General features: G+C 38.0%; 7 protein-coding genes across 21 annotated transcripts; 1 reads left to right on the plus strand and 6 right to left on the minus strand.

Annotated features, from left to right (window-relative positions):
* Nucleotides 1-6,345: 6,345 nt before the first annotated feature.
* atrn (attractin) lies at nucleotides 6,346-93,307 on the minus strand. Of its 2 annotated transcripts, XM_073873093.1 has the most exons (29): nucleotides 92,839-93,307; nucleotides 85,771-85,854; nucleotides 84,742-84,855; nucleotides 81,155-81,283; nucleotides 71,546-71,748; nucleotides 70,856-71,024; nucleotides 70,668-70,758; nucleotides 69,438-69,687; nucleotides 68,327-68,510; nucleotides 68,044-68,198; nucleotides 65,487-65,571; nucleotides 61,932-62,152; nucleotides 59,426-59,547; nucleotides 59,151-59,293; nucleotides 57,008-57,185; nucleotides 53,454-53,673; nucleotides 53,179-53,364; nucleotides 52,662-52,910; nucleotides 51,314-51,451; nucleotides 51,129-51,222; nucleotides 50,930-50,982; nucleotides 50,655-50,749; nucleotides 50,305-50,383; nucleotides 50,063-50,220; nucleotides 42,375-42,436; nucleotides 39,172-39,250; nucleotides 15,669-15,776; nucleotides 8,302-8,416; nucleotides 6,346-8,192 (listed from the first exon to the last, which is right to left on the minus strand). In XM_073873093.1, the coding sequence occupies exons 1-29, from the start codon at nucleotides 93,099-93,101 to the stop codon at nucleotides 8,068-8,070; spliced, it is 4,152 nt and encodes a 1,383-aa protein (XP_073729194.1). In that variant the 5' UTR covers nucleotides 93,102-93,307; the 3' UTR covers nucleotides 6,346-8,067. The 2 variants fall into 2 exon arrangements, with proteins under 2 accessions (XP_073729194.1, XP_073729195.1); XM_073873094.1 differs by lacking the exons at nucleotides 6,346-8,192; nucleotides 8,302-8,416; nucleotides 15,669-15,776; nucleotides 39,172-39,250; nucleotides 42,375-42,436 and adding an exon at nucleotides 48,916-49,916.
* A 981-nt stretch (nucleotides 93,308-94,288) lies between these two features.
* eif2ak3 (eukaryotic translation initiation factor 2-alpha kinase 3) lies at nucleotides 94,289-133,058 on the minus strand. Its single transcript, XM_055170065.2, has 17 exons — nucleotides 132,534-133,058; nucleotides 119,830-119,959; nucleotides 108,227-108,421; nucleotides 106,817-106,947; nucleotides 106,268-106,562; nucleotides 106,024-106,189; nucleotides 105,448-105,588; nucleotides 105,237-105,359; nucleotides 103,680-103,906; nucleotides 103,405-103,517; nucleotides 100,825-100,947; nucleotides 100,551-100,700; nucleotides 99,772-100,459; nucleotides 99,508-99,681; nucleotides 99,295-99,396; nucleotides 99,125-99,187; nucleotides 94,289-96,360 (listed from the first exon to the last, which is right to left on the minus strand). The coding sequence occupies exons 1-17, from the start codon at nucleotides 132,827-132,829 to the stop codon at nucleotides 96,181-96,183; spliced, it is 3,297 nt and encodes a 1,098-aa protein (XP_055026040.2). The 5' UTR covers nucleotides 132,830-133,058; the 3' UTR covers nucleotides 94,289-96,180.
* A 1,345-nt stretch (nucleotides 133,059-134,403) lies between these two features.
* rpia (ribose 5-phosphate isomerase A (ribose 5-phosphate epimerase)) lies at nucleotides 134,404-144,620 on the minus strand. The gene is made up of 9 exons (XM_055170832.2): nucleotides 144,359-144,620; nucleotides 140,899-140,959; nucleotides 140,745-140,800; nucleotides 140,592-140,651; nucleotides 140,315-140,379; nucleotides 139,747-139,815; nucleotides 139,455-139,596; nucleotides 135,638-135,737; nucleotides 134,404-135,399 (listed from the first exon to the last, which is right to left on the minus strand). The coding sequence occupies exons 1-9, from the start codon at nucleotides 144,539-144,541 to the stop codon at nucleotides 135,302-135,304; spliced, it is 834 nt and encodes a 277-aa protein (XP_055026807.1). The 5' UTR covers nucleotides 144,542-144,620; the 3' UTR covers nucleotides 134,404-135,301.
* Nucleotides 144,621-148,411: 3,791 nt separating this feature from the next.
* slc4a11 (solute carrier family 4 member 11) lies at nucleotides 148,412-229,456 on the minus strand. Of its 14 annotated transcripts, none has more exons than XM_055169993.2 (22): nucleotides 229,233-229,455; nucleotides 207,290-207,340; nucleotides 202,658-202,780; nucleotides 196,708-196,751; nucleotides 195,999-196,227; nucleotides 190,295-190,327; nucleotides 187,318-187,399; nucleotides 178,895-179,018; nucleotides 177,923-178,132; nucleotides 172,769-172,828; nucleotides 172,366-172,450; nucleotides 171,935-172,060; nucleotides 171,728-171,841; nucleotides 168,863-168,995; nucleotides 168,679-168,752; nucleotides 165,412-165,637; nucleotides 165,194-165,300; nucleotides 161,836-162,001; nucleotides 159,522-159,695; nucleotides 159,192-159,387; nucleotides 158,771-158,940; nucleotides 148,412-150,451 (listed from the first exon to the last, which is right to left on the minus strand). In XM_055169993.2, the coding sequence occupies exons 1-22, from the start codon at nucleotides 229,291-229,293 to the stop codon at nucleotides 150,385-150,387; spliced, it is 2,655 nt and encodes an 884-aa protein (XP_055025968.1). In that variant the 5' UTR covers nucleotides 229,294-229,455; the 3' UTR covers nucleotides 148,412-150,384. The 14 variants fall into 14 exon arrangements, with proteins under 14 accessions (XP_055025968.1, XP_073729197.1, XP_055025975.1 ...); XM_073873096.1 differs by lacking the exon at nucleotides 172,769-172,828 and adding an exon at nucleotides 176,049-176,105; XM_055170000.2 differs by having other exon boundaries at nucleotides 202,658-202,775; nucleotides 229,233-229,448.
* Nucleotides 229,457-237,126: 7,670 nt separating this feature from the next.
* ky (kyphoscoliosis peptidase) lies at nucleotides 237,127-245,620 on the plus strand (the record flags this gene model as incomplete). The annotated part of the gene is made up of 6 exons (XM_055170936.2): nucleotides 237,127-237,492; nucleotides 237,573-237,687; nucleotides 237,918-238,035; nucleotides 238,112-238,303; nucleotides 240,964-241,154; nucleotides 241,714-245,620. Coding segments are annotated over 6 exons (2,307 nt in total), but the record flags the coding sequence as incomplete, so codon positions are not given.
* A 7,237-nt stretch (nucleotides 245,621-252,857) lies between these two features.
* On the minus strand, nucleotides 252,858-280,658 carry dnaaf9 (dynein axonemal assembly factor 9). The gene is made up of 37 exons (XM_055169887.2): nucleotides 280,498-280,658; nucleotides 279,411-279,490; nucleotides 279,157-279,282; nucleotides 278,934-279,058; nucleotides 277,477-277,573; nucleotides 277,278-277,384; nucleotides 276,948-277,025; nucleotides 276,753-276,854; nucleotides 276,485-276,540; nucleotides 276,237-276,372; nucleotides 275,681-275,762; nucleotides 275,557-275,593; nucleotides 275,394-275,478; nucleotides 274,847-274,923; nucleotides 274,013-274,057; nucleotides 273,833-273,878; nucleotides 273,636-273,744; nucleotides 273,483-273,553; nucleotides 273,255-273,305; nucleotides 273,069-273,159; nucleotides 272,890-272,993; nucleotides 272,206-272,352; nucleotides 272,000-272,085; nucleotides 271,759-271,860; nucleotides 268,950-269,070; nucleotides 268,760-268,848; nucleotides 268,173-268,310; nucleotides 267,971-268,096; nucleotides 267,734-267,771; nucleotides 265,333-265,468; nucleotides 265,164-265,250; nucleotides 264,978-265,084; nucleotides 264,010-264,084; nucleotides 262,053-262,228; nucleotides 258,001-258,066; nucleotides 257,811-257,904; nucleotides 252,858-256,012 (listed from the first exon to the last, which is right to left on the minus strand). Exons 1-37 carry the CDS (start codon nucleotides 280,548-280,550, stop codon nucleotides 255,906-255,908), a joined length of 3,453 nt encoding a protein of 1,150 aa, XP_055025862.2. The 5' UTR covers nucleotides 280,551-280,658; the 3' UTR covers nucleotides 252,858-255,905.
* Nucleotides 280,659-284,858: 4,200 nt separating this feature from the next.
* On the minus strand, nucleotides 284,859-286,357 carry cfd (complement factor D (adipsin)). Its single transcript, XM_055170258.2, has 5 exons — nucleotides 286,219-286,357; nucleotides 285,910-286,054; nucleotides 285,641-285,785; nucleotides 285,211-285,471; nucleotides 284,859-285,125 (listed from the first exon to the last, which is right to left on the minus strand). The coding sequence occupies exons 1-5, from the start codon at nucleotides 286,274-286,276 to the stop codon at nucleotides 284,976-284,978; spliced, it is 759 nt and encodes a 252-aa protein (XP_055026233.2). The 5' UTR covers nucleotides 286,277-286,357; the 3' UTR covers nucleotides 284,859-284,975.
* Nucleotides 286,358-288,358: the final 2,001 nt, after the last annotated feature.

The following is a 288,358-nucleotide window of genomic DNA, read 5'->3' on the forward strand; positions in this document are numbered from 1 at the left end:
CACAAACACGTTATTTGGTTTGATTATTTGTAAATATAATGTCATATATGTTTGTTAAAGACATTTATATAAAATTTTTGTTTAATATTAAACTGTACCAGTGTGTTATTAGTTTTGAGTGGTGGTTATCAGGAAAAAACAAACCTGCAAATGTCGCGACTGGCCAATCACAATCAAGCATTCCAACGAGCCGTGTAATAATCCCAGATATCTACAACTGCTTAAAACTAATAACACAGCCTTAGCGAGTTTTTGCAAGTCATCTTGATATTTATATGTAATATAAATCTGGATATGTGGATATGGCAGATGCTTTAATCCAAAGCAATTTAAAGTGCATTACAAGAAATAGATTTTATTGAACCCACAAACTTTGGCGATACTAAAGCCTGGAGTAGGCTACACTGCAGGATTTTTGCATTCCCATACGATCATTATCTTATCACTGTGCGACATGGATCTTTTAAACTTGGGTACCACTAATGTAGAGTGTACGATGATGATGACACGGAGGCTTCGACGGCTGCGTCACACATTAGCGCAACGTCACCAGCATGCGCTAGTGGTAAATAAATACCAGTACGCAGGTCAAGGCAGCAAACACAGTGTGGGGTGATCATGTTGAATTTCTGACACTGTCAGAAAACTATCGTAGGCTATCTTTGGACACAAGACTGGGAAACAGGCTGTCTTTGAACCTCTCTCGCTGTACGACATAGCACCACCGATGAAGGTCAACGGTCACAGAAATCACAGAGATTGTTTCACGATGGCACAACAAATTTTGGGACAGCCAAAAATTTTGCAGTGTATCCCGGGCTGTACCTGTCAGGACCCTGACTGAAATTCATTACATTGTTAATTGAATAATGAATAAATACTTTAACAAACTATTGATTGATTGATATTTCGGCGGCAGTTTACACAATTATGTTAATGTTAGTGTTGCAGACCAATCTCACAGAAAGGTGTGTTATAGTCACGCAAAAGTTTTGTAATTTATTTGTGTCAATGGCACGAAATTCAGCTTTTTCGTGCCTTAAGCACAAATGTTATTTTTGTTTCACACGATTTTTATAAATAGTTTCTCATGTCCGTGGCATGACTTTTTTGGTTTCATTTTACACATTGCAAAAAAAAAAAAATTCAAGAAAAAAGTTCTTACTGTTTTTGTCTTGTTTTCAGTAAAAATACCCAAAACATTTTCAATTAAGATGATTTTTCTTGAAGAGCAAAACGACCCAAGAAAATAAGTCTAGTTTTTAGACCAAAAATATCAAATTTAAGTGATTTTGTGCAAAAAAACAAGCCAAAAAATCTGCCAATTTTTTTATATTTTTACTGAAAACAAGAAAAAATGCTAAGAATTTTTCTTTCTTGAAAATCATTTTTTTGCACTGTTTGTATTGTTTTCTTATTGTTTTTCCTGTTTTCTTACCATCACTTGGGGTTGGGGTTAGAATCACTTTCTGTTACATATTTTAGACATCCTAACCCAAACCCCAAATCTCACCCCAACCCCAAGGAACAATGACTTAAAAATGGGAGGGGGGTGAGAAAAAATACATAAAATGACACAAAAAAGAAAGTTGTGCCAAGGACACAAAAAACTATTTATAAAAAAAAGTTGTGCTCGAGGCATGAAATAAGCTGAATTTCATGCAATGGACACAAATAAATTATAGATACTAGTCAAAATGACTTGCAGCACCTGGATAAGTGTCTCTTTCAAAAATTACACAATTGTACCTAAAAAGTGCATATTGGTACCTCAAAGTTACATTAATGGTACATATGACGACCTTATTAAAAGTTAACAATTAGCATATATAAGAAAACTGCAGATTGATGAATGAAAGGTTGGACACTAAAACAACCCACAAGTTTAGTGTGGCCCCACAACAGTCTCAAAATGGCACTTTTTAAAAAGCGGAAACCAGACAGCGAGGGGTTGTATATTGAATCCAATCCTGTAGATTCTGTGTGGGTTTTCAGTCGGCTCAAGCTGAGGGGGTAATGGGAAACTAGGGAGTAAAGTAACCCGATTTCATTTGCCTCAGTCTTTACAGTACATTGCCACCTATGTTCATTATCTGGGTCAGCACACCCTGCCCTTCAGCTCCAGTCATACGCAAACATCCCTGCATGTACATAATAAAACACTCATGTGTAAAAGTTAGCCTAGCACTAATGCCACATGACATACTTGAACCTTTTCCTGAACATCTTGACCCAAGGGAGGGACGCATGATGAGACATTTACTGCAGCTATGACCAAAAGCATCTGCCTTGCTGGCCCGTCAGTCAATAAATTGAGTTTTTGTATAAGGAAACCGTACCTAGACTGCCTATATAGGCAGCCTTTTTTTAGTTAGGCTTTACAGCTGAGGCCAGGAACTGTCATGTTGTTTGCTTTGTGGATTTCTCCCTTTCTGCTCGAGCCCCAACCTGACAACAACAAAACATCAAAGCACTCCCTGTTTCTGAATGCCTGCCAATGTACTTGCAAATGGTAAATGCAAATATACAGGGAATGGTGTGAGATTTTGATTAAATTATGGAGCAGCAGAGTCATCATAAGGCTGTATTGCTTTGCATCTAGATGAATGAATCTTCTCTGATGGATTCCTCATATAATATCACATTGACGCTCTCAGGCGGCTACATTTGAGCACTAGATAAACACTGAGGAACTTATAATAAGCATACTATAAATCAGATTTTTACTTTCTGAAGAAAATCTAAGTAGGGTTTCAATAAAGCAAGTAACTGCCTAGAAACTAAACATGCCCCGAGTCTCTACTTTAGATCTGTCCTTTAATGTAAATCTTGATTTTTTTTTTAAGTCAGATTACTTCCGAAAGTAATAGCATATCTTAATAAAATGCATTATTTGAGGTGCATGGGGAATCATGTTGACGATAACATCAGAATTGCAAGCTTTGCACTTCTAGGATTTCACAACATAATAATTTGAAACAAAATGTAAACAGCAAAACTATCTGTATCGCAGTGGCGGCCAGTGACTTATTTTTTAGAGGGCGCTCAATGCGAAGTTCGTCACAACATGTATGTAGCCCCTCATGTGTGTGGTTGTAATTTCAAAATATGTGTTCTGTACGTCAAGTGAGCATATGTGCATCACGTGTCCTGTCAAAACAAGCGCCCGCTGCAGATGCGCCCAAAGGGCTTACGATAAAAGAGACGCTCGCGTTTGCCAGATACTCGCATAATCTCATGCGTAATCAAAGTTTACTGTTAAGCTGTCTTGCTTGTACTTTTTGAACGTGAGCGTCTCTTTTATCATAAACAGTTTTGACGCATATGCAGCAGGCACCCACCTTGACAAAACACGTGATGCACATGGTTCACATGATGTAACAAACACATATTTTGAATTTGCGCCCCTCAGATGAGCAGTCACGAGCCGCCACTGCTGTATCGGTAGATGGCATTCAAAATTTTGGCACATCAATTTCGTATAGGGGCATCCCTTAGATTCAGGTTCAAATTGTATTCTTATATGAGCAATTAATTTGTTTGTTTATTTTTTAATGTTCATAAAGCATCAATTGCTATATATTCAGTGTAAGAACCAGTTAATCTATTTAAAAGCTGCACTGTAAAAAATTTGCTGTAGTTATGCAGTTAAATTAATGTTATTTATTGGCAACAGTTTGTCCAAACTTTGTCTTCATAGAATAAAACTATAAAATAACAGCCTAATGCAAATCATTCTGGGAACCAGAAATCCTCAACAACCTTTTTCATTTTTTCCTTTAGATTTATTTCCCAGAATGCTTTGCATGTAGCTGTTATTTTAGTTTTATTCTGTTAAGATAAAAACTTGTTAATATTTAATGTTCATTTAACTTTGGACAAACTGTTGCCAGTAAATAACTAAAATTTAAATCTACAGTAAGTTACTGGCAAACAGCTGCCAGTAATACTGAAATTTAACAGTGTGGTAACCCAGGTAAAAATAAAGAATACTTAAATGTACTAAAACACCAGCAAGTATATATGTAGTAATTTTTGGGCTAAATTATAGTGTTCAAGTTATACACTACAAATACATCAGTTTAAAAATATAGTTATACTTTAGTAGTAGTTCAGTGCATTTGAATAAAGGAGGAAATCGGAGTACCCGAAAAAACCCACACTGACACAGGGAGAACATGAAAACTCCACACAGAAAGACCTCCAGACCCAGCCAAGGCTCGAACCAGTCCAGGTAAAAATAAAGTATACTTGAATGTACTAAAAATATACTTAAATACCAGCAAGTACAATTTTAGTACATTGCTATGTTTGTGCTAAATAATAATGTAAAGCTTATACACCACAAATATACTAATTAAATATATATTTCTACTTCAGTAGTACCTTAGTGCACTTGAAAAAGTACACTAATATTAGTAATACTTAAACTGAGTATTGAGTGTATTGAAATAAATGTCTCAAAATAGCAATTGAGTACACTTAGATGTTCTTAAAAGGATAGTTCACCCAATAATAAAAATGTACTCACCCTCATGTTGTCCTAACCTGTATAGAAAATATTTTGATAAATAATGGCAAGCACACAGTTGCTGGTACCGAATTTTGAAAGTCAACAGTTTCTTGACATTAACACCCGCCAAATGTGGGTAGATTTCACCTGTGGCGAGTAAGACAACCACTCTCACTAGCCACTTTGGCAGATTTAATATAATTTTTAATAGTAGTTTTCTTTAAAGTCATGTGAAAAATAAACAATGCGCGGTGTGACGCTACGAAACTACAACGCCCACGAGCAATCCCTGCACCAATTTAAGTTTTTTTTACCATGGAGATCTGCAGCGCTGATGGATTTGCAAATGCACGGGACGCAGTCTGAGTGCACACACGTAAACAAGAGGAAAGATATGCGATTGCATTAAAGACAAGGTGTGTGCAAACTCTTTGAGCTAAAGCAAGAGAAATTTATGGAGATCTGTGCAGATAAGAGTGCGCGTCCAGTTTTGTACAATGGCAAATGAAAACCTTGAGAGGGATTTTTTGCAAAACAACACTGCAAAAAAAATTTTTAAGAAAACATTTTCTTAGTATTTTTGTCTTGTTTTCAGTAAAAATATCTAAAAATTCTTAAATTAAGATGCTTTTTCTTGATAAGCAAAACGACTCAAGAAAATAAGTCTAGTTTTTAGACCAAAAATATCAAATTGAAGTGATATTGTGCATAGAACAAGCAAAAAAATCTGCCACTGGGGTAAGCAAATTTTTCTTGATTTTTTCTTGAATTTAGTGTTTAAGAAAAATGTTAAAGATTTTTTGCTTACCCCATTGGCAGATTTTTGTATAATGCACAAATCACTTAAATTTGATATTTTTGGTCTAAAAACTAGACTTATTTTCTTGGGTCGTTTTGCTCACCAAGAAAATGCATCTCTAAGTAAGAAAGTAATTTTTTGCTGTGTAAACTGCATGTTTTTTATGCAGCTGAATATATGATATGATCTGTATTAATACCAGGTATATACCAGCTAATATGCAGTCTCAATTTGGGTATCAGTCTTTAAAAAGTAATTTTAGCATGCCAAAATCAATTTTAATAATCTAAAATTGTTTTTCAAACAACAAAATTTTGGCCAGCAATAATGCTGAGTGGCTGGTAACTTTGTAAAACCACTGGCCACTGTTGCTGGTGAGCAAAAAAATTAATGTTAAGCCCTGCCGTCAACTGTATGACTATCATAATTTTTTAAAAATATATTCCGTGTTCAACAAAATAAACTCATACAACAACAACATGAGGTTGTGTAAATGATGACAGAATTTACATTTTTGGGTGAACTATCCCTTTAAGTTGATATATTAGTGCATGAAAATAGTACATTTACTAAGTGTTCCTAAAGTGTATTTTGGTGGACATTTTACACCTGGGAGGGACCTTCTTGCTGTGAGGCAACTGTGCTAACCACTGAGCCACAATACTGTACACGGTAAAAAATGCAGCATGTTTATCAAATTAACATCATTTAAGTTTAAGTAGCATAAAAATATAAGTTAAACAATTTCAACTTGTTTTTATAAGGTCAAAGCGTAAAATAATACGTTGAATTAAGCTTGTAAAAGTTGTTTAAACTTGCTGCATTTTTCTTTACAGTGTAGTAATAGTGATTCTAGCTTTAGCATGTACTGTAACACTAATAATAATAGTATGGATAAAGAAGTAGATTTTAGAAACTTATAAATACTTAAATGGTAAAAACTTTAGGAAACTCATCACTAAACAAAACGGATATTATATAAAATGTTAATTCTTCATTTAAATGATCGACTGATTTAAAGACAACAATCGTATTCATTTTACCATTTAATTATAGACAAAATGTTTCTATGTCATTCATTATGTACACATAATTACAAGATCAGTTTCAATTCTAAGGTCTGTTGCTTTTGTCTTTAAAGTAGGCAGCTAGTTTAAAGTTTGTTCATGACATTCGCCATCGTACATACAAAAGAAGCTGCAATGCAGTCACATTTCAAAAGCCCGGGTGGGTTTTCCACCCACCAAGTGCAGTGTCGCTTAACAGAGATGCATTCACATTACTGTCCATCACTATGTACAAAAAACTTGAGTGCACTTGCTGCTACATTATACATATAAACAAACTACAGACTCCATATCTACAGTATCACTGTATAGAGATGATGCGGTCAGTGTGTGCATGTGTGTGTTCGCTGTACTGTTTGAGGCTTATAGAGAAAAGCATTGTGGGATTGAGCTTCCATATAAAGTAAGAGAGACCAGCTCCTTTCAATAGATCACTTGTTAGTATGCACGATTTCCCTTTTGGGCCCTTTTCACCGCAAGAAACGTTTTCAATCAAACTGCATTCACAACTTTACATTCAAAATTCATCAGGATCAAAGACAGATTAATGACATCCCATTTGTGTTGATAACATTACAGTAGATGCAAAGTTGTTCAAGCGGCCCGTGTCCCTTTATTCATGGCCCAATCAAACAGCACCAAAAACCAAGCAACAGGTCATCTGTGATGTCACACGGGTACAGTTACAGGCACATAGAAAGAGAAACATAATGCTAACGATTCTTAATGTCACATTTGCACGTTCCATCTTTAACCTTTTCTTTGCACAAGGCAATCCGCTTCATATCACTCCACGTCTTCACCGTATCCGGCACACACCTGCGTCTGTGCGTTTGTGTATGCAGATAATCCTTCCCTGGGCAAAAAATTACTTCTGACATTTTGAAAAACCTAAACAAGGTCCCTGTCTGTTCTGATTGCGCCCTGCTACCCGCCTGCCATCTCCTTTTTATATCTTCTTTGTTTCCTTCAACCTTGAAACGTGTTTGAGAAACGGCCTGAGATTTTTAGATAAGAGAAGAAAAAAAAGCGGATGATAAGAGCGGAAGCGGCACTATCATTATGGCAATGGTAAACACTCACATGCGCACGATCTTTCTAATGGCCTGCAAACATGTGAATGGAGGTAATTCGTTGGAAAACGGAAAAAGGTAAAAATGAAAATCCTTCCGGAAAAAACACGCAAACCTCTTTGGAGACAGCAGAGATGACCTGTTAAATTAAACCCATGTAAACATACACACAGCAGGCTTACTACACACGCAAATTAGATACAATGATTAAAAACTACTAAAAGAGCCATGATTAAAGAGGCAAAGGGCGCAAAACGTGTGCGAGTGTGTATATGTGTGTTTCAGATAGCCATGCAGCCAAAGACCGTCTCCAGAAGGAAAGTTAGTGTGTTGCCTTCGATACACAGATGCAGCAGTGCAAAGATTCATCCTCCTGATCGTAAAAATCGAATAAAATAACTGAAATAAGTTAAATATCATAAAGTGGCCCGCGGGTAAAGTCTTATCAGTCAGGGTCACATGGGAGTCAATTTCCGTTCATTCGGTTGGCCAGGAGCGATTCAGTTTCAATAAAGCACGTCCTCCTGCGTCTCCCGCCGATGTGACCCGGCTGTTAGTGTGTTGCTGTGACTCAGTCTTAGCAGAGGTCCGAGGTCAGAAGATGAAGGGTAAATGTCAGATGCAGGTGGAGGGCTGCGCTAACGGCTGCTGTTTGCGGCTACGCAAGCCTCCGGATTTCTCCTTATATCCCAGACACATCTGCTGAGAGACGTCCACTAATGCACTCGCTACTGCCAGCCCTGAAGGGAGAAAGAAAAAGAGGGTGTTTCTGATCATCATAGTAATGGCCTTGGCAGCAGAAAGCATAAAATTGTTCAACACTCAGTGTGACTTGGCTCATAGACCCACCTGACTGTCCCGGAGGTGGGATGCCTCCAGGGCCTCTGGGTAATCTAACGAAGATGGAAAGCACCGCTGCCTTATTCCCAAAACAGGGCTCCAAAGCTATGGGCTTCGGTACGGACTAAGTGAAAAGAAAGAAAGATTAATAATACGTATGTTTTGGCGTACCAATGCAAAATGCATTACAACCGGACACTGAAACTGAGATAAATGGCTTTACAAAATCCACAAAAAAAATCAAGTTACTTTATTTACTGCAATTTTCAGAATCTAAGCATGGTTGAGTCAAACCAGTTTAGCTGATATACACACACCTGGGAAGTGGTGTCTTATCTTATTGCTACCATTTTATTAAACTCTTTGTCCTCTAACCACAGAGAAAATCACTAAAGCAACGTCTCTTGTGGTATACTGCTTTAACAAATCACACAAATAAAACCTATAAAACATTTTAAAGTACAGTCAGTGGGTAAAACTTCTGCAAAACCAGACATGAAATTGAAGTCTGGTATGTTTTGTGACCCCATCTGTAAAATCTAGGCTAATGTCTCAAAATCTAATTTTGAGTTTGATTTCAATTTTTTACATGACCTTAGTCAATATTAAAGATATCAAGGACAATTTTATGTAGAACACAGTAAATCACTAAAAATTATACTTGGTCCACAGTGTCACTTCAGAGCAGGACAAAAGTGGCATATACCTATGAAGGCATGCACACCTATTTGTATGCACACAAACAAAGTACTCCTAGTAAAATTCAATTATAGCATTTAAGAGGAATAGCATCAGCGTATGTATGTGTATATATATGTGTGTCTATTATGTTTGGACCGGGTGATTATCTGAAGCAACCAGACTGAGCACGCTTAAGACAGGTTCTGTTTAATTAACTCTTAGAATTAAAAGAAAAAGAAAATGAGTAACACCCAGAAAGAGCGAGAGAAAGAGAGAGATTCAGGGAGCGGAACAAAATTTTAACATTGCCTAGTCGTTCAGATTAACCAAATAACTAGGTGACAAATCAGTCGTTCAATTCAGCTGTTAAATTCCATTTGTGTAGGCTCATCGCACTCCAATCACATTTCTTGCATTGAAAAACAGCTCGACTGAATGTACAAGCTTCAAAATGTATTTTTAAAAGCTGTTATATTTTGCTTAATTATTGTGCCACAAGTGCAACACCATGTCAAAAACTGTTGATACGTTGCTGTAGCACTGATGCTTTTCCGCTGGAGCTTTAACATTCTGAATGTGTTACAGCAAAACAACAGCGCTTGCTAATTAAAGGTGCAGTGTGTGATTTTTAGAAGGATCTCTTCAAAGAAATGCAAAAATAATATACAAAACTTTATTATATGTGGTGTAAAAAGACCTTTCATAATGAACCATTATGTGTTTCTTACCTTAGAACGAGATGTTTTTATCTACATACACCGAGGGTCCCCTAACACGGAGGTGGCCATTTTTGCCGCCATTTTTCTACAGACAAATTTGTTTGTCCGGTGGCAGCTATCATAGCTTCTCTATGCGTTTCAAAAGCGAGGGGTGAGCATTGGACTAAGCCGTGGTTACAATTTGCAACCTCACCACTAGATGTTGCTAAAATTTACACACTGCACCTTTAAAGTATCGTTTCAGACAAAAACAAAGCTCAAGATTACATTGGAAAAACTTTTTTTAGATAAACTAGCCAATATCACTATTTGACTAACTGGTTGTTGGACACTCCTGTGAAAAACAATAGAAACTATCACAGAAATTCTATTGGAGTCCATTAAAATACCAGTAGGATTGAGCTTTTACCTTTAAAAGCTTTTACCTTTATTCTCGCAAAATTAGACTTATGAGGTGCCATGAAATATTTTGATAAAGTAAATGCAAAGTAAGAGTATCAAAATAAGAAGCATACAGTTACAAACATCTCTTCATGTACTATCTTGCACATGATTTCAAATGACATCATACAAACCAATTTTGTTGTTTTTTCCACATTGAAGGGGAAAAATTTCATTACCGCAACGTGTCCATGACTGGATTTGGGTTCTTTGACATGGAAATATTTATAATTAAAAAATCTAAAAAAGAAAAAGCTTCAGTGCATGTTATACTATTAACATTTATAGTAAAGAAACATGTGGTATTTGGTGATCATTGGTAAATGTAGAGACAATAATAAGAATATAAATGTGTCCAATTTTCTCATCCTCCGCAACAATTGTCAATCATTGTTTAAGCCCTCAATGAAGTAACATTTTTATTTTTTCTCTCCAGATAAAAGTTGAAATTTGGTTTGTCATAGTAGACAACTTTTTAGTTCTCATTACCGAAACATGAGTTTGTAAATGCATATATTTAATGTAATATGTTGCGGTACTGATAATTTTTTATAATGATAATCAAAAAAATTTAAATAGATCTATAGGAAATATGTTTTAAATCCTCTAAAAATAATGGTTATAGTAAGCTCAGGCCTTAATCTTATATGTGCAAAAAAATGGCTTCAAGGGCTTTTAAAAAAATCTGATGCTGGACACCTTATAAGTCTGGATTTTGTGGGAATCACCCAAATTGGTAACACTTTAAAATAAGGTTGTATTTGAAGAGTTTCGTTGCAATACGGGTTAATTGCATTTTTTAACATTTTTGTCAAATCATGTTTATTATTATGTTATCATGTTGTTATTTTGTTTTATGGTGCTACTTAGATGTATTTTTTAAGTTATGAAGGTTTAAATCAAAAACAAACCAACAAACCAATTCATTGGAATGCACAACCAAAAAACGAGATTTCTGAACAATTAAAAAAACGATGGTTATCTCGTTTTGCAACGAAACTCTTCATTTGTTAACCATTAATTAATGCATTAGCTAACAATAAAAAAAACTTCTACAGCATTTATTAACCTTAGTTCATGTTCATTTCAGCATTTACTAAAACATTTATAAAATCAAACCTCGTCACTGTTAACATTAATTAATGCACAATGAACTAACATGAATAACTCTATTGACATTAACTTACATGAACAAAGGTTAATAAATGCTGATTAACTAAATTGTTGATTTTTTCTTCATGTTAGTTAATGAATTTACAAATGTTTACCAATTCAACCTTACTGTAAAATTATTTTTGTAGTGTGTTTCGGATTTAAAGGTGCAGACGAATGCATTGAAATAATATGTTAAACTGTTCTTTGATATTTACATAGAAGGTATGTAACTTCATTAAGTGCAAAAATTATCCAGAAATGTCCATTTACAACCCTATTATTTGGCCTTTGAATGTAATGGCCTATTTGAAATGGTCTTTTGCCCTATTTGGAAGGGTCATGAATAATAATATTGAGCTCTGATCTGATTCTTACGCCAGTAGCTCACATCAGTAAAGAAACCTTATATGTTTGAGCATGTATCTGATGAAAATACAGATTTTGATGAACAACGAATTGTTTGAATAGACGTTTCTGGTAACTGTAACGTCAATAGCAGAACTTTAGCCTTAACGTTAGCATATACACTGAAAAAAAATGGATTTATTGAATGTACTAAAATTTTTTAAGGTAAGTGGTTGCAATCAATTTATTTAAGCTTTACTAATCTTTTTTGTTTATTTAAATGTAGCTTACCTTAAAAGAAATTAGTAAATTCAATAAATAATTTTTTTCAGTGTAGCATTAATTAGCATGTAGTGCTAACTTGGCAGTCACAACTTTTTAGCATTTTACAACTTAAATTGTTGTAATTAATTTAAAGGGCGTACATCTCGACAGTGACGTCACAGTCTGTGTTATGTAGAGATTGGCCTGTTTTCCAGCAGTCTTTTAAATGCACATGGTTTACATAAAAATTTACCATGTACAGAGCTCTTACTACCCAAAAAATAGTTTGCCTAGGTAAATCCTTACAGTTTCCATTACAGTTTCCATTACAACAAATAAAATTCCCATTAAAATATACGTTTTGTGATGGTCTCTATTGTTTTTTAGCAGGGACATACATGTTCTGTATTTCTAAGTCTCCAAACATATAAATTTGGATGTGACATTTGTGACCATGCTGAAATATTTTAAATATGCTATTTGAAGCATTCACAAACTATGCTGAGATAACTTGGATGATCAGGTTTGTGGAGTCTTCAAACTAACATTTATTATAGCAAAAATAATACTACATTCTAAAATTCATTTCAATAAAAAACTTTTTATGCAAACTGATACGTTAATGATATCCTTTGCAATCTAAAATGAACAAAAAGGTAAATTCACTACTGGTCTTTATTGATATTTCACTACTGGTCTACAGTATATTGTCAGGGGCCATATACCACCGCTGTAAATAATTTCATGTATCAGCTCCTGTGTGCTTTAGTGTTACTTCAGTTTCATACCCTCAGGGACCCTCTATTACATTCCAGACAAATAACTACATTTACAGTTTTTAGCTTTCAAAAACGCTGGATTGTAATTACTTTTAAAGTGCAGGACATTGATAGAGCAGAAAAGAGAACAGAGGCGAGAAGCAAATCTAAATTGGATCTTCACTCCAATGCTGTCATTACAGTGTAACCAAAAAGCAGTAATTACAATCCAGCAACTCTTGGAATAAAAAAACCCATGTAATACAGTTATTAGTCACAAATCCCATAGAGGAACCGTGAGGCCATGAAACTAAAGTAAACAGAAATAAACAAAGCATGATCATAACTAGAAGCTGGAAAAGTCGTCGACAGCCGGCTCAGCTGTAACCATATCAAAGCGTGATGGTTTAAAGTTCCCTTTACGTTCATGCTGAGCACCACAGAGAGCCTACATAACAAAACCTCCATCTGACTGCTGTCTCAGACGCCACACTCCAGTAGTTCAAATTCAAAACATAGAAAGTCATCTTTCTGGATAGTATTTTAGGCACGCTTCCAGCCGAACTTCACATGCAGTATACACAATCCAAAAAGGCATTGTGATAAGCGTTACAATTTTTATCCAAGGTGGTTGAGACTAGAGGTCTTCTCGAATCCAAAGAAATGTACGTGACCTGAAATGACTTGAAACACTTTATACCCGAAGTGCATAAATAATTTTTTTTAAAGAAAGACCAAACCAGATTTAAACCTGACAAAACTAGACTCAAATAATGTCACATCGTGTGGACAATTAAAATACAGTTGGCGAATAAAGCAATGAAAACTATCATCTTCTCTTTATCTGTAGCGTCTGTTTACGCGTCATCATCTCCCTGGGAGCATGACTAACATGGCAGGGCATCTCCGGGTTCAAGGTCAGATATTATAATTGATAAAAGTCTAGTCTAAAAATGGCATATAATTTTTTGTGCTTTCAAAAAAAAATTGTTAAAATCGAGAATCGAATCATGACCTTACAATCGAAAATGTAATCGAATCGAGGATTTGAAGAATCGTGACACCCCTCTAAACAACGACAAAAAAGACTAAATATGAATAAAAGAAAACAAGTAATAGTTTCATGAGACCAAATACTGTTGGTTTGATCAGCCCCAAACAAATAAAATCTCATTTTTGACTATCAAACACGGATACATCAGAGCCAGCGGGAAATTAAAGTTTCCATGATCAGGCTGTGGTCAGCGGGGTAAGCGAACAATGACTCCGCTGGCACATATGGATCTCACGTCCGAATCTTTTTAAGCAAATAGGCGCTATATTTACTAATCAACTGCAGATTTAAATACTGTATATACCCGAATATAAGACGAGGTTTTTGTTCTAAAAATAGCCTGAAAAATAGGGGGTCGTCTTATATTCGCGATATAGACAAAATCACGAGGGAAAGGGAGAAAGCAGGTGCAAACAGTAGAGGGCGCCAACACAATAGGTTAGACGTGTTTGATTAAAAGCAGATGGTTATTTTCTATCTATCTTCACAGTACCACAGTTACATACATACATGGGCCTACATAATCATTGCATTTTTGTGGAAAGGTTATTCATTTTTTGTCACTCAATCATTCATTTCTGAACTCATTCATTGACAGAGTGCACTTTATTTTGTGACAAATTAATTCAAATATTTAATGAATGGTGTTAAAATGTTTTTCCAATGAATTATCACTAGAATTTTCAATTAAAACAATTTTTTTTGGGGAATTTTTTCCACAAAATCTCTTTTTTCCAAAAATAAGTCTGGAAAATGGGGGGTCATCTTATATTCAGGTATATACAGTATTATACATTCTCACCCGAACTGATCTTAAAGTGACAATAAGTAGGATTTACCCCCATCTAGGTGTGAAATTGTATTTTACATTCAAATGAATAGTGCTCTCTAGCGCCTCGCTTTTCCAAATGCATGTTGCAACTAGAGTAGCCTTTATATACTCACTGATTTCCTTGTCCGTACAAGCTAGTTCACGTGTTCTGAATGAAAACGCGTTGTAAAAAATGCGTTGTAAAAAATGCGTTGTAAAAAACGCGTTGTAGAAACTATTGATAAACTGCTATTATAGTTTATGAGTATGGCGGAACGACATGGAAGCCTCCTTGGACTTAACCGTTCAATGTTAATAAAGAGAAGAAATTCTAAGCTTGCAAAGAAAAGTCAGATCACTGGCAGAGGTCATTTGACACCAACAAGGACATATTTATGAATAAAGAAATTGATTTTAATTAATAAAACTCTTAAAACCCTACTTACTGTCCCTTTAAAGCTATCCTTTGTGACCATGAAACAGTAATATTGAGAAACGGCTATTCCGTCATTTGAGTTATTATGACATTAAAAACAAATGGCCAAAAGGTAACCTGTCATTCTGGCCTTTAAATCCATGGTGGAAGAAAGTATTTCCCCAACAAAGAGGCTTTTAAAAATCACTCCGTTGTATCGAACTGTTGTATAAATGCAATATCGCTCTCAGAGTCGTGTGAGTCCTGTCAGATTGAATCCTATTGACATTAAAGGCGAAGACCACAACTCTAATCGCTCCACGTCTTCAACAGCATCATCATCTTATAATTTTTACAGCTAGAGGCTGCAAAACAACAATAATGATGATGCTGTTAAAGATTATGGAACGATGAGAGTTGTAATCCTCGCCTTCAATGTCAACAGCAGTCAAATATTCACAATAAAATCCTGTTTATGATAGAACCGACAATTCCAGGCCTTAAAATCAAAACTTTTAAATGCTTAAACATAAGCAGGTTTTAAATTGCTGTAAAAACCAAGCAGGATGGCATTTAGAGGGTAACTGCTAATGTAGACAGCAGAGAGAAAGTCTGCTTACTAGGTTTTGGAAAAGAGCCAGTGACTCAGCTTATTCCTAACATCAACATATGCAGTAACTGCACTCCCTCTTAAAGCAAACACTGATGTCATCAAACCTAAGGTCATGCTAACCTTCACGTTTCCACCAATCAGGTCTGGCGGCTCGTCGTCCGTCTCCAAGGCGACGTTGATGGTGGCGAACGGTCGGCTGGCCATCTGCTGCATTTCTCGCAGGAGTTGCTGAGGAAGTGAGGAAAAAGATTATCCAACAGTGTTACACACACACACACAAACAAACATGCATACGGACTTATGCGCTTTTTTAACACAGATCAATATGAGAAGGTAAATGACCGTGCTTGAGTTCAGTTTGAAAGATCTGAATATAAAAAGGGAGAAGGCCAGATTAAAACAAACTTAAAAGAGCCATCTAATTGGAAAAAACGTATATCTTCAAAGGAGAGAGAGAGAGAGAGAGACAGCAGAGAAGAGATCAAATGCTCATTAAGCATAATTGATTCCCCCTTTTCGTTTAAATGTCTGAGGTAAGCAAAACAAAAATACTACCATATATGAAAAAGGTAGAAAACCATTCAATCAAGAAAACATGAAAAGCACTTGACAACTGCAGTTGTTATTATTTCATACATTGTCAAATGTGACAGCTGTAATCAAGAGTTCATTTTGTTTTGGTGTGAGCCGTGTCTTTAAATGGCTGTCAACAAATACAGGAAGACAGAAAGAATGAACAAATTGATGGAATATAGTGAACAAAAGGCAGTTTGAAAAATCATGGTTTTGTTCACTCGCCCGTGGGGGAAGCAAGATTTCTTTATGGAAAAATGTAACATTGTTTGAAGAGTGACAAGAAAGAACTGGAGAGAGAGAAAAGTGGCAAAAAAGGAACTGGGACGCAAGTAAAGCGAGAGTTGAACCTTCATCATTTATCGGAGTACCACAGCTCGCCAGACAAATTTGTACAATTATATTTCATATATTAATTTTTATGATTTAAATGAAGTCCCCATGAAATTATTATGATAATTCTGAGATATATATACAACACATGCTTTATTTCTCCACTGGTTATATTCACTTAACCCATTTGCGCCTGATGCTGCATGCCGAAACATTACCGCCGGTTACTTTTATTTCATGTTTCTAAAGTGCTACAGAGGCTTTGATAATACGTTTTTGGTAGACGTTGACAATTCTTAGTATTTTTTTTGAAAACCCTCAGGAGATAAGAGTATTTATCCTGGAATAACATAGGTTTTAGGCGTTTTAGAAGTAAATGGGTTAAAGGGATAGTTCAACCAAAAGTAAAAAAAAACGTCCGATTTACACCCCTAGTTTCTGACAACATGAAAGTAAGTAAATGTGGCCAAGTTCATCACGATTCCATAAAAAAAAAAAAAAACGTTTTTCTCTGCCAGCGATGTGATTTCTGCCGATAAATCTAACACTTCCTTTTTTATATTACGTGCCTACACTCTCAAAACGAATGTGCCAAATCAACACATCCCGTGTCCAGCCAAGGACAACACACCTAGTGTGTTGTCCTTAATTTAACACATCTCTGTGTTATTTTTAGAACAACACACTTTGTGTTGTTTTAACACATCTTGTGTTGTCCCTTTTATTTATATGAACTCTAAATCAGCACGAAATGACACATAATGTGTTAAAATTAACACATAATGTGTTAAATAGTTTAACACAAAGGAATGTGTTAAAATTAAAAAATGTGTTGTTTTTAACACATTAAGTGTCATTTAAGTTCATAAAAAAATAAAAGGGACAACACAAGATGTGTTAAAACGACACAAAGTGTGTTGTTCCAAAAATAACACAGAGATGTGTTAAATTAAGGACAACACACTAGATGTGTTGTCCTTAACTAGACACAAGATGTGTTAATTTAACACATTCATTTTAAGAGTGTAGTTAAAGCAGTTACATTTTTACTTACAAATGCAACCAAAATACATAACATGAACATTTAATTAAACTCTACGAAAATGAATAAATAAATAAAATGAATAATGAGGGGCAAAATATCACACAAAATCAAGCTTATGATGGCAAAGTATTTTGTGCCAAAATGTGCAATAGTAACAATCACTGAGGTAGTTAAAAATTTTTTTAATTAAATTGATATAAAAATAAAGAGTATCCCGCACACTATTAACTTGCAATATATACAAAATATTTATTGGGACGTTTCGATCACAAGATCTTCCTCAGGCATAATCTTTTAATTAAATTGAAACATAAATTCATATAAAAATAAAGCTTTTAAAATTAAAAATTTGATCTGTCACACATCATCAGATCTAACAGTCAAACAAGTGCTACAGTGGTCTCTTTTGGGAGATTTTTCTTAAAAAAAAAAAAATCTACTGATCATGTCAGGAAAGATGACACTGCGTTTTGCATGGACAACATCACCTGCAGTGCAAAACACACACTCATCTCCAGTCTTTTCGCTGTGTTTCCACTGCTACAACTGCTATGTTGCTGCATCGCACTCACTTGCTGATGCTAGCAGATGAAAATAAACAGAAATGCGCACTTTGGCGGAATTGCGTAGATGGACGTTACGTGAAGGAATGAGGATGCAGAGTGTGTCAAAACAGAGATACCTCAAATCGATTTTTTATGTGTGGCATCGGATTGTTAGAAATAATAAAATCAATGTATCGATCCATATCGATGTATTGTTACACCTCTATTAGAAACCTGTATACATTTCTTTATTCCGATGAACACAAAGGAAAATATTGTGAGAAAACCAAACCGTTTATGAGCCCCATTCACTTCCATAGTATTCTTTATCCTACTATGGAGGTCAAAGGGGCTCATGATCGGTTTGAAACATTCCTCACAATCCCTCTTTCTTTGTGGTAATCAGAACAAAGCAATTTATAGGTTTCTAACAACATGAAAGTGAGTGAATGATGACAGAATTTTCTAGTTGAACTATCCCTTCTTTTACTGTCTGCACTTATTTGCATGGTATATGAAGCCTTGAGATGCGGTGTATTGGGTACGTGTTTTAAGGCCGCCACAAATAAATAAAAAAACAATAATCGGTCCAAATTTCCCCCCTTTACAACAATCCTAGGTAAAGTCCTGATTGTTTATCGATTATCTTATTCGATTTTCCTGCGCACAGAGTCGCTTTGCTGTTGTGATGAGTGACACAAAAAACTATTTGGTCCAACTAATTACAAGCAATGATTCTGATTCTGATATGATATAACAGTGGCGGCTCATGACTGCTCTTCAGAGGGGCGCAGATTCAAAATATGTGTTCGGAGTGTCATGTGTGTTGCTTGTGTTTTCAAAATATGTATTTGTTGCGTCTTGTGAACTATTACGAACCACACACACACACACACACACACGACAGCCGCCACAGTGATATACCATAAATTATTTTGATATTTCAATTAAAAGTACATTTCATTAATAAAATGACAAGGAAAATAAAAACTACTCATTTACAAAAGAGGTCAAATGTGTATTTTTCTTATATTTCCATTTTTAAAAAAATGTATGTGGGTCCCGGGATAGATTGTATCTTTTTGAGTGGGTCACAAAATGAAAAGTTTGGCAACCACTAATTAAGAATGATTGAATCTGCTTGAAACATGGAGGCGCTCGGAATGTTAACATTCGACATGTACGATCAGAAGTCTGGTTGTGTGGGGGAACCCGAGGACAAATGCGTAAGCATGCTGTAGATTGTCACGTTCAATGAAATGATACCCAATCAGAAAGCGAACTGATGAAAGACAAAACTATAACAGCAGCAGTCACGGCACAGCAGGCACAGTCCAAATTGAGATGGACATAAGAGATGTAAAAAGCAGTCCACCGAATTAATGCCATTTCAATTTCATTACTTTTGTGATGATGCAGAACTGGCTCAACCGGGTGCATTAAAGGCATTCAAATGTAAGTTTTATTTCATTTAAAAGGTTAACACGTTATTATTCCCTTAATTAAAACAAAGACAGTCTTAGAAACAGCTATATAAAAAAACGATTGGATAAAGAAATAGCTAAAAGCTATATTTAGCTAAGTGGCTTTGCTTCAAAGCTTATGCTTCAAAGCTAGCTTGGTATTACTACTAGTCTCTCCAAAATTCCCTGCCTTTAACAAAGGCTATAAACTATATTGCTCATGCACGATAGCTAGTGCGTTTACGTATGTTTACAATTAGACTAGTAAAAGCATTTGTTAATGTAAAAAGTTACGAATGCAGGAAAATACAGCAGTTTATTACTTCTTAAAGTTAGTTTATTAGTTTCAAATGTGCTAAAGAGCAGGTGTCCAAGGGTAACAGTCCTGCAGAGCTCTTTAAATTGCCTGAATATTACAGATAAGTGTGCTGGAGCAGGGTTAAAACTAAACACAGCGGGACAGTGGCCCTCCAGTACTGGAGTTTTACACCCCTGCCCAAAGGTTTCACATTAATTTCCCCCCCAATGCTAATGATAAAAGAGAGGAAGATGAGCAGATAGAGAGATAAGAGCAAAACAAACTCTTCACAGTAAACCACTCAATTAGAAAACCCCACTGGCAGACTTCTACCCCTCAATGAGAGCACAGGCAAGTCTTTTAATCTGTGTGTGTGTTCACATACACCAGTCTGCCTATGTTCGAGAGAGAGAGAGAGACAGAGAGAGAGAGAGAGAGAGAGAGAGAGAAAGAGAGAAAGAGAGAGAGAGAGAGAGAGAGAGCTGAACAACTGTCACACACAAGTTCCCTCTGCAAGACATCAAAGTGCATATTTACTGATGTGAGCTTTAAACCACCGTCAGGAATATACAGCATATCCAAAGAGACAGAGCTGAGGGCTAAAGATGGATGAGGAGAGGGAGGGAAAGAGAGAGATCTTTCAATCATCCTTCAGGAGATGCACTGCTGAATCAGATTATGAGGTGTAACCATGCTGAATACTGATCTGAGACCTGCTTCCTGTAACACCATCAAAGATGCACCGATATCAATGCGCGGACTGTCTGAACAACTAGTCGGCCTTAAAGGGATAGTTAACACAAAAATTTAACTTCTGTCATCCTTTTCCCACTCTCATTTTGTTCTAAACCGGTATGAGTTTTTAAATTCTGAGAAGATATTTTGCTGAATGATGATATCCGCACAGTTGACGATACACATTGACTTCCATAGTAAGAAAAACAAATACTATGGAAGTCAATGGGTATCATCAATTGTGTGGTTACCATCATTTATCAAAATATCTTTCTTTGTATTTAACAGAAAGGAAGCGGGTACAGGTTAAGAAAAACATAAGGGTGAGAAAATGATGACAGAAGTTTCATTTTTGCGTGAACTATCGCTTAAACTGTTTCCCCGTCATTGACGAGTTATCTTGTCAATTAAGAGAAAACTCTTTCCTGCCAATTATGAGAATTTCCGGCTTTCCGCAACACTGGAAATTTCCCATTTCCGCAACTTATATAAACCGGAAGTAACGCCTCATGTGAAAGTGAAAGAACTCTGTGTATGTTTTAAGGATCGCTCCTCATCTGATCTCCATCAATAGTCCTTCGCAAAAATTACATTATCTCAGCTTTTTGCTCAAAATTTGGTGTTTTTGAAGAAACCTACCTATATTTGAGAGGTGATAAGAGAAGGTAGGATGAAACTTTTTTTTTGAAAGCAGAGGGTCAGTTTTTTCATGTGATATATTGTACGTTTATACATTTAAAAAAGAACATTTTCGGGAAGGCATTAAACTTTTGTGAAAATTATGAAAAATGCTGGCGCTGACTGGCAACTTTTTTTTAAAACGCTGACGGGGAAAGAGTTAAAGTTCGGTATTTTACACTTAAAGCCCTGTTTTCAGATTGTTTATGGTGAAATAGAACGGTTTTGACTGAATTTTCGACATATGCGGCTGACCTGAGTATTTTCGCTTGTTTGCGTTTCACCTCAGACCTCTACAATGGGTTTAATGGTGCACTGGAACAATCCTTCCTAAAATGCATTAAACTTTCGTTTACAAAGACGTGAAACTCAGCGAGTGGTCAGGGGTGTTCACTGATATGCTCACATAAAAATCGCTACAAAAGATGCTTTCCAACAGGTGTTTTAGCATTCGTTGTAAACTTGTGGATCTATTTTTCCAAACGCCTCACACCTGTACATTCTTCCGTTGAGAGCTTGAATAATAGACACTCCAGCCCAGTTGGTGGCGATAATCCACCTTTGCCAATTGCAAGTATACAAACAAAGTTCCCGGTGCGGAGTAATCCCGTACCTCACAGCACATCTTATACAAGTCAATGGAGTTGGACAAAAACTACGATAAAACCTGTTGGAATGCGTATTTTGCAGCGATTTTTGTGTGAGCATATCAGTGAACACCCCTGACCACTCGCTGAGTTTCATGTCTTTGTAAACGAAAGTTTAATGCACTTTAGGAAGGATTGTTCCAGTGCACCATTAAACCCATATTGTAAAGGTGTGAGGTGAAACACAAACACGGGAAAATTCTCAGGGCAGCCGCATATGTCCAAATTTCAGTCAAAACCGTTCTATTTCATAATAAACAATCTGAAAACAGGGCTTTAAGTGTAAAATACCGAACTTGTCCTTTAAAAAAGTCCTGTACGAGTAAGATTCATTGTGACATGTAAGAGATGCATTCGGTTGAACCGTACAAACAAAGTGATGCTGTGTTCAGAAACAGCTACAGTTGGCGAAGCACAATTGGAAATGTCTGGAGACTTCTGGGTAACACAAAAATGGGAACATTGCTCACAGCATGTGATCTGAAGTTTGACAGTATTTGTGACGAGATTTATTGTTGAAGGTAGACTAATTGATGCCCTTCATTCAGAATAAGCTGATTTTTACCCAACACTGGCATAATACTTTCCTAAAATTATTTTTTAGCAGTGTAGCAATGAAATAGGAAAGAAGGATGAGCATATTATATAAACATTTAACTAATATTAAGTTGTGCAGTCTTTATAAAATCCGAGTAAATGCTTGTTTATAGTTTATACATCTGCTGCTTCATTTACAGCGTACAGTCGAAAAATCACATATGTGAAAGTCGACAGCTGGCAGAAAACAAGACACGCTGACTGAAAACAGCAAAGTTTGTGGACTGCAAGATTTCAGCTTTATAAATGACAGCAATCCAGAAAGATGAAAGGGAAACATCTCAGTAGTACATCAAAGGAAACACAAATGGGAAACTATAGACGATCATTCGGCCAAAATGATCAGGTTTCCATTAGCAGCAATATTACAACCCTGTTATAAATGCATGATGTCACTGCTCAAGGTTCCCGTTTGATGGCTTTTAAATGTTTGATAATTTACTAATTTACATAGACTGAATCTTATCAGAAAACGTGTGGAAAAGTGGATTATTAAAAGTGGAGAGAGAGAGAGAGAGAGAGAGAGAGAGAGAGAGAGAGAGAGAGAGAGAGAGAGAGAGAGAGAGAGAGAGAGAGAGAGAGAGAGAGAGAGAGAGAGAGAGTACACGTAAGAGGAAGATGGCAGAAAAAAAACCACCCAATCAGTGATAAACCTGGGCCACCGTGAGAGATTAATGTAAAATATAATCCTCCAAATAAGCCGTAATCCAACTGCCTAATTATTCCCACAAACCCCAAGACTACAGATTAGTGGAATTAATACCAATGCCTTACAGCACAGACTAAAAAAGAAACCGTACATGTGTTTAGCCACATCTCACATCTATCCATTACACATGCAAAACCATTCAGGCACGCAAATTTAACATTTTTCAATATTTTGCAACAGATTTTAGAGAGGGAGCTGATCTGAAACACTGCGTTTGGCAAATAAGACGTTCAGTACGGTGAATATAAATAGCTAAGACTCCATATGATTCATGAATCACAGCTAGAAAACTCTTTTTGAACAGAAAAAAAAATCTGTGCAATCTGTGGCACTTATGTCCCTACTTCAAAGTTCCCACACCTTTTGACTAACACATTTCCATGTCGTCTAGCTATTTGTGTGCAGTTACTGGGAAAGAAAACATTTTTGAGTAAAAGGACTGTACACAAAAAAACCTTTTTCACATTTATTCTTGAAGTGCCATCATTTACAGACTTGAAACCATTAAAGTTCCATTTCAATGCAATCTATATATTTTACAATGTGACTAATTCGTATCATTTCATAGGACCACACTCGTACGTTTTTGTACGATTTGCTTTCGCTCCTGTGATGTTGGGGTTACTTTCATTATTGTTTATAGTAATTGTACGTTTTGGTACGGTTCACTTCGTATGAAATCATATGAATAAAGCCAACTATTAAAATAAGTTCCCGTGAGATCAGTCGGGATATTTACAGTACAGGTTTTCCATGAATGTGGGAATATAGATATTGATATTACATAATAGGGATGTGCGATAATTTGCATGTGATTGTCATTGTGCATCTAACCGGCTTCACTGACGAGAAGTAAATCTGCAACATCTGCTTTTTTGGAGCAGCATTTACTACACAAAGCCGTAGTTCACTGACAATTGGGCCGATTTTGCATTCATTATCGCGGACCTATTTGACGAGCTGCAAATGATATCGCATGCAAATTATCGCGCATCCCTATTACATAATGAAAAAAAAACACATTTAACTCTTTACCCGCCATTAACGAGTTATCTCATCAAGAGAAAATGTTTCCCTAGCAATGACGAGTTTATACCGCAATCCATATTTCCGCTATTATCCACTAGTGTGGCACTCTTACTCAACTAATAAAACACTAAAGCATCCACAGATCCAAAAACAGTAAAAACAATGTGTATGTTTTGATCATCGCCCTGAATCTGATCTCTAAGTCAGTGGTTCTCAAACTGGGGGCCGCGAGATGGTGCCAGGGGGGCCCCAGTTTTATGACATTTTATAAAATACATAAATTTATCAAGAATTCTGTGTAATTAAACCAAAAAAAATATAAGGCTACTAACCAACAGCTCTACTTTGAAGAATTTTATATGTTTTGTTTAATTAAAATGTTACATTTTAGAACAAATTTGTCATAATTTTTCTTTGGGGGGGCCGCAAAGAAATGCACTAAACACAAGGGGGGCAGCACACTGAAAAAGTTTGAGAACCACTGCTCTAAGTCCCTTACAAAAACGCAATCATCTCAGCTTTTTGTTCAAAAAGTTTTTTTTTGTTTTTTTTTTTGAGGAAACCTATCCATAATTGAGAGGTCATACTTTTTTTGTTTAAAAGCAGAGGGTTTCATTTAATATATTGTATGTTTTTATATATTTAAAGAAAAAAATTCTGGAAGGCCACAGTTGTATTATCTTATAACTAGACATTTCTGCATACTGACATAAAATTAACACAACTAAAGTCCAATTTATAGTTGTGCGTAAAGTCTAAGTCGTAGCTTTGCCGTAGGTTATCCATAGCTTTGGCGTAGCCCTGCATATTTTTAACAGAGCGATAGTTCTACGCGGACCGCAAGCGCTGTGATTGGTCCCTCCCGTCAGGTAAAAAACTGCGTCATATGTATTTCCTTTTGCGACGGTGAGAACTAGGGCTGTAACAGTTCTCGGTAAAGAATCAAACCGTCCCGTTATCTGCTCAAGGTTCTGCACGCACTTGCACCGCGGTGCACCGTGTTTGATTCAAGCACGCATTTCTAGTAGTTTGGTGAAAAAACAATGCGTGATTACACGCGAGGATTAGGGCTGTGCAAAAATATCGATAAAGCTTACTATGGGGGTACATTTTTTGCATGATAGTGTATCGATATTTCAATCTCTACTATCGATATTTTTAAAAACCCATCAAATCCCTCTGTGTGCGTCAAACGACCTCCTTCGCGCGCTGCTGTAGTCGTCGCTTTCCAGTTGTCTGTCATATATGGCCAGTTAGCGAGGTGAGAAAATGTCAGAGAATTTAAAAACAACTGCAGCTTTCAAAGCCGACGTGTGGAAGCATTTTGGCTTAAAAAACGTTAAAAATACGTAGGACGTATGCACAACTATAATGAGCCCTTAACCCATACAAAGTTTGCTATTAATTATAATGTCTTAACAAGCTATTATTTAAAATGATTACAATTGTGATAAGTGTTACAGTAAAAGAAAAACGAACTGAAATGGATAAAAAAAATAACAACTGACCAACGATCATTCAGGAACACATTCCTCACCCAAGTACACTACAGACCCTCAGACTTTAAATCAATTCAACAGCACCATAAGTCTTACAATCTAAAGCCATGCTCATTTGATGCATAAAAGCAAAATGAATTCATGCTCTGAGAAATATCAATGTGATAAGAGAATAGCAGCAGCAAGTCTATTATGACCAGAATGTTCTTGTTACCAGTATTTGTTCTGCGCGGGCACTACAGGGACAGCTCGTTCTGAAGGAGACAGGCATGCCATCCTAAATCTATCTAAGCTGCAGCTGGCTCCTAATGGCTACCATTGGATAAGAAAAACTTGTGTCAATGAATCCCATTCAGTATTTCCTGATCTTTTCCTAGTGGTGACATAAGGAGATCCATTACAGATGAATATTTTGACACCGGAGCAGGGCAATTTCTAGGAATCCAATTTTATATTGCAACACATAGTTTAAATTAGTTCACTCTGACCGCATGCTGATATCAGTGTTTTAGCATCCATTCATCCATTTCATAAAGTGGGTGGCAGTGTGTGCTTCTCTGTTGCGTCCAGCACACAATGTCTAGCCTTTGTTTAACTGCGTGACTGTTTGTGGGTGGGTGAAAAAGCAAGAGCATATTACTGCAGAGGAAATCTGACCTCCAATTGAGAGGCGTTCAGAGCATCACTGATGAACTTGGCTACTGCAGTTGAGATCATTCCTCCAAACACACAAACACAAACAGGCGAGTTCCTCAACGCCGCAACCCTTCATCAAGATGAAGGGGGGAGGCTGACGTAAGCTTTCACAGAAGGAGGTAAAGAAAGAGCTGCTGATCGTGTGAAAACACATCGGATGAGGTTAAGAACTACGACCTTGTTCTTATTCAGAAATTTTCCTTTCTTAAAATACTAAAAACAAACAATTTTCAAGATGGTTTGTTAAAGGGACACTCTACTATTATGAAAATATGCTCGTTTTCCAGCTCCCCTAGAGTGAAACATTTGATTTTTACCGTTTTGGAATCCATTCAGCTGATCTCCGGGTCTGGTGGTATCACTTTTAGCATAGCCTAGCATAATCCATTAAATCTGATTAGACCATTAGCATCACGCTAAAAATAACCAGAGTTTTGATATTTTTCTGTTTAAAACTTGACTCTTCTGTAGTTACATTGTGTACGGAGACCGACGGAAAATTAAAAGTTGCGATTTTCGAGGCAAATATGGCTAGGGACTATACTCTCATTCTGGCGTAATAATCAAGGAATTTGCTGCCGTAACATGGCTCAGCAGGTGCAATGATATTACGCAGCACCCGAAAATAGTCCTTTCAGATTACTTTCAAAAGCAGGGGACTATTTTTGGGCACTGCGTAATATGGGTAAACAATGATATTAGGCAGTGCCCAGTCATTTTTAAGCGCGATGCTAATGGTCTAATCAGATTCAATGGATTATGCTAAGCTATGCTAAAAGTGCTAGCGCCAGACCCAGAGATCGGCTAAATGGATTCCAAAACGGTAAAAATCAAATGTTTAACTCTAGGGGAGCTTGAAAATGAGCCTATTTTAAAAAAAAGTGGAGTGTCCCTTTTACATGTTTACATTTTATATATTATGTTACTTGCAGTCTGTATTGCATGTTATCTGTGTTGTTCCTGCTCATTGTAAACAAAGACTAAAATCTGTCTCAAACTCACCAGTTATTGTTTTGAATCAAATTAATGACTCACTAAAATGATTGTCAAGTGACTCACTGAATCAGTCAGAGTGGTTTGTGACTTCCCGCAAGATATTATTGCATCATGTTCAAAACTACGAATTCAGAGCTCTGCTGAAGAAATTGGTACTTCAATAAAAAAGTCATTAAGTATCTTGCTATGCTGATGTCTACTTCTGCCTCTCTTTCTCCTCCATCACTCCTCATCTCTTCCATGAAATGACTAACTGAATTAGCAGGTTATCACTCCTACTTCCAAGCCATAATCATGGGCTATATAATCATACAACCCTGAGTCACAAACTTCCTAATTATAAACCAATAGTCATATTCATTTCGTTCATGTTCTCAAGAAGAGACAAAATACATGATGACTGTTTCAGTACGATAGGAGATGTTTGCCTCCGAGCGGCTGTGATCATGTAATGCTCCTCTTAATCATCTCACACAGGCGAAACGGGAAATGTGTCAAGACAAATAACACATTAGTGTAGAGGTGAACAGCCTGAAAAAGTGTTTTGACTCCAGTGACTGAAATCTATTTGAGGACGAGAAAGCCAACATTACCAACATCATTACGCTGAACATCTCAAACTGAACCAGTTAAAAGATAAAACTCAAAGAAAGCCTGACAATGGTGTTGTATTGCTAAAGTGAGTGGTCAAAAATGTTCAGCTTTGTACCGGACCGTTCAAAGAAACTAAGCTACAGCACTGTTTGCAGGGTGATACATACAACGAACCAGAAAAAGACCCGAGACCCCTGCTGCCAAACAAGCAGCTGCCATGCTTAAACGTCAAGTTTTCAAATCTTTTTATTCTGCGAGTCATGATAGCTCCCTCAACATTGTAAAGCATAACTTTGGCAGTGATATTGTAGTAAAGAAACATCAGGGTAGACAGGGGAATTGAACCGCGTCTTTTCTGGCATAATGCAGCAGTGTTCTTGCCAACTATTCTTACTTTTTTGGACATTATTCTTTTAAAACTGTCAGCTTGATTTAATTTTACTCTTTCTGTGCCAAAAATGGAAAGAAACATTTTGGTCATTTGACTCAAAAAACTGTAGCATCACTGAGGAAAACACACAAATGCTCAAGAGTATCTATTGCCTCACCTTACATTCATCTAGAGCAGTGGTTTTCAAATTTCTCTTACTACCGTAAAATTCCTGCAAACTCGGTGGACATTTTTAAAAAGTTATAACTATATTATTATCTATATTGTTGCATCATTCAAAATTCCTTTTTTGTCTGTCCCTGAATGCCTGAAGCTGACGCGAGCAGTGAGATTGACAGGTTAACAAGCTTGTTGAGCACATGACGTGTGCACCATGCACTGGCCAATCAAAATCACATTATTACAAACAGTAGTTGCTTCTGTGCATTCTACTTAATGCAGATTGATCGGTGACCTCAGTGTACTGCGAGAGCTGACAGTTTAGTTGGATATGGGACACCGTCTACATGAAAGCGCACCGGGGTACCAAACCGGAGACAACCTGTAGGAGGTAATCTGAATTTGTTTACCTTGTGACTGTGGCTTGTTTCACATGAATGTAAAGGAAGCTTGGACTATTCACTCAGGAGGTTAAGTAATCTGCGCATGCCATTTAGCCGATGATAACACCATTCGTTTCCACAATGTATGATTACCATGAGCGGTACTACCAAAATAACTGCATGATACGAACAGGAGCGAGAGGAAATGCAAATGAATTTCTGGCATCAGCTGGCATTCACCAAAAAATATGGTTGCGAGATGCAGAAAGTCGCCTTTCCCTGATCAACTGATGAACTGCGCATTACGATGCACAAATGCCCAGCTGTCACTCGCATTGTGTATTCCATCCTTTTATGCATGTGCGTTGGTGATGGCGTAAGATGAACGCTGCGGGGGCCCTGGGAACCTCGCAATACATGGCCCCGGTCATCCTTTCCTTAATACAGTGCAGTCGCCCTGTCCCATGTGCAGAAAAACACCCCCAAAGCATGATGCTACCACCCCCATGCATGGTGTTCTTGGGATGGTCCTCATCATTCTTCTTCCTTCAAACACGTTTAGTGGAATTATGACCAAAAAGTTCTATTTTGGTTACATCTGACCACATGACTTGTTCCCATGACTCCTCTGGACCATCCAAATGGTCATTGGCAAACTTAAGACGGGTCTGGACATGTGCTGGTTTAAGCAGGGGAACCTTTCGTGCCATGCATGATTTCAAACCACGAGGCCTTCGTGTATTACCAACAGTAACCTTGGAAACGGTGGTCCCAGCTCTTTTCAGGTCATTGACCAGCTCATCCCGTGTAGATCTGGGCTGATTTCTCACCTTTCTTAGGAACATTAAGACCCCCACGAGGTGAGATCTTGCATGAAGCCCCAGTCCGAGGTAGATTGAGTCATGTTTAGCTTCTTCCATTTTCTAATGATTGCTCCAACAGTGGACCTTGTGGACATGTACGATTTTGCCTCTAGTGTCTTTGGACACCTCTTTGGTCTTGGCTATGTTAGTAGTTGGATTCTTACTGATTGTATGGGATGGACAGGTGTTTTTATGCAGCTAACGACCTCAAACAGGTGCATTTAATTTAGGATAATAAATGGAGTGGAGGTGGACATTTTAAATCAAATCAAATCAAATCAAATCAAATCAAATTTTATTTATATAGCACAAATTCGTACATCAAGGCAATTCAGTGTGCTTTACAAAAAAAAAACAATGCTAAGAAAAACATCACAATAAAAACAGGAAACACACAGACACAAAGCTGATTCAAGGATAATAAAAGACGATAAAATAAAAATAAAAATAAAAACTGTAATGCTAAACAGTGTAGCTATGTTTAAAGCTCAGTCATAGGCACAAGAGAAAAGAAATGCTTTTAATTTGGATTTGAAGATCAATACATTTGTAGCACATCTAATTTCTTCTGGTAATTTATTCCAATCATGTGCGGCAGAGATGCTAAAAGCAGCTTCTCCATATTTTGTTTTAACTCTGTGTTCCACTAACTGACCAGAGTTTGTTGATCTCAGGTTCCTGTTTGGTTTATATTGTTCAAACATTTCAGAAATATACTCAGGTCCTGAACAATTCAGTGCTTTGTAAACTAAGAGCATTGCTTTAAAAACTATTCTGTGACTGATAGGAAGCCAATGCAAAGATTTTAGAACAGGGGTAATGTGCTCTATTCTCTTAGTCCTGGTTAGTAGTCTAGCAGCTGAATTTTGAATAAGCTGCAGTTGCTTTATAGTTTTTTTCGGGAGTGCAGTTAAGAGGCCATTGCAATAATCGACCCTACTAGAAATAAAAGCATGAATTAGCCGCTCTAGGTCTTTTTGAGGTACCAAGCCTTTGATTCTAGATATGTTCTTCAAATGATAGAATGCTGTTTTGGTGACCGCTTTGATATGACTGTTAAATGTGAGATCTGAATCTATCAGAACACCAAGATTACGAACTTGATCCCTAGTTTTAACAGCACGAGAATCCAGTTCTTTAATAATATTTGCTCTTTTATTTTTGTTACCAAATACAATAACCTCAGTTTTATCTTGGTTTAATTGTAAGAAATTTTGGTTCATCCAGATTTTTATTTGCTCTATACTGTGGAACAAAGAGTCAAGTGAGCTATTATCATCTGATTCAAGCGCCATATAAATTTGAGTATCATCAGCGTAACTATGATAATTAATTTTATTATTCTGTAAAATCTGACCTAAAGGTAACATGTAAAGATTAAACAAAAGTGGTCCGAGAATTGATCCCTGTGGGACTCCGCAAGTCATATCCACCCTATCTGATTCAGAATCTCCAAAGGTAACAAAATAACTCCGACCATGCAGGTAAGATCTGAACCAATCAAGGACTGTCCCGGAGACTCCTACCAGGTATTCCAGCCTGTCTATGAGAATTCTGTGATCTACAGTGTCAAATGCTGCACTGAGATCTAATAGAACCAGAACTGTTATTTTGTCAGAGTCAGTATTCAGCCGAATGTCATTTAAAACTTTAATCAAAGCAGTTTCAGTACTATGATGTGGTCGAAAGCCAGACTGAAATTTATCTAAAATGCCATTTGAAGTTATAAATTCGTTTAGTTGAATAAATACAGCCTTCTCGATTATCTTAGCTATAAAAGGAAGATTGGAAATTGGTCTATAATTATTCATTATAGAAGCATCCATCGATCTCTTTTTTAAAATGGGCTTAATAGCAGCGGTTTTCAAGGACGTTGGAAAAATACCCGATTGCAAGGAACTATTCACTATTTGCAGCAGATCAATTGATATAGAAGAAAAGATTGTTTTGAAAAAATCTGAAGGCAATACATCAAGACAGCACGTGGTAGATTTAAGATGTTTTACTATTTCATCCAGGAGTTTTTGGTCGATTAGATTAAAATGTGACAACGTAACCAAGTTATGTCTTGGCAGGGATAATGATGACAAAGAATCAATGTTAAACTTTGTAGTATCAATAGACTGTCTAATATTTATAATTTTTTCATTAAAAAAACATGCAAATTCATTACATTTTGATGTAGATTTAAATTCTGATGCTATTTGCTGTTTTGGATTTGTAAGCTTATCAACCATATTAAATAAAGTGCGGGTATTATTAATGCTATTATTTATCATTGCCGATATATATTGCTGTCTGGCCCTACGTAACTCATTATTGAAATAGCCAAGGCTTTGTTTATAGACATCATAATGTATTTGTAGTTTAGTTTTCCGCCATTTGCGTTCTGCTTTCCTACAGTCTCTTTTAAGGGTGCTTACCGTTGTGGTGATTCGCCATGGTGATTTATGTTTCCTTATATTTCTCTTTACCTTCAGCGGAGCAACACGATCGATGACGTGTAGTGTTTTAGCATTAAAACGATCCAAGAGTATATCAACTGATTCAGCACTTATTGTTGGAAATCTGGCTATAGCTTCTGTAAACTGAGCATTAGTACTCTCAGTAATGTATCTTTTTTTAATAGGTGCAGAATTTACTGGCAAATTCAAGGTAGCAAATGATTCAAAAAAGACACAAAAATGATCAGACAGGGCTAAGTCTTTAACCTTAACCGAAAAAATATCAAGACCTTTAGAAATTACCAAGTCTAAAATGTGACCATGAGTATGTGTACACTCTTTCACATGTTGAGTAAGATCAAAAGTGTCTAAAAGTGCTAAAAGTTCTTTGGCATTATTGTCTATACTATTGTCTATGTGAATGTTAAAATCCCCTGTAATAATGAACATCTTAAAATCAACTGATATAATAGAGAGTAATTCAGCAAATTCATCAATAAAATTAACAAGGTGTCGTGGTGGTCTATAAATAGTTAAAAACAAAATTTTGGGAGTACCCTTCAATATAAACGAAAGATATTCAAATGAATTAAAATGACCTAATTTATTTTCTTTACATTGATATGTGTCCTTAAATAAGGCAGCCACTCCTCCTCCTTTCCTACCACTTCGACATGCAGTCATATACGCATATTTTTCAGGAGCTGTCTCATTAAGGATAGTAGCACTACTATCTTCTGTAAGCCACGTTTCTGTAAGAAACATAAAATCTAAATTATAGGATGATATGAGATCGTTTACCAAGAATGATTTATTGGCGAGGGATCTGGTGTTAAGTAAGGCCAGTTTAATGGATATAGTGGGAGATCCTAAACAACTAGGTTGACGTAATACAGTTAACAGATTAGACAAATTTATTTTGTTAGTTACACGTTCATCATAAATCCTTCTATTTCCAATCAACACAGGAATAGATAAACCGGGTCCTAGCTTGTACTCAACAGAGTCTGCATAGCTATTTTCACAGTGGCAAGGACCCGGAACAAATCACTTAGTGTTTTTTGTGCACTGTGGAATTAGAGGACGGGATGCTTGACGGTGCGGCAGTTGTCTAAGTACTCGCTTTGAACAGCGGGGTGGAGTTGGACATATGGAAAGTTGAGCTCTGCTCTCTTTAATTAGAACACGCTCCCTAATAGACGATTGTGGCAGCTGAGAGGAGGATGTAAAGTATTGTTTAGCCTCCTTTTCAACCGGGGACAGGTTCTGAAGGCATTGGTTATTCGTCATTGGAAGAACTGGGATGATTGAATGGATATTCTGCCCATGAGTATTGTCCTTCGTGCTTATCCTGTTTGGGTATGGAATCCCAATATCATGACGTATGTTAGCACCAAGCAAACGAGACCCAATGTTGTTTGGATGTATCCCATCTGGTTTAAACCGGTCTTTGCAATTCCAAAAAATATTAAAATTGTCAATAAACCGTATTCCATATTTAAGGCAAGCCGATGTTAACCACGTATTCAGACCCAAAAGTCTGCTAAAAGATTCAACTCCCTTCCCCACGGTTGGAATGGGGCCCGAGATAAAAACTTCTTGTTGAAGATTTTTTATTTCCTTCAATAGCATAGAAAAGTCCTTTTTTAGGATCTCCGATCCAGTTTTGCTTTGTAAAATGTCAAAAGACCCAGTGTGAATAATAACGTGCATATTGTCTGGATATGCGGAAAGAATAGTTGGCAGCATTTCTGTTAAGTCTCTAACCGATGTATCAGAGACTGTCAGGTTTTCAGTTTTTGCCATTCTGATGTGTTTAGTTATATCATCTCCAATCAAGATCGTGTCTAAATTTTCAGGTACATAATTTCTTCTTTCCCCCATGCTATTAATAGTTTTAAGTCCATTTATTGAGTTTTCTTTGACCTTGATGCAAGTATTGTAATTAGCATCCCTAGGTTCATTTACGGACGTTTCATTCAGAGTCAAGAGTTCATACCTATTTTGTAGTGCGAGTTCAGGCGGTGATCTGACGGCAGGCACTCTCGTTCCTAGTTTCCCGTTCACCTTGCCCCTGCGTCGCACAACGTCAGACCAGGTCCCAGCCGGAGTTGACGCCTTCGGTCTAGCCCCGTTGCTGTTCCAATAAGACAAGCCACTGGGGGAGGTCGACGTAAAAGCCTCACCGGCCGGACCCGTGGCGCCAATGCATGTCACAGGTAAAACTTCAACCAAGTCCGCAACAGAGCGATCCGGATCAAAAACGCCGGTAGGTTCTTTTGCATCAATCTGAGTGGGCCCGCTGTCATCTAGTGACTCCAGCCCTAGAATAGCTGCCACAGAGTCAATAAACTGTTCACTTTCACGAATTTCAAGCTGGGTTCTCGTCTCGATAATCCGTTCAGTCTGAGTCTGAGATAGTTCTGATATATTCACCTGTGATCTTAAACTTTCTGATGTTGTGGTAGCATATGTCGCTAAATTAGCATTAGCATTATCCGGTCGGAGGAGCACTCTGGTAATTAGTTCTTCTAGGCGGTTAATCCGTTCCTCAAACAGCCGTTTTAGCTCGTCCATCGAAGATTTCGTGTCGGCACCAGTCGAAAAAATGCTGTGAGGTGGATGATCACTTGATTTGAAGTTTAGGTAGTTTGAAACTATTTGCAAAACTCATGCGCTCAACTGGTTAACTGTGAGAAGAGCCGGTCAATGGTGCTAGCTGATAAGGCAGACTAACAGGTCTTTGAGGGTCAGAATTCTAGCTTATAGACAGGTGTTCACATACTTATTTGCAGCTGTATCTATCATACAAATAAATAGTTAAAAAATCATATATTGTGATTTCTGGATTTTTTTTTCATTATGTCTCTCACAGTGGACATATCACATGGATTTCTAAGTGGGAGAACTTGCAAAATGGCAGGGTGTTCAAATACTTATTTTCCTCACTGTATGTTCACTAAACTTTTCCCCTCAAAATATCAAGGAAAATTGATTATTTGACCACTTTAAAAACAACAAAACAAAAAACCTTGACTGAGTTGGTAACATGTATTTGAGTTGTTGTAACAGTAAAAAGGACACACACGCACAAGCTATCAGGCCACCTCATTATAGCGCACTCACATAGACAAAGAATATCGACAGCTAATCCCACTATAGCTAATTCACAAGCCACTTGCTGTCAGTTTAATTCATGAGCTCATCAATAAAGGTGTGTGAGAGAGATTGTGTGCATCACAGAGGACCAATGAAGGCCACTAAATAGAAGCTTTTGGTCATTGCGAATTTAAATGGTATTAATCTCTGCACAAGCCCGAGTTAAAACCATTCTCAGATATTAAAATCCAATAGCAATATGACCTAGTCATTTCTCTCATATTCAACATCACTAAATGCCGTCTTATAGTCTTAAAATACTATCTGGGGTGCACTTTACAGACATTTCAAAGGGATGCTTTTGTGAATGTGATTCTGCAAATGATGCACATTCACAAGATTAAAGAAAATAATCAGCAGTCTGTTAGCATCAGCTCATCTCCACTGAGTGGCCCTTATTTGCATATCTTACAATTTCAACGTAGTGGCCCCGATAGACGGATAGCTCGCATCTTCCCACGAGGTTTGTGATAGTTATCACAGAAAGATTTACCTGGAAAGTCTTTCAAAGCACCTCAGGAGGAATTCTGTGTAATTATTCGCACACAAACACACATTCGCTCGCACATCACGCAGAGCGCTTTGAGAAAAGGTCACTTCTGATTTGCAATTATAGTTTTGACATCAGAGCAGCTCTCGGATGGTTTTCTCAAATCTTCAAATGGGACGCTGGTCTGCTAATACTTATTATAAAAAAAAATCAAAAGTAGAGTACAAAAATGTACAAAACTAAAGCACAAAATATCAAACGTAAAAATGAAAGACTTGAAAAAGATGATTTATTTCCCTTCTTTTCTTTCTTATCATGTTATGTCGTATTTGTGTAAATGTGTGCGTGTTTCTGAGATTGTAAAAAAGCCAGTCTCTTTAGGAAAGTCAATGGGTCTCATTCACTAAGCATGCGAACGCACAAATGTGGGCGTGAGATGCGAGTACGGATGTTTTCACGAACAAATCGTGATTCAACAAAAACTTTCATGTCAAAATTCCTTTTAAATATACGCAAAAATTAAAAAAAAACTTAAAACCACTCGTATGCAATAATCACATACGCTATAATCAAATACTAGGCTGTAATTATAATGTGTATGATAATGTTAATATATAAAATGTCCATGATTATATTTAAGATTATAATATTGTCTGTATTATATATTATTATACATGATCTATATTATTATTATTATTATTATTATTATTATTATATGCATTATATTATACATTATTATAGTTTACTTTTTTTACACATATAAAGAAAATGCACGTAATGACAAATCTTTATGCTTTCCCTCTTCGCTTTTTAAATCTCTATTTGAAAGTGTCTGCTTAATGCCCAATGTAAACGTCATGTAAATGACGTATTTATTTATTTTAAATACATATTAATTAAATGTCATATATGTTAACGCATCCAATACTTCTTTAATGTTACTCCAGTCGGTGGACAGCATTGGCTTCCTCCAGCGACAGCGAAACCTCACAAATAAAAAATGTAAAGCAATAATAAATATGATCATGGATTTCTTTGAGCTCCTTTGCTTCCATTAAAAAAAATTCGGTAGACCAGTGCTGCGCAAAGCCTTTATATGAAGCTGGTTTTAGCGTGTTTTATGCAAATTACCAACCTTGTGTATGTGTAACACTCGAAATTCACTAACGTAAGAACAAGTATAAGAAAAACTAGGCATTAGTCCTAAAGTGCGTTTTAATCCATAAAAAAGGTACGCAATCATTAGTGAATAAGACCCAATGTTTGCAATGCCTTTGGGCAGTTATTTCAGTCATGCAATACTAAAGTCCTATCTTTTTGAATGAGGAAACATAGATATATCTAAAATAATGTGCTAAAAGCACAATTAGACAACATAGTTCTCACCAACAAAACAAATCTGTCATCAACTTTACCATAACTTTAAGCATAAAACACCTTTTTTAGGATTGTTTCACTACTATGATAATTGGTTCCTTTTACAGCAGTGCTCAATGTTCTTATATCAAATATCTTTGATCATCCATGTTCATCCTTTATTGAAAAAGAATTTCTATCACCTAGAATGTATGGAAAAACATCTTAAAATTTACAGTTTCTGTCATTTTTACCTTAGTTAACAGGTGCAGGTGAATGCATTGTGATTGCCAGCTGATGAGCAGGAAAGGACTAAAATATGTCCGGCAGGGATGACCTTTTTTAGGCAAAAACCATTAAAGCTCACGTAACACACGCTGTTTCTGCATTTCTGATATTAATCTGGAGTACCTATAGAGTAGTATGACATCCTTTATATCTCTGAAGAGTCTTTAGTTTAATCAGATTTATAAAAGAAAGATTAGCTTTACCGAATCTTTCCGATAACGTACGAAAAAATGAAGAAGGAGGAGTTATAACACAGGAGGAGCGAGTACGAGTCATGCAACACTATACAATACTGTTTTAACTTATGATTCACTACATGTTCGTGTCATTTATATAATATACACGCGCCTATTTCCAACATAAGACAGAAGTCTTACTTACCACGTGTAACTCGTCATGACCCGGTTCTGAAAATCCACCGCATCAAACACACACGCAAAACTCCGCTGCTAATCCGGATAATAAACTATATCCATTGTTTCCATAAGGCTGGATGTCTTCTCCTTACATCCAAAAACACACTTCTTGTTGTGCCATGGTTGACTTTTGAAATTAAACAAAGCTGAGTGGCGTGATAAGCTGTTAGCAAGCTCTAGCGTCTCCCGCTGACTGACGGCTGGGCGGGGTTTTCCGGGGGAAGTTTTCCGGCGAAAGCCCATATAAAGAAGTGATACGTATCGAAAACCCCTGAAACGTCAGTTAGAACTGTAATCGAAAAAAACTAGCCGAAACTTGTACGAACCCTGGCGAAGTGCATTCGGCACAGAAATACTCTGAAACACGCCCAACTGCATTTTTGACACTTTGCCTACGTTAAGCATGAGGAAACAACTCTATAACCGTGTTAATAAGTCAGAATGCTTGAAATACCATTAAACCCCCCCTTTAAACTAAAAAATGTTTTTGATTACTGTGTTTTAGACTTCAAAGAACAAAAATATTTCTATATCAACTGATATTTCCGAATGCCAAGTTAAATTTTAAGTTTATTTTTTGACAAGTTTAAGATTAAATAAGCCATAGGTGCTTTATTTTTAAGAGTGAATGTCCTGCAAACTTCCAGGTTGACCTACAAAAATGTCATTCCTGCGGCACTCTATAACAATACACAAAGTGTGTGAAACAACGAGAGGAAAATTATGGTATAGAAAAATAACATTTTGGAGACAAAAATTCCATGACATTTCATGACTTGGATGGAAAAATAATTTTCCCTATCTTTCAATGTCTGGAATAGCATTGAACCCCCGAGTCATGCATGTAGCTAAAGGCTTAAAAGTGTTAAAATGCTCAGACGTGCATGTGCACAAATGAATGTGCCGAGTAAGGGAAAAAACGTTACAGTTTATATTGGACGAGAACACTTTATTAGGACAGATGGTGAAGAAGGTTTTTTAAAGAACACTCACATTAGCCCAACACCTGCATGGCTTAAATTGGCCTCCTGAAACCTTTCAAAAATCAATCCACTACAGTCTCCGTGGCTGTAAAATTAGGGCTCATTATCAAATCACTCCTCCAGCATCACAACTTGATTCAATCCAGCTTGATTGATAACCTTGCTACCAAATTTGTATTTTAACACGAGGAGGCTTTAAATTGGTGTGAACCATCATGAATTGCTAACTAGAAGAGAGATGATACAGCACTGACCTCTCTTCTCCGTGACGCCCAGCAGCTCTGTTTAATCTTCCACACAACTGCTGCCACCAGAAGCAGGGATAGGAAACAGCTGCGCAGACAGAACAGGAATTGCAAATGAACAATCAATTATATTTTTTTATGGATGTTACCTTAAACTGGAAAAAATCCAACATGCCATGCCAAAGTCATATCTCCAGAATACAACCCTGCTTATGTTTAATGGATTAGAGGTGGCTCCACATATCCAAGTGGTGTGCTAAAGATCAGGGGCGTCATATTCAAATGGAAACGGGGCCAAGGCTCATAAACGCACCTCTTGAGAATATAAAAACTGCTGTATGTAAGTTTATGTAAGTGTTGGTGCATCTTTTTAACTACATAAATGTACAGTCTTTGAACAGATCACATAAATAGTATAAAGTGTAATTCATTATGGTTAAACTGATATTACTAATAATGGCCGACTACAGCCGTGAATGCATGCATGTGCGTGCTGCATACAAGTGTTTGTACTATACTGTATGTGTCTTAAACATGATGCATGAGCATGACCAGATCAGACTTCAATTTTATCATCCTCTTGCTTTATGTGAATCGATAAGAATTATAACAAGCCGCATGGTTTAATTTTTTTGTGTATGTGTGGGAATGTGTGCATGTGTCAAAGAGAAAAACACTGTATATATGGTTTTCACCACCTGCTTCCTAAATCAATAACATATTACAGTGGGTCTTCAAGAGGTGAATTAGAGCTTAGAGCCATATCACATCCATAACACTCTTATCAACTGCAATCTAACCCATTTCTCAAAAATGTACATTCGCACTAAAATATAGTAATATCTTCAGCTTAAATGTTTTAACAAGATCCTAAATTGTCAATTTATATGATAGTGACAAAACGTAATTACAATGTTATTATTGTGTAACTACATGCTTGTAAGACTTTTTTTTACAGTGTCCTTGCATGGTGTCAACATGTACTTAAAATAGGGTTATGGTTTGTTTCAGGGTTAGTTGTATGTAATAATGCATAATTTACTGTTAATACTATAGTAAAACAATGTATTGTGTAGGGATCTCCCGATACCACATTTCCGATCTGATACCAGAATTCCGAATATCAGCCGATACCTGCCCGATACTACTGTAATTAAATGTGCATAGTGCTTTCTGATACATCTAGCAGGGCTTTGAACCGGAATGTTTTCCCAATTGGTTCGTTCTGAACAGAAACAGTATTTTAACGTTTCCGGTTTTCAGTTCAACCATTAAAGGTGCAGTGTGTACGTTTTTGCGGCATCTAGTGGTGAGGTTGCAAATTGCAACCAACAGCTTAGTCCACGGCTCACCCCTGGCTTTTGAAACACATAGAGAAGCTACGCTAGCCACCACCTGACAAACATGTCATCGTCGGAGACAACTTAGACAAAACGGAGACAAAATGGCGACTTACATGTAAGGGGACCCTCGGTGTATGTAGATAAAAAAGGTCTCATTCTAAGGCAATAAACACATAACGGTTCATTATGAAAGGTCATTATACACCCCTGAAAATATAGTTTTGTATATTATTTTGCATTTCTGTCAAAAGATCCTTCTAAAAAATTACACACTGCACCTTTAAGTTGACGTTCCTGAACCGATAAGAACAAAAAAATAAAGTTCCCGAACCGGTTAATAACCTTCCACGTCAGCTGTGGGACATACATATAAGTAGGCTGATCATTAGGACATTAAACTTGATACGTCTACATAATTTTCCTTAGTCTCTATCTTGTCATCAAACATTAAAAAGGCTACATTACGTAAGAGGCATTACTGTAATTTTGACATGCCTACATTTGTTGAGTGCACAAACACGCGCACACACATAGACGGAGGACAAATTCCAAACGGCGCTTCGGGAAGAAGATGCAGCATAAACAGTCGCTCCACATAAAGTGAAAATAACGTTGTTTTTCAGTGCTTTATTCACCAAATGTATTTTATTACATCAAGAGTTCTGATCTTTGAAGGGCATAGGGATAATCATATTTGATTGGAGTTGGACCGGACACATTCAAACGCATATTGTTCACTTAAGCGCCTTTTTGTGGTTAAATTGTTTAAAATGAGTAAGTGTTAACATTTGCAAGCCTTTGAAACACGTGCAAATGATCAACTTTCACCCTATTTAAATTTGCGTATTAATCTGTACGGATCACGGATCAACTGCGATCCATTACACCACTAATTTGTATTAAAAAAACAAACATCTTGAGATACTTGGTAGCCTACAATATTTACCTCTTATAATTGAGCATTAAAGACTTGGGCTTGAATAGGCTACTTGCTGGAGGCAAGCTTCTCATTTCTCTGATGAGTCGACGACGACCGGAAGTGAACTTCACCGAGTCATATTGCACAAAAATCTTTTCAAAGAACGGAAAAAATAACTATATTAACCGGTTACCATTATTTTCAATAAAGGGTTCTGTTCCAGAACATATATGTTTGGAAAGTTTCTGGTTTCATTTCTGTTCCTTGCAAAACATCAAGTTTCTGGTTTTCTTTTTCGTTCCGTGAACCGGTTCAAAGCCTTGACATCTAGTATAATTTTAAATGTAAAAATCAATATACAAGTTACAGGAAACATTAGTAATTATTAATCATGGCAGTGTTTAGGAGAACATATAATAGGTACGTTTAATCAATTAAGTAGATGGTTATTTTGGGAATTATGCACTTGACCGGATCTTTTATGCACATTCCGGGTGCAGAATTGATGCGCCCAAGTCATATACACACTACGTTAATGGGCTTTCTGGGCACAGAATTGATGCACTTGAATCATCCTCTCATGGGAATCCTCGCTCCGCAATGGAAAGTTCATAACTATTAAAACACGAAGAGAATAGATGCACCAGGTGCCCAGCACATAGTGAATTGCATCCATCCAACGGCTTACTGAGACTTTACAAAATCAGATATTTAAAATAGCCTACGTGTGTGTGCGTGTGTGTATGGCGGGTTTCATCCATCCGCTTCACCGGTGGATTAACTCAGTTTGCTTTTAGCTTGTCAGTAACAACCATGGCTAACGCACAGTATCAGAATTGGATCGGTCATGGTGTTGGACCTTGATCCGATGCCCGGCCCTGATACTGATCCACAATATCGGATCGGGACATCCCTAGTATTGTGTGTTACAGCTTCATTACATCACTTACCTGAAGAATGTGACAAAGAACTGCACCAGATCCATGAAGTTACTATGCTGAGAGAAGGCAATCTGAAAAGGAAGGGAAAAGGGAGTGTTAAACGGTGAGAAGCACAATTATTTATGTGTTTGTGTGTGTACTTGTGTTTTGTTGGTGTCTACAGTAAATAGGACATAGAAACAAATGTTTCTTTTCTAAATGTACCAATAGTGCCCCCTGCTGATACACTGATCTCTTTCTCTACACGTTCAACAGAATAGAACAAATCTTACAATGAATATCTCCAGTTTAAAATAAATCAAATTATTACAAGTAAATCACATTTTTTGCACACTTGCATTATTATATATATGCATTACTTTGTATTATTGGATCTCCAATAACAAGGACGAAAGAACTAATGGATATTCTTTCCAAGTATTACAAAAATTGTTGGGGAACCAGGATTAATTAATTAAAACACTGTTTAAATTACCCCAGTTTACCCAATTCAAGTGTAAAAAACCAAGGAGCAACCTTCTGATCTCTATCAAGAAGCCAACATGGACTGCAATTCAGTGGCCGCTAGAAACGGGCTCCAAAAGGGAGTCAATCCCCATAGATCCCCCATGTTAAACTGCCCAACTTTACAGCTGAAATAAATATGTTTACAGCCTGGTACAAAAAGTGTTTTTGGTCTATATAGCTCATTTTCCCACCTTATGACAACTGTGAGGGGGGTACATTTTTTTGTAACTCATCTGTTTAAATTATATTAAGGTACTACTGCTATTGCTGTCACTACTGTGGGCATGGCTTCAGCAACCAGCCACTTCAGCTTTACCCACCTATGGGTGACGTCACGGACACTACGTCAATTTTTTTTACAGTCTAGGGTGAAAACACAGACACATTTCTGAAATTCAAACATATTTGAAACAAGCATCCAAAAATTGCATCATTTTCTTCATTGCTTCATGTATCAAAACTATCCCTCATAAAGAGTGCAGAGTACAGGAGAAAGAAAATAAGTTTACCGCATTACCACCCTATTCTCTCCATCTTTCTCCTGCTTTCTAACAGGCGCTTTGCCTCTCTTCTCCTCAAAGGCATTTCCAAAATAAGCACAGTGTTTTAAAGGAGTCAATGGCGTGAGGACAGGGTAAAAGAGAGCATGCCAGACATCCACAGCATGGAGGGCGAATTCACACAGAGCTTTCATTCAGCAGATGCTGTGCGCCGATACGGCCACGCTCACACGGCTGAAACTCATGCACGGCCTCATGCTCAGACTCGCAGATTCAAAGACAAACGGGGCCTGACTCACAGCTTCAGCACACACACATGCGTGCTACATATAACAATACCAATCAGACTTATAACTGCAACACACACAACAACCTTTGTCTTGCATGTGCATTCACACTGGGGCTGTGACGTACAAAACTAGAAATAGATTTTAGTTGGTCATGTTTTAATGATGCCACATGCAACCTAAACTAATGTGTTCCTGCCGCTCAACTGGTAGAGCATTTCAGTAGCAATGCAAAGGTCAGGAGTTCGATCTTCAGGAAACAGAGACGTTGATGACTTTATTTTTAGCTTGAGTGCACTGTAAGTCGCTTTGGATACGTGTCTGCTAAATGCATAGATACAAATGTAATGTAAGAATGCAGAACAGGATTGCCTATAGGTTAACTAACTAGTTTCAGTACAAAACAAACCTTTTCAAACTGTTACAGTTATTGCAAACGTGATCACAGGATATGCCAGGGCATTGGAAAGCAAACTAAGACGTCTAAAGTTGCTGTTTGATTGTTAGCATAGGCCGAGTTTAGTGTTTGTGCTTGTGGGGTACCTAACGTCAAAAAAGGGTACTGCAATACTTTGAAATTAGCAAGAGAGTGCGCCTTCATGGTTAAAGTATGGTTTAAATGAATTAAAACTATTTTAGCAATAAGTTACTCAGTCTTCCTATTAACTCTTTCCCTGCCATTGACGAGTTAACTCGTCAATTAAGAGAAAACGCTTCTGTGCAAATGACGAGTTTTTCCAGAAATCCATACTTCTGCTATTATGCACTAGGTGGCACTCCTACCCAATTTATAAAACCCGAAAGTATTCCCTTAGGACAAACAGTTCAAACTCTGTGTATGTTTTGATCAACGCTCTGAATCTGATCTCTATCAAAAGTCCTTCACAAAAATGCAATTATCTCAGCTATTGGCACAAAATTTGGTATTTTTAAAAATATTTAAGAGGTGATACAAAGAGAACAAATAAAGGTACAATGGCAGGTTTTTTTTAGAAAGCAGAGGGTCTTTCATTTGATATATTGTATGTTTAAATATTTAAAGAAAAACATTTTCTGGGAGGTATTAAACTTTTGTGAAAATCATAAAAAATGCTGTCAGGGAACGAGTTAAGATATTAAGATTAGACAAGAAAATATGAATTCTTATACTTTTATGTCATTAATAGCTCAGACAAAATCATAATTGGCTATGGTCTGGGGCAATGCCCCCCTGCCTTCACAAACTCTGCCTTTGTTTGCTATAGTGTTCTGAGGGATGCAAAATGGATACATAATGGCGCAAAATGGCTAATGTAATGCTTTCTTTAAAGACCGGGTATCTGATTTGATCCAGAAACATTTTTAGTTATGCGGGTTAAAAGTCTCCTCACATCCAGCAATCACTATGTTAAGTTGTTTAAATGTATTTGTAGAAATTTACGTCATCTGTGAAAGGCGTACGACTAAAAAATGTTCAACCAATCATAGATCTCGGTCCGAACGGACATTGCCTTTTTTGTCCCTCATTCGTAAGCGTAATTCGAATGCCACCGCGCAGCCTGTTCACACAGACACCATACGTCATCGGCACGTTCACGTGCCCTCACCTCCCGTCTGTAAACAGAGGGAGAATGGCAAACTTTCCTGAATTGACAACCTGCACAGGAGCCACAAAATTAAAGACATGTTTAAAAGCAACACCAAAGAGTTCTTTTTTACCTTAAAATAACGTTTCCAAAAAAGTTTCAGTGGTTCATCCACTCAAAACAGGGTGAATGGCACTTTCACATTCGCTTTGCAGCCCTCTATTGGCCAAAACCGCACTAAAGAAGTTTCCAACCGTCGGGTAGTGGTCCTGTAGTCCGAGTGAAAACTACAAAAACTTGCTTCACGGCAGACCTACAATCCAATCAGAGCCAGCTATGCTGCCGTATTTACGACAGTGGTAATGAACAATTACGTTTCTAACCTGAAGGGGGAGCAAAGAGCAATAAGTCTTTAGTGTTGCTTTAAAGCAACAACAGCAAAAATGCCTGGATCAGCAAAGAGCAAAAACCCAAATTAACATCGATAACTTTACTGCTTTACCATGAGATGCAAACAGCTGCAGGAGGCAAAGGGTCTGAAAGGGCACTGTTTATTTTGGTAAAGTAGGTACGCAATATGTTTGTATTGAGATGGATTCAAATATTCTACTTTGATGAAACATTGTGTTGCTTATGAATTTTGTGTTAGTTTACGGATTAGCGTAACGATATAGTTACTACGTCTACACAACCGAAAGGTACAAATAATGACCAAACCTATCGATTATGGAAAATAATGTGTTTTTAACCATAAACCACGCAAACAAATTGGATTATTCCCAAATATACAAAATATCATGGTTTTAACAATGAAATACGTGCCCTTTAATAATTACATTTTAAAGCAACAGTGTACTTTTTTATCACTCATTTCCAAAACTTTCTTCTTGCAAAAATCATGAAGCTGATCACACTCAAGCCAGAAGTTTTTCATTATCACTGCGCAGAATGAGTTGAAGCCAAAGCTTCGAATTTAGCTTTAAAAGTTCTAAAAAAGTTAAGCTTTAATAACACGCAACCAAATTAATCTTTGAAGAGAACCAACATGCTATAAAGTCACAGTGTTTAGAAAGTTAACCTACGGACGGCCTCGGAACATTAAACAGAGCCAGATTTATTTTCATTTTAAAGATATATCCGTTTTTACTAGCATTAACACTTTTTCAGCAGAATCATCTGAAATGCTCCTACTAGATTTCAAAGACACTTGCTTCCCCACTGGCCAAAACTACACGGGCAGCGCAAAGCCTCTTACCACAGACGAAAACAAAACGGCAAAAACAGAAGGCAATCCTTCCCTATTCAAATGGAGCACAAAACTCCTGGACTGTCTGATGCCTCTTATTCCGCTCAGACTCTTCCCTCTGTTTTTCTCTTAAAGTAGCATGTGTTTCAACTTAGCATTCCTTCTAATACTTCAGCCTCGGTGTGTCGTGTTTACTGAGCAAGTTTTGAAGGCTGCGTTTCTCCTCAGCCCAAACTCTCCTTTCGTTCTTCTCTAAACTTTTGACAACAGTCCCCCTGTCCTCCGGAGTGACCCCATTCCCCCACGCTCACACAAACAACTACTGTTAGTTGAAACGTGGCAACCAAAGGTCAATCAAAGAAGGCGAAGGATAGAGAAAAAACATTACCTGACTGATATTCACCGTTTCTCCATAAGCAGAGGCTGTAAACTTGTTCTAAAATAACGGATAAACAATCAAACACACACCCTGAGTTTCGGCGTCCAAGCTCAGGAGTTTAGATCACTCTCCAACAGCAAAGGAAGAGAGGAGGGGGTAAAGGAAAAACGAGGAGGAGGACGGAAAGGAAAGCTTTGCCAAATAATTTCCAGACCAGGCTGCAAAGGCCAAATATACGAAAAAAGGGACTTAATCTCGCCTGAGCTTACAAAGTTAAAGCAAAATAAAAACAATAAGACCATCAGTGATGTTTGCATGGTAATCATTGTCAAATCACCCATGACCACTGTAAACATTTAATACAAATCAGTCATTCCTTCAAAATAACACCTGTTATGGTGCAATGTGGGACTTTTTAAAAGGATCACTTGACAGAAATGCAATACACATAACTACATTATCAGTGGTATATAAAGACCCTAGAAAATTTACTGTACAGTTTTTATTAACTTAGAATGAGCCGTTTTTATCTACATACACTGTGGGTCCCCTTACATGAAAGTCGTAATTTCACATAGTCATGTTTCTACAGTAGCCCTAAACAGACAAACTGCTCTATAAAGTGTGTTTTGTTACTACGATGTCTCAGACGATGACGTGTTTGTCCTTTGGAGGCTACTGTAGCTTCTCTATGCCTTTTCGAAAAGGAGGGGTGAGCTGTGGACTGAGCCGATGGTTGCAATTCACAGCCTCCCCACTAGATGCCACTAAAAACCCCACATTGCACCTTTAAAAGGATAGTTCACCCAAAAATTAAAACAGCGTCACCAATGACTCACCCTCACGCCGCTCCAAACTCGCAAGACCCCCGTTCATCCCCAGAACACAGCCCAAGATGCTCTACATTCAGTCCGAGAGCCTGTCGACCCCCCACCGAAAACCCACGCACGGTACACTGTCCATGTCCAGAAAGGTAACAAAAACACCATCAAAGGAGTCCATGTGACATCAGTGGGTCAGTAAGAACATGTTGAAGCATCGAAAATACATTTTAATTCAAAAATAACAAAAATTACGGCTTTATTCAGCATTGTCTTCTGTTCCGCGTCTGTTGTGAAGCGCATGCGCGAGACTAAAGCGGCTGCAGTGACGAGGATGACGTATGACGCGGCTGACGTGCTATCTGGTGCGCCCCAGCTGTTTGTTTTTTTTGTGCGCCCAGGCATTGTTTACAGTCTAATTTGCAAACATGTCTGAGGATAACACGTCATACGCGTCACTGCAGTCACGTGACTCTAGTCTCGCGCATGTGCCCCACAACAGACACGGAAGAGAAGACAATGTTGAATGATGTCGGAATTCTTGTTTTTAGACCAAAATGTAATTTGGATGCTTTAACACATTGCTCTAACTGACCCACTGATGTCACATAGACTACTTTGATGATGTTTTATTACCTTTCTGGACATGGACAGTATACCTTTACTAGATTTTCAATGAAGGGTCAAAAAGCTCTGGGACTAAACATAAGCATCCGAAACTGTGCTCCGAAGATAAACGGAGGTCTTACGAGTTTGGAACGACATGAGGGTGAGTCATTAATGACATTATTTTCATTTTTGGGTGAACTATCCCTTTAAATCTGTTTCCAGTCAAACTGTGGTTAAGTAGAAGTGTTAACCAACAACAAAGACAGACAGTAGACAATTATCGCTTTTCACGACACCATGAGATTCCCTGCGTTTGAAATTGTTATAGTACGCACTGAATTAGATGAAGTATCTATTCTTTAACTGTAATACCAGTACGTTCTAACTTAAAAGTTAACTTGGATAATATTAAACAAGGGTAAGTCATCTTTATGCATTTCTAAAATCTGGAAAGCAGTGGGTCATCCGGCTACTTTGGCATACTTTTTCAAATACTATGTATTTGGTCTTGTGACTCGCCTCGTCTACTGATTATTACTTTATAGTAAGGAAGTAGATCATTGCAATTATTATAGATTATTATACAAAAAAAATAGTAATGAAAATACTGTGGAATAGAAATAAATACAATAAACATACATACATACATGTTTATTTGGCAGACATTTTCATCCGCTTACAAATGAGAGCGCATTTAACATTATGCCTAAGAAGCCAACAATACGAGCAGTCAACAAAGCTATGCTACAAGTAGGAGTAAAATGGGTAACATAGGTTAAGCGAATGTAGTTAGTTTTTTTTTTATAGTTAGTTTAGGTTAGTTAGTTAGGGTAATTTGAGTAACATAAATGTTAAATGAATCCATTACCATGGTAGAGGCTGGCAGCTCATTTCACCAAGAACAGGGTAATTCAACTTTGTTGGGGAAGATCACACAGAACGCATTTATGGCAGTGGGCGCCAACTTTTTTGAATGGTTTTCTATGGGCAGTGAGCATTATGTGTGCAGTTTATGCACACCGAAAGCCTCGCGTTTTTGCAGGAGCGCACCGAGCGACTGAAGTTGAAAAAAGTCAACTCTGAGACGAAAAGCGTACGTCGTCATTTTTCCATTGTCCAATCGAAGAATGGGAAAGGCGGGCCCTTCTGTTGTGGTGACACAGTTTTTTCTGAAGTCAATTAAATAAAGGCATTGCGGTCCGACTCCCATTTTTAATTGTTAAAAATGTGTTCTTTGTGATCAGCCGCTTAGCGTGATGTTGTGCCTTGGTGACTCATTTACAGAGCAAAAATGGCAGGTGGGACGTACGCTTATATGAGTGAGTTAAAGTAAGAGAGTGAATTTTGTTAGTTACTGTCCTAATGGCCAGCATCAACAACTTAAATTTGATGCAGGTGGCTACAGGTAGCTAATTGCGTAAGATCAGGAGCAGTGTGATGTGGGCAATTTTTGGTTCATTTGAAGACCAGATGTGCTGCTGCATTCTGGATTATTCACAAGGACTTGGTTGCATCGGCTTGAAGGCCAGCCAGTAGGGTATTGAAGTAATCCAGTATTAATATCACCAGAGCTTGGATCAGAAGTTGCTTGGCTTTCCCAGCAGAGAACGGTTCTTTTTTCCTGCAGTAAAACCTACCTGCATGACGAGTATACGGTATGAATAAACGAGTATAAGGATAAAGGTAAAATCTCAGATACTACATGCACACAGGTCAATGCTTTGTGCCTACAGCCCTCTCATTCTCTATCTATACCCAACAAGCGTGCTGACACCAATCGCACCTGAATTTTCACTGGCCAGGTGAAGTTGCTGACATAGACGTAGAAGGTGATGTTGGCGTTGCTGCGGAAATCAAACTTCTCGTTGGAGAAGCTATCCTTGAACTCCTTTATGTTGCTGCGGGAGATGATGGGGATCTCCTCACCGGCTTGAGTCCCAGCTGCCCAGAGAGAAAAAAACTGATTTAATGCTAGTCATGTAGACAGCTTGAACATTTCGTTTAGCGTGCGTCTGCGTTTCATACCCACAAAGCTGGTCGCCCACGTGATGTTCAGATTGAAGTTTTTAGAGGCGTTAATGAACATGTCCAGATCACGATTTTGCTGCAAAGACATTCAGAAAGTCAAATTAAGAAGCAGTGAATAAAGAACACGACTACAACAACAAAAAAGGACAATATATGCGATTGCATCAATACGTCCCCACAACATATACTTTTATGTAAGTCTACGCACAATACAACATAAAAGAATTTCCAAAATGTTACTCCAAATAACATCATGTCAACTAAAATGGGATGAGAGCTGGCAGCATTGGGACTGAAAGGACAAACATGAAGTGCTCTAGATGTGAAATCAGGTCAGCGTGACGCACCTCTTCAGGAGTTGCCACAAAGTTGATGGCGGTGTAGTATCGGTCATCCTCCTGAGACAGACTGAAGGTAAACTGGTAATCTATCAGCAGTGTGTCTGCGCATGAGAGAGAAAGGGAAACGCTGAGTAGTTTAAGAAACTAGTTTTACAGATTGAGTGACACGCTGACACGTGGCTTCTGTCAGGTAAGGACAAAAGGAACGGTTGGGAAAATGACTAAATGACTAAAATTTCCACAATATGAGCAGCCATTAGCCGCTGCACTGACATACTTACAATAACACGTTCCCTTTAGAGGGTTGCCTTGGTAACGGTTCTCCACCTCACACCTGAAAGATGAAATCCAACAAAAGAGCTCAGAGTGAAAATGAGTAGAATTGGAAAGAAATTAAAGTGATTAACTATATGCTTAACGTTTGACAAATGACTTATAATGGCGGAGTGGGGAAAAATGAGTGCGAGTGTGTGCACTTACAGATGACAGCGATCTCCTTTAATGCCCTTGGTGGTACAGAAACACTTGCCATTGTTAGGATTACACATACTGGCATGGCCGTTGCACTTACAAGCTGTGAAGAACCAACACAAATCCACAGTTCAGACCTTATCAAAGTGCTACCAAAACTTAAAAAGTTATTTGTATTGTGTGTTTAGACTCACGTTGACAGCTTCCGCCATTTGTGGGATCGCCATAGTAACCGGAGATGCAGCTCTCGCATTGTTTGCCGGTGGTGAGGTCCTCGCATCTTTCACACACGCTTTCATTTACGCATGAGCTGTGTCCGTTACACTGGCACGCTGTAAAAACACATCAAAGTCATCTCAATTAAAACAATCCATATTACAATAAAATAATGACATAAACAGATCTAAAATTAGAGTTTTGAGTTAAAGGTCCACTGTGTAGATTTTTAGCGCCATTAGTGGTAAGATTGTGAATTGCAACCAATAGATCAGTCAACAGCTCACCCCTCTTTTCGAAACGCATTGAGAAGCCACAGGACAAACATGTCAGAAAACGTAGTGACAAAACACGCTCTAGAGAGCAGTTTGTCCGTTTAGGGCTACGGTAAAAACATGCCGGCGCAAAATGGCGACTTCCATGTAAAGGGGACCGCCGATGTGTGTTGATAAAAATGGCTTATTCTGAGGTAATAAAAGCAATACAGTTCATTTTGTAAGATCTTTTTACACCACTGATAATTTAGATTTGTGTTTATATTGCATTTTTTTTCAAGAGATCTTTCTAAAAGTTACACAATGCACCTTTAAATTGAACCGATTCATAAAAATGAATTGAATCTAAAAATAAATATAGGTCAATGACGTGACGTTAATTATTTTGTGTCCGTATGGATAAATTACATGTAAAAGGGTTAAAATTTCAAAATAAATGTACAGATTACTTGCATACATTCTCTTTTTTGAGGACCAAGTCTAAAATTTCTGGTTTTATTTCATTTTGACAGAATATTTGGGGGATAATTGTAAAAATGTCAATGTGGTGTAACCGGTCTGTGTCAACTGGTGTAACTAGTATTTTTTAAAATTAAAACATAAATATATTCAAGAAAAAATTTGGAATAAAATATAATCATTTAGTTTAGTGTAATATGATGTTTTTTTACATAATTTTTCGCATCATTTGTCAAAGATTATTTAAAAAACAGAGCATATGTCAGGACAAATATTACAAAAATGCATTAAAATTTACACATAGAAATAACTAATAAAATGATATTTTAAAATGATTTTTTTTCTTTGATTATGCTTACATGCCATCAAGGTAGATAAAATATTTAATTTTTCTCATTCTTTGGCACAATGGGCAGTTACAAACTTTGACATTTTCAGGTCCATTCAGTCTTAACTTTCATAAAAATGGTGCAAATGTAATAAAATTTATATAAATACACTGTGCATAGAAATAAACCTGATGCATGCTTTAAAAAGTATTTCGCATCTTGCCAAACCGTTTTTGTCACTGACCCATATAATCTTGTTTTACCTGGGCATTGGATGAAAGACCAGTTGTAATTGTTCTCCATTGGGCACAAGCTCACATTCAGCATCGGCTGAGGGGCTGGAATGAGGGAGGGGCCCGACGAGGAAGGGGCGTGGAACAGCGTCTGGATTGGCCCACGGTAAGAGCCCTCTATACACTGTCCCCGCCCTGTATTACTGGAATCGGTGCACCATCCGCAGCCAGGCTGATCCAAACACTGAGCACACGTTTTGTATCCAGAACAATTCTCTGCTAAAATGAAAACAGACACACGTATACATCAGGATTGTGTAGTTCAGTTATCAAACTGAACTCCGGCCAGTTCTGTGGCTCTGTTTACTAGTAAATTTTATTTGAATTGATTTTTTGTCAGTGGGGAATGAGTGTGAATTGATAAGTTCACTGCATTACAAGACAATAAACAGAAGACATAGTCATGTTCAGCCATTGATTTACAAAATATAGAAAAATAGCAGAGGCATGAAAGCTTAGAGAAAGAGAGAGAGAGACATGGACGTACGTGGACAGCTATTCATGGTGTACCACTCCAAGCACTGGCCATATGGGAAGGACGCCACGTAGGCATTAGAGTCCACACACTGCCTCATGTTACTGCACCACATACACTCTGAGCTCCCACTGGTGCACTCGCTACAGGAAGAACGCAGTGCGCAGGGCGTCCGACACTGCTTTACACTGTGGTTGGCTGGTAAGAGAGAGAGAGATAGGGGGCAGAGTGTCAATCAGTCAATATACAGCCTGGCCAATCTAAATATCTGTGTCTCTCTTGCTCACTTGGTCGTTCGCACAGGCTCCCGTTTATGGAGTTCACGCAGGTAGCCGCCTTCAGTCCGTTGAATGTAGGCTCGGCCAGATACCCGCAAAAACCGGCGTCGCTGGGCTCCCCCGGTAACCACTGCAGTGTGGAGTTAGTGAAGGGGGACATGTCCTCCCAACACCAGTAGGAGACATTGATCTTTCTCAAACCCACCCATGGAGTCACCAATGCTTTCGACTGCAGCATACAAAAGCGTGCACACACAACCAAATTCAGGTTGAATTCACAATACATAATGCAGTGAGAAGGCCAAATGACCAGAAGAAATTGCAGAAGCATTAAAGTAATAGTTCACCGAAAATTAAAATGACCCCATGGTGTACTAACCTTAATACCATTTTAGGTTTACTTCTTAATGGTTGATGCCATCAAGATCAAATTGTTTGTAAGCAAGACGATTGATTGTTGGTTCTCATGCATCATTGGTTCTGCGCGGTTTGTCACAATGCATATGATTAATAGTTACAAGACTTGCTATTTGGTTAAAGAAAATAAGTCCTATACACCTAGGATGGCATTAAAGGGACACTCCACTTTTTTGAAAATATTCTCATTTTCCAGCTTCCCTAGAGTTAAACATTTGATTTTTATCATTTTGGAATCCATTCAGCCGATCTCTGGGTCTGGCGTTACCACTTTTAGCATATCTTAGCATAATCCATTGAATCTGATTAGATCATGAAAATGTTTGTTGAACAGGGTTTTTTATATTATTTATTTTATTTTAACTGGAGTAGAATTGCTTTGTTTGATGATGTGGAATTAGCCCTGACTTTTTTTTCAAAACAGTTTTCTTGATATTCTGAACAGACATCCACCTATTCGAAAATTTATAATTAAAGGTCGGGACATTCCCTGGTTTTCCCCTGAGATTTCTAAATTGCTCCATGAGAGAAATGTAGCCTGGGCAAAGGCAAGGAGATCGGATACTGATGCTGACTGGTTTGTTTTCAAATGTTTGCGAAACAAATTCACTTCACTTTTCAGAAAAGCTAAAGCTGAATTTTATTTATCTGAAACTACAGAAAATCTAAATGACCCAAAAAAAATTTTGGAAAACTATTAAGTCATTATCTGCAACGACTAAAAAAACAGCATTTCCGGTGTCTCTAGTTAAAAATGGTGTTTCTATATCTGACAAAGTAGAAATGTTAAATTGTTTTAATGAGCATTTCATATCATCTGAATCTTTGTTTAATTCTGTTGCCCCTAGAGTGTCGGAGCCTGTAAGTGACACCTTTATTACTGCTGACAAAACTTTCAGTCTCAGCTCCTTTTCAGTTGCTGATGTTCATAAAGCTCTGAAACAATTGAATCCTCGAAAACCTGCGGGCCCAGATCACTTAGACCCTTTCTTTTTGAAATTAGCTGCAGATATCCTAGCTGAACCTTTGGCTCATCTTTTTAATCTTACTCTGATCACAAACAAAATTCCCAAGGTATGGAAGTCTGCTTATGTTTTGCCACTTTTGAAAGGAGGTGACCCTACCTTGCCAAATAATTATACTTTCAGCTTTGGCCAAAGTGTTGGAATCTTTGGTTAGTGAACAAGTGAAAGAGTATTTAAATGCTCAGTCAATTTTATCTAAGTATCAATCTGGTTTTAGGAAAAAATCACAGCACTACCACTGCTGCGATAAAAGTAATTAATGATATAGTCAAAGCACTTGATGATAAGAAACACTGTGTGTCTATGTTCATTGTTTTGTCCAAAGCATTTGACACTGTTGACCATAGTATATTAGTGCAGAGACTGATCAGTATAGGTATATCTCGGCACTCTGTGGGCTGGTTTATCAACTAACTTGCTGATAGGACTCAAGCTACGCAAATTGATGGCTTAACGTCAAAATATCTATCAATATGTAAAGGGGTCCCACAAGGCTCCATTCTAGGGCCACTTTTATTCACAATTTATATAAACTGTTTAGGGGAAAATGTCCAACATGCATCTTTCCATTTTTATGCAGATGATACTATCATTTATTGTTGTGCAGCTACCATTAGGAAGGCGTATGAATGCTTGCAAACTGCTTTTGATAGAGTGCAAGCACAGCTTTATCGCTTACAGCTTGTGCTTAATGCAGAGAAGACTAAAGTAATGGTATTTTCAAACTCAAGGAAAAGAGAGTTAGACCTGAATATTGTAACTGATCAGGGTCAAACAATTGAGATAGTTTCATCTTATAAATATTTAGGATTTTTAATTGATGAGCACCTTTCTTTTGAGCTTCATATACAGAATCTGGTAAAGAAGTTGAAATTGAAGCTAGGTTTTTTCTTTAGGAACAAATCTTGTTTTACTTTTTCTGCTAGAAAAAAGCTAGTTGATGCCACATTTCTCTCTATTATTGATTATGGTGATCTGTTGTATATGAATGCCCCCTCAAAGTGTCTTCAGATGTTGGATGCTGTGTTTCATGGAGCTTTAAAATTTATTTCAAATTGCAGACCTCTCACTCATCACTGTACACTTTATTCCACAGTGAATTTGCCCTCTCTATCAAATCGCCGGCTTACTCACCTTTATATTTTCATATATAAGGGCATCATAGGCAGACTGCCATGCTACATATCCGAGTTTCTTACTTTTGCCCAGAGTACTTATGGTTTACTGTCCCAGAAAATTATTTCATTGAATGTACCTCAAGCCAGGACCGAGTTGTTCAAAAAGGCTTTCATGTTTTTTGCATCTTCAACTTGGAATGACCTACAGAAATCACTAAAACTACAGTGTCTAATTTCCTTAAATGATTTTAAACATTATGTTAAATCTATAGAATATGAGTCCATTCACACGTGCAAATGTTTTAATTAATGGCATTTTATTTAAATTGAAATGCACTTGAGTTGTCTTTGCGTTTTTGTGTTTGTTTTGTGATTGTGTGATTTAATTTGTTCTGCTATTTTGGCCAGGTCTCTCTTGAAAAAGAGATTCTATATCTCAATGAGACTAACCTGGTTAAATAAAGGTTAAATAAAAATTAGCATCGCGCTAAAAAATAACCAAAGAGTTTCGATATTTTATAAAACTTGACTATTACGCAATGCCCGAAAATAGTCCCCTGCTATTGAAAGTTACTAAGGGGGCTATTTTCGGTTGCTGGTTAATATCTTTGCGCCTCCTGCAGCCATGTTACGGCAGCAAAGTCCTTGATTATTACACCAGAATGAGAGTTTAGTTCCTAGATATATCTGCAAAGAAAACATCGAAACTCTTTGCTCATTTTTGACCTCAATGCTAATGGTCTAGTCAGATTCAATGGATTATGCTAAGCTATGCTAAATGTGGTACAGCCAGACCTGGAGATCGGCTCAATGGATTCCAAACTGGTAAAAATCAAATATTTTACTCTAGGGAAGCTGGAAAATTTGAATATTTTTAAAAAAGTGAAGTGTCTCTTTAAGGGGAGTTAATCAAGGGGTAAATGTTCTTACTTCGGTGAGCTGTAACTTTAAGATAATGCTGAAAGACATTGTGTGTGCGAAGTTCCCACGGATCCTGACTCACCTGCAGAGATCTGTTCTGCATCTCTTTGAGTACAAACTGAACTTTCTTTTGTGTGGTGAGGGAAGCCAGCACAGCCTGGTGACTGCGACATGCCAGTTTAGCATTGTCGTAAGAGTCTTTGGCTGTGATCAGCTTCAGACACGAGTTGCCCACCAGGTGCCAGCTCTCCCCACAGATGTTCCCTGAAACAACAACAGAACAAGAATGTTGTTTTTGGCAGGGGGGATAAGAAGACGTTTGCTCCGTTTCAAAACCCAGTCAGCTGTCTACAGATCATCAGATCTGAATGCAAAATTTGTGACAGGAGAAACAACTAAATTATTACAGCGAAGATCTTTTGGCCAAACACTGCATGCATACTTTAAGATGACGACAATATGAAAATGCATTGTGAGGAGCTCGGTGGAAAAAATGAATACAAGATGGAAAGCAAAGAAAAAATAGCTAAATAATTGTAAAATACATTCAGGGGCGGGTTTCCCATACAGGGATTAGACTAGTCCTGGACTAAAATGCATGTTTGAGCTGCTTTCATTTAAAAACACCTTGTACTGCCATATCTTAAACTATATCAGTGCCATTGTTGCGTCTCAAAATGCACACCATTATTGTTTTTTGTAAAATTTGTTTATAAAAACTACCTAAATGTCCTAATAAGGCCTAGTCCTGGACTAATCTAAACCCTGTCCGGGAAACCGCCCCTAGTATTGCCAAATATAAATAATGAACCAAAAATGTACGCATGCAATGTATATTTACGTATCCTTGTTAGAAAATTGCATTTGCATCATTTAAATAGCTTGCCAGTAAAGTCTTTCATGCGTTTTGTGTGATAAGCTGCCTACATATTGAGGTTTAGGATCGCTAGAATACTGTCTTACAAGGTAGCTTCCATTGAAGCGGTAAGCAGCTTACTAGGATTTGTAACAAGGCCACAGAGCCTCAAATGTGACCCTGGACCATAAAACCTGTCTTTAGGTTTTTTTTAGTTTAGTATATTTATGCATCATCTAAAAGCTGAATAAGCTTTTAATTAATGTGTTTGTTATTATAGGACAATATTTGGCCAAAATACAACTATTTAAAAGTTACATATCATGAAAATGACTTTTTCCATATTTAAAGCAGCACTATGTAGTTTCCATGTAAAAATGACTTACAGCTCCCCCATGTGGTTGAAAAGCGCAACACTGCCTGGTATCAGACACTCTTCTGCAGGCAGGGGGAGGGGCGGGGCTGTGTGCTCTACCCTCCACCGCCACTTTCAGAGTGTGCTTGTACCAGCTAGGAGGTTGCTCAGGTTGCAGCAACATTACAATTGGTCCAGTTAAAACTTGTTCTATCACTGAAATACTTTTAGAGACATTATTTAAAGGTAAAAAAAACTACATAGTGTTGCTTTAAGTGCTATTATTGGGTCCCCAGTCCTTCAATCAATCTAGAAAATGTGAAAAAGATCAACCCAGTAACTTAGTTTGGGTAAAGCATTCTCCGCAAGCATGTGAAAAAAATAGGTCATTGAAATCTGGCTCCCCCTGTGATGTCAGAAGGGGATAATACCGCCCCTTAATCTGCACTATCCAACCACGACACTTAGTGCAGAGATCAGCTCATTTGCATTTTATAGGGACAAACACAAAAACAGCATATTTTTGCTCACTCCTACAAAGTGCCAATTTTAACATGCTGTAATAAGTGATCTACATGATATTTTGAGCTAAAACTTCACATACGTACTCTGGAGACACCAAATATTTATTTTACATCTTAAAAAAAGTCTTGTGAAATGTCCCCTTTAAAAATCTGAAATCTGAGTGTGCCAAAAAAAAAGAAAATCACAATACTAAGAAAGTCGCATTTAAAGATGCCCAAATGAAGTCCTTAGCAAACAAATATTACTAATGATAAATACATTTTAGATATATTTACTCCAGGAAATATATTCATGGAAACTGATCTTTACTTTAAATCCAAAACATTTTTGGCATAAGAAAGTTTTTATTTTGACCCATACAATGTATTGTTGGGTTCTGCTACAAATATACCCATGCACTATGACTTATTTTGTGGTGCAGCGTCAGAAGTATGAATCACTTGTAATTTGAACGTCAAACATAAACACATTTTTGCTTTTAGCAAGACATTCCCAGGAAGAGCAATGCATTCTTGATTTCTAGCTTCCCATTGGCAGTTCTGATCTGTGGCACAACTTTTACAGCTGGTCCTTTTGCTGCATACAGAGGACGGGTTGTCTTTTGGACATGCATCATATTCCAATATTGCCCCCTGCAGGACAGAAGACAAATTGACTTTAAGAATAGATCCCTTAATAAATAAATATATATTTAAAGAAAACATCTCACACTGTTCTGTCTATTATACAGCTTTATTCAGGGTACATTTACAGTTTTGTCTTACCCGTGAACCTGTGCAGTTACTGTGGATAGACACACACAGGGCTGTGCACCACTGGCAGCTGTTCGTATTCGCTGTACAACTGTAGCAGTCTGAATATTGTTCACACTTTTCACCGTCTGCATCTGTAAAACACAGACAGATTACTGCACAAATGGATCTAACATACATATATACGTACATACATATTGTAACACTGTGTGAGAAAAAACACACACGTTTATATGGTTTTTGAAATATCCTCTTATTTCTTGTTTAAATTCAGAGATCCTCTGACAAATCTAATACAGTCAAACAAGGAATGTCTGTGATTGTTGATATTGCATGTGCATTTTTTGTATTATTCTTCTCATTTATATTTTGAGTATTGTCAAATGCCATAACTTAACCTAATTGTATTGCTGTGTTTATCTTCTATATAGCTGCCTGGTGCCATTCATTATGGATTAAAGTAGCTTTGCTGACTTTCTGGATGAAATAACAGTTTATTTGTTGTTCAAGTATTTCCTGCTGATGAGCCATCTGATATATAAGAAAATTTAAATCAATAAGAAGAGTCTAGTCCCAGAAACTATTAAGAAAGTACTGCACTATAATTAATTCCTTCACTTAATTATGCGTTTAAAGATTATAATTACAAGACCAGATGAAAATTTAGACACACCTTCTTCTTCTTTATTACTATATTCCACCAATTGAATTAAAAAAACTTCAAAATACCTCACATTTATGTGATGATGCCAGAATCAAAAATGCACTAAATAAATCTTATATTTTTACTTGCTCAAAGGAAGAAGCTGAGCATCGCTTCAACCATTTTCATGAGCGGAGATGCGTTTCAAACCCAACACATGCTTTTTTTACCTCACACACTTAAAATGTAAAACTGCTGCACAGAAGCTTAATATAAACATAACGTTTCTGTCCATTGGTGTGGATGCTAATATAGTTATCATTATATTTATCGTTATAGTTACCTTTTGTCCAAAGTGTGATCTTAAGCCTTTAGATCAGTGTTAAAGGAAAACACCACCGTTTTTCAATATTTTACTTTGTTCTTACCTTAATTTAGATGAATTAATACATACATATCTTTTTCAATGCGTGCACTAAATCTTTGTACAGCGCGTCGTGAATGTGTTAGCATTTAGCCTAGCGCCATTCATTCCTTAGGATCCAAGGGATGAATGTAGAAGCCACCAAACACTTCCATGTTTTCCCTATTTAAAGACTGTTACATGAGTATTTACACGAGTAAGTATGGTGGCACAAAATAAAACGTTTTAAGCGGATCAAAAATGACATCACCCCACCTGACTACCGTACTTTCCGGACTATAAGTCGCTCCGGAGTATAAGTCACATCAGTCAAAAAATGCATAATGAAGAGGAAAAAAACATATATAAAACGTAGCGCTTTTCTAAGCGGATTTAAAACAGGAACTATATTTTATGGCGTAATAGCACTTTTGGGAGTACTTCGACTCGCCTGAAAAGTCCGCTCCCCTTCTCATTCTCATAATGGGAGAGGGAGGGTGTTACTGCGCCGAGTCGAAGTACTCCCAAAAGTGCTATTACGCCATAAAATATAGTTCCTCTTTTAAATCCGCTTAGAAAAGCGCTATGTTTTATTTTGTACCACCACACTTGCTCGTATAACTACTCGTCTTAAATAGGAAAAACGTTGATGTGTTTGGTCACTTCTAACTTTATCTCTAAATGGTACAATTGAATGAATGGGGCTAAGCTAAATGCTATCTAAGCGTCGCAGCGCGCTCCGGCGCTTGCGTGCGCGCGCACGGATGGTGGAGGGATGTGTCAACAGTTCTTGGTTGGGGTGATAACATAGTTTAATGTTGACAATGAGTATACTATTACTTTAAGTCTTTCTCCGTTGTCTTTAAGTTAATGTTTCAGTTAACAGTTTTTTTCAGGGGTAGGCTACAGGAGCACCCTCTCGTGGTTGTAGACAGTAATGTTTTCTTTGGGTTCATGTTAGTCAGTATGAATTAATTTTGACATATAAGTCGCACCTGACTATAAGTCGCAGGACTAGCCAAACTATGAAAAAAAGTGCGACTTATAGTCCGGAAACTACGATACTCCCCCTCTCGCTCAAACTGCGCCCGAGGACGAAGTGCTGCAATTTAAGTGCTTTTCTGCCATACAATATAGTTCTCGTTTTTTATCAGTTTTATTTTGCGCCAACATACTTACACATATAACTCTTTAAAAAGGGAAAACATGCAAGTGTTTGGTGGCTTCTAAATTAATTCCTGTTTGGATCCTAAGGAATGAATGGGGCTAGGCTAAATGCTAACACATTCACAACACGCTGCACAAAGATTAAGTGCAGATATTAAAAAAGATAGGTATGTATTAATTAGTCTAAGTTGAGGTAAGAACATAGTAAAATATTGAAAAACAGTGCTGTTTTCCTTTAAGAACATAACAGACGGCCTATGTTACTAATGGAATGCAATTAAGCAGAGATAGCCCCCTTCACTTACAAACTCTTGGAGTGCAGTTGCTCCTCAAACTCTCCACGTCAGAAGGAGACGCTTGCTCCCAGGACAGACAGGTGGAGGTAACGGGGTTCCACACACACTTCACACCGGGCACGGCCGTCACACAATCCAGCTGCTCGGAGAACACAGCACAGCTCAGCGGGGTGAACTTCAGCAGATCATTTAGCATCAGGCTGTTAAAGCCTCCATACACGTACATCACCCTGCAACAAACACACACACACAGAGAGAAAGAGATTAACCTCACTGAAGAAATGAGAGGTGGGAGAGAGAGCTAAAGGTTAAGTAAGTAAAGAAGAGGGCAGCAAATGGGGACGTTGATGGGGGGATGGAGACTGACAGGCCAAACAGGAGAAGCTGTGTTGTGCCACAGCTTCCTACAGAGAGGTCACAGAGTGCTCAGGTCTGAACTGAAAATGATGCAGGGAATTATGGGTAAGAATACAGATTGCAGTGAGGTCATATCAACGTCTGTGTCTAGAAGCTGAAAAATGTACTGTGTAGAGGTATGAAATGTAGCAGTGCACATCTGAAACAAGTATTTGCATTACATCCCAACTATTTGAATGGCTTGCTGACAAATGAAAATGAGTCATTAAAACTTACCGCAGAACATCATCTTGATTTAAGAGTCATATTTATTTAAAACATATTGCTTATTGTTCGGCTGGCATTTATTTTTTAAAGCATTCGTAATGAGCACTTTATATGAATAATGATTCTGCTTCATGACTTTTTGATTAATCTGTCCTCACTGTATGAGATTGTAAGTAAACTGAAATAATACATTTTTATCTTTATTTGTAACCCTTTCACCCTGTGAAGTCTCATTATCTAATTATGAGATAAGGAAGGAGTAATTGGTGACAGGCTGTTGAATTATTTAAAAATAATGCACACCCAAGGTGTGCAACATTTCTCAACTAATCATAAAACATTCAACATTTACACATGTGGTATAAGGAACATTAAAGTTTGTTTTCAATCATTGATTTCAATCTTCAACACAGGCTGCGTCCGAAATAGCTCCATATACCCTTAAATTTAGGGTAGTTGTATCCAAAATTATAGTGGACGTTAACGCAGAGTGCACTAATTCAATCCCATAATGCATCGCAATAATGAATGTACAACTGATGAACACTCAACGGCTAGTTGATGCTTAGTGTCTGAATTGACTCACTTGTTTTCATTTATTCAAGCGGAGAATCAATATTTTTACCCAGCCCAAAATGAGGGTATGGGGGCTATTTCGGACACCGTCATGGTCTTACTCTTTCAAAATTAAAGAAATCAAGGTTATATGCTTTACATTATGTAGGATGATTGTATGTAGAAAACAATAAACCACAAAAAATGCCTTCAGCTGGGTTTCAAACAGAGTCAAATATTTGCAGTCATGCTAATCAAATCACAGAAATAGAAACTTAATTTTAAGAAGAAACATTTCAGTTCAGTATCATTTAAAGGTGCAGTGTGTACATTTTAGCAGCATCTAGTGGTGAAGTCGCGAATTGCAATTAACACTCAGTCCACCGTTCACCGAAACACATAGAGAAGCTACGGTAGCCGCCACAGGACAAACATGTCATCGTCGGAGACAACTTAGTAAAAAAAGTTTGTCCGTTAAGGGCTTTTGTAGAAACATGGCGGCACAAAATGGCGACTTCCATGTAAGGGGACCCGCGATGTATGTAGATAAAAACAACTCATTCTAAGGAAATAAAAACATAATGGTTCATTATGAAAGGTCTTTATACACCACTGATAATATAGTTTTGTATATTATATTGCTTTTCTGCCAAGAGATCCTTCTAAAAGTTACACACTGCACCTTTAAGTATCTGTGGCATGCTGTCAAATACCAAAGAAAAAACATAATTTTTAGGTGGGACTATTTTTCTATGTGGATGAACTTTGTGGCTTTGCGTTATCCTTATTTGGTGTGGCCATAACCTCTCTATAAGTATTAAAGTTATAGCGGAGAATTTTCTTTTTCCAGGTGGATCATCAAGACTATTAGTCATTAGGGTTGTGCCGATAGACGATAGTATCGTGTATCGACGATCTTCGGACATATCGCCAATGGCAGGCTTACAGGACGATAGTCATGACGATAGTTGGCAAATGGTTATTATTATTATCATCATAGTTTTATATTAACACCCACATTGCATGCTTTTCCTCACATGAGGGTTTGTGGGCTTCACTTTACGCAGAGAGCTTGTAAAGAGAGAATTCCTTCTTGCACGTACCTGCACTTAATGCGCGCGTCTTGGTCTCCTTCTACCACTAAATTCAGCGCGCCGCGTCATGAGCAGCTGCGCTTCTCTCTGTCTCACGTGCACGCGCTCTCGCGTCTGTCCGCAGTCTAAACATAAACTAAAGTAGTAATCCTTATGTATTTGTTCAGTTTAATGCGTTTCATGCGAGCTGAGGCAAACTTTACTTTTTGTTTAAAAAATGTGACCCACTGCATATTAGCGCCTCTCTCTCACTCTCGCGTACGTGCAGAAAGCTGCGCTCTGTCTGAAGTCAGATCACTAGGTATTAATCCTGTTTATGATATGCATTTCAAGGAGTTGTAGCAACACGTTCCTCGTGTTTAATATATGATTGTGTTTAAAATATGATCGCGTTCCGCTGGACCGATGCGTTTAAAAAGGCACCTCATGAGTGTGTGTGCGTGCGCAGATGCATGTTTTTATAGTTATTAAGTAATCATGATAGGGTTTTAATGACGCGCTCGCGCACGCATCAGTTTTAAGAAGGTTGCGGTCATGACGGTGTTGCTCTTGTTTTTTTTGTCCACCCATCAAGTGACTTGTTATAATGAGTAAAAAATTAACAAATAAAAAAATGAGTAAACTACTGCCCCGCCCCCCGATAATATCGTGTATCGCCGATCTCACAGGCTGACGATAGGACGATCTGAAAATAGGGCATATCGCCCAACACTATTAGTCATCCTAGTTGTCAATCATGCTGGTGATAAGTTTACGTAAGCCGTTGTACATGCTCGTCACTTTCTGCGCATGCACACTTTCAGGTGTATATGTGTGGTGAGCATACGGTTTTCTCACAGTGTTTTTTCTAAATGTCTAAGGGTCGCAAGAGAAACAGTGTCTACAAATTGTATGACACAAATTGCGCAGTCACGGTAATTCCAATGTGTTCACCATAGTATTTATTACACAAATGCAACAACCTACTTCTCCATCGCAGATCATGTCTTGAGTCCTCACTCAATCGATCAGTATAATAATGACAGAAACTTGCAAACAGAGCGTGCACGGCTCGTGCATGCTCTCTTGTGCACATGTTTAATAGGCGTTCCCTCTCGGGAGCAGGTGCTTGCGCATGTGCATTTTCAAAAAGTGGAGAAGGCGGTTCTTTTCTAAAATTCTGGAAAATCTTCCACTATACCTTTAAGTCACCGATAATGACAAGCTGACACTAAACGTAAACATTTTGTAATTGGTATGACTTGAAATTGACTTGAGTGAGACACTTAACACAAATAAACATTGACATTACCCATCGTTAAAAACAGCTGAATGGCCGAAACGATTGACATCGTGGTGAAGATCTGGCTTGGGCAGCATAGTCCACTCATCACAAGCTAGAAAACAAACAAAGTCATTGAATAAAAAGCAGTTTGGCCACATAGTTTTTGTACGCAAAGATGCAACAAGAAGGTTTCATACACCGGGAGAGTGCGGATGTGTGAGCCAAGCAACTGCCAATGAGATGAACTGAAATCCTAATCGATAACCTTCTCCAGATACAGTAAACCTCCATGCTCAGTACTCACACAATGAACCATTGCACCCTGAGGAGGTTACTATGAGGTTGCTCCAAACTCTAGAAGAGTGACGAGCTGATATTAAGGTTTAGCTAGTTGTTAGTAGCTAAACTAACAAAAGCAAAAGCACCCTGAGGAGAAATAACTGCTATTATAACACAATCTGTGGAAAAATCACTCTGCCCTCTGCTGGCAAACTTTCAAACAAGAAAAACTCAGTGTCTCAGTGGGCAAATATAATTGAATTAAGCTCAGAAAAACAGAGCAATTCCCCTAGAGACAGTCTGAGACAGATTCGGACAGAAAAAGATGCAATTTAAGAGTGATGATACACACACAGATGCATACATGAACTCCATCACATTTGATGTGGTGCGTGTTATTTAAAGAGGCACTACAAACTCCTCTAACTGTCCACCCACACCTGATATTCTTACTTTGTAGTGTGTATGTTGTTATATTGTAAGTGTGTCACAAGAACTTACCTCATTATCTAAATGCAAAGCAAGACAGCAGCACCAGACAGGTTAATAAACCTAAACATGTCAGTCATAAAATAATGACTTCAAATCACACATCTTTCTGCAATAACCCCCCTGTTGAGCTTATTTCTCTCTCTAATGGCTTGCTGGTACATGCACAGAAACCTAATCGTCGTGATTTCTGTGTGACAGTCACTTCTGCTGTTTAATATTATGTTAGAAGTGCTTTGTCTACGCTGAAATTATTTGGCAACCACTCTAATGAGGTGCACCACCTGGAAAGAGCGGTCCATTGGTATACTCATGCATCTCAATGGCAGTTGCTTGGCTGGTGCACAACCCCAAAATAGTACACAACCTGCTTGTTGCAATTTCTACTCATTCACACAAATCAATTATATTTTGAATCAATAAACAAAGGCAGAAAAATGTAGATAATGAAGTCTGTAGTGCAACTAAGGGGTGCATTTATATAAAAATAGAAGGGCTAAATAACAACTAATCACTACTAATCGCTTGCAGATCAAATGTGTGTGTACTGTGAATAATAATTATGTATACACACATACACACACACATGCATTGTGCTTTTTAAAAAAAAAAATGTGTATATATAGTAAGTATTCGTATTTATTAATAATATAAATTATATATAAATATAAAAATGTATTTACGCATGTAAATATTTCCTTAATATATGATGTATCAATATTGCGGATGTAGTACATCCAAATTTATTCATACTATATAGTACCCAATGTTTTAATACGGTAGTCAATATGTTGGTACTACATCTAATTCACTACCTGCTGTGACAGTATGCAATTTTGGAAACAGGGAAAGTGCTTAAAGCAAAATAACTGCGTGTGATCATCTTTTAAGGTTGCTGTACACAGCTTTAACTGGTAGATTAAAGGCGGAGTCCACGATGTTTGAAAAACGCTTTGAGAAAGGAGACGGGCCGACTACCAAAACACACTTATAGCCAATCAAATCAAATCAAATGCTGGGTTGCGTATGTGTGGGGCGGGTCTATCAACAGAAGGTCCAGATTCTATTGGGGTAGGGGCGTGTTTGTTTGGGTGATTTCAAATATCAACATTGGCTTTCAAATATCGTGGACCCCGCCTTTAATATAAAGTTAACAGCTGATGTCTATGGGGCTAAATTAAAGTTTTCTGACTACCTCCATGGGGTTATTTACTGGGATGGGACTGTGCTTTGCTTTTAATGAAAACCTAAGGAAACTGATAGCTTGATCTATAATTTATGGGAGTCCAGGCTTCAAAGGAATTATATTTTACCTTGCACAGCCTTTTTAAAGATACAAGCAAATATTTTAATCAACATTTAAATAAAAATTTAATTGCATAACCAACCAACTTTGCAGGTGGCAAAGATTGCAGATGCAAACCACCATTAAATACAGATAAAAAAAGATCTGAATGGAAGCATAATATATTTAGGATGATGCAGTAAGCCTACAACACAGCAGGTTTAAGATACATGTGGATTAGATATATACAGTAAAGTTAATGGTCGTATATTCATTATTAATACTTTCCGAACATCCTGAGATGTTTTTAAATGAGTGTTAAAGAAGTTCCCAACTCATTTGAGCTCTTATAGGCTGTTTTTTCTTTATTTGGCAGGTGCATTTATCCAATAATCGATTTGCATAAGTCATTTATCTCTACATGAATAAATTACACACATGCCTTCAGATCAGTTTTTAAAAATTATTGCAGACAAGTGAACCTAAACTTTCAAAACGTAAGTGTAGGTGTAAAGGATGTTGGGTACTTACCCAGGTTATATGCTATGAAATCAGATGAAAAGCACTTGGCTCCGTGGCTCATGGAGGTGTCGTTGTGCGTGTTCCCCCCAAACACCAGCATGTGTCCTGCAGAGATCACCGCAGTGTGGAGGTACCGAAAAAACCCACTGTCCCTCAGAATCGACCTGTACATGCATCATTATGAGCAGGAAACACAGAAAAAAGTATTTTTAAAAAGCATGCAAGGCTCAAATTGCAAAATTGAAAAGCAGTCAGTTAAACGAAATCCCAATGATGCAGATATTTAACGCACCACATTCTCCTGTCCACGTCATAACGGTACAGATCCCCGGCCAGGCCGTATTTATTGGCACTGAAAGCCTTGTAGCCTCCATGGATGTAGATGGAGCGGGTTTGAGGGTCGTACACGCTGCTGTGTCCATAGCCACCCTGAATCAATGCCCCGCGTGTCTCTAGTACACTCCATGTGTTCTTTTCTATAAAAAGGAAAAATGGAAAGTTTTACATATTTTTTATGTAAAAATATGAATTGATGTTCTTTATTTGCAACACCAGAGGGCAGCAGAGTTCAGAACATCATTACATTGTGTAGGGAAGACCGGGGCTAGACGTCACAAATAGGACTTTTGATTTCTAAAGTCCAAATGCAAATGCTTTGATTATAAGCAGTTTTTCTTTGTTAATATTGTCCTCCAAACGATTAATTTCCATAATTATAATTACCCAAGACTAACAGTTCAAAAACACAAGTTAACACAGAGTAAGCTTTAGGTTGCATTTGTATTATATGACAGTTTATATTTTAAAGGTGCAGTGTGTAATTTTTAAAAGGATCTCTTGACAGAAATGCAAAATAATATTCAAAACCATATTATCAGGGGTCTATAAAGACCTTTCATAATGAACCGTTATGTTTTTATTACCTTAGAATGAGACGTTTTTATCTACATACACTGAGGGCCCCCTTACATGAAAGTCGCCGTTTTGGGCCACCATGTTTCTACAGAAGCCCTTACCAGACAATTTTTTTTACTAAGTTGGCTCCGACGATGACATGTTTGTCCGGTGGCGGCTACCGTAGCCTCTCTATGTGTTTCAAAAGTGAGGGGTGAGAAGTGGACTGAGCCGTTGGTTGCAATTCGCAACGTCACCACTAGATGCTGCTAAAATTTACACACTGCACCTTTAATGAAAAAATAAGCTGGCATGGTTCCTATTATGACAACATGCCCCTCCACCACTGTCAAAAATGTGTTAAATGATCTTCCTCTTCATTCAATTTTGTATGATAAAAAAAATGTACTTAAACATATCATAATTAATATGTTACTGCAACTGTGACAACTTGCCCCAGTCTGCCCTATATGAAAAAATGTGATGCTATATAAATGTGTGCTGCTGACCGATGTTGTACTGCTGCACTTGACTGATGTATCCATATAGAGGACAGTGTCCAAACACGACCAGTATGACAGGCTCTGATCCGTCGGGCTGAAGCTGGACAGTATGTGCAGAATGACCCACGACTGCATACTGCTCTTTAGCACGCGGACTCAGCAGAACCCATGATTGGTTCTGTATGTGGAACACCCACAGTTCTGACGTCACGTTTCCAGTGGAGTCGATTTTTCCTCCGTACATGTAGATTTTATCCTAAGAAAGCCAAATGTACAAATCATGCTCAAAACACGTGGTCTTGCAGTTTGAATATTATTAAAGTTTACAACAAAAAACACATTCAAACGAAATGCTTGGTTATTTTCAGGCGAGAACATGAAGAAAATTAAGGTCAGATGTCTACTTATTACATTTATTAAACTTCACATGATCTACATTTAGAAGACACTTTCATCCAAATAAAATGACCTGTGTCAATACATATTTACACTCACCTAAAGGATTATTAGGAACACCATACTAATACTGTGTTTGACCCCCTATTGCCTCAATTCTATGTGGCATTGATTCAACAAGGTGCTGAAAGCATTCTTTAGAAATGTTGATTGATAGGATAGCATCTTGCAGTTGATGGAGATTTGTGGGATGCACATCCAGGGCACGAAGCTCCCGTTCCACCACATCCCAAAGATGCTCTATTAGGTTGAGATCTGGTGACTGTGGGGGCCATTTAAGTACAGTGAACGCATTGTCATGTCCAAGAAACCAATTTAAAATGATTCCAACTGTGTGCATTATCCTGCTGGAAGTAGCCATTAGAGGATGAGTACATGGTGGTCATTATGGGATGGACATGGTCAGAAACAATGCTCAGGTAGGCTGTGGCATTTAAACAATGCCCAATTGGCACTAAAACGGCCTAAAGTGTGCCAAGAAAACATCCCCCACACCATTGCATTAATCAAAAATTGAACGGGTGTTTCTAATAATCCTTTAGGTGAGTGTACATCATACTGGTCTATGAATGTAAAGTTAAGCTGTTCAAATTTACATATTAAAATTGTAATTAAAATTTTTAAGTTTAGTGTTAACAAATGTTAAGGTGGAGACAAATGTTAGGGGTCTATTATTAAATCAATCTTTAAATCACTGCGGGATGCTTCGTAAACCTTGTTTACTGAAGTGAAACTAAAGCAGAAAACTTTTTAAATAACCTCTCATTCATAAACACAAACCTCATGCAGCGTGACTGAATGACCGTAGCGTCCAGTTACAGAGTTGACAGACCGGTTTAATGACATCCAGCTTTGAGAGGAGATGTTGAACCTGAAAGAGGCCAAGACACACACCGAGCGGAAGAGAAAGTGAAGCTGTCAGCCATTACAAGTTATTGTTGGTAAAGCAAGTGTGTGCATGTACTTACGCGGTCACCATCTGGTAGTATGTGTAGTTAAACACATGTCCGCCTATCACCCACATTACATCTTCATGCACCACGGCCTTGTGGGACGCCCGTGCCAGGCCAGGCCCGCTGTACTCATCACGTGTCCAGAAAGAAACATTTGCTGGTACAGATATGGAACAGTCCACGCCTGAAACAGACAAGCAGCACAGATAGCATTTGCTCTCAAATGGCTTAAAGAGGTAATAAATAAATAAACATCCCTAGATGCCATTCTACAAGACACAGAGTTTCATTAAAGATGTAGCTTTTGCATGGACAAACAATAAATGGACATCATTACAGTCAGAGAAACGGCAGAGAAACAGTCACGTTTCAATTCACTTTAAACAAAAGCTATGTTGCGAAAATAAAAAAGTTCAAAACAGGGTTAGCCACAAATCCTTACAGGAAGCCAAGGTACGGTCTGGTCTGGATAATGCGAGTGCACCCTAAGAATTTGCAGAGCTACTTGAATAACACTTGCAAAAAAAACAAAACATGTGCACAAAAGAATAAAACTTGGACTAAATTTAAGTAGTAATCTTCAAGGTGACGTGTTAGATTTCTACCCCACTACACCAAACAGAAGGGAAAAAATTATATTTTTTTACACAGGTTGTTCAAACATGCCATCTGCTTTGGTGGACCAAACAGACATTCCTACAGTACCTTGCCATCCTGGTTTGCACTGGCAGCGTTTGGTGCTGTGTTGACACTGTCCCCGCAGTGGGGAACCACAGTTAGATGGGCAGTACAGTACATCACAGGCCTCACCCTTCCATCCGTCCTCACAAACACATTGTACTGTTTCACTAGAGTTCCCCACGCGACACTCCCCCTGATCCGAGCAGTTGTTGGGACATGCGTTTAACCTGCACATGACAGAAAAACAAAGAAATTAATGTACCAGGACCACCTTTGCTAAACCAGAGAAAATGTGCGTGTCAGTTCAGGATTACTAGCAGCCCCAAACTGAATTGTAAATGTATGGACTGTTTACAAATAGGTTTCCTAAACATTTTTCACAGCGATGGATGAGTCAGTAGTAGTGTTGGGCGATATGCCCCATAGTGAGATCGTCCTATCATCAGCTTGTTAGATCGCATTTAAAATATGCCAAAAATCGGCCAATTAATCGGCTGGCCGATAAATCGGTTGACCTCTATTGGGGTGGGGCAATAGTTTATTAATTTAATTATTTTTTTCATTTTTACTCATTTATGACAAGCCACTGGATTGACTGACAAAAACAGAAGCTGCTTAACTCGTAGCTGGCAATACTGTCACAAGCGCAACCTTCGTAAACATGATGCCATTAACCTGAGCATGTCACTGGTTTTAAATCTGCGCCTAACAACCTTACTAGTGTGAGAAAATGTCAGAGCCGCACTTTGGTCTTTACAAGCTCAGGTGCGAGGAAGAGACAGAGATCTTTCACGCAAGGAGAAGCCCACAGGATTTCTCTTGCGAGGAAAAGCATGCAATGCGGGTTGGTGTCACAACTGTGGGTTATGCAGGAATATTAATATGAAACTATGATAATAATAATAGCATAATAATTTAAGACTATAATGGGTAAACGTGCCGACTATCATCATAAAGGCTATATGTCTGACTAACAGTCTAGAGTTGTGCCAATAAGTGATAGTATCGACGATCGTTAGACATATCGCCAATAGCAGGCTTTCATGACGATATTTGGCGATGGTTATTATTATTATTATCATCATAGTTTCAAATGAACATGCGCATTGCGTGCTTTTCCTCACATGAGAAGGTTCGTGGTCTTTACTTTGTGCGAGAGAGCAATGTGTGCGTCTTGGACTCTTGCTCGGACCTGAATCCGCGCGGCATGGAGTCCTAGCACCTGAACTTGTATGCACATGATTTGGACTCTTCTCTCCTCGCACATGAGCTTGTAATACGTGTGGCCCCATCACTTTTTCTTGCACTAGAGAGGTTGTTAGGAGCGCAGGTGTTTGAAACCAGTGAGTGTGGCACGTAGGAAATTTTAGAGCATAATGACACACTCGGCATCGGTTTTAAGATGGTTGTCGTCATGACAGTGTTGCCCTTGATTCCTTTTTGTCCACCAATTAAGTGACTTGTCATAAATGAGTACAAAATTAACACAAATGAGTAAACTACTGCCCCGCCCCCCAATACTATTGTGTATCAACGATCTCACAGGCTGACGATCTCATATCGCCCAACACTATATCAGTCAGTAGTTGACACGGCAAGCAAACTAAACAATATTATAAAAACATTAAAAGTATTGTGTCATGCATTTTTCACATTTAATTTAGATGTAGACACAATTTCTTATGTTTACAATAATATAATATGCTTTCAAATTTAATCAATGCAATACCAACCACTTAAGGGGGGTTCAACGGTATTTCATGGTAGATATTAACAAAGTGTCAAAAAGGCAGTTGGACATGTTACAGAGTATTTCTGTGCCGAATGTACTTCACCAGGGTTCGTACAAGTTTCTGAAAGTTTTTTCGAATACAAGTCCAGCTGACGTATCGGGTAAGCAATACGCATCACTTATTTTTATGGGCACTTCCCCTGGAAAACTACGCCCATACGTCAATCAGCGGAAGAGCGAGTACCGAGGACGCCAGAAGTCACAGGCATCACTTCACGCGACAGCTTTGTTTTATTGTTTTATATCAAGACTTAACAATGGCACGAAAGAAGAAGTGTATTTCTGGATGTAAGGAGAAGTAAGCCAGCATTATGGAAACAATGGATATCGTTTATTATCCATGGTAGCAGCGGAGTTTTGCGCGTGTTTTTTCACAGCTGGATTTGTTGAAAATACCCAACTGGGTCATGAGTTGATAAGACAGACTTCTGTGTTAGGTTGTAAATCGGCATATAAGTGGATATAATATAAACAACACGAACATGTAGTGAATCATAAGTTGTTTTGAATGGTGTGTTGCATGACTCGCTCCTCCCGTAGCCCGCTACTCCTTTCAATTTTTTTTTACGTTATCGAAAAGAATTGAAGCTAATCTGTCTTTTATAAATCTGATAAAACTAAAGAGTCTTCTGAGAAATAAAGGATGTAGTAGTACTACTCTATAGGTACTCCAGATTAACATCAGAAACAGCGTGTGTTATGGGAGCTTTAAAAGATAAAAATGGGAAGATCGCAGATACAAAAGCTGACGATATTAACCAAATGCTCCCGGCATGTATTATACATTCTTGAAATACTTAAGCTTCGAAACCTTTAAATTCTGGCCTCAGGTCATTCAGAAAGGTTTGTTGGCAGAATCCGTTGATGATTTTTCAGCAAAGTCCTCTAAGCGCACAGAAGAATAAATGGATGAATGACGGCATGCGTATGTCAAGGTGCAAGAGTGTTTTTACCCGGTAAAGGAGGTTTACCAAATATATTAGGACTTTGACTGAATAGTTGAGCCTTTATCCTTTATTCAGAAAGGACAGTGAAGAGATTTTTGCTGTGAAAGACAGTCAAATTTGTGAAAAAAGGCATTTCACTTACTGGTTAATATGCTTTTTATTGCCATTAAAGTGAAATTACTAAACTTAAACATAAAAGTCTTACAAAAAGTGAATTGACCAAAAACATGTCAGACGCACTTAGCAGTCCTTAACATTCCCATGACAACAGGAGACATGCATGCGTATGTGTGAAGTAAATGCAACATTTTTCAACTTTCTGCTAAGAAGTATATGACTTTTTGCTACAAAAATGCTGGGATCATGAAATTATGCAGCCCCAAATATTTTGCTAGCAGAAGTCTGCAATTTATGCGCGCGAAAGTGCGGCAAATTTAAAAATGCGGCCCCGCATAAATATGCGGACTTTGGCTGATTATGCATTGAATCATGCCATCACATGATTTTTTTTAACCTGTCGGTCACCATGGAGATTAAACATATGATTTTAGTTTAACGATTTTGCTTTCAGTAACCACCACACCTCATGTAAGCCCATTGTTACACTGCATTAATCATTCCAGCACACAGCCAGGAGTCAGATGCGGCTCCCACCATCTGATTATTTCTCCTATGAATTCCCATCTGCTCTACAGTAGATGTTTAGTCTAAACCACAAGGTCTTCAATTTGAAAGCCAGCAGAAGACACAACTGTATCAACTTTAGGCTACAATCCAAACACAGTATCACAGCGGTCACAAGGACGCACCCATAGAGTAAATATTACCTTTATCTCTTTGGTTAATATTTGCCTTAGCAGTTAGAAAGTATCTTATAAACAAGTGTAAAGCAAAGAGATGAGCTAAAGGTGAGAACCCTGCATTTTATTTCAACCTGTGCTGAATGCTACAACAACAGGCACATTAGTAGGCAGCTCACGGCCCTCTACAGATGAACACCAAACAAGGAGACAGCAGAGAATAAGCGCCCGTCTAGCATCTGCCAGTCTGTGTGTAACATGCTTTTGAGAGTGTTACAGGGTGACTACAGGGTTGGTGTTTGATGGTCTACTGACGTCTTTGGGTCCCTGTAAATGCGGTCACTATAGAAACCATCTCTGTCGCTATTAGAACTTCCCATAATCAGTTCCTGCCAAAGACACAGAGGTCAAAGAACCATTATCCCTTCTGTCTCTCTTCTTAAATGACTCTGACCTGCATTTTTCCACTCTATAGAGCACATTGGCCTAAATGGTTAGTTGAGCCAAAATTAAAAAATGATGTCATTGTTTACCCACCCTTGTGTCATTGTAAGCCAGTATGAGTGACTTTACTTTGTTGAACAATTTTTGGGGGGTAGTTAACTACTAGTAGCAATGCTACTAACTTAACGATTTTGTTGTTGCTTGACTGTAGTTCAGTGTGGCATTTACAGTACATGCTTCCCACACCTTAGTTAACTTTAAATTCAAGGACCTTTCAAGGACTTTCCAGATCCAATACCCTCAAATTCAAGGACTAAATGTGGGGACACATTTCAAGTGAGAGCAAGGTTACATCGTGTTACCTTTTAAGATGCATTGTTACATTGTTACGCTCTAAGTCACTGCGGTGACACTTTGGGGATGCCTCCACATGGGTCTAAATGTGTATAACAAGTTAAACCAATGGTGAGGCTTAACAACAAAGACAGGGTGACGCGGCAGTCAGGAAGTATATCACTATCTGAAATATTGCCAAAGACAGCGTTACAGTGACGCAGGAAGTATGGCAAGGGAGACGCAGCGTCTCGTTCCCTTCTCGGGAAAGAGTTACATACGTAACCGTGACGTTTTCATGTGTGACACAACTATGCAAAAAAGCATTATGGTAAAAATCAACATTCACATACAGAAGATATAAGCATTTAAAACAGTTTAGCATGCATGCTTAAAAAGTCTAGAATTTTAGTTTGTTATCCTACACTACACAGGTAATAACATGGATGTTTTTCCTGAAAACTTCTTGCATAAATAGATTCAAGCTCTTTCAATGACCTGTATCTATGTATGTATATAGATTGAATTCCCCCCCCCCCGAGATTAACAAACTTTCAAAGATTTCAAGGACCAGTGGGAACCCTGAGAGTAGTTAAATTTATGGTTCCCCAAAAATTTTTATTTCTGTCTTTATTTACTCCTCATTTATTTATTTTATTTCCTCATTTTGTTACAAACCAGTATAAACTTGTTTTTTTTCTGCTGAACACAAATTAAGATGTTTGTAATGAAGCAGAAAACCAAAGCACCATTGACTTCCATAGTAGAAAAAAATACAAATTTCCCATGGCCTATTTGTCCAAGTTTTTCTCTCTTAAAGTAACAAGCATTTAAAGATTACATGTTTATATGTAATCTATGTAAACCAAAGAGTTTGCGTCGAAAACTTCAAGTCCGTGCGAGTCAGCAATTAGTATGGTCCAATCAGACTCTCGTACATTCATTACATTTGTACAGAGAGTCTGGCCACGCTCAATTGCAAAAGCGTTACTTCCGTTAAGGAGGGTCCTCTGTTGAAGTTTAAAACTATTGGATCTGCCCAGAGTCTCTCAGGATCTGCCATAAGCAATCGCTAACGTTTGGTTGTGACGTATATCATGCGCCGAAACCGGGCGGAAACAACAAGTCCGAATAAACAGACCAACAAAAATTAGCAAAACATTGTTCTTGCTCCGGCTTTAACTTCTGTATATTCGGCAGTTTTGAAAAAGCGAACCGAATAGCTTTTCTCACGTCTTTCTCCGCTGCCATTACCGAACTACAACTCAAACTGACGAACAACATCAACGTCATCGTTCTCAGCCACCCCCATGTGTTCGCTGATTGGACCTGCAGATTTTTGCAGGAGAAAATGAAACTCTACAGAGCAGTCCCAGACGTAGTACTGAAGCGAAATGAAAGTTAAGTGGAAGCACGTAGGAGGGCGGAGCCAGGCTGGTGAGCAATAGCCATGTTCAATGAATTATCCTGCTTTATTGCTTCAAAATCAAATGTCTATTTCTATTCTAATTGCAGTGATGAATCTGCGTTTCCCATTAAATCAGTTAGACTATGGCGGTCTGTCAAAATCCAATCGGAGCAATTCCAGCGTTTTGGCATTTGCAGTCACAACTGGAAATATAAATTCTCAAACAATGCCTTTATTACAAATATATTGAACATCTGTTTATACTTTCTCAAACCCCTAATAATAGAGTTCTGACATCAGAAAAATATCAGTTTATATATATGTTTTCTGTTTAGATGAGGGAAACAAGTGAAAAGGCCGAAATAAATTTTACCCAACAATGAGGTCTTTGATGAGAGTGAGAGACGCGCAAATGCAGCAAATATGCTGGTAAGCATTTAAAAGTGTCTGATAAAGATACATAACATACAGCACTACAAGTTTCATTTATCATTTAAAATCAAGACATCCTCCTGAACACCATGTAGCGTATTAGAAAGACACGATCCTGACGGCCATCCTGGGTATTTGTCTGCTAAATGCACAAGCACAGAGAACAAGACGCTAATAAAACGATGAAGAGCGTCAGCAGTATGTAATAAAAACTTCCTAAAACCAATAAAGTCCTACAATGGCAAACACGCTCATATTAAACAAGAAATAAAACGTTTAAAAACAATAAGCTTTTTGATAGAACGCTTTGTTGAGTGCTTATTCCTCCATCATCTCCTGTCAATCTTGCCGCTGTCTCTCTCTCTCCCTTTGCTCGTGCTTGACCGTGCACGCAGGCGCGCGTCCGCTGCTCAACATACAGTGCTATAGAAGCGTTGTTGCAAGTTTCTTAAGGCAGAGTAATGTAAAGGTATTTTGCACGGGATTAGAAGATCGGAAGTTCTATCTAGTTATCCGATCCGAGAAGTGACCAGGTGTAAAAAGGCCCTATAATGCTGCCGGAATGTTAAATAAAAAAAACATTGTTAAATCATGTGAAATAAATATAGTAAAAAGGACCTTTTGAAAATATAACTATGATGGTTAGAAAATTGGCAAAATAATTAGGAAAAAAATTGTTTGGTTTAAGTTTTTTATTTTAATTGGCTTCGGCTAAACATTTTGGTGCATCCCTATTTAAATTTATATCTTCTTTTTTAATAATAATTATTAATTACAATTCATACTTATTATTATAGAGAGTTAAAATAAAAGTGTTTTAAAGGACCCATTTTTCCTGTGTTTTCGAAGCTTTGATTGTGTTTACGGTGTGCAAGCATACATACGTATGTGCGTGCGTGCGTGCGTTAATGTTTCAGGTGTAAAAAACACAGTATTTTTCACACAATTAACTTAGTGAAAACAGCGGTATACAGATGTCCTCAAAACGGGATGATGTCTTCTTTGTTCTATGAAGTCCCTCCTTCAGAAATACGTTACAAGTTCTGATTGTGAAGTTTGTTTAGTGTGTTGTGATTCGACAGCAGCTTAGCTTAGCAGAGCCGTTTAAGCTTAGATTCAGTTATATGTATAATGTCATTGTAAAAAAATCTAAGTAGTTTTAATGTAGCTATAGCTACTTTTTAAATAGTAACCTTTAGTGTAGCGAACTACAGTAGTTTTTCAGCTGGGTAACTAGCTTGGTTGGAGTTTAACTATTTTTACTGATAAGTAGCTGGTAGCTTATCTAACTACAGTTTGCGGAACACAAAAGGAGAAGCAGAGTTCTTACTTCTGTATATTCAAACTTCCACATCATGATTGGCCACATGGTATGTGAGAACCAAACCCATTTCAGCATCAGCCAAAACTTGAACAATTTATGATTCGTTGATAAAGTAAGAAATAAATAGACTTCTTGATTTTGACCCTGAAAAGAAATGGTCACGGTATACTTTACTGCTTGGTATTTGTTTTTGTGTTCCGTGGATGAAACAAAGTCATGCACATTTGGGACAACCAGGGGCGCCGTAAGGGGGGAAAGTTAGGACAATTTTGAGGGCCCCAGCCAAGGACTGTGCCGCACACGCAACCCCCCTAAGCTGAGCCCTCTTAGCTCCGCCCCGTCTTTACTCTGCGTTTTAGCGCTGTCTTCAATCCACAGTCTCACAGTGCGCATGAACTTCAGAAGAGAGAGCAAGGTGTGTGTATTTAATGCTATTTGCTATGATATCTGCATATGTGCGCTTCCTATAAATGCAGTTTACACAATGTGACGCTGGAGCAATACAATGCAGTTTTCTTTCCACTGTAAAGTCTTCGCTCTGTTCACCCCAGTTTTAAAAAACACAAGGTGATTTACGTTCCCTGTTTTGCGTTATGATTCTAACGCAAAGTCAGCCCTTATAAGCGGTTTTAATTAACGTAGCCTGTTTAAGCTAATTAACATAAAGTAGAAATGCAATCGGTTACACACTACAATGTTTTGTAACATAATATGCCAAGAAATGATTTTTATGCAGTCGAGAATCGAGTTGATTGTGATAAAACAGAAATGCAACGAAGGCTAAACTAGTCCAGTTATGTATATAAAGCTTCTCACTTTGCAACAGCTTTAATAAATCAATGGAAATCTATGTTGTAATCTGCTATAGCTGTCATTCATTTCATTTAGAGTCCCGTTGATTAAAAATAATAATTTAAGAGTATAGCAGCTGTTTTCTCAAGTTCATGGTTTCAATGATCTGTCGTTATTTGTGCTTTACTGAAGCTGCTGGTGTGTGAAACTTGTTCTTTACCTTATAAATAAGGCTAACAATTATAATACAAGCTTTGGTCAAGCATTTTTGACCCAGTCTTATTTGAGGCAGAATGTAACTGTATAAAAAAGATGCATTGTTGTTGTTTGCCATTTTTAAATGTTACAATGTCGTGTGTGTAACAGCTCAAGTATACAGTATGTCACTGAGACTGCCTGTGAAAATCAGACTAAAGTCTCAAATCTTATTGTGAAATAAAAAGCATCACAGTTTAATTTCAAGCATTAATTTCACTATGATTTCAATCGCTGACATGACATTACTCAGTCAACATTAAAGAGATCAAGTTTATATTTTCACAAAATGTTCTTTACATTATATAAGATGATTTTATGTAGAAAACAGTAAATCACAAAGAAATACTTCAGCTGGGTTTTCACAGGCATGGTCACATTTATCTTTAATCTTTAAGACTGTTGCATTTTCTCTAAATATTTGGTTTAATGTACTGTATTTTCAATTAAATTTACATTGCACAATTAATTATCTTAGCTGCAGACATTTTAGGTATCTATAAATACTGATAATTGTGCATAAAACAATAGCAAAATAAATAGTTCTGTATTATTAAATTACAGACAAAGATTTTGAATAGCTACAGTAGGTTGGATTGTATGTTTGGTGCGAAATGGGTATGGTGGGGGCCCGACCCCCTATTTTTTCATAGGGCCCAAAATTGCTAGCGGCGCCCCTGGGGACAACACGAGGGTAAGTACACAATGACAAAATTTGGGTACATTTTTGAAGATGCCATTACAGTTTCCATTACCCAAAATGCTCAGATCAACTTTAATTAACTTGAATGATAACATGCTTTGTAGTGGATTTCGTTTAATGCAAAACATATAAAATGACAAAATATCTCAAAGTTACGGTTTTAAGTCCAAAAGAGAAACACACATATATAAACAGCAAGATCTGTTTCAAATAACTATGCTCGTTGCTATGCAGTGCTATCTCAAAATTTGAAAAAGAAGGTATCTTACTGGGCACAGTGGGCAGCATAATGTTGTGTCATGTGATGCCATGTTGCCTAAGGTGTCTAACCAGACAGTTTTGGACGGAGCCACAATATTGTTATTGCCTTTAGGCTGAATAGCTCCAGCAATTAAAGTTAAACCTGTAGGAGATGTTAAACCCGGTGAGATTATACGCAGCGTCACTGAAGAAGTGCAGCAGGGCAAAGCCGGACTGTGCCACCACTTCTGGGATGGTTTCGTTGTTGTAGCTTTCAGGAACAATTAAACCACTGAGCGAAGAGAAAGAAAGAACAACATGGTACAGTTAATACTACGTTTATTGCAGTCTATAACAGATTTAATTATGGGAGTATATATGCGTGTCTGCATTTGCTTTAGGATGTTTTATTAATGGCCACAGGTTTGATCTTCAGGTGTTTGTTAAACCACTATTTTTAGTATTCCTCTGTGTGCAAACTAATTTGCATAACACCATGTCCTAACAAACGACATGTGATGAAAGGTATCTTTTGTTATCAGAGTTTTTGTCTTAACCAACTGGCTAACAGCTCGGCTCTGATAGAGATCTCATTTTATGGACGCTCTACGTATCATGAATATTTATTATCAAACATGGATGAGGAGGGACTAAAATCTCTTTTGAATAAAATATATAAAACCCCCTTAAGGTGTGACAACACAAACATTTGTCGTGATTGGCTGTGTTTTATGGTTGTGGCACGCAACTTTTTCATATTCAGTGTAGACAGACGAATAGGTTGAATAATATAGTTTCATGTTTGGTTAGGAAATGGTGTTCATTATTCATCCCAAGACCTGCTCAACACAAAGCCTTTGTAAAGGTCAAGTGTGTATTTGCTTGCCACTAGTGTCTGAATGAAAATGAAAAAACAATCGTTTTCAGTTTCCCCAAACTCTTTCCTCATATTTCATTGATCAGGCAGTGCCACCCCCAAACTCCAGCCATTTTTTGTTGGATGCAAGGATGCTAATACTAACACAGCAATGTTTTAATGGCATCACAAGAGGAAAAGATCATTGCATATTTATAGTTATATCTGCATATTTAGATAGAATATAAGAATACAAAGTTTAGCTTTAAAGGGATAACTCACCCAAAAATGTAAATTCTGTCTGCTATCTATAAACTTTGACATTGCCTCTAATGCCGTGGATTAGGGCTGGGCGATATGGCCAAAAAATGATCAAGAAAAAGTTTTCCATGTCAGTCGATATCGATAATTATCATGATAAATAACAAATCTTTATTGCTGTCAAATTTAAAGGCAGATTTTTGCTCCTGAATGAAAATTTTAAAAACCAGTCAGTTAATAATGGTTTTAAACTACTTTTTATGTACATGGCAAATACTTAAATCTTGTTTTAATGTTCAGGCATCTGTATTAAATGTAAACATATTTGTTATGAAATTTACACATTTCTGACACAGAAAGCAGCAGGCTACTATCACTTTAAGACCCAAGACAGACTGCTTTAAGTTTTAATATACTGATAAACATCCAGCTGTTTATGTTCACTTAAACAAGAAAACTTATTTCAGTGATCATGCGTGTGTTATACATATACGAGCTATGATAAATGGATGTCAAGAGCATCACATTGCTTTGGAAGCGCACACTCATACACTATATTCACTGCAGTGGTGGATCTGCTGTTTATCCTCAGTTTCCTGAATTTGTAAATGTCCTTTAAATATACTTTTAAAGCTGTGCGGACGTGTGCGTGTGCAAGGTAGATGCTGAAAGAAAGTGCAGTATACTGTACCCATTTTGTCTGCTGTGTTCCAGGCTTTAACGAAACCTGTTTGCGCCTCCAACATTACGCAAAAGGAAAATGTTTACGCGCATTTGGATTCTCTGATTCCGTCCACATTATCCGCATCATGAAAATCATAGGGCTCTACTAATAAATGAATAACTTGCCTCATCTTACTCCACTCCTTCAAGTCTAACTGACACTGTGTTGTAAACCAAGAGCGCGTGCTGCATCCGGAAGTGCTTGCGCAACATTACGCACAGTGCGTAAACATTATCGATCACTTATTGATCAGTCGTTATCTTTTCATCGGGGAACTTTGTATCGGTAAAATTATTGTAATCGAATTATCGCCCAGCACTACCGTGTGTTCAAAGTATTTAAGCACGGTTGAAAACGAAAGGCGCTCCTCTAAAAATGCCAACTGGGGGGGGGCACTTGGCAGCGTTCTTCAGCTGAGCTTTTTGGTTGTTATTAGGGGTGCACCGAAATTTCGGTCGTCGAAAATTTCAGCCGAAAATGTCATTATCGGTTTCCAGCCGAAAATGTCAACCGAAAATGAATGTCAACCGCGCCCCTTCCATCTGTGCGCTAGCGCTTGGGTTTCACTCACGGTGATCAGTTGTCACCCAACCCCCAACCCCCAACCCCCCCCCCCCCTCCCTTCGTGCTCAATCAGGTTTCACTCACGGTCGAGCCGTTTGCACGCATCTGCAAAAATTAAGCATGTCTTGATGTGTAAACTTTAGAGAGAGTCGCGCTAATGTGTCTCATACTGTAATCCATTAACATACATTTGGCGAATAAAGCAATGAAACACAACGTAACGTTTTTATGTGGAGCGACTGTTGGGCTGTTTGAGATTCACCCTCCTTCTCTATGTGTGCGCGCGGGTTTAAGTGCCCTTAATAGTGCACATACGAGAGAGACGCGTTTAAAAAAAACAAACAAGCAAACATAATATCTCGCTGTTATTGACAGGGCACATATAAACAAAATTATCTCCACAGTATCCTTTTTCTAATAAAAACATTTGTTTATGTTTTAAGTGTATGTATAGATTACAGTCAGATTAACCTACTTAAGTCTGTGTCATTAATGTTAATCAAACAACCCATGACAAAGAGACAAATAGCTCTAAAAATAATAATATATTTAATTTATTGTGTTATGATTCATTTAATTTGATTTCTGTGCCTAATGCTAATTTCAGACCTTATTAATGCTTTGTACTTTTTTTATAAATGTTTGCAATTTCTTTATTGTTTATTAGATTTTTCCCACCCGCTTTTTGCTGATCGGAAAAATAATCTGATCTGGGCCTCAAAAACTGTAATGTGATCCGAACTGTGAGTTTTTTGATCCGTCACACACCCCTAGTTAGTACACAGTAATAGCCATAAATGCAATTGTACTAATAATTGGCATAATAATTTTTTTCGGTGTTTCGGTTTCGGTTTTTCGGCCTTGGTTTGCTTTTTTCGGTTTTCGGTTTCGGCCAAGAATTTTCATTTCGGTGCATCCCTAGTTGTTATGATACATCTGTTACTTTTGTTTATAAGCCGTTTCACAATTCAGAGGTTGGATGTTGTCAAGAAACAAATACCACAAGCCCAGCGTTTTTCCCTCAAAGTTGGCGATCAGTAAAAAGTGCCTTTAAAGTGAGGCTTACACTGAAAACAACTGAAAAAACGCTTTGGTGGAGACGGGTTCTAATGTTTCATTCAGACTGATAACCGTCCAATGTGGTGTTTTAGTATCTTGAGAGTTACAAAGACAAAGCAGCTCCTCTAGACGTCTCCACATTTTAATCTGATCCTGGATTAACAGGTCATCTACCTTAAAATCTCACTCCTTTGGTTTACTTCTTACTCACACAGCGACAGAGACACATACAGACACACTCATACACACATTGTAATACATAAAAACAGAGAAATGTAGAGAATACCTGAAGGCGGCGAGTAAGGGGGAGTAGATGGAGTCTCCATCATACACATACAGGTGATCCCAGCTGCATTCAGTGGCGAAATGTTCAAAGCGAAGCCTCAGGATAGCATTCGGCCTGCAGAGATAAAGACATATAAAGCAGCATCCAGCACATAGCAGGCATGTCAGAGACAGTTTGTCTCAGATAAATTGATTTGTGCTGTCTAATCAGCATCTTGATATACCACACTTGTGAATGGGATGGATTATCTCCCCAAATGAGAAGTTAACATAAATTTAGACATATTTGTGAACAATATTATAGAGAAATAAACAAAAGAGTTTAAAGGGTTAAAAATAACCTAGCAGAATTTAGAGTGCATATTGATGCAGTTTGAGAAATATGTAGCCCTTTTCAGATTCTGTTAAATACACAGATAATGTGTCCAGGGATTTCTCGATATTAGATTATTCACACTGACATTGATTTTCTAGAATCTGTGCATGCATTAACATCACATACATCTCATAAAGAGATGTGATGTAATCGTGAATTTGTAGATTTTTTTCCACAGCGTCCTAGGTTTGCTTACATGACTTCCCTCTCGAGAAACCACGATCATGCTTTTATTTTTGCGTTATGGGACTGATCCCGACAGTGTTACTAATAGGTCCTCATTCCAAAATCAATTCTGGGATCAATCCAGGGACATGTTTGCATTCACAAAAAAGGCAATTTTATGGGATCAACGCAGTGTTTGAAAGGATTTTAAGTGATAAATTCAAAACAAATGAGGACATTCATTGTAAATTATTTGTACTGAATCCATTGATAGACTTTGGTTTCAACATAAGTGGTTATCATACCAAAGCCACTTTTAGTATCTATTTACAAGCCTGAGCTTTTGGCTTGAGTCCATGCGTTTAAGTTCTTGATCAGTAAGGAAATATAAAAACAGCGAGACATTTAGATTCAGATGTTTACAAGCTGGGTTTGAGTTTTAAATGAACGGAAAACCTCTAAGAAAAACAGACATAAATCAATACTCACTGTCCTTCAATGAGCCAGGTGCACTTGGTTTTGTATTTGTAATTTCCTGGTCCATCAGAGAGGTAACCAGACGGCCCCGTTAGCCTGTGTATGACAGACAAACAACATTATTACACTATTACACAAGCCTGAAGGACATATAGGGGCTGTTTATACCTGGTATTAATGTGTTTTGGTCAATCGGATCACAAGTGGGCAAGAGACACACATTTACACCTTGTATTCTAGGGTGTACTTACACTATCCAAACCAACCTTGACCCAGTGCGATTGTCCACCCTCCTTATTTTCCCAGATGCAAGCACTCACACTGTACTTTTATTGATTCGAGCCTGGTCGCACTTTCGTTATTAGGATGTGATTGTTTTGAAGAAAGGAGAAAGTAAAGCACTCTCTTAACACTGGAACCCATCGAAATGTAAAGTTTGTTTTTATTCAGTTGTTTGGTGTGCAATGACACACAGTCCTCTCACCAGTGTTGTGCCTGAACGAGTTCATTGAACAAAGTTCATGAACTCTTTCATATCAAGTGTGCCGCACAAGCCCTGAAAAGTGAAGCCAAAATGTCTCGATCGCCCCCAGTGACTGGTCCCATTATAGGTCATAAACCCCGCCTCCTCATGTTATTCAATGGGACTTGAGACCAACTAAAAAATGTAATTACTCTTCAATTATCTTTTTTCCGAAGCTGTTTTCTGTCATTTACTGTATTTGTTATCACGCTGATGTCAATTCAAATGTTTGTTTTTAAAATAAGTTTGTGTTTAGTTAGTTATTTAATGATATAAAAATGGTGGTGTCACATCATGATTGACAGCTGTGATATCGTGTGATATGCGCATTCTGCGAGAGCGAGGGCAGGGTCTTGATTTCGCGGCTTTACTTCCTGCTCACTACTGCGCAGGACTGGTCCCGACATCGCTACAGTGTGCAGACTCAAGACCCAAGATTTCAGCACCATATCGGGACACTGGCTGCTTCACTTTTCACCAATTTTGGGCGAACGTGAACTGAATGTACTGTATTACCGCCTGATGAACATTACTGTGAATTCGTTCATTCTGGTGTTTGTTAACGGCACGCTCTCTCAGTTTAACGTCGTTCAATAGGGTGCCAGATTTCTATAGAGTCTTCCAGGCGAAACCCCTACTAAAACACACTGTAAACAGGCCTTAATGTGTAGCGGAAAAAACACCCAATCTGGCAACACCAGCCACCAGTGTTTCACGGCAGCATGCGTCATCAAAACAAAAAGCAGCATGAAGGTGACACACTGACTCTGGATTTTTCGATTAATCTTTTTTTTTACGTGGTCGATACAGAATCGATTCTCAAAGAGCAGAATCAATTTTTTTCTTGTTTTTCTGCATACAATGAAATTAATGTTAATCAAATTACTAGTCATCTTCACTAGATGTCACCCTCTTTTTTGCCTTCGGCGATGTTACCAAGGAGCCGTCCATTCATTCTTTCATTCAGTGCTTAAAATGGCAGTTTTAGGTGCTTCATCGACGTTGATGCCACCTTCACATAAAAAGTAAGGGGTATGGAGGCATTTTAGATTTCGCGTGCAAGACGACAACGATAGTGTTGTGGCTTGTAATTTCTTTTTATTAATTACCCACTTGTAAACTTATGTTCACTGTTATTTTTAATTAATAATGTTTTTGTGTTAAATCTATATTCATTGAGTTGAATCGAGTATAAAAAAACGACCCGAGAACCTAAATCGAAAATAGAAACGAGAATCAAAATCGAATCGATTTGATAGCTTGTGAATCGAAATTGAATCGATCTGGAACATCGCGCACCACTCACATAGTTTAACAATAAAAAAAAATCACATTTAACGATTATCATTGGCTGCTAACGCATATTTTGGATCTTGAAATAGACTCTAACTAAGCTCACGCTATAACGTTGCACAGCGCTTCTCGCCTGGTGTGCGACCCCCTTGAAGCAACCGGCTAGCCTTTCAAGGTATGTGCAAGCAAACAGAAAAATTTAAAAGACAGTCAATGCTAATGTAAACCCTGGTTGGATAAGGATTTAAAGTTGGATATGAAGATGAAATCTGACGTATTTAGCTTTAGTGTTTAAACTGATAAAATAACTGCTGTCTGTGATTCTATATGGGCTATAATGGCAATAATTAAAAAATAATAATATGGGAAAAAAGAACTATAAATTAGTAAATTTTTGGAACTGTTCATTTAAAAATTTGTGAACTGAACTTTGAACTAGTTCATGTAGAAAGTGAACTTTCCCAACAATGCCTCTCACACGCCATCATATTGCTTAATGGTCTGTTGCACGTGCAGCTCAGACATTCACGTAACCCTGTGGATGACGGGTTTAAAATTACACAAACTAATATTAGGTAAGAGTCCGCTGCTTGTGTGGTTAGTAAACATGCTGTACAGAGTTTTGTACATACATGAGCTTTCTCAGATATTTCAGAGCAATTGATGAAATAAGCTTGCGCAACTTTTAAACGCTTGGAAAATGAAACAAATGAAAGGGAGAGAGCAGCTGCTTCAGTTTTATCAAGAAAGCCTAAAGATTTGGTTCGCATTAGAAGTCATATCCAATGGAAAAACATTGTGCTTGTACATTACATTACATGCAATAGGCGGAGAGTAGGCGGTCTTTTTGCGGCTGCTCGAACACATTCAACCACATGCGTATACAACACAAAAGCAATCTGGTCAAATGCGTTTTCAACTACCTCTGAATGTGGTTAAAAGTGGATGAGCTCAAAATGTTTTACACTCCATTTACACCTGGATTTAGCTTTGTCCACTTAATATCAGGCATAAACAGTAAGGATGCTCCAATCAGGATTTTTACAGCCGATACCGATTAACAACTTGCTGTCTTCGTGATCGGCCGATCTGTCAAAACTTAAAACACAGTTTAAATAAACTTTCGGCATAAGGATGCAATTGTCCGCAATAGATATGAGTTGTGTACACCGTTTATGTAAAGATGCGTCACGCTGTTTGGACCGCAGCCTGTCCCCATAGAAAATACACATATCTCGCAGAGAGAAATACAAATATGCACGTTGCACATGAGCATCGGGTTGTAAAAATGCTCTCTAACTGTATGCCGCATTCAGGATCCCTTTGATGACAAAAGTAAACAGAAAGATCAATTTATGAGGTCAGCAAATTTAGCGAGTACCGATCGAGTCATTTTTTGGTGTTATCGGCCGATACCGATGAAACACCATGTAAGTCTATTAGCTTTCAGTAAGGGTTAAACCAGGCTTTAAATGTACAATAAATGGATGTAAGGTTCAAGGTAAAAGCACGAGTGTAAACAGGTACAGTTGGTTTATGCTCTAGTTATATAACAAAGTATATACAATATATGACATGATATGTCCACACAATATATGAGAACATTGAGTATATGCTTTACATTTTAGATTTATTAATGGATGTATTTTTGTTTATTTTATTATTTATTTTTTTGGTTTTATCTTATTGTCTGTATAGAACAATACTGTAGCACCTTTGCCCAAGACAAATTTCCCTTCGGGGACAAATAAAGTTTAACCTTTAACCTTTAACCTTTATATTGATAACACAGATTTAGACTCAAATAATGAAGATATGAAAGCAATGTTAACTTCCAAAGATAAAAAAAAATGTTAACAGAACCAAGTAGAAGTAATAGAACCACAGGTCGTCACTTCAATGGTTAAAACACAATTCTATAAAATTTTTTAATTCATAATCTAGTCAATTCTTCACCTAAAAAAAGGAAATTCTGTCATCATTGACTCACCTTCATGTTTTTCTAAACCTGTATAAGTTTCTTTATTCTGTTGAACACTAAAGATTAAAAAATAAATAAATAAATGATGGTAACCACACAGTTGACGGTACACAGACTTCCATAGTAGGAAAAACAAATAATATGAACGTTAGGGTGGTCCTTATAATGGGTCAATTTTTTATGTTCAACTCTCACCCCCTAAATGTGTTAGGATATCAATAAAAACACACTGCTCAATTTTTTAAATTGTTCCTACAATATCTAGTGGATGCTCAAAGCCTTTGAATATTTCCGAAATCACATATTTTTGCAAAAACTGTACCATTTAAACGCACAACACACATTAAACTTGCTTCTTGGAGGGTAACTTTGTTCCAGTTATTTCGGTCTCTTCTTGTTTCGAGTTGCTTCAGCCATTGTTTCGGTGTATATTGTCTATTGTGCTTCATTCACATTGAAGCTTTCTTGCTTTGAAAGACATCACAACTAAAATAGGAGTTTTAATTGCATGGAGCATGGTCAAATAAGTCCATTGCTGCCATAAGTATATATTAGTAAACAATTATACATGCTAGCACAAAGTATCACATAATACCTACATTTTTTTAACTTCAAAGGTCTTGAGCAACCTCTAAATATTAATTAATATTGAAACAATTTTGCCCAATTTTTTATTTATTTATTTATTCAAACATATTGGTGGGGTGAGAGCATGAACTTTTAAGAAAAAAGGACCACCCTAATGGACGTCAATGGGTATGTTAACTGTGTGCTAACCATAATTTATTTCTATTTATTTTTAATCTTTGGTGTTCAACATAATAAAAAAATTATGAGGGTGAGTTAGTGATGACAGAATTAAATTTTTGGATGAACTCTCTCTTCAAGCAATGAAAAAGTCAACTACTACCCCCTGAAACCCCACTGGCACCTACTTTTAAGTACATCTGGGTTGTGCAGGTCATGTTTAGCAGCTTGACATAAACCCATACTTAAGCATGAATTTCTATCCTATTTTTATTTGTACAGCAAATATGTCTGACTTCATATTGATACACACCATGTTACTTGCGATCTGAATTACAGCCCTGAGGTGCGTGTGTGGTGAGGCGTCTAATGAAAACCATGACTACAGTCTCAAAGAGCTTTGTTAACATTGAAACAACACAGTTCATTAACAAACCCAAAATCCTATGGGACCAGCAAACGCACACCAGCAGCCATCTCTGTGACAAATACACAACACCAAGATGTCACTACCATCAACTCATCATTCAGGAATCTCCCATTTGAATCAGTAGCTATTACAATCTCATTATCTGTTTCTTGAAATAAAGCACTCATATAGGATAATAGGCAAAAGATTGCTAAATAATTGAGTGTTGTGGTTTTTCATCCAGTCTTTACGATGACAGAAGATGGTCGTGTGCGAGAAGAAGAAATGCCTTTCTGTCACAAGTGATTTCAGAGCCTATTGAGAATAACACTTGCTAAGTGCAAAAAGATAGATAGACAAAAGGTCTGGTCCATATTAAAGCTGCCCACAGGAACAGATCATGTGACTGACAAGTAAATTGACCAGATACAATTAGTTTGACTAGACTATGAGAGAGAGAGAGAGAGAGAGAGAGAGAGAGAGAGAGAGAGAGAGAGAGAGATGTCATTACGAACACTTGAATCACAAATCCTATTAATAGACTCATATGATGCTATTTACAGACTTGTAGTAATGAAATCATAAGCCAAGCTTATCCTTACCACATTTTTTCCAAATAGGCTGCCCTTCGCCACATAAATTGAATTGATTTCTGTGTGCAAAATATGCAGGGCTTGCATGATTTCATAATCCCCGTATATTTGTAGCAAAAAGTAACATATCTCAACGTTATGAAGTGACGTAATGACGCGACATGAACATCATTGAAAAGCTGTAAAAGCTGCAAACAGTTTTTGCAAGTTCCTGCAGTTTTTGCAAGTTCCTGCTATTTCATTGCATAATAAATAAATATCCCACAAATTCCATCACATTTATTAAGAAAACGTGCCGCAAGATCAAGGATTTTTCCTCGCAACAATCACAAAAAACTGCATTTTTCTATAAGGACTGTCTAATGGTTGCTACCTGTTACATACTTTCAGTGAGCCTGTGAAGAGATTAGTGAGAGACGACTCTATTGGACAGGCAAATCAATTGTTGGCTAATCTGAGATCATCTGTATTGGCTGATAATAATGCTCTATAGACAGCCTTTCAATAGATATAAAGACTTTCTGCTTTTTAATCTTAAATGAATTTTAAGGAAACGTTGAGTAAATTGTTCACATAATTGTCCATGTAGCTCAAAAGGTAAAACACCTTACACCACCAGACTACATAAACTTGATAATTGGTTATAAGGAAGACAGGAACATTACATTACATTAAATGTCATGCGATATCATAAATCTCACCTAATTCAATGTAACACTTATCACAAAAGAGGCTATAGTCTCTCATGATATGGTTCCTTATTACTGTCTCCAGAGTGTCTGTTACATTCATGAATCATGATTGGCTGCACATGACTATTTGGCGTCTGCCATTTGGAGCCTGGTTCACCCTAAATGACCCAGTCCCTCCAATGCAAAACAGTGTCTTTGCCAGACTTTGGCCGGGAGTGTTTTTAAGCATCCCATGATGCAGCAGCATGACCCAGTCAATCATACTTCAGTCCAAACATTTTGCTTTGATATTACGAGTGTCCAAAAATAGCATTCTCGTGTAGATTCAGACTTAAGTATTTTTAAATCCCGTATTAAGATATTATTTTTAATTGACTTTTTATATACTTTTGTGTGTTTTACTGATGTTATCCTACACATTGATTTTTTTGTATAGCACTTTGAAAGTGACTTACAGAAGTAGTATTATTATATCCCAGTGATGTTGATCTCATCAGGATTAAGCTACTTTATAGCAGTTTAACTCTTTAATTACATGCAAACCAAAGCCTAGTAGTCTACTAGCTGTCAAGGGTTTAACAGACAAAAACAACACTTTGTAACGAAGGACTCACACAAAGTTCAACGAGTCATTCTTGCCCATGTCAATGACTATAGCTCACTATTATTGACAATGTCTGACTGCACTGCAAACAGTTCAGCTCGTAAGATGCTGATCATTTAACAACTTTGAGATATCGTGTCAAATCGTGATCGTTACGGTGTCTGTGATAACATCACAGGGAAAAGTTCTGAAAGTGCACACTTGTATCAATATCACAACCATCAGATGCCAGTCTCACCTGAATCGGCCGCCGCAGTGCTGGCACTGGTCCCCGACCCATCCCGGCTCGCATACACATACGCCGCCGTCTGCGCTACACTGCCCGTTTAGGCAGGGTTTATCGCACTCCTTCGCTTCGGTGGCCGCGGGCAGACGCACCAGTCCGCTGAAGGCTGTGATGAGGAGAAGAGATCGCAGTACGGTCCTGTGAAGGCCTACGTGAGATAGGCCGGGTATCAGACACCAGCCCCGGCCGAGGGCCCTCCGAACCTCCGCGGCCATTCGCGCAAAAATGGCTGACAGTCGGTGGCGAAGCCGCTGCTGGTCCGGGCGAGCACAAATTAGCGGAGGATGAACAGTGGCGGTATCTTCGAAGCTGTCAAGCACCTGTGGTTATTCGGAAATGATTTTATGTTATCTTTTGTCGCCGTTTACATCGTAGCGATGCTTATCGCTGCGGTACTGAGACGCATATTGACACCCGGAAGTGACGCGCTAGCAGAGAGCTGCGGAAGTGCGCACTGATTAGGACTGTTTGCACTTCACGCTGCGCAAGTATTTCGGCATATGACGTCACAGTTTCGCGAGAGCAACTCAAAAGAACAGTCCTTTGCGAATGGCTCTCGCGGTACTTTGATATCATACTAATACCGTACTCCGATCGGTATTTGCAATTTAGAATAATTGAGTGTATAAATTATTTTGAGACGTTATTAATAATACAAATCTAACAGAAATAAAAACATTGAATAAAAGACCCATACAAAACAAAATAAATTAATTCTCGAACAGATTCATAGTTGTAATCTGATACGTTATAACATAGAAATGTAAACCTCTTTAATCCTTAAATGTTCCTATTATATAAAATAAAAATTGTATGTATGGTTCCTATCTTGTTTTTTATGCATTGTGGTAAGACCTTCAGTCTATAAAGTAGCTCAACAGCGTTCCCCTGTGGAATTTGATAGTATTCAACATCAAATGTGTAATATAACATATCTAAATAGGTAATCAACCTTTTCCAAAATGTTGTTAACATTTAGATTTTTGATGTATGTTTATTTTGTATTCATGTTTTTGCTTTCATTTCATTATACATATTTTTGCAGTGTGGCTTATTTAAATACACATATTAGGTAGTGGCCTAAATAAGGTAATTTAAATAAATATGTAATAATTGTAAAGCGTAAAAATAATAAAAATGTCATGAATGTCTAAAAAGACATTACAGACCATCAAATTTTAGTATTTAGCTATTACAATATGCTTGTTTGAGTGTGAAAAGTTAACACTTTCAGTCACCCTTACTCAATAGTTCAGTTTTTGTTATGAGTATTATTAAAAATTAAATTATTTAATTTTGCCAAACTTAAAAAAAATAACACTGTAGTTTTCCATTATATTACAATTTAGACAGAAATTTAAAATAATGAAAATACAAGGAAATAAAAAAACACAAAACACCCTTACAAACATCATAGATTGTTTATTAAATTCTGACTTGTAAGAAGTCACAATATTTCAACGCACTTCACTGGAAGAAGTGCATTAATATACCTTATTTATAACTCAACCAATCCAACGGATTGATTTTTGCAGCGAACATAAATAAAAACAAATAAACATATTTACATAGACCGCTGGAGACATAGTTGGACTAAAGGAACATGAATCTGTCATTTCAACATTCACAGGGAAATCAAAACAGACAGTAAACAATGAAAGTGTTTGAATTGTGTCGCACACAAAACTAACTCAACCCCACATTAACGGTAATGACTCAAGCTGGAAATGATCAAAAACAGCAGTCCATAAAATTAATTTAAAGAGATGTCATTTGAAACAGAACTGAGGATCATTAGACAGAAAAAGATCTGTTGGAAGGGCTTTGCCCTGTAACCATAAATTGCCAGTGTGATCTGTACAAACAGGATTATCAGTACTTTATCATCATCACTTGGTCAGGTTCACAGCTACAGGTTCAAAAAGTAAAGGGCTCACAAAGCGGTCCTCGGTGTGGATTACAGGTCACAGCGTCCTTCTCAGGTTCTGTGATTGTGATTAAGGGTCAGAGGTCAATCTTATGTCCGTTCTGCAGCATAATGGCCTGTTTAGGAAACACGCCAGTATTCACATACATACAAAAGCTGCTCCTGAAGGTGCAAAGTCACCCAGTGCTCTTCAAACATGTCTGTAGGTTAGCACAGATGAGACAGTAGAGATCTACCATCTTCATTCTCAATCTTTGACAGTAATTCATAGGAAAAAAGGTCCGTTCAAGTTGAAAAACGTGTAAAAAGCAGTTACTATACAGAAAATTCAATCATATACAAAAAGAAATTGGCCCTTCTAATCAAAATCGATAAGAAAATCATACAATCAGTCATCACCTGATATGTTACAATTAAGGGTGTATGCTGAATATTTGGTAGAAGTGATTCATCTGGCTGTATTCTATAATATCATGTGACTACTTAAAGCACTTCTTATTCAGACTGTACAATGTATTTTTCGAAAACTATTAAGAGATATTGTAAACTACTTTTGGGTGCTATTGAGTGAAATATTTTACAAAATGTTTTGTTAAAGTCGTCCTTATCCATCCACTTATTCTGCCAGCGCAGAAGCTTCATACTGACCGTATTCAAAAATGTCTCATTCATGTATCCAGCTTAAAGGCAGTTTGATTATTTCCATTTGCATTCATCTTTCGCCACTAAAACAGTTTACCCGTAAACAGCGAGTGGCTGTAATGCCTCCTAACTTGTGCATTCAATCTTGAATGAGCACCTTTAAAGCGCACAAAGTCTCTTTCTTGCTTGCCTTGTATTTAGGCCTATTTACATTACAGAAGAAAATAACTCGTACAATTTCTCTTCGGACAGGAAAGCGCCATTTGCACTTCCTGTTTAAGACATGCAAAGTAAACAGCATCCAAAGGCAGATCATTCATCAGCATTCATTAGCACTGGAAAAACAGCAACTGTGTGTGTGCGCGTGTGTGCAAAAATGGTTCTTCTGGTAACAGAGTAAGGAATCGTGGGATTGGTCAACGATGAATCAGGGGCTGTTAAAAATTTAAGTAAGCTGCTAAGGGGGAAAGAAAACACCTTTAGCAAAACAGCCACGATAGGCCAGTTAAGAATGAAATGCAGTGGGCAGTACCTTACATTTTTTCACGGTGTTAAATGCATGTGCTTGAGCAGTTTTAGAAGATAATGGAATGACCTGGGAGTTCAGAAGCTTCAGGTATAAAAGTAGCCTGTTAGTAAAATGAAGTGTGTGCTGAGAGGTGGTGACAGGTTGTGTTTGTCTTCCCGCAGTCGAGGCACAGTACACGTGTCTCTGTGTGCGAGTCCTAGTTTGATGAGGATATCTGTCGCGTTGGTCGTCCGGCAGAAGATGCGCTGTACGTTCGGGTACGTTGTCGGATTCTGCAGGGTACCTCCAGATCTTGGAACAAAGGGGCTTCTGTGATGTCTGATGCATCGGGACGTTCTGAGGGTACTCGGGAAAGCATACAGCGCACCATCTGAGCCTGCAACACAAACGGATACAATGGCATCAGTGTTAGAAATAGTACACAATACAGTATCACAAAGTGACTAAATGACACGTTACAGTATATAAGTCAATACGCGATGAAGACTTAAAGGGTAAGACTCGTCCAAACATAGATCACGCTGTATACTCAAAGTCAACATGAAATGAAAATTCACGGTGTTTCCCTAATGCATTTTCCTGCTCTTGAATGACTTATTGGTGAACATTGTCTTTACATTCTTCTAGTCTTATTTTATAATATATATGTAATAATGTCTCTTTCACTGACGTATTACTAAAATAATACTTTAGTGTGAGAATTTTATCAGAATTTTATATTAGTATTACTTTAGTATTATTTTAGCAAATTTTGCCATCTCCACTGTAGTATAATTTAATTAATTCCTGTTGAATAAAGTCAAGTCCTGGAAAATTCATAGAAAGTCACGTTTAACTGGAAATACACACAATATCACAATGGGTTGTAAATAGCATTGCCTTTAAAGCCCTCATGAAATTAAAATGTAACTTTTTTCCTTTCAGTATAAATATGTTAGGCTTAAAGGATTAGTAAATTTTCTTTAAAAAATCCAGATAATTTTCTCACCACCATGTCATCCAAAATGCCGATATCTCTCCCTGCTCAGCCGAGAAGAAACTATGTTTTTTGAGGAAAACATTCCAGGATTTTTCTCATTCTAGCGGACTTCAACGGACCTCAACACCCAACAGTTCTAATGCAGTTTAAAATTGCAGTTTCAAAGGACTCTAAACCAGTGATTCTCAAACTTTTTCAGCGTGCGGCCCCCTTTGTGTACAGTGCATTTCTTCGCAGCCCCCCAAAGAAAATTTATGATAAATTTGTTCTAAAATGTAACATTTTAATTAAACAAAACATAATTACACAGAATTCATAATAAATTTATGCATTTTATAAAATGTCATAAAACTGGGCCCCCCCTGGCACCATCTCGCAGCCCCCAGTTTGAAAACCACTGCTCTAAACGATCCCAAACGAGGCATAAGGGTCTTACTGTATCTAGCAAAACATTTGTCAACTGAATAAAATAAAAAATATGCACTTTTAAACCACAACTTCTCGTCTTCCTCCGGCTGTGTGACAAGCCAGCGATACCTCACGTAATTGCGTATTGACATTGAAAGGTCACGGTTTACATATGTAAAACGCACATTTGCGGACCATTTTAAACAATAAACTGACACAATAAAACAACGTCGGAACGGACCTCTTTCCGTTTCGATTCGTCATCCGTGACCTCTTAACGTGTTGACGTATTATGTGAGGTCGCGCTGGCTTAAAATGACGATTGTGCCAAAAAATGACAATTGTTGTTTCGCTAGATAAGACCCTTATGCCTCGTTTGAGATCGTTTAGAGTCCTCTGAAACTGCAATTTTAAACTGCATTAAAAACATAAGTGTTGGGGTCCATTAAAGTCCTTTAAAATAAGAAAAATTCTGGAATGTTTTCCTCAAATAACATAATTTCTTCTCTACTGAACAAAGAAAGACATCAACATTTTGGATGACATGGTGGTGAGTAAATTATCTGGATTTTTTTTTTAAGAAAATGGACTAATCCTTTTAGAATAAAAAAGGGATGGTCCAAAACACTGACAAAATTCTCATACAGATGATATATATTTATTTATATATATTCATAACTATTTTATAACCCTACACTTCAGCTTCTCATCAAATATTCTGGCCAATCAAATGCTCTTTAAATGCTAAAATGTCCCACCATATACGTTTTATTACAGTAAGTCTTTGCAGGACTGTGCCATAAATGAAACACATGCTACACATTTCAAGGTACTTCAGTGGGCCTTTAATACCACACTGTAAAAAAAGATTTGTTGGTTCAACATAAAAAATTAAGTCACCTGTTTAAACTATTTAAATAAAATTTTGCTTTAAGTTAAACCAATTTTTTTTACACTGCATGTTTGCATTTCATTCTTTAAAAAAAGATATGACTCCACACTGACTTGCACATGCGCCAATAATTTTAATTTAAATGTTTTATAAATTTGTTGTCTTTGCACGGTGTGTATTTGCTTTTATGATGTATTAAAGGTCATGTTCTTCCTGATCCCATTTTTCAAACTTTAGTTGGTGTGTAATGTTGCTGTTAGAGCATTAATAATACCTGCAAAATAATAAAGCTCAAAGTTCATTGGCAGGCAATATATTTTCTTTAACAGAATTCCCCTTTCAAAGCCTACAGCGAACGGCCGGTTTGGACTACAGTCCACTATACTTCCCGGTTTAATGACGTCAATAAAACTCCACCCACAGGAATACGTCAGTCAACCGCTTTGGCTCAAACGGATCTGCTAAGCTAAGCTGCTGTCGAATCACAACACACTAAACAAACTACACAATCAGAACTTGTTACGTATTTCTAAAGGAGGGACTTTATAGAACAAGGAAGACATCAGACCGTTTTAGGACAGTGAAAACAGCGCTATAAAAATAAGTAAGTTGTGTGAAATATACCACTTTTTTTACACGTGAAACATGAACACATGTTATATTGTGCACTGTAAACACAAAGCTTCAAAAACACAGGAAGAACGGGAACTTTATGTAGAATTTTGTCATTCTGACATTGCACCTATAGAGGGCACTGGAAGTGTTGCTCTTTTTTTGAATTTCCCAATTGTACCGACTCCTACTACCGCCTTCATTGTGAAATACCCAACAGTATAGGCACACAAACACAAACATACTTACTTCATGGGGATTGGCTCTACAGAAAGCCATAGGAAACTGCAAGGCTCTGACTTCTGTGAGAGTCTAGGGAAAAAAAATGAGATGTTGTTCAATCAGTGCAATATAAAACCAGATACACGTCAAAGCTAAATACAAATATGTTTTTTATGCATGCATGTGATCGATCTTACTCTGACTCTCTCCATCTGTGTGCGAAACGGACAGAGGAGCTCAAAAAGGATCAGGCCGAGAGAATAAATGTCCACTTTGTGAGAGTAAGAATTCCCAGACAGCTACAGTGGTAGAAAGAAGTAGGAAAGATGTTAACAAAGGTAGATTTTTATATTTTCTGAAACCTAAATGGTGCTTGTCTGGTGCATTGGTTGTTTATAGTTAAAGCTGACCTGCTCAGGGCTCATGTAGAGTTTGGTGCCCACTTGGCCGGTGTGACGGGCGTAGACTGGCATCGGCGTAAGGGCACTCAAATCCTCATCATCTTCCTCCTGATCCATGGCAGTGACCAGCCCGAAGTCTCCCACCTTCACCACGTCATCCATCGTGAAGAAGATATTAGAAGGCTGGGCGAGAAACAGAAAGCATAATTATGCTTTTTTTAAAAACTCACTACAATCAGATATCAATTCATGTTCAGTATCCACATATTCCACCTTAAGATCTCTGTGCATAAGTCCCTTGCTGTGCAAGAAATCCACAGCCTCTGCAATCTGCAGGAAGATGTCCAGACACTGCGTGTGCTCCCTGAGCTCGGGCAGACACCTCTGTGCCATCCAGTCCTTCAGGTTCTCCTTCCTGCACAGCTGCATCTGGATGTACAGATAGACTTTAGGTGTGAGCGGGGGCCGTGTGGCAGCGCCAGGGGTGCCAAGAGCCAGGTTTAGAGAGGTGGGCCGTGGAGGCGAGGAAGAGGGTGGTCCTGTTGTTGTACTACACCGGGGTTTGGAGCTAGATCGTGAGGGGCACGCAGGCGGCACAGGTGTACTGCTGCTGAGGTCGCTGTCATTATCCTGGTGTTCACAGCCTGAGTCCTCAAAGACGATATCAAAGGAGGAAGACGTGCAGTCGCCATGAACAACCGTGCGGGGAGGGCAAAGCTCGAAGGAGTGGGGGGAATCGGAGACTTCCAGGACAGCATCTGGATCGGCCTGGCTGTCTCGCTCCGACATCATACTGTCTGGCAACAGACCCTCCACGCACACCTGATCCCCCACGCACACACTCGTATCCCCACCAGCTGCACACATGCATGAGGAGTCTATTGGAGATGGGGTGGACACAGGAACTTTGACTGAGAATGCTTCCATGTGATCAGGAGAGCTTAGCAACCATTCAGCGGTACTAAATAAAAAAATTAAACAGAAATTAGAACTGTGGGAATCATGTATTTATTACAAGTCACCACGTTGACACAAAAGATCATTGTTTGCACCTGGCATCTTTGAGCCAGCGTTTATCCATGTCTTCCTGCCAGCCCTGGGGCGGGCTCTCCTGCCAAGCGTTAAAGTAACGGATGATGCCTGGGTGTTCCAGCTTAGCGAGTGCCTTCACTTCTCTCATGACCTTCTCACGAGCCAACTCCCTACAATTACAAACACAAACATTTAGATACTTGTGTCTGCACCGACGGGCTCTGGCAAGAGGCGTATCTGGCATCACACCACACGGCTTACTGAGTTTGGATGGTGTTTTGATTGGACGGTTACCTGTTGGGTAGGCGGATCCTCTTGATGGCATAATTGCAGTCGTCCACTTTGTTCCGTGCTTCAAACACAACACCGAATCCACCGCGACCCAAACACTGAACCGGCTCGAAGTCTGTCAGGTACCTGATAACACAAACAAGCACATCACAGTTATAAGGATTCCTTTGATCTTAAGTTTTTAATGAATTATAAAAACTCTCGCAGCAGTGGGTTGATAAGCAGACAGATTCGCTCAAAGATACAAGAAATTTTACTTGAATACAAAAACAACAAATATGCTCAACAACAAAAGCATTTGCGTGTCTGTAACTAGTCATTTAACTCAGAGTATTGAAATGTCACACAGCATTGAGTACGATCACAATGCCATCTGTGCATTCCACAGTAAGCAACTGCAAGAGTGTAATGCAATCCCGCAAATCTGTTTTAAGAAATGTTTAGGCGTTGCAATTTTTAAAGATGGTCTCAAATGTCTTTTCACTGCAACTATAAAGTATTCAAGACAAAACATTTTCAAAACACGTCATTATTTAGGTGAAGTGTATAATGCTTGTTTAAGCAGCGCTGACAAGATAACAACACTCACTTAAACAACTGACTAAACCAGTAAAACTTGACATCCGCTGTTTTGGTGGATATTTATATATAGGCATAAGCTAACAATGAAAAATACTTCTACAGCATTTATTAATCTTATTTCAAGTTCATTTCAGTATTTACAAATAATTTAAAATCTAAATTTGTATCTGTTAACATTAGTTAAAGTCGCTATGAAACAAAAGCAGTGAGTGTCTTATTTTCCACGTGGTGACGTATATCCGAGTGAAACAGTTTCTGAAAAATGAAAAAAAAAGGTATGGCTGAACTTAAATTCATCCATTGAGCACTGATTGGATCTTTAAAATTGGGTCATGTTGCTATTTGCCACGATCTTTTTCCCGGACCCGACTCACTTGCCATACCATATGACCGGAAGTGAAGAGAGATCGTTTCAAGGAGGGGAGGAGATTTGCATTTTTGATTACAGATTATAAGGGCACATTATTTTTTTTTAAATAATGAAGCACACATACAAGTAATTTGTAAAAAAAAATCACAATATTCCAAAACAAATTACAGTTTTTCATTTTAATTTCATTGCGAATTTAATGTACAATGAACTAACAAACAAACAACTGTCTTGGAACTAGCTAACATTAACAAAGATTAATAAATGCTGAAAAACTATATTGTTACTTAATGCTAATTAGTTAGTTCAGCAATGCATTAGCTAATATTTACCAAATATTCTCTTTTGTAAAATAATTATGTCAATTTCACTCGCTCCAACTCAACATGCTAGTCAATTTAGGGCCGTCACAATGATTAAATAATCGTCTCATCGCGATTGTTTGACCTCATTGTGATGATTTCAGATCACCACAATGATTGCATTTCCCTCTAAAAAACACAAGGGGGAGCTGCAGCGTCTGTATAAACGAGATAGTATCTAATGGTGCTCCTTGACTGTCAGTGTAACGTGATACATTGCAAAGCCAATTAATAGAGTGAAAATATTTAAAGAAATGCTGCAAAACTTTGATAAGCAGTATGAACTGCCAAGTAATATATACATTTCCAAAACAGCAATTCCAAATTAAGGGCAGTGAAAGATGCTATTCTTAAGGATCTGTAAGGAATTTATTTTTTGCAGCCACTACAGACAAGTGGTACAGTACTAATGTGAGTATTTGCTACTATTTAAGGCCTGTTCTGGTACATTCAGTTTATTTTAATTGCATTTTTATTTTCAGTTATTGTTCAGACACTTTATTTTGTTTATTTCTTATGAAGAATTTTCAGTTTTTTAAAGATCTATTCATTAAATAATTACTTTTAAATATGTGTTATGTGTATTAATATTTACTGTCAGGTGAAAATTATTTTATGAACAAACAACCAAAAAAGTATGAGAATTAAACATCAAAGCCCTAAAACAGGGAATTAATTTTCATAATTTATTAGACAATTAACCGTCAGCCAAATTTGATAATCGTGACAGCCCTAGGTCAACTAGGGATGTAAGTCGTTGGTGGTCTCACGATTCGATTCCGTTCAATGTGTCAACTATATCAATCCGATATCACAACAATCCTCAATTTTTTATATATTACTGCACAGGCAAGTCTGTCTCCCTAACACTTTTCTGTGGCTGCTCTTTGTCTTTCCTTCTAATCAAAGCCCCACATTAAAACTCTGCTTCAGCGGTGCACTTTATTGATATGGTGCGAGGGGGAAAGACGAGGGAGAGAGATGCGCACAAGCTGGTTTTTTAATAATCGATTATTAGTTTTTTATGCATCGATGCAGTAATTGTTCACATTAGCATCGCGATGTATTGAAAAAAACATTATATTCAACAGCCCTATTGTCAAAGTAACAGCTAAATCAAAAGGAATGATGGATGTAGGGGGTATGTGGGGCTAAGACTGTTGTGTGTGTGTATATATACATGGGGGCCCCCAAGGAAAATAGGTTGGGAACCTATATAATACAATATAATAATAATTCCTTATTGAAGCTCAGTTCATGCTCGATTACCTGGAGACATATTCACTAGGTCGCGTCTCAGTGATGACAACTTCTTTAGGCTCTGTGACGTCAACTTCAAACTTGCTGTCGGTCTGACACTGTGTCTCAGACTCCTTCCGTTGCTGCACAGAAGAATGAAAGACAGTGAGTGATGTTATTTCAGCATAACCAACCTTACGGTAACGTTCACACAAGGTTATAATAAACATAAAAGATCATTATTTGAATAAATCAATACTTCTGACTATGCTTGTTTGTGTACAGGTTTAAGACCATTTGTTTACCCGTATGTATGCTGTGGGTGGATGGAAGAACTTGCGGACGATGTAGGTGGTGGCAGCGATGCAGAAGATGATGGTACCCAGAATCTCTTTCCACCACGGCAGGAGCAACACGGGGTCTTTTCTTCTCACCTGTGACCCATTTCCATCTTTCTTCAGCAAAACACTTACTGCAGTTTCATCACGACGATTGCGGTAACGGGGACTATATGGAAAGTAGTATCCATTATCTATGATAGGAAGTAGAGAAAGGGACTAGTGTGAATTTGGAATCAGATCAAATGCTGAAATAAATTGGACTACATTGGGTTGTTGCACAAAGCTGGTGTCAGTGGTTATGAAGGTAAGTTTGGGTTTAGTTTAAGCAAACTCTGGTTATTCAGTTTAAAGAGGGTTCATCATCATGGTAACTAACTTACAGTATGCTACACAGTTAACCTGCTTCTGAGCAGATTTTATTCTGGGTAAGAGATCGTAAACCCAAACTGGACCAATCGGCTACGAGCATAGTAATGTAAATCTGACACGACACAGTTTAAAATAAAGTATTTTATAATTATAATCACTTTTAATTTTATCTTTGACTCTTCAATATCTTTGACTTGTTATTAGTCCTGTACTGTATGGTCCTTGTATTATAATTTTTTACAAATCTTTGTTTTAATATTATTGAACGTTTTATATGAATTACATGTAGGGATGCATAATGATTAATCGTGATTAATCTATAGCAGAATAAAAGTTTTTGTTTACATCATATATGTGTGTGAACTGTGTTAATAACTTTGTATAGATAAATACACACACATGCATGTATATATTTAAGAAATGATAACGTGTGTAGTACATTTGTATATGTATGTATCATTTATATTATATATAAACACTTAATATATAAAAATAAAAACTTAACGGAAGACCTGGTGTGATTTTCAAAGCCCACGTGGCAAGTAGGCATTTTTGACAATACCAAATAATAACTTTTCTGACCCCGACATGCGCAGTGGGAACCGCCTGTGACGTGAACTGTGAAGGGGTCTATATAAATGCAAATATTTCTTAAATATATACATGAATGTGTATGTATTTATATACACATAATATTTACACACAGTACACACCCATATGTTATGTAAACACAAACTTTTATTTTGGATGCGACTGATCGCGATTAATCTTTTGACAGCCCTAATCGCGATTAATCGTTATGCATCCCTAATTATATAATATATGCTGGGTATGAGTTTTCAGTCAGTTTTATCCTCATTTTCAGACTATAAAAATGTACTGTAATACCTTAATCAACTTAATTAAAGTGTCCATAAACTCAGAGTTTAAAGCTGAGATGAGAGACAGAGTTAACTACCGATAACTAGTGTCATGAGACAGATTACCCTGTTTTGTCAACTTACTAAGTTTGTTTAACTTGCTTTGTGCAACAGGCCAACTATGGTTGATTAAACCCAATCCATCACTACCCAGCCAATGACATAACTTTCTCTAGGTATTATAGACCTCTGTGCATTTGCATTATTCACCACTAAGTACTGCTGTGCTTACCATATGGGTACTGAAGAATAGATAGAGCTCCATTACTGTACTCCTCATGAGAGAATTTATCATTGTTCAGACACTTATCAAACTCTTCAGAGCCCACCAGGACTGGGGTACGGGAGGGGGAGTCTAAGAGGAAACAAAAAAAAAAAGATTTTATACAATACCAAACGGGTTTAAATACACACGTAACATTTATGATAAATAGTGTACTTACGAATGAGGGGTTTCCATTTGACAGTAGGTGGTGGTTTCATATCAGTGTTGCTGCCCCGGCCATGTAAAGCTTTGGGGTTTGATGGAAACTTCTCAGAGATCCTGACAGACGACTGAAGGTATAACTGACCCTGAAACATCCCTTTTACAGAGAAAGAAAACACATTTTAGATAAACGACTTCCATGTAACCCATCTCGCTATCTTTGCCCCACATATTCATTCATGCAAAACAGAAATGTTAATCTTTTGAAAATCAGAGTGTAATGATCCCATTCCGAAATTATTCTTGACGCATCTAATTTTCTTCAGCAACCGCAAAGGGGTGAATTTAGCAAATTAAGGCGGCTCATTGCCAAAGTCTTTAAAAAGATTCTTCATGAAAACCATATATAACATGTCAGCTCTGACAGAAAAACAAAAAGGAGAAAAAAACATGGAAGCGTGTTCTGTATAATATACCCACATCAAAAAGAAATTGCACAATCATCTTTTTGTAGATATGTCCAAAATTTCAATGTGTTAATAAATCGATTTCCTGCTCCCCTAAAGTAAAAACACTTTTAAGTGCATGTTACCCAGATAAACGCTGGACTCTGTGGCCCCGCGTGCCTCTTCCATGATGTCATCATCTTCCTGAGCCTCAGTTTCAGACTGGGAAGTATAGGTGGTGTCATCAAACAGGCTGATGGGCGTCACTTTGCCCCCTCCAACCAACCATGCAGAGGCAATGGGTGTGCAAAACTTTACAGAAAAAAAAGAGGATCAGTAATGCATCTAATAATCCAAGATCTGAGTTAGCATCATAATAAATTGTGTTACCTGATGTTCCCAGATCAGTTGTCCATCTGATTTGGTGCTGAAGGCCATGACTTTCCAATCTGGCACAGAGACTTTGATGACCAGGTCTAAACCTTCTACCTGAGCGTGCGAGTTTGGCTGTGTATTAGCATGATTTTTGGTTTGTGCATCGGTGTCCTCTTGGATCACCCGCTGTGCTTCATGTCGGACCTCACGCCATGTCTCCCCGTTAGACGCCTCCCCCTCTAGGAAGTTGAGGTTGGATTGAATCTCAGGGACAAATTTCAGCTCAAAGTTTCCCACACTGAAGTTCCATCTAACAGATAGAGAAAAAGAAAACATGTGGCATCTTTCCAAAGCTGGGCACCTTTCAGAATTAAGTCGGATACTGACACTATTTCTGCTCTAGCATCATTTTTTTATACGGTGCAGCCAAGCTGTAAATGTTGATAAAACCTAACATACCCTGCATCTAATTTATCACCATTTCAGATTTAAGATCAAACACAAGGTCATATGAAGAGCTCAAGAGAGCGTGAGTGAAGCCAAGAGCCTGCAGGTATATCTTACTTCTCAAAGCCGCTTCGAGGCCTCACTGCTCTGACAGTTTTCTGTGTTCTCTGGAGTACCAGAACGTCCTCTGGCTCCCCTTCCTCATCCCCCCATTGACTACAGCCCACCGCTGAACAGATGTACCTCAACTACAGAGAGAGAGAAGGAGAGATCAATCATTATTTTTTTATATAAAACAAATCAAAGACACTGTAGCACCTCTCCAACTCTAAAAAGGACAAATAAATAAATCATCACCATAAAAGTAGTCCATACAATTTGTGCACTACAGCCCGAATCGTATAAGGTCGTATAAAAACCCAATTTATATTATTAGTGTCTAGAATCGAAAAGGTTCATCAACGTCAGTAGCTGCACTTTCATAACCCTTCAAATTGCGCAAATTAAAATAGCGAATTAAAATGCACCCAATGGAAAAGCATCAATTTTGCATAAACTCCCATATATCACAAAAACGTTGTTTTCAGAAAAAGAAATATATTGTAAAAGTGCAATGAATTTACAGGTCACCTGACATGCGTAAAAAACACATGACTATTCTTTAAATATGGCGCGGTATAGACGGTTTCAGCAGTAACAACATAAACAAGCGGCTTTCGTGGTCAACACGTAACTTCCGGTAAACTCTGCTAAGAATAAATAACAACAACAAAGTACTTTTAAAGTAGTTTATTTGTATAACAAACAAAACAAACAACACGTAGATTACCTAGGAAACCAAAACATTTGTTAATTTTTGAAGAGGTATTTGTTCAAGAGTTCAGTTTAGCAACTAGTCAGACCATTAAAAAACTGAAACCGGAAGTAAAATTCTGACTTTACGTATCGCGTCACCGCACGTGCGTCCAATAAACCGGTCTATATTTGGTTGGAGGACAAGACAGAAGAGGTGTGTTGAACCGACAATCGCATGACATTAAAACACAGCGATTCGAGAGTCGACTGCTCTGTGTGCTTTCAACTTGCTCTTGTTGTATTTTGATGTCATTTGCATCTCGATCTGCATGGCGGCATATGAAGTCAAACACTCCCTCTGCAAAAGTTTTTGGAATGACTTATCGCAAGACAACAAAATTAGTTTTAGTCGAATAACTTAAGACATAATTTAGCAATAATTTTTTTGTCGACATTTAGAAAATAACACTAAAATTTAATGGAAGCGCAGCTAATGATGTCAAAATATCATTCGTTTTTATGTGTGGGATAACTGAACACAATTGCGTCCATAAGTGTAAAAATTATGAGTAGACACAAACTTTGGGGTATGTCAAGATTATCAATTATTAACAACTAATAGGCTAAAATAAAAAAAACAGGATACAGGCTTTGGAACGCCATAAAGGAGAGTAAATGATAAGAGATTTTTATATTTTCGAGTAAACAACTCTTTTCTATTTTTTGAGTTACCTTGCCACTGTATGCGCCCAGGCCGTACGTGGTGAGGGACTTGCCACCCACCAGCACAGTATCTTCTCCAATGCGAAACGAGGAGTCCAACAGGGACTCGACGCTGAAAGGGACAGCCTCCATACTCTCCCTGTCCCTGTTCCACTGGAACAACGCTCCATCCAAAGATGGAATAAACATCTTATTCCCAAAAATCTGAAAAGCAGAAAAAAATTGGCTTTTTATGCTCAGTACCTGATGCAAACATCAATGAAACTCAAACACTTTCATGAATTTGATATCTGACACAGAGTTTTTCATCTTTGCGGATATCAGAAAAGAAAAAAACTACAGACAGCTAAAGCGGCATGTGCTTCAACACGACACAGTGCTTTTTGTCGTTTCATCATATAATAATTCACCTTTTATCTCATCAACAACACAGTTGGTACAATAAGCAAACAGTGATGGATAGAGACAAGGGGACAGACTACACTAAAACTTTGACCAATCAGCTTTGAGTGTGTGTGGTCTTATTGGTATAGGCATTATCACACTGTGCGCTATTAACATTTGGCAGTCGGTTTACTGTTGCCTGAAGAGTTACACAAGTCCATAAAGAATAAACATGCGCAAATGGTCCCAAGCTCTTAAAAGAATAACCACAAGCACTTTCAATTACAAACAGAAAACAAGGCCATTACATAACCACTGACCCTAATCCAAAAAATGATCTCATCTCAAACACACTCTCACACATACACGCACACACCTTAGCATACAGAGGGAGGAGATGAGATCACTAACTTCCTGCTGTTCTTAATCTAACCTTGACACCTGGTATTGACCAATAGAAACCCAACACACTATGGGAACGATAGCACCTGGAAAAAGAAAACAGTTGCTGTGATTGGCTGAGAAATTAAGAGATTAGCTCATATGTCAATCATGTCTGGGTGGAATGCAGTGTTACTGAGGATAAGAGGTTTAAAAGAGGGTCTGTGTGTTTACTGCATCGATGACTCAGTGCACTGTGATACGTTGCGTTAATCCGTCATGTGATCTATTTGTCTGATCTCCAGCTCTATGGAATCTCCTGCTGTTGGGTTAGACCTCAATCATGCTAGGCCTGTCTACAACTTAAATCAATGAACAATTACAGCCAATCAATTGAAAGAGAGCACGCAGACTTCCATAGCCGCTGCAGTACTTCATTAATGCCATTAGCTGTAACAGAGCACTTCTGAAAATCAACACTGTCAGCTACACAACGAATGATCTATTAAAATGCAACTATGCAACCAAAGCATTTACTGGGGGTGTAGTAAATTAAACTAAATGATTAATTAATAGTTATAAGGATTTGTTTTAATACAAGTACTTTGTTCTTAATTTCATAGATCTTTTGTTTTTATACCATGGCGATAATAAATATAAATTATTATTGCTATCAAATAACATCTGCCCATCATATGATGTTTTAACAGGGCCATTATGACTTGGTCCATTTTTAAACTATCCTAAATACAACTTGTAAAGTAAAAGGTGTTTTATGAAGAGGGTCATTTCACCTTTATCCAAAGTCTAGTCTGCTCTTTTAATAAAACACATTTAAAGCGCTGTTAAAAAGCCATTGGCTTCGGACACATGGCCCAAATCTATTTTCTCATGCAGTAGATGTCAGTGAAGGAAAAGGACCTGGCAGGCAGCCCGGTATTGAAGTGCACTCTCTGACCTGGGGATATTTTGCTTGCCAATGGTGTGTTTGGACTTCAATGGCAAATCTAGTGTTGACCGCTCCTTATGCATTCTATCGAACACACCCCGAGGTGGATGTTTTGATATATGCTTTGTGACCTGATGGGCATGACTTGTCAAATCAAAGTCCCAATTTCTGTAGAAGTAAAAAATGCTACAATATTCATTGAAAATCTTTCCCTCCTTCATAGCTGGTGAATGTCATTCATCTATATTCAAACATGGCCCATCAAGCCAGTTTGGTTTTCGAAGATGTCAGATGAGACACCTATAACATGAATGATGTTCAAAGCTTATGCTATATTTGGGCATATGCAAGCATGATTAAAATATGAGAAAAAAAGTGAAAAAGATCCTTCACCGGAAATAAATTCTAATCAGGCTTAGATACCGAACTCTGGATTTTTAAAGGGGCCATGTCACAAGAATTTTTTAAGATGTCAAATAAATCTTTGCTGTCCCGAGAGGACACATGTGAAGTTTTAGCTCAAAATACCATATAGATAATTTATTATAACATGTTAAAATTGACACATTGTAGGTGCAAGCTTAAATGTGCCGTTTTGGGTGTATCCTTAAAAATGTAAATGAGCTGATGAAATTCAAACAATGATTGCAATGATATTGGTTTGTTACAACTAAACCTCAGTTGTGCTGTGAATAATTTTTTCTCTCTCTCTCTCTGCACTAAATGGCTGTGCCATGGTTGGATAGTGCAGATTAAGGGGCGGTATTATTATAATAAGATCTGCTTATGACATCATAATGAGAGCCAAATTTCAATTACCTAATTTTTCACGTAATTGCAGAGAATGGTTTACCAAAACTAAGTTACTGGGTTGATCTTTTTCACATTTTCGAGGTTGATAGAAGCCCTGGGAACCCAGTTATAGCACTTAAACATAGAAAAAGTCAGATTTTCATGTCATGGCCCCTTTAAGGACAGCCACCAATTACATTGGTTCTACAGAATATCGATTCACATTAAGGTGGTTTTTACACAGTTTTCAGGTTGTGTGTCAGGTCGAGGTCTTCACGGGTCCACATGTGTGCATCAAATCCTTTTCCAAACACCCCACCCTCTGTTTGCCAAGAGCGCTTGTGACATTGTGAGGCTGACGGTAGGTTAATTTTTGTTGAACCAGACCTGTCAATCAATTTTGAATGTACACTGTAGTCGTAACCTTGGTGTCATCCTCAGATAAAATGAAAATAAATGGAACAGCGGGCCAAATTGGTTGTGAGGCCACCGGGGTCTCTTTCTGTCTGACTGGTGCATGCCATGCGTGACTGCAGACTGCACACACGTCGGTGCCGTTTACATTTGGGTCCAGTCGGGTAAAAGAAAATTGGCACTAGGACGGGTGAGACTCGGGTCTAATCGTCGAGTTTGTCACGAGTTGGGCCTTTCTTTAAAATAAAGATTTATGCACAAGAAGTAATTCAGGTCATTTTGGGTCGGGCACATTTCTATGGACCCAAGAAGACCTCTAGCATCAGAAACCGAAACCGAGACTACCTGTACGAAGAGGTCTGAGTTTGTCTACCCTGGGACTGTGGCTCAATTCGCGTAAACCTAAAAGAAGCTCGTACTCGGATGCGCACTCATCCAGGAAGTAAAGTAACCTGCGCTAGCGATTTATTTATTAACCGTTTTTATTATAGTTTTCACAATGCGAGATTACCATGAGTGGCAGTACAATAACTGCAAATGGGATGGACCGGTAATACAAATTAATTTTTTTGAGCGAAAAAAAAGTTGCATTATCTTTCCGTGGTCAACTGATGAACTGGCATTGCGATCCACATTTGCGCAGCTGTTGCTTCCTCTGCTGTACATATTAATGCCAAGATAATGAAAAACAAACAATTATGTGAGTCGCATTGTGTTTTCATACTTTGTATGCGCATCGGTGATAACGCAACATGGACGCAAGTGAATCTGGACGACTTTTAAGGTGTTTAAATGGTGTTTTGTATTTGGAAGGCTCATGTAGATTAATTGGTAGAGTTTTGTGTTAGCAGCACAAAAGGTCATGGGTTTATTCTAGGTAACACACATACTATAAAAATATAGCTGCAAGCAGCGATACCGGGGTCAAGCCAAAACCAGTAGATGGCGCAATGACAAAATTGTGCATGCAACATCAGGTCATGATTATGTTACATCTAGCTAGTTTAATGACTATACACTTTAGTTTAGTGAGAAACAGTTGTATGACCATAGGGCTGGCTTGATATCAAAGGTTTTGTTCAATTATAAGGCCATCTAGTGGTGCAAGCATACAATTTTTTTTGTGTAGCCTCAGAATGTGCTCATGCATCAGCGTATCAAATCTGGTGAAAAAATAGTTTTTCGTTACGAAATTACAACCATTTATGTGTAAAAAACACAAAATTTGAAGGTAATTTTTCGTTTTTTGCTATTTTCGGCCATTTCTGATGAAAATTTTAATATAACGCCAATAGAACTTTTTGTTCAGAAGGTAAGGTTAGTTTCTTCCTATGGTGTTTTTGAGTCGATCGGAATAATGCTCGCGGAGATATTCGCGCATGTTTTTTAAGCGCTATTTTGATGCACAGGGCTAACCGTAAGACGAATCCTGGCATATTTGGTATCGTTGGACTCGGCAACTATTCAAAACTCCAAGGAAAGAAGTCCCGTGAAAATACGTCATTCACAGCCAAAGTTATAGGCGTATAATACATTCGTCTGGCCACTAGGTGGCGCTGCAACGAAACTGTGCATGCACCCTCAGTTCTTGACTGGCATATCACGTACTAAGTTTTGTGTCAATAGGTCTAAGTTTGGCAAAGATACAGCCTAAAATCTGTTTTTTTGCGCTCTACGTAAAATTTGTTGACGCGCCATACGACAACGGATTGGTTTATCAAAATTCTTTTAATAACTTTTTGCCGTGAGGGTCTCTAGATGCTACATACCAATTTTCGTGGCAATCGGGTACAAACTCTAGGACGAGTTCGCAAAAGTAGGTTTTACGAATAATTCAAAATGGCGGAAACATTTTCATGACGGAAAATGACGTCATAGGGTCTAATCGAATCGGCTTGAGCCAAGGAATCAGAGGAAACAAGAATTTCGTTTCTAGGACGTACGGATCAGAAGTTATAAGCAAAAACGTAAGTGCAACTTTGGACTGATGGTGGTGCTAGCGGGTTTGAGATAGAGACTCCAAAATTGCTATGGATATTATTTGGACTGTCCTCTGTCAGTGTGCCAAATTTCATAACTTTCCTACGTATGGTTCTATGGGCTGCCATAGACCGCAAGGTGACAGGAAGAATAATAAAGAATATAGCTGCAAGCAGCGATACCGGGGTCAAGCCAAACATGGCAAAATTGATTCATACGTGATGACTGTCATGATTTAATATCTAAGTTTGCATTAGTTTTAGGAAAAAAATAGCTATTTTTAGTATCTTGAGACCACTAGGTGGCACTGTGCCGAAAGAATAGATGGTGCCTCAGGTCATGACTGTGATGACACATACCAAATTTAGTGTAAATACGATAAAGCGATACGGAGATATAGCCTTAAATGACTTGACCACTAGGGGGCACTGACCAAAAAATAAATTGTGACTCAGGTCTTGATTGTGATGAAACCCACCAAATTTGGTGTAAATACGATAAAGAGATGCAGAGATATAGCTTCAAATCTCTTGACCACTAGGGGGCACCGGAAAGTTTACAAGTCCTCCCAGAACATGTTGCTGATGAACCATACCAAGTTTCATAACAATACGCAATTGCGTTTCTGAAATACTTGAACTTAAAGAAAAATTCAAAATGGCTGACACACAAAATGGCCGACCAAAAACCATTTGGTATCGTTTGACTCGCCATGCCTCACAAAATCTAACAAGACTAGTCTCATAATTTTACATTCAAATTTGCAGTAGTTATAAACAAAAATACACATTTTTTATATCTCGTGACCAGTAGGGGGCAGTGTGACGAAATGGTACGTGCACCCTCAGGTCATCACTGTAATGACATATACCAAGTCTCATATCAATACGCAAAAGTTTTGCGAAGATACAGGCTCAAACACATTTTGGCGTGCTCGAACTCGCATTCTTTGATGCGTTATACGACAACGGATAGGTCTACAGAAAATCTTTTGATAACTTTTTGTCTAGAGTGTCTCTAGATGATGCATACCAAAAATCAAGCCAATCACACAAGCGCTCTAGGAGGAGTTCGAAAAAGTAGGTGTTCAATATAATTCAAAATGGCCGACAGGAAGTAGGTTTGACTCAGACATATTTGGTACAGTCGGACTCAGCATGAGCCAAGGAATCAATAGAGTGAAGTCTTTTGTCATAGTGGCAATTTAATCAAATGATATAAAGATTTAAACATTTTTTTTTACATATCCTGACCACTAGGTGGCGCCGTCCTAAAGATTTATAGGTGTGCTCAGAACATGTCACTGATGAACCATGCCAAATTTCGTAGCGATACGCCATTCTGTTTGTGAAATACTGAACTTAATGAGAAAATTCAAAATGGCGGACACCCAAAATGGCCGATCGAAAACGGTTTGGTATCGTTTGACTCGGCATGCCTCAAGGAATCAAACAAGACCACCTTCATGATTTTAGACTCAAGTTTGAAGTAGTTATAAGCGAAAATAAGCATTTTTTGAATCTCGTGACCACTAGGTGGCGCTGTGACGAAACGTTGCAGGCACCCTCAGGTCAAGACTGTAATGACATATACCAAGTTTCGTGTCGATACACCAAAGTGTTGCGAAGATACGGCCTCACGTCCGTTTTGGCGTGCTCGCCGCCGTATATGTTGTCACGGTATACGAGAACGCATTGGTCTATCAAAAAGCTTTTGATAACTTTTTGTCAGGGGTGTCTCTAGATGCTAGATACCAAAGGACATGCAAATCGGACAAACGCTCTAAGAGGAGTTCGAAAAAGTAGGTTTTACGGAAAATTCAAAATGGCGGAAAGATGTGCATGACACAAATGACATTAATGTGTGCATTTGAATCATCATCAGCCAAGGATTTAGAGGAAACAAGAATTTAGTTTCTAGGACTCATGGGTCAGAAGTTATGAGCATGAACATAAGTGGATTTTTGGACTGTTGGTGGCGCTAGAGGGTTTGAGTCAGACACACCAAAGTTGCTATAGTAACTTCTGAGACTGTCCTCTACATGTGTGCCAAATTTCATAACTTTCCTATGTACGGTTCTATGGGCTGCCATTGACTTTCGGCGGAAGAACGAGGAAGAAAAATAATAATAATAATAATAAGAAAACTAACAATAACAATAGGGTTCTACGCCCCTTCGGGGCTTGACCCCTAATTATTATAATAAGAAAACTAACAAATACAATAGGGGTCTTCGCCCCTTCAGGGCTTGACCCCTAATAAGAAAACTAACAAATACAATAGGGGTCTTCGCCCCTTCGGGGCTTGACCCCTAATAAGAAAACTAACAAATACAATAGGGGTCTTCGCCCCTTCGGGGCTTGACCCCTAATAAGAAAACTAACAAATACAATAGGGGTCTTCGCCCCTTCGGGGCTTGACCCCTAAATATAGCTGCAAGCAGCAATGCCGGGGTCAAGCCGAAAAGGGCACAAAAGGATGTAAAATTGAGATCGGATAAGCAGATTGAAGAACTTAGGTAAACCTAATAATTTTAGATGAAAAAACAAAAAAGTTACCAACAAAAATAATCTAAGTTCTTGTCTACTGCAATCGTCCTTCTGTTATTGACAATCATGGAACATTAGAGCACTGAAGGACATGTGAGTGGTGTTTGCAGTGGCAAAACATGGGTCACATCATGTTACAACAAGTTTAATTAGTCAAAAGAGACCATCGCCGTGTCTCTACGATGTTCTGATGCAGAGATATAGCTTTTGCAAAAACGGTTGATAAGGTATTCTCAATGGATGCTAGGGAGTGAATTGGCTACCACCAGTGATTATAGTCAAAGCCATGAAAGGAATAATCCATGATAACTCATGGTTTTAGATGTGTTGTTGCAGTAGTTTTAGGCAAAAATATCATATTCTAATTCAAAACCAGTAGGTGGCGCAATGACAAAATTGTGCATGCAACCTCAGGTCATAATTATGTTACATCTAGCTAGTTTTATGTCTATACACTTTAGTTTAGCAATAAAATAGTTGTATGACCACAGGGCTTGCTTGATATGAAAGATTTTGTTCAATTATAGGGCCACCTAATGGTGCAGGCATACCAATTTTATTGTGTGGCCTCAGAATGTGCTCATACATCAGCGTATCAAATCTGGTGAAAAAATTCAATTTCGTTGCGGAGTTATAACCATTCATGTGTAAAAAACACAAAATTTAAAGGTAATTTTCCTTTTTTCGCAAATTTCGGCCATTTCTGATGGAAATTTTAATATATTGCCAATAGAACTTTTTGTTCAGAAGGTAAGGTTAGTTTCTTCCTATGGTGTTTTCGAGTCGATCGGGAAAACGCTCGCGGAGATATTCACGCGTGTTTTTTAAGCTCTATTTTGCTGCGCAGGGTTAACTGTAAGGCGAATTCTGGCATGTTTGGTATCGTTGGACTCGGCAACGATTCAGAACTCCAAAGAAACAAGTCACATGAAAATACGTCAATCGCAGCCAAAGTTATAGGCGTATAAAACATTTGTGTGGCCACTAGGTGGCGCTGCGACGAAACTGTGCATGCACCCTCAGTTCCTGACTGGCATCACAAGTACCAAGTGTTGTGTCAATAGGCTTAAGTTTGGCGAAGATACAGACAAAAACCTGTTTTTTTGCACTCTATGTAAAATTTGCTGATGCGCCATACGACAAAGGATTGGTTTATCAAAATTCTTTTAATAACTTTTTGCCTTAAGTGTCTATAGATGCTGCATACTGATTTTCGTGGCAATCGGGCAAAAGCTCTAGGACGAGTTCGCAAAAGTAGGTTTTACGAATAATTCAAAATGGCGGAAAATTTTCATGACGGAAAATGACGTCATAGGGTCCAATCAAATCGTCTTGAGCCAAGGAATCAGAGGAAGCAAGAATTTAGCTTATAGGACTTACGGATCAGAAGTTATAAGTAAAAACATAAGTGCAACTTTGGACTGTTGGTGGCGCTAGCGGGTTAGATATAGAGACTCCAAATTTGCTATGGAGACACATTGGACTGTCCTTTATCAGTGTGCCAAATTTCATAACTTTCCTACGTACGGTTCTATGGGCTGCCATAGACCGCAATGGCGGAAGAAGAAGAAGAAGAATAACTAATAATAATAAGAAAACTAACAAATACAATAGGGGTCTTCGCCCCTTCGGGGCTTGACCCCTAATGAAGAAGAAAACTAACAGATACAATAGGGGTCTTCGCCCATTCTGGGCTTGACCCCTAATAAAAATATATATAGATCAAATCCACTGTTAATTGCTTTGGAAAAAAACATCTGCCAAATGCATAAATGTAAATGTAAAACTTGACATCCTCCGTTTCCATTCTCTGTCTGCACGGATAAGCTGGCAAGACGTTCATCAAATAATTTTATCAAGGATTAGACAGCTGCATTTGTTATCTTCGTTAGATTATTGCATCCATCAGTTTTGATTTAGTTCAGATTCCATCAACTTTGATTCCTGCATGCATTAGTTTCAGCATGCCAAGCAAACCCAGATGCATTGCAAAATTCTGAGCAAGCCCTACTTAAGACATAGTCAAATATCCGGTCACCTTTGTTGTGATAATCTTATTAAAAGTAGACAATATAAAAGAAATAAGAAATAGCGCAATATCAAACTGAATCCCCCACCAATCACCCCTGACATGAATCAAGTCTTCTGTTGAGCTGTGGGCAATGACTTCCACAATCTTGTTTGACATGATCAATTTGAGAGGTTTAGCCAAGGGCAGCGTGGCCCTCGTCTTTGGGGATCAGTGAAGGTTTGAGAGTGTGGAGTGCTTGAGTGTTTGTAGGCAGGATATCCTTCCATACTCAATGACCCGCAGATGATATCGCTTCACTGAGTCTGACACATACCATTACATCACGCTAGGTGCAATCCCCACTCTCTTCCCAATTTGTACCCCTCACACACACACACACACACACACACACACACAAAGGCAGCCAATAAACATTTCATACTGCTCCTTGCCCAAAAATAACTTGTTATAGAGCACCCAACACAGTAGAGATGACCTGTTACCAGAAAAAAAAAACACTTATGTCTAACCTAACCCTGTTACTGTGTTATATTTTTAGCTCTTTTGACAATGACCTCTCTTAAGTTGACATCAATTACATACACACACCTGAACCCAAATGAGCAGCACCAGAAATACAAATCACCTTTGAAGATTAAATTAAAAGTGCTGGCATGTTGGTTCATCTACTTTTAAAAGACAAATTGTGACATAAAATGACTTTTTAAAATCGTGTTCATCTAGAACACCTGCATTCTTCACATCACACAAAATCATTACTTTAGTTTGGTAATTAAACAAAGCAAGAGGTAGAAATGAGCCTCAAGCAATAAATAATTTTCAGCTTTCTGGCTCATTTGAGTAAAGCGCATTAACAATTAAAACTGATAAGTCCAAAGATTAATAGATTTGTGTGTGGGGGGGTGATCAGCATTCTTATGGATGACATCATCCTACACATAAGGCATTACCTCATTCTTCAATCCTCTCAGCATGACTCATATAACGCTGTCAGTGGCAATTCCCCCCCACACACCCATCCAATCTTTCTCACTTTTCTCCTTTTCCTCTCTTCCTCATTCCTTTTATCTCTCTTTCTTTCACACCTCCCCCTCTCTTGTTGTGACAGCATGTTTCTGCAGACAATGCTGTTTATGGCTGGCCTCTCTCCTAGTGCTGTGGCATGCTATAGGAGACTGCTCAGTACTGGCACCATGGCGAGGGCCAATCAGATGGGTGTAGACTGCTCTAATCACCGAGCAGAATGCAATGTGAGGCACAGCCTAAGCCAATCAGAATGGCTGGTTGCTAGGCATCCAGAGGTAAAAGGGGAGGGGAGATCAGGACTCTATCCAATGGGATGCTTGCTTCCACAGCAGCCAGGCATTTCAGGTTACCGCCAAACCAGATGGGGGGTCAACACCATCTCTCGCTCTCTCTCTCTCACACACACACATTACAATATTGTTTCAACTTTATCAAATTCTAAGCATGGTTAAACCAAATGTGTAACAATGTAGCCTACATACTAAAAATGAAATCAAAATAGCAGATTGCACAAAGAAATCTCATTACTGCAGCTAATGTTTGTTTTTCATGGTGCTTATGTACGCGTGTATATGCACAAATGCATAAGCGCATCGCTGCCAAATGCTCTTCCTCCAGGCTAGTCTATAGTCCCTAATGAGTATGAGTCTGTGATCTGTGTGTGCGCGTGTGTGTGTGTTACTTGTTTTACCCAATTTCCTTTGGGCCATGTCTCATTCTCTTCTGGGGTAAAGAGGTTCAAACAAACATCGCATCTTCCCACACACATACGCTCGCTCACTCTGAACAGTTGCGTTACTTTTAGCGTGCATTAACCACTTTAAATCCAGTTCAACTAGATACAACAGTCTTGTCTAAGCAAAATAGGTTTATTAGACTGCAGCTTTTTCACAAAAGTAACAGAATTTACTTGCAAAAATAAATATTTATCTATTACTATGGTTAAAAAAAGATTTTTTTATATTGATTATGGGCGGAATAATCAATAAATTTCCAGCCAAGTGCATAATGGCAAGATAAACCACCATGTAAACAACTGTCTACTTTGGTACATGGTTTGTTTCATTTAATAAGTATACAATGTGCATATGAGTATGTGCGATACCTCTGGTTTGCTGAGAGTAGAGGACACTAGACAGCCTGAGCCAACATCCAGGTCCCACTGCTTGCGTCCCTGGTTTAGAGGATCCAGCGCTGCGATTCTCCCATCCAAAGTGCTGATGACTACCAGAGCCCTGTCAATCACACAAGCACATATACAGGTCATTATACAATTCACTTAAGACTTGGCTATACTGTCTTTATCCTATTATCTAAACGTCATATGCAATTTTATGGCATGTTTAACTCTTTCCCTGCCAGCATTTTTTTTAAAAAGTTGCCAGCCAGCGCCAGCATTTTTCATGATTTTCATAAAAGTTTAATGCCTTCCAGAAAATGTTCTTCTTTAAATATATAAACAAACAATTTATCAAATAAAAGAACAGACCCTCTGCCTTTAAACAAACGGAAAAAAATGTAATCCTACCTTCATTGATTCTCTTTTTTTTATAATTCAAATATTTATTGAGTTTTCTTATTTTATAACAAAGAAAAGAAAAGAAAAAAAAACAACAACAACAACAGTGAGGATCAATGCAAATCTCTATAAACAGTTCAAATTACATTGTAGACATGTCAGTGCAAAAACTGTCCCATTGTTCCTTCATGGTTTCATTCGTACAATGTAGTCTTCCCAACATCTATTGGTTCTCTTTTAATATGAGTAGGTTTTTTCAAAAACACCCAATTTTGAGCAAAAAGCTGAGATAATTCCATTTTTGTGAAGGACTTTTGATAGAGATCAAATGCAGAGCGATCTTCAAAACATACACAGAGATCTTTCTCTTTCAAGTGAGGCGCTACTTCTGGGTTGTATAATTTGCGGTATTGCAGAAAGCCGGAAATTCTCGTCATTGGTAAGGAAGCATTTTCTCTTAATTGATGAGTTATCTCGTCAATGGCGGCGAAAGAGTTAATCGTTGTTGGGGTAACGCATTACAAGTAATGCGCATTATGTAACAATATTACTTTCCTGAAGTAACGAGTAAAGTATTACTTTATAAATGCACACGTTAATACTTGAGTTACTCTTTAAAAAAGTAATGCGAGTTACTTTTCAGTATAATTAATGTACGGAATTAAACTGAACGTAGACACATAGAATTACGCACTATGGGTGCGCGCTTGAGCAGAAACAGTTTGAGTTAGAAACTGAGAGGGCAGGCCAGAGCTTGACATTTTTGCGATGGAAATAGGCAATTTTTGAATGCAGAACTTCTCAGTCATAAAAAACACCTGTAAGGCCTGAAAGAGATCAAGCCTCAGCCAAGTAAGAAAAAGTAACGCAAAAGTAACGCAAGTATTGCTTTCCATGAAAAGTAACTAAGTAACGCAATTAGTTACTTTTTTGTGGAGTAACTTAATATTGTAATGCGTTACTTTTAAAAGTAACGTTCCCCAACACTGTGTATAATAACACAACATAGTCATGTAAGAATTATCATATCTTTAATACCTAATAATTAATCTCACTTTAATTATTTTTTGTAGTTGCCAAGCAAACAATAGTTCGAGAGCAGTGTAGCTAAAAATAATACCAATTTATTAGGGGTGTAACAGTACCGAAGGAATTCAGGTTTGGTTGCACATTTTATACAGTAGTTAACAGTGGACTTGTTTTACGTGCGAAACATATCAAAACTTCAAATGGAGTGGCGGACCACAAGTTTGTTTAGTGAACGCATTTTTCATTCCACTGCGCTACTTTTCCACTGTTTTTCTATGGAAGCACATGCTAGACGAACCTGTTCGCCGTTACACAAGAGTCCTGCATCTTTTGCAACATCTTGCAACAACACAAACGTTCCGAGTTTTAAGACATTGTGTCAAGTTTAAAGAATTTCAACTTTTGCAGGCAGCACAGCTCATGGTTTTGTTTATACAGGTGTTTCATTTTAAAAATGTAAACTGTTTACTATATGTTAAAAAACAGAACTAAACTGTTACTTAAAAACTGAGGCATGTACCAAACCGAGACTCTTGTGTACCTTTACACGTCTACAATATACACATTCATTTTTATAATGACAAATGGATGTTGACGAAATTGCTGACATGTAAACATTTATTTTACACACTAATCACTTAAAATTCACTTAAAAGTTCATTATCTATGTATAATGCAATTGTTAGATTTAGGAACTATTATACAGAGAAACAAACTATAATGTTTTGCGTAAAGATCAGCCTATTCTAACCATTTTATATTGGCCAATAAATAAAAAAATTATCCATTTTATTTTACACATAAATTTTACCATTTAATATATAAATTAATATATGTAATACATTTAATACATGTTCATGAAATAAAAAAGTCTTTGCAGTACACTTAATAGCTGAAGTGTCAGCAAAGGTCTTTTAGAGATGGACTGAGAATGAATTACTTTGATCAAGTCCAAGAAAATTAACTTATCCCTCCAGACATCAACACTGATGATGTTCGAATTTAAGGGCACCTCTGTTCTGCTCATCCCAATGCTCTGGACCAGCAGTGCTTGCTCTTCACTCCAATAGGATTGAAGATCATAAGATGCTATAGCACAGCACTCCTGATTGGCTGGAGGGCCCCTCCAAAAATATGAGAACTGATTGGTTGTTGCTAAGCAGTGGGCATTGTGAGAATGAATGAGGACACTTCCCACCCAGCCAAAAAAGTGATTGAGAAAAAAAACACTAAGTGAAGGAGGAACATGGGTGAGAATAAAAGGAGGAATAACAAATCCCATTTTCCGGATGAGATCAAAGTGTATTCCACAGGCTGCTTTACCTCAGGGAAGAAAAAAAAATTGGTGACTAAAACAGAGACAAAAGGGAAACTGCTGGTAGAAAAAAAAGTCTAATTCTGACATACACCATTCATTCGCTTTACCACCGCTGCTCGACACTCAACAGTTTATGTGAAAAAACTTCAAATTGTTTATACATTTCACATGAGAAAGAAACAAAGTTGAAAATGAAAACAACAACAAGAAAAGGTATTCCATTACACTTTATGCATTTTTTTCTTTTAGTTTGGGATCCCTTGCGTTTTTCCTCCATTTTATTTAGCTCACTTGAATTTAATTTTCAGCACACAAACACACTTAAGTGATCATCACTCACACTCACTATCTCTCGTCTTTCTCTCCGAGGAAGTCGAGAGGATCTCAATTCAGACCTGAAGTAAACAGACTGCATGGAAGAAAAAAAAAGCACAACTAGGGTATCTGAGGAGTTTGGTCCAATCACAAAAGGTTTTCCATCTCCCTCAGCCAATGAGGGCTTAGATGCGTTGCTGCACACTCAATCAGTAACCACTCCTTTAAAAAAACGCCAGCCAATGGACATAAAAAGCCCACTGTAACCATGCTACAGAGAGCAGCTCTTATCAACCAAGTGTGAGTTTGGGAGTACCACTAAAAACACACACAGAGAGTATATAGCCTAGATATATGGGGGCATGGGGAACACGTGGGCAAGTTGTGAACACAGAGGCACACCCCTGCAGAGAAGCTGCAGAGTCCACAAACAAGAGTAAAGCTGGGTACTTTCCAATGGGCTGAACCCTCAAACTCAAACACACCGCACCCACCTGATACAACAACTAGTATTAAAACACACAAGAAAGATACATAAGGATATGGAAAAGGTCATGGTTTTGAATCCTAGGAAACACTTACTGATTAAGTGTATACACTGAATGATCGGCATGTTTCCATCAAAACATAAAAATAGCAAGCAGAACTCAAGTAGAGCCATACGTGCTACAAAGGCAACTTGGTAAAAAATATGGACGTAGTGTCCGTGACATCACCCATAGGTTTCTGAAGATTGTTTCAGGGTTCCCACACCTTAGTTAACTTCAAATCAAGGACCTTTCAAGGACTTTCTAGGTCCAATACCCTCAAATTTAGTGACACATTTCAAGTGAGAGCAAGGTTACATCGTGTTACCTTTTAAGATGCATTGTTACAGTTCCCTTTCGAGGGAACTCGCGCTGCGTCACTGCGGTGACACTTTGGGGACACCTTCAGGGGTAAGTGCATCTGAATGATTATATAAAATTCAACCAATGGTGAGGCTTAACGACAAAGACAGGGTGACGCAAGGGCCAGGAAGTATATCGCTATCTGAAATATTGCCAAAGACGGCGTTACAGGGACGCAGGAAGTATGGCAAGGGAGACGCAGCGTCTCGTTCCATTATCAGTGAAAAACAGTTACATACGTAACCAGAGACGTTTTCATTTGTCAAACACAACTACGCAAAAAAAAAATTTTGGTTTGGATCAACATTCGCATACAGAATATATTATTAGCATTTAAAGCGAACAGTTTAGCATGTGTGATTAAAAAGCTAGAAATTTTATGATATTATCCTACACTACACAGGAAATAAGAATTTTTTTTCAGAAAACTTGCATAAAATAATAAAATGGATTCAAGCACTTTCAATGACCTGTATCTATGCATGTATATTTTCAAAAACTACCCAGGGCCTTGAATTTTTCCCCCCAGATTCACAAACTTTCAAGGACCTGTGGAAACCCTGTTGTTTTTGAAGCCAATAGTAGGCGGTAACTGCACGTAACCGCACATCACACACGGACATCCGAAAATTACTTACAAAAACATTTCACATCTCTCGCAGTTATCATGAAGGGCAAAATTAGCTTTATAGATCAAAAACACTTTTTGTACCAGGCTGTAAAAAAAAACTGCTCTAAAGATGGGCAGTTTAACATGGGGGTCTATGGGAATTGACTCCATTTTGGAGGCAGCCTCTAGCGGCCAGTCGATGAATTGCAGTTTAAGTCACTTCCGTATTGGCTTCATCAGAGAGATCGAAAGGTTGCCCCTTGGTTGTGCCACATAACCACCTTGGTTGTGCTTTATTTTCGAATAATTAAATGGCCCGTCATCAATTATTCCTTACTTAGTGCATTAATACTTTTTGCACAGCAAGGTGCACAAAACAGATTTATTAATAGGATATGAGCACATGTATTTGCAAAAAGAGAACAGAAAAAATGGAATACCAGTTTAAGAAAGTTTTAATGTTGTTATTGGTGTCCTTTATCATGCCAAGTTTTTCCTCCATGTATTGATTAAAGCATTTGTTCAGTGTGCATGTGTGTGAGAATCCTTAATCTGTCCTCTGACTCCATGTCACGTTCAGTCACGCCCAAACTGCTATCACCATGCAGAACTATAAGCCCTACTCCCATTTCGACTGACCTTGCAAATTCTGCCCATCTTTCATAGAGCACTATCTGTTTACAGAGAAACATCTTTAAAGCTTTTCCATTGTAGATTGTGATAATAAACAAAAAATAAACTTATTGATGCACACCTATAAGATTCTCAAAGAGTCAGAATAAAACAATCAAACTTGTGAGCACACAAAATGCACTCTCATGATAGCTAATTTCAAGCATCATTATTATGGTGACATAATAATTTAACTTCTCTTCAACTCATAATGATCATCCTCCTGTTACTATCTCTCTAACATACGCGGTGCAGAAAAATCAAAACTCCGTCACGTGGCATTTAGCTCTTCCTATTGGATGAGCTCTGGCCTTGATCTAGGTGGCTGATTTGTTGTTGCTAAGCAGTGAGGAACCAAACTACAAGACAGACAGTGATCTGGCAACTGGGTCCTAGTGCCTTCATTTTGGTGTCTCGATGTCTCCTCTCTACTTTCTCCCCTCATCTCCCCAAACTCTCTCTCTCTCTCTTTTTCTCTTCTGTGCCACACCTCTCTCATCTTCCAACCCATTGCTGCAGTGCAGTAAGGTGTGTCCTCTGCAATGAATCAAGTAACGGCTCACAAAAATTAAACCGTAAGCCGAGCAAAAAAATCAAAAACAAAATCAATCAACTCAAGTCCACAGTGAGCTCTGCTATTGACGTCCAGCTAAATGTAACATTGCTGTCTTGAAATGAATGAGATGTGAATCAGTGTATTTTTAACATTTAAGAAAAGTTACAAAGAATAACAGAGACTTGAAAAAAGTTCAAGCTTATCGGCTTCCAATAAAACACTGTTAAAATGCGAATGTTTATACAGAAATTCCAGGACACCAAAATAAAGTTGCATGGATGCAACCACGAATTATCACAAATAAGTGTTTTACTGTTGTTTCTACGTTGGGGTGATTTTTTTTTTTAGAAATCATGCAAAATGAAACTGACAGACTCTCCCTGGTTATCACAGAGATAAAAAAGAATACACAATAACAAGCACACAAATTATACCATTTTCTTACTGCTCTCTCTCACTTTTCCTTTGCTCCCAACTCAAATTCTGAGCACTTTTTCCATCTACTCCTCTAATTGGCCAACAAGTTTGCCAGCTCAGCTCTTCTGATTGGCTGTTGCTAAGCAGTAGGCAGTAGGAGCTAGACGTCTGGCAGAGTTTGCACCAGGCAATAGAGAGAGGCATCATTGCGAGTAGTGTGTGTGTGTGTGTATTTATGAGGGTGTGTAACAGCGAGGGCACCTCGAGCGAAGTGTTACTTCCAAAAGGTCCCCGAGGAATCACCACCAGTCCAAAAATACACACAGTGAGGCAAAGCTGAGCTACATTGGCTTATTGGCCATGCCTGGACCGTGATGGAACCACCAAACTAATTCACATCAACAAACAGAGCATGTAAAAAATTATTTTTTATATAATTATTACAATTCTATAAACGTAACCAGCAACAATCACTTGGGAGCACAGGGGCAAACCTGTTGCCCAACCTTTGCACAGGAGACTGGTGTTTTGTTGGTTTGCGGAGTGCAAAACCTTTATATTCTCTCGTGCCATTTTGAGTTCTTTTAAGTCTTTACTTTTAATTCAATTTCCCGCTCACTGAACTTAATGGACTGAACAATAGAGTGAGTTTATGAGAGTGTCTTTATCACCATCTCTGCTTTTGTTGTGAATACATCTCTCTTGGGTTTGACTCCCATTTGCCAGTCGACCATACTGTGCAACACATAAAACTGTCCCATGAGAACACCATCCCCCAGTAAAGCTGTTCCATGTTACGGGGAAGGCCTGAGGGTGTTGATTAACATCACAGTGTTACTAAGAAGTAAGCACCAAGGTTTGGTTCCTATTCTCCATCGATCCATGCATGTATGCGCAATACAAACGCATTAACACCAAAAGCTACACACCTGTCCATTTATTAATATTCAGCTTAAACACTGCACGTGAACGCGTGGGGAGGTTTGATATTGAGGATCGTGGGGGAAGACGCAGAGGTGTGTTTTACCTTGGCAGCAGGTGTGAAGGCAGCTGCTACTCTCACCCCAGCCGAGAAACTGAACCGATGCTGTGTTAAACACACTACACACTATTCCCTTGTGTGTGGATGACACATATAACTATGCCACCAGAAACAAAGACCAGCTCCACCTACCAGTGATGTATGACTACTGTCAAGACACAGTCCCAACAACTTCGCATAAAAACAGCACAGTACAGTCGCTGGTGTTTAAGGCAGATTTCAGACAGGCTATTTTCAAATCCTATTATTATCAGACTAAGATTAAGGCATCCCTGCATGGTTATGGTAAATATGCAGGCAATGCATTTAAATTAAACCAACATTTATTTTTCTCTTGTTAGTCGGGTTAATTGGGCCTTGAGGTTGGCATAGTAGCTGCAAGAATTTATAGTTATTTCATCCATAAAGTGCAAATAGGGGAGTTCTGCTTATTAGGTTGTAAATCTGTGATGATGTATCTGTGTGCTTTATGGCACAGGCACCCCATTCAATATAAAAGCCATAGAGGTGGCCGGCCAGAATCAGTTAAGTGCGAAGCTGTCACAATTATTAAGTAATCGTCTGATCGCGGTTGTTTGACCTAACCGTGTTTTTTTTTTCAGATAACCACAATTATTGCACACTTTTAGATATACAAGGGGATGTGCAGCAACCCTACATCCACCATTTGTACACTGCACTTACTGGAATGTTCAAATTATTTTCTCTATTTAAGTGATATCATCTTTGAATATTTATTGATCAGATTAATCAAAGCAATACTATTCTCATAACCTAGATTTAGTTTAGGTGCTTTACGGTGTTTTCTGCCATGTTTCATTTATAGTGATTGTCTCGTTATTAAAAAAAACTTCACATTTCTTAAAGGTGCAGTGTGTACATTTTAGCGGCATCTAGTGGTGAGATTATGAATTGCAACCAACGGCTCAGTCTAATGCTCACCTCTCGCTTTTGAAAAACATAGAGAAGCTACGGTAGCCGCTACCGGACAAACATGTAATCGTCGGAGACAACTTATTAAAAAAAGTTTGTCCGTTAAGGGCTTTTGTAGAAACATGGCAGCACAAAATGGCGACTTCCATGTAAGGGGACCCTCAGTGTATTTAGGTAAAAACATCTTATTCTAAGGTAATAAACACATAACGGTTCATTATGAAAGGTCTTTATACACCCCTGACAATACAGTTTTGTATATTATTTTGCATTTCTGTCAAGAAATCCTTCTAAAAATTACACACTGCAGCTTTAAAGATATGCGTTTTCTTGACTGAATAAATTAATATTTGAAGAGATCGGATGCAAAACCTTCTAAGTCAGGGGTGTCAAACATACGTCCCACGGGTCGAACACGGCCTACAAAAGGTGTCCAATCCAGCCCGCATGATGATTTATCATTAAATATTAAATGCATATTTTTAAAGTCCTTTTCAGGCGGGACGCGGCAGTCATGTGTGTCTAGTTTAAATAGGAGACACGCGAAAAGCAGCAAAACACAAAGTTTTACAGGCAGAGTGTAGAAGGAACTCACGTGGTCCTCGTGCACACAAACATTCTGCAGGCATGGCTCTTCACGGCAGATGCTGAGAAAAACCGGCAGCCGTGCACCGGTTGCGGTAGGTACCATGTTTAAAACTGCCATAAATTAGTTTCTGCCTTAAACCGTGACAGACACACGCGACGAACAGTAGTGGGTTTCTTGCAAATGTTGTGGCTTGTCGAGACTCACACACAAACATCTTGAAATGAGAGTAGCAACTGCCCCAAAACTGGTGGTGTTGATCAGGTGGTTAAATACAGAGAGGATAATGTAAAAGCTTAATCTGTAATTCTGTTAAGGTTCCATACAGAATAAGTTAAAATAAGGCTTTCAACCCAAGACGAAAGGTTTTTGCAGATGTAAATTTGTGTGTGTGCGTGTTTTATTGTACAGTATGAGTATGTTAATGTTTCTGACGACTTATGAAATTTAGTTTTCACAGAGTCGTGAATTTTTCTGATTTTCTTACTAATTCTTTTGTAGTTGGTTTATGTAATATCAACACAATTTTCAGGACACTAAGGTTTGAAAAAGTTATCCGGACCTCATATGGTGACGTTATTTACCATCCAGCCCTCAACCTAAAATGAGTATGACACCCAATGGACACAAGTGCATCGTTTTTTGTAAATTAGCATTTTTATCACGCTCTTATGTTTTCTTTCAGTAATTTCACTTTAATGCCTGTGAAATGGTTATTTGTCAGTAATTGAAAACACAAATGTAACTTTGCTCATTTCATTGTAATTTGACAAATTTGACTGTCTTTACTGCAAAACCCTCTAAGTACATGCAAGCTTTGTGGTAAAAACTTCCACTTCTAAAAAAAAATCCACTTCTTTGGACAAGACATAGTAAACAATAAACAAAATCATTGAAAGTGTAACTAGATACATTGCAAAGGATGAAGTGTAAAAATGACCAAAAAACCTGAACCACTGTGATCTATGTCAGTGGTTCCCAAACTTTTTCAGCGTGCGGCCCCCCTTGTGTACAGTGCATTTTTTTGCAGCCCCCCGAAAGATTTATGACAAAAACAGTTTTAAAATGTAATATTTTCATTAAACAAAACATAAAATTATACCTAGTAGTGCTGTTGGTTAGTTGGCTTATTGTTTTTTAGGTTTAATTACACCGAATTCATTATACATTAATGTATTTTATAAAATGTCATAAAACTGTGGCCCCCCTGGCACCATCTTGCGGCCCCCAGTTTGAAAACCACTGATCTATGTGACTGCCACAGGTCCAAGTACTTACAAGGGACACAAGTTTGAATGTATTCCACGTCATTTTGAATGTCGTCATTTATCCAATTGCTTTTTTTATGCAGTTAGAGGAAAAGTGCACAAAGTCAACGTGGCATTTAGCGGATTCTGACAACAATGTGGTATTTCTGAATGACACAAAACCGGGATTAAGCGGATTTGAAGCAAAGGCATTTGATGATATTGTTTGAATGTTCTCTGCATGTATTCTATTTTCATTATCTCATTTGACAGAGGTGCCATTCAACATTTTTGTTAAATAATCAAAATAATCTGTGTCAATTACTTAATGAAGCATAGAAAAAATATGTATGCCAATAAATCTTCATAATTGTCAAAACCCCAAACAATTGGCATAATCTTAATTATTTATTAAACAATTATTCATCAGGCAAATTTTAGCATTGTGACGCAACTAGTTAGGTGTACAATAAACCTGCGATATGAATGGCATTATGAAAGTACATTATACAATTATCAGCAGTAACAAGAGTAAGGTTAAACCCAGCGTTTTTGCACCCTTGAAGTGCACTTCGGGAAGGGGATGTCACTCCAAATAAAAATAAAATTAAATTGTTTTTTTTTATTGCTCTATTCGCCATGTGTATTTTTATCAGCCACACTATGAGACACTATTGCGCAACTCCATCTAGACAGTTTACACATCAGGAGTTCTCATCTTCGAAGGGAATAGGGATGACCACTTCCAAGGAATTTGCCCCAAGTGTCGGTCTCTTTAACTCATTAATGTTTTACACAGATATTGCATTATTCATTCTGATTTCAAAAAGTAAGGTTTGTAAAAAAATAAATAAAATATTTTAATAAATAAATACATTAAAATGTTACATACATAAATACATTTTATAGTACTGACTCATTCAAGTAGATGCCAAATAAAACTTAAGCTGTATGCATTATCAATAAAACTAACAAGTGTAATCTACTCAAATCCAAATTAAGTTAAATTATTCAGATTTGGCAAAAAAGTTCCTCATGATTCCGATTTTAGCGCAACCATGATCAGAGTGCTGTGAGATGTCTACACTACACTCAGAAAGTCTCGCAGTAACTCTGATTCTTTGAAGTTTTTCTTGTCACCTGATTTGTCAAGCTGCAGATTGTTCTCGACAAATCACTATATTGTTGCTTTGCTATTAACTTGTCTGTAGCCTGTAAATACTGAGATTCTATCTGAGCATCCCAAATTCCCGACAAACTGTAACAAAAAATGGGTGCGCCACTTGTCACTGTGACTTGTACAACATGGCGATGGCAGGAGTGCAGTGTGTGACAGATTTTTACTGCAGGGGACCAAAACATCTGTTCTCTGCAATCTTATCAAGTCCACTGACATTTGTGTATCCACCCAACTTATTCACCCAAACAACATTCAATGAGGAAAGAAGTTGAAAACAACAGTAAGAAAGATAAACATTGATACAAAAATGTTAAATATATATATTTTTTTCCAGAATATTGTGCTTAATAAATTAGGGGAACAAAACATCTAATTTAAAGGATCATAAAAAGACTCAATTTCCTACTTCCAAAGCTAAAACTCACTGGACCGGTATCTCCCAGTCGACATTGATTTTTTGTAAGGTGGGGCAGAGGGCTCGGATGCGGTACCATATTAACATCCCTGTACACTGATCTAAACGACTCATTCTCGTTAAAAACAAAACATCCGGAAAGTTGATGCGTCGCCCAGCCTCGTGCACTTCAAAGCACGCGAGGAGTAGCGGTTCTGCGCCAAACTCCGCCGCAGACTAACAGACAGAAACCGCCTCAACAACTCAAGCATAGAGAATTCATAAATGAATAAAAAATTCGTCTACAGACAGGTGACACTTAACAAAAGCAATAAAATGACAAGTGTGTTATCATTTGAGGTTACTTAACCTTACCTTTAAACTTGACTGAAAGGTGTTTACTAACTGATGCTGTCTACATGCAGATCACGCCCACATTCTCAAAACACTGCAGTAGTTTGCAAATGAAACACAACTGAGTGCAACAGCACTTAAGAAGTTATAAACTCCAGAAAAACTTAGTTTATTGGGACAAGTTAAGTAATTCAGCACCATTTAGACCAGTCTAAACTGTCATGTGCTACGCTTCGTTGAACAGCGCTTCCTATTCACAACACACTTTCCACCCCATTCAAAATTGAGACAGGCAAGTAACTTATTCTACACTTAACATTACCCTTTAAATTCATTCGTGTCTCCACACTAACAGATTTTGCCACGTTATCAGATCCTTACAAACTTAACTAAAAGTAGCCATGTTATGAATGACAGAATGTTTGTAATGAACGGACTGCAATGAATGAAGAGCATTAAATTATGCGTTTAAAAATACAAAGTTTCAGACATAAAGCGACTGCCAAGTTGATTTAAATCGCTGATGTAACATTTATTCTGTTTTCTGGCCCAAAAGGGAGGGCTTGAGATCGCGACCATATCTGGAAAATCCGCCCAGCACGAACTCAATCTCAGCAACACGCAAACTTCACTGAAGTTGAATAAAACGACGATAGTCAACAGTGGCGATGGACAAACACGTCAACAACCACACAAAATAAAAACTTCCGGAACAGTTAAGCGTGAAATGTTTGAGAAGATGCCTACCTTCTTCGCTGACGGAAGTTTGTGTCGCGGTCTCCAGACGGTTCTTCGCTGTCTCCGCTCGAGCCGTACTCGTCGTCCTCAACGGTCACTTCTCCAATGTTGGGGGCTCCACCGACGTTGTCCAGTGCCTGCTCCATAACGGCAGCATCTTCTGCCGCCTCTGTTTTTGGCGTCGGGGGCGCTTCGGGTTCCCTCTCTGAGAGAGACTGACTTTGCAAAGTGCCCGTTAGCGTTCTCAAAATAAGCAACAGCAGCAGGGATGTGCACACGTTTCCAAGCTGAAACCCCCTTTCCATTGGGACAAGTGGCACATGAGGAGTTAGGCAATCACATACCAAAACGCGTGGTAAATTTTAAAAACTAGACTATAAAAGGCGTTGTATAAGTAAAGGCTGTTTGATATCTTTCTGTTGTTCTCTTAGCGTAAACACGCACTCCTCAGCACCATGTTATTCCCTTTATACTTGACGTTAGCCGTGCCGTGGTAACGTCAAGCCCCGCCCTGTATCCAAACGCCTATTGGCTGCGAATGACACACGCTCGCATGTAGATCCATGCAGTGTGCGCTGATAGGTGCGAGCGCTTGTCAATCTGTATGGCTCGTCTACTAAGCAGATTTTGATTGGGTCATCCAACGGTCTTTTTAAGATCAGTCAGTTGACGTGGTCTGCCCCCAAGGCGCTCAGATTATTGGGCGTTGACCTTGTCACTCAGAAATGGAGGCGGGAGCTAAGGAAACTTCAACAAGAAGCAAGGCGGGTAAATCCCGCCTTCTAAATAAAGCTTTAACCAATAAAATGAAAGCACAGTCCTCAAGTTGTTTTTATTGGTATATTTACGGAAGCCGCGAAAGTATGTTTGTCTACCCATTGGTCTGACAGTCTGTCTATCAAGGTCAGTGCGTCTGTGACTTCTTTAAAGGGCGACGCAAAACTACTTTAAATCTGATAGGTTAAAAAGTACAAGGATGGAAATAACGACGTGGCTGTTTGTTTGCTGACAGCAGAGATCACGTTGACATTTCCATTTCCGGGCATGTGAAGACACTAAAAACTCCATATTTTGTACAAAACAAAAGTATAGCATTCTTCTGTAGTTATCCATTTAACTTATACCGTGATTTAGACATGTGTAAACATGGCAATTGGTACACCTGATCGGGATATATAAAAAGTTTAACACTCGTGTTTGACTTACGTTTAGGGATTTCTGTCGATCCAAACATCGTAATCCAAGTTTACTACAATACTTTTTCAGTAGCAATAAATATTGACGAAGAAAATCAATATGGTGCCACCTTGTGGTACTTTAAAGTAATTTCTTAAAGGAAACAACTTCTTGTTGATCTGTTCACCCCATGGCCATTCAGTAAAGTGGTGAAATTTTTCTTCAATAGAGCAGTAAAGATTTTTAGGCAAAGCCGTAGTCCTCCGTGATTCATAAAACACAAGTGCACAGGTTACACTACTTTGAGAGTCACAAAACCAGAAACAGGCAATACAAAATCAATCCCCATGACTCTTTGCAATATATTGAAATCATAAAGTATAAAACGATTTCAGCTAAAAATCTTTGTTACCTACATCTTGGAAGGCCCGGGTGGGTAAATAAACATAAAATATTCAATATTTTGGAACACTGTCCCTTTAACAAATATATGCCATAAATAACCACTAACCCAGTGGATCTCAGCTTAAAATTTGAATTTAACAAAACATTAAATTATACAATTTAGTGCTGTTGGTTGGTAGCTTTTTTGAGGTGTGAATATACATAATTTATAATAAATTATTGTATTTTATATGATGTCATAAAAATAGGGCCCCCTGGCAACATTTCAGGCCCCCATTAAGGAAAACGTGAAAAAAAATAGGAATGAGTGATATAATTTATTGGTCCTGTTTTAATACGGAGTTTCAGAGCAAAACATTAAAGAATTAATTCTGTATCATAGGCAAAGTGGATATTAGCTGGTTTTTGAAGTATTATTGCACCCAAAACTCACAGTGAACTCTGTGGAGAGTCTCCATTAACAAAGACCAACACATGATGAAAGATAAGGCCTGCTGGATTTCAGCTGAACCATAAACGCATTACTTTATCATCCTCATATACACTGTCTCCACAGGCACAAATTATACAAAAACAAAATCAATACCGAGTACCATTTCACCTCTTCAAAAAGTAAAGTATACCCAGGAGTGGAATGCTCTGAAATGATTGATAACTAAACAAAACTAACCATTGTGTACAGGCAAAGGCCACAGGTTATGTTTGGATCAAACATGAGGAAATTTGAGCAATTACAGCAATCACAAACAACAGAATAAGCTGATGTGACTGTGAAAGCTGTATTTTAAACCCTTTAAAGGCATGTACTTGAAGGCCAGGAGCTATACTAAAGCTGTTTTATGAAAATGTGGCACAGATGCATGAATACACGACAACACTGATGATGGAGCATGACTATATAAAGTGGTATATAAGGCCAATAATAAACATCTAGAGCATCACCACAGACTCCAGGTCATCATAGGCTTGTCAATGCAGAGAGTATGAGAGAAAAGTGGTCTGAGGAAGTAATGTTGCGAAAGCATGTAAAATCTACACATTTCATGTACACACCAAATGTCCAGATCAGACACCTTCCACAGGACACTGTTGGTTTCTGTACCATTAAACTGTAAGGAAGAGCTGCCCGAGTCTATATTTAAATGGCACTTGAGGTGCGCAGGCTGGTCTCTCACATAAGACGAGAGAGTTTCTTCTTAGTTGACAGGAGCATCTCTAACCTTGACATTTCCATCCTCCATACCAAAATAGACCCTCTCAGCCATTCCCACAAACAACCCTGTCTCCACCACACCTGAACAAGATATATATAGAGAGAGACATATTCAGTATGTGCTTAAAAATACAATTATTTATATTTTTCCACATAGAACAATAGTAAACTCATAACTTATTTTAAAAGCAGAATGATTTAGTATAGCCATTAACTCACAGTGAGCAACTAACTTAAAATCACAACTGGAAATAGAAAGACGATTCCTTAAGAATTTGCTTTATTGTTATGCTTTAATATTCTTTTTATATGTACTGACCTGGGATCATCTTAATGGCTGTGTTGACCTCTTTCCAGTTCTGAGCCTTCTCAAACTTCCAATCCAAGATGAAGTTACTATTATCAGTAACCACAGGACCCTAAGGTTAGATTTTGTAGAGGAGGACAGTATTTGGGGTGTAAAGGTACACAAAAATCACGGTTCAGTGCGTACCTCGGTTTTGAGGCCATGGTTCGGTTCATTTTTCGGTACAGTAAAGGAAAATGCAAACATTAGACTGCGGGTTGTTTATTACTATAAACTTTTTTTAACACTTTGTTTACACTTTTTAAACACTTTTTTATGAAAATATAATAATATATACTTTTAAAAAAAATACTGCTGCAAAATTCTCCACTTAATAACATACTGTTTTACATAATTTTATAACAGTAGGTTAATATTTTCTTAACCTTCTCTTAAACTATTTCTACTAAAACCTTGAATTAAACTATCAAATTCAATTCCTGAATACATTTATGAACTATTAGCCTAACCAAAAAAATATTCTGTTTTGATTTATTTTGGATTTTTTAAGTCACAGTATTGAATTGGTTATGTACCATCTCTGTATAAAAATAATATTACTGCTCTATGTGTAACTGCATATCAAGCAACATGATGATATACTTATTATACACTCATATTGTGATGTGCGAGTTGCATACATAGCCATCTTTTATCTTTTGCACGTTTCTTCTAGTCTTTGCTTGAGTTGCCAATGTAATCTGTGTGAACTAAAACTAACACTGTGCTCTTAAACGAAGGAACCCCTCCGCAGCTGAGTAAGGGGCCAGTCACACAAAAAGCGCTTTAAACGCTTGCAAACGCAAGGCGCGACGCACTGCCTTTTTTAAAAAAGAGCAGTGCGACGCGGCTTTTCTTATTGCTAAGCAACCACCAAGTCAGCTGTCTTGTCAATCAGATATTGAAGCGTGAGCGCTCTTTTGCTGTTAACTGTCATATTAGCAGAAACTTTAAAAAGAAACGCTTGCTCTGACCTTGTTTGAGTGTGAGAGGTGCACAAACACACAGAAGAGAGTGAGCGAGTAGAGTCCGGTTCTTCAAAGCAATTGTAAAGTTCCCTCACCACAATGTAAGGCCCGCCTCTACCCTCATTCGATTGGACAATGGAAAGATGCGAATAACGTCTGGCACTTCTCCGCTCTCATCGCTCCTTCAAAAACGCGTGCGCGGCAGGCGGCAAAAAAAACGCAAGGTGCTCGGCGCGCATAAACAGCGCGCAAACGCACCCTGCCCATAGAATATCATTCAAAAAAGGTGCCTGCAACTGCCATAAACGCTTTTGGTGTGACTGGCCCCTAACAGCCGAGTAAGCCCGGGTTACAGCTCTTCTCTGTCCCGACCAGATTAACTGATCGCATTGTGAGAATGATATGATTGACGTGAGGTGCAGATGAAAAATCTGATCACGCATTCCGTTATTCTCGCGTGTCACAGAAAGCACGTCTCATAATTGCGTAGCAACGAAAGACCTGCAACCTCTCACGGACTTTTGAAAAAGAACAAAACAGCGCGTTGAAACGTGTTTAACACGCACTTTTAGACGCGACGCATAAACGTTTACATCAATAATCAAACGAATATAAGTAAATAAAAATCTTTCTGCAGGCCAAATTATGTTATATGTTAGACAGAAGACTTGCGCTGAACGCGGAGACTTCCGCCACTTAATATGTTCGATTGGAAACACAAAAATTGACCTATGTTCCGCACACAAAAGATTGCATTTGGCCATTCGGTGCACGTGCACTGTGCCGAAAGCCCTGTACCGAAACAGTCCGGTACGAATACCCGTACCGTTACACCCCTATATTTTCTATTGTGTAGAACACACTGCTCATTGTAGAGGAGGTCAAGATATATCGGCCGATGATGCTTGCTATGCTTTTGGATGTAGCGGCATTTCGTAATTTATTGAAAACCAGAGGGCGCTCTTGTGGAGAAACTCAATATGCGCTGTAGACGAAGAACCATACACACGCAGCTATGGCCCAGTCCCAAATGGCACACTCTGGACTTGTGGTCCTCCTCTGAGTCCACTCTTTGATGACATCATAGAGTCCAGACTTAAGGGACCCTTGATGCGAGTCCACGTGGGTGCACCAGATTCATGTTTTGGGACAGACTCGAGCGTCACGCCGGAAATAGGTAGAGAAGTTGCCCGTCAGTGTGAACTCCTCCCTTTTGTCGTTGGATTGGTCTGATTGCTCTTGCACAAGGACTTCTGGGTTGGTAAAGCCGGAGACCGCATCAAGGTGGCAAAGGGGGCGCTGATGAGCACACTTTTAAAGCGTGAAAATGTAAGATGGACACCCTACGGACTCGTAGACTAAGCGAGCACTAGGGCTGGGTACCGAACGTCGATACTTTTATGGTATCAAACGAAAAACTCCGATACTTTGAGTATCGAAAAATTATTTCTCTTTCGGTGCCAAATTTCGGTTCCAAAAAAAGCCAAGGGGCTGTGTCTGTGTAAGCCTGTACTTGCGTGTAAGGACCTAAAGCGCTGGCGATTGGCTGTCCATCACGTGACGGGGAGGTTTCTGAAGATACCCGCAGTCACCCAACACAAGTGTAGAAAGGATGCAATATGAGAAATATACAGAAAGGCTTTGTGATAGTTTAACCAATTGAGTGAGCGCACGTATGGCCGTGCTGTCTCCGTGAACCAAAACTGCGTTTTTCCTAAACTGATGAGGGGTTTCAATTTAAAGCACGCACGCAGCCCGTGTCTCTCAATGCTTGTTACTCGCGTCTACCACAACAGTCTCAGACAAGGTGTTTAAACTTGACCCACGCGCGCAGCTTGTCTCTCAATGCTTATGAAATACTTGCGCCTGTCTCTCCACATCGCAAGACTTCATGCCCTCATCTCCCAAAATGGACGATGCTTTTAAAACTTTTTTTTTACAGTCTATCGTTAAACCTTGACGCACACGCGCAGCCCAACACAAGTCGTACTCGTTATTTAAAACTAAATTCCGTTTAACTGGTTTGCTAATTTCACGAATGAAATGACATTGAACTCATTTTCTACTCATTTTATAATATTTAGATAATTATGAAGTTGAGTATTACAGTTCATTGTTTACAAAAAACAAACATGCATACAAATCTTCCCAGTAAAACTCACCCATTTAAATATTTTTACTTTTTGTCAAAGTTGCAGCTATAATGAACCCACTTATTTAAATACTGTTAGTCCAAGCTAAATACCATTTTACATTTCATAAAATAAAGCAGTGTTAATTATATTCTTAAATTTCTTTATTTTTGTTTCCTTATTTTCATAAAAAACAGACAAGTGTGTCTGCTGGCGCACCCCTATCCAAAAGGACAACCAGTTTTATTAATAATGTTACCCTGAGTGAAAAGTGTTACCAGAATTTGTTTTAAATAAAAGTTTTGTGTTTAATGTATTTTAAACATATGGTATCGAAAAAAGTATCGTTAGGAACCGGGTTAAGGTCCTTTATTAGTGGTTGGATAGTGCCGATTAAGGGGCGGTATTATCCCCTTCTGACATCACAAAGGGAGCCAAATTTCAATAGACTATTTTTTCACACGTTTGCAGAGAACGGTTTACCAAAACGGAGTTACTGGATCACATTTTCTAGGTTCATAGAAGCACTCAGGATTATAGCACTTACACGTGGAAAAAGTCAGATTTTCATGTATTGTCCCCTTTAAGCTTATAATAATAATAATAATAATAAATTAAAATAATAATAATAATAATAAGCAAATTAAATAAAACGAATGCATCTTGGTGAGGCCAAATAAGCAATCATACCGCTTTACTGACAGCCATCCTCAGCACAGCCTCTCCTCCAAACCTGCTGGCAATGGCTCTGGACACAGGCACATACGCCATGGGAATGACCTCCACTGGTACACCTTTCTTCCACTGCTCACCCAGAGTCTTCGAGTCCTTTCTGCACACATAAGAAATGACATGACTACACATCACCCCAGTGCACCCTAATGTACAGAGTCAGACTAGTGGTTAACATTTAATGATATACTTGCTCACATAATTAAAACAAATCACAGTCCGGCTTATAATACAAAATGACTTAACATACCTATAGTCTGCAATGACAAAGAAATGCTTGGCACAACCAGCCACAATCTTCTCCTGGGCCAAACATCCCCTATTTTGCAGGAGCAAAGAAAATATGACTTTAATTTTTAAGTGATAAAACATTACAAAAATTCAGTAACAAAATAATCAATAGCTTTAAAAAAAGCACATTATGTTTTTTCTTTGGTTATTTAAACCAGAAGTTTTCAATATGTTGCACAGTATGATAAGGTGGGTCGCGCAAAGTCGCTTGGAGTTCAGTTCAACTAATGACAAGCAATGACAATGATTTTGATGATATAATATAAGGTATATTTAATATTAATGTTACTACTCCCTTAGAGATTTTACTAATTTAAGAAGATCACTGTTCTGCTGCTTTCAGCAAATAACAAAATATAATTTGGGTTTATATTGTAAACAGATGTGTACAGCATTCTACTGTATGTGTAGATTTTAATTTGTCCATCCTTACATTTTATTGAGGGAAAGCCTTGTGGAATACCGATTATTGTTTGATGCACCCCTAAACTTCAAGGGATTTAAAAAGAGGTTTTATTCAAACTCACCCTCCTCCCTTTATTAGAGTCAAAGCATCATCAACCTCATCAGCTCCATCAATCGCTACATCCAACTGAAAGACAGAAAAACACACCCCACTTTCAATACACCTTTACTACTGCAAAACAAAGCATTTTGGTAAAGTACCACATCATATATTTAGCTTCTTTAACTCATGTTTTAAGGTCGGTAAGCCGTGCATTCAACCTTGGCTCTTGTAACTGAAAATTCAGACTGCCAATCCCACAAAATGGTCCATCTCTTCCTTTCTCTGGCCTGACTCACCTCAGGATGTCTGTCTAAATCTGATAGGGTAAGACCATGCTTCAGAATCAACTGCCGGGCCTGAATCAACAACACAATTAAAATAAGAGAGTTAGTTAAGTTTTGAAATGCAATATTAGATGTTTAACTATTACACAGGTGGTTTAGACTGACCTGGAATGAAGTGGGGACACACACAATGTTCAGCTTCTCCTGCCTTACCCTCTCAGCTGGATGAAAAATGTCATTCTTTAGTAAATGTCATGGGCAACAGCTATAATGGGGCCGTGCATGAGTGGAATATCATTATTTATACTGCATGTCTTACCCAGTCTGTCCACAGCATAGACAATAGTTGAGCCACTGCCCACCCCAACAACCTGGTTGTTCTGTATATGAGAAGAAAAAAGCAGATACAATAGCAAGCACAGGTCAGATGTGAGAAATATCCAAAGTTCAAACTTCCACCCTGTACTGATGGTTTAAGTTAAAAAATAATTCAGCTCACCACTTGTGTGTTACAATCAATTATCATCAGCATGAAAGTGTGTGTTTGAGTGTGTCTTACACAAACATAGGCACTTTTTCAGTATATTCCACAATCTGATTTTGCTTCAAAATTTAACTGATTTTACTTTTCTTGTTTTGCAAAGATTACATTACAAAATATTTTTAGAGGGGTGGTAAATATATTGTATAAAATATATTTGTATAAGATATCAAATATATAGCAATGTATCAGTTTAATCAGAAATGTACCTGGTTCGTGACAACACTGTCAGTGCATGCTTAAATGGTTCACCCCAAAAATTATATTTGCTCTATTTACTCACCCACACGCCATCCCAGATGCATGAATTCATTACATGTTTTCTTTCACAAATGTATTATTTGCGTAGTATTATTTATTTGTGTTTAACTGGGGACAGGAAGTCGTACACATCTGGGATGGCATGGTGAGTAAAACATGAATTTTCATTTTTGGGTGACCTTTTCCTTAAAGAATAAATAGAAGGTGTGGTGTGAATGACATATTTCTGTGTGTATTATTTATTTTCAATCAAGCTGTAACCGTTTTAAATTACACATCAAAAAGTGTTTATATTTATACAAGTGTAATATATTTGTATTTAAGATACATACAATGCTAGCTAGCCGAATCACAGGACTTTTTGTGAAAAATATAAATTTTAATGTGAGTGCAAGAAGTATAATACGGTAATTCTAGGCATTTGTTGGCCAGAAGACATTTTGCAAGACTTTTTTAAGATGTAAAATAAATATTTGGTGTCCCCAGAGTATGTATGTGAAGTTCTGGGTGAAAATACCATCTAGATAATTTATTATAGCATGTTAAAATTGCCACTTTGTAGGTGTGAGCAACAATGTGCCATTAAATGCAAATGAGCGGATCTATGCACTAAATGGCAGGGCCGTTTCAATAACCTATGTTTTTACATGCTTGCAGAGAATACTTTACGAAAAGTTACCGGGCTGTTTATTTTTCAAATTTTCTAGGTACTGATACTGATAGAGTATAAGATAGCTTGCACCCCAAAGCTTTTACGCCGGTGGCCAGCGTATGATTTCTATTGTTTTCTATGGAAGCGCGGCACTTTTTTAAAAAGCCAGCAGCTGGGTTTTTAAACGCTGAGAGGCCGTCAGGCCGGTGCTCTGCGTTTTTTCTGCGCTCAGTGCCGAGAGTTGAAAAATTTTAAATATGTATAATTCTCTTACAAAATCGCATTAATAACCCTTAAAAGGCCTTTATTTATTCCCCTGGAGCCGTGTGGATTACTTTTGTGAAAGATGGACACACATTCTTTGGAAAGGACCCCATATTCATTTATTATAAAGATTGGAAGAGCTAGGACATTTTCAAAAAATATCTGAATGAATATGTGAATAAGGATGGACATATGTAACTCGGGTGGCTTCAGGGTGAGTAGATCAAATTTTTATTTTTGGCCAAACTATCCCTTTAATGATAATGAACAGTACATTTCTTTTTTTGACTGTTCTTATAGTAATGTTTTTGGTCTGGTATGAGTGGCTTACAAATTGTTACAATTGTTCTGATATCTCTAAAAATTATATTTTTTGGTACACTAATGTGAGATAAACAAATTCAATTTCTACTGAATAATTTGTTTATAATGGGAAAATGTTACATTTATAAATATAAATATGAAAATAACACAAGTATTTTCTTTTTCTTTTTTATAAGAATTTTGTGTTTAACGTTACTGTAAATATTTAAAGAATAAGTCCATTTTCTTTAAAAAAAAAAAAAATCCAGATAATTTACTCACCACCATGTCATCCAAAATGTTGATGTCTTTCTTTGTTCAGTCGAGAAGAAATTATGTTTTTTGAGGAAAATATTCCAGGACTTTTCTCATTTTAATGGACTTTAATGGACCCCAACACTTAACAGTTTTAATGCAGTTTAAAATTGCAGTTTCAAAGGTCATTTTTGACAAGAAAAATTTTAAATATGCACTTTTAAACCACAACTTCTCATCTTCCTCCGGTCCTGTGACACGCCAGCGCGACCTCACGCAATACGTCATCACGTCAAGAGGTCACGGAGGACGTATGCGAAACTACGCCCCAGTGTTTACAAGTGTGGAGAAAGAGGAACGTTCTGACATAGCTGTATGTTGAATGATACTAATTAATGTCTTTGTGTCAGTATATTGTTTAAAATGGTCCGCAAATGTGCGTTTCAAATGTGTAACACGTGACCTTTCCACCGCATTATGCAATTACGTGAGGTCGCGCTGGCGCGTCACAGGACCGGAGGAAGAAGAGAAGTTGTGGTTTAAAAGGGCATATTTTTTATTTTTCTTGTCAAAAATGACAATCGTTTCGCTAGATAAGACCCGTATGCCTCGTTTGAGATCGTTTGAAGTCCTTTGAAACTGCAATTTTAAACTGCATTAAAACTGTTAAGTGTTGGGGTCCATTAAAATGAGAACAATCCTGGAATGTTCTCCTCAAAAAAACACAAGTTCCTTTCGACCGAACAAAGAAAGACATCAACTTTTGGATGACATGGTGGTGAGTAAATTATCTGGATTTTTTTAAGAAAATAGACTAATCCTTTAAGAAGAGTAAAATTTAAAAGTGGAAGGTTATTTAACCTGTTGAAGAACTTTAAACTTTTAGAAGATCTTGATGTCTAAGTTTTTATTATGATTATTATTATCTTATGTATGTATTTATTTATTATTGTATCTGTCTTTTATTTACTCCTTAAAACTGTGCTTTGTTCGTTGAGACTGTTATCTTACTTTATATTATAATTTTGCTTTATTGTAATTGGCTGTTAATGCACAATAAAACAATGCTAGCTAGCTTTAGCAAGGTAAAAAGTCTCTGCCTACTTAATTATAAATGTGCTAATCACTCAACGTTTAATTTCATCAGCTTTACCATCTTTATATCACATAGCTTACCGCATGTTTAGGCAATCTGGAGTTCAACTCTTTCTCCTCCTCAGCACAGCAGAGCAACACTGCTAACGTTAGCGGACTTTCTCTTTTATCTATTTGACCGAATCTGAGATACCTAGCCAGCATCCTTAAATCTATATCGTCCCAGCAGATAGGTTTTAAAAACAGTTAACGTTAGTCAAGGTAAACTGAACTAAAACATCAGAATGCCATGTCGCGACAGTAACGTTATTTTAGCCATATTGTGTCATCAATATCATGTTGCGTAAAGTGTTAGATGTGTACACTGAACGCTGACTATATAAATGTATGACAAGGACACAGTCTCACCTGTATATGGTTGTCGACCGCAGCAAAAGCTGCTCGTTTTTTCGCCTCTTCAGCCATGAGAGAGCTGTGCCGCGCGCTGCTTTCACACACGTGCCTCCGCGTGGGTAAATGTGTGTGTTTCCCTGACACAGAGAGGAGGAGATATCTGCTGCCGATCACTGCAAACTCAACCCACCTCCTCATCACCAGCAAGCCTGAGATGAAAACTGAATTTGGACCACAAGTGACTGAATAATGATGGTATAATAACACTGGTGGTCAGAAGGTGTTTTTATAGTGGGAGTGTATTGCTGGAGCCAATAGCACAGCGGTGTGGAGAAATACAGGGAGCAATCTACTGTACAAGTTTATTACGTTATACTCAACATGACCACTAGTGGGCAGCTAACGTCTACTTTTTATTACCTTCTTGCATAGTAAATATTTAAAGGAATAGTTCACCCAAAAATAAACATTCTCTCGAGTTGTGTCTGTGTCTAAAATGACATATGATACACTATGCACTAAAATTATCATCTATATACCATCTACTGTATGAATTGAAATTGTGTGGGGAAAGTATCATCTCAACTAGGAAACGTAAAGTTTTTAAAGAGCACCTATTTCATTGCTAAAAAACAACGTTATTTTGTGTATTTGGTATAATACAAGGTGTACGTGTGGTTTATGGTTCAAAAAACACATTATTTTCTACATAACATACATTTTTGTAGCTCAAGATTTCACTCTCTTCCTGAAACGCACGGATTTGAAAACCTCCGTGTCCCTGATTGGTCAGCTAATCTGTACATTGCGATTAGCCTGAATATCTCTGAATTCAACAGGAAATGTGACACTCCTTACCATGTTTGAAAGATTCGGTTGGTAACAGGAGTTAACTTACAGGCTGTGAGTCCTAAGCGGGAGGAAGTAAACTGTTGCCTACAATCTGTGTGTTTGTTGAAGTTCAAGAAAAGAGATTGATGTTGGAGACGATAACTTGCATCATCATTTACGTTGGGGTTTGTACCTTTTGCATATCGTTAACATGTACTAATACACACTTACACACCAAAGGAAATGTAAAAACGTGAATCGGACAATAGGTGCTTTTTAAGTAACCAGAAGTAAAAGCGGTTTTAGGGATGATGTCAAAGGCACAACACATTGAAATCAGTGTTATCTGTTTTGCCCAACATGACCTCAGTTCAGCGTCTTTATGGGTGAACTTTGCTCACTCCTGTCCTGATAGGCCCTCCTCACTTCTGCTACATAAGCAAAACTGCATCCAGCATTCCACACTTCACTTCCCAGTTGAATAGGCTTAACGCCCAGCTGCACTACGTCCTGAACTTCAGCCAGCTCCTTGTTTCCTGTCTGCCATTATTGGACAAACTGATTAATCCAGGTGTGTCTGATTATTGTTGTTGTGACTACTGAGGTCAGGCACATCTGGATTAATCAGTTTGTTTGTGACTACTGAGGTCAGGCATACCTGGATTAATCAGTTTGTCCAATAATGGCAGACAGGAAACAAGGAGCTGGCTGAAGTTCAGGAAGTAGTGCAGTTGGGCATAAAGCCTATTAGTGCATCATCATGAAACTCAAGGGTGTAACTTTGGTTTAAGAAGTAGGGGGACACAAAATTGGGGGAAATTTTTTCGACTTACTTATTCATTTAGCTGACGCATTTATCCAAAGTGACTTACAATTGCTAGGTCGCATGGCTCTGGAGCAACTAGGGATTAAGTGTCTTGCTCAGGGACACAATGGTTTCGGGACTATGACACAAACTAATGATAAATTCTGCCAAGAAGAATATGCTACTTACCTATGTATAAGGTTTATTTGTAAGATTTACTGTTTTCTACATAAAATCACCCTACATAATGTAAAGAACATTCTGTGAAAATATAAACTTGATATCTTTAATATTGACTGAGTAATGTCATGTCAGTGATTGAAATCATAGTGAAATGCTTGAAATCAAACAGTGATGCTCACAACAAGATTTGATACTTTCGTCTAGTTTTCACAGGCAGAGTCTCAGTGACATACTGTATACTTACACACATCAATAAAATTGTAACATTTTAAAATGGCAAACACAAACAATACATCTTTTCTAGAAATTTACCTTCTGCATTAAATAAGACTGGCTCAAGAAATGCTTGACCAAAGCTTGTATTATTATTATTATCATTATTCATAAGTTGAATAACATGTTTCACAAATTGTATTCTTTGAAACGGTGAACTTGAGAAAACAGTTAAACTCTTAAATGATTCTTCAGACTGTTTTTTATCAACGAGATTCTACAATGAAGATTACAACTATAGCAGATTACAGAATACATTTCCATTGATTTCTTAAAGCTGTTCCAAGGTGAGAAACATTAAAGGAATATTCCATTTTCTTAAAAGAAAAATCCAGATAATTTACTCACCACCATGTCATCCAAAATGTTGATGTCTTTCTTTGTTCAGTCGAGAAGAAATTATGTTCTTTGAGGAAAACATTGCAGGATTTTTCTCATTTTAATGGACTCCAACAGAGCCCAACACCCAATACTTAACTCAACACTCAACAGTTCTTCCGCGGAGCCTCAAAGGACCGTAAACGATCCCAAACGAGGCATAAGGGTCTTGTCTAGCGAGACGATTGTCATTTTTGACGGGAAGAATGGAAAGGATCCACTTTTAAACCACGACTTCTCGTCTAGATCTGGTCGTGATGCGCCAGCATGAGCCCACGCAATACGTCATGACGTCAAGAGGTCACAGAGGACGAACACGAAACTCCGCCCCAGTGTTTACAAGTGCGTTGAAAGAGGACCGTTCCTACGTTGTTGTATGTCAACTGATACTAATTAATGTCTTTGTGTCAGTTTATTGTTTACAATGGTCCGCAAATTTGCATTTTATATATGTAACACGTGACCCCCTACGTCACTACGCATTTACGTTAGGTCGCGCTGGACTGGACCTAGACGAAAAGTTGTGCTTTAAAAGAGCATTTTTTTTTTCTTGTCAAAAATGACAATCGTTTCGCTAGATAAGACCCTTATTGCTCGTTAGCTATTGTTTATAGTCCTTTGAAACTCCGTTGAAAAAAACTGTTAAGTGTTGAGTTAAGTATTAAATGTTGGGCTCTATTAAAGTCCATTAAAATGAGAAAAATCCTGCAATGTTTTCCTCAAAAAACATAATTTCTTCTCGACTGAACAAAGAAAGACATACACATTTTGGATGACATGGTGGTGAGTAAATTATCTGTATTTTTCTTTTAAGAAAATGGAATATTCCTTTAATATACATTTCTGGACTAGCTTAGCTTTCGGTGCGTTTCTGTCTCATCACAATCAACTCCTCGGATGCATAGAAATACCTCCTTGGCATATTGTGTTACAAAACGTTTGGGTGTGTAACTGATAGAATTTTTAGTTTATGTTAATTATCTTATACGGGCTATGTTAATTATAACGGTTGACTTCGCGTCAGAATCATAACACAAAAAGGGAAACGTAAATCTGTTTTGTATTCCTCAAGCGTCACATTATGTAAACTGCATTTATAGTAAGCAAATATGCAGATGTTCTAGCAAATAGCAGTAAATACACACACCTTCTCTTCTAAAGTTCATTCCTCACTCCGCAAGTCCACGGGCGCGCTAAAAACTAAAGACGGGGAGCGGCGAGGGAGAGAGGGCCAGATAAGGGGGTTGCACATGCGGCACAGTCAATGGCTGGCGACTTCAAAAGTTTATGGGCCATTAGAATCGTCCTACATATCCCCCCCTTACGGCGCAGACTCTCCTTTTGCTCCGTCCTGTTCTTCCTTGGCGAAGACAACGTGCGGTTAAAAAAATCAAAACAAACGACTTTTAAAGTGGGGGGGACAGGATTTTGAAAAGTGGGGGAAATACAGTGCCCAGTAAATACAGTTTTACATTCTACGGCACCTTTAAATACAGAGCTACATCGACAGATGACAATAAATAGTCTGATAATCTAAAGTGTAACTGCTTTATATCCTACATACAGTCTAAAACAGAAAAAAGGAAAGCGGAAACGTATGGGTATCAATATATCTCTTTATTTGGCAATCAGCTTGAAATGACCTAGATTTCAGTGTATAGCATACCCCTATTAAACCCACACAATCCTTCCAATAAACATCTCTCTTATTTACCTTAGTTTTTACATATTGCAGTTTACAAATTTAGCTTATCTGTTAGACAAAATCAATTTGACAATGTTTTATATATATATATATATATTTATATATATATGCTATATAAAAATCTACACATTATACATTCATGATTAGAAAATAAAAACTCCAAAACAATAATTAAACAGCACAGAACATAACTTGTCAATATATCTCACCCAGGTGTGAGCGATCACAAATAAAAATTGAATACTTCAATATTACAGTAAATACTGAGAGATGTCCAATGACAAATAGGATTACTGAAACAAGGTTGTTTTTACACTAAAGGTCAGGATTCGAGGAGAATAATTACGATACTGTTACAGGGAAGATAAAGAGAAAAATTTATATGCTTATAATGCAAATGAGAAAATGAACTTTTCCAATAGTGCTTTTTATCCATCTCTCTCTCTCTTTCGACGAAGCTTAAATCTTACCGTGACAAATATCAGTTCAATCTAACTATCAGCTTTCTTTAATCTTATATTGCCTATGATTAAGTGCACAGGTGCTCACTTACACAATTTATCAAACCGCGTCTTTTTTATTTGTGCGTTTACAATCTTCTTTCAACATTAACTCTTTCCTCTTTCTCTCTCTCTCTCTCTTTCTCTAAGCTCCAATTCTGTTTGCGTAGCCACGGCCTCCCCCTCGAGAGGCTCTTATTCAGAAACATTCGAAAACGGCTATAATGAAGGGATATAACGGTACTTTAACTTACTCTGACCTAGTTGCTTTTAATAATAACATAACAAATGACATAATAGTAATACAAATCAAATAGTTCTGATGTCTTATAAAAGGCATGCCTTCTTTGTTTTCGAATATATTGTAACGGTCACAATACTGCACGTGTGCATGTAAGTGCATTTCTTACGTGTGTTCGGGTTTATTTTCATGCCTGTGTGTGTGTGACTGGGCAAGGTACACAGTTGTGGTGTCCTGTGATGTGCAAAGCTTAAATGTCATTCAGCAGTGAGTAAGGTCTGTTTATTTTTCTCCATTTCCCTGAAACACCAGCGCTTATGATACATTCTCGACACATCAGTGGGTATCCAAACCTCAAAATATATTGATAGCCTCTAATAATTCACTGTATTGCTATGAGAGACAGTTTCCTAATAAGGTGAGAGTATTCTTTTGGTCCATGTTCACTTCTTTATTACTGATATGTACCAAACTGCACTGGAAAATGTATAATAAACAGCTTTATAACTTGATGTATGAGAGGTGGTGAGTGATTGATTGTTTGTGTGTGCATGTGTTTAGATTCAGCATTAAGAGGTATTGCTACAGATAAATCTCAGACTCTGAAGATAAACTTCAGTCTTATGTTGAAAAACCAGTTGTGTTTGTGCCAAAAACACAACACTGTATGCTCAGAGATGGAGCAAACACTCGTGTAATTTTGTTATGAAAATTTTTTCGAAAGGATGTGTGATGGTGTCTCATACATCGAGTGTTTTATCCATATTGTGATGCATGGTTACATCAGAATAGACCAGAGAGAGAGAAAGGGGGACTTTGGTGTAGAATTCAGATCATGACAGAAGCAGCGACTGACCAAGTTTATTAGTCAAACAGTCAGACGGCGGTCTGTCTTTCTACTCTGTGAACAGGCTTTTGTTTCCCCTCTTTATCTCTCTCTCTCTCTTTCTCTCTCTCTCTTTCAAATATCCTTCTTTTCTAAGTTCTCACTTTCACTTACTCTTTCAGTGCTTTACCAGAACGCCTGCTGTTAAACACCAGAATCAGTTGGTTTTCCTCCCAGAGTTTTGCATTTCAGAAATACAATTCCCAGAGTCCTTTGCTCAGAGGCTAGTGTGCATGCGTTCACATGCGCTGTGCATCCATAATGTCCAGGTACTTAGCCTCAATGATCCTGGGCAGTAGACAGTTCCTGAGATAGAGGCACAATTGTTAACAGTAAATCAATTGGAGAATTTCAAAAACAAAATAAAAGTGTTGCGTATAATATAAATAGTAAGGCACTGCATTAGCAACGCAAAAGGACATGGGTTTGAGTCATAGCGAACACCACACATACTGATAAAATGTGTGCCAAATGCATACAGTGAGGAAAATAAGTATTTGAACATCCTGCTATTTTGCAAGTTCCCTCACTTAGAAATCATGGAGGGGTCTGAAATTGTCATCGTAGGTGAGAGACTGTGAGAGACATAATAAAAAAAATCCAGAAATCACAATGTATGATTTTTTTAACTATTTATTTGAATGATACAGCTGCAAATAAATACTTGAACACCTGTCTATCAGCTAGAATTCTGACTCTCAAAGACTTGTTATTCTGCCTTTAAAATGTGCACCTTCACTTCTTTTATTATTCTAAATTAGATGCACCTGTTTGAGGTCATTAGCTGCATAAAGACACCTGTCCACCCCATACAATCAGTAAGAATACAACCATTAGAGACAAAGGTCCTGTCCCAAATGGCACACTCCGGACTTGTGGTCCTCCTCAGAGTCCACACTTTGATGACATCACGTAGTCCAGACTTTAGGGACCCTTAATGCGAGTCCACGTGGGTGCAACAGAGTCGTATTTTGGGACAGACTCAAGCGTCACACCGGAAATAGGTAGAGAAGTTACCCGTCAGTGTGAGCTCCTCCCTTCCGTCGTCTGATTGGTCTGATTGCTCTTTCGCAAGGACTTCTGGGTTGGTAAAGTGCGCAAAGCCTGCTGCAGTGCGGGCTTCGCTGAAGACCGCATCAAGGGGGCAAAGGAGGCGCTGATGAGCACACTTCAAAGCGTAAAAATGACAGATGGGACACCCTACTGACTCGTGGACTAAGCGAGCACACGCAATTTAAGGCCAAGAGACCAAAAGTCCACATGAAGTGCGCCATTTGGGACAGGGCCAAAATTGTAAACCTCCACAAGGCTAGAAAGGGCTACGGGGAAATTGCCAAGCAACTTGGTGAAAAAAGGTCCACTGTTGGATCAATCATTAGAAAATGAATGAATGAATTTGAATCTCAATTAATGAATTTGAATGAATTACGGTGAAATGCCGCCATATCCAAAAGCCAGGGGGCGCACTCATGCAGAAACGCCACTTGTGCCACAGAAGAAGTAGCGTTACAAACCCTATTCCAGGAAATGTCTACAGGAATATTTATATCGCTGTTCTTCAAATTGTTTCAGGTATTTTCATGAAAATAAATAATATTTTGAATTAACGAGTGTTGCTTTTTTAAATGCACGTTATAAACGACTCAGACTCATAATGATTTTAGATTGATAACGGACTTCTTACTGACCAAAACGCCATAGTACACAGCATTTTTCATGATTTTCACAAAAGTTTAATGCCTTCCAGAAAATGCTCCTTTTTAAATATATAAACATACAATATATGAAATAAAAGAACAGACCCTCTGCTTTCAAACAAAAAAATCAGTTTCATCCTACCTTCATGTGTTCTGTTTCTATCACCTCTGAAATATGTGTAGGTTTCATCAAAAACACCAAATTTTGAGCAAAAAGCTGAGATAATTTTTGTGAAGGACTTTTGATAGAGATTAGATGCAGAGCGATCTTTAAAACATACATGGACTTACAGCTGTTTGCCCTAGGGCAATACTTTTTATAAGTTGCGGAAGAGCGCCACCTGGTGGATAATAGCGGTATTGCAGATTGACGAGATATCTCGTCAATGGCGGGGAACGAGTTAATGGGACACGCGAGATCTCGTTACAGCCCTACTGTTAATACACTAAGACGTCATGGTTTGAAATCATGCATGCAGGGATGGGCAGTATTTCAAATACATGTATTTGAAATACGTATTTGAAATACAAAATAGTATTTTGTATTTTGTATTTTAAAGCCTTTGAAAAAAATGAAATGTAATTTGTATTTAAATACATTTAAGATGAGTATTTTTGTATTTTTAAAATACTCAAAATACTTTGAGCCAGTCAACCAGTCAGGGTGCTGTTTTCATGCATCAACTAGTTCAGACCAGACACCAGAGTTCAGGTAAGCAAATATATCTGTGCAGCTTTTAGTGGGCAATAATTGAAATGTTGGAGTACGAAAAAAGCAAGGGCGATTGAATTATTGGGTGTGATGTGATTTGTGTTATTATAACTGTCGCGAAAGGAAATTCAAATTCACACTTGCACGTTGCACGACTGAGACAGAATGTGGAACGCTGACAAATTGGCCTACACTTTTGACTTAAAGGAAAACCACCATCAATAGTTTACTATGTTCTTACCTCAACTTAGACAAATGAATACATAACTATCTATTTTCAATGCATGGAGGAAGAGCACTTAGTTTGCAACATTTTGACCTCAGCGCGCAGTAACATCTTCACAGTAGTGATGATGTTACTGCGTCAGAGGTCGAAGTGCTGCAAACTAAGTGGTCTTCCGCCATACAATATAGTTCTCATTTTTTATTCACTTAAAAATCATGTTTTATTTTGTGCCACCATACTTACTCATGTAACTACTCATGTAACAGTCTTTGAATGGGGAAAACATGGAAGTGTTTGGTGGCTTCTAAATTCTTCCCACGAATTTCCGTGGCATAGTCACAGAATTTTTTGCTGGTTTTTCCGTGGCATTCTCACGGGTCTTCGCATATTTTCGTGTCCCTGCCGCGGACTTTCTTTTCCGTGGCGTTCTCACGGATTGGTTACTCAACTGTTTGGTCCCACTTTCTTACCATATGGTTAGATTTACATAAAATGACATCCCTACCCAAACCCAACTCTAACCCCAATGCCAGGCGACAATTGATTAAAGTCTAGAAAATATAAAAGAATACATCAGAAAAAATAGTATAAACCAATACTTAAAGTGACATCCTAACGCAAACACTAAATCTAAACCGAAGCGACAATCGTTTGAAAATAGGAAAAAACAGCTGAGCAACCAATCCATGAGAATGCCACGGAAAAGAAAGTCTGTGGCAGGGCCACGGAAATATGGGGAGATCCATGAGAATGCCACCGAAAAATGAGCAAAAAAAATCTGTGACTATCCCACGGAACTTTGTGAGATCATGTTGAAGGAATAAATGGGACTAGGCTAAATGCTAACACATTCATGACACGCTGTGCAAAGATGAAGTGCACATATTGAAAAAAGATAGGCATGTATTCATTCATCTAAGTTGAGGTAAGAACATAGAAATATTTTGAAAAACTGTGGGGTTTCCTTTAAAGGCCCTTTCACACGTGACGCGGCAAGTGGTGGAATCAGCACACAGTTGTTGATTTCTTTTTAGCTTTGTGCAGTTGAAGCCTTGTTTATACTTTTGCAATTCACATGGCTCTACTCTAAGGCTTGAACCTGCTGAACCTGCAGCCTCCTCAGTAAACCTACAAGACTTTTATCCTTGACGTGCTCTCCGTTGTATTATTCTGTGAAATGACAAAGGGCGACTCGTGAGTAATTGTTCTCAAAACCATCAAAAAGCAGCGATGAGAGAAAGTAGATTGCCGAATAATTTTTCAAACACTCGTCTCGTGAGAAGTAAATACGTGGATTTCTTCACATATAAACTGTTTAGGTTGTGGGTCGACGACACATGAAAAAGTTTTTACTTGAATGGGTGTTCATAAGGCTGACATGACACGTGTCATGAATATGAAGGAGATTTTATGGACGTTTATGACAACTGTCATTAAGTGTCATAAGTGTGAATTTTGTCATTTTTATTGCAAAGATGACATTGTTTTAGATGTCTTTGTATGACAACTTGACATTAACCCATACATCATAACTTGTCATGACAACTTGACATTAACCAAGACAACATAACTGACCACTTTTTACCAGTGATACAAATTGAATGTATCATTAAAATGTCATTAAGTGTTAATACTCTGTTAAATAATTTTATAACAGTGTCATGAATATTCTTCAGTTCATAATGTTTATTTGACCGAATATTAATAATATTTGACATAGTATTAACACTTAATGACATTTAAATCACAGTTTAATGTAATGTTAAACCACAAAGCTAGGTAGTTTGTTAAGTTTGATAATTATTGTTTATGATTTATAACAAGTTGTGTTGTATTGGTTTATGTGTCAAGTTGTCATAACAAAGATATCTCAAACAATGTCATCTTTGCATTAAAAATTACATAGTTGAGCAAATTACACTTAATGCCAGTTGTCATAAATGTGCATAAAATCTTCTTCATGTTCATGAGACGTGTCATGTTATGATTATAAAGGTGTCATGTCGGCCTTATGTCGGCAGTTGCACACATCAAAATGCTTTTTGGCATTCAGAAATAGACCCAGATAGATTTCAGCCTAATAGCGATACTTACACTGAATCACTTATTTCACATGTATTTTCTGTATTTTCAAAATACAAAATACTGTATTTGTATTTAAATACATTTTTCCTCACAGTATTTTGTATTTGTATTTAAATACATTTTTTGACACAGTATTTTGTATTTGTATTTGAAATACATTTACATGTATTTATGCCCATCTCTGCATGCATGGCACGGAAAGGTTCCCCTGCTTAAACCAGCACATGTCCAGGCCCGTCTTAAGTTTGCCAATGACCATTTGGATGATCCAGAGGAGTCATGGGAGAAAGTCATGTGGTCAGATGAGACCAAAATAGAACTTTTTGGTCATAATTCCAATAAATGTGTTTGGAAGAAGAAGAATGATGAGGACCATCCCAAGAACACCATCCCTACTGTGAAGCATGGGGGTGGTAGCAGCACTGTATAGACCTTTCTCACAGTAACCGGAAATACGTAATCGTTGTGAAAGCGGAGTTCCTGTCAAGTGTCAACACACTAGAAAAACATAAACCCGGGCAAGTTTAAAATGGATCAAAGAGTCTACACAACTTCGTTAACGGATTTGCCAAATATTACATTTGCTGATGTGACACGACTAATGGAGGAAAACTTTTTCCATGAAGAATTTGTCCATAAATTTCTAGGTAAGTAGAGAGCGAGTCTAACTGTTACTGAACTGTTAACTAAAACGACACATTATTAGCGTGTCCACTTACACATAATGTATGTATAGTAGATGATACAGACTACCTTACTAAAACATTATAGTCTGCTTTGAATGAAGCATTATGGTACCAATTACCTTCAATGGTTGTCCAAGTGAACGTCTTGTGTGTAGCAACAATAACGTTAGCCGGATGCTATCATTATCAGTTAACATTTTTGTCTGGTAATGTCTGTGATCGTATGTTTGTATGTCGGGGTGAACTCGTTCCAAGAAAAATGGGTAGAGACAGCATTTGGCTGCAAGCGCCGACCAGTGAGCCCTAAAATGTAGTCGTCTTTAGTGAACTGTCTGCTGCATACATAAGTGCTCCCCTTTCTTATGGTGAAGTTAGGTCCTTAATCTCGCCGGATAGCCTGAATCCATTTCTGTCTAACTTCACCATCAACAGGGAATTAATGGAACAGATACGGCTTTTTACATTGCCTTGACTGCGGAGGAAGTAGATTTCCGCGACGATTGCGTATTTCCGGTCATAAATACGGAAGTTGTGAGAAAGGTCTATTAAGGAGAGGCCAGAAACCTGACTGATCTAGAGAAGATCTGTGATCTGAGATCCCTCCTGCAGTGTGTGCAAACCTGGTGAAAAACTCCAGGAAACGTTTGACCTCTGTAATTGCAAACAAAAGCTACTGTATCAAATATTAACATTGACTTTCTCAGGTGTTCAAATACTTATTTGCAGCTGTATCATACAAATAAATAGTTAAAAAATCATACATTGTGATTTCTGGATTTTTTTTATGAATGATTATGTCTCTCACTGCGGACATGCATCTACAATGACAATTTCAGACCCCTCCATGATTTCTAAGTGTGAGAACTTGCAAAATAGCAGTACATGTAAATGAAACAATATAAAGTGCATGATCAGAGTGCGATTTGTGAAAAAATCAGGTGGGGGATGTTCTTCAAATATTTTTATTTCTGAAAATAAATTATGAACCACTGGCTTATATTGATTCTTGTAACTGTTGAAATAAAATATGCATTGAAAGGTAAGCAGCCCTACTCGCACCTGCCCTAAGCGAGATTCAAACCGCACTGATCTGGCATAAGAGTCGGACGCTCTAACAAGAGGCTAAAGGCCATGATCTGTAATGTCTGTTGGTAGAGCACTTCTTGAGGCCAACCTTGTGAGGTTTACTTTTACTGCACAGCGCTCACTGACTAGCTGGTCTACGTTACAAAACTTAATAAAACATTTACGAAACCTGAACTGTACATGCCAGAATGCATTCCCTCTATGCTTTGCACCAAATATGCAAAAACACTTGTTTATAAACACAATATTTAAAGGAAAAAAATGCAATGCACAGCATACTCTCGATATAACAATAAATATGCTATATTAGCCTACTTAGACAAGACGTCAAACTTAGTGGTGGCCGGTGACTTCTTTTTTCGAGGGCGCACGATGCGAAATTCGTCACAACATGTATGTAGCCCGTCATGTGCGTTGTTCGTAATTTCAAAATATGTTTTCTGCACGTGGAGTCATCCTATGTGCATCACGTGTCTTGTCAAAATAAGTGCCTGCTGCAGACGTGTCTAAAGGGTTAATGATAAAAGAGACACTGGCATTTGCCAGATACTCGCATAATCTCATGCGTAATCAGAGTTTACTGTTAAGTGAGTGTCTTGCGTGTATTTTGTAAACGTGAGCGTCTCTTTTATCATAAATGGTTTTGTAAGTGCAGCAGACACTTATTTTGACAAAACACGTAATGCATATGGTTCACATGACGCAACAAACACATACTTTGAAAACACGAACAACACACATGACACTCCGAACACATTTTAAATTTGCGCCCCTCGGAAGAGCAGTCACCAGACGACACTGAACAGACTTAGAAAGTAGTCCTGGGAGTTCCCCTCGATTCTAACGACGGCAGTTTCTGCTGTCTAATTCTTAATGGTAATATTTCTTCGATTTGTTTTGTAATGGTCCTGTTAAATACAATGATATGCTGCTTGGAATACTCCATTCCTGATTTTACTGTTGTTTGCCCTATTGTGTGGCAGTGTTTTCACTTATATAAAATTAACTTGATTTTAGGCCATTTATATGGCCGTTTTATAACCATTAATTTTGTCCCCAATGGAAATAATAAATAATTCATCAGAGGCAGCGATATAAAGACCAGAGGGGGGATAATACACCCTGTGTATGAAAAATAACTCCATTCATTGTTTTAGATTTGTCTTCATAGCCAAATAATTTTTTATTTTGATTATTTTTTTTATTTCAAACTGTAAAACTAGACCGAAATACTGATTAAGAAAACATCTAATTTCTTAAAGGGATAGTTCACTGAAAAATTTGAATTCCTGTCATTATTTACCCTCATGTTGCTGTATAAATTTCCTTGTTCTGCTAAACAAAAATAAGGATATTTAGAGAAATGTTGTAACACCCTTACCAGTGATGCACGGGTTGATCCGAAATGAGCGGGTGCCTGTGGTCACCCGCGGTTACGAGTCATCCAAAAATATTTTTAATGATATCCGGCTCGCAGACGGTTGATCGTTTAAAATAAAGATGCCAATTAACTATTTTAAACAATTACTACTTTTAAAAAATGTGGGCAAGGGAGCGGATCCTGTACAATTTTTTTTTTTGCGGCCCGAGTTGCGGGCGGTTAGTTGAAAACGTCGGTCGGGTGCGGGTTGTTTATACATTGACCCGCGCATCACTGACCCTTACAGATAAGTCACATGAATTTCACATGTGCAAATTCACATGTAAAATGTGTGTTTTTGGAACAGTTTTGTGGGAATCCCATGTGAAACACATGTGAAATCAGTGGATCATATTTGGTGACATGTTGTCCATATGTGATCACATGTAAAAAAAATTGTCACCACATTATGCATTATGTTTCACATGTGTTTCAAAAATGTTCCAAAAACTTAAAAACAGTAAAATTTATGCTGTTTATCTGTAAGGGGCACAATTGACTTTTTTATTTCCTACTATGAAAGTCAATGGTCCTAAATCTGTTTGGTTACAAACGTACTTCAAAATATCTACATTTGCAGAAAAAAATACATAAATACAGGTTTGAAACAACATGAGGGTAAGTAAATGATGACAGAATTTTTTGGTAAACTATCCCTTTCACTCCTTCCTGACATAATAAATGTCATTTATGTCATGCATTTAATTTCTCACCTGATGGGTATCAGGATAAACATTAGCAGAGGAAAGATCATCTTCATATACGGTAGAGGGTACATCCCAAACGTACACAGGAAAATCAGCTGCACCATTTGAAGGAAAGTGAAATAATGGATTTTTCTCTGCGGCACCTTGCGGATGTAGTGAGTGGGTGGATAGGACGTCTGGAAAAATGAGAGGGGAACAAAAAGAAATGACTTCTGCTTTAATTATTCCATCGTAATGTTATTCCAATAAACCTCAAAGTAACTAACTGGCTCTTATAATCAAAATGCAGCACTGCATCCTGAGACATTTCTGGCCATGACAGGCAGAGGGCGCTCTGTTGCTTTATTTGAATCTCGCTTCTTATTTGTCAAATCCCCATGACTTTGATTTGCCTTTGTTTTCATCAAACGCACAGGCGTACACTCACTTGTTCTTTGAGTAGCAGAGCCATGCGGTCGCACATTTGATTGCCATCGATGGAGGTGAGAGCGATGTAGAGGAAAAGCCCGTACAGCACAGGCTTAGGAATCCACTGCAGGGGCACCGGCAGCAGAAATACACTCACACCTATCAGAATGTTAGCCACGAGCGAGGTCACCCGCGTCTCCTTCACACTCACTATACTACAAACACACACACGCACAAAGACACACAAGCACAAAGACATCATTTAAAACCAATCACTGTGCTGATACCGAGTGTAATGACATTTGTGCTTCACAGAGCGATTGTAATTGTGAATGCGATGTGTTCTCACGTCTCATAAAGGTGTCCTCCTTCGACTCTCTCCTCCACGATGGCCAGCTGTCTGACGTGCAGCGTGGAGTGAGGGAACGCCGCGTGCATCCACGGCAATCCCAGCACAGACATCAAAATATTAATCAAGCCAGACAGTGTCAGGTCCCAGTGATACGCTGTGCCCTTCAGTAACCTACGGCACAGACACAGTCACGACAAGACAGTGTTGACCAAGAACATTACACGCACTTTGACCTAGTGTCCTATCCAGGCGGCGAGTAATTATTCTGTCCGTGCTGAAGACCAAATGATGTGCAGTGAGCAAATCGCAACCAATCAGAATGCTTTTGATGGTTTACGTGTATACAATACTGACTAATGAAGTTTTACTAATGAAAACCAAGAGACCGACAAAATGTCTCATTATGATCCCTGTTTGCATCAGCGGCTGAACTGCCGGAGGTTGCTACTCAACCGCAGTATCCGATTGTATCAGCCGATGGGTAGCTGTCTGGCCACCAAGTTGCCGTGTCCTGTTGCTGCTCATTTGCATATGTTGCTATAAATCGCCGTCAGTGTACACGGCAAGAGAGATACTGTGAGATGATTCGCTTGTCATTTTATCACACTGTGCCTGGTAAGAACACTAGGTTGTGTCAGGTAGCTTTCTGATAATGTCATATAATGTTATGCTGTTTCAATTATAAGTTTTTAGAGTTTGATGCCACTTTCAATAAATCTAGTTTGAAACAAGTGAAGAGTTTGGTTCCAAAACGCAATAAACGCCATTTAAAAAAAATGTTACCACCAAAATCAGTATTGTATCTAGTCAGCAGAGGCATCATGCCCATTCAAAATGAGGGGGCACGTGCCCCCTTGTTTTTTTTTTGTTTGTTGTTGAGCTAAATGGATTTTGCATGGAACCTCAAAATCAAAAAAGCGTCCATTAATTAGTTTTATGTCTTTTAATCTGTTTAATATGCACAATATTATGAATTCTGTGATGCATCCTTGCCACTTTTCAAAGATTTTCGCCGTTTTGGTCGTGTTACATTACTTTATTCTGGCGGCAGCTAGGCGCTGCAGTCAGTGCAGTCGCAGACATCATTAGCGTCTTAGCGCGCTCACGGCTCTTTGCTGTTGCAGCTGCATTTTGCTATCCAAGGAATTAAAATGTGTAAGAAACGCTCACAACATTTCCAAACCCCAGTACAGTAATGTGCAGTTAACCTCCTCTGTGTAGAAAATGTATGGTTTAAAATGTGACAGTCTCAACGTTATATTAGTCGATTTTTCTAGATTCATCTTGGTACAACTGCAAAGTTCGCCAGAGTTCACGGGGGCGCGGAATCACACATGGTAACATATGAGGTAAAATTTGATGCAATAATGTGTTCCTCTAATAATTTTATCTGCAAATTTGTATAATAATTATTGAACATTAAAATAAATCTCATGGCTATAGTTTCTCATTTTCGTATTATATACTTAATGGATTTAAAAGTACATTAATTTTATAGGATAATCATGCAGTTGTTGTGCAAAATGCATTAATGACACAATTAAACAAGTCATTTATTAAAACTTAAATTATTAAAAAATGCCATTTCAGATGTAAATATGATACTAATATGTTATTATTCCGATTAAATAGTATTTGATATGAAAGTTAGTAAACACTTATTTTGGAGGGTTTTGCATGAAAGCAGGGGCGTTCAGATTGTTAGAAATGTAAATGCCATTAATTTTTATTTTTTAATCAGTGTATATCACTAGTCAACTAAATAAATATGAATGGCAAAGATGAATGCACATTAATATATTGATTCAATAGATTTATAGCATTTTCAAAAACTTGGATTTATTGCATTTTGTGGAAAAACTTGTTTTTATTATAAATCTTTGCAAATCAAATTACATATTTGAATTTTTTATTTCTTTATAACCTAAAGATGCGATGTGAAAGTTTGTAACAGAAAATTGTGGTTTTCATCACTAATTTGTCACCTTTTTGGTATAGAAAACACATTTTACCCAAATAAGTCAAAATGGATTTATTGCGTTTTGAAACCAAACTCTTCAAATACTTATTATTAACAAAGTTGATCCTGTCTGAAGTCATGATTTACCATTTGAATGTAAAGCATATTGTGTTAAAATATAACCTTGATATCTTTAATATTGACTTGAGTAAGGTCATGTCAAATATTAAAAATCAACGTGAAAGCACACTCTGATGCTCCCAATCTTCTAATAAGATTATGAGACTTTAACCCGGACATGGTTACAAATTTTGTCATTGCCGGTGTGTGCTGATTTTGCATGACATGAACCTGTTCTCTGGTGCGTTTGTGAGAGACACAACGATGTTCTGGTCAATAAAGATGAGGAGGAACAGAAGGAAGCCCAGACCCATAGCGCTCAGGACACTCGCTCCGGACAGCTTATCGAATGGGGCGACTCGAAACACCGGACCTCTATGGAAGTTAAACACCGGCACTGCAAGACAAAACATTTGGTACTCAAGCTCAACTCTCGAGCCACAACATGATTCAGCACAGGTCAAAGGTGCAGCGACTCAACCCACTCGACACCAGTTTAGCTAAGATTTGCGTGTGCAATTGGTCTTAATTATTTCCATGCAAAACTAGACCAGTCTTTTGAGGGATTCTGATTTGAGCTCATTTTAAATATGAGCCTCCTTCACTACACCACTGAAGGGCTGGGTGAACGTTTAAAGAGCCTGGGGTAAGAAGTAAAATTCGACTCTGATAACCAAGTTATACTCCCACGCTGAACCGATGATAGAGGAGTTGGAGGCATAATGTAGTGTTAGCTGGTGTGACTGGCTTTGCTGTAATGTGCTGGCAGTAAAAAGCGAGTCTGAAGTGTTGGTAGGGGCGGGCTAGTTTGGCATGCTTTCTTGGGCCAAATTTGAACACATTTTTAAGTACTGAATCCTTTATGTTTTTTGAATGTCATCTAAAATTGTTGCTTAAATGCTGCATTATGGCGTATTTAAAGGAATAGTTCACCTAAAAATTAAAATTCTGCCATAATTTTATAATTATAACGTTTATAATTAATTTAGAAAGCTTTTAGATTTGAATGGGTTATACTGAAAAAGCAATAATTTCACCATTTATTAAAAAATTCATATTTTTTCCACTTTCTATTATTTCTTTTTACCTTATATCTTGTCTTCTTCCTCTTTGTTCTAAAATTAGTATGTTTACATACTTAATAAATATATACATATACCACACACACATGGTGTAAAGTGTTATTAATATATAAACAAGCCTATGAAATATTTAATAAATGGTATTATATAAAATACATGATAGTATTGCTTAGTTTTTATATGTAGTGATTCATACTGCAAAATAATTGATTTACCAATAAAGAACAATACATATTCATTACATACATGCACATATATCAGTAGCCAAGCTATTTAAACTTTTAATTTATCTAAAAAATAAACATAACGTGATACAAACGCTATAAGAAACATTACACTAAAGAGAAACAGACTTCGAAAGAACACCGGATCCATAAAAATCAGAGTTTAGCGCTAAAACACTTCACACCGCTATTGCGGAGCTGTCACTTTCTGCCACCAGTTGGGCTCCGCCCACCAAAAACGTCATCTCTGTTTGCAAACACGCAAATGGTCTATAGACAGTTCCAACAAAAAACTCATGAACAACAGTAAAAACACGGTTGCTGATCATCCAGGAAACATTTCACAAAATCAAGGATACAGGAACTTTTGATCTGTTTTTTTGTAAATTCAGTAATAATTTTGTTGACTATATGTAAGCATATGTTATGTAAAATAGCTTGTTTATGGCAGTACTAAATGTACACAACTTTTATGAATTTTGTAGTCTAAATGCGTTTTCTTGAAATTAAAGCTAACAATAGATTAAAAGGGGACATTTTTGGGAATTGTGAACATTGTACATTATTTTTGAGATTTTGCATGATGACGTTTTTTACAACTTTTAATGTCCTATGTAGCAACTTTTAAACAACCGCCCTTTTTGAGACACATAAAAACGTGAACTCTTTTTCCACCATTGACGAGTTATCTTGTCGATTAAAGTACTATTCGGACGGGATTAGTTTTACATAGGGAGGTGGCGTAAAGCAATTTTTAGCAGAGCTTCTCAGTGATTTTAGTCCCGTAAGAATGCTCGGTATGTCAGTAATCATTACGGACAATGTCAGTAAAGATTACGGTGACTTTTACCTTCTGTAAAAAGGTCACAGAGAAATTACCTCAGGTAATACGAATCCAGTGCAAATAGACCAGCTATAAATATACACGTAAATTGCGTCATTTCCTTTTAATTTGCGGGGTTCTTTTAAATATAAAAGCGCTTAAAGAAGCATTTACTTGCGTTCTAGGCGGAAAAACAAGTCAATTGCAAGTCAGTTCCTGAATAACATGACACAAACTTAAAAAAAGTCAAATTTACTTCTCAGAGGCATGGAACTGTTTATGAAACTGGCGTTCTCCCCAAACTGAAATGAATCACGGTGTTTCGCGTTTTCCTTGTCTGTGCAATGTTGTTTGCACATCTGATATAAGGAAGCAAGGTAATGTGCACGTGAAGACGGGAGGTGACGCGCTGCGCAAACGAGTTACCCCTCCCACTTCTGAATGTTTTACTGAGATGTCTAATCCCGTCCGAATTGACCATTAATATTACAAACGTCCTGTGGTAAAATAACATTACGCCATCTACCCCTGTAAAACTAATCCCATCTGAATAGGGCTTAAGAGAAAACGCTTCCCTGCCAATGATGAGTTTTTACGGCAATCCATATTTCCACTATTATCCACTAGGTGACACTCTTACCCAACTATAAAACACTAAAGCATCTATATGGATCCAAAAGCAGTAAATAGTGTGTTTTGATCATCGCTCTGAATCTGATCTCTTATAAAAGTCCTTTTACAAAAATGCAATTATCTAAGCTTTTTGTTCAAAACTTGCTGTTTTTAAAGAAACCTACCCATATTTGAGAGGTGATAAAAAGAGAACAAATGAAAGTAAGATGAAACAGTTCTTACATTTGATATATTGTATGTTTATATATACACAGTACTGTGCAAAAGTCTTAGGCCAGAATTAGATTTGTTGTTTTTGCAATGTTATAGTGATCATATATAATTGTTTCTCAGTCTCTTTAATAGAAAATACAGGAAATGTGTATGTAGTATTAAAAACTGTATAAAAATGTAAAGTGAAGTGTTAAGTTTTTAGGGTAAACTTCCATATTACTTGAGCAATAGCAGGAAACTGCAGGATCTCTTAAACCTAAATAAAATAAAATCCTAATTTCTAATTTTAAAGAAATTAGTCTTTTTACTTCATTCTGCTCAAAAACGCTCAAGACGTGTTTAGTGCCAAGAGAGGTCACACTAAACACTGGCAATGCCTTACGACATTTTGTCCTGAAAAATCCTGAAAAAAGAATTACTAATGTGTTTTATGTCATGAAATAAAATTGTTTAACTTTGTTTTAACCCAAGATCGTATTTAAGGCGTTTAACCAAAACCCCATTCACAGAGAACCAAAAGTGCTTACTCGTAATAATACGTCCTCCCTGCACCTCTTTATTCTCTGTTAGTGTCAGTGCAACATAAACACACATAACGTGATCACATGACTTACAGGCAATGTCGTTGAAAACGTATGATCCCACATAAGAGAAGACAAGCACCGAGATAGGCAGAGCACAGTCGGACAAAATCTCTCTCATCTTCACATGCAGAAACGGACTGCCAGGAAAAAATGGAAAGATGGGGGTGTCAAAATAGACTTCTATCACTCTTTAAAAACACGCATTAATGTGTGTGCGCGTGTGAGGTGTAACGGGGAGACAGCCTTACCTCCTCCTGAACTGGTAGAGAGTGTATCCCACCCACAGTGTACCCAGCATAAGGAGAAGAAAGAGAAGTGGCCGTGCGCGTGTGCACAAAATAAAGGATTCTGGGAGGGACGCCGGCACGGTCTCCGTCAGGTTTTGGTCCCCTAACTGTATACTTTCACTGATGCGACTCAACTCTGCTGCAGTCCCATTGGCTACGGTGGGAGCGTGGTAGTACTCGTGAAAAACTGTGAGAGATACAAAGTGTAGTTATGTCATATTCATTTTTATCATATTAAATCACATGTACGTAAATGTTCAGGATGTTGTGTAAACGCTTTGGATCTGTCAGCATGAATGGCTTCCAAAGCGTATTTTATTTCTGCGCCACATCTTTATTGAACAATTGGTTTAAACAATCAAGTTTATTAATGGAAAAAGCATGTGGACATTTATTTAAGTGGAATCTTGTTTATTGCAAATAACATCAAGCGATGCGTTCTACACATTTTTGGGATGTTTTTCTTCAACGGCCTGTTTCACATCACGCCAGAGCGTTTCAAACGAAGTGGGGTCAGGACTTTAATTTGGCCATTCTAAAATACAGGATTTCTTTGTTTGAAGCGGTCTGTTGTTGATTTACTCCTGCGTACTGGATCATTGTCATGTTGCATGACCCAACTTCTATTAAGATTCAGATCACAAACAGACGTTTTGACATTCTGCTCCTGGTATATCTTGGAATTCACTGGTCCCTCAATGACTCCAACCCGTCCAAACCCTGAGGCTGCTAGAGCCCCTTATCATTACATTCCCCCACAATCCTTCACAGATACAATGAGGTTTGGCAACGGTATGCAGCATTTTGTGTTCTGGTTCTAAATTTATTCAAATGTTTGACTTTTGTCTTATTTATCCACTAAGGTCTGCGTATGATAATTGCGACACATATTTTTTTGACCTGATGGGAGGGGTTCTAACAGACAAATCGCAGCCCTTGCGGTCCAAATAGAACTGATGCGTTGTTACATTTTGGAGAGGTACATCATAGGGTTCGCATCTATGCGTATATGCTTTACAATCGACATAGAAGTATAAATTGGGCTTTAGCAAACAAATGTTTTTTATAGGCAAGTGACATTTGTTGAAGCTGCTCTGTTACACATGAGACTCCCTTTATCTGGAACGTAACAATGGGGCTGAACTGATGGTGCTAATCTGACTGACTGCAGGCCTAAATCTTTCAAAATCTTGTGCAAACGTTTTAGGTTTTAAGAGCTCTTCTGCTTCTGGTGTATTCTCAAGTCACTTCTGATCAGGCCAGATTGATTGTTTTGTGAAGATTATGTAACCAACCATACAGCATGAAAGATCAAACCTTTCTTATAAGAGGTTTTCTGTGTTCTCTTATTGTTTAAAACATTTGTTCAATAGAGACGTGGCACTGTAAAATGTTTTGTGTGGGTTTTTATTTATTATGGCGAGGGCTGGGGCTAGTACACAGGAAAGATATTACAAGGCCAATATCTCAGTAATTTTTAAGATTTGAAGATTTGATTTAAATTAATTATTCTTTTCTCTGGCAGTGGTTTGGATTGTTAACTAAAATTATTACAAAATATACAGTATGTTTGTTAATTGCAATTAAGTTTTAATATTAAAGGGACACTCCACTCCATTTTTTAAAATATGCAAATTTTTCAGCTCCCCCAAAGCCAAACAGTTGATTTTTACCGTTTTGAAATCCATTCAGCTCATCTCCAGGTCCGGCGGCACCACTTTTAGCATAGCTTAGCACAATCCATTGAATCTGATTAGACCATTAGCATTGCGCACAAAATGACCAAAGAGTTTCGATATTTTTCCTATTTAAAACATGACACTTCTGTAGTTACATCGTGTACTAAGACGGACAGAAAATTAAAAGTTGCGATTTTAGGCAGATATGGTTAGGAACTACAACTTTTAATTTTCCACCATTCCTAGTACACAATGTTACTACAGAAGGGTCAAGTTTTAGCGCGTTTTTGCTTATTTTTTAGCGCATGCCAATGGTCCTATCAGACTCAATGGACTATGCCAAGCCATGCCAAAAGTGGCACCGCCAGACCCGGAAAATCAGCTGATTGGAATGGATTCCACGGTAAAACGGTAAACGGTAAAAATCAAATGTTCAACTCCAGGGGAGCTGGAAAATGAGCACATTTAAAAAAAAGTGGAGTGCCCCTTTAAAATATTCTTCGAAAAAATTAAACAAAAATTAGAAACATTAGCAATAAACTAAAATAAATTTAAGCTGATGTACAAAAAATATTAGCCAAAACAAAAACTAAAATACATGGTAACTTAAATAGCAATATTAGTAAAAAAAGAAAGAATAAAAAGCGAATAAAAAGGATAATTCCGCATAGCAAAATTACTAAAAAAGTAACCGTAATGAAAACAAAAAATATAAAAATGAAAGGTAATTCAAAATATTAATAAAAAATAAAACCACTGTAGAAAGTCGCTGTAGAAAAACTACACTGTAAAAAAATACTTGTTGCACTTTTTAAGTTAAATCAACTTGAAAATACAATTCATTACAACTTTTTTGATTAGTGAAGAGTTGCTTAAAATTATAAAAATAAAAATGAATAGGCTTAACTTATTTCAATTTTATCTTATAATTTATAGCAACTTCTCACTTGTCAATAAATTTGAAATTAACTGTAATTCCAAATAGTTTAAACTTAAAAATTTAAGTGCAAAAGGGAATTTTTACAGTGTAGTAAAACTCGAGAAACGGCAATATTATGAACAGCTATTTTTACTGACTGGTTGAACTGTGATCAGAAGACAATATATTTTTCATTAATGTCAGGTATAGTAAGTTGTTTTATTAATGTTTTACTGTTTACATATTGCTGAATATAGATATTTTGTGTATTATATTAGGTGAAATTAGGTTGACTGATGAACTCAAAATGTGTCCCAATCTACCTGATTTTCCCCTATTATTTAAAATGTCAAAACAAGTCCTCCTTTTCAATCAGTGCAGCAAAAAGCATGCTCACATTGCAACATCTTATATAAATAACAAAGTAGTTTTTAGCAGCCAAGATCAAATTGCTTCTCAAATTCAAACCTATTCTACGAAATATTCACTGGAGCAAAGAGTGTGGTAGCCAGCCCCGGTCTCCCCATATTTATAATGAAGATTACATTGTCATCTAAGAATCATCCATGCAGAAATCCACGTAATTTCAAAGGGCTTAACTGTGTACCCATGTGTGTATCTAGTACTCACTCTTGACAGTGCCCTTTACTGCATCTGCTACAAAAGCAATGGAAATGAACAAAGCTATCACCTCCTCTATCGACCTGTGGGTCATAAACATCAAAAAACAAAAGGCATATCAGTCTCAAAGATAGCACTGATGACTGCATGAGTATGTCCAGTAAACAGTCTATGGGTGAACGTGTGCATCGACCTCTTAAAGAGTTTCACAAGCAGGCTGAGGTTGAAGACTCCTCCCATGATGAGGAAGAGGCTGTTCCATAGGCCGATGCATGCGTAAAACGCTGCAAAGTCCAACTCGTAATCATCGCAGATCCCCCTAATCACTACACAGAAGCAAAACACAGGGTTAAGGGGTCTTTTGTGTTATCACAAACATGCAAAGAGTAACAATGAACAAACACCATTCTTTTAAAGGAAAACACCACCGTTTTTCAATATTTTACTATGTTCTTACCTTAACTTACATGAATTATTACATACCTATCTTTTTTCAATGCGTGCACTTCATCTTTGTACAGCGCATCGTGAATGTGTTAGCATTTAGCCTAGCCCCATTCATTCCTTAGGATCCAAACTGGGATGAATTTAGAAGCCACCGAACACTTCCATGTTTTCCCTATTTAACCTTTTAAAAGGCACCCCAACTCTGGCCCAAACCATTAAAAGACCTACTTTCACTAAAAGGGTTGTTTTTACTAAAACATTTAGAGTATAAGCTATGGTATCATGTTAAGAAAGAAGACACGTTGAGCTGCATTTTCAAGGTTTAAAATTATTTTAAGTTAAAAATTAAAAAAGTTAGAGAGGCTGAAGTACATTGTAATTTTTTTTTGCATAACATATTTTTTAATACTTAAAATCTTAATGATAAATATGTATGTGAAACCTAGAAATGCAATGATGTCAAAGCCACAAGTTTAAAGAAGTTATGTTTCACGTTTGAGGCCCAAAAATGAGGTTCTTGCCAACATAAAAGTCTTTTGTTTACATGCATACACATTTGTTCTTATTATTATTTATCCTTATGTTAGCATATAAAATGAAGTTTCCACACCAGGAAATAAAACGTCACACAAAGATTGTTGGATTCGTTATCTAATTTGCTACATGTTCTGTCTATCAATATTTTCCATGAAGTCATTGGAGGAAAAAGCGAGTCAGATGACGTCATGATATTTGACAGCGCTGTTTGGATATTATGTATTATACTCCCGCCTACTTTGCAAAACAAAGTTTGAACGCGGGTTTGAACGCGAGTGTAATCTCATATACAAGTGTTACGACATACATAGTCCTCAGATTGTATATTATATTCTATTACAAGACGTTCATGCGAAATCTGATGTAAACAATGGACAATATATCTATATTTCAGGGATTATATGCATTTGTGGACAAAAATGGTCATTGGATGTATTCTATAAGATGGTTTTCATGAGTTATTCACACATCTGAAACAGACTGGATTCGATTTGCGATCGTTATATCAACACAAAGGTAAGAAGTTCCGTTTATATTTTTCATATTGTCATCTGGACTTCTGTCACAAAATACTACATTTATGATGCTAGAGCATCTGTATCTCAAAACAGAGACCATACACTGATGCTAAACCTGTAGAACTTTTAAAAGATGTATAGTAATGTTAATATTATTGTTTGTAGACAGTAGGCTATATAGATATTGTTAGCAGCGTTAAAACAACTGACGTCATCTCACCCCCTAGCTAGTGTGCGTCGAGAGGTTAAGGACTGTTACATAAGTAGTTACACAAGTAAGTATGGTAGCACAAAATAAAACGTGGCAATTTTTAGCGGATAAACAATAAGAACTATATTGTATGGTGGAAGAGCACTTAGATTGCAGCACTTTGACCTCGGGTGCAGTAATATTGACAGAAGTTTGAGGTCGAAGTGCTCTTCCGCCATACAATTTAGTTCTCATTTTTATCTGCTTAAAAAATTGCCACGTTTTATTTTGTGCCACCATACTTACTCGTGTAACAGTCTTTAAATAGGGAAAAACATTGAAGTGTTTGGTGGCTTCTAAATTGATCCCTGTTTTGATCCTAAGGAATGAATGGGGCTAGGCTAAATGCGAACACATTCCCGACGCGCAGTACAAAGATTAAGTGCACGCATTAAAAAAAATAGATATGTATTAATTCAACTAAGTTGAGGTAAGAACATAGTAAAATATTGAAAAACGGTGTTGTTTTCCTTTAAATACAACAAATAACTCAAATTAACAACATACCAGCATAAATAAAGCCAGCAAACAATAAAACAGTATATTATTTTATAAATATTATCCAAGGAAGTTAACATGCCAAACAATGCATGCTGGGAACTTTCAGACCATTGTTTTTAATTGTTTGTTCAGATTCTTCAGTTTGGCAAATATTTGGACAAACACTTAAATATTAAGTCCAGGCAACAAAATAATATTTGTTAGCAGGATGATTATGCTTATTTCATTCAGTAAACAAAAAATAACAAAACAAAATCTTTGTTACTTTATTAGCTTTGTTGAAAGAACATTTTGAAGTTGGATTTTTTACAGTGCATGTCGCTTGTTTGATCTATGCAGAACCACCAGTGAATGTTTTTATAAACAGTTCCTTTGATTGGGAACGATCATTATTATTACACACGTATCGACATTCTGACGTGGCTGTTCTGTCCAAAATCTTATTCAAGCATCCGCCCCCCTAGTGAAAGTGTGCGATTGCAGACGCAGGAATGAGCTTTGGGGAGAAATCTCGTCCCAGCCAGGGCAAACATCAGACTTTGCCCAAACAAATGGGGGCCGTGTTGGACTGCGATTCTGCTGTTTGTGAGATTAAGCGTCTTGTTCCACCTCATCCTGCGGTTCGCAGAGCTTTTCTAAACACTCAACATCATTACCCAATCAAAGTATTCAACAAATCGCGAGTGCTGATCTAAACATACCAAAAACACAAGGAATACTTTAGGACAGACCGCAAATAAAGGCGATTAAGGCAAAGGTATGCGTGTATGTGAATGTGCATCTATATAAGTTGTTTTGTACATACCACTGATGAAAATAGCGATGGGTGCTGTGGTCAAGGGAATGACCAGAGGTGAACCGGCACACAGTGAGTAGATGATTCCACCTATACTCTGTCCAACGATCGTCTTCTGAACATCTAACAATAAAGAGACGGAAAAGAGCTCAGTCTATTGTGTGTGTGTGCTGTTTAACTCTGTAATGTGTGTTGTTTATGTGTGCGAGTGATCACCGATCTCTCCACGAGTGCTCTCGTCATTGAGCGAGCCGAAGGCGATTGCAGGAAGCAGCACGGCAATGTAGAGAAAGATGGACGTCGTCATGAATTTCACCAGGGCTTTATTATTACCCACTAGTCCTGAAACAAACACATTTAAACAAATGCATGTATAGAAATATTAGCGCTGTATATTTTAGCATATATTACGTGCACAGGGATTCATAAACAAATCTTTGGCTTTGTTTATTTCCAACCAGGTTAATATACATGAACCATCCAAACAAGGCAAACTATTAAAATGATATAGACTTGCTAACGCCACATGCGAGATGCTACAACCATTAATGAGAAGACCACCATATATGAAAATGATTCATGCAGAGCCATGACAATTTGTGTTTAGCTTAAAAAATAAAGTTTGTGAGTATGTGTGTGACACACACCATCAGTGAAGTCAGATGGGTAGAGAGGCAGGCGACGACACAGATCCTCATAGATTCCTCTGCCCACTTTGAAGAAATCTCTACACTGCACACACATACAGAGAGAAAGAGAAGATTACTCTCTCTCGCACACATACACAAACACGAACGCATGCACGTACATATACATACATACAGTACATTTAAATACATTTACTGCGGTACCGCTGAGGGTGAGGCAATGAGCAACAACACAAACAGCAGATCCTGCAGAATCACAGCACATACACGAACACACAAAAGCCAGTACACGAACAATGCGTTACACCGCGAGGAGAGAGATACCGTGTTAAGGCAAACAAACACATAAGTAATGCACGCATACAGACTCATACACACAGAAGCTCGGTGTAATCGCACTCACACAGGGCTCCCTGCACAGCAGAGAGAGAGACAGAAGATGAGAGAACACAGATTCTGCAGACTGGAGAGAGAGACAGCCCAGTGTTAGAACAGCATTAGTACAATGCAAAAAGCAATACAGCAACATCAGCACAGCATTACACATTACTGTAAACATGGAAAAATGCTGAATCTGTGAAAATTCGGGACATATGTGCAGTTCAAAGAACTGAAATGATTTAAGCGTTTTAGCTAACAAGTCTCTTTAGAAAGGTGTCTTGGTGTGTGTGTTGCTTGTGCATCACTATGAAGTCAGAAAAAATAACAGCAAAGGGAAGTTACATTTCAAAAAATTCAGCAGTGGTGAATTTAATGAGAATGTAATTGCAAAGGAAAACTAAAAAATAAATAGACACCCGAACTGTGTTATCTTCGATGGCTAGAAAAATAAAAAAATTGAGAAAAACGTATGCAACAAGTGTAGTGAGATTCATGAACGAATGACTTCTGTCTTAAATACTCACACGTTCACAGCCTGAATCAGAAAAATTAGTTATTTCGTGAATCTGTTGAATTTAGTGAAAGTATACTATGGCTCCCCAAGTATACTATGGCCGTACCCGCAATTCCTAATGTCCGTCAGCAGCAGAGTGCGCGGTCATTTGCATACCCGTCCTTGTACAGCCCAATTTTTGAAACGTACAACAGCGCATGTGCGAGAAAAATGTTGACACAAGGAGGTCCAATAAACCAGAGGTTTTCAAATTAAAGTCCCGTGGCTCTAGTGGCGTTTTCTATTGCATAATATATCATGGTTTAGGTCGGGTCAGCTCACTTTACTTTGGATTGGTTAGCTTTTCCATCGAGTTTAGTAACACTATAGAGTTGTTTCCTCATGCTAAACGTAAACAAAGTGTCAAAAAAGCAGTTGGGCGTGTTACAGAGTATTTCTGTGCCGAATGCACTTCGCCAGGGTTTGTACTTGTTTCAGAAAGTTTTTTTCGATTACAGGTCCAGCTGACGTTTCAGGGATTTTCTATACGTATCACTTCTTTATATGGGCACTTCCCCCGGAAAACCCCACCCACCCGTCAATCAGCGGGAGACGCTACAACTTGCAAACATCTTATCACGCGACACAGCTTTGTTTAATTTTAAAACTCAACAATGGCATGAAAGAAGAAGTGTGGTTTTGGATGTAAGGAGAAGAAAGCCAGCCTTATGGAAACAATGGATATAGTTTATTATCCGGGGTAGCAGCAGAGTTTTGCGTGTGTGTTTGATGCGGTGGATTTTCCCAACCGGGTCATGACGAGTTGCACGTGGTAAGTAAGACTTCTGTCTTATGTTGGAAATAGTCGCGTGCATATTATATAAATGACACGAACATGTAGTGAATCATAAGTTAAACAGTTTTGTATAGTGTTGAATGACTCGTACTCGCTCCTCCCGCGGTAATAACTCCTCCTTCTTCATTTTTTCGTACGTTATTGGAAAGATTCGATAAATCTTTCTTTTATAAATCTGATTAAACCAAAGACTCTTAGGAGATATAAAGGATGTAATACTACTCTATAGGTACTCCAGATTAACATCAGAAATGCAGAAACAGCGTGTTACGTGAGCTTTTAGCATATAATGCGGACGTGCGTGTCGAGGACGTCTGGTATTGTAAAATCTGGTATTGTGTTCCTGATTCTCAACCTGTGGATGTTTTTCATTGCTAAAAGGGATTTTGGGAACTTATGGCAGAGCACAGATGACAACAGGTTTGCTCGAGACAGCACAAGCTAGCACAAAGGTAAAGCTAATATTTTACATTGTAGCGATGACGCTGGTAGTGATGATTCTCTCAAACCAATCAGTGATCTACAGTGTTTTCGCGTCACGTTTTGGTATCAGCTCGGGTCGCTTAAAACCCCAACCGAGGTGGTACTAAAAAAAGTATTGGGTACTACATACTGCACCCTCCCAAAAGTAAGCTGACCCGACCCAAACCGTGGAGTACTATGCAATGGAAAAGTGCCGTAGGAGGTTTAAGGGGGTCCCCAGAAAATGCAGATAAAAAAAGTTTTGTTTTTATTTATTAGGTTTATCTCTCCTGTCTTAGTACATACATTCCAAAATAGTTTTTTATGCATTTGCTTTGTATCTTCCTAGTGTGTTTTTCTTATTCTAGTGCCCTTTATCTCACTCACTGGGGCCTGTCAGGCAGTATTTTTGTGAAGCTGCTATAAAACAAAATGTATTGTCAAAGTTGCTCCAGTGGAAATAAATTGAAAATGTTTCTTTTCAGAATGATATGCACAGCATTACTCTAAGTGGAGGCAATTATATTTGTTATACATAAATAAATATAAATATTTTAGGTAGGGGTCCATCACAAAGGGCTCATCATAATTGGGGTTCCTTGGCATCATAAAATTTCAAAACACCTGCTATAAACAACATACACAATGGCAATAAACAGCATCGCACACAACATCATCCTTTTTAAGTTCATTCCTTCATCATAATGTTTGATTCCTGTTATTTACTTTTTTGTTGTTTGTTCTAACTTTGTTTGCAGTGGAGGATCAGCTACTTTTCTCTATCAAGTCTTAATTTGTGAAAGTCCTGTAATGGAGTTGAATCAGTGCTGCCCTGACGGCCTGGTAGACTTATAATTTGTTTAAGAAATCATTTTTACTAGGGCTGTAAAACGATAAATTGCGACTAATCGTTTGCATAATAAAAGTTTTTGTTTACATCATATACACTCACCTAAAGGTTTATTAGGAACACCTGTTCAATTTCTCATTAATGCAATTATCTCATCAACCAATCACATGGCAGTTGCTTCAATGCATTTAGGGGTGTGGTCCTGGTCAAGACAATCTCCTGAACTCCAAACTGAATGTCAGAATGGGAAAGAAAGTTGATTTAAGCAATTTTGAGCGTGGCATGGTCTGAGTATTTCACAATCTGCTCAGTTACTGGGATTTTCACGCACAACCATTTCTAGAGTTTACAAAGAATGGTGTGAAAAGGGAAAAACATTCAGTATGCGGCAGTCCTGTGGACGAAAATGCCTTGTTGATGCTAGAGGTCAGAGGAGAATGGGCCGACTGATTCAAGCTGATAGAAGAGCAACTTTGACTGAAATAACCACTTGTTACAACCGAGGTATGCAGCAAAGCATTTGTGAAGCCACAACACGCACAACCTTGAGGCGGATGGGCTACAACAGCAGAAGACCCCACCCGGTACCACTCATCTCCACTACAAATAGGAAAAAGAGACTACAATTTGCACGAGCTCACCAAAATTGGACTGTGGAAGACTGGAAAAGTGTTGCCTGGTCTGATGAGTCTCGATTTCTGTTGAGACATTCAGATGGTAGAGTCAGAATTTGGGGTAAACGGAATAAGAACATGGATCCATCATGCCTTGTAGCCACTGTGCAGGCTGGTGGTGTAATGGTGTGGGGGATGTTTTCTTGGCACACTTTAGCCCCTTTAGTGCCAATTGGGCATTGTTTAAATGCCACTGCCTACCTGAGCATTGTTTTTGACCATGTCCATCCCTTTATGACCACCATGTACCTATCCTCGGATAGCTACTTCCAGCAGTATAATGCACCATGTCACAAAGCTCGAATCATTTCAAATTGGTTTCTTGAACATGACAATGAGTTCACTGTACTAAAATGGCCCCCACAGTCACCAGATCTTAACCCAATAGAGCATCTTTGGGATGTGGTGAAACGGGAGCTTCGTGCCCTGGATGTGCATCCCAAAAATCTCCATTAACTGCAAGATGCTATCCTATCAATATGGGCCAACATTTCTAAAGAATGCTTTCAGCACCTTGTTGAATCAATGCCATGTAGAATTAAGGCAGTTCTGAAGGCAAAAGGGGGTCAAACACTATTAGTATTGTGTTACTAATAATGTTATATACGTATAATTATAAATACTTAATATTTAAATAGATTTTTTTCTCAAAATTATACGTGTGTATTTATATATACATAATTATTATACACAGTACACACACATATATGATGTAAACAAAACTTTTATTCTGCAAACAATTAGTCATGATTAATCGTTTGGAGCCCTAATTTGAACAGCATATGTGTCGACTGGTGCCATGTGCACAAATCCGTGGTTGAGTATACTTTAAATAGGGTGACCATACATACAGAATGGCACGTATGGTCACCCTACTTTATAAGCTGTGTGGACATCCGCGTCTTTATAACATTTATGATAAAACATTTATGGTAAAATATGGTACAAAAACGAAAAATGTATAGACTGAATGCAGTCACTTTGGATGAAAGCATGTCCAATGCATAAATTAAAAAATTTAAAACTGGTAACTTAACAATAACGTTTAATTTTGAAATAGCTAACATAAGAATGAAACCCAAATAAATGCAGTAAAAAGGGTTGTTCATTGTTAGCTCATGATGTCTAATGCGTTAACTGTGTGTGTGCCCAGATGGCTAACATAAAGTCATAAAATATTAATCTAATTTTTACAGGCTTAATAGGTCAGGATTTGGCAGTGGATCAGTTTGTCCGTCTTGTATTAATGACCTACATCGCCTACATTAGCCTGTCTATGTTTAAATAAGCCAAGCAGCTTCAAGTGTTCATTACCAAGATACACTTATTCATTATGACTGTGTGTGTGTCTGGGACAGAGAGAGAAAGAGAGACAGAGAGACCTTTCCTGGTGGCTTGCCAAAGATGAATAGCTTTTAGTGTGCACACGCACAGATGATCATGCACACACACACTCACAAAGTAATGATTCTCTCCACCTGGTTACCATTCCTCAGATGTGTGATGGAGTGAAAAACTAACAAAACAAAAACATAACTATTTGGGCCACTGCTGTTGTATTTACAGAGAAGAAAAGATTGGGCTTGGGGTACAGGTGGGTAACTTCAGCCAGGGTGGTCTGGCGCTCACATATGTCGAATCGAGTGTGTGCGTCAAAGCAAAGCAACAAACAAAATAAAGTCTCATTAGCTGCTACATGCTCAGTAAAAGTCAATCACTGGAGTGTGGGTCAAATATGAGCAAGTGGGGATGATAGAGAGCTAGAGAGAAAACAAATGCAGACAGTGCATCAAAGCAAATTCAGATTTGAGCCATTACCGCACGCACACACGCACACACACCTTCAGTGGTTTTTGGCTGTGTGGGTCTGTCTCTTCGCCCTCCACAGCCGTAGCTTTACGCTTGGTGGCGGTCAGGTGGTGCCTCTGGATGACCAGCGCCTCCTTAAACTCCTCCTGAGTCTTACTCTCTAGCAGCTTTTGTCTGAAGGAGATATCTGAGAACATGCTGGCGAACGTCCTGCCCAGCTCCATCGCCGTCTTAGTGCTTTTCTGAGAGAGATTAGAGAAGGATACATCAAATGTGGATTTGGTCATACTATTTGGTCGTACTTTTATAAGCACACATGCACCTTTCCTCGTTTCTTAAAAAAATACTGTTTCCAATTTAAAGTATCTAAACACCCGTAAAACAAGATAAAATTATCCCATTGGCAAATTGTGTTAAGGAAAAATCTAACAGAATTAAAACGGTTAAGCTTAATGCTCAAGAATTTGCCAGTGGGGCAAGAAAAATAAACTCAATATGCATTCTTTGAAATTCTCTTATTACACAATTACACGTGACAGCATGACAATCCTGCTTTTAATGTAATAAGGAGATGCATGTTTGTGCGTATGCATGTGATTTCAAAGCGACTCGGGTTTAGAGAGCAAAAAAGTTTGTTATAGCGGCTGCTGAACTACAGATGAAAGCGAGAGATGAGCGTATTCATGATCAGAAACAAAGAGCGGGAGTGATTACATCAACAGATGTAAACACGTACACACACACAGATTTATGATGTAAACACAGACACAAAGAGAAACACAATGAGTTTTGGGGGAGCCGGAGGCCTCGAAATCTTTGTTGGGTGATCAACAAGACCACAAGACCAGGACTTTCTAACTAAAGGCTTGTAAATGACACTTTTAGTGGAGTGTATGTGTTACATATTTATTGTGCACAGGCATTTCGCTTGCAAATGGAGTTTTATTAAACCATGTATGATTTCTTTGTGTTTATGTATATGTGTTTGGGTGTGATTCTATTACCATTTTAGAAGGTGCCAGAATGAGGATAACATAACGGACTTCAGCGCAATTTTCCCCCCAGTTCTGTGGACGATCCAGGCGAGAGATGCACACGTGCCGCCTTTGCAGGTTCTTCACATTACAGCTGCCATAAAGAGTTCATAAATCATTATAAATCCTTTTAAAGATTAACACAGTGTCCTAATGTACCTGGCACAATACTAATTCAATATGCAATATGCAATAGGAATACAAATAAACAGTTGAGGTCTAACTGGATTACAAAAAGCTCTTGAACAGGAGTGTCAAAATAATATACAGGCATTTATGCAGGCACTTACACTTAAGTTTTTAAATGGTTAGTTCCAGTCCTTGATTTTGATGGTCAATAGCTGTGTTTTATTTACAATGAATTGTTCACCGCGCAGCACCCTAAACAACGTAAACATATGTAGCATGTAGGGACTACTATTTTTTTTCAGCGGAAGGAAGGTTTTTATCGATTTTACTTACAGTTTTTGCTTTAATATTTGTATTGTTGTAACTGTTTTATAAAAGCACTAAGGTTAGCGAGCCTAGTACTATATTGTGAATAAGTCACGGCTTGAAGGGATTGCAGGCACTTCACTCTTCAGCCGTGACTTATTCACGACACCGCACAGCCTCTCATACCTTACTGCTTACATAAAGGGACGTTTACGAAATTATAAAAACGTCCACCTGTTTTATGCTACCACCACCTACAGTATTATGCAGTTAATATCAACACAATCACATAAAACCATTTACTGTGTCTGACTGGGAAATTTTATTCAGTCGCATTAAAAAACCATTTGAAGTCAAACATTATCATAAACAAACACCTAAAGAACCCAAAAATGGAAAAATGTGCACTGTTGCAGGTCAAATTTACTGAAAATATACATTAATAGCAGGCTATTTAAGCAAACCCTGCTAACAAAGGCGTTGATTCTGAATTAATGAACCAGCTAATAATTAAAACATATCAGCTTGTGATCGTAAAACACAAACAATTTACTAAAGTCCTAGTAATAAAGGAACTTATGTATGAAACTTTATTCTAGGGATGCATAACGATTAATCGCGATTAATCTGTAGCAGAATAAAAGTTTTTGTTTACATCATATATATGTGTGAACTGTGTATAAAAACTTTGTATAAATAAATGCACACACATGCATGTATATATTTAAGAAATTTGTACATGTGTATATACATTTGTATATTTATGTATAATTTATGATATATATAAATATAAATACTTAATATAATTTTTTTTCTTCTTAAGATTATACATGAATGTGTGCACATAATATATATATAATTATTATACACAGTTCACACACATATATGATGTAAACAAAAACTTTTATTCTGCTATAGATTAATCGTGATTAATCGTTATGCATCCCTACTTTATTCCATAACATTTAGATGTGTACAGGGGCGACACTGGGGGGGGATGTTAGGGGGTCCGTTTGTTAAGACGTGCGCTTGATCAGCAGAGGCTCGCGGTGCGGAGCACAGCGTGAGTATAAACAAAGCTTCAGTCAGTCACTGAGTGAGATCAGATGGTAAACAGCCAAATTAGAGATGTCTTTGACGAAGAAGTAAAAGTCTGGACATTAGAAACTAACAGAGAGGCAACAGAGGTCAAAGAAAAAGAGAAAATGGGCTGATAATTACACAGTATTTTTTAAAGGAAGGTATAAATTATTTACGAAACTTCCTTTCGCAGTAATGTTAGCGTCATTACCGTATGCTATCGGACTCATACACATGCGAGACTCTGCCTGTGAAAATCAGACTAAAGACTTGATGTAATTGTGAGAGAAAGAGCATTACAGTTTGATTTCAAACATTTATTTCACTATAATTTCAATATCTGAAATGAACTTACTCAGTCAATATTAGAGATATTAAGTTTATATTTTCACAGAATGTATGATGATTTTATGTAGAAAACAGTAAACCACAAATACTTCAGCTGGGTTTTCACAATTATCTAGTGTATAAAGCTAAATCTTTTTGGGTTAAGGTTCATACACACTATATAATGTATGTTTAATCTTTGTTTAAGAATGTTTACTGTACTCTATTTTTCTATTATTTTTTGGACATTTGTACAAAAAATCATCTTATAGCTACAGATAATAGTGGTCAAAAGCAATAGCAAACATAATAGATTTGTATTTTTAAATTGCAGACAAAGATTTTATATACATACATAGTGTTATTACATTCAAGTTGTTCTTTTATTTGTTTTATTTTATTATGACTTTTAAGGGTTATGTGGATCTTTCAGATGAATTTAAGGAGTGCTGATTAATTCTTAGTCTTGTTGACTTTGCCTTGGTCTAGGTTTTGCATTGATCTCAATCCCTAAAAGTCTTGATCTCCACACACTCTGGTCTTGGTCTTGCCTTGGTCACAGTTTTGGTGGATCTGACTTAAACACTATTTTTAGTGTCCAGAACACACAGAGACAATGAATTGGAGACAATGACTGACATCTTGGGCAGCATCTCTCCCAGATATTGGCAGAATAAAGCCATCCTTACATTGCATAATTTATGTTGTGTTTAATAGCGGTTTCATAAGGCCCAGACCGGCCCACTACATAGGATCACAAATACCACCCACCTTTGTGCAATCTTGACTACCAACTCCATATAATGATTACATAGAAAAGTATTAGAGCTGACATTACAATAAATGTAAGCACTGTAAAAGGCTTTACAGGTTTTTTATTTTGACAGACGCACACTGACGCTACATGCTTCATAAAAAAGACTGAAATGTTGTGATTGGGCTAGCCAAATGTCAAATAAAAAAGAACCAATGGGCTGCTGATTAGGTGTCTCCTGGGCCGGTCTGTCCGTAAAAAAAAAAAATCTTACGCTATCTTTATGGAAAATGCAGTACATTGCCACCAAAATGCAGTACTTTTAGTGCCATTAATGAATTACGTAAAAACAGAAAGAAAGCAATGTGCCGCGATGTACGAGTGTTATGGGCTGGTCAGGCAAAAATAGTGTGAGATGTATCTGCCCAAAAAGTACTCGGCCCCACCGGGAAATTACTTGGTCTGCCAGATGGCCAGTCCACCACTGAAAATACATAACGCACCGGCCCAACCAGACCGCGGCCCACCGGGAATCTCCCGGTAGTCCCGATGGCCAGTACATGCCTGGTCTGATTTTTCTCTTGAGCAGTGCCGGCCGATGACTTCTCTTCCAAGGGGCGCGAATTTAAAATATGTGTTCGTAGTGTCATTGCTTGTCATGTGTTGCTTGTCATTTCAAAATATGTTTTCATTGCATTATGTGAACCACATGCATCATGTGTCTTGTCAAAATAAGTGAGTGCTGCACACGCGTTGAAAGGGTTTATGATAAAAGATATGCTCACGTTCAAAATACTCGCAAGACACTAACTTAAAGGGACACTCCACTTTAAAAAAAATATATGCTTATTTTCCAGCTCCCCTAGAGTTAAACTTTTGATTCTTACCGTTTTGGAATCCATTCAGCTGATCTCTGGGTCTGGCGGTACCACTTTTAGCATAGCTTAGCACAATCCATTGAATCTGATTAGACCATTAGCATCGCGCTCAAAAATAACCAAAGAGTTTCAAGATTTTTCCAATAATATTACACAGCGCCCGAAAATAGTCCCCAGCTATTGAAAGTAACAAAGGGGACTATTTTCGGGTGCTGCATAATATCATTGTGCCTCCTGCAGCCATGGTACGACAGCAAAGTCCTTGATTATTACGCCAGAATGAGAGTATAGTTAGCCATAGCTGCCTAGAAAATCACAACTTTTAATTTTCTGTCTCTAACTACAGAGTCAAGTTTTAAATAGGAAAAATATCAAAACTCTTTGGTAATTTTTGAGGGCAATGCTTATGGACTAATCAGATTCAATGGATTATGCCAAGCCAGGCCAAAAGTGGCACCGCCAGACCCGGAGATCAGCCGAAAGGACTCCAAAACAGCAAAAATCAAATGTTTAACTCTAGGGGAGCTGGAAAACGGGCACACTTTCAAAAAAGTAGAGTGTCCCTTTAAGTTAGTGTCTTGTGAGTATTTTGAACATGAGCATATCTTTTGTCATAAACCCTTTCGACTTGTGTGCAGCACTCACGTATTTTAACAAGACACATGATGCATGTGGTTCACATGACGCAATGAACACATATTTTGAAATAACAGGCAACACTAAACTCTAATTACACATGTGATTAAGCGAGTATCTGGCAAACATGAGCATCTCTTTTATCATAAACCCCTTTGAAGTGCCTGCAGCAGGCTCCTATTTTGACATGAGTGATGAAGTTTACATGACGCGCCGAACACATATTTTGACATAACGAGTCACACACACGACAGGCTAAATAAATACATGTTTTGATGAGCTTTGCATCGTGCGCTCTCGAAAAATAAGTCACTGGCCGCCACTGCTTGAAGTCAGTAAAGAAAGAAACGATTCAAAAACTTCAGTCCTAATGATTTGTACATGTACCGTCAACGCTGTCATAACTCCTGACACTCATTCTGTTTTACTATTCTTCAAGGATTTTGGTGGTCTTGCATCATTGCTCTGAAAACATTTCGGTGTCTTGCTGTATTTAGTATAAATGTAATATCATGGAGCCAAACTGAGTCCAATTGCATTAGCAATTACTGTGGACCATCCTACATGGTAAAATATAACAAAACCAAAGCACCAGCCCTTCTTTCTGAAGCTGAACTCCTCCACTCTCACCCTGGTTCAGACCTGTCACATCCTTCATGTCCTTCTTCACCTTGCTTCCCTTGGGCAGATGATGGAAATCCATACACACAAGAACCTCTCACCATCTCGACAGCATCTTCCCTGAGGCCATCTGCCTCCTCAGTGGCCTATAGAAATCACTGTATTTGTTGGAACTAATCCAGCATCATTTCTTTACACATCACTATACCACACAATCCACCACAATTTTAACCTGTAGAGATTTGCATTGCTTTTTACATTTGTTTATGATATTAAAGGAAAAATCCAGATAATTTACTCACCACCATGTCATCCAAAATGTTGATGTCTTTCTTTGTTCAGTCGAGAAGAAATTATGTTTTTTTGAGGAAAACATTGCAGGATTTTTCGAATTTTAATGGACTTTAATAGAGCCCAACATTTAATACTTAACTCAACACTTAACAGTTTTTTTCAACGGAGTTTCAAAGGACTATAAACAATCCCAAACGAGGCATAAGGGTCTTATCTAGCGAAACGATTGTCATTTTTGACAATAAAAATAAAAATATCCACTTTTAAACCACAACTTCTCGTCTAGATCCAGTCGTGATGCGCCAGCGTGACCCCACGCAATACGTCATGACGTCAAGAGGTCACAGAGGACGAACGTGAAACTCCGCCCCAGTGTTTACAAGTGGTTGAAAGAGGACCGTTCCGACGTTGTTGTATGTCAACTGATACTATTTAATGTCTTTGTGTCAGTTTATTGTTTACAATGGTCCGCAAATGTGCGTTTTATATATGTAACACGTGACCATTTACGTTAGGTCTCGCTGGACCGGACCTAGACGAGAAGTTGTGGTTTAAAAGTGGATATTTTTATTTTTATTGTCAAAAATGACAATCGTTTCGCTAAATAAGACCCTAATGCCTCGTTTGGGATCGTTTATAGTCCTTTGAAACTCCGTTGAAAAAAACTGTTAAGTGTTGAGTTAAGTATTAAATGTTGGGCTCTATTAAAGTCCATTAAAATGAGAAAAATCCTGCAATGTTTTCCTCAAAAAAACATAATTTCTTCTCGACTGAACAAAGAAAGACATCAACATTTTGGATGAGATGGTGGTGAGTAAATTATCTGGATTTTTATTTTAAGAAAATGGACTATTCCTTTAAATAGTACTAAAAGCTTGTAATCCTAGCACCGCTTATGGTTCAACATGGCACAATATAGTTCTATATTTTAAATATGTCAATAACATTCGTTTATAATCTTTCAAAATGTTTCAAGCCAGACATGTTTTCTGTCTGCGCCAATACCCAGGTGGCCTGTCGGACGACATGTTATGCAATAGTGCTTAGTGACTTGAGTCTTAGGATCACAAGCTTTCTTCTGTTCCCCTCTTTCAATCTTAATGATTTCCTGTCACCTATAAGTAGCCTATCCTATAAAGGCTCAAAGAATTTTAAAAACCTGTTTTCTGCACTGTATGCACATTTTCTTAAATTGGTTTGACATTTTAAAACAGACCTAAATCAAACCCATATTGAGTAACTGAAAGTACGCTGTAAATACACGGTGCGCCCATATGTGCAAAATAAGTTAAATACCTCCATTAATTTTAGGCAAGTTACAGAGCTTATAAAATAGTGCATAACTGTAATGACCGGACAGACCGTAATATTCTGGACAGAACCTTGTATTTCATGCCGGTGGGTATGTAGTCAAGCGAGACCTAAAGGGGTGTGACAATATGGACCCTCTTAATGATTCTTTTATCTTTTATCCTCACAGAACTCTATGACAAAGTAATATTGGCAAAAGCTTGTGCTTTCAGAATGGACATTTTGACCTGGCTCACACTTCATTGGTGTCTGAGATTGATTGTTCTTTTTTATTTAGAGTTTCAGTAAGTTCTTCACCTAATAGTGTCATCTTATACTAGTAGACACTCCTCTATTTCCTTTTTCCTCATTTCACTGCTCATTGCCATTCCACATATCCACACTGCAGCAACCATTCAAAGCAGCATCTGTTGGATCTCACTGGCAACCTGTTTAGGTTCACTGGACATCAAGTTTTATTTTGTGTAAAAATCTGCCACAAATAATAACAACTTTACACACGTCTTGTGTTTTGGCAGAATAGACATTAAAGTGCACCTATTTCATTGCTAAAAACTATGTTATTTTGTGTATTTGGTATAATGCAATGTATTCGTGTGGTTTATGGTTAAAAACACATTATTTTCCACATATCGTACATTTTTGTAGCTTCAGATTTCACTCTCTTCCTGAAATGCACGGATTTGAAAAGCTCTGTGTCCCTGATTGGTCAGCTAATCTGTACGTTGTGATTGGCCTGAATCCCTCTGATGTCAGCTGGAAATGTAACGCTCCTTACCATGTTTGAAATATTCAGTTGCTAACAGGAGTTAACTTACAGGCTGAGAGTCCGAAACGTGAGGAATTATGATAATGTTGGTCTTCTCTACGTTACCAATCCTAGGAAGTAAACTGTTGCCTACAATCCGTGTGTTTGTTGTAGTCCAAGAAAAGAGATTTACGTTGGAGACGATAACTCGCGCCATCGTTTACTTTGGGGTTTGTACCTTTTGCATATCAATAAAAATGTACTAATACACACTTACACACCAAAGTAAATTTAAAAATGTGAATCAGACAATAGGTGCTCTTTAATTAAATAAATTTCACATACAGTGGGCTAGAAAAGTATTTGGACAATAAGCCAAAAAATAAAATTGTATATGTTATTAGCCTGGCTAACACCAGACCAGTCTCATAGAGAATGAGGGGTGGTCTGGGAACGACGCGTTAATTTTCTCGAATTTGAGCCGTGGTTTACGAATGCCCTGAGCCGTTTATTGGGCCCTAAAATGTCTATCAAATGCGTCTGTCGCATAGACGTCATCATCATCTTGCTGCCCCCTCCCCGTTCTGTGATTGGTTCCCTATGCTGTTTATTGGGTGCTACGAATGTCTATCAAATGTGTCTGTACGTAGCTCATAGCCAATCCGTGTGTCGTATAGACATCGTCATTGTCTTGCTGCCCCCTTCCCATTCTGTGATTGGTTCCCTATTTCAGGGGCAAAATAGGTCCATTGTTTCCATGCTATACTTGCAGCGTGAATAAATTTGCACGCAAGGCAGCATGCGGAAACCAAGACTAATATGTTATTGCATTAGATACAAATTATCAAAGCAAATGACATCTGCAAGCAAATCATTTCTAAACTTTTTCAGAACTAAATTTCATAATTTTTTGACTTTTTGCCATTCCTTTTAACCAACTGATCTCAAGGTCATCCTTACTAAAGGTCAAATCCACCAATGTATCCAGTACAGTAACCAGAGGGTCCTTAAGTAACTTTATATGAATAATTTAACAATTTTATATTATTTAATGTAAGTATTATAATCTATATTATTTTATATTATTTACTTATATATATTTAAAACATTTTTCTTAAGAATGTATGTGTGCTCAATATTAAAAATGGCACTTGGTTTGTTAAGAAATGGAAGAAATGGAATATTTTGTTTATCGTTCTACAGACATGACGGCACCTCATCATGAGTCAGAACCATATGTTTGACACCCCTCTTCAAGAACCTCCATACGGTCAGTATCACAGGTGTAAGAGACATCCAGAATACTCACAGTATGCAAAGCCAGGACTGCTGGTACTGAATCCCTGTGGCTGTGGCCGTCACACACTGCAGCGTCTCTGACAACAAATGCACTGTAAAAAGAGAAGGCAATGGTAAATGATAAGCGGGTACGCTAAAGATCACAGGTGACCATGCATGGAGAAATAACTGAACAATTGATTCAGATTAACCACAATCTTGGTGCCACTTTGAGAACTTTAATTAAAGTGCGAATAAAACACAACATAGGAAGATTGCATACTATAAGTTGACGCCAAGATTAAGTCAACTGAGTTTCACTGTATGGTGACACACAAAACACAAGAGACTGTGAAATGAAGAAGGGGCTGGTCATTTAATGCAAGTCCTCACATCTCCATGAAAAGGCTAACGCGTATCAAGGTAGAACAGAAGCTGAGGCACACCAGAGGACAATACACATCACTGCAGCCAGCGTGAGTGACAATAAAGACCTTTCCGGGGAACAGCGCCAAATGTTTAATTCAAATTAATCAATGTATGTGTGTGTGTGTGCATGTGCGCCCTGCCCTCTGTTGTGTGTTGATTTGAGCTGTCTAACAATAAGCAGTGTGGAAGCATGTGTGTATGTCCTCTGTCCAGCAGAGGTGACACATATGTGTGCATATGTGAAAGCATGCGTATGTGCGTGATCTGTTTAGCAGGCAGGATGGATGTCTCTGGCACACAGTCACACTGTCTCATCAATAAGACATCACACACTCACATTCTGGACAGATGGGTATCACCATGACAACACACTCAGCACCATAGAGAAACCGACAGGAAGAAAGAATGAAGAGGGGAAAAACATATCAATGGAGCAATATAGAGCAATGTAAAGGTTACGTTGAATTGGCAGATGGTTGAACAGCTGAGATGACTGTTTACTTGGTTTGATATGCGAAAGAGGGAGCAAACATCTCTTGCAGCAATATTTTTGAAAATCTGAAGTACGTGGAGACATGCTGTGCACATCCGTGAGTGCACCTTCGCTGTGGCGTAAACATACACTCATTCATAAATACTCAAGGGCTAGGCGATATCGACCTATTTGTTACTGTAAATCGATTCTTTCAAAACGTCCTTTTTAATAAAATTCTCAATTGGGATGATTTAAATGCATCATTAACCTCCTAAAACACGAGTTTTGGTTTGTCTTTTTTTCAGATTTTTTCCAGCTATTTTGGGGTTAGGAAGAACCAATAAATATAATAACCAAATATTTTTCTTTGAACATGAAGCAGTGTATTTGTCCATGTTTGTGTCCAACAGGTTCCATTACACAGAATTAAGTATTATGGTGCAAACATCAAAAAATGTGATGTCCACGAATGGGTGATTCTCACGAGATCCAGACTTAGAAGGTGTCCAGCATCAGATTATTTTAAAAAAGTCCTTGAAGCCAATTTTTTTGCACATATAAGATTAAGGACTGAACTTACTATAACCATTTTTTTAGAGGATTTAAAAAATATTTCCTACAGAATTATTAAAATTTTTTAGATTATCATTATCAAAAATTATAATTGTTATTACATTAAATATATGCATTTACAAACTCATGTTTCGGTAATGAGAATTTAAAAGTTGTCTGTACTATGACAAACAAAATTGCAACTTTTATCTGGAGAGAAAAAAATAAGAAATGCTTACCTGATGGCCATCTTGAGTGTCACAGTCAATTATGTCCCTTCCAACAATTTTTTTTTTTTAAATGTTAGTTCCTTGAGGGCTTAAACAATGATTGAAAATTGTTTTCTTGGACAAATTTATATTACTTATTACTGTCTCTACATTTACCAATGATCACCAAATACCACATGTTTCTTTAAATGTTTATAGTATAACATGCACTGAGCTTTTAATTTTTTTGATTTTTTAATTATAAATATTTCCATGTCAAAGAACTCAAATCCAGTCATGGACAAGTTGCGGTAATGAAAAATTTCCCGTTAAATGTGGAAAAAACAACTAAATTCGTTTGTATGATGTCATTTGAAATCATGTCCAAAATAGTATATGAAGAGATGTTTGTAACTGTATGCTTCTTATTTTGATAGCGTTGACTTTTTTTATCAAAATGTTTCATGACACCTCATAAGTCTAATTTTGCGAGAATCACCCATATGTGGACACACCAGGTCTTAGGAGGTTAAAAAGGTTCCTAGATGTTCCTGCATGGCATTTTACTTGCTTACATCATATTGATTAACTGGTTTATTAACAAAAAATGTTGAGTTTTAGTACGTTCTGAATACTTGGTTGGTTGAATTGATCTATCCGCCGATTCAAACAAACACCTTAATTTAGAATAAATACTTAAAAATTAATATCTATATTGAATACTGTCAAAAAAATCAAATTATACTCTTTTGATCTACATCTCACAGCCGTAATATACACACGATTACATTTAGACGCAATTGAATAGACCAACAGCACCTCACCCCCCGATAACAGCCAGAGGCCTGAACATCAGGACAGAAATGAGATGATTTTATTCACATGAACAACAGACTTTTCCACCAGATATTAAAAAGTCTGTTCATTTCTGTGTGTATGTGTTCTGCATAAATATTAAGCAGAAGAAGACATCAGAATGACAGTGGGCTTTTCAATCACAACAGCAGAATTCATGCACAGACAATCAGCCGATCGGCAATGAGGCAAGAATGAGAGTGGGGATGATACCACCCAATCTACCGCACCACCACAGGGAAGGGAATCACTCAGTATTCAGCACTTAAAGCAACACAGAATCTTGTCATTTCCAATGTGTGGATACTGTTTCAAATTGGATCAACTGGAAAATGCAGTAAATTGATGGATCTGCATAAAAATAACGAATACGCGTATGTCAGTGTGGCTAATGGCACATGTCAATCACATCTGGTGGAAACATCAGCACTCGGGGGGAAACACAGATGAATTGTGAAAAATCCCCTATCTGATCATATCATTCTTACCGTCGTCATAGAAAATGAAATTTGGCGACCTGTCTGTGCGAGAGAACACACGGGCGCGCACACGAACACAAACACACACAAACACACACAGAAACTGAGTTCAGCTTGGAAAGGAAAGAGTTAAAGTTACAGTAAACACATGTTATGAACCCCAAATGCAAGAAAGGCAGCGAAACATCTCCCTCAGTCATAAATACAGATAACCCACCCTCCACACAGGCACACTCAACCTCCCTCTCTTACTAATTGGGACTTGGTTGTCAGGCAGATGCTCAGGTCTCTTTACTCAGATGAAATATGATTTTTCTCCATCTTTCATTGTGCCTTTGTCTTAGCTGAATGAGATCTTCATTGCCGTTTCATTCTAATTTCATCTTCAGTGTGCAAGACTCCTCGTGTGCACATAACCCATGCAATCACAATCAGATCCCATTCATGGTTTTTTTCACCAAATGATCATACATTATCATATTCATGACACCCACATTTCATAACCCAATCACACATTAGTTCATTTACATGTTCCCAGGCTCATATCATTAATATGATTCTCTCTCACATGTGAGCCATGTATCCTAGCAACAGAGGCGAGGGAGACGCATCATCCTCAGACTTAAAAAACCCCAAATCGATGGCCTCACTTTGTAATCAACTAGCGATAATCCCCAGCTCACCATCTTCACATGACATGCCACTGTATGGAAACAAATTAGCTGCAGCGTTAAACCCGACAGGAGTGATGGTACAGTAAAGTCTGGGACGAGGCTTAATTGGTGCCCGGGATACCAGCTAATGATATTTCGAGTGTATTCAGTGTGAATTTTTCAACCATGATAAAAGCCACAGAGATTACCGGTGAGCCGGAAATTATTAATATAATGCAAAAAGAACGTTGCCAGATCAAGAAAATTACTATGCGCATTTTTAAATGGCTGATTGATATACTACCTGTATGTGAACATAGACCCTATGGACATAAATGCTCCTGTATGAATAAATCTGCCACAACAAGCATACATTGAATCATCAGAAAAGAACAGAAATGTGTGCGTAGCGTGGTGAGAAATATCAGGGGTGATGTTTCTGAACACCCTCTCACACGCAGGCTAAACGATGATGTTGTACAATTATAGTGTTTTTAAATGGAAAACGTGTGTGTCTCAGCACGAGGCGTATTTCTCACATTCACTCGCTCTGTGTCAGTTTCTCTCGCTTTCCTTAAGTGTTTTTGGCAGAAAGCCCTAATGAGGTGTTTACAGTCACTTCAATATTGATGGCAAATACAGCTTTCACACATGTAGAAATTTACATATGCGATAAATGAGACATCTTTAATGACTTCTTGTTAAAATAGTTAATTGTTTCTTTCTTACCCTACAGACTTGAAAAGTTTTTAAACAGGTGCATATAAATGGTGCTGTATCTCTAATGGCTTGGTATCATCGCTTCGTATCATTACACATACACACACTCTCATGCTGAGGGTATGGGGGGACCGGAGGCAACCGTAATGATGCAAATCTGAAGTTTCTTTAATCACAAACAAGCAGGAGTGATGAAACATATTTAACTTATGCTTAATAAAATTAGTAACTATTAGCTTGGCTAACACCAGACCCGTCTCATAGAGAATGAGATGTGGTCTGGGAACCCTATGCTCATTTTCTCGTATTTGAGGCGTAGTTTACGAATGCCCAGAGCCATTTATTGGGCGCTAAGAATGTCTATCAAATGCGTCTATACGTAGCTCATAGCCAATCTTTCAATTATACCAGATGATGTATGTAGAGCGACATAAATTCAAACGTAAACAACTTTTATCGGGTATGTGTGCACACAGCTGAAAGCTATGCAACTAAACCGGTAACTGTATATTGATATTGAAAAGCAAAACAATTTAGTGGTACTGTGACAACCACTGTACTGTACAGGCATAATGACAATATGATATTAATAAATACCACTTACCATTTATAAGTTAATTGTACTTCGTCGACGACGATGCCTAGCAGGTTGGACCTATAAAACTCTGTGGCTATCATGTCTTGTCATATCCAAACATCCTTCGTGTGTTTAAAATTGTTTAACGCCAAAAGTTGCTCTTTTTTTAAAAATAAACTTGCGTTTAAAACTACTTCGAACACTATCTAAGGCTGCATTAAAGCAACACTATGTAGTTTCCATATAAAAATGACTTACAGCTCCCCCATGTGGTTGAAAAGCGCAACAGTGCCTGGTATTAAGACACTCTTCTGCAGGCAGGGGGAGGGGCAGGGCTGTGTTTCCTACCCTCCACCGCCACTTTCAGAGTGTGCTTGTAGAGGGTAGGAGGCTGCTCAGGTTGCAGCAACAGTACAATTTGTCCAGTTAAAAGTTGTTCTATCACTGAAATAATTTTAGAGACATTATTTAAAGGTAAAAAACTACATAGTGTTGCTTTAAAAAGTAACTTCGCGTCTGCTGCCGTGTTGGATAAACAAAATTGCTTCGGTGTGTCGCATAGACGTCACCATCGTCTTGCTGCCCCTCCCCTTTCTGTGATTGGTTCCCTATTTCAGGGGCAAAATTGGTCCATAGTTACCATGCTAGACCTGCAGCTTAAATAAATTTGCGTGCAATGGGGGCAGTATAATAAAAACATGTGATCAAAACAGTTATACGTATCATGTACCATACATTAGGTACATAAACATATGTAGCTACACTGTAAAATGTCCTTGTTGCACTTGCATGTTTAACTTAAACTTTGTTGACTAGTGAGGTGTTGCTATATATTATAAAATAATAAGCTAATTCAACTTTTTTTATAATTTATAGCAACTCCCCACTAGTAAAAAACGTTGAAATTAATTGTAAATTCAAGTTGATTAAACTTTAAAATTGAAGTGCAACAAGGATTTTTTATAATGTACCATACAAAATGTTCTTATGAATTTGAGGTTGAGGCAACTTTAGGACTTGTATGATTAAATCTTTAAAGTTAAAGTCACTACTTGAAGACTTTCCTTAAGAGACAACCAGAGGTGGAAAGTAACGAATTGATTCGAAGTAACAAATGAATTGAGCCGAGACAGGCACCAGTGATGCAGACCCTGAATTTAACTTTTATAAAAGAAACCCCTGGCCATATTTATGCGACCACTTCGCATTTTATAAAAACTCGACATAAGTTAATGATACTCAGAGTTTAAATTGGGCGGGGGATGATCCCAGGAACATAGGCTGAAGGTCTCACTCCATGAAGAGAGTTTGTCATTTCTCTGAAAGGTAGGCTTCACGCACATGAGTATGGAATTGCCGAACGAGTTACCTCTTATTTGCATGATATTTGCGTTTTTGACACCATGCGCATTACATATCTTCCGAGGTCTAGCAGCTTTGCGTGAAGTCGAACACAACTTAAGAACGTCCTTGAGAATGTGCAGGGTCATTAGACAATATTAGCAATAGAGAGCGAGCGAGAGAGAGCTAGAGAGAGAGAATAATAAAGGTCTTAGACATCAGGTGCCCAGGTGAGGAAAACTAGATAGAAGACGATAAAGGATAAAAGTAGCCATGGCACTCATCTCATTATATGTTGAATATGCTAATTTTGTATATTTAAATATACATTTCTTCCTTGTTTTATGAAGTCCCTCCTTCAGAACAGTGGCGGCTCGTGACTGCTCATCCGAGGATGCGCTAATTCAAAATAAGGGTTCGAATTGTCACGTGTGTGGTTCCCTTTTCCAAAATATGTGTCCTGCATGTGGAGAGATCCTGTGTGCATCACGTGTTTTGTCAAAATAAGTGCCTGCTGCAAACGCGTCAAAACTGTTTATGATAAAAGAGACGCTCACATTCCCAAAATACATGCTAGACACTTCCTTAACTGTAAACTCTGATTACTCATGAGATTATGCTAGTATCGGGCAAACGCGAGCATCTCTTTTATCATAAACCCTTTAGACGCGTCTGCAGCAGGCACCCACCCCGGCATGACACGTGATGCACACACGATCTCTCAAAGCGCAGAACCACACACATGACGGGCTACATACATGTTGTGACGAACTTCGCATCGTGCGCCCTCAAAAAAAATGTCACCGGCCACCACTGCTTCAGAAATACGTAGTGAGTTCTGATTGTGTAGCTTGTTTAGTGCGTTGTGATTCGACAGCCGCTTAGCTTAGCCTGAGCCGTTTGAGCCAAAGCTGGCGACTGACGTATTCCTGTGGGCGGAGTTTAGTCAAACACTCTTGCTTTAACGTCAACCGGGAATGTCAAATATATAGTCCAAACCCGCCGTTCGCTGTAGGCTTTGAAATGGGAATTCTGTTAAAGAAAATATATCGACTGGCAGTGACCTTTGAGCTTTATCATTTTGCAGGTATTATTTATGCTCTAACAGCAATATTACACACTAACTTAAGTTTGAAAAATGGGATCAGGAAGAATGTGACCTTTAAAATTACCTACTTTTTTTACTTACATAGTTTTAGACAAGTAACTTTACTTGTATTTAAGTAAAATATCATTAAAGTTACTGTAATTTTACTTGAATAGAATTCAATATTTTATTTTTATTTCCACCTCTGGATACAATTTATTAGTAAAAATGTAAAAAAGATCAATATATTAATATAAAGGATCTTCACAGATACAGTTAATTGATTAGTACCACATAAAGGTCAATAATATTAACCCATATATTTATATGCTTTTACGTGAGGTGGGCTCGTATTTAAAGTTAAGTACTATATTTTATTACTCAGAAGTTGCTTTTATAGCTCTAAAGACTTTTGCAGCACTTATATCTTTATATTCCATAAAAGTTCAGATTTTAAAACAGATCAAATAGAAAACAGACGCAAATGAGAGTATCATGTATGTGTATGTACTGTACAGCATAGCTGGAATAACGTGGTCTTATTATTATATTTAATGAATTATGTTTCATACTAAAATCTGTGAATTTTGATTGTAAACTTTGGTGTCCTTAGAAACACGTGATCATGTCTATCTCAATATAATTATTTGTTCAAGTTCCTCAGTTGTCTAAGGGCACTGTGAGTCTCTGAGAGGGAAGGTTTGTGCTACAGAGAGATGCTGACCTCATCGAGGAGCGTGTGTCCTCTGGGAAGGTTCAACAATTCTCGTGTGTCTAATGTGTGAACGGCTGGACAGCAGAGCGTTATTATCACCTATCATCCTTTTATAGGGTCATTCAGAGCAAGTCCTCTTTCTGACACATGAATTCCAAAGCAATAGGATCAACAAGTATAGCAATCGACTTAATTATTGTTGAATCCCAGCTTTCCCTTCATTTCCTTTTAAATGTAAAACTTGTATTATTATTTATAAAGCTTTATAAATTAAAATATTATGATGAGTGTCAAACTGCCGGCCATCAATCCATTCAGGTGTCAGTCAACTCATCTCCCCGAGGTACTGGGCAACCTTTCATAAGCTTCTTATAATAAGGTGACCAGATGTCCCCGGTCCTGTTTTTTTGGTGTTCTGTCCTCCAAAAACCCACAATAATAAAAATACTAAAATATTCAAAAGGTTTTGTCCCTGTTTTGTTTTGTTTTTATTCATAGATAACAACAAATAAGATTTCAATGATATTATGACCATTGAACTAGCTCCACGCTTTTCTTTTTAAAAAATCTGGTCACCTTATCTTATAAAAGACCACATATATATTGAAACATGCGCTCACCATTGACCTCCTGCGACCCAGCGTCTGTGAAAAGTGAGCTCATGATCTCCTCGAAGTTGCAGGCGGGTTCAGCAGTGTGAGGATCCTGCGAGACGTGGCGGAGCATCGTCTTTAACACGTCGTCCAGAGAGGACTCGTCCTCATGCAACAGAATGCAGGCCCTCTCCAGAAAGCCATCCAGATCCCTGTGAGCCCGCACCTCCTCTTCAAAGTTCATCAGCTTTACGTACTGAAACAACACACACGGGTGTGAGAAAACATGCAGGCGGGCACTGATAAAACGTGTCAATTACATTTATATCATGTTTAAAAACGTAACAGAAAGCAAATATTTACATTTATAAACAGAGAGCACAGTGATTTTACCACGTGATGCCCTTATAATGTGCCTTTTTATCTTTCTAATTTAACACATCATTCATTATAATTATTATAGTCGATTATCAGCATGACAAGTTTAATAAAACCTTTAATTGAACATTATAACATTAATGTTGTAATATTTTAGATTTATATCTGAAAAACTAAATATAAGAATATGAACTAAAACCATGACACTTTTCAAAGTGGTTATAGATTTTTGTTTCCTGCATTTTATGTGAATTACCACACGAGTTATGCGTGGTAATTTTACAACTTCAATCGTTTCTCAGTCAAACTGATTTTCAAGAAATGTAAAAATATTTGTTAGCCATGGAAAAAATCTCACCCTTCTAGACGTGTTGAGCAGAACACAGCCGTGGACATCAGGTTCTGTTGGAAAGAGAGAATAACAAAGCCAGCAAAATGAAAACAGTGTTTGCAAAACATCACCCATCATAAACCAGTTTTATAGAAGAGAACATACAGTAGTTTCTAAAAGAGCCTTTTGATAGCATGAAAGTGTTCAGCTACTGTGAACAAAAAAGCCATCAGCACCAAAAAAGCCCTACCATCACCAACATAACAAGTTCCTTCAAATATAATTCCCTAATTCAAAACAAAACATCACATACACTGTTTACAAGTAACCACCAAATACATGGAGCAGGACCGAGCGTGCATGTGTGTGAACATGTGTCCCTGCTTGTTATTATTTGTATAATTCATGTTCTGAACTGTCCTTCAGTTTTCTCTAAGCCCAAACCTTCACATGACTATATTAAATATTATATAAAGACAGACAGCCATTATCAAACAGAGATCCTGTGTGCACTGCCCGCGGAAAGTCCTTCCCCAGAAAAAGATATTTGGGCAGGATTAGCACAACCTGCAGCTGACTCCTCCATTGCCTTAGCTTCAGGATTAAAAAGCCCCTTGGATGGGTTTGGGATTAAAGGGGAAAACTGAGAATAAAAGCATCACTTTAAAAGCACAACTTCAGATTTTAATAAGAGGTAAACCTAGTGTTAAATAAACAAGGTTACATAACAATGCAAACCTTTAACCGGCTTACTGCTTGAAACTGCTTCTATTATTCTTTCCACTTCCATGAATTTGTTTTTATCTCTCTTTGTCATTTCCATATTGAGATGTTTGCATGCAATACACAACAATTATGTAAGGTCAGATAATATTGAACTTAAATGCATCAAAACATCTAACTACCCAATTAAGCTCACTAAGTTGCTGGCTATGCTATTCAAAAGCGCTGTATTAACATGAGATAAAAGGCAGCATTAATTGGACTGAAACTTCCCTGGTGCAAACCCTAATCCAAAGAGATTTCAGCAATTAGCCAGTTATCAAACCTAACACAATCAAACTAGCATCAGTGATTTGCCGGGGGCTGGTAAGATAGATCTTCACCCCCGTGTTGTGTTATGGACTTATGGCATAGGCATGCAAAGCCCTCTCTCTGTTTAGTGCAATATAAATTCATTTTCAATTTGGTTTACACATTTTCTAGGTTAAATGCATATGAAAGACCATTTACTGTAAACAAGCTATATTAACAATATTATAGTCTATCTATAGGCTGTTTATATTAGCATACTTTCATTAAAATGTCATCATGTTTGTAAACAGTACATAGCTTCAAAACCCATAACTACACTATAGTGTAATGCAATACAAGCACTTCTCATGAAAAATACTATAAATACGGCAGGTATAATGAAAGTCGCAGACTTGGAGGTGCACCATTAATAAAACCCAGTGGTCGCTAAAAAAAGATTTTATGACACTCATTTCCATTTAGAGTAATCGAAAGTGATGGTGTCTATGTCATTTTTTCCTCCATTTCTATCATGTTATACAGACAAATCTGCAGTCAAAATTGACAGGGTAATCAGGCAATGACAATGCTTAAGAGGCTTTGCCACTCCCCCTTCGCTTTCACACTTTATACCTAAACTAAAAAGTCAGACTGTGTTATTTAAAAGTAAAAGAGATGTTTGCTCATTTCTTTTTTTTACTAGGGCTATGTATCGGTAAGAATCTCGCGATACGATGCGTATCACGGTGCATATGCAATATATTGTGATACATTGGACTGTAAAGTGGAGGGATATATTGGTATATTTCCAATTAGGGCTGGGCGATAAAACAATACCGTTGTGTTCCGCCGATACGCCATTAACAATAACAATAGGGAAAAACGGTTCGATATGATGCCTGTTAATGCATTGCTAAAACTGCATTAGACTACATTACATCGCCATTCCTAGATTTTAAACATCCTGATAAAGGAAACAGCCAATAACAAGTGTTGCTGTGGGGTTGGGTTGCGCCATCGCCCTGTAACAGGAAAAGCACGAAAACGTGTAGAAAATGTTAGTTCGCCAGTATGGCAGTTTTTTGTTTTTTTTCCATCTGACCAGAATCGAAACAATGTTGTAACACTTGTGGGCCAGGTATACTTATTTTCCGCCTCCGTTCCGCGCGCGTACGCGTCAGCGAAGCTTTCAAAGTGTACTCACTGCAGCTACGCGCAGATGGCAGTGTTCGACGCATACGCAATACAAACTATTTCTTTTTCAAATTATTACTCTACCTGGCCATACTGATTTGGCGACATTTACAGTACATTAAAAAATGTAGGTGATGAAAAGTAGCCGATCCACAATTGCAAACAAAGTTAAGAACAAACAACAAGAAACAAAGAACAGGAATCAAACATTATAGTGACAAAAATACTCCAGAGAGAGCATTTATAGAGTTTTTTTTAATACCAATTTAATCGTTATGTAAGATATAAAAAAAAATTGTACTGCTAAACTAATATTGTTTATTGTTTGCCTTAATAAAGTGTGTATATAAAACATACAGTGGTTAAATTACAACTTTTTTCTACTTGTCATTTTTTAAAAAGCTAATTAAAATGTATCAATAATTATCGCTATTGAATGATATAACACGTTATATCGATGATAAACAATTTAGCTCTATCGCCCAGCCCTATTTACAATTTTAGAGATATAATAGGACATAAATTTAAGAAAGCTATCATTGAGAACACACCACCAAATGAAACAACTGCTACTCTATGAATTTTTATTGTAAAAATATCGATATTGCATTTTTGAGAATCAGTACAGTGTTGCACAACAAACTATCACAATACTCATGTTTTAATATTTTCTTACACCCCTATCTTTTACTGCACAAATACGATATTAATCTTTTTCAAAGGAGGCATTTAAACCCACCATTCTGCTAAATAATATTGGATGTTAAGTCCAGCCAATTGCTAAAAATCATTGGAATGATCACTTTAAACAATATGCTTGGAGGCCTTGGTTTATAAATATTCGCAAACACTCACACACGTCCTACACAGTTCAGATTCCCTGCAGTATGTCAGATGAATTGAATTTGGTTTTAATCTAGACAAGTGCTGACGGCTTATGCGCTGAGGATGACAGAACATCAGACCGAACGAGACAACGTGTGAACAAACCCCACTCGTGCTAATACGAGCCCAGCAAATGCGCAGCGGGAGTCAATGGTGCAGAAAAGAGAATTGTAAAACAGAACTAACTGTATCTGAGTAAACAGTAAGAAAATATTTTCTCTTAGGCCTGGGTGGGTAACCTGTCTGCTGGTATTACTTTGTTCATTTTCAACAGCAGCAGCTCCAGGAATATCAGATACATTACATCACCCATGGGATATTATAGTTTTTAATATGCACCACTCTGAAACAGTGAATGCAGCAGTAAATCCATTTTTACGTTCTGCACTTTTGCAGAATTTAAGTTTTTCTTAAAGTCCATTTGTTATTTAAGGCTTCTTGCTGCAAAGACTGTTGACAAATTTGTTGAATTAGAACTAAATTTGCTCAGTTTGCTTAAATCGAATTACATAATTTTGCTCAAATGAAATTAAACAAATTGCTTTTTGCACTATTGCGATATTTTTAAGTAACCTCTGTAGCTAACTTCCACTTAATGCTATTTTTACTTACGGCTGCGCAGTGAAATAACAACAATATTTGCTGCTATAAAATTTTCATTGATGAAATTATAATAATATAAATAAAATAAAATCTTCATTATGTTTATGTACTATGCAAGTAATACTGCGAATGACATTTAGAAGTAAAGTTCTGACCAGATGCATAACCGCGACAACACACTTGCGTCCAAAGAAATGGTCTATGGGGGTTTCAGAGGCAATAACATAAACAAACGGCTTTCATGGTCCAAATTTAACTTCCAGTTAGTTTCAGCCTTAGGGGGCACACCAAAGCATTTAAACGTTTTTTGAAAACGGCAGGCGGACGACGACTGTAGGCGCTTGCCAGCTTTTTCAGCGGAGCGATTTGATTGCTATTATACTTCTGCTTTGTTTATTAATCGTTGAACGATGCGCCGGTTGGTTCTTCTTATATTTGTCCTGCCCATCCTACACTGTGATTGCACCCTGAGTGAGAAGTGACACTGACGAACTGAGCAAAGTTAAATATTTTTCATCTCTTGGCGGTCAGCGTGGAAAACTTTGAAAAGCGCCACGGTTTCATTGGAAACAATTGAAAACATACGCCGGCCACCAGCGTAAATGTTTTGGTGTGCACACTACCTTAGATCAGTGGTTCTCAAACTTTTTCCGCATGCGGCCCCCCTTGTGTACGGTGCATTCCTTCGCGGCCCCCCCAAAGAAAATTTATGACAAAAAATGTTCTAAAATGTAACATTTTAATTAAACAAAACATATTAAGTTATACAGAGCAGAGCTGTTGGTTAGTAGCCTTATTTTTTAGGTTTAATTACACAGAATTCATGATAAATTAATGTATTTCATAAAATAATCATAAAACTGGGCCCCCCCTGGCACCATCTCGCGGCCCCCCGGGGGCCCCGGACCCCAGTTTGAGAACCACTGCCTTAGATGACACGGACCTTTGGCTGAACGTCTGATGCATATGGAACACTTATCTAACACTTCACCAGATTTGTTGCGATCTTTAAGTCTTTCCTCGCCATTGACAAGTTATTTTGTCAATCCGCAATACCGCTGTTATCCACCAGAAAACCCTGAAGTATCGCCATTAGGCAAACAGCTGTATGTCCGTCAAAGTTTTGAGGATCGCTCTACATCTGGGGCCTCATTTATAAAATGCTGCGTAAAAAACATCCTACATTTGATCTTACAATCATTTAACAAAAATGCGTACATGTGATTCATAAACCGCACGTACGCGCAGAAAACGCGCGTACCCCTTTCAAATCTATAAATCGCAAATGAACTTGAACTTGTGCGCGCAGCCGAGCAGTTTCAGATCTCCGCCTTTAAACGATCTGAAGGGATTATGGATACAGTATGGGTTTTTTAGTAGCATCTAGCGTGTGAGATTGCAAACTGTAACAATTTTAAAACGCAAAGAGAAGCTACGGTCGCTGCCACAGCACAAACAAGTCATCGTCTAAGACAACACAGGGATGAAACGTGCTTTGTAGAGCAGATTGCCCATTTAGGGCTACTGTAGAAACATGATGGCGACTTCCATGTAGGGAAACCCACCGTGTATGTAGTTAAAAACGTCTCATTTCTCGGTCTTAAAAACAATACAGTTCATAATGTAAGGTCTTTATACACCACTGATAATATCGTTGTTTATATTATGTTGCATTTCTGTCAAGAGATCCTTTAAAAGTTACACATTGCACCTTTAAAATATGTCTTTGAAATGCATGACAATCAACAAAAGCAGCCAGTTTAAGACCAGCATAAAAGAAAACTCCTTCAATACTGTAAAAAAACATCCCAGGGTGAACATATATGAAAAGGAGGATGAAAAACCATGTTAAGAGGAAGAAAATTTCTTGTTAACGTAGGCCAAAACATCACTGCTGTTAGGCTACCTCCATGCACACTTGTTGAATCTTTCCCAGTGGTTTCAAAAGCATATTTATCCTTTTGTATGCCCTTCCTGAAGAGTAAATTAAACTGCAGACACTCTTTTTTTCTCAATTGTCACCTTGGATTACATTTTCTTGCCGAGACTGAATGCAGAAAGAAAAGAGGTGGCTTGTGTGCGGTTTTGAGTGACAACAGGTGACCTGTCACCGTGTGTGGGTTTGGTGGGGGGTGCTACGACATAATCACAGCACACCTGAGACTGTTGCCTTGGCAACAGCTGACCTGCTAACCTGAGCATCTCCAGAGCTAATCAACAGCTCAGGGTCTAACTGCCATCCCACCCTGAACTTGCTCACACAACACACACATTCGCTGACCTGTCCCTCCTTGGTGTGTCTGGGTGCCGTAGAGATGAATGTCATCTCCTGATGGGATGGGAGAGTCCTGGCCCTCCTCACGTTCCTCGCTCCCGTCCTCCGGCTCCTCTCTCTCCCTCTGCTCTAAGAGTAGACACACACAAGCATTTACAATCTGCACACACACTTTTTAATATATATATACTGTATAGACATACATTTCGATAGACAATATTTGTGCCTATATTAGTGTCCTGGAGTGTGACACTAAACTATATTTAATAATCTGTATTTGAAGCTACTTCAAATATATACTTTTTTATAAATATTATATTTTTATACAATGTTGCATATACATTATCAGTTTTTAAACATGTATTTTACATACAGCAGTGCACCTACACTTTACACTTTCATATTCTTTTATAGAAGGTTTCAGCAGCAACAACATTTTGTCGACTAAAAGCAACTTCCGGTAGACAAGGCAAATTATTTTTTATACTGGCCAGGTTTTTACTTGCCCCACCAAAAAAGATTTCAGTGTCAAATATTTAAAATAATAATTCAAAAGTCAAATATGATCGCATACATATACATCTTTTTCATCGTTTGTTTAGACAATTGCCAATTTTAAATGTAAACTCTAATACTAAAATTTCACAATACTCTCATCGTAGTTCCAGGTATATCAGGATTAACTGTGCACTGAAATGGAGAACTCATATCAAAGGAATCTTGTTGTGAGGAAGATAATGAACCAATATTAATAAAACAGTGTTATTAATATGCTCTCAATGCGCTTAAAATTCTCTTTATATGTCTCGCCATTAAGTTCAGTGGAGCAGATGAAGGGTTACCCTTTTAGACACCATGCACGCTATGTGCTGTCGGCTTTTCTCATTTGCTTCGAGGTTTTGTTTATGGTAGTTGCTTGTTCCAACCAAAAATGCTCCTGACTTATTTGCTTTACCTGGAAACTGACATAATGCCACAGGCAGAAAATATATATTAGTGACTGAGCAGGAAGCACTGGCCCGACAATACTGTTTACTGGCCCGAGCGTCTCTCACGTTGGCCCCGGGCCATCAGGCAGTCCTTTATGTTGAGCCCATATACAATGTTAGCTACAGGTCCTTGAATTCTTGCCTGGCTGCCAATCCTCTCTGTACAGTCCATGCTCATTGTCTCCCCTCACCTTTAGCAAACTGAAGCGTTTTATTTTCGACAAGGGATTTGTTTTAGAAATCAGTTTAGCCGTTCACTTCGGTACAGGCACGTAACTGCGACAACGCATGTGCGTCTGACCGTCTATACATTACAGTTGGACACCAGCAGACCAGCAGAGCATAACGTTTTAATGCTTTATGTTCAGTGAATCTTTCTTTACATTTTAATATATGATATTAAAGAGCACCTATTTCATTGCTAAAAAACAATGTTATTTTGTGTATTTGGTATAATACAATGTGTTCGCGTGGTTTATGGTTAAAAAAACATTATTTTTCACATACCATACATTATTCTAGCTCTAGATTTCACTCTCTTCCTAAAACGCACAGATTTGAAAAGCGCTGTGTCCCTGATTGGCCAGCTAATCTGTACGTTGTGATTGGCTCTGACATCAGCCGGAAATGTGACGCACCTTACCATGTTTGAAAGATTCGGTTGTCCGAAGTGGGACAAATTTGTCCGAAGCGGGACAAATTATGATAATGTCGGTCTTGTCTACATCACCAATCCCAGGAAGTAAACTGTTGCCTACAATCTGTGTGTTTGTTGTAGTCCAAAAAAAGAGATTTACGTTGGAGATGATAACTCACGTCATCATTTACTTTGGGATTTGTACCTTTTGCATATCCTTAACATGTACAAATACACACTTATACAGCAAAGGAAATTTAAAAATGTGAATCGAACCATAGGTGCTCTTTAAATAAACAATGTTCATGTTGCAGAAGTTAATGCAATGACCTGTTATCTTCAACTATTCAAATTGCTATGCTCAATTTAAATTAGAGATCAGATATATTGGCCTATAATCGGTAACAGCAGATAACAGCAATCTTTCCACTATTAGACATTGGTTGATTGTTTAAAAACAGTCGATGATCAGGGCAGATTATATTCTGGCAATCAAAAGAGGTGGAAAAACAGATGCATGATGCATGTGTGATTATTTTGAATGGGTGACAATGACAAGAGAATTGCAGTTTGTATGTACTTTTAGGATTTCATGACAAAAAGGAGTAAAAAGCTAAATCATTAATTCTAAGAAACTAAGGCTATGTTTACATTAATGCATTTACCTTTTAAAAAGCATTACTTTTTCCATGTTTACACCTTTCATTTACACCATGCCACCATTTTCGACCCTAATAAACGGAGTCGTTCGTAAACGCTGAAGACCTTGTTTTAGTTTGAGAACTCTGGGGTTGCGCTGCATTGTAAATATGTAAACGAACAGCTGATGTACGTGACAGCGCATCATTTTCAAAGTAAAACATATTTTGTTCAGGTAAATGGAGGTTTGCAACGGAGGTTTTGCCAAAAATAGTAAACATCTACCAACCAGCTATTATAAACGTTTTGTTTTAACATGTATCCTTATAGATAATGTCTGTTTATAATTTTGTTTATGTTTTGTTTAAATTTAGTTAGCTTATTACGAAAGATAGACTGTAATTTTAAACGCCATATAGGGCGTTGCAAAGGCCAATATGAAGCGAGAATTGTAATGGGTCAGACATTATTTTCGAGTTTAATTTTAAGTTTTGTTTGCTACTTTAAAATGAATTTCGTTTCATATAATTGGTCTCTTAATTTTAATCGATGTTTTGTTGATAAGTTTTGTGAATGTAAATTAATAAAAACAATAAAATCAACGTCATATTAATATTTAATGCTCGTTTAGCCAATTGCGCTTTTTGCTATTTCTGTGTTGCTAGCGGAGGACGTGCACTCGCACACTTTTAAAAAATAGCGTCATATTAATTTTTAATACTTTAGCTGGCCACGCTTTTTTGTCGGAGATGTGAGGGAACACACGCACTGAACAGCGACAGGTAAGGGAAGATAAGTTATTTGGTGTTTTCTGAAGAATATAGTCAACATTTTTTCAAATGGACTATAAGATCATAAATATGAACTGCATGAAATGGTTGAAGAGGAACTCCCTACATTAAAGCAATAAGCATTTCAGTAGGCTACAGCTATACTTCACCTCTTATGTTTGATTGAAGTTTGCATTTGCTGAAATTAATTTTTGCTTCAAGTTCACTACTGTTTAGTACTGTTCACTTGAATGCTTCCTTTTTAAATCATAAAGACCTTTCTGTTTGGTTTATAACAGCTAGAACAATATAAGACTTGCCCAAACACATTTTTATAGGTTCAAAAATAGTGTCTGTTGTAGTTGCCGGCCAAGGACCCAGGTATACATTTTTATAAATATCGCACACCCCTAGGCTGCATAAATGCGCAAAGGTAAGCTATTATTAGAGTAATAAGTTATTTTACACTTTTATGCGCATGCCCAGTTACATAATTGGTCATGTTTCATGCGTTTATGGTCGTGTATAGTGTGGTTGAAGATATTTTTTTTAAACGAGGATCGTTCTCATTTTAAAATGTCGTTTTAAAACGCAAATGCTCTAATGTAAACAGGGCCTAATATCAGTACCAGTTTACCAGCTTGCATACCAACACTGGTCTATTTAATGCATTTATTTAAAGCATCCAATCCCTTAATTGACATTATTGATACCTCAGTGCTGTAAGACCAAAATCCCTCAATTTAAAGACAATAATCCGATAATTTCTCTATTGAATGAGAAGTGTTTTAAGGCTTAACACCTCACAGATGTGACTGTATAGCCAAAGTGTGTCTGAAACTGTGATTTATCCACATATAGCAGTTCATCATTGTTCTCAGTTCTCGTGCTGAATGTGGCATGTGAGTGGCTATTGGTTACATATCGTTCTTCTCATCTATTCATTTATTCACTAATCCTTCCCTCTATTATTCTCTATGTAAAGCCGGCGAGGAAAGAGGGCTGTTAATCCACGCGTGTGCTCATTGACTTCACCACCCTGGACGTACGGCGAGCAGGCGAGAGGATATTTCCCTCACCGTGGCACCCCTTTCCTTTTTCCTCTTCTCGCTCGCTCTTTCAAGCTCAAAGCTGCATAGTTGATCATATTCATAAGCGTTTGATTTGCTGAGAGCCTATTCAAGAACAAATTAACTAATATCCCCATACTTTGTTGTAATTACAAATGTATAAACAAGATTTCCTTGACTTGAATTGGCACAGCGTTGAAGTAAACAGAGATTTTTGAAATGACATGATGAGAGAGCACTTGAAAAATTGCCAAATGCTACAATGCTTTGCTGAGAAATAATAATTTCATGTACGTATTTCCTTCCAATTTTTGTTTTCGCATTTTACTGCATTGTGCTTTAATGCAGCAGAACTGGATGCAGACTCTCTTTGACCCTTTTGAGAAATCCAGCAATCAAAATGTTCCTCCAAGTCAAAAATAAAGGATTTTCTTACAGCCTGGTGTCTTACTCCCTGCTTGACCTTCACACCTCCCTGCCATGTGCTATAAAAACAAACACACACAAACCAACTCCAAAAAACATGTACTCACCCATCTCTTGATAAAAGTATCCATTCTTAGCCATCCCTGAGGAGGGAGCCTCTGTAAGAAAAATAAAACCCACAATTATGATTTTACTGTATGACTTTATGAGTGTGTGTGTGTGTGTGTGTGTGTGTGTGTGTGTGTGTGTGTCTATTAAACATCACCCAAAGCCAGTGTTCGGCAAAGCTATCAGTTTACAAAAGGCTCTTTCCGATTCGTTTAATGATTTGCACTAAATGCAATATGCTGCATATTTACTGTAGATATACAATTCACACACACACGCACACACGCATTCAGCCAGACACTCACACACCTTAGGAATACATTCATTGAGTGCTGTTTAAGGGTCTATTAATGATGTAAAGTCAGCGGTGACTAAGGTTTCTCTTTATCCACTTTCTGACTCCCTTAATTGTCAGGTACCTCTCTTTCCCCTCTAAAGAGAGCATGCAAGTATCTACAACTTGTAAAGTTACCTGTATACAACAACATTTGCATTAGGGCTAAACACACAATAAAACAGTTTCAAAGAAATGCACAACTCGCACATACTGTTAGTCCTTTTCTTTAAGGCGTCTCCAACCCTGCTTGTGGTGAGCTACCGTCCTGCAGATTTCAGCTCCAACCAAACACAGTTCAAGCAGCTAATCAAGGTGTTCAGGGTTGCTTGATAATTACAGACAGGTGTGTATGAGCTGGGTTGGAACTGAAGACTGCAGGATGGTATCTTACCAGGAGCAGGGTTGGAGACACCAGCTTTAGAGTGTACAGCAAAAACACAAATTGGGTCTCATAGACCGTGATGAGATTTAACCGTGGTGCACATAGTGATTGTTTGCTATTTTATGATAGCAAATGAAAATGCAGCTGGTCATCTGCTACTGAAAGGACTAGATTCTTTATCCCATGTGACTGTACATTAATACATGATTGTACTAGTTTTAGTTTAAAAATGTAATCAGGGTACTGTAAATAAGGGATTTAGCAAAATATGACATTAAACACTCATCATTAAATGGCTTTGTAGTCTTACTGCACATAAAATGTTGTCATATCTCCATCTGTATTTCTCTTAAAGAATTTTAAGAAAAACATTAAAGTTGATCATTTTAGGAAACATAACTGAGATCTCCTTAGTTACGAAAAACAGCAACCTCTGGGCAATAGTGTTCTTCTAGGGAGACTGCATCAATTCGACATACTGACAGAGCTTTCTTCATGTTTCTCCTCGGTGACAGCACAAAAACACATGCCGCTGACGTTATATTCTGCAAGATGTAAGAAATCTCAGTATGTCAGTGCAGGAAACTGTCTGTCTGAATAAGGCTGATACAGTACAAGCCTCCAATCAACTCAGAATGGCCAGCCGAACATGACAGTCTACATGTTTTATGTAGAAATTTCACTTTTTATTATCCAGGATTACATCAAATAAATACTAATATAATCTTCTCCATGTTTGCAATATATTAAAAATAGTTCGATTTTTAGAATATTTTCATTATTTTGCCACCAAAAGAAAAAAATCATCTTGATGGTGATAGATTTTAGGATTAGGGCTGCTCAAACTAATCTGGATTACAATTACGATAAAACAATTATATAATCGGCAAAAGCCTCAATTAACATCTGTCCATTTTGCTCATTTCTGTAAAGTATGTTCTGGCACTAAATACTGTGGTGAATCAGAGATTTTAAAGTGGATTAGTTGACATGTCCTTTAGCCATTTGTTTTGGATTTGTGACTAACAACATTACTTCCATATTTTTTTGTTATTTACATTTTATTTTAAAATGTATTTTTTATCTGCTACCCTGGATTTCAAAATAAATAATGAGGACTCACCACCCACTATTGAATTAATTATCAAGTTCTTTACCTTAAAATGATGAGGTTATTTGTATATACAGTACTGTGCAAACGTCTTAGGCCACCACCACCAGACTTGTTGTTTTAGAAGTTTTAATGTCCATACATATTTATTTTTCAATCTATTTTATTAACATACAAACAGAAATACAGGAAATATGTACAAAAAAATAAATAATTGAATTTTCAAGCCTAAATGTCTTCTTTAGGCATCGTCTGTGTTTAGTGTGACCTCTCTTGGCACTAAACACATCTTGAGAATTTTTGAGCAAAATGAAGAAAAAAGACTCTTAATTTCTCTTTAAAATTAGAAATTAGGATTTAATTGTATTTAAGTCAAAGAGATCCTGCAGTTTCCTGCTATTGTTCAAGTTGAAAGAAATAATTATATATGATCACTATAACATTGCACAACAAATCTAATGGGAACATGGTGGCCTAAGACTTTTGCACAGTACTGTAATTTTAAATAAAACACTAACATTTAATGTTGCCTCAATGAAGGGTCTCTCAGTTGCTTATTTAAAACAAAGCTACAAAAAGCATCCCAATCCAGTGGTGCCCTTCAGAGGCACAAACATGACATTTGAAATTCACCCTTGATCTTCATTTAAAGAGCATGCTGAAAAGCTAAGATCACATTTTCCAATCATTCTCATTTCCTTCCTAATGTTACTGACTTACTCATAATTTTCTTGTACATCTGTGTGAGGGTAAATCTGACTACTGAGAGCCCAGCTTTGTAGAACTAATGCTGTTTTTGCTCTGCATGTTGTTGTATAATATCCAGTCTCCGAAATAGGGTTGCAAGATATTGAAGAACAATGGGATAGCTTGCTAAATGATTCGAATAAACAATATGCTATATAATATTGCTTTAAGTTTGAGAAAGCAATTTAAACTTATTAAAATATGCTAAAAAATCATATAATAAAATCAACATACATGTTTCACATTCTTTCTGATAATTGATCACATTAGAGTACATACAAGCACTAATTCATGTGCCAGACTGTTTGCTAAAACTTTGACTGCTTTGTGTCTCGTTTCTGTAGGCTGCATTCTCCAAAGGTTGCATTCGAAGGCTGCATACGTAATCAATTTAATTTCAGAAAAGTAAGTAGGACAATCTGAATGCGACCTTCTTTCACAGGATTATGCGTGAGATGTATCCTTCGCTGATGCTAATAATCCACAATTCCTTGTGTTGCCGCGAACAACATCATTTCTCAACATCATTCTACACACTAGCAGCTGTTAATACTAGCAAAGATGGGGTGTTTAAATATGAAAATAGTTTTTAAGTAGTTTTACCTTAGTAGATAAATGAGGCACCTTATAGTTATATAAAGCTATTAAAAACGGTTTAAATTAATAATGAAGTAATGCCAGTTTTTCTTAAAAATAATGAACACCACTTGAACACCATTTAAATTATGATAAATTATTAAGGGTCTGGTTAAAAAATGCTAATTAACAAGACATTTTGCCAGACACACTTTTGAGCATCTGAGTTCTTCATATAACCTTTAGAGGAATTAAAATTATTTAGTTATTGCAAACTTTTCTATATGCATATTGCCATAAGCACATTTGCAATATTTCACTAACTTCAAAATATGGAGCAGCCCTACTCAGAAACATTATTTTCGTGTAGCTAAATAAAAAAAACAATAAACGCCTTGGTGTGCACACCCTCTTAGCAATCAAAAATATGCTGGTAAGTATAATAGCAACCCTGCCCTGCCATTCAAAGTCAATGACGACACATAGATTGTTATTCTGTTTGTTTGTTGTCAGGCCCATCCCCAGAGACAAAACACCTTCAGTCCAGCAATGCGTACAGGCCGTCCAGAGGGGACCGCAGTCCCTGTGCTATTTACCCCCACTATGACCTTTCACTTGGTACTTCACCTTTGGATCCTCCAGCTATGGCTACTTTGTCACCAATCTTTACCAACTGCTGGCTGCACATCTGAACCAAAAATATTTTTTATCCAATGTTATTGCGGGCTTATTTCAGCTCAGATGGCACTCGTTTTTCATGTGTACAGGAACTGAGCATAACTGATAGAGGAAGTTTTGCTGCAGTACTTAGCTTTAAATCATTCAGAGCCGGGTATGACTTCAGCCATCACACTTCCTCTTTTGTGCTTACTGTATTGAAGGTATAGTACAGTATGGTTTACATCAGACTCGCAGTGCAGGTCTGCTGTTGTCACACATCAAACAAAGCCATCGTATTCATGACTAAGTCAGTCATGCATGAAGATATATTCAAACAGATATATTCAAGAGAGATACTGTTCAACTAGGTTATGAACACATGATTCATTTGAGATTAGGACAGTGTTATGTGTCAGTGTTAGTGCAATGTATAATATTCACAATATTTACAATATAACTACATGAATTTTTATGACGATATTAAATAACACTGTATATCATAATATTATGTTTTTATCACTTAAAGGGACACTCCACTTATTTTGAAAATATCCTAATTTTCCAGCTCCCCTAGAGTTAAAGTTTAGATTTTTACAGTTTTGGAATACATTCAGCTGATCTCTGGGTCTGGAGCTACCACTTTTAGCATAGTTTAGCATAATCCATTGAATCCGATTAGACCATTAGCATCGTGCTAAAAAAATAACCAAAGAGTTTCAATATTTTTCCTATTTAAAATCTGACTCTTCTGTAGTTACATCATGTACTAAGAAAATTAAAAGTTGCAATTTTCTAGGCATATATGGCTAGGAACTATACTCTCATTCTGGCGTAATAATTAAGGACTTTGCTGCCGTAACATGGCTGCTGGAAGCGCAATGATATTATGCAGCGCCAGAAAATAGTCCCCGGCTATTAAAAGTAACCAAGGGGACTATTTTCGGGCAGTGCATAATATCACTACGCCTGCTACCGCCATGTTACATCAGCAAAGTCCTTGATTATTACGCCAGAAAGAGAGTATAGTTCCTAACCATATCTGCCTAGAAAATCGCAACTTTTTATTTTCCGTCGGTCTTAGTACCCGATGTAACTACAGAAGAGTTCGAAACTTTTATTTTTCGCCAGTCTTTGTACACAATGTAACTGCATAAGTTTTAAATAGGAAAAATAGTAAAACTCTTTGGTTATTTTTTAGCACGATGCTAATGGTTTAATCAGATTCAGTGGAGTATGCTAAACTATGCGAAAAGTGGTACCACCAGACTCAGAAATCAGCTGAATGAATTCCAAAACGATAAAATTCAAATGTTTAACACTATAGGGGAGCTGGATAATGTGCATATTTCCAAAAATGTTATAAATTTAATTTTGTCACAAAAATTTCCTAAAGGTTTGTCATTAGATCACAATTATTCCTTGTTTAAGTATGACAACATTATTATAGCCATGCTTTAATTGATTCTGAGATCAGTTTACTCAATTAATTACTAAAATACTCTAATTCTGCAATTCACTTCCATTATTGATCAAAAAGCAGTGCAGACTGAAACATGGGTGCATCTATTCTAAACATTTTTGTTAAAATATTTTTGCTTCCTGTATTATAATTGCATATGAAAAATATATATATATTTATTTCCTGTGTTTACATAGTAAAGAAAATGTGAAAAACATGCCTTGTTTATTTTTTAACTGGATTTTACATCTAAATTCATTTTAATCTGCTTGGTTGAAATTATGGCTCCCAGATCACCCTTAAGTGATTTCAGAGGAAATTAAACTACTGAGACATAGAAATATGACAACATATATTGTACAAAGAGTAAACAAATATAAAAATATGCAATAAAAAATGCCATAAATGTTATTTGTCCAATATACATAATAGCCTCACTTAAACTAAAGTTTCAAGGTTTTAGTTGCGCTCTCTTTCTCTCACTCACTCACTCACTCTCTCTCTCTCTCTCCTTCAGTCTAGTACGTTCTGTCCCCTACCGAGTCCTGTTCTAGATGTTTCTTTGCTGTCTCTTCCTTATAATCACAAGTTCTGAAACTCAAAAAACAATGCTTCTTACCAAGAGTCATGATCAAAGCCATATTGGAGAAAGAAAGAGATAAGCAGAAGGACAAGAGACTAAACAAAAGCTTTTTTTCCAAGTGGTGAATAAATGTTGATAAACATTAGTCCCTTCCTGGTTTAAACCATTAATGAAGGAAACATTGACAACACGTGACAAACCAAATTTGAAACGAACAGAAAATACCTGCAGCAGGCTGGTGGCTGACACTAATATGTGTTCATTATTACTAACTCAGGAAGTGCTGCCTAAGCAAACAGGAAGTAAGAGCTGGCAAAACAGGTCTTTACCGTGTGCGTGTGTGTCTCTTTGTGTCTAATCAGGTTTGACTAAACTTCTACAGACTTACAAAGGAAAAATATAAAAAAAAAAAAAAGTTGAAGCTTCAATTGTAAGAACGTTTCATCATTAATAAATATGGCATAAGACATCCATGCATGTCCTCACTAATATGCAAACAAATCGTGTCTGTCTGTAAAATTGTAAATTTACTTCCTGCTCTCCACTAATGAAACATATGTGCATTTAACAAGTGCGTTTAATATCACAGAGCTAGATTGAGTTCAACCACAGTGATAAGCTGATGTGTGAGTCACAGACAGAGGCTTTGTAACCAGCAAGTCCTTTCCTTTTACACACACACAGGCAATTTCAAGCTCTCTGCGCCAGTGAGCAGTAAGAGCGCGTCTCTTTAGAGCTTGGTGGTCTGGTCTTTAAGAAATACTCGTGCATGTATGTGGTTAGTGTGCAACTAAACCACAGCCTCTGCATATGCAACACAAAAGAGCATAAAACATCAAAAGTGTCTTGCTCTAGTTTTCTTCTCTCTTCATTTACCTCTGTCTTTCTCACATTGTTCTTCTCAGACAAGACTCAACATGCAAGAGAAATACAGTCGGGATGGACGGACACTTTCTGGTGAATCATGCAAATTTGCAGATAAAAGAGTGAGAAGATGAAACGCCATAGCAATAGTAAGTGTGTGGTCGTGTGCAGCTTGCGTAGTTTGCCTGATGTGAAAACGGGAGTGTAGTGAACCTCTCTCTTTCACAGTTAAATGAGCTCATCATAAAGGTGCGAGGTCGCACAAGACAGGCTCGTTCTCGCCGTTTCCTTTTGACATAGCAACCTAAATGGACTGCAAAGTAAGTTCTGCATTTGCAGTGTTTCCAGATCTTTATCACTGATTACAAAATTCTATGCAAAACATCTGAAATGTGCATCATGCAATAAATAGTTACTGTATGCAGGGTTGCGTGCACCCATTAGTCAGGATTATGGTTTTAAACAAACACTCACTGTCGAATAAAGTAATGCTTAATTTTACATCAGGACAATAATTCATTTGTCATAAAAATCTCCCAGCGCATCTTAACAGGTTTGCGTAACATCACAAAATAAATCTAGTAAATTGAGTCTAAAGAGGATGTTAGATCGAGCCATATGGTACTCTGCCAGAGCAAAAAAAACATTAATCCCTTTCCTGACAAATGGACAAGGTGCATTAAATATGGGGGGGGGGGTGAAACAGGGCACATGGCTTGCCATAAAACAGCACATCAAATATAATATTAACAATAAAACAATCTCAAACTTAGAATTTGAATGAAACAAACATATTCAATTATATAATGTAGTGCTGTTGGTTGGTAGAGGTTTGATTACACCGAATATATGATAAATTAATATGAAGAGTTTGGTTCCAAAACGCAACAAGTCTATTTTGACTAATTTGGGTAAAAACGTGTTTTCTATACCAAGAAAGTGACAAGATGAAAACCACTATTTTCTGTAACAAACTTTCACATAGCATCTTTAGGTTATCCATAACTTGATTTTCAAAGATTTATTATAAAAATGAATATTTTTTCCACAAAAAGTTTTTTTTTTCAAAATGCTATAAATCTTTTGAATCAATATAAAAATGTGCATTCATTTGCCATGTTATATTCATTTAGTTGAACAGTGGTATACACTGATTAAAAAATAAACATTAATGGCATTAACCAAAACACTTACTTTGTCATATAGTCATTGCTGCGGTTATACTTGGGACGTTGTCGCTTAACATTTTTCACAGCAATCAGCTGTAAAATGCTTTGGTCCTGCTCAATTTTCTTTGACTTTCAGTAAAATTATGGAAAGTTTTTCATAAGATCCCCTAAGGGCAATGTGTTAGCATGAGAAAAGCTTGATGCTGTCGGATGAACAAGCAACAGCAACCGGCTCCCGAGTGCCTCTCGTGTAAATTATTAGATGTTGATGGCTTACGTTTCTTCCCCGTCACAGAAAACCACCAAAGGTTTATCAATGCCATTAAAGTATTATTTTGTTTTGTTTGTTTGTTGATCACAAAGTAAAAAGTAGACTCAACGCAGTGTACTCAACGCACCGCCACATTGCGTGGAATGCTGCGCTGTAATTTGTGGAGTGGATTTATTGCATTCTGCAGAAAAGGAGGAGTGGCGTTTATTGCGGTTTGGGAAAAAAAGGGAGAAAAGATGACAGAATAACACGGCGGATATTGGATTTTGGGTAAAATTAAGAACTTACTTTTAAATACTGACCTGATATAATAATGCAGTAACTCGTTTTTTTTTAATATGGCGTTTATTGCGTTTTGGAACCAAACTCTTCATATATTTTTAAGTGTCATAAAACTGGAGCCTCCCAGTACCACCTCCCCCAGTTTGAGAACCGCTGACTTATATTATAGTCAGAGAGGCATTTATACTATGCAGAGAAAGACAATTATATTACAGAGAGAGAGAAAGAAAGAAAGAGGGAAAGAGAGGCACCTATATTACATTGAGAAACACGTGTACTACACACACACACACAGAGAGAGAGAGAGGGAGAGAGAGAGAGAGAGAGGGAGAGAGAGAGAGAGAGGTATAAGACAGATTTCAGATTCTCTGTCCGGTTTTTAAATGCCACTTAGAGCCCTGATCTACGGGTGAGCAAAAGAGATGTAATATGCCTGCAGGCTGTTTGGCACTCGAGTCCCTAACTGCTTAGAGAGGGAATTCCTTCTGACTACCACTAATGACACACATACATACAAGCGTGAACAGGATCTTGTGGGAATAAGGATATGATTAGGGAAGGAGTTAAGAGCGATTTCTTGAAGATCCAGTTTATATACCGCAATAAACCATGTAAACTTGCAAAGAAATATCAATACGCACATTGTTGAGGAAAATAAATCTCATAATTAAATGAGAAAATGACAGTTAAAGTGCACCAATTCCATTGCTAAAACCCCTTTTCAACTAGGGGTAGCATGGTTCATGAAAAAAATCCGAACCGTTTGGTTCGCTTATCTCGGTTCGAAGCGTGTGTGCGTTGCACGGTTCGAAGGTTCATGGCATGCGCAATGTAGCCTCCTGCACTGTATGTGACCACATATAGCGTGTTTCCCTTTCGCGCGAAAAAGAGGTGACTGGTGTGGAGTGTGAGTGCTGCAGGTCATGTTACATGTAGAAAAGGCAAGTGTGAGAGAAAAGGAAGTCTGTCTGGAGTTTGAGGATGCGCCAGCGTCGTCTGGTGTGTGGAATTTTTTTTTTATTTCATGTTACCTATGATGCAGCGTAAATAAAACAATACATAGAACTGCAGTCTTTGGGTTGAATGTGTTCGAACAGCCACAGGGGACCGCCTTTTCTCCGCCCATTTATCTAATCTGAGATACTGAACACAATGTTTTACGTCTTTTCTGACTTCTGGCGCGAACACCAGGTGTACAGCGATTTTTTTTAGCCTTTCATTGATAAAACTAAAGCGGCTGATTTCCGCATAGTTTCATTTTGTTAGCGTGTAAAAGTTGCCCGATTATTCAATTGCGCATGATATTTCTCTGAAATATCAGAGAAAGCTCTAACATATCCATGTACAAAACACTGTGCAGCATGTTTACTTACAACAGAAGCAGCGGATTCCGACATAATATTAGTTCATGTCCATATAAACTCGTCATTACTCCTGCTCGTGTTAAATGACAACAGAGAGACTCACCCACAGACCACCCCCTCAAAGTAATCAGGACAGAAGTGGTCAAAAGTGGACAAAAGAGATGGATTTAAATATTACAGGTGTAAACGTTATGGTCTCTCGTCCACTTGCGATCCGATGAAAACACATTAATTACTCTCTGCAGTATTTAAGCAACCTCTGTGTGATAAATCTTAGAGCTACACTGAAGTTGGCATTTTGATAAATGCCAGTTATCTTTGTGTGCTAAAAAGACACATAAGTTCATGTAGATGGCAATACACATTCTCTTTCTTTGCCAAATAAATGAAAAGCATGTTGAAATCATTGTCTTCCCTCTTGCTGTATCAAAATCTCACCTGGCTTTTATTTAGAGATGGTCCCAATAATTAGCCTGGTCCAACCAGACTCTCGTACATTCATTTCATTTGTACGGAGAGTCTGGCCACGCTCCATTGCAAAGTGTAACTTCCGTTAAGGAGGGTCCTCTGTTGAAGTTTAAAACTATTGGATCTGCCCAGAGTCACTCAGGATCTGCCATAGGCAATCGCTAACGTGTGGTCGTGATGTATATCATGCGCCGAAACCGGCCAGAAACAACAAGTACAAATAATCAGACCAACAAAACTTAGCAAACCTGGTTCTCTTGCTCTGGTTTTAACTTGTGTATATTCTGCAGTTTTGCAACAACGGGCCGAATAGATTTTCTCACGTCTTTCTCCACTGCCATTACTGAACTACAACTCAAACTGATGCACGACCTCAACGTCATCGTTCTTAGCCACCCCCCTCTGTTCGCTGATTGGACCTTGGAGAAAACGAAACTCTACAGAGCAGTCCCAGACGTAGTACTGAAGCGAATTGTGGATAATTAAGCTAGTTATCATATGCTGAAGTACATTTCTGGAGTGTTAAAAATTAAAAGAAAAAATAACAACAAGAACTGTACAGAATCGAAAACCGTGTCCCTAAAACTGTGATATGAACCGAACCGAGGGTTTTGTGAACCGTGCCACCCCTATTTTCCACATAACGTACATTTGTGTAGCTCCAGATTTCACTCTCTTCCTGAAATGCATGGATTTGAAAAGCTCTGTGTCACTGATTGGCCATTTAATCTGTACGTTGTGATCGGTCTGAATACCTCTGACATCAGTCGGAAACGTGACGCTCCTTTACCATGATTGAAAGATTCGGTTGCTAACAGAAGTTAACATACAGGCTATAAGTCCGAAGTGGGAGGAATTATTATAATGTCAGTCTTGTCCACATCACCAATCCTACTAAGTAAACTGTTGCCTACAATCCGTGTGTTTGTTGTAGTACAAAAAAAGAGATTTATGTTGGACATGTACTAATACACACTTACACACTAAAGGAAATTTAAAAACGTAAATCAGAAAATAGGTGCTCTTTAATGTATGCGATTGAGTATACTGTGAAACAAAAATTGCAGTACCAACAAGGATAACAGGTATATTTATAATTATAATATAACTATTATATAATTATAATGGGTCAAGGTAAATGAATCTCAGCAGGTGTGACAGTTTGCACACATCAATTACGCTCTAGTGGAAAACCTCTCTGATTGTAGTCTTCGCCTAGCAGTATAAAGATGGGTACATTTCCAGCTTGTTCTCCACAATCATTATGAATTTTCATATTAAGGTAACTGAGAACATAAAAAAGACAACAAAAAATGACATCTGCACATACTGCACATACACATGAAGGAGGATTAGTTAGGGCCAAGCTAAAATAAAAAATAAAACCATCTCGACATTAAAGTCATTAAAATGTGAGAATAAAGTCATTATTTTTAGGAAATTAAGTCATTATTTAATGAAAATGAAGTCGTTATTTAACAAAAATAAAGTTGTTATTTAACGAGAATAAAGTCGTTATATTTTGACAATAAAGTCGTAATATAACGAGAATAAAGTTGTAATATTTTAATAATAATGTCATATTCTTATATTAACGTGTTTGGAGTGAAGTGAACAACCAGATCTGCAAAGCAGATACCAAATTACATACCTGCCTTATTAATAAAACAATATTAAGGAGATTCACTCAGAAATGCAATTTTAATGAATCTCCCTCATATAAAAAGCAATATGGAGGGAGATATTGTAAACAAACTAAATTCAGTATACACCTTGATAAAACAGGCATGCACTGAACAGAATATCATGATGAATAAAGGGTTTTGTTAATTGGATAGGGTAAGGTAAAGTATACGCACATGGAGGCGCACCTAAATGAAAGTGCACAGGTGATGGGTATGGGGATATTAATCATATGGCCGAGGGAGGAATGAAAAGCCTCAACGGCTTTGTGAACTAACCATTGAGATATTAGCCGCCAAGGACCTGTCGCGCAATCCTTTTGCTGGCTGATACTGTGCCTCTCGCTGGCATTTATTCTGCCAGCTGTATTGAGATGGTTTTATTTTTTTATTTGAGCTTGGCCCTAATCTTCCTTGGTACATATAGATATTTCACTTCTGATTGTAGATATTTAATTTACTTGTCCCAAAGTGTGTCAAACAAAACTATAAATGCTCAAATATCTTAAGATTTGATGGCACTAACCTGGAAGACAAATCCAGTAATTAACTCATCAAAAGCATAAATTTTATCAACAAGGCAGCAACCTAGTAAATACGTCTTTCTAAATGAACTGATGCAACTCCCTGAAGTTTCACCAGCCAACCAATAAGATTGGAACTGGTGATATCAGACAGCTCTTGCCACTTTGTGCAATATGCATGAACCACTCAGTGAATGGGTTGTGGGCAGTCTATTGATGTGCCCTTGAGGCTGAGGATGCTCTGATTGTAACATGAGGAAAAACAATCTAAAGGGTACCTGTTGAAGCATTCTGATTATAGATGTATTATATCCCTTTTAGAGCATTTGAAAGTTGTTATACATTGTATAATGTTATACCCATGTTTAACAACCTTTCATGTCATTCATAGGGAAGTCCTAAAGCTGCGGCCATTTCATCCGGCGCTCATAGATGAATGTCATACAGCGCAGATGTTTCTGCAGCGCCCGGCTCAGCTGATGCATCATTCTCACCTCATTCTTTCAGTGTGATGGGAGCAATCACCAGGTGACCCTGATAGCGATCTACGGATACTCTATACATCACACGATGGTATATAGACATACGTGAGCCAGCGTCTCATTCCCTTTAAGCCGCAGGAGAAAAACCATGTACAAAAGCCAAATAATAACAGGAAAACCAGCATCTAAATGATCTAGCTGTCTTTCGACCATTTATTCAATTTTAGCAATAACGTGTCCTCCTGAGTAAAGGATAGGGAATGAGACAGATAGAGGAGGACAGAGACAAGGTGGACGTCAAGATCCAGTGACTGCAGCGCTAACATGTTTCAACATGACAGCCGTCTTTAATCACGCCCTGCCAGGGGAACTCTGGGCTTAAACGTGTTTGCATGGACACTTTTGTCCTGTACGTCAAGGGAATACAGATTTTCCTGTCCTCATCTCTTCCTTTATATCTCGCCTCGTGTCGGCTGCTCTGGTTTCGTGAGCGCTCTGCTGGGGGATTCCTGCTAATTGCTTGCACATTCGCTTCTTCCTCTATTAAAGCCAGGCCACCATTCCCCTTACAATCTACAGTACTGCCACAGGACAAGAGAGAACCAGAGACAAAACACAAGTGGGAACGAAAGAGAGAGAGAAGCAAAACAGAGACAGCCATGTCATAAGAGTCCATACAAGGAATGTGGATTGTTGACTAAAACACCAAGGCTGTTTGATATTTGAAGATTGCGATGTCCCTTTATGCTGTACAGTTTACTGGTACCAGGTTTATGCCAGACGTGATCTGCATGATCAGGTTTCTCATACAAGTTCAACCTTGGCAAAATGTACACGAGTCGTGTGTTTCGCAATTGAGTTGCAGTGTATCAAAAATGTGTCTTGTGTATATGCATGGTGTAGTGCATCAGAAAGGTGGCATGTGTGTTCATGTTTGTATGCGTATGCCCAAAGTGAGGTTTCTCCCCAGGCGCATGGGCAGCCTCGCAATCAAAGGTCGGAATTCATCAACACTGGCATCCTCCGACATCTTGAAGCAATCTGGGTTTTACTCCGAGGGTGGGCAGAGGGTGTGTTTGTTTGCGAGCGTGTGTATTTGTGAGCATGTGTGTGGACGAGAGAGGGGGGTTCCTGACATTCAGTAACAAAGTGAGGACAGAACGTAACTTTCAGACGCCCGATTTTCCCGTGAGCTATATTTAATTCATTACAGAGAAGCAGAGGCACGTCTGTCCGCAATCTTAGCGAAAGGCATTCCAGTACACCACCGAAATTAATTGAGCTTTAACAAACAACATACAGCACTTTATTAATGCCAACCTCACACACATGTTTACCCATAAACCTAAAAATGTGCCCTCCGCACTAACTCAAATCCATCTTTTGATCATGTCTGTAAATCAGAAGAGGGTCAGGAAGATCAAGCTCTCAATCATCTAAATGTCTGCGACGGCTGCTTACTCTGCGCTCGCGAACGATGCTCTTTGGATGAGAGAGGATGCCCATATGGCCGATTTATAGCATACCGTAAACAGAGGAGATGAACAGTGGAATGTGTGATTTCCCTTTCAGAATGTAATATACAGCGGGTGGAAGTAGGAAATAGAAAAGTCAAAGACACCTAACCACATTATCAGCCTATCTAGGAGCCAAAGGAAAAATACAAACACAGACAAATAAGGGGACACACAGACACACAAGGTCAACAGGCCATCTACAAAATGACATGTATTCATACCCCACCATCTGTGAGCGCAATTGTGATGTTCTCTGTGTACGTGCAGGAGAGAAACCGTAAATAAAGGAAACGAGGGACAAAATGTCCACTTTACGTGTAATGCAAGTTTGTGTAATGAGACGCAATGCTTGTCACAGTGATCGTGACGAGAAAGAGATTGTGATGGACAAACAAATACAGCGGACATTGCTTATTATATTAGTCTTAACATTAATGTTATTCTGCATTACCATCATGTCTAAAAACATGTGCCAACCACACACTTCCTGTTGCATTGACCACTGACCTGCATATTTGTATGTGTGCAAAATTCACACACATATATTTACATACATATATATATATATATATATATATATATATATATATATATATATATATATATATATATACACCGCATATTGCATAAGGGAAAGTTCTCATCCAAGTCTTTTAAACACAATGTGCTGTATTTGAATAGCAATGTTAGATAACCCGTGACCTGCTCCAATGACATTGAGATTCTGTAAAAATTATGGTATCGACAGAGCGCCACAACGATTTGTTTTGAGTTAGCACAACCGCAAAAAAGTCCGCAAAATGTCTACTTCTGTCGATCATAACGTGCGGTTGATGCTATGTGTTGTACGCATACAGAAAAAACACACATAAATCATTCCATAAAACAGGAATTTCAGCTCAACCCACAAGTACGCAAACGTCTTTAAAGTATGCCCGTGTGCTTGGGTGAGAAGACGAGTGTCTTTATGCTTCTGTTACCTAGTGGTAATGTAAAAAGGGTTTAAGCAAAGGAAAAGGAAGGAAAGAGATATATGTGCACTCAACCTCTCTGACAGCGCATGTGTGTTGCATGCAGTATTAGGGTGACTTCTCAAAATCAAACAAATTGAACACCAACATTGCGTACAAATAAGACAACCAACTACATACTCCTGCTTTCTATATCTCTTCTCTCTTTCTCACACAAACACACACACACACACACACACACACACACACACACACACTTGAGTATTGCTTGATCAGGAAAATAAGGGTTTTCTTCCTAGTGCTACCCTACAGGTACTTGATTTTCATCTGTGTTTTGCATCTATGTTTTCCTGTTGTGCTCTTCCTTATTTGTATTTGTGTGCAGTTGTGCATTTGCACGAGTCGTTGCGATTGCGTGTGTGCGAAAGTGTACGATATCATTTGGGTTTTTCCTGTTTGCACTACAAAGATTAACACAAAAGCATTTACGAGGCATTCTAGAAAAACAGCCCCAAAAAGCCTGTCTGCATTCCTGCATAACGCACCCCCCAAAAACAGCAGCACGGGCAGCTGGCGAGAAAAACAACCCACAGACCTGCAGGATTCAACAGAGGCAAAACTTACAGCAACACATATACATCCTCCTGTAGCACATGTTAAGCGTCTCAAATTTCAGGAAACCCTCGGATGCTCAGTCGTGACAGTGTATGAGGATGTGCATATGCATGCATGTGCCTAAGTGAGTGTAGGTTTAAGAGTACATGTGGTTCTTACCGGATGGCACGAAATGAAGAACTTTGTTGGCTTCCATCATTCCCTTGTCAACCCATAATCATCCTGTTGTCCTGACACTAATGAGGGTAAGATCACCTCTGCTCCGGTCTACTCTCTCCCCTCCTCTCTCTACTTCTACCTCTCTCTCTCTCTCTGTGTATCTTTCTTTCTTTCTCTCTCTCTCACTCTCTCTCTCTCATTCCTCAGACATATTTAGTGAGTCAGCCTTGCCCTGCCTCCACTGAGCTGTGACTCTGGGTCCTAAAGCCTGCGTTTCTTCGCCTCGGTTTGTATACTGGACGGACGCTCGCAGTCATAAATCATCACGATGAACTTCAAAGCTTATTTCTAATCACTTTCGTGTGTGCATATGCTCAAAAGAAGTATGTGTGTGTGATGATGATGAGGTGCTCCATAAAATGTGTATTCTGTTAGATGTGTTACAATGTGCTTCAAGCTGTATGTTTATATCAATGTCACTATGATGTCCTTGAGGGTTTAATTCCATTCATACTACTGTAATTCATACATTCTAGCATTAGTTTTAATGGCATGATTTTAAAAATCACGTTACCAGTTTTGAGGCGCTCTGAGATATAGTTTGATTTTGCTATTTTTGATAGGACATGTTGGTGCTAGTCATAATGTTTCAGAGCGACCTATTGCATAGTTGGCTGTTGAATTTTTGCTGATTAGCTGACAATAGCGGGGTAAACTAGATTTAAGGAAATACTAATGCTTGCAAGGCAAAAAAAATGGAAAAGCTGTAACATTTTAGGTATGCTTAGGTTGAAATGAAGCATCAGGGGTGCTTTGAGGTGTAATAATAAGTATTTTAAGACGTTTTTGCAGTGTAAATTGAGCTAAATGATTAAATACACACTAGAAAGAGAAAACATCAATCATAAATCAGCATGCAAACTAATGTCTAACAAAAACTAAATCAGATGACATCATGATCGTAAGTTCTGAATAAAACTTTAAACTATTTTTTAAACTTTAATCATAAATGTAACAAGATGTATAAAGTTAGACAGAACATCTATTAACTAAAAAAGTTTGAATATAAATGTAACATGAAGTAGTTACAATAATTCATTTAAGATAATAAGTGCCGGAGATAATATATAAAATTCAAGTTTGAGGAATCTCAATCTCGCCTTGCTTGCAGTGTAATGACTCATCATTCCAGGGCTGTTTGTTTTATTTCTTCGTAGAGTGGAGCGGGGGGTATGGGGGATCTGTTTTGTATTTCGGCCCTCACAATAAGTCTTATAAAAAGTGCAGAACCCCTCTCTACTCCCTTCGTTTTGTTGCCATCAAAGGCCAAAAAACACACCTGCTGGCGACATTTAAAAGAGTTTTTAGAAAAAATGCTTGTGTATGTGTTTGACTGGAAAGTTGTGTAACTCTTGTGTATGCATTAAACTGTACTATGATGCACTGCTCTTTAAAGTAATCTATTATGGCTGTAGCATAACTGACTTGGGCATCGGTACCTCCCACAGTATGGCATGCAAAACGCTGGATTCGGCCACCTACGCATTCAAAATAATCTATCTAATATACATGCTCCTGAAAGATCAAACCTTACAAACAACACACGTCTGTCTCTCTCTTTATCCACTTTTGTATGAGAGAGTAAAATGCGTGGCGTATGTGGGATTAAAGGGTTAAATCCTGATGTGGGCACAGGATGCTGTGGGTACACAGAGTGAGGTCAATCTCTGACCTTGCCATTGTCCTTGAGCTCAGTAGAGTTGTCCGGGGGTGCCAGACAAACACACATGCTAACGAAATATTTGGGCTAGATTAGGGACTCGATGTGCATTGGCCAACAGGGAGAGATTCCCTACAGCAAAGCAAAGAGTGTTCTGGGTGATGCACTGCCCCCTTGTGTACTTGATTCAAAGAGCTTTGATTTCAAAGCTGCCTCATAAACAAACACACACTCAATTTAATAATCGCATTGTGCTGTGCCCTGGACCTTACGTCCTGTCTGTGATAGACAATGATTGTTAGATCATAAGCTTCACAGGAAATGTTGTGTTATCTTTCTAAAAAACATTGGATATTGGGGATTTATAGGTAAAGATTCCTGAAATCAGCACTTTCATATAACATACAAGCTATGATCTGACAACTAAAGCTTAAAATCTTACATACCATCACTTGTAAGCTATTGTTTTACATTACAAATACCAGGGGCCTCATTTATAAAGCATGCCAGTTCCCATGCAAAGGTTGTGATCTATAAAAAACAAACAAATGGTAGAATAGGCTTGCAAGGTGGGATATGAGGATGATTTATGTAGGCACACTTGCAGGTGATCTGTGATTTATAAAGGGAACATTGCTTTGTTTTATAAGTCTTAAAAGGGTGGTTCAATGGTATTTTATGCATTCTGACTTATTAACACTGTTATAGAGTTGTTTCCTCATGCTAAACGTAGGCAAAGTTTCAAAAAAGCAGTTGGACGTGTTACTGGGAGTATTTCTGTGCCGAATGCACTTCGCCAGGGTTCGTACAAGTTTCGGAAAGTTTTTTTTCGACTACGGGTCCAGCTGAAGTTTTAGGGGTTTCTATACATATCACTTTTTTATGGGCATTTCCCCCGGAAAACCCAGCCCACCCGTCAATCAGCGGGAGACGCTAGAACTTACAAACATCACATCACGCGACAGCCTTGTTTAATTTCAAAGCTCAACAATGGCATTAATGAAGAAGAATGTTTTTGGATGTAAGGAGAAGAAAGCCAGCCTTATGGAAACAATGGATATAGTTTATTATCCGGGGTAGCAGTGGAGTTTTGCGTGTGTGTTTGATGTGCTGGATTTCTTCGAAAAGTGAGTTGCATGCGGTAAGTAAGACTTCTGTTTTATGTTGGAAATAGGTGCGTGCATACTATATAAATGACACGAACATGTAGTGAATCATAAGTTAAACAGTATTGTATAGTGTTGCATGACTCGTACTCGCTCCTCCCATGGAAGTAACTCCTCCTTTTTCATTTTTTCGTACGTTATCGGAAAGAATCGGTTAAGCTAATCTTTCTTTTATAAATCTGATTAAACTAAAGACTCTTCTGAGATATAAAGGATGTAATACTACTCTATAGGTACTCCAGATTAACATCAGAAATGCAGAAACAGTGTGTGTTATGTGAGCTTTAATATTTTTTGCCGTATGCCATTTTTGGCTTTTGTGCGTACGTAGACGTTTAGTAAGGACACTACGCACAGTTTTATAAATGAGACCCCAGGGCTTAACATTAAAGGACAAGTTCGGTATTTTACACTTAAAGCCCTGTTTTCAGATTGTTTATGATAAAATAGAACAGCTTTGACTGAAATTTCGACATATGCGGCTGCCCCGAGAATTTTCGCGTGTTTGTGTTTCACCTCCCACCTTTACAATGGGTTTAATGGTGCACTGGAACAATCCTTCCTAAAATGCATTAAACTTTTGTTTACAAAGACGTGAAACTCACCGAGTGGTCAAGGGTGTTCGCTGATATGCTCACACAAAAATCGCTGCAAAATACGCATTCCAACAGGTTTTATCGTAGTTTTTGCCAACTCCATTGACTTGTATTAGATGTGCTGTGAGGTACGGTATTACTCCGCGCCGGGAACTTTGTTTCTATTCTTGCAATTGGCAATGGCGGATTAGCGCCACCATCTGGGCTGGAGTGTCTATTATTCAAGCTCTAAGCGGAAGAATGTACGGGTGCGAGGCGTTTGGAAAAATAGGTCCACATGTTAACAACGAATGCTAAAACAGCTGTTGGAAAGCATCTTTTGCAGCGATTTTTTGTGTGAGCATATCAGTGAACACCCCTGACCACTCGGTGAGTTTCACCTCTTTGTAAACGAAAGTTAAATGCATTTCAGGAAGGATTGTTCCAGTGCACCATTAAACCCATTGTAAAGCTGTGAGTTGAAACGCAAACAAGCGAAAAATCTCAGGGCAGCCGCATATGTCGAAAATTCAGTCAAAACCGTTTTATTTCACCACAAACAATCTGAAAACTGGGCTTTAAGTGTAAAATACCGAACTTGTCCTTTAAGCTTTTCTGCGAACTTGCTTTGTAGATATTTAAAACTTTGTTTAGACCTTGTGTATCTTACGACACCTGTACTAAAAAAAAACCCCAATAAAGATTGCATAGAAATTATTTAAAAATGCAACATCAATATCATCATGAAACATTTATTACGCATTATTTTCATTCGATTTAATATTAAATCAAATTTGGTATGTTCTAACTAATTCAGTTAATGTTTCGCATATGTCTACATAATTTCATCTGTGGTTGTCTTTGACCACCACCAAATTTTCTGCGTCTGTCTCACAGACACAAACACACATAGTTGTGTTGTATCTCCAGGAAGAGCCTACAGTTAAACTGACTGAACAACAAAGGGTGGAGCTTCCTTCCCGCAGACCCTCACCTACAAGTATTTGTAAGTGTATGTGTGTACATGTGCATGCTTGTAAAGGAGTGTGCACATGCATATTTAAAGTGAGATCAGGGATGAGGAGACAATTATCTTTTTTTAAGTCAGCATCTTGAACCAGTCTGATAGATGTGACAATAAAATGATATTTAACACAGAAACGAGATTTATTTGTTTCACTTGCAAGCCTTTTATGAGCTTCAAGGTCAAGAGATTAAGTAAGAAAGTTCAACACTTAACTGTTGTGTCTACATGCGACCTTTCTAATTCTTGTCAGATGAACAAAAAATCTAAATTGCAACTGAAATGCATGTTAGTCTTTATGAGAGAACAATAATGCCTTGAAAAGAGGTTATATGCTAAATAAATATGTGGTATAGGAGGATAAAACACAGTGTTTTCTTTGATCACAACCTCATAGCTTTTGTATCAAAAGACTATTGACAAGTATAGAGCAGCAGAATGAAAGATGAGTCTTTATGCAGTCCTTTCTTCCCTCATTACCCTAAGAGCATGAGCCCAGGCAGCTTATGTTCAGCTCTATTGTATTGTCAGCTATTGGGACATTCATCCTTTTTTGTTGTGTCAGTCTCGATAGGGAACAGAAAATGTACCTTAATCATGAGAAACATCAGTGAAATGAATTAAGCTGATACTGAGTTACTGTACTTTCATTTAAATGTGCTAATATATTAAGAAGTGATTCTAAAAAGCGGATAAGGAAAGATGTCTGTCCAAATCAGTAAAAAAACAGATATAGATATAAAATTCACATAGATAATTAAGTTAGACAGTAGTATCACTAGTTATGGCCTTGTGCAACAGTAAGATAACATGTTCTGGATAATGAGACAATGATAATAAAGGCTACAGTTTGGGTTTATGTAAAAATGCGATTATAAAGTTTTACCATGTTAACCACAGTCTTCGCCACATCTATACTGTTAGCACAGAAAAATATGAACAATTTGAAAGCAAAATCCTATTAAAAAGTCATATAAAAGAGGTCATTACGGTAAATGCCATATTTACCTCAGTTGTTGTTATAGTTGGCTATCTGTGATGCTTTGGCTAAAACTGGTTACTACGGCAATTTTAAGTAAAGCTTTAGCAAAAAGTGCAAAATAAAAACTAACATTAACATAAGCGGGATGTTTATATGTGTCGTCAAGTACAAATTCACATATAGCATGAGACATATACATTTTTTTCCCCGTTTTCATGAGTTTTATCAAGTTTGCCAACTTTATGTTCTTACCTTCAGCAAAGCGATTAACAGTCACGCGTCGCATGTTTTTCCCGTCTTTATCATTTTTCATGATGATTTCTTGCAGTTTGCACTTGTAATTCCTTAAATCACATCCCGTGTACGCTTTTCTGTCAGTTATTTCAAATTTGCATCCAAACTAACAAGTCAAGTTCTCGTCTTTTTTCCTGACTGAAACCCAGGCAGTCACACTAGCGGAGCACGCGACTGTTCCGCAGGTGTGCATGACAGCAGGAGCGGACAAAAAAAATCTGAAACCTCGACCAATCACGACCCACCATTACACGCGCGCTCCCCTGGTTATATTCTTGAGAAAATATGAAGATGCTGCTTTTCTTTTACCATACGAACGTCTTGTTGGTTAAAGACTATTCATAAAATCATTTATTTATTCCTTAAAAACTGGATTTGCTCATTTGAAATCAATTGAAACTTCAAAGAATAACATTCTGCAATGCTTGAATGGATTTTGTCATTTTATAGAATTTCTGTGACAACATAGCTGGTTTCATGTAGTTTGCTGACCTTGGAACAGCCTTTTTGTAGGAAATCCCTATTCCCTAAGCCAGGGATCTCCAACCTTTTTGTGAGCAAGGTCTACCACAATGGATAAAACAATCTGGAGGGCTACTTTTTGATAAAGTCAACTTAAATCAAGTTTTACTTGTTGATTTTATTTTATTTTACTTGTTAATATGTTTTTGTAATGACTTGTAAAGACGGAAGCAAACGCAGGTGTAAAAATGAAACAATGTTTATTAAATATAAACAAAGAGAGAGTATTCAAAGTCAAATGCGGAAGTAATCCAGTCCGGTGTTGTTGTTGGCAATGGTGACGATGACTACGGTGGAAGTTGGTGTTTTGAGTGCGACGTTGGTGGAGTGGTGAACAGTGGTGAAATCCAGGCTGACACGGAACATCCACACGAAGACGACGACGACAATACACATCCAACTGAAACACGTAATCCAAAGCACAGGGAACAACCAAGCAACACGGAGACTGAGCAAACAATAGAATCTGGCAGGGAACAGAAAGTCAGGTGAGTTTTTATGGAGATGATGTAATGATGAACAGCTGGAGCGAGACAATCAACACACAGGTGAAAGGGATCGCTCTAACGAGCACATGGCAGGGTAAGTGAACAACACACACACACAAACATGACACGGAGGAAAACAATGGATTTTCCTACCGTGACAGTACCCTTCCCCCTAGGAACGCCCCTCGGCGTTCCCAGCCTGCTTTACCTGTTGATTGAACTCATCAATAAGGCGGTGATCCAGTATGTCCCGAGCAGGAACCCACCTTCTCTCCTCCGGACCGTAACCTTCCCAATCCACCAAGTACTGAAATCCGCGTCCCCTCCGTCTGGAGTCCAGAATACGGTTAACCGAATAAGTGGTCTCCCCATTAACGATACGAGGCGGAGGGGGAACCGGGGTATGCGGATTAAGACGGGAAGAAATCACCGGTTTAATTTTGGAGACATGAAAGACGGGGTGAACCCTCCTGTACGCAGGAGGAAGGCTAAGACGCACTGTTACCGGATTAATGATTTTGGTAACAGAAAACGGGCCAATAAATTTGGGAGCAAGTTTATTCGAGACGGAACGCATCGGAATATTCTGGGTAGAAAGCCACACTCTTTGACCGACGACGTATCGGGGAGGCTTCGACCGGTGGCGATCGGCCTTGGCCTTGGTGCGTGACCTTGCCTGGAGCAGAGCTCTGCGAGCTCTGATCCAGGTGCGGTGGCACCTCTGGACTAGTGCGTTTGCGGAGGGAACCGACACCTCGGATTCAGTACTGACAAAATTAGGTGGTTGGTACCCTAAACTACACTTAAATGGAGACATGCCCGTAGATGACACCGGCAGAGAATTGTGTGCGTACTCCACAATTGAGAGTTGCTGACACCAGGACGAAGGATTCTTGGAAACCAGACATCGCAACACCCTTTCGACGTCCTGATTGGCTCGCTCGGTTTGACCGTTGCTCTGGGGATGAAACCCGGATGAAAGACTAACAGTCGCCCCTAGCAATTTGCAGAACTCTCGCCAAAATTTGGACACAAACTGGGGACCCCTGTCAGAGACCACGTCTGTCGGGAGGCCATGTATTCGGAAGACGTGGTCAATGACAGCTACCGCTGTTTCCTTGGCTGATGGTAATTTGGGCAAGGGAATGAAATGGGTCGCCTTCGAGAACCGGTCCACTACGGTCAAAATCACCGTATTACCCTTAGAGGGTGGGAGGGCGGTAATAAAATCTAGCGAAATGTGGGACCAGGGTCTCGAAGGGACAGACAGCGGTAACAGTAACCCATCTGGAGGACGATTGGAAGTCTTACCAACGGCACAAACCGAACAAGCCAAGACGAAGTCGTGGACGTCACGAGCCATACCAGGCCACCAAAATCGTTGCTTGACTAGAAACCTAGTTCTACTAACCCCTGGGTGACAAGCAACACTGGAACTATGACCCCACTGGAGAACGTCTGACCGTAACCCTTCCGGCACAAATAAACGGTTCGGTGGGCAGCGAGCCGGGGGCGTTACCCCTTCTAAGGCTGTCAAAACCTTCGATTCGACCTCCCATCTGAGCGCAGAGATAATGATTTTCTCTGGTAAAATAGGCTCGGGAGTAGCAGTACGATCGGAACGCTCAAAAAGACGGGATAAAGCATCGGGTTTGATGTTTTTGGAACCCGGCCGGTAAGAAAGAGTAAAATCGAAACGTCCGAAAAACAATGCCCACCGAGCCTGCCTGGAGTTAAGTCTTTTGGCAGTTCTAATGTATTCGAGATTCTTATGGTCCGTCCATACAATGAAAGGTACACCCGACCCCTCAAGCCAGTGACGCCATTCTTCCAGTGCTAGCTTGACCGCCAACAACTCTCGATTGCCAATGTCATAATTAACTTCCGCAGGAGATAAACGATGGGAAAAATACGCGCAAGGATGAACCTTTCCGTCTGAGGATGCGCGCTGGGACAACACTGCTCCTACCCCCACCTCTGACGCGTCGACCTCCACTATGAATTGACGTGAACGATCAGGGGTTACAAGAATGGGAGCTGAAACAAAGCAGCTTTTCAGTTTGGCAAACGCAGCCTCAGCTGCGTCTGACCACCTGAACGTCAAACCAGGGGAAGTCAAAGCGGTCAGAGGTGCGGCTAGTTGGCTGAAATTGCGAATGAAACGCCGGTAAAAATTGGCGAACCCCAGAAATCTCTGCAGGGCCTTGCGAGACTCTGGGGATGGCCAATCTACCACAGCCTTAACTTTCTCAGGATCCATGCGAACACCCTCAGTCGAAATGATGTGTCCTAAAAAAGAAACAGACTGTGCATGAAAAACGCATTTTTCCGCCTTGACAAAAAGCCCATTCTCTAACAACCGCAGAAGCACTCGTCGTACGTGTTGCAAATGTTCCTGGAGAGACGAAGAAAAAATCAATATGTCATCCAGGTAAACATATATGAACTGGTCTACCATGTCTCGCAACACGTCATTAACGAGTGCTTGGAAGACTGCCGGCGAGTTCGTGAGACCGAAAGGCATCACGCAGTACTCAAAATGGCCACGAGGGGTGTTAAACGCAGTCTTCCATTCATCCCCCTTCCTGATGCGAACCAAATGATATGCATTACGTAAGTCCAATTTAGTGAAAACGGACGCTCCCTGCAACCTCTCGAAAGCTGAAGACATCAACGGCAAAGGATAAGTATTCTTTACCGTGATGTTGTTCAACCCTCGGTAGTCAATACAAGGTCGCAAGGATCCGTCCTTTTTCCCCACAAAAAAGAACCCCGCCCCCGCTGGAGATGAGGAAGGGCGAATGAACCCCGTTGCCAGAGAATCAGAAATATATTTCTCCATGGCCTCCATCTCCGGAACAGACAGAGAGTATAACTTGCCCTTAGGCGGAAACGTACCTGGCAATAAGTCTATCGCACAGTCATAGGGACGATGAGGAGGAAGAGAATCAGCCCGCGACTTACTGAACACCTCCTTCAGGTCATGGTACTCCGCGGGCACGGTAGACAAATCCACTGCTTTCCCCTGAAACACAGACTCAGACACAGAAACACAAGCAGAGACAAGACAGGACTTATGACACTCCTCGCTCCAGCTGGTAACAGAACCCAGTTTCCAGTCAATTCTTGGGTTATGGGAGTGAAGCCACGGATGACCAAGAACTATGGGAGAGAGAGCAGTGTCAGTAATAAAAAATGAAATAGTCTCTGTGTGGTTTCCGGAAGTGATGAGTGTGATAGGTGCTGTGGTGTACTTGATAGTGGGTAACTGATGTCCATTGAGGGCGAAGGGCGCAATCTGGTGGGTGAGTGCAGTGAAAGGTAACTTGAGCTTACGTGCTAGTGAGCTATCGATGAAGTTGCCCTCCGCCCCCGAATCCAGAAGTGCGTGCCCCGAGTGTGACATAGTGGACCACCGTAGTCTCACCGGAAGGAGAGTGGATGTAGTAGAGGTCTTCTTTGCGGAGATCCTGCCCGATAGTAGCCTCTGTTTTACTATCGGGCTTGGTCTTTTACCGGGCACCTCTGACATTGGTGACCCGACTCACCACAGTATAGGCAAAGACCCAAGGATCTCCGCCGAGTCCTCTCCTTCCAGGGTAACCGAGCTCGACCCACCTGCATGGGTTCCGGATCTGAGAGACCACCGGCGGAAACTTCGATGGGAGGATCCGTGGACTCCGCTTGACGTAGGGGCAGAACTTGAGTCTTCCTTCTGGCAACGGTAGATAGGCGTGCGTCAACCCGGATCGCCAAGTCCACCAGACCGTTGAGCGACTTCGGTAATTCCGCCGTGATGATCTCTCGATGGATCCGATCCGCCAACCCATGCAGGAAATGGTCCCACTGCGCTTCCTCGTTCCACCTGCACTCCGCCGCCAGGGTACGGAACTCGATGGCATAGTCCGAGACCGACCGCTCCCCCTGCTGGAGATCCGTGAGGAGCCGGGCGGCCTCCCTCCCGGCGACGGAGCGATCGAAAACCCTCTTCATTTCTTCGGAAAGCGAGGCGAACGAGGAACAACAGCTGTCGTGGTTTTCCCATACCGCCGTCCCCCAGAGGGCAGCCTTGCCCGAGAGCAGTGAGAGCGTGAACGCCACTTTGGTCTCCTCGAGCGAGAATGTCCGGGGCTGTTGGGCGAAATGTAGAGAACAATGAGAGAGAAAAGTACGACAGTAGTTGGGCTCACCGGCATATTTCTCCGGGATCGGCAGTCTCGGTTCCTGGATGAAACTACCCCCTGGAGGTGAAGATGGTGCGGGCGGCATGGGTGGCGCAGTGGGAGGCGTGATGTTCGGAGATCGCTGAGAGAGCTCGGAAACCTTCGCCACCATTGCCTGGACGGCCTTCCGCATGTCCTCAATGGTTAGATCCTGATGATCCATACGAGCCAGAGATCGCTGGAGAAACTCTTCCAACCCGGAGATCGGCTGGCCACCTGCTGCTTCCATGTTGGCCAGATTCTTCTGTAATGACTTGTAAAGACGGAAGCAAACGCAGGTGTAAAAATGAAACAATGTTTATTAAATATAAACAAAGAGAGAGAATTCAAAGTCAAATGCGGAAGTAATCCAGTCCGGTGTTGTTGTTGGCAATGGTGACGATGACTACGGTGGAAGTTGGTGTTTTGAGTGCGACGTTGGTGGAGTGGTGAGCAGTGGTGAAATCCAGGCTGACACGGAACATCCACACGAAGACGACGACGACAATACACATCCAACTGAAACACGTAATCCAGAGCACAGGGAACAACCAAGCAACACGGAGACTGAGCAAACAATAGAATCTGGCAGGGAACAGAAAGTCAGGTGAGTTTTTATGGAGATGATGTAATGATGAACAGCTGGAGCGAGACAATCAACACACAGGTGAAAGGGATCGCTCTAACGAGCACATGGCAGGGTAAGTGAACAACACACACACACAAACATGACACGGAGGAAAACAATGGATTTTCCTACCGTGACAGTTTTAGTATTGTTTAAAATGTGAACATACATAAACCAAGCCAAGCTAATATACAAATATGTAATAAATATTACAATTGAAACTATAGAATGTGCTTTGGCGGGCACCTCACAGACTCTGTGCAGGCTACCTGCTGCCCGCGAGCACCACGTTGGAGACCCCTGCCCTAAACCATACTATTCCTAAACTCAATGGGAAATTATATGTTTAGAAACACCTGTTGGTTGTAATCCACATCTTAATTAACTGTTAACATATTCCTTAAACCTGAAAATGTTGTCCCAGGTTCAGCAATAATGTTAACACATGGACCATCTATTGGTGGTTGTCAGGCTGTTTGTACATACTGTATTTTACAAGTTAGCTAATTCATATATAATATTACAAAGTTTAGTGTCCAAAAATGCACGATTATCATAAAAAAGCAATAATGAAACACGAAAATTGTACAAAAATGCACAATTACAGTCTCACGAATGAATATGAATTAGCCACCTCGTAAAATATGTATAAATTCCTATGAGATAGCATTAAACATTTGGGATGACTCCTAAATTCGTACAGTTTAGATTATGGTGCTCTACTGTAGTGATGCATATGAGAGTCGAATATGACCTCCAAAATATGCAGTGATGCGGTACTCCAGGACCAGGATTTAAAAACCACTGTTATTAAGTTCTGTTTACATAAGATATATGGAAGACAGAACAAACTACCCATAAATCTTTGTATATTAATGATCACTGTACTTCTTGGTCTTTTGTCTCAGCACAAAAGTTTTGTCTTTTTGTAATACTCTGCCAACTCCTTTTGCCTGGGGCTACATACAGTAAGTCTTATTGTAGCCTACATAGAAATGCCTTTCATGTTAAGAAGCAAGAAACCGAAATATGCCATGCACAGAGAATGTATATTTTAAAACCTAGAGGGAAGACCTTCATAAGTAAATACACAAGTGTTGCAATTGTCACTCTGGCAGGCTGTCGTTGGTAATTGGTCAGGGGTAATTTACCCTGCCAGAGGGGGGACGTAAGGGGGACCCAGCCTGAGGGACCCAGATAGGCTCTCTGACATGGAGTATGGGCCAATGAGGAGGATTTGGGAGGAAATCTGTCTATGTATGGTCCTAAACACTATTTTACTGGCCTGCACATAGTGACAGTATCCGAAGAGATTAGCAATGATTTACATTTTAGTTATTTTTATTACAGGCGAACAAAATGTATACAAATTATACAGAAATGATGTTTCATATCTTTAGAATATATTCTTTACAATATACTTATTAAGATCAAGATAAACATGTTTACTGCGTAATGCTTTAATTAGGAAATACCATGCCAGTATCTGATGCCCTTCCTTCTCCCTCTCTCTCTAGTAGCTTTGAGTTCATTGGTTGTCATGATAAGTCAAAGTGTATTTTTAGCCTGCTATCCCTTCACAGGGGTGGACACAGGGAGTAGAAAATAGATATATATATACAGACCCCCACAACAGAAGACAAATCTTTTATAAAACCATTCTGACAGTGACCGACAGTCCAGAGGTATGAGTTGCACAATTGCAAAAGGTAAGATTTTTTTATCTAATTGCATTCCAAATGTGTGTTTTGAAACAATAAACTTAACAGGCAGTTATATGTACTGATATCTAATCGGTTGTTATGTATAAACCAAGATGACAGATATTATGGTTTATACATTTCCCTTGCCTCTCATCTGCTCAACCAGTCGCATCAAATAAGAGCAACCAACCAGAGGACACTGCAAAAACCACAGACAATGACACGCAGAAATATAACCTTGACTTGAAGTTTGAAAACAGTGAGGTGAAATGCAAGATTCATAAAATTCAGACCAAATTTAGAACAGAAAACACCACAGAAAGCAGTCTGAATAACAAGAGCGACCCAGGAGGTTTACAGTCAGAGGAGCAAAATCATCCAAAGCCCTTCACCATTGTACCATTGTTGTTGGAGAATCACGAAGGGAAGTTATGTGAAGATCAGCGGCCAAGCACTAAGCGTCAGCTGTCTGCAGAAAGTGCAGCAAAGTCTGTCAGTGTAAGCAAGAGAAGCACTGTGAAGAAAAAACAGGCAGAGATTGTAAAACCCCTCGGCAGCCCTGGCACGCATCTACCTGCAGTCTGCTCCTCTCAGAGGAAACCCCGAAAACTGCTGTTCTCCAGTACTGAGATCTTTAACAAGATAGACACATTCGCCATTGAGAAAGGAAAAAAGGTAACAGATGATACAGATAAAAGATACCTGTAAGTTGCTTTTGTAAACAATGCATCCATCCACAAATGTGTGTATTTTAGCTGAGGGAGCAGGAAATATTCAACGCTCGGGATATTGCACGTGCAGTCACCGAAGGATGCAGAAGTGATCTGGAAAAACTCAGGGCTATATGGATCTGGCTATGCCATAATATTGGTAATTGTACATGCATGTGTATTTGATTTCAAATTGCAAAAAACAGTGACTGTACAGTATTGCCTTTTTGGTAAAATCTCATTTCCATATTTAATGAAAAATCTTACAGTAAATTCACATGTGACTTATAGCACATTCAACAGATAAAGGAAGAGCTCCTTGTAGCATAAATCAGTTGTTTTCCTAATAATGCATTTGTTTACGATAAGTGTAAGTGTTTGTGTTCACAGAGTATGATTTAGAGGGATACCTTGGTCTTTCTGAAAAGATCTGCTCGACCGATGAGGTCATAAGGCAGGGAAAGGGTGTATGTAGTGGATATTCTTGCCTCTGTGTGGAAATGTGCAGGTAACAAATTGCAACGGTTATATATACATACAAGCAGCACACAGCTGGCGCCTCTGAACTCTCACCTTTTCTCTAGGGATGTGGGTATTGAGTGTGTGGAGGTGAGTGGGTACAGCAAAGGCATGGGATACCAGGCCGGGGACAGTTTAGCTGAGAAGCACTCCGATCATGAATGGAATGCTGTCTTCGTTGGGGGTCAGTGGTGGCTGCTTGATGCTTGCTGGGGCGCTGGCACTGTCAACATGAAAACCCAAACATTTGTGAAGAGGTCAGGTTATGCATACACATCATAAACACTAATATACACAGATAAATATATGCCGAGTGCTGTTGGATTTCCATTTGCGTGTCCTGGGGTCGTTTATAATGCAATACAGAACAGACATGGGCTTACACTTGATATTCTGTCATCATGTACCAGTGGTTCTCAAAGTTTTTCAGCGTGCGGCCCCCTTGGGTATGGTGCATTCCTTCGCGGCTCCCCTCCAAAGAAAATTTATGACAAAAAACAGTTCTAAACTCAACATTTTAATAAAAAAATATAAAATTATACAACGTAGTGTTTTTGCTAGTAACAGTTTAATTACACAGAAATCATGATAAATTAATATATTTTATAAAATGTCATAAAACTGGGGCCCTTCTGGCAATATCTCGTGGCCCAGTTTGAGAACCACTGATGTACACTACAGTGGCAGCCGGTGACTTTTTTTTGAAGGGCGCTCGATGCAAAGCTCGTCACATCATGTATGTAACCCGTCATGTGTGTGGTTCCTTTTTCAAAATATGTGTTCTGGGCGTCGGGTGGTCCTATGTGCATCACGTGTCTTGTCGAGGGAAGTGCCTGCTGCACATGTGTCTAAAGGGTGTACAATTAAAAAGACGCTCGTGGTTGCCAGATACTCGCATAATCTCATGTGTAATCAAAGTTTATTGTTAAGGGAGTGTCTTGCATGTATTTTGTGAACATGTGCATTATCATAAACAGTTTTGACGTGTGTGCAGCAGGCACTTGTTTTGACGGGACACGTGATGCACATGGTTCACATGACGCAACAAACACATATTTTGAAAATGCAAGCAACACACACGACACTCCGAACACTTATTTTGAATAAGCGTCCCTCGAATGAGCAGTCACGAGCCGCCACTGGTACAGTACACTGTAAAAAAGTTTGTTTATTTTAAAAAAAGTGTGTTAATTGGTTGCCTTTGATTTTTTAGTTAATTCAACTTAAAAAATATTAGTTGACACAACAATTTAAACAATTATTTTTTTCGTTAACTAATATTTATAAATTAAATTAACTCAAGATTTGGGGTCATCCAGGTAACTTACTTTTTTTTTAGTTGGATCAACAAATCTTTTTTTACATTGTGTACCGTTCAAAATTTTTAAAACAGTTAAGTAGTATTCATTTGTATTTGTTTCACATTTCGGAATAATAGTGAACACAAATGCAACTTTGGGAATTATGTTTTGACTATACAAATATCCAAAATAAATAAAAACAATATTTAAAGAATTACCATCTATTATGGGCTCCTATTGACTGCTCTTTTTTCATTATTTCATCCAAGTTATTCATTTAAAAAATGTGACCCTGGACCACAAAACCAGTCATAAGTCGCACTGGTATATTTGCATCAATAGCCAAAAATGCAAAAAATCATTAGGATATTAAGTAAAGATCATGTTTTATGAAGATATTTTGTATATTTCCTACAGTAAATATATAAAAAATGTTAACAGATTTCAAATTTACAGACTTTTTATGCAAAAAAATTCATTATGATATTAAGTAAAGATCATGTTTTATAAAGATATTTTTTACATTTCCTACAGCAAATATATAAAAATGTATTTAAATTTTCAAACTGTTGTATCTCAACCAAATTATTCTATATTAACAAACCATACCTCAATGGAAAGCTTATTTAATCAGGTTTCGGATGATCTATTCACCTCAATTTCAAAAAATGTACCCATATAACTGATTTTGTGGTCCAGGGTCACAAATAATAAAAACATTCACATTTTCAAATAAAAGAAATTCATATTTTTGCACAATTATATTTTGTGCAATGTAATGCACTTTAAATTACTTAGGAAAAAAGTGTCTGTCAAATGCATAAATGTAATGTAAAACATACAGCTTTAGATAAAAAAATGTGAGAAACATTTGTTCCTTCTTTATTCCAGCATCTACAAGTATATTCATGCCAGTTAATCCATACAAAAGTTTTTTTTCAGACAAGTTGATCCATACATAGGTTGGGGTAGGGACAATTTGGCATCTTTAATTTGCATGTTTTTGGCCTGTGGGAGGAAACCGTAGTACCAAGAGTAAACCCATGCTGACACATGGAGAACATGCGAACACCACACAGACAGGCCACCTGACCTAGCCGGGACTCGAACTGGGGACCTTCTTGCTGTGAGGCAACAGCACCCACTAAGCCACTGTGCCGCCCGGAGAAACATTTCAGTCAGTGGGCTTTGTGCCCAGCTGCACTGCTTCCTGGGCTTTAGCCGGCTCCTTGTTTCCTGTCTGACATTAGCTGTTGGACGGGCTGATTAGTCCAGGTGTGTCTGATTATTGTTGTTGTGACTACTGAGGTCAGGCACACCTGGATTAATCAGTTTGTTTGTGACTACTGAGGTCGGGCACACCTGGATTGATCAGTTTGTCCAGTGATGGCAGACAGGTAACAAGGAGCTGGCTGGGGTTCGGGAGGTGGTGCAGCTGGGCATAAAGCCTATTGTCCAAGCTGTTGTTTTTCATACACTAAAGGTTAATGATGACCAAAGGGCTGTCACTGGTCCCTATACACTATCATTGCATAAAAGAAAAATCTGTAAAATGGTCTAAATTTAAAGTGTATTACACCCTTAAGATAAATTTTTTTTAGTTCTGTCTGTTGCAGGTATGATGACTATTATTTCCTTACTGAACCCAGTGAGTTTATAAACTCGCATTTCCCCGATGACCAGACGTGGCAACTACTTAGCACACCCATCTCCAGGGAAGAGTTTGAAATGAGACCCATGAAGACCTCAGCATTTTATCAATTTGGATTGACCCTCATACAACCCACGCAGTACAAAACAACCACAGGTGTACACACACACACAGAGCCCACACCACCAACACAACTACACATATACAAGCTAAAATAAATTCACAAACACAAAATGGAAGCTTAGTGAAGCGCACACAATGTCTGTCACACTGTAATGAGATATTAGCCGGCTGCTGGCATCGGCCCGTGTTGAGAAGCTCTGAAAAAACAGATTAGACTGTTTGCTGCAGAGATTAGACCGTCTCATGGGAAAAAAGTTATTGTTACCAACATTTCCTGAATATCCTCTATAGCCTGAACTGCAGCAAATACAGACAAGCTTGTTAAGTGGAAACACTAGTGATCGAGTGAATGTCTTGACAGCATCTACTGATACCCTTTGGGTCTGAATGGCCAGTTGTCACTCCGCTTTCGAGAGTTTAATCTTATTCTGTACAAACATTTTGGTTATATTTCAAACATCCCTCAGAAACAAAGTCTATGAAAACCATGTGAAAAAAGTCTGTTATTTGTATTTGTACAAATGAGAGTTCGAGAGGAAGGGACAACATTAATGTAACGTTCTGTAAATGCATCAAATTTTGTTTTCTTCAGACGAAGGGGAAGCGATTGTGTCCATGACCTTGTCCAGTCCACTGACCTTCACCTATGAGATGAGGCAGCGGGACCCTGAGACAGGAGCTCCAAAGCAGGAGCAGGTTGACAGCTCTTGTGGTCTTCTATCAGTCACCCATCAAGGGATGAAGCTGCGTCTACTTCCCCCCGAACCCGGAGCTTACGAGGTGCAACTCTTTGCCCGCCGAGAAGGTGAGTCCGGTGATTTGCGCTGGATTTGCTCTCTTGAGCTGGAGTGTCCGAGCATCCACCAGAGGCAGCCGTTGCCTGATAACCCCTATCAAAGCTGGGGATTAAGAACCGGGGCATTGGGACTAGGAGTCAAGGGCTGCAGTGCTAAAGGAGAAGAGACTCTAAAGGTGGGTGAGGATGGGGAGTGCAAGGTGATCCTACAAACAACACGACCTCTGATGATGGTGTGTGAACTTGTACACCATCAGCTCGACGCTGCTATGGCAAAGCGCTGCCTTGCATATCAAATAGCATCAGACCAGCTGGTGTGCAATGTCATTTGCCCGCACAAAGGATTTTATCGATTGTCAGCATTCGTGCGAGATTACGACAACGCAAGCGAGACCTTTGAAAACGTTGGAAACTACTTGTTGCACTGTCATGGCCGAGGGATAAATCAAAACATGCTTTATCCCGCCAACCTGGGCCTGTGGTGTGGTCCAGGGACGCGAACACAAGAAGCCGGACTTTCCAACTTCAGCCACACGGGGGCGATAGTGAACGCACCACAGGGCCGGTGCAACATCACCTTCCACTGTGCATCACCAGACCTTCAAATACACCCGGTGCTCTGCAGCGAATATCACAAGGACGCACGTTTCCCTCTCTCCCGATATGTGTTTTTGACATCTACAAACACTAAGGTAACAGTGAGCGTGTGTACGCCTGGAGCTGGAGTCTATCGCCTTGGGCTTTATGGACGCAAATCCCCCCAACAAGACTATATGTTGCTGTGTGACTACATTATCCGAAATGTGTGCGATAAGCATGTAGATCCGTTCCCTTGTGTGTATTTGGCATGGGGGAGAAAATGCGTGTTGCTGGAGCCACGTGCAGGTGTGCTGGCTCCCCAAAGCTTGGTGGGTTTTCGCGTACGGGTGCCCGACGCACAAAGGGTGTGTGTCGTGGGGGAGAATCGAACAGATTTAAAGAAGAATAAGAGCCAAGTTTGGGAAGGTGAGGCTCACACTGGAAATGCCACACAGCTCAAACTTGCTGCTGTCACCAAGGAAACCAATAATATGGATATTCTCATGACCTTTGATGTTCTTAACCTGGAGAATGAACTGTGAACCAATCTCTGTAGAGGAAACACTGCAGTGGAACGTTACCTAAAACTTTTTTAGCTCTTACACCGCAAGCATTTTGCGTTTTAAAGATGTCCAATAGCCGCCCAAAATTGGGGTTTTTATGGGTAGGTAAACATTTAGTAGATGTCTAACCATAGGCCACCCCCCCTCCATTATAGGGTCGCCATGATTTCACAAAGTAAGATGTGATCCAGGATCAACATTTTTCGATGGTCCTTGATCACCTTTTAATTAAAGAAACCCCACATTACCCATAACTCACACATTAGCCATTTTTTACCCCTCAAATTAGTGTGAAATAATAGTTTAAGAATATTTTTTTAAAAGCCCCTAACTCAATCTTAAATCTAACAATCTGTCAATTTCTCCAGAAAACAGCGTGAGCTGCACTTAAGAGTTTACATTTATTTCAGACAGAAATCTTTTGGATTCGTTTATTGCTAAATTGGGACAAGTAATGGACAGTATCACTTTGTGGCAACACAGCATGAGCATTTTAAATTCATGTAGTATTTTATTTTTAATAAAAAAATAAATATTTTGTGCTTCATAGGGGGTCCCTGAATACTTATAGGAGGTGCAGGACCACCCCAGCCCCCCCCTCAATTCGAACATTGGTCGAAATTTAATACCTTGCAATCATTTGTTGCTCTTCAATGTTGATTTTTGCAAGGTAGTTTGGCAAAACCGACATGCAACGAAATTCAAGTATATTTTGTCTAGAAGTGGGTTAGCTAGGCTCTATAGTTAACCTATACTTACATTTTTAAGTTAAATCAACTTGAATTTAAAATTAATTTTAACTTTCTAGTGAGGAGTTGCTATAAATTATAAAAATAAAATTGGATTAGCTTAAAGGGACACTCCACTTAAAAAAAAGGCTCATTTTCCAGCTTCTCTAGAGTTAAATGGACAGTAAGTAGGATTTTAAGTGTTTTATTAATCAAAATCAATGTCTTTATTCATAAATAAGTTGGTGTCAAATGTGCCAGTGATCTGACTTTTCTTTGTAAGCTTAGAATTTCTACTCTTTACTTACATTGAACGGGTAAGTCCAAGGAGGCTTCCATGCCGTTCCGCCGTATTGATAAACTATAATAGCAGAGAGGGACAAAAAACACTAGCCCACCAATGCGTTTCCACAAGCGTTTTCATTCAGAATACGTGAACTAGCTGAAACGGACAAGGAGATCAGTGAGTACATAACGGCTACCATAGTTGCAACACTCATTTGGAAAAGCGAGGCGCTAGAGAGCAATATTCGTTTGAATGCAAAATACAATTTCACCACTAGATGGGTTAAATCCTACTTATTGTCCCTTTAAACATTTATTTTTTAAGTTTTTGATGGGGGACCACTAAGGGGGACTATTTTCGGGTAAAATCATTGCGCCTCATGCAGTCATGGTATGGCAGAAAGTCCTTGTTTATTACGCCAGAATGAGAGTATATCCATATCGGCCTAGACAATCGCAACTTTTAATTTTCCGTCAGGTCTTAGTAAACGATGTAACTACAGAAGAACCAAGTTTTAAATAGGAAAAATATTTAAAGTCTTTTATCATTTATGTATGGTAATGGTCTAATCAGATTCAATGGATTATGCTAAGCTATGCTAAAAGTGGTACAGCCAGACAAGGAGATCAGCTGAATGGATTCTAAAACGGTAAAACTTAATGTTTAACTCTATGGGAGCTGGAAAATGAGCCTATTTTCCCTTTAAGTCATTCCAACTTCATTTTTATAATTCATAGAAACTACATACTAGTCAAGAAAGTTCACATTAATTGTAAATTCAAGATGCTTTTTATGATAGTAATGACAGCAGTATTGGAAACATTTGTTACAAAACACATACAGTACTGTGCAAGACTTACAGCTACACATTCAATGTTTTTAACATACAACATTGGTCTTAAGATGGTTATTTTGTATCTTCTTTTTCAGTGTGTCAAAATGAAATGCACTAGATTTGCGCTTCATAAAGAGAACTATTTATAGCCAAAAGATAAACAATGAGTGCTGCAACATGGTCTCCGTTGAACCCTGATCTTAGCACTCTGGTATTACATAGAGACAACCTGAACTATATCAAGTTCTTAAAACATCTTCCTGCCAACTACCTTAAAAACTGTGCACAAGTAGCCTATGCCTAGGATTAGTGGTGCTGGTCACACCAAATATTCATAACTTGCACTTTTAAATAGCTTTAACAATCAAAACTATAACATTCATCTGAATTGTTCATTGCATAATGTATTTATTCACAAGCTTACACCTTAAACATTTGCACAGTACTGTATGTCTAAGTGCCAAATAAATAATAAGTATTTTCAACCTTTCTGAAATGACGCAGTTGTAGCTTGTGTGAATGTATCCCAGAGGAAAAACATTGTCTAAGAATATAAGGTGTGATATCGAATCATATTTTTACAATGTGTTTTATGACATTTATCTCAGTATCTGTAAAGCGTGAACTTGAAATGTATGTAGCAACTGAGAGTCTGTATCCCCATCCTCAAAATATTGGGGTCTTTATTAAAATAACCTGATTCTGAACTTCACATTGTGCAATTCATGTCTTTTCTACAGCAGCCCCTGAAGTGATCACAAGAATAAAAACCTGCCACATTCAATTATAAAAACAATGTACAAAATATTAACAAATTTGAAAATGCTTTGATGCTGGAAAATGACAATAATATAAATGAATGGCCTGATGTACACACCATTGTCTTCATGTCCAAACTCATTTAACTTACTATATAGAGCTACAAAGTACAAACAGGCCTGAGTTGTGTTTACATGATGCCATTATAACAACCAGCGCACCAGAAACGAAACCTTGAACTCGGCTCTCCAACCGATGAGAAACAATGGCTGCTATGTGTCCAAAGGGTGGGTACCATCCCCAGGGAGAGATGAAGCGAGTCTGATGTAAGTTGAAAGAAATGTGGGTATTGTATCTACAAGAGTTTGATTGTGTTTTGGACCCACATCGGAGCCGAGTGTGTGTTGCATAAATGTCCGGGGATGTGTTTGTCGTGTGCGGATGGGCACGTTGACCAGCCACCATATGAAACCATTTGGTGAACCCGAGGTACCACAGGCTGGGTTGAAACCCATAAGGTGAACTCTAGGAGAAAGATGCGTGTATGGTGGACCGCAACTTGACACACAGAACGGTGCTTGACTACAGTACATGTAGATACACATACTAAGTTATAAATAGCTTCTGTTTTTGCAGGCCCTTGAGATTAGTGTTTCAGCTGGGCTTGGCATCCTAAAAGATGTTATCACCATGTTACAAATCCACTGCTGAATTGCACAAACGTACATATACACTTCAAATGGACTTCAATTATGTGTAATTTTGGTTTTAAAGGGTACCCCGACTACAAACATATGTATGGCGTAATAGATTTACAATTTACAATCTGAATGTGAAATTAAAAACAGTACGAATGTCTTGTTATTATTGTTAATGTTGATAATATTGTAAATATCATTATCATAGAGATATTGAATATAATTGGGTTGATATTTTATTAACAATGTAAAGATTTAATGAATAATATAATATTATAATATTATATACATAAATATAACTAAATATATACCCAACATATACCACACTTGATTTTAATGCACCACACCCTTCTTTTAATGCACTACCGGCATCTTTACATTTAAAATTAGTAATCTTACATGAATCAAAGAAAAAAAACATATACATATATTTTTACACTCATTCGAAAATTATAAACATGTCTCCCTAACAAGCTGATGAGTTAAATTACACTCTAAAAATGGCTTTTTTCACCCATAATAGATAAATATTGGACAGAACACACCGCTGGGTTAAAATCGACCCAATTTAACTCAACTGCTGGGTTATTATACCCTATGGTTGCATAACAATAACCCAACATTGGGTCATTTTTAACCCAGCATGGTGTCATTTTTAACCCAGTATGTGTTCTGTCCAATACTTACCCATTATGGGTAAAAAATAACCCAGCCATTTTTATTGCAGGTGTGTTAAGAGACATCTAAAACATTCAGGGTCCTCGAGAACCAGGACTGGGAAACACTGCCGGTTAACATATACACTGACACAGAAGTTTGGATTGGTGTGGAATGTGTTATTATTATTATTATTATTACATCATCATTATTACAGATCTTATTATTGAGGTTACTCTTGCCATCATCACAAAATATTATTATCATCACCATCTTTTAATATAATATTATAGTTTATTTGTTTATTATTACTAATATTAAGTTGCAATCAGAACCATTAGAATTATTATTGTTGTTACTATCAGTATTATTATTATTTATACCACGGGTCTGTTGAATGCTGTATTCTGATTGGCTGAGAAATGTTCCGTGGGTATGCATTAATTTCTGATAACCGCACACCTAACTTGTCCAATGTCTTAAAAATAGGCACCAGAGCAATGTTTGTGGTAACCGTGGTATAAGAGGAAAAATTGACTCCGGTCCTTGAATTATTTGAAAATAATGCACACCCGCCCCACATGCATTGCACCTTGGGTGTGCATTATTTTCTTATAATTCAATGGCCCGTCATCAATTATTCCTTACTTATACCACGGGGCTGTGGAATGCTATATTCTGATTGGCTGAGAAATGTTCCATGGGTGTTGATTATTTTTTGATAAACGCACACCTGTCAAATGTCTTGAAATAGGCACCACAGCAATGTTTGTGGACAGTGGTAAAAGCGGATTAATTAAGTGCGGTCCTTTGAATTATTTGAAAATAATGCTTCGCGTTGTGCCACATACCACCTTGGGTGTGCATTATTTTCTTATAATTCAACAGCCCGTCTTCAATTATTCCTTACACATACTATAATTACTAGGGGTGGCACGGTTCACAAAACCCGCGGTTCGGTTCGTATCACGGTTCTATGGTCACGGTTCTCGGTTCAGTACGGTTCTTGTTGTTATTTTTTTTAACACTCCAGAAATTTATTATCTTATTAATGTATTAATTATCCATAATTTAGGATACAGTATTAAAAAAAGTTATATCATGTAATCATGCACAAACTGAATTTGACATTATTGGGAACATCCCTGAGGAAAGCCAGGCGAGATTTTGACACAGCGAGAGGGAAGACATTGATGATTTCAACATGCTTTTCATTTATTTGGCAAAAAAGAGAATGTGTATTGCCATCTACATGAACTTTGTGTGCATTTTTAGCACACAAATATAACTTGCATTTATCAAAATGCCAACTTCAGTGTAGCTTTAAGATTTATCACTGAGAGGCTGCTTAAATACTGCAGAGAGAATATGTGAACGAGAGAGAAACATAACGTTTACACATGTAATATTTAAATCCGTCTCTTTTGTCCACTTTTGACCATTTCTGTCCTGATTACTTTAAGGGGCAGTAAGTATGAAATAAGATCGCGCGACTTTCACACGCTAGCAAAATGAAACTACGCGGAAATCAGCCGCTTTCGTTTTATCAACGAAAGGCTAAAAATAGCGCTGAATACGAAAAGACGTAAAACAGTGTTCATTACCTCAAATTAGATAAATGGTCGGAGAGAAGGCTGTCGCGTGTGGCTGTATCTATTATTTTATTTCCGCTGTCATCATAGGTAACATGAAATAAAAAATGTTTCCACACACCAAACTTATACGACGCCGCTGGCGCATCCTCCAACTGCGGGCAGACTTCTTTTTCTCTCCCTCTTGCCATTTCTACACGTAACATGACCGGCAGCACTCACTCTCCACAGCAGTCGCGCTATTCGCGAAAGGGGAACACGCTATCTGAGGTCACATACAGGGCACGAGGCTACATACATTGCGCATGCCATGAACCGTTGAACCGTACGACACACACGCGCTCCGAACCGAGACAAGCGAACCGAACGTTTCGGATGTTTTTCATGAACCGTGCCACCCCTAATAATTACATAATATACATATTATTATTATGTAAATACCCATATCATTATGTGTTTATCATTTTTGCTTTTTATCATTGTTTTATAATAATATTATAAAACATCCATAAAACAACTTAAAACATATCCATCTATGTTTTAGGTTGAGGCAATTCTCCATCCAACCTAAAACGGGGAGGAAATTACTCCAGTCATATTTTCAGTCAAGGTAATTCCTAATCTACCCCCCTCCGGTATATTTATAAAACATAATAAAAGACTTGACAAGTTTTAAAATGAATAAAGGTTAACAATGTCATGATTCTGCCCTCTTGTTATTGTTTTATCCCAGTCTTGAGGCAGGATCATGTTATTTGTGCTTGTACGTCAGGGGCACGTTCAATCTCACACCGGTGCGCAACGTTTTGCTACGGTTTCCGGGTTGAACGACATGTTTCCTGGAAACGGTGTGCAACGGAATGCAACAGGTTTTAGAAGCGTTTTCTCTTGTTTGGTGGGTGTGTCAGAAATGCTGGCCCAATCAGCGGCAAGATGTATAAAACCACGCGGTAGTAAAGAGACAGCTCGCTCAATGGGTTCAAGTTGGAATGTTGTCTTTCATTCTGGACGGCAAGGTCAGTGACTGTAACATCGAGGGTATTTTACAGTATTAAACACACATCTATAACGATTTCATCAGGCTTTAGAAACATTTAAAAAAGAACACAAAGAATGGCCTCTCAGCTACCGTAGTTGCAACGCTTACGTCATCACAACAGGGTGTTCAATGCATCACCGTTTCTGTTTAATAAACGTTGTGCAACGTTTTGTCGGGGCTGAACGCAGCCCTGCTCTCCTGACTCCGCCCCCTCGTTTCCCTGTTAATCATCCAATTATTGTTTAATTCTTGTCACCTGTTCCCTCCTTGATTTGTTCCCCTATTTAATGCCATTGTGTTTGCTTTCCTGTGCTGATTCGTTTTGTAACCTTCGTTTGTGACATACCTGTGCTATTTGTGGGTGCGTCTGTATTACATGTTCATAAGTCTAGTTAGTTGTCAAGTCTATTGTTCAAGTTTATTGTTTTGTAGTCTTAGTCCTGTTCCAGTCCTAGTTTAGTGTAAGTCTAGTTTATATCTGTCGTAGTCTTTGCCTTGTTTTACACCCTCATGGGTCTTTGTTTTGTTGGTTTTTGTTATAAATAAAGTGTGTTCGTCTGATCCTGCATCTGGGTTCTCACTCTCTCTCCAACGTGGAGATTCATAACAGACAATTAATTTTTCCAGGTAGGTTACACTTAAATCAATCACTTGGTTATTCAAATTCATCAAGTAAAACTATATCAAAACATTCACTAAAAGATCAGCATAGAAAAATAAACAGTTCACAAAATAAAAATCATACCTGGCAATTCAAGATATACAGCAGTGCGGGAAGTTCTGAATACAGATGCTTCCATGATGTTTTAATACACACATAGTGTGGGAGCTTCTGGTTACAAAATGCCTCCCTGGATCCTTTGCCAATGTACCTTAAATACTGACCAGAACAAAGACATCGTAAAACTAAAAAACTCTAGTTTGACCTGTATCAAGTGACTCTAGGACACCTGGTAAAAAAATCCAGTTTGACCTGTTTCAAGTGACCCTAAAGGACACCTGGTCAAACTAGCCAGAAGCATCCTGGCAAAACCCCACCTCTGCAAGAAATGCATCTTCTATCCTAAGTTCTAAAACCTTGATCCATATCTTAGACTTATAGAAATGAGACCTTTTTACTCATCGCACCATGACCTTTAAATGAAACCACACATGAGTATAAAATAGTAATCTCAGAACAACATATAAACATCATATATATTCAACAAATACCCAATGATGTGAGCCTAGAGGCTAACAGTGCAAAAGCATTTATGAGGAAGAGATTAGGAGAACAAAGAATTGCATGTCTGTAACCAGTTCAACCTGAGGGCCAAACTTGGGTGAATAACACCACCTGAGGTTTAATTGTTTTACAGTGTCACAACATTCATACATGAAAGCTATAGTATATAACATAGCATTTCCTTTATAAATAATTAATATTTCGCGACAACAATGTCGCGTCATCAACCCAGAATGCCCTATGCAAGAAACATAATGGCAAACATAATTCACAGCTTAAAATGAGTATTACATGTTGCGACTTTATTGTGAAAAAATGTAACTTTTTACATAACTTTTTTAGCTGATATTTTTCAGTCTCTCCAGAAAAACGCGATTATGCAATCGCATGATTTAACGCATAATCAGCCAAAGTTCGCATATTTATGCGGGGGAAAATTTTTTTCAAATACGCCGCACTTTCGCAGCATAAATTGCAGATTTCCGTGCGCAAAATATGTGGGGCTTGCATGATTTCATAATCCCCGCATTTTCGTAGCAAAAGTCACATATATCTTAACAGAAAGTTGAAAATTGTTGCATTTACCTCACACAAGCGCAGCCATGTCTCCTGTTGCAATGGGAATGTTATGAAGTGACGTGAACATCATTGAAAAGCTGCAAAAGCTTAAAACACATTTTCTTGATGAGCAAAATGACCTAAGAAAACAAGTGTAGTTTTTAGACCAAAATAACAAATGTAAGCAATTTTGTGCATAAACAAGCAAAAAAATCTGTCAATGGGCTAAGCAAAAAAATCTTGAAATTTTTTCCTAAACACTAAATTCAAGAAAAATTCAAGAAAAAAAAATGCTTACCACATTGGCAGATTTTTTTGCTTGTTTTACAAATCACTTAAATTTGATATTTTTGGTCTAAAAACTAGATTTTTGCTCATCAAGAAAAAGCATCTTAATTTAAGAATTTTTAGATATTTTTACTGAAAACAAGAAAAAAAAATACTAAGAATTTTTTTCTTGAAAATCTGACTTTCTTACTTAGGATTTTTGTCTTGTTTTCGGTAGAAATATACAAAAATTCTTAAATTAAGATGTATTTTCTTGATGAGCAAAATGACGTAAGAAAATAAGTCTAGTTTTTAGACAAAAACTATACAATTTAAGTGAATTTGTGCTTAAAACAAGCAAAAATATGGGGTCAGAAAATTTTGCTTAAATTAAGTGTTTAAGAAAAAAGAAGTCTTATTTTTAGATTTTTTTCTCACCCAATTGGAAGATATTTTTGCTTGTTTTAATCACAAATTCACTTAAATTGTATAGTTTTTGTCTAAAAACTGGACTTATTTATTTAAGGTCATTTTGCTCATCAAGAAAAAACATCTTGATTTAAGAATTTTAAGATATTTCTACCGAAAACAAGACAAAAATACTAAGAAAGTCATTTTTGCAGTGTAAGTCGCACAGGTGTTGTTTGATTTTTCAGAACATTTTAACCAAATGCTTTCAAAAAGTGGTGGGGACAAAATCAGCAATTTCAAAAAGTGGTGGGGACAAAATCAGCCATTTCAAAAAGTGGTGGGGACATGTCCCCAGCATAAATGACACCTATGTAAAAACAGTTTTTGCAAGTTTCTGCAATTTCATCTCATAAAATTGCATAAATGTATTGCATATTCCATCGCGTTTTCTTAAAAAATGTGCCGCAAGATAAAGGATTTTGCCGGCAACAATCGCAAAAAAACTAATTGTTTTTCTGGAAGGACTGATTTTTAAGTTGAAAAAACCCCCTCAAAACTTTAAGGCAACCAGGTAATTATAATTATTTAAGTTAAATCAACAAATCACTTTTTCCAGTGTACCAATGGATTAGAAGGCAAATATAAAGTTTTCATAATCGATGTCCACTTTAAGAAGACAGTCCAGCATGTAGACCACTATGATGATGGTTAATGACAACAAAAAAACTCAGCTTCAATGTAAGTAGCTTATAAATATTTTTATGTGTTTAGTCATAAATACAACATACAGTATATATTAGAAAAAGCATCAGTCACAGGAGCAAACAGGAGTTACAGTAGTTTTGTGCAAACAACACTCAAATTTTGAATTTTCACAAACATTTGTTTATCCCCTTAAAATAAAAAAACACCAAGAACTTATTCAAGAACATTTGGCACTTTTCAAGTAAAACCATCAGAAATCTTTTTCACTTGAGAAGATATCAAAAGATATCATGAATTCTGAGAATTGGATATTCTGATACTGAGGTAAGAACTGGGGAATATTGTATCTACTGTGAATTCCACATTTTCCCTCTGGGTCAAAAAAAGAGCCAATGTCTCATGCTCAACAAGATTATGCATGTTTAGCTTTGTGCAAATACTAGCTAATAATAGCTATTTTTATCTATTTCAACGTTCAGGCTTCACAAGGAATTCTCAGGCTTGTCCTCAGCCACACAGCAGCAATAAAATCATTTAGCCCTTTAACTAATTTTACCGTTGTCCCCCGAAACACAGCACATCATCTACAAAATCTAGGCCAGTTGTGTTTATGTTTAAAATAACTAATTTGTATGCTGGTTACCAACTCTAATATAGTAAATACCTGAGAACACAATACGTGCTGTCTGAAGGAATACTTTCAGCAAGCATTAGGGGCTGGATAAGGTAAAACCCTTAGGTCAGGACCAAGCCTTCAACAACCGATGAAACCCTGAATATTCATCTAATATGAATATAACGCAAAGTAGAGACCCAGAATTCAGATTTTAGCCTAAAAAAGTGCTTATTTTGGAAAATTTGACCTTAAATTGGAAACCAAGGTCGTTTTTGTTCCACAAAAACAATAAAGACAAAACTATCCCTCCTATTTAAATAGTATTGCAGCTAATTCAAGATTATTCTTGACATGTTAATGTCAAATTCACCAAACTCTGTTTAATTCCTCTAACTTCAGCTCCACAGGTACATTTGTGTAGGCCAGTAGGTATTAAAGCGCGCAATACCAGAAATAGCCTCTGGAGGGCCTCACTAGAGCTCTCTGCAATAAGGAGCAACAGCCAGATTATGGTGTCCACACATCCAAAGAACACCAAAACATCCCCTCCAAATCCTTTTCTTCATCTTGAGTTTTGCGGTGGCCCTCCAGTGCCTTTCTGTTACCCAGCGGACCCTACCGTCCATATCCTTTCACCAACGCTGGCTCTTGGCTGTGCCAGGGGATGCCCCCGCTCCGAGCCAAGACTCTATAGCAGCAGCCAAAATCCCTCTCGCAGGGAGAGCATCTGCTTTATCGAGGGAATACTATCATCTGGCTCCAATTGAATTGATTTCACAGCATTAGAAAAATAGAATTCAGTTTTCTCTCAAGATAAATCTTTTCACATTTCCAATATGAAAAATAGATCGTAAGAACTCTTACGATTTCTGTCTTTGTTGCTCCAGTTTGGTGAAAGGCATTTCTGTTGGAGTAAATAAAACTTATAATAAGACACCTCAACACATGTGCTAAAAATAGCTGCTACTTTAAAACGCATATTATATAAATGGAGCCCTGCGCTCTTTAAGGACAGCTGCCATGTAGAATCCGACACGGATAGCAACGCCATTCCTACCAAGTCGGAGCGCATTGTTGCATGCTCGTAAGGCTCTATCGCTTATTAGTTTGCGTTCCTCGTCGGTTTAAAGTAGATCTACATCCTTTGCAACGTCCTTTCAGAGTCGGTCTATAACAGGGCAGCCTTGAGTAAAACCGCACTTGCATACTGACAAGGTACAGGAGTGCCAAGAGACGTACGGTCTCCGGAGACAAAAGGCAGGTTTACCATATTTGTAAATCTCCATAGCAACAGTGAAAAAAGTTGCCCATAGCAACAGTAGCACAGTGGCCAACTCTTAAGAGTGAATATGGCTTGGTGAGAGAGCTGCTAACCTATGTAGTCATGTGTAGTAATTCACAGGTATATTGCAGCACAGAGGAGACCAGCAGTGTCCGAGTTTCTTTGGAAGTACGATACAATTGTTTAAAAAAGCATTAGTTGGCTTTTTAAGGCTTGCCTATCCAATGTGATTGTGTATTAAAGACACTGCTGCTTCCCTGCTGTGTGGGATTAGTCAATAGTAAACATGCATAGAAGACACACACATCCCATCACAGAGCTAAAATATGACCGTAATACTAAACGCTATAGAGCTAAACAGTATAGATCAGCTTCAGCAACACACGCTAAGGCTTCAGTACAGCCCTAAGCACAGGCTTAACACAAACACACCAAACCAATCCCAACGGTGCTAGATCAGCCCCACATCAAATAAGACCATATTAAGAACAAATCTGACCCGTGCCGTAAACCTACCCCCCTCCACCCGTCCCGAATAAGTGTGACTTGTGCTTGAAACACTGGGGTTTGGTTGATCATTACTGAATGGGTCAAATTAGAGGCACAGCAGATGAGAGATCCTCAGCCCTGATCTTCACAGCGGCAGTCGATAGATTGACAGACACTGACTGAGGGCAGGTGCAATGCACCTGTCTGTCCAGATGTGCATGGCTGGAAATGAGCCTTCTCGTGTTTGATCACATTTAGCTTCGGTGAGAAACTTCATTACAATTCAGCTCAATGTGTCTGCTAGGCACTGGAATTACAGTGGGAAAACCAAATGATGCAAGGGAAATTATTCATTTTTACCACTAGGCAGGAGAAATGATCTGGAGACTGTGTATATAGTGAACGTTTGACATAAACTATGATGTCCGGTTGTGCTTTCTCGGCTTTACAGAGATTTTAGTATTGCCGTTTCAACATTTCTCAGGGCATTGGTGCTGTTTACAGTCATGGTACGCAGGACATAGGATCTCTCATTATGCTGTGATTTTTCTCCCTTGAATGCCATCCCTCAATGGCAAATCCCTCATTGCGCCATGTGAAGTGAATGGTTTTGAGCAGGTAATTGGATGGTGGACTTTGTAGATTGTAGAGTGACCTCCCTTTCCCACCCCAGAAAGTGAATTTGTCAGATGAGAGGGATTAGGGGTCAAAGAGATCAGCGTGTGGCAGAAGATCCACCTCCTTGTTGAAGCGTTCAATCTCCTTATTGGCCTCCTGCACGTATTCTTCTATGAACTGGTCCATTACTGAACACACATTTAAGGAAACTATGCAACAACCAAATCACATAAACAAACAACAGGAATGTAAATATCTGCACTTGCAATGATTTGATAAGATTTCCAGTGTTCATTAAATCAGGGTTAATCAACCAAGGGGCCTTAATAGACTTCAAAGTGAGCCTCAGTGTGACATAAATCTAAGTAAAATAAGCCAAAAGCATAATTAAACTAAATTAAAAAGTGTTTGGTTATTTTTTAGCATATACAAAACTCTCTGTTAATGTCAATCTCTAAAAGATTTAATTGGGTAAAAATTGTAAGTGAGGGCCTTAAAGTGTTTGTACTAAATGATGTAGTAACAATTCAAATTAAAGGTAAAGTGTTTAATTTTCGTACTAGCAGTGCAGGGGTTATTCACTTACCTTTAACAATCTCTGACTAACGTTCCATTAAAGGGACACTCCAAAAATATATGCAAATTTTTCAGCTCCCCTAGAATTAAACATTTGATTTTACAGGGTTCCCACACCTTGGTTAACTTCAAATTCAAGGACCTTTTAAGGACTTTCCAGGTCCAATACCCTCAAATTTAAGGACTAAATGTGTGGACACATTTCAAGTGAGAGCAAGGTTACATCGTGTTACCATTAAAGATACATTGTTAAAGTTCCCTTTAGAGGGAACTCATTCTGAGTCACTGCGGTGACACCTTGGGGACGCCTCCAGGGGTAAGTGCGTCTGAATGGGTATATCAAATTCAACCAATGGTGAGGCTTAACAACAAAGACAGGGTGACGCGGGAGCCAGGAAGTATATCGCTATCTGAAATATTGCCAAAGACGACGCAGGAAGTATGGCAAGGGAGACGCAGCGTCTCGTTCCCTTCTCAGGGAACAACAGTTATGTACGTAACCGGAAACGTTTTCATGTGTCAAACACAACTATGCAAAAAATCATTTTGGTGTGAATTCAGCATTCGCATACAGAAGATATAAGCATTTAAAGCCAACAGTTTAGCACGTGTGATTAGGCTAGAAATGTTATGATATTATCCTACACTACACAGGGAATAATATGGATTTTTTTCCAGAAAACTTCTTGCATAAAATAGATTCAAGCACTTTTAATGACCTGTATCTATGTATGCATATTTTCAAAAACTTCCCAGAGCCCCAGATTCACAAACTTTCAAGGATTTCAATGACCCGTGGGAACCCTGATTTTTATCGTTTTGGAATCCATTCAGCTGATCTCCGGAATAGCTTAGCATAATCCATTGAATCTGACCAGACCATTAGCATCGCACTCAAAAATAATAGTCCCCTGCTATTGAAAGTTACCAAGGGGACTATTTTTGGCCGCTGCGTAACATCATTGCGCCTGCTGCAGCCATGGTACGGTAGCAAAGTTCTTGATTATTACGCCGGAATGACTCCTTGATTAAATGCCATATCTGCCTAGAAAAATCGCAACTTTTCATTTTCCGCAGATCTTAGTTCATGATGTAACTACAAAAGAGTCAAGTTTAAAATAGGAACATTTTTGAAACTCTTTGGTCATTTTTGAGCGCGATGCTAATGGTCCAATCAGATTCAATGGACCATGCCAAGCTATGCTAAAAGTGGCACCGCCAGACCCAGAGATCAGCTGAATGGATTCCAAAATGGTAAAAATCTAATCTCTAGGGGAGCTGGAAAATAAAAATATTTTCAAAAAAAGTGGAGTGTCCCTTTAATTAATCATAAAAACTCTTGCAGCAGTGCGCCGAAAAGCAAACAGAGTTGAATTAGATTCGCTGAAATATTTTGGAATTGAAGGATACGAGGATGAAAATTTTGTTTTTCTCCGAAGAAACTGACAAAGTGATGACCGTTGTAGAAGTAACCAGGAGGAAGAGGATCAAGGTGCCTTTTCATCTATGGGTAAATATTGAAACCAAAAAGGTCCCATCTGGTTCACTGCTCAGGTAATGAGTAGACAGTGTAGGTGTAAATTTGTATGTATATACTCACATGGACGTATTTGATCTCCTGTGGGGTGAGTGTCCTCTTATTCTTCTTAATCTGCTTTTGCACTTTCTGTCAAATACAAAAATATTGTAATTTTGAATTTTAAATTCATTTTTTTCTTTTTAAATATTGTGGTATTATTTACAAATGACTTATCTGTGAGCTTCATAATTTTTTTAAATGAATGTGCCCTCATAACCTTTAAATCAAAAATGCAAATCTCCTTCCCTCCTCGAAACGACCTCTCTTCACTCCCGTTACGGCAGGGGTGTCCAAAGTCTGTCCTGCAGGGCCGGTGTCCTGCAGAGTTTAGCTAAAACTTCCCTCAACACACCTGCCTCACATTATGAGAGCCGTTTCCCAATGTCAAGGAAGGATCCTCGGAAGCTAGAATTTCGAGGATGCTACGTCATCGACGTCCGTCGAAGGACTGTTCCAATGTCGAGGATCCTCGAAATTTCAGCCAAGGACTGAGTCCTTCGTTCGACAAATATCCCATATACAGGAAAGGATGCAAATTTGTATCCTTCGCGCTCTTCACGCGCTGAAATCACCCACAATCCTCTGCGCGCAGCACCGAAAGCACACCTTTCAATCACGTAATGACGTAATGACGTGCACTTGCTAGCCTGTTCCATTTAACGTGTTCTCCGAATGCTTAAAAGGAGCCTCGCCTCGCAAGGAAGTGACTTGTAAGGACTAATCTTGCCAAGGAAGTATTCTTGACATTGAGAAACAGCCCTAGTCTGCCTAGTAAGACCTTGATTAGCTGGATCAGGTGTGTTTGATTAGGGTTGGAATAAAACTCTGCAGAGACACCAGCCCTCCTGGAGCAGGATTGGACACCTCTGCGTTAAGGGCATGAAAAGTGGGCAATGCCCGGGAAAAGATTACAGTGATTAGCAAATAGCAAAATGACCCAACTTCCAATTAATTCTCCATAGACGAAATTCAAGTCCACATCTACCTTTATTTTATTCCAGAAGCCGTGTCACTCAGATCATGAGTTTTAAAATTCATAGGGCTGTCAATAGATTAAAAAAAATAATCTAGATTAATCGCATGATTTCATGAGTTAACTGCGATTAATCGCAAATTAATCGCACATTTTTATCCATTCTAAATTTACCCTAATTTAACACTTTTCGGGTTTTTAATATTCTAATCATATATACATATACAGGGAGTGCAGAATTATTAGGCAAGTTGTATTTTTGAGGATTACTTTTGTTATTGTACAACTACAGTGCTCTTGGTCAATTCAAAATGTTAACAAACCCTCAAACCTGAACATTTAAGTAGTAAAAGTGACATTTTGGCTTTCTTAAGAGAATATTTCTATGTACATCATTATTAGGCAACTATTAGTGTGCAGAATTATTAGGCAACTAAATTTTGTGCAGCCACAACCACAGCCTCCCAGACACTGTTCAGAGAGGTGTACGGTTAACCTTCACTGTAAATGTCCTGCTTAAGAAGGGATCAAAAGGTCTCAATAGGGTTTAAGTCAGGTGAAGAAGGGGCCATGTCATTAGTTTTTCACCTTTAAGGCCTTTACTGGCCAGCCACTCAGTTGAGTACTTTGATGCATGTGCTGAAGCGTTGTCTTGCATAAAAAAGTCTTATTGAAAGATGCAGATTTTTCCTTGTACAACTGCTTGAAGAAAGTGTCTTCTAAACATTGGCAGTAGGTCTGAGAGTTGTTTTTTATTTCCATTTTCAACCCAAAAAGGTCCAACAAGCTCATGTTTAATAATACCTGTCTGTGCCTGCCTGCCTGTAATGTGGGGGACGCTTTCTTCAAGCAGTGGTGCAGGAGGGGGTTTGCATCTTTCGAGAAGATTATTTTGTAGGACAGCGCTCCATCGCATGCATCACAAGTGCTCCGCTGCATGGCTGGCCAGTAAAGGCCTTAAAGGTGAAAAACTAATGACATGGCCCCCTTCTTCACCTGACTTAAACCCTATTGAGACCTTTTGATCCCTTCTTGAGCGGGACGTTTGCAGTGGGGGTGGACCGTGCACCTCTCTGGGCAGTGTCTGGGAGGCTGTGGTTGCGTCTGCACAAAATGTTGGCTTAGACCAGATCAGGAAACTGACTGAATCCGTGAATGGAAGGCTTGTGACTGTTATCGAAAAGAAAGGTGGCTATATTGGTCACTGAGTCTATATATTTTTTTATTTTTTATTGTTTTATTATTTTTTTTTGTAAATGTAGAGTTTGTTTATTATTCTCACTTTAACAGGTGAAAAAAAAACAAGTGAGATGGTAAAATCTTTGTTTTTCATTTAGTTGCCTAATAATTCTGCACACGAATAGTTGCCTAATAATGATGTACATAGAAATATTCTCTTAATAAAGCCAAAATGTCACTTTTACTACTTAAATGTTCAGGTTTGAGGGTTTGTTAACATTTTGAATTGACCAAGAGCACTGTAGTTGTAAAAAAACAAAAGTAATCCTCAAAAATACAACTTGCCTAATAATTCTGCACTCCCTGTATAGATGCTTTATGGAAATGTATGTTAACAACAGCCTGTTTACATTTTAACAGAATCACCAGCCATTGTTTTGTATATGAATTTTCCTTTCAGAAGATTTTTCTTTCTCCATTTTTGTTTGCTGCTGCATCATTTGTGACCTGTGCTGGCAAGTTGAGTCGGAATTAGCAAATAAAAAAAAAATAGTTGTTCATATTTTGACATTCTCTATTAAAACATAGAACAATGCATGATTTGTTGAAATATAACAAATTATGACAGAACTACACGTGTTTGAAGTTGAAAGAGTCAAATTACCACAAAAATTTCCACATCCATACATTATATTACCACATCAATACCTTAAAATCAGTGGTAAAACTAATAGATTTAGCACACACAAAGCAAAAACATCATCAATGTATGTTCAACTTTTTTCCTTTTGTTTGATTGACATTGAGACAGACTGCTTAAAATCTAAGTGATCTAATATAATGTTACACATCAGATATTTTTACCCAACAGTTAACCAAACATTTACTTAAAACATAACAGATTATAGAGCCTACCTGCGTGAATTCTTATCAAAACAGATATTTGTAAAACTGTAATTTTGTGTAGATGTCTATATATCCGGGTCGCGCACTCGCGCGTCTGTGTGCACGCGCTTCAGATATCAGTCAGTCAGCGTGAGGGGATCGCTTTTGAGTCTTGTCGCTCTTAATAACTCTTTAACAATAATCAGGTACCGAACTTTATCTCTCTTAATGACTATTTTAACATCAAGAAAGTCCTGCAGTCTATTTTATAAGTCATGCATAAAAGCGAAACCAAAATGAATTGTGACGCATTTTTGTATTAGATTAAGCATTAGGAGGACGGGAACGTTACACCTCTCAGACGTATAAATAAAGATCATATCAGATGTCCAACGAGCATTTAGAGCATTGGATTTGGTAGACGGACCGATTTGCTTAATGTTCTTATTTCTATGAAAACCTTTTACTCATTTAGAGAGAGTCACATTTGTCTGCGTCTCTGTTCATTCAACTATGGGCTGGACCAAGGGCCAAACAGAAATTGCGTGTTGCGTTAATGTCCGTTAATAAAATTAGTGGCGTTAAAATTAATTTGCGTTAACGCGTTATTAACGCGTTAATTTTGACAGCCCTAAAAATTCACCTTTATGTTTATAATAATCCGTTTCCAGCCATGCCTATGAACACACCCTACCCCTGGCAAAATCATTTAATGCTTGTTTATTTAGGCTAACCTGATAGATTTTACATTTATGCATGTGGCAGGTGCTTTGATCCAAAACGACTTACAGTTCATTTCATCAGTAGATGTTTTTATGACCTAAACGTATGTAAATGCAGGGATTGGGATACAAATTGAAAACATTTTTACCCCATTTTGTATCCCTCCACTTCTCAAACCAAAGTTACACCCTTGAGTATTTGTGTTCATGACTTTTTGCGCTGCAAACACATTGCCCTACCACTAAGCTATACAGAAGCACATGCTAATGTTTTCAGCTACTATTATGTAGCACTACAGCTATGATGCATTTACCTGTTTAGCACATTGGCGAAGCCAGTCCTTCAGGCCCTCCCGGGTGAGCCCCACTCCATGAAAGATTAGGTAAGAGTTGTTTGTTGTCTCTGGGCCATGGTGAGATTCCTGATCGGGTGCGACTGTCACAAACCCACTGATAGAGTTACAGTTTACCACCATCAGTCTGTCGTTGTCTACAGTGAACAAGATATCGCATGCAGTTAGATCCACACACACACACTTCACTGACTAACATGCTGCCTGTTACCGTATCAAACATGTCATCAGACAGGGAGTTATGTCTAGCACAGCGTGCCAACAGTCATCCATCCCAATCAATCACTCCTCTGCGGTGTGGATTACATCTTATTAGCCATGTACACACACAAGCAAGGAATCGGCCTTAACACGATGCACTGAGTATTACGAAAATGTCAGTAAATTAAATCACACGATAGGAATGGGCATTTCGGTTACTTTGCCTGCTCGAGTACTCGACAGCCTTTGCATCTCATACCATGACGCATCAAATTGTTTTTCAATTCTTGTGACACCTGTGGTCTGCCCCATTCAGCCATGTTCCTACTGAACTGTTTCAAAGGAAGTGCTGATGCAAATTAAAATAATCACAAAATTAAAAATAATCCTACTTTTGGCATGTTTGTGCATAGTTAATACTGGATTTTGTGTGAAATGTAAAGTTAAAAACTAGGGCTGCATAGCGACCAATCGCAACCAATCGTTTGCAGAACAAACGCCCCTGTCCACATCATACATGTGTGTGCACTGTGTACAATAATCGTGTAAACATGCATGTATAATTTTAAGAAATAAATATATTTATATATCAAGTATTCATATTTATATATAATGTAAATTAAGTGTATTTTTATTCAGATTTTTCGATTAATCTGTTTTTTTACGTGGTCGATTCAAAATCAATTCTTAAAGCCCACAAAACGATTTTCCCCCCATATTTATTTCCGCAAACATTGAACGTAAGATTAACGTTAATCTAATCACTAGTCTTCTGCACTCTCTTTCTTTCCTTGCGCGATGTTACCAAGGAGCGAGTAATTCATTCAGTCTTTATTCTAATGTAATATAATATTCTAATATAATATAAAATAATATTCTATATTCATTGAGTTTAATCGAAAAGCGAGTATAAAAATCGGCCCGATAACCGGAATCGAATCGATTTGATAGCGTGTGAAATGAAATCGGATCGATCTGGAACATCTGAATCAATACCCAGCCCTATACAGAATTATTATACACAGTTCACACAGATATATGAAGCAAACAAAAACTTCCACTCTGCAAACGACCAGTCGCGACCAATCGCCATGCAGCCCTACTAAAAACATGAATTAAAAACCACTTTTTCACGGTCGATTACTGCTTTTACCTCCAAGTACTCATGCCCATCCCTATCACACACCAAATCAAACATAAGTAACAAAAATCAAAAAGATATCCATAACAAAACACAGATGATTCATGGTGATAACTAGGCATCACAGATGGTTTTGGATAAACTACACTACCTAGCATACTGTAACTCAAGCACTATTAAATCACTCAGAGCTCTCCATTCTGCCAATCTGCCCACTCTCACCATGCAACTACACCATAGACTCAAAGGAACAAAGGACGAGAGAAAAACCCTCCAAAAAAAGGTACGACTGAGAAAAAATGAGTGAGAGGAACAGATGTGTGCAGGCCACATCACTTTGAGGATTCAGAGGTGAGAGTCCTACCGTGTGGCGTTACCCCACAGGCCCCCTGTCTACTACTCATAGGAAAATCATACATTTACTACACAGACAAAATCAGAGCGAGAGACATCCTGGAATCAAACAGTACATATTTATAGACAATCATAGTTGATTCTTGACTGTCACATTATTATTTCCTATTAAAAACTCATTTGAAAGCGGATGATGCAGGAGATGGAGACAGATTGCCCTACCAGAGAACATCACTTTCCCGCTGATGTGATAGATGTTTCCTGTTAACGGACTGGCTTTCAGAGAGGATTTCAGAGCTGAGGAAAGACACAGCAACAGTACAAAAAGCGAGTTATGCTTTGATCACGCTGCTACTTCCATTTTTAGCACACTGTCAGTGCTCTTTTTGTCTAATTAAAGACTCTTATGCTTTTGTTACAAACACTTTTGAATATACACTTACCTAAAGGATTATTAGGAACACCATACTAATACTGTGTTTGACCCCCTTTCGCCTTCAGAACTGCCTTAATTCTACGTTGCATTGATTCAACAAGGTGCTAAAAGCATTCTTTAGAAATTTTGGCCAATATTGATAGGATAGTATCTTGCAGTTGATGGAGATTTGTGGGATGCACATCCAGGGCATGAAGCTCCCTTTCCACCACATCCCAAAGATGCTCTATTGGGTTGAGATCTGGTGATTGTGGGGGCCATTTTAGTACAGTGAACTCATTGTCATGCTCAAGAAACCAATTTGAAATGATTCGATCTTTGTGACATTATTGCATTATCCTGCTGGAAGTAGGCATCAGAGGATGGGTACATGGTGGTCATAAAGGGATGGCCATGGTCAGAAACAATGCTCGGGTAGGCAGTGGCATTTTGGTGATGCCCAATTGGCACTAAGTGTCCTAAAGTGTGCCAAGAAAACAATCCCCACACACTTACACCACCACCACCACCAGCTTACACAGTGGTAACAAGGCATGATGGATCCATGTTCTCATTCTGTTTACACCAGAGTCTGACTCTACCATCTGAATGTCTCAACAGAAATCAAGACTCATCAGACCAGGCAACACTTTTCCACAGTCTTCAACTGTCCAATTTTGTTGAGCTCGTGCATGTAGCCTCTTTTTCCTATTTGTAATTCCTAATAATCCTTTAGATGAGTGTATATTTAATGATAATAAGCACACACACTTACCTTTACAGTGCTGCAGAAATAATGCTCTGTCCACAGGACGACTGAACTCGATACAATGCTGAGACATGGACAAAGAGCCACTTCCAGATACAAACCTGCCCTCCCACCTGAAACATTTCAGAGTACTTAAAAACAATCCCCTTTGCACATACACACAATCCTAGAGAGAAATAGAGAAAATATTACCAGCCAGGATACAGCAGGTATCGTGCTCTGATCATGTGAGACTGCGAGAAGCTGCTGTTATTCAGGATAAGATTCATATCTTCAGTCCTACGATACAAAGAAATCCATACTGTAAGTAAGATTACAAAGAGCTGTGTGAATGCACGAGTGTAATTATTTATATGCAGACCTTCTGACTGCTCCTTTTTCTGCTAAGATGAATGCAGTGCTGGGATTGGCTGACCGGATCAACTGTTGCGTGTGTTTCAAAAGCGTGTGCTTCTGCTCGGTGGTCAGCCCCGTGAAGACAACGTTGCTGACGATGCCTAAAAAAGAAACGGATTACCCATTTATTTAACTGGTTGGCAGCAGATATTTTTTTTAAAGCTACTAATAGTTCACATATTATAGGCCAATTCCCTTGGCACAAAAGTTTGCTCATACAACTGGTCTAGCAAGTCACAACCGACAAATATTAGATCTACATTTATGATAAAATTAACATATGTGACACTGGACCACAAAACCAGTCATAAGGATCAATTTTAAAAAATTGAGATTTATACATAAGCTGAATAAATACGTTTTTGTTGATGTATAATTTGTTAGGATAGGACTATATTGACCCGAGATACAACTACATGAAAATCTGGATTCTAAATATTAAGAAAATCACATTTAAAGTTAAAGGTAAGCAACACATTGATACATCTTTGCATATTTCAGCTAAAATTTATTTATTAATTTTACAGTCTATGTATGTTTTGTTATTAGGGACTTTAAGCAACAGCTGCAAATGGAACGGCTACGGCGACCGGAAGTATGTTGTCACACCGCCGTAGCCAAGAATGTAAAATCACTAAGCAATCGTAAACAGGACAGTGCAACGCGGCATTAATTCATTTGAGATACAAAAAATGTCATTTAAAAAAGCAAGAGAAGGATTGCTTTTGGCATTAAATTACAATCTTTTGTCAGAAGAGGAGTTTTTACTACTTTTTTTGCTGCCTGAGGTGTTGTTGCTAACAACAGATATATCTTTATACAAACGGATTTTTTTTTTTTTTAAATTAGCTTAAATTTAAAACATTTAACACATATTATATAAAAGACTATTGGTACAATCATTAACTGATGCAATTATAATGTCATATGCCATAAAACATTTATTTACGTAATCTCTCACGTTGTAGCGACTCCGGCAAATCAGCTGTTCTCCCGTAATGAACCGTTACAGTAGAATGACGCAAAGTAGCAGTTAATTTCGCGCATGCGCAATACAACGGCAGAATGCCATTGCCGTTCCACCAGAGCCTGTTGCTTAAAGTCCCTAATCGTTCTGGGGTGCATTAAGCATCATTAGCCAACTACTGTCGTTAGTTACGTCGTTACTGGCGAAGGTCAAGGATTTGGTGTTTCCCGAAACCATAGTTCAAATAAACATTCGCAAGCTGCATCGCAAACTTGTGTGGTTTGAATGACAGCTCTTTACCTGTCGTTAAAAGCATTCCTTGTTATTATAATATGTAGACTTGATCATGCTTTTGAACAAAATAAGCAAAAAACATGTAGTACATTCTATATCCATTATTCTAAATATATAAAAACTTTATTTTACGTCTTTAAGTTTGAAACAGAATTAAAGCGCTGCATTTGAACACTGCGCATGTGAGCAGTCCTACGAGCTTTAAGACTTTTTTGTAAGAGGGAACTTGCGCATTAATTAAATATCTTGAAAATAAATCAGAGATAACTAAATCATGATAACAAAATCAGTCTTCCGATGCAATATATGTTATTTACAGCAATAATCTGACATTAAATCGATTTGCAGACATTGATTAGTACTTCACCTGCCACATGACATCATCAACTATGTTGTTAAACCAACATGGTTCAAACGATGAATCTGCGACAAAGTTACTATGCGTTCGGGAAACAGTTGTGACAAGGTAGTTAGTTTCTCCAAACTATGCATCGTACTTTGTTGGTTCAGCAGCGAGTTACGGCGTTTTTCGGGAAACGCACACCTGAAAACCAATCTCTAACAAAATTCCTTTACAAAAATGTAATAATTTCAGTTTTTTGCTCATTTTTTTTTATTTAAAAAAACATATTTAAGAGTTTATAAACAAAGAAAAAACTAAAGATTGGATGAATTTTTTTTCCCTCGTTTTGTTTGTTTGAAAGCAGAGGGTCTGTTCTTTCATTTAATATATTTTTATTTCCCTGGAAGGCATTTTGTGCAACTTTAAAAAAAGGCTGGAGGGGATGAGTTAATATCCTAATGATTTTTGGCATAAAAATCTATAATTTGACCCATATATGTATTGTTGGCTATTGCTACAAATATACCGGTGCGACTTATGACTATATGTTTTGTGGTCCAGGGTCACATATTTAAATGGTTATTTAAATAAAGCTTGATTTTAATAACTGTGTTTACTTTGTACAATAAACAATTTTGGTCAAAAACTATGATTTCCACCCTAATTACAACCTTTTGTTTACTCAGGCCAGATCTTTAACCACTCTGCTACACCACCACCTCATCTCTAGCACACAAAGGAAACATACTGACAGCAACTCACCCTGACTGCACTGCTCCAGGAGTTTCGGGAAGAAAAGCCTGTGAAAGGCAATTACAGATATGACATCATAGAGGGAAATTACAGTGTGTTAACAGTCCCTTTAGTGATTATTTGGTTACATTGTAATTATATAATTACATATATTTCCTAATTACAGCACTTATGATCTGAATTACAAGTGTTCTTCAGTGAAAGTGGGTGTGATAAATGTCATGTGGAAAAACTCTCAGCTCTTGCCTGTGTTTGATGAAGGACGTGAGGGGGTTGATGCAGGCTGACACGGCACCCACTGACACAACGCTGTGAACTTGAGGGTCTGGATGAGCAGTTATAGCTTGGATTACATCTAGCACATCCGTGTACCTACGACACACACAGACAATATTCAGTTTAGGCAGGCAGCTTGTTCTAAGACAGCCAGGTGTTAAATCCATCTCACCCTGGTATAAGCAGCAAAACCCTGAAGGGCTTCATATCCGTCTCACTCTGTTTGGTCAAAATGCTGCTCAGGAACCGCTGAAGATGTGGTGCACTGAACTCCTCAGAGCCGTCCTTTGCAGGACAAAACACCTCCCACCTGTCAATAAAACTGTACTCAGTATGCGTCCACGATCTCTGAATGCCAGTGTTGACATTGGAAATCACCCAAACAAACACGCCCCTACCCCAATAGAATCTGGACCTTCTTTTGATAGACCCGCCCCACACATACGCAACCCAGGCAACGACACTGCTGATTGGCTACAAGTGTGTTTTGGTACTCGACTCCCTTTTCCAAAGCGTTTTTTCAAAATCGTGCACCCCGTCTTTAACACACTATCATACATTAATCATTTCCACACTTTCTATTAAGAAAAGTGCAATAGAAAAACGAAATGTCAAACTTACAACTTGAAACCCTGGACCGAAATCTACAATTTGACTTAAAAAGCAGCAACTTAATACACAAATATAATATGATTGCTAGCATCTCCATTTTGATCTTGAATGTTGTGCAAAAGGAACACAATCCTAAAAATGTCTCACCTGCCACTGTTCTGATTCACCTCCAGCAAGAAGTCACAGAGATTCTCCTTATGACTGCCTGGAAGACCTGTGATGATGGTGAGGACCACCTACACACACATTTGTCTATGATTATTCACTTTCAATGTTTATCTCCAGCAACAAGCAATGTACATGTTGCACAGTAGCAATATTTTCACATTCATTTCACCTTTTTCTTGGACTCAGGTGTGGTATTTTCAGGTACGGTGTCTGAAAAGACAGCAGACAAGTGGTCGCTGCAGACAGACTCTTCACCCACACTACTGCTGATGGCAAAATGTTGAAGGAATCTAAAAATAAGAATATCAATACATTTGAGCTGTGCAATTCACCATTTTGTATTCAAATGTTTGCAAAAACAAGATAATCGAGGTAACGTGATTATTGTGCCGCAGTTGGAAAATAAACATCACTTGTACACTCAAAGGAAAGCCTTTGGCTTGAGTTGCAAAAGGCATGGGATAACATTCCCAATGAAGAAATATATTAACACTATGCCAGAGAAATGTGCTGCTGTAATTACTGCAAGTTAAAATTGGATGTTTTATGTACTCAGAGCAACCTTTATTATGAAATAAAATCATGTTTGAGGCAAAAAAATCTATGGCTGTTTCTCAATTCCAAGAATGCAAAGAACGGACTTGCGTTCTCGTGCAGATCGGTCTTGCCAGGTGACCTTGGAAGAATGAACTCAGAAGGTCGCAAGAGCACAGAACGCACTTGTGAGAATTGAGATGTGCGATCTTCCTGTTGGTCACCTGACCTGACCTCCGCCATTGTTTTGACGCAATGACTTCTGGGGCGTAAAGCGATTTCAGCGCGCAAGTCTACACTCGATGTATTTTCATGCGTCCTTTGTACCTGCGTTCTTGAGAATTGGAATTGAACTTCAACAGTTAATGATGAAGTAGAGCGAGAACACAAGGACGCAAGATTGCATATTGAGAAACAGCCTATATTTCCAGATCTGTCAGGTATTCTGATAATTTTAATTAATTATGATTTTCCCATAATCAAGCAGCTCTACAAGATATCAATTTCCCAGCACAACACTGTAACTCCTCATCCCATCAAGCCCAGTCTCACGAAATTTCGTTATATAGTCACGTATTTTAGTCACGTATTTTTTTTTATTCTCGCGTTTTTCGTGATCGTATAACGAATTTCTGTTTTCGTGTGATTATCACGTATTGGTTACTCAACTGTTTTGTCCTATTTTCCTACCATTGTCGCTTCGGTTTAGGGTTAGATTTACATAAAATGACATCTCTACCCAAACCCAACTCTAACCCTAACGATAGGCGACATAAAAAAAATCAGAAAAAAATAGTATAAACCAATGTACAAAATGACATTCAAATGCAAGCACCAAATCTAACCCTAAACCGAAGCGACAATGTTTAAAAATAGGAAAAAGCAGTTGGGTAACCAATACTTGATAATCACACGAAAACAGGAATTCGTTATACGATCACGAAAAAACACGGAAAGTCGTGATAATATCACGAAAAAAGAATCAAAAAAAGATGTGACTATATCACGAAACTTTGTGAGACTGTAGTCCCATCACATGTTCCAAAATAACACCATGTCCTAACCAGGCACGACATGCAAGTTTCCAGTGTTTTTGCCACTTTAGCGAAAAACAAATCAAAAACCAACCAGGCAATCTGGGAATCAAAATGTAATCTATATGTAAAAAAGTAATTCTAGGCTTTAGGAATATAATAATTGTACAACCTCATTCTAGGTCTATTTCAGCATACTTGTGACATTGACAACATTAACTCCTTTCTACAAAAGGTCAGATTTCACCAGATGCTCTTTGGAACATTCTCGAATCATGCTGGGATACCGTGAATCATTAGGTTTTGACTTAAGGAGTTGCTGCCAGCTTCAGTGCATGCTGTCATTACAGCAAAGAGAGACATACCAAATACTATGTTAATTTTTGATTTAACTTATTAACCAGAACATGAAAAAAAAACATTTAATTAGTCCTTTTAGACCTCACTATGGTCTCGTACATACTGGATATTAATTCGGTTGTCACTTCACGTTTTAAATGCTTAATCCTGTTCTGTACACACACAGTTCAGTAATTTACGGGGCTGGCAACCGCATTCTACAACCGAATTAATGCAGGTAGTGACAACCGCATTTACAGAAACCCTGCATAGTGTGTACATAACCGAACTAAACAACTAGTAGTAAATAAAGGGTTTAAATGTGTATCATGGACATGACAGGTCTTTCTTCCGAAAACATAAATGCCTAAAAGTGGGTTCTGTATGCGCAGTGCAGAAAATGACAGAGGCATAAGCGTTTGCTGACTAGTGTTGCCAGATCTTGCACAAAAAAAACAGCGAACAAGAAAAATCCAATAATAAACAAAATTAATCCAAATGCTTTACCTCAAAGATCAATTGGGACCGGCACCTTCACACTTTAATAACACCAAAAACTTGATTGCTTCATAAGCCAAAATCAAAAAAACGATTAAGCGCCAAAAAGGTATATAAGAACAAAAAAGACGAGTACCTGGCAACACTGCTGTGGACACAAATGCATGCAATACACAATTATGTTTTGCAAAACATAATGCTGTTAAATTATTTTGGTCAAAGCTGTGAGTGATGAGCACGTGAGACGGCAGAACATTGCTATGGTTATCTCTGTGTCAATCATCACATTTTCAGGAGTGAGTCTTGTTCCGTACAGACATGTAACGAACATTTAGGGGATTCACTCCCCCGCATTTACATGCGGTTGTGTGTACGAGGTCTATAAAGGGCGCAAAATTGGACCAATAAGACTGGTAGTGCCAAAGATAGAAATCAAGCAATTGACAAAATGTCTTGTTGCTTGTCATGTCCAAGGCTACTTATGTCAAAAACTCAGATGGACTTGAAATAGATTAGATATTGCTTAGTCGTGCCTGCTAGGACAGGGTTCATGTGAGTGTACATGTCTGTTACCTGCCCTCTTCTGGCAGCTGTGAATAAGCAGTCTTCAAATTAGCTCCGTAGACATTTGCTGCTGAAGCATGTGTCTCACAAAGCTTGAACAGCCTGACGTACCTGAAAGTAAATGCATCATCAGATATCACCACGCTCTCGTTAATGATATCCAAGCAATACCTCTGGGGTCAGATACAGAATAAGACCATAACAAATCTTGTTGTTGGCAGAGCTAATGCAGACCGATGTGTTAACTCACATGCTTTTGTGCTCAGGGCTCAGCTGGTCGTGGACGACATGTTGAACTCTCAGCTCAGATTCTGACTTGCGCCAAACTGGCAGGACCTGAGAATCATATCACAACTAATTTACAACCAGAAAAAAATATACCCAAAACCAGGCAGGATGACAAAAAACTGATTCCCATCTGTGTGTGACGTGCGTGTGTGTATGTGTTTCAAGTACCTGAGAATAAAGGCTTTTGTAGCTTTTGGTCCTGGGGATAAGAGCTATGGCCAGAGAGTTTTCGGCACTATGTAATGGGAATGGAAGGTGTGGAAGAAGAGAGGTCTGATACTCAATGAACAGCATTGAAATGTCAGACGAGGAGCTCTGTGAAAAAAGTACATACTTTAAGTCAGCGCCAGCTCACAACTGATGATGTAGTGTTGTGTAATGTAATAAACCTGAGATAAGATAGTATCAGTTTTCACCATTAATAGTCTTACATTACAACGATCTACAAAAATATGATTAATTTGTTATAAAGATACAATTGCAGGAAATTGAATAACACTACTTCCACATTACATTAATGAGTTTTGATAAAGCATTTAATTTACAAACACATTCAGTAGGTCAGCTGTTTAAGACTGATGATTTCATTTCTTTCTTTCGACTGAACATTCATTAAAAATAGTTTTGCAGTGCGCAGTATTCAGGTTTTCTCTGTCATAACATTAAAATCAAATGGAAAGCTCACGACTCAGCAAAAGCATATTTTCGTTTACCATGGTGCTGAAGTTTCTGTATCGATGCATGAAAAGCAGTCTGAGTTTTATGACCCTCAACCAAACATCATGAAAATCATCCAATTCTTTCTAAATGAAAAATCATGTGAAAATCAACCCTACTGAGGACATCGCTCACCCCATCAAAGAGTTTAATGGCATTGATGTGACTCATAGAGAGCGTGACGGAGCCGTGATGTGGATGGACAAACAGGATACCCTCTGTGAAAAACACCAGCTTCCCTGGAGGACGATAAAACCATCAATGCCTGTACACGACTACATGATAATGACCTTCCTGTAGAGGTGAAATCTGACCTTCATCAGGTGTAGACAGCAGACTGTTGGAGAACATGTAGGCAGAGTCTTTCACTGTTAGAGGAATGCCCAAACACGTACCATCCTCCTTCTGTTTTCACACACACATAGTAATTATAGTATATACAACAAGAGGAAGAAAGCTTTAATGGTTTCATTTAAGATTACATTATAAAACAAATGAACCTTCAGTAAATGTTGAGCCTGTTCAGACATTCGCACATCAGCTTCATCAACCTATAACACACAAAAATCTATCAATTCAAATCAAAATTGGTTTCTGTATTAGTCAAATTATTGTAATGTTATGCCTTAAATGCCATTCAAAACTGTGTAATTTTCCATTTTGTTGACTAGCAGCGTTAAACGCAAGTGTGTGCGTGTAGATTGAGAGAGATAGTGAGTTCATTATACCAGCCAGGAGACATGGCGAGGAACTGATGAGGTGAGCACAGTAAAGCCGCTGTCTGAGGAAAGGGTGCCATCTGCAGGACAAGAGATGCCTTACAATTTCACATGTGCATGTGAACCACCACCAACTGAATCAAACACAAATCAAATCCTTACCTCTCTGCTGAATGTAAATGCTGGACTCTACAAAGGACTCTGAAAAAACCACTGATCCCAGGTTTACTCCACTTTGAAGATCTGGAATATCATACACCACCATGGACGCCTGTGAAGAACTCCAATTAATTCAAATTTCAATATAAAAGAATATAATTTAAAGCTGAAGCAAGGTAAAAAACAACCCTTGTACTCACAGTTTTTACCAGAAAGCGACTGTCCTCAGCACTGAGTGGAATAATTCTGTGTAGGGAAAAATACTCAAAACATTTATATAATATAAAAATCATAAATATTCAATGAAAAGAGCACAAAGTTGAAATGTACAACAGTGTCAACTGTGTGTGTATGTGTGTGTGTTTGTATAAGGAACTCACGCTCCGTCATTGTCGACAGCCTGTATGCTAAACACAGCTTTGGACCTGAAACAAAGAGACTAAAATCATAACTCACAACAAAAGCAGAGAACATTTAGACCCTCACATGCAGTAACCGTGGGTTCACACCAGCCGCATTTGAGGCATCAAATTTGTGTCTACTGCGTCTAGTTTGCCGCTTGAACATTTTGAGTTTACTTGCTTCATTTGCACGTGAAATTCTAGTCATCGAGACATCGAAGGACTTCTGCGACTCCGCTCGCTTCCTGTAATCACGTCACTACTGAACAAGCTCCTGATTGGTTAACATGGCGCGTTTTCCCGCCAAAGTTCAAATTTTTTAAACGCCGCTTTTCCCATGGCAACGCTCAATTTATGCAAATTAGATGCGGGAAAGAGGTGGAATTGCGTCTACCGCGCCGTGCTAAACGCCTCATTCGCACTGCGAGACCTCCAGACATGCGTCAACGCAACTTCGCATTGACTTAACATTGAAATCACTTACGCATGATGCCTCTACCGCAGCTGGTGTGAATGCAGCGACTTAAATATTACAGATATGCCATTTTAAAGGCTGGGTGCATGATTTTTGAAAAACACTTTGGAGAAGAGAGTCGGGCCGAGTACCAAAACACACTTGTGGCTAATCAGCAGTAAGGGGCGTGTCTACTAACCAACATCGTTGCTATTAAAAGAAGGTCCATATTGTATTGGGGTAGGGGCGTGTTTGTTTGGGTGATTTCAAATGTCAACATTGGCTTTCACAGATCATGCACCCCACCTTTAAGTCATTTTATGTTTTATAATGAAGTGACATTTCAGTGCATTGCATACCTAAGAGCTCCTCTGTACTGGATCAACCCATATTTCTCTAAGGTCAGCTGAAATGTTTGATCTGCTACATCCTTTGCCTTCAAAAAAATATAGTGGTAAATAAATCATCTTAAAAATGTAGTAATTTTCACACTTTATTGTCACACTTAATAATTATCTGTTAAGTTGCCTATTTTACATGTAAAGTGTGTAAAAAAAAGTGTGTAATTTTTGTGTCATAAGGTTTGTGTTTCTTGGGACAGGTAAAACATGTATCATTGCCTGACCTCAAACCCAAGCCATTGGTTGAATCATGTTGCTATGCCAGGCTGGTCGGGATTGTCAAAAAACAAAACACTATGTATATAGTTTATATAGTACAACAAAGCCAGTATTTAACACCCAATGGCTCCCAAACAGTTTACTTTTATTTGTCTTTGCATATTAAGATGGGATGAGTAAAAGTATTTTTAGCACATATCTTTAACAGAAATGTGTTTACACTGTATTTTAATGTAAATCCTACTGTAAATCTACTGTAGTCAAAAGGTTTTCTAATTCTTTTTGCCTTACTGGGACTGGAGTTGATAGAAAAACATTTGATTCCTGCCAGTACAGACTGAACCGCAGCAGAGTAGATTTGTGAAAGCAGCCTGTTACACACCAGATCTAAGTTTAGTACCAGTACAATCAATAAAGTCTCATCCACACAACCAATCAAGAGTACTTACTGGAGATCAGTGCTCTTCTGCTGGGTGTTGTCATTTCCTGTCAAATTAGAAAAACCAGTGATCTAACAATGAAGCTGATAGAAAATCTGGAAGATTTTAAGACATTTTTAAAAGGCATACTTACCCAGATAAGGGACGTGAGTGGTTCCAAAGAAATAGGTTCGAGCACAAGCCAGAGGCCCTTTAGGAGCCACACACTGCAGCAGCTATAACAAAGATAAACATCTCATATAGTTGGAAGCTTACTATATGTGACCCTGGGTATATTTGTACAACTAGCCAACAATACATTGTATGGGTCAAAATTAGACATTTTTTAAATGCCAAAAATCATTAGGATATTACGTAAAGATCATGTTCCATGAAGATATTGTATGAATTTCCTATCATAAATAGATTTATCATTAGCAATATGTGCTGCTAAGGTCTTTATTTGGACAACTTTAAAGGTGACTTTCTCAAATGTTCAAATAGTTACATATCGGCCAAATATTGTTTTTTAACAAACATACATCAGCTTATTTATTCAGCTTTCAGATGATAAATAAATTTAAATTAAAAAAAAAATCCCGTTATGGCTGGTTTTGTGGTCCAAGGTCACATATGTATAAAAAACAACTGAAAATGTAAGGCTTATACTGAGGCTTATGCCAAGATGCCACTGTGTGGCGCTTACTCACCATGTGTTTGGCGACACCCCCATCAGGTCCAGTGTTACGGACCTGGTGGCCTTCAGAGGGGAATGTGAAACAGTAATCCTCCAGGTCATCCTTAGCTGAGTGACTCCCAAACAAGACAAACGGCTGCCTGCTTTTACTGGGATTCAATACAAGCCATATAAAATTCATCATGTGCTTCACAAAGGAAAATTAAGAAATTATTTCCGCATAAAGGTATTAAAACGAACAGCTCTGTGAATTGCAAGTACCTCTTGTCTGTGATATTGCTGGAAATGAGACCATGCGAATAATATGTTCTGAAAGGCTGAAAGACACAGTAAATGTGATTAAGCATCATGCAATGACTCATCTCCAACACAACATAATATAAAATTGCATTCGCAACCCATTTTACTACTGCAGTGTGGTGTATCGGTGTGAAACTGAATATTCAACAAGATTAAAATGTATGTAAAGACTTGATTATATCCATAGGGAACTAGTGGCTCTTTTATATTAGAGTCAACAGCTGTGTACCTCTGCAACTTGGGCCTCTGACAGCTCCTGCATGGACAGTGCACTCTCTATGTCCATACTGGAGAAAAGACAACTCCATTGTCTTTCAAAAAGCTGCAAATCCTGTAAAAAAAGTCGCATTTAGCTGACTAAGAAATGTGTGCGTGAGCATGTAAAAGGTTAATATCTAATTCTAATGCATGGTTTAATGCTTACCTCATTAAGAAGGCTTTCCAGAGAAACTGGGTCCAATCTACTATACACTTGCCAGAGTTTCTGACTCACGTCTGTTAGCTAAGAGATACAAAGGGATTAACAAAGAGATTAATAAAGGTTTTGAACTATTTTTCATCGTTAGTTCATCATCTTAGCTAATGCATTATCTAATGTTATTAAATACAATCTTATTGTAAAATGTTACCGAAAAACCAAACAAGTTTGAAAATTGACACTTTATCATATGTGTTAGTTAATAATATTCTAACAATATAGTAACAATCTAAAATATACATATATATGTATATGTGTAGAATATTAATGTGAGACCTTATATTTCATAGTGAAAAATACTCCAGCCCCGATTCCTTCCAGTGCAAATGCCTGAATGATGGGCCATTTCTCCAGCATGAACATGTCGAATTTTTGAACATGGCCTACAGACAATATGAATTAAACATTAGCGAATAAATGCATTATAAAATGCTATTTTTGTCACACTATGGTAATCGGTGTATTAGATGCTAACCATGGGAACTGTAGGGGATTCCAATACAATGGCAGTCTTGAACCATGGACACAAAACTTGAAATCTTAAATTCCTCTGCCACCTCTTCATCCTCATACTAAAAGAAAAAAAGGAGAAATGAGAAAAAGAGGACCAACCAACACAACTAGTAGATTTGGAAACCACCACAGAGGAGTGGTTTCCCAAACAGGGATTATCTTAAAAAAGTACTAGGCCTTGGTTTAATTAGAAAATATAACTTGTTTTAACAAACATGCCTTACTTGTGTGCATTTTGAGCCAAAACAAAGGGCACTGATGCATTTTCACAGGGTTCCCACACCTTAGTTTACTAAAAAATTTAAAGGAACAATATGTAGGATTGTGGCCAAAACTGGTACTGCAATCACATAACTGGTGGCCAATACACAAAATGACAACATAAACATCAGTTGAGGGCTGCAACTTCACTTTTTAAATGACAATATCCTGGCCGGACCACTGTTGTGAGTGATATAAGTATTTGAAATGAAAATGATTTGTTAATGTCTAGTGACATATCAGGGCCATTTTATGATTCATTGATATCAATTTCTTACATACTGTTCCTTTAAGGACCTTTTAAGGACTTTCCAGGTCAATTACCTCAAATTCAAGGACCAAATGGGGGAACACATTTCAAGTGAGAGCAAGGTTTACATTTTGTTACCTTTCAGATACATTATTACAGTTCCCTTTCGAGGGAACTCGCGCTGCGTCACTGCGGTGACACTTTGGGGACGCCTCCAGGGGTAAGTGCGTCTGAATGTGTTTATCAAATTCAACCAATGGTGAGGCTTAATGACAAAGACAGGGTGTCATTAAGCCTCAACCAATGGTGAGGCTTAATGACAAAGACAGGGAGCCAGGAAGTATATTGTTATCTGAAATATTGCCAAAGACGGCGTTACAGGTACGCAGGAAGTATGGCAAGGGAGACGCAGCGTCTCGTTCACTTCTCAGGAAACAACAGTTACATACGTAACCCGAGACGTTTTCATTTGTCAAACACAACTATGCAAAAAAGCATTTTGGTATGAATCAACATTCACATACAGAAGAAATAAGCTTTTTAAAGGGAACAGTTTAGCATGTGTGCTTAAAAAGTCTAGAATATTTATGATTTTATCCTACACTACATAAGGAATATGGATTTCCCCCCCCCCAGAAAACTTCTTGCATAAAATAGATTCAAGCACTTTCAATGACCTGCATCTATGTATGTATATTTTCAAAAACTTCACAAGGCCTTGAATTTTTTCCCCAGATTCACAAACTTTCAAGGATTTCAAGGACCCATAGGAACCCTGTTTTCAGTTTGGACAGCTGTTACATTTTTTTAGTCTAGGACTAGTCTAATCCCTGTCCGGGAAACCGCCCCAGAGTGTTAAACCTATAGGAGAGATGTAAGGATTGGGAAAACATGTGGCAGGTCAATACCTCCGTCTCAGTCAGACAGTGGATGTGCAGGTTCCTCCAGTGAGAAACATAAGGAAGCAGGTAGCCATAATTCACTGGGTTGCAGTACAGATGCACACACTCTGACTTAATAAGGATGATCACATCTAGGAATAAACAAACATACAATTAAAGTCTGGTGTAAAATGTGTTTATTTGTTTAAATGCTTTACCCTTTCATATAAACGGATGAGTAGGGACCTACCATCCAGCACCTCCTCTGGGATATCATCTCGGATCTGCTCTATGTCAAAACGGTAGTGTTTATACCGATCACAGAAAAGGTAGTTGGCCAGCTCGCTGCAGCCTACATTGTAACGGCTGTCAATCCCTAAAAAAAGAAACACAAAACAACCTGTTACATACTGGTGGCTCATTGGTGCAAGTCATCTCCACCTGTTTTTGGAGTAAAGATGATATGAGTAAAAGAGCGCAGGTGATCTTGAATAATGAACTCACCCAGGGAGCAGAGAATGCCATCTGGAGCTGTATTAACATCATCCTTCAGCAGAGCTTGAACCTGTCGCAATCTGGAGCAGCTGTAAACACAACATTGTATTACATGCACTGAATATGAACAGAAACATATACCACAATAAATCTTGCATTAGTCTAGATAAGATGGTTCACGGACACGGCTTATAGTTCCAGACTAAAATTCAAGTTTGAGCTGCCTAAATAAAAAAACACATCCATGCCATTGTTTTGTCTCAAAATGCACACCAGTATTGTATTTTGTAAAAACTACTTAAATGTCCTAGTATAACTAAGGCTTAATCCTGGATTAATCTGAACCCTGTCTGGGAAACCGCCCATATGTCACTTTTATGACTTATATCATATTTTTTTAATTGTGGGCAAAATGCTTCAGGGGCAACATTGAAATGAAGCCTACAACCACAAAGGCAGGTCTTTTCTCATTGAAAACGATATCTACGGAGGCCGACTGGAAACTTTCAATCTTTCTTGAAACCCTAAACTGCCCTCTCCCACTCTAAAATATAACATCTTGCTTCAAATAGTAAGAATAATAGCGTACATTTGGCATTTATATGTGGTATACAAAATTATCTAATGTTACATATAGACACAGGAAGATGTCGCGATATTTGGATTTCAAATATTAACGCTCAAGGCAGGCATTTGAATATCAAATATCACACAGACTGAATAACGTTTACCAAATAACAATACAGTTAGCTATTAAAAATACAGCAAAACGGATGTTTACTGTATTTATGACTGTCACCATCGCGGGTAAGTTAACGTTAGTGTCTCAAGGGAACACAAATAAACCGAGACAAATGATGGTTTTCACTAACTCAATGGTGGGCGGGGGCGTTAGACAATTTAGTTAGCGATAATTATCTGATAGATCATAACAGTTCGTTGAACAACTGACAATTGTGTTACATTTTACAAGACTACCTCTTTTTTTGAAATCAGTATGCGAAGTACGAACGGACGGTTGGCCCGCGAGCCTCCTCCGCCTTGAAATAAAACCGCATCAACTGGCACGGAAATAAAGGACGGAAATACGAATTACCTTACGGCAGCGGTCATTACTGGAGATTTTCCATTTTTCCTTATAGCAGCCATGTTTATTGCTTGGTATTTAGAAAGCTTTTGGAGAATCGTCACAATTTCTATAGCTGTTGTTAGTCTCCATAGCAAACGATTTACTTACTGTACGAGAGAGAACAACAGACTGGAGCGCATAGGAACCGCTCATACCATATCCTCAAGGAAGAGGGGGGTTGATCGTTTCTGTTTTGCGCTGTATTAAAAGACAGACATTTTGCCGTCCCATATATTATATATATCCTTTTCATATGTCAAAATATTAACCATATTGTAATTAAAAAGTTTTTTATAAACGTTATTGAATATTTAAACAATAAACTGATACAACTGCCTCCTCTTTATCCGCTGAGGTTGAATGAAGAAATCTTGGAGTATCTCATGCAATCCTTAATAAGCGTTTTATTGTTTATTGTAAATTCATTTACAGTAAATTCCCCTTAAGGTTATAACAGCAGCATTTAGGCCTACATGTTATAGTTTACATTACATTACACATAATCTACTATTTTTTCCCCTTTGGGGGGACACTGGAATTACTGTACAAATGATATTAATTCATTTGGCAGAAGCTTTAATCCAAAGTGACATCCAGTGTATTTAGTCTATACATTTTATCAGTACTTAATGTGTAATGATCAAACCTATTACACAGCAATGTAATGCTCTAATAACTGATCTATACAGATACAGATAGGCAAACACTTCATATTTTTGTAATTTTTTGTTTCTAAATCACATGTGTGGTTCAGTTTTACACTATCTAAAAGATACATTTGGAACCATGCAGCTTTGAAGCCATATTGTTATGCATTCCATTGTTTTTATCATGGAGATCTTTGCATGGTATTTTTTTAAACTCTTTTCTATAATAAAGTTTGCAAAATGTCTTGTATCCCAATCATGGAGAAAGCCTAAGACTATGAGATGAAAACAATGTTTTACAACACAGTATCAATGTATTATCAAGCCTACTTATTTCTGAGGTCTAAGACCAGTAAAAATAGATAAACAGGAACTGTGGGAGATTACGTGCACGTGATAACATTTAGATAAAAAGTTGGCAGACAGTTTGTTAAGATTTCCTGCCAAAGACAATCCAACAAACACAGGCAGGTCCCCAGGCCCACAACTATTATCCTGTTTAAGTTTTTAGAGTAAATTAAACTGGCACAGGAATCTTTTGGTGGTTAAAATATTAATTTAGATTGTGTCCGGTAAAAGAAATGATTAAAAAAACATGACTTCCACTATACTGCACAATACTAACAAAAACACTGTACCATATGCTTCCCCAACACTGAGTAATTTTAACTATCAGGAAACTGGAACACTGCCACTGGACAGCATTCCAACTCTTGACCCTGAGGATTTGACTTCCTTGTATGAGAACTGTTATACTGTTTCATCTCAATGTGTTGGTATACAGTACCTGCTTTTTACCAGTTTTGTGGTCAGTGTTAAATGATTGTTAGCAGCTTACATAAACTTTTATGTAATTTTACAGTGAAATCTGAGCAGTATTCTGCTGTATATCATACAGTGCCATACTGTAAACTGCAATGCAATATGAGAGGTGTAATAAACCTGTTGCATAGCACTTTAAGCTAATGCCTTTAATTATTTGCAGGAATTAACTGTAAGCACTTACACTTTACCTTTAATTGTAAATTTAGAGTATGCATAATATGAAAATGGGACCTAGATGGGTGTTGTATGGTATATATTCATTGCATATACAACACTTTCAAGCTCCATGTCCTTTGAGGACAATATTGGCTGGTTGCAAGTAGGAATGTAATTTTTTCCATAATGTCTCATGCCATGCCCACATGACTGTCAATCAGGATTAGACTGGATGTTAGGGCAGGCCTGGCATGCATAAGACCCATATTCAAGATTCAAGATACTTTATTGTGACTATTGACATTATTGACTATATGTCCTTATGGTGCAGTCACATAGTTAGTGCAAGCTAAACATACAACTAAATAAATAAACAAGTATAAATACATTTATTTAAAACAACACACACTAAACAAAAAAGTATGTTATGGCGGTGTAAATAAAGTACAAGAGTCATGATGAAGTATTAAATATTGCACACTTAATACTTGTGCTATTGGTATTACACAGTAGAATCTTATTGCAAATTACTGCACATCATATAAATAGTTATTGCAAAATAGACAGTTATGTACTGCATAAGTATTTGATATTAGTTGAACAGTGGAATCAGATATTGCACATCATAAGTTATACAGTACAATACAGTAATGCATGGATTGCACAATTAAGGAGATGCAATGGAATGTAAATGTATAAAAGTTCACTCCAAAATGAATATTTTGTCATCATTTACCCTGTTGTTTTATATCTGTATACATTTCTTTTTTCTGATAAACACAAAAGAAGAAATATTGGAAGAAGATAAGCACACAGCTGGTGAAAACCAAATCCATATAGAATAAACAAATACTATGAAAGTATTGTGATCAATGATGATGAAGATATTTTAATAAAATATGGTAAGTGCAGAGTTGGTCCCCATTAAATTCCATATATTTGTTTTTCCTATGGTGGAAGTCAATGGTTTTCACCAACTGGGTGCTTATCATCATTTATCAAAATGTCATCTTCTGTGTTCATCAGAAAAATAAATGTCATACAGGCCTAGTACAAAATAAGGGCAAGTAAATTAAGACATACTTTTCATTTTTGGGTGAACTATCTCTTTAAACATTAATTTTATTTAGGAAAAGTAACTTTTATGAGAACACATCTGAATTTGTGTGTGTACTAATATTTCCTTTCTGTGCTCATACCCCATTGATAGATTTTTGGGTCATGTCTAGAGTCATACTTAGTTTACTCTCACATGAAGAATACTAGAAAAGAACCAAACACAGCAGGAGGGATATGACTTCATTTCGCAAACTGTGTACTGAACCATGAACAAATGTGAACAAGTAACAGACAAGTCAGACATTCTCCTTAAAAATTCTGTCATCATTACTCACTCCTATATTTTGTTCCAAAATTGCATGACTGTAGAAGTTTTGGGACTGACAGCCTTAAGGCCCCAATAAACTTCTGGACCATTACATAAGATCTGTGAATCTGATTTATTTGACATTTAGGCTCATTACTGTAACATTTTACCTGTTCACCCGCTAGCACAAGCTATGGCCATGTGCCATAACAGCTTACTGGAAATGGTTTGCTGGCATTGAAATAAATTTTGCACACAAACAATGGAAATTTCTGTTAATTATTCCCAGGTCAAGGAGCTATTATCTGGCGTCCAAAAGCTTAAGATTTACATGTTGTTTAAACTAAAGTTTTTCTTAAAAAACGACATGAACTATTCCACCCACAGTTTGCAGATATTGCAACATCAGTGGATGTTGAGCAGACTGTTAAAACTTGTGGACAGATGCCGTTAGATACAACCGTCAGGCTAAATGTACAAACGTTATGATATTACTAGGCATGAAATGGTATTTCAAGACTCAGATTTAATGAAGCTCTTAACAATTATTACATAACACATAGTTTAGCATTGCAACATGATAAAACAAGTCAACAAACGTAACTGCACGTTAAACTGCCAGAAACTGTTGAAATATGTTGTATGTTAACCACACAGAGAAGTCTTAATGTGTTTCATTAAAAAACCTGCATTCTTTAAAATTTTATTTTTATGCTAAGTAAAAGTTGATAAGTAAAAGTTATTTTGTTTTGCTTCTGAGCTTATGCCAGACTTGATCCTGAGGCATAAGCAAAATACCCACTAAAGATCTATTTAAGCATAGTACAAAAACCTATATTTACAAGTAATATGTTAAGCAAAGCTAAGTGGAGACATTTTGAAATTAATTCTTGGCCCAATATTAATATAAAGTATTTATTTTATCCTTACTATGAAGTTTACACAATTTATACCATATGTTGCCTTGCAACATGAAAATTTGATTAAATGAATAGAATAGTTCCCCCCAAAATGCGAATTGGGGCACAAAAGAAAACATTTATTAACTGTATAGAAATGTTTTTGATGGATGGACACTTTTTTGGAGCTTTAAAAGATGGGGCACTATCCAATGTCATTATAAAGCTAAAAAGAGCCAGAACATATACACCTAGGCTAGGTTGGAAAAACGGTGTCTAAAATGTTTGCCCTTTTTAATTTGGGGGTAAACTATCCCTTTAACTATTTACACCTTATGCATTTTTTTATTTTTATATTTCATTGGTTTATAGTGATGTTGATTGCATTTTATTTAGAGAGAAAATAAACAAACAACTGAAAACAACACACGTTCATAGAGGTGAATAAAGATTTTATTAAAATGTAAAAATACAAAAGATGTGCTGAAGCTATAAAAAATGATATGCACTATAATATGCAAAGAATTCCTTTTCCACAAAATCTTTTCTCTCTTATTGCGTTGTGGTACGATCAATCCACTGGGTGTAGTGAGAGATGAGAGTGTAAAGTCCAGGCTTTTTGCTGGAGCCACATTTTTTCCCTCCATTTGAGGTTATCCCAACAGCAACACCCTTGTATAACAGAGGACCTCCAGAATCGCCCTATTGGACATGAAGACAAAGAGTTCATGAAATGTGTATTTGAGCGATTAAGTGCTACATAAACCTTTGTAGTAAATAAACTTACATCACAAGTGTCCTTTTGTCTTTTTGCAGCACAGAGCATGTTGTTTGTGAACTTGGCTCCATAGTAGTCACCGCGACCACAGAGCCATCTTTCCATGACTGTGATAGTGAGCTCTTGCAATTTATCTGGTCGACCTCCCAAGTTATTCAAGGAGCCCCACCCAGCTGTATCCACGTCAGACCCCTCCTCAGGATCGACCCCTCCTTCCCGTTGGAATTTCACTGGTTTCACTGCATAACTCTCTGTGATTGGACTTTCCAGCTGTCAGTAACAAAAATATATCATTCATCATTCTGACAGTCTCTGTAGAAAACAGCGAATGCACTCTTACAGTTGCAGGTAAGGATGTGTAAACCTTTTTTACAGTCTATTGTTAGAGTACACTGATATTATTATGCTTTAAATACATGCAACAGGGTTTAAGACATACCTTGAGCAGGGCAATGTCATTGTCATAGTTACTTATGCTGAAGTCTGGATGGTTGTAAACAGCAGAGACATCAAATGATTGCTTAGTGTCCTCGGCTTTGGACAGCGAGTGAGCACCCAACACAACTTTAACTCCTGATTCCTTCCTGTAGCAAGCAAGAAAATTAATTTGCATTAATTTTAGTATCTTCAAACAGCCAGAGCGAATTTGTGATTGTTTTTTAACTTTAATTGTAACTGCTGTCAGTCAGAAGGGGTTATTTTACGTACCCGTTCCTAAAGCAGTGTGCTGCACTCATGACCCACTGATCGGAGATCAGAAACCCACCGCACTCATGTTTTTCATTCCACTGAAGTGAAGCCATGTAAGGTCGAGAGTTTGGCGCAGCCTCCTTTCCGCCCGTGATGCATTCACCTACACATATCCACAACATATTAAAATAATGTTGAGTAAAGCTTAACAACATAAGGAAAACCTGTCAGAATGTAACAGAGGTTAAATAGACATGCAAAAGATATGTACAAAGGCATATGCAATACATAATAAACAAAATACTGCAACTTTACTATATTACTCACCAGGTAAAGATGCTGCACAGAGCAGAGCTAAGACAAATATCACGTTTATCTGATTCATAGTGACTGTTCACTGTCTGTCTGCTTCTAACAATGGAGACCACTGAGTGCTGCCGAGCTTTATATAATGCCCAAAAGGGAGAGAGAGAGAGAGAGAGAGAGAGAGAGAGAGAGAGAGGCAAGGAGAGAGAGAGACTGTGTGTTGAAATAATGCATTTTTCCCCCATCCCACATCAGGGATGAAAAACAGAAACAAGTCATAAATCTTTCTGTCCACTTATCTTTACCTTTCTTTCGGTTCAACAAACATCTGGTTTGTATCAGATTGTTTAGTTTGGTTTGTCCAAATGCTTTCATTATGTCGTTTGTTGTGCTCAAACATAAACAGATAGATGAAGACCATAAGAGTTTGTAAAGAGTGAAAGTGAAAGAAAGAAAAAGAAAGAACAAAATAATGATTTGCACATGCATTTGGACTCAGGGATGGGCAATATTTTATGTATTTAAAATCCGTATTTAAATTATATTTTAAATGCTTTTGTATTTTTTTTTGTAATTTGTATGTATTTATCCACGGGCCTGTTGAATGCTTTATTCTGATTGGTTCAGAAATTTTCCACAGATATTGATTATTTTTCTGTAAAACACACACATATCCTGTCATATGTCTTAAAATAACCACCAGAGTAATGTTTGTGGTAACTGTGGTATAAATTGAATAATTATTAGAAAATCCCACATAGCAGACGGACTCCGCCTGAATGTGGCCTCATGATGCCACTGTTGGTGTGCTGTCGGGCCGGCAATGGCATGCAACATGTCAGCCAAGTATGGGCCAGGTGTGGCAATGTGGGCACTGGATCCATGATGGCGGATAACATTTGGACCAGTTGTGTATGGAGGTATGTGGCCCAGATCAGCCTAGTGATTGTAAGCCGCATTTGAAATACTGTGATTTACAATAAATAATTAAAAGCATTGAAGGATTTTTAGGGTTTCTAAATCTTTATGTTAACCTTTATTAAATAAAATGTTAGTTTTGTATTAAAAGAAGCTAATATTTTTGGACAATAATGTTTGTCTACATTGCAGTCACATAAACATGCCTTCAGATCATGGTCAAGTTAATTTTGTTAAGTGACCCTGAACTTCCAGACGTTTTTCTTTCTGAATTTTAAAGTTTTGATAACGTTGCTTTGAGAAGCACCATGGATTGTTTCTAATTAAACTTGCTTTTATATGCTTTAAGCCTTAACAATTTAAATATTTAAGCACAAGAAATATCTTACCCCTGTTCCCAGAAATACGCATCTCAGCGCTTCAATAGTGCACAAATGCCCCCTCCCATTTTTTTCTGGAATATACCATTTTCATGTATTCTGGTGCCTTGACCCCTTTACGGTTCACGTCACAGGCAGTTCCCACTGCGCATGTCGGGGTCAGAAAAGCCATTACAGCAGATTGAGTTGCGTATTATTTGGTATCGTCAAAAATGCCTACTTGCGTCGTGGGCTTTGAAAATCGCACCAGGCCTGCCGTTAAGTTTTTCGGGATTCCTGCAGAATCTCAAAAACAAAAAATACAACATGCGGCTGCAAGCAATTAAACATGCAGACTGGGACAATGCAAAGAGGCTTGTGTTTGTAGTGCTCACTTCATTTCAGGTAAGTCAGCATTTTTCAGCCCTGTTAGATTAAACTTCAAAGCCTTAATGGTATGAACAGTTTGACCCCATGCTGCGCGCGCACCCGATAGTCATTCAACGTTTACAAACCTTGAAGGGGTCTGTGCTGTGCATTGTCATATAAAGCCCACAGGGGGCGGCAGAGACTGCATATGAAGCAATCAGTGGCTGTCCAGAGCTACACACTGTTTTAAATATTACAAACATTCAGAGGACTGCAAATACAGCAACAATTAACTAATAAAAAATGTGTGTATATAATAATAGATGAAACTGTACTTAAAAAAAATAAAAAATCAATAACTTGTAAATAAAAAACAAACAGCAAGTGGGATTAAGCTGCACTTTTTGTATCCATTGTCTAAAAGAGTGAGTAGAGTGACTTGACCCTATTTTTTGCTGAGGGTCAGAGGTCGATCTGTATTGTGTGGTTTGCACAAGTGTGATTGACAGAAGGAA

The sequence above is a fragment of the Misgurnus anguillicaudatus genome, chromosome 11 (assembly GCF_027580225.2).
Source record: "Misgurnus anguillicaudatus chromosome 11, ASM2758022v2, whole genome shotgun sequence".
Lineage (NCBI taxonomy): Eukaryota > Metazoa > Chordata > Actinopteri > Cypriniformes > Cobitidae > Misgurnus > Misgurnus anguillicaudatus.

Coding starts and splice junctions, on each gene's coding strand:
- atrn (XM_073873093.1), bottom strand. CDS start 93,101: ATGGCCGCGGAGGTTCGGAGGGCCCTCGGCCGGGGCTGGTGTCTGATA. Junction 68,199..68,326: donor GACGTGGACAGGAGAATGTG/GTGCGTTAAATA, acceptor ATGCATGTACAG/GTCGATTCTGAGGGACAGTG. Junction 53,365..53,453: donor GAGCCTGTGCGAACGACCAA/GTGAGCAAGAGA, acceptor CTCTCTTACCAG/CCAACCACAGTGTAAAGCAG.
- eif2ak3 (XM_055170065.2), bottom strand. CDS start 132,829: ATGGAAAGGGGGTTTCAGCTTGGAAACGTGTGCACATCCCTGCTGCTG. Junction 119,960..132,533: donor AACTTCCGTCAGCGAAGAAG/GTAGGCATCTTC, acceptor TGTGATTGACAG/GGCTCTGGTAGTCATCAGCA. Junction 99,397..99,507: donor TCTACATGAGCCCTGAGCAG/GTCAGCTTTAAC, acceptor CTACCACTGTAG/CTGTCTGGGAATTCTTACTC.
- rpia (XM_055170832.2), bottom strand. CDS start 144,541: ATGAGGAGGTGGGTTGAGTTTGCAGTGATCGGCAGCAGATATCTCCTC. Junction 140,960..144,358: donor CGGTCGACAACCATATACAG/GTGAGACTGTGT, acceptor TCTCATATACAG/AACAACCAGGTTGTTGGGGT. Junction 135,738..139,454: donor GGATGGCTGTCAGTAAAGCG/GTATGATTGCTT, acceptor ATCTAACCTTAG/GGTCCTGTGGTTACTGATAA.
- slc4a11 (XM_055169993.2), bottom strand. CDS start 229,293: ATGAAAAATGATAAAGACGGGAAAAACATGCGACGCGTGACTGTTAAT. Junction 202,781..207,289: donor ATACTTTTATCAAGAGATGG/GTGAGTACATGT, acceptor GTCTACTCTTAG/AGCAGAGGGAGAGAGAGGAG. Junction 159,696..161,835: donor ACAAACGCACCAGAGAACAG/GTTCATGTCATG, acceptor TCTGTGCCGTAG/GTTACTGAAGGGCACAGCGT.
- dnaaf9 (XM_055169887.2), bottom strand. CDS start 280,550: ATGGCTGCTATAAGGAAAAATGGAAAATCTCCAGTAATGACCGCTGCC. Junction 268,849..268,949: donor CACCTGAGTCCAAGAAAAAG/GTGAAATGAATG, acceptor ATGTGTGTGTAG/GTGGTCCTCACCATCATCAC. Junction 267,772..267,970: donor ACGTCCTTCATCAAACACAG/GCAAGAGCTGAG, acceptor TGCCTTTCACAG/GCTTTTCTTCCCGAAACTCC.
- cfd (XM_055170258.2), bottom strand. CDS start 286,276: ATGAATCAGATAAACGTGATATTTGTCTTAGCTCTGCTCTGTGCAGCA. Junction 286,055..286,218: donor CTGTGCAGCATCTTTACCTG/GTGAGTAATATA, acceptor GGATATGTGTAG/GTGAATGCATCACGGGCGGA. Junction 285,472..285,640: donor ATGACATTGCCCTGCTCAAG/GTATGTCTTAAA, acceptor TGTTACTGACAG/CTGGAAAGTCCAATCACAGA.